The 288,358-nt window shown below is 35.1% G+C and overlaps 3 protein-coding genes across 6 annotated transcripts in view; all 3 read left to right on the forward strand.

Annotated features, from left to right (window-relative positions):
- Positions 1 to 10,688: 10,688 nt before the first annotated feature.
- LOC145245718 (ras-related protein Rab-11B-like) lies at positions 10,689 to 148,976 on the forward strand. The gene is made up of 6 exons (XM_080107257.1): positions 10,689 to 11,272; positions 64,834 to 64,945; positions 94,374 to 94,457; positions 135,867 to 136,060; positions 139,932 to 140,012; positions 147,446 to 148,976. Exons 1-6 carry the CDS (start codon positions 11,233 to 11,235, stop codon positions 147,559 to 147,561), a joined length of 627 nt encoding a protein of 208 aa, XP_079963383.1. The 5' UTR covers positions 10,689 to 11,232; the 3' UTR covers positions 147,562 to 148,976.
- Positions 148,977 to 182,380: 33,404 nt separating this feature from the next.
- Positions 182,381 to 245,355, forward strand: LOC145245720 (golgin subfamily A member 7-like). Of its 4 annotated transcripts, none has more exons than XM_080107260.1 (6): positions 182,381 to 182,503; positions 217,428 to 217,532; positions 230,977 to 231,109; positions 234,800 to 234,952; positions 241,352 to 241,453; positions 243,056 to 245,355. In XM_080107260.1, exons 3-6 carry the CDS (start codon positions 230,990 to 230,992, stop codon positions 243,110 to 243,112), a joined length of 432 nt encoding a protein of 143 aa, XP_079963386.1. In that variant the 5' UTR covers positions 182,381 to 182,503; positions 217,428 to 217,532; positions 230,977 to 230,989; the 3' UTR covers positions 243,113 to 245,355. The 4 variants fall into 4 exon arrangements, with proteins under 4 accessions (XP_079963386.1, XP_079963384.1, XP_079963387.1 ...); XM_080107258.1 differs by having other exon boundaries at positions 234,800 to 234,955; positions 243,056 to 243,924; XM_080107261.1 differs by lacking the exon at positions 182,381 to 182,503 and adding an exon at positions 200,698 to 200,748 and having other exon boundaries at positions 243,056 to 243,924.
- A 12,822-nt stretch (positions 245,356 to 258,177) lies between these two features.
- The window catches only part of LOC145245725 (transmembrane protein 230-like), a 78,055-nt gene continuing 47,874 nt past the window's right edge, over positions 258,178 to 288,358 (forward strand). The window contains exons 1-2 of the mRNA XM_080107267.1: positions 258,178 to 258,301; positions 260,203 to 260,372. Coding sequence (XP_079963393.1) covers positions 260,292 to 260,372 — 81 coding nt within the window. The 5' untranslated portion in view covers positions 258,178 to 258,301; positions 260,203 to 260,291. The remainder of the gene's footprint in view (positions 258,302 to 260,202; positions 260,373 to 288,358) is intronic.

The raw sequence follows: 288,358 nt of genomic DNA on the forward strand, positions 1-288,358 counted from the left end.
GTCAATCTTTCATGCATGATGGACTCATTTTTAATATTCTTATTAATTTAAGGATTTGGCGCCTAATATTGTCATGAGACAATTTAACCTACAAAGTTAGGCATTCTTTTCTTGGCGTAATATCGTTTTTCTAATCAGCAATGAATGTTGATTTTGGTTTTATCTCTTCAACGGAATTATCCGCCTTTTTCTATTGGAGCATTGTTTAAATGTATCTAAAGCCAAGGAATAATGATAATATTCACAAAAGATTTTTTTCTCTACCATTTCTTACAAAGTCTTAACTACCAGGCTCAGCTGAGCAGCAAAATGACACAACATAATTTTGCAATTGAGAAGATGAGACGATCTACCTTAACCAACCAGGTAAGTGTGCTTTTCGATGTTGTGTCTATTTTTCGCTCTGTCAGAGTTCTAAACCATGTGAGGAGAAAATTCTCAAAATTTCCTGAAAACCTCTGGCCTTGATGAAGGGGAGACTAAAACTTGTTGCTATGGTTTAAAATTATCTAAAATAACAACAAGGGGATACTTTATTCCAAATATAGTGCGCTTTTTTATGTTGTGTCTATTTTTCGCTGTGCTAGAGTCCTAAACTCTGTGAGAAGAAAATTCTTATATACTTTAAGTTACAAAATTATAATTTAAATTGCAGAATTATGACTTTACTTTTGAGTTTGACTTTAAATTGTAAAATTATGTTAATTATTTACTTTAAATTTGCCTTTTAAATTGCAGACTTGTGATTTTGATTAATTTTTATGTTGCTTAAAATTGTAAGATAATGAGTTTTAATTTTGCCTAAAGTTGCAAAATAAGATAATTACTTCTTTTAGAAATTGCCACTAATAAAAAAAAAAAAAGATCATACCTATTAGGTGTTTATTGCCTCATTTTGAAATAACTTTAATTATGAGTATGGTATTTAATTAATTTAAAATCTGTCTTTAATAAACAAAAAAAATTTTTAAATTTCAGATTTAAAATTATGACACTCGCTGCAGACTAAGGATATAAATTCCTACTGTGGTTAATTAATTTAATTATAATTTTCAGCGAAGCATTATCATTTTTTATTTTTTATCTTTTCTCTTCTATTATTAACTTGCCTATTTAAATATAAATTGGTTCCTAGATAGAGGGGGAATAGGTATTATTTAGTTCCATTTTGTGGATATTGCCTGATCTTGTTTAGCAAAGGTCTTATATAATTTTCTTTCTTCCTTCTCACGTTAATTTTGTTGTTGCTAATTTACGTTCATTTTCAGCCTATGTGACATTTCTAATAATCATAATGGCAACTTCTAAGGATTTATTTGCCAAAATGGAAACTAAAAAGTGCCATATTACAACAACAGTTTAATAGCTGAATGATAATTCTTCCCTGACTACTAGCGAGAGTAGAGGACATGGAAAAATGCCTAGATGAATTTGACGACTTATATGACCAGAAAAAAAATCTTCCCAGGAGGAGAGGTTAATGCTTTGCCAAGATTCTGAAATATTTTCTTCCAATATTAGAGAAGAATTGCATAAATTGAAGTCTAGCAGTGAGGTTAAAAACCCAGTTTCTCTTCAGCCTTTACCGTCCAAATTGTAATGGGTCTCCATCAGCCAACAAATTTGAATTTAGAACTTTCCTGAGAAGATTAGAATTTTACATCACCAATTTAGAGGAGCCAGATAAATTGCTTCTACTTAAATCTAAGTTGAAGAGGAAAGCCTATGACTTAATCTCAGATATGAATGTTTCATCTGCTAATTATACTGTAGCCTTGAATTGTTTGGAAGAAAAATTCCTGAATCCTTCTCTTATCAAGAATCGAATTTTGTGTAACAAGGTCCTAGGTGACGCCAGGAGCCTTGCTCAGATAGATGAACATAAGAGAGGATGAGGTATGGTTAAGGGGGGGGGTGTTATGCTGACACTTGGTCAAGAAAAACAGATGTCCATAAAATTCTGTGCATCAGAAAAATAATATCTGTTTCAATGAAAGGAAAATATAAACCTGATAATGGAATTTCTTTAGAACAAGGCATCTAGGGAAGGAGATTGTTTTTCTAGTTGGATTTGGTAAAAATGGATTTTAAATAACTAATGAAATCAGACAGTAACATGGAACTTAGATAAAAAAAAAAACAACAGATTTTTGTCGTCAAGCATATAGAAAAAACTATAAATCAGGGGAGTGTTATCTATTCAAAATGTTATATATTCAAATGCAGGACCACATGGCAAGTAACCGATAAGCCAGTTTCTTTGGAAAATGAGTTTGAAATGGAGAAAAGGGGAAAAGAGCATTGAAGAGGGGTTAGGGTTAGGATAGATAAGGAAAAAGAGATTCAGAAGAAAAGAGAAAGGGTAATGTCAAATGACAGGAAAACAGAATGATCTTAAAGAGTTGGGTTAGGGTTAGGGTCAGAGTTTAATAAAAAACAATGTGTTTTAGAAATAAAAAGACTTCACTTGCTGGCCTTGGAGCAGGGCACTTCAGCTTTTGGGCTGCCAGCCGAAGACACTGGTGGCCCTCAAAAGAGTAAAGTGAAAAGAACAACTTTCTTCCTCTGACCAAGAAATTTAATTGAAGAGTTTGCTTTCAGTTGAAAGATTCTGCATCCAAAAACATTTTCTTTTTCTTAAATCCAAGAGCAGCCCCGAATTTAACTGATACTTTTTCTGTACAAACTGTGTCCAAAATGATTTTATGCAATAATTATTTTTTTCATAAGAAAAGGATCTCCAGAATTAAGATTGATTATTGATTGCATATCGGTTTGAGAGTAGCACAGTTGATTTCATATCTACCCTGAACCCGACGCTAAGTTGCAGCTGAGAAAGGCAGTATACCAGCCATTCACCAGAGCACCTATGAAGGATGAACTCAACTGCAGCATCTGACGATGAACGGCCAGCTGAAAATAAAAGTGTTGCCACACAGACTTAGGGTAGTGCATGTTTTGCGAGTCCAGAGTATCAGAGCAATAGTTTCCAATAACCAGTAAGCGTCCAGTTACATTTTGAGAGGTCCACCACTAAACAGTTAACAGTGTAGCCACCGGAACTTAGGGTTAGTGCACATTTTCTTGCCCATGTGTATGCCCTCGCCCTGCTGGGTTGAATCTATAGTCCTGTTACCTGGGATTCCATGAATATGCCCAGAAGTTATATTATATTTGAAGGAAATTATTCCTCATGCAGTTCAGATAACAGAATTGGAAGAACTTAAAATCTTTGTAGAACAAGTTAAACTGGACTTGTTTGAATTGGACAAACTTTTTGGGACAGATTTTTTCACAGAAGACTCTACTTCTGGATCAATGGGTGTATACATTCTGTTCCGCAAGTTCCCTATTAATGTCAGAAGGAAATTAATGTCAAGAATGAAGGAGTGTTATCCTTCGTTTATATCTATTATGTCCAATTTTTTTGAGATAATAGAATTTCTACAGGTAGTGCCTTTGAATATAGCAAAGCGAGAAAGTTGTCCACCAAAACCGCCATTTCTTCTTCTGAAGAAGAAGAAGAATTGTGTCCAGCTCTGGTTATAAGACCATTAATCGCAAAAAGGGCATGGATCCCTTAAAACTTAATAATACTGGTGAACAGTATAAAATTTGTAAATTGTATAAATTGGCGGACCATACAATTAAGTTCTGCTCCAAATATGCTTCTTATAACTCAAAGATTCTACGAGCCAAAAAGTTTCAAATCTGTACTAAGTGTCTTGATAATCACTTGGATCAAGAATGTAAGAGTAAGAAGGGATTTCCTTACCCATGCATTACTTGTGGGTTGGGAAATCACTTCTCTGTAATATGCCCAAAGACATCAAAATCCTTCGTAGGAAGGGCTACCTTATCTAATGAGGATAATTGTACATTTCCTGTCATCATTGAAAGGAAATAGACCTCCAGTGTTTTTCTATTGCATTTTGGATACTGGAAGTCAAAAATCTTTTTTCTCTCAGGTTATTTTACAGGAATTAAAATCAAGCGAAAAATTAGTACCTAAACCTGTAGTAATGCCTCTGAACACCTTTATTGGAATGAGATCCATGGATCTTCTGGAGTTCAATTTCTCCCTAAAATTGAGATCTCAGAAACCATTTCCTTTCGCTACCCTATTCATGGACAGTCTTAATTTAAATTTTAAATTTCAAGTTAACAGATTTGACGAAATTACTCTAATATAACGGAGGCAGGATTTCACCTCGGTCATGGCTACAAGGATTTAAATGGCTCCGTGCTTCATGGCCTCGTCGATTTGGACTTGGTTCAGCAGATGAAACATTTCCATAAAGTTAAATGTCTCAATGGGACAACATGGAAAATTTCCAATAAAATTATTCTTTTTGGTAATGGGTGTAATCTTTTGATGCCCAAATCTAATAAGAAAACTCAGCATGAGTTGCTTCCCTTTGATCGAGTTTTATGACCTTCACCGAGGTGCGCGACTTGACACACAAAAAAAAAACAGCCTCTTAATCACCTGCTAACGCACGCGTCACTGTAACGTCCAATGACAACAACAACAACCTTCTCACTCGACCTGCCTTTTATACCACTATCTCAATCCCTTCTCTTGCGCATGCGACTGTAGATTCCTGACAACCTCGAGACTTCTGCTTATAAAAACCCAAGTTTTGTTGTCGCACATGCCTATACAAGGCACAAACACGTGGACGTTTGTTTTGTTGGTAAGTACTACACTCCCCCATGATCTGATGATCACATAGAGTGCACTTCGGGGGTGGCCTCTTAGTTCGTTGGCTTCTGCGAAGGGTGGTATTTACAATCTCGGATTCAGGTTCTGGTTCTGATTCTGTGTGTGGTTCTGGTTCTGATCCTGCCTGATCAGACGAACTACAACTACCACTCTCTTGCTCGGTGACCTCACTCATCAGCAGCTCATCATCTGATGATTCATCGCTCTCTGTTGTTGTGGGATGTACTTCACTAGCTGGGCGAAGATCGCGCACATGGCGTGGGGTTCCATCAACAATGACCGACTGCTGGCTGACCACTCCAGATATTCGTCCTTGCTTGAACTTGGTGGTGCACCGGTTTCCAGGGGGTCTAACCCAAACTGGATCCCCTACCTTGTATTTGTCATGACTGTCCTCGTCGATTGGTTGGACAGTGTCAATGCCCTTTATCCTAACACGGTATTTGTGTATGGCATTGGCCGGTGCTGTTGTTAGTGTCTTCCCATCCTTTGGTGTGATGTTATACCAATACGTGGCCTCCGTAATGGTGCATTGCTTTCTGGCAGCAATTCTTTTGATGCTGCGATGGCTCCTCTCAGCAATGCCATTCCCTGATGGCACATGAGCACATCGCAGTCGTAGTCGGACACCCCACTCATTCAACAACTGCCGAACTTGGTGGCTACAAAAAGCAGCATTGTTGTCTGTCAATATCTCTTCCGGCAAACACTCCCTCCAGTGCCTTAATAGCATCATATCCCAACAGTACATCGAATCCCAGCAAAAACCCTCGCATCACCAGCACATTAATGTCTGCGGCCACACCAGAGTCTGTGTGGACTTTGACAGTTCCGGCTCCACAGCAAGCTTGCGTATTGCCACCTATTGTGGTTACTTTGATGTTCTGCTTTGTCCAGTTTCGACACAACTTGGCATTCATGATGGTGTGTGAGCACCCGGAGTCAAGAAGAGCTGAACAAGGCACGTGGTCCACGTACATCTTTATTGTCGGTTGCGCCTCAATTAAATCTTGTCCGGGGAACAGGGCGGCGCTGACGTCCTGCCCCCTGATGCATTTCCCGCACAATTTTGGGATAAATGTCCATAACTACCACATTGGAAACAGCGCGGGCGCCCCCGCCCCTTGTTAGTACAATTTCTTGTGAAATGGCCTTGCTGGCCGCAGCAGAAACATCTCCCATTGGTCGTGGGTCCCAAACTGGGACTCTTTTCAGCATTAGTCTTGGCTGCCTGTGCCATCATTACAACCGGTTCCCTCAGGTCCTCCTCATCTCTGATAATGGCTCGAGCGCGTTCTAACAAATGTTCCATGGGCGTTACAGATACGCTGGTGGAAGCCCTCAACAGTTGCTTAACATGGGTGAGAAGGGCGGCCACAAACGCATACGCCAGTGTTTGCTCTGACACTCCATTGCCAAATAGAACTGCAAGTTTCTTCAGCTCTGCGAAGAAGACGTCCACGGTTTCTCCTGGCATGAGCTTCCTAGAGGCAAATGTTTCGTAGGCCGTGCAGGGATCCATGGCAAATGCCTTGTATAAAGCATTTTTTATGCAGGTAACATCAGCCTTCTCCACGGCACTAAGTTGCTGATATACACTTAGGGTGCCTCCAGTCAATCTCAGGGGAATCACAGTATGCACCCCCTTTACTTCACAGAGGTTGCAGGTCAGCTCAACCCTTTCGACCCAGTCGACAACAGAAGTGGATCCGTCGAATTCGGGTATCAGTTTTAAATCAAACTTTGCCCCAGCCATAGTTGTCCAGGAAAAGAGACAAAACGAAATAGCCGAAATAGCTTATGACCTTCACCTTCACCGAGGTGTACGACTTATATGATCTTCACCGAGGTGCGCGACTTGACACACAAAAAAAAAACAGCCTCTTAATCACCTGCTAACGCACGCGTCACTGTAACGTCCAATGACAACAACAACAACCTTCTCACTCGACCTGCCTTTTATACCACTATCTCAATCCCTTCTCTTGCGCATGCACCTGTAGATTCCTGACAACCTCGAAACTTCCGCTTATAAAAACCCAAGTTTTGTTGTCGCGCATGCCTATACAAGGCACAAACATGTGGGCGTTTGTTTTGTTGGTAAGTACTACAAGTTTCCCAAGCACTACCTCAATGTTCCACCTATTTGATCAAAAGTGTGTTGAATCCCGTGTCCCCGCTGTCCTTGTCTTAATGACACTAACAAAAAAATTATATCCTCTATGTTCTCTAATGATTCCTGTACTGACAAGAATGATTTCCCAATAAATATTTCTGATTTCTCATCATTGACTAGGGCAATCAATATCTTTGAGAAAGTTTTGCGGTTGTGTGATAAGCTGAGACCTCGACACACAGATACCAACCATAGAGCTAAATTGTTGCTCTTTTCTGCAGAGGGAAGAATTTCCCTATGAGTTAGAATATTTGAACCAACCTTTAAATAAAGCTATGCCTCCACGGATATCAGCTCTTGGTTTGTTTATTGATAAGGATGGTCTGCTGTGGATTAAAGAACATATACAGAATTCCAACATCCACCCCTTTGTAGTTAAATTTCCTATACTTTTGGGGAAACATCATCGTTTAACTGAATTCGTTATTAAAGGTACATTTAAATTGTTGTCATCTGGGAACCAATTCAACTCTTTCTAAGTTGAGATTATCTGGTTTCTGGATCCCCCAAGGGAGGCAATCAGTAAAGAAAATTCTCCATAATAATATTCTTATTAATTTAAGGCTTTGGCACCTAATATTGTAATGGTACCTTTGAGACAATTTAACCTACAAAGTTCGGTGTTCTTTTCTTGGCGTAATATCGTTTTTCTAATCAGTAATGAATGTTGATTTTGGTTTTATCTCTTCAACGGAATTATCCGCATTTTTCTATTGGAGCATTGTTTAAATGTATCTAAAGCCAAGGAATAATGATAATATTCACAGAAGATTTTTTTCTCTACCACTTCTTACAAAGTATTAACTACCAGGCTCAGCTGAGCAGCAAAATGACACAACATAATTTTGTAATTGAGATGAGACGATCTACCTTAACCAACCAGGTAAGTGTGCTTTTCAATGTTGTGTCTATTTTTCGCTCTATCAGAGTTCTGAACCATGTGAGGAGAAAATTCTCAAAATTTCCTGAAAACCTCTGGCCTTGATGAAGGGGAGACTAAAACTTGCTGCTATGGTTCCAAATTATCTAAAATAACAACAAGAGGAGACTTGATTCCAAATATTTTTCATATGTTATATCTCCCCTCTTTTGGAAAAAGGTTACAATTATGAATATCTCCAGTATCAAATAATCCTTATACTGTGAAATTTACTTTATGTATAAAAACCAAAGAGGGGAGATATAACATATGAGAAATATTTGAAATCAACTATAGCAGCAAGTTTTAGTTCCTTCTCTATCAAGGCCAGAGGTTTTGGGGAAATATCAAGTATTTTGTAATTCATATGCAAAACTAGGAAAACTAATGACTATGATTGAAACATTTGATGGCTGTAAAAAGTGCCAAAAATAGAAAAAAAATCTGGCTAATGGATGATTCCCTTAATATGCGACCTTAAGGGCAAATGTCATGTAGCACACTGCATAATTCAGGTCATGACCTTTCCAACGAGCCTTCATTTGTTAAATCTGAATAAATCATCGGGAGATTTGGAACTTACAAAATTGCCAAAAAAGGTGGTATATCTATCTCTCTCTCTCTCTCTCTCTCTATATATATATATATATATATATATATATATATATGTATATATATATATATATATATATATATATATATATATCCTTATATATGGATATATCTATACTCGTAGCCAAATTGAATATTGAAATGCTCATATCTTTGGTTCTATGGGACAAAACTACATAAAAATTAAAAATTTGTAAGGGGTTTGAAGATTATAATACTATTCTAGGTTTAAAATTTTATAACAATTCATAAAAAAGAACCTATATTTTCAATCCAATAAAATATGCCCAAATTTGTCTACATTTGTATATATATAGTGGCCTGGCAAGCCAGCTTCAGTTTTGCTGTTTTGGGATGAATTTTGCTAAGCGTTTTTTTTTTTGCTTGGTTGTTTCCCCTGTGGCCACTAATTTATATATACTATGGACATAAAATGAGTGTATCTATATACTAATTTAATGGTCGTAGTATGATATCACCTTCTAACCTTCTTTTTAATAAATAGGAATTTATAATCTGGAAACCATGACATGCGTACGTATATTAAAAGTATTACGATAAAGATAGGCACCCAAACCGATCTTTTGTTTAACTCTGCTGTCGTGGAAAGGAAATTAATTAATTAGGCACACTAAAAATAACACACACACACACGAGAGAGAGAGAGAGAGAGAGAGAGAGAGAGAGAAAGAGAGAGAGAAAGAAAGAGAGAGAGAGAAAAAGAGAGAGAGAGAACTTAGAATTAAAAGGAAATAATTTTATCAATAATAACTAAGTTAATAAGTTTCCTTATTTATAAGAACTTGAGTTTCTTACTCTATTAAAAACTAACCGTTCAGCCCAGCTTTGCTCGGGCCCTATGTACTGTTTATAACTTGCTCTACATGTGAAAACACTTTATGTAAGATTTCAAATGTTTAGACCAAAATTTGTCCGAGTAATTTCACAGAGACTGCTGAGGTCAATTTTTTTAAGTTTGACCCCAATTTTGACCCCTTAACATTTATTATTTTGGTCTCAAATCAAAATACAAAGTTTTACCAATGTCCAAGTTACCTACATCTAAAATTTAAAGTTTTTAGACACAAAATTGGCGGAGGAATTTGCTAGAATCTGCAAAGGTCAACTCTTTCAACTTTGACATCTTGGCAGCCAAATCTTCGCCTCAAAACTGATTAAAACGCTTGCTGCATGTCTGAATACCCGTTATGTATAAATTTCAAATGTTTAGACCCAAAATTGGCTGAGGAGTTTGCTAGACACCGCAAAGGTCAAATCTTTTGAACTTTGACCCCTTGACAGCTCATATTTTCGACTTAAACAGGTTAAAAAGCGTGTCCTATCTCTGAATACCCTTTATGTAAAATTTCAAATTTTTAGACCAGAAATTGGCTGAGTAATTTGGTAGAGACCACAGAGATCAAATTTTTTAAACTTTGACCCCAATTTTGACCCCTTAACATTTATTTTTTTGGCTCAAATCAAATTAAAAAGTTTGCTCCATGTCCAAGTAACCTACATTTAAAATTTCAAGTGTTTAGACTCAAAATTAGCAGAGGATTTTGGTAGAGTTCTCAAAGGTCAAATCGTTGACAGCCTAATTTCTGGCCGAAAACCGATCAAAAAGATTTTCCCAAATCTCAATACTCCTTATGTCAAATTTTGAGTCTCTAGACCGAAAATTGACAGAGTTATTTGGTATGCAAATGTACACACACACACACACACACACACACACACACACACACACACATTTTCACTTCTATAGATATATAGATAATCCCTATAATTTAAACTGAATACATTTAAGCATCCGTAGACTGAATGATTCACGCCAAAAGCAATCCTCAGGTCACAAGGCATGAACTAAAGTCAGTTATGTGCAGGGGCATGACAAAGAGAAATAAATGAAAAAATAATGAGAGGGGGGGGGGATATTACTTCCAAATACAAAGAAAGCGCCCCTTATGAAGGAGATGGAATCCCCACATTAATCATATATTGTGTGTCTAACGTCGGAGGTAGCTAATTACTCTTTTTTTGGGGGGATGTGACATGATATCCTTTTAGTATGGAACATCCGTCCCCTAAAAAGGGGGCACTCGTGATTGAGCCCACTGTAGAGGCACCCATAATAAACCAATTTTCGAAAGAGGAGGCAATGCCTGGGTGCATAACTCTCAAAGACTAAACAGGACCATACCACACTGACATTTAGCAAGAAGGCCTTAGAGGTGGGGTGGAGGAGGACAGGTAAATATAGAAAGAAAAAGAAAGAAAAATTAGGAAGAGTATGAGTAAGTCTATCAAATAGATGTTCTCTATTATTAATGTCCCTCGTGGTCTTCCATATAATTTCTAGGTCACTGTTACACTGTTGAGTGGAATCTTACACAGGTAAACTACAGAGTTTTGTGGGTTCGTGTTTTCCCCCCACATTTTTTTTTAACCATGTCTGCGAGGCTCAAACTAGAAAAGACGACGTTATCATCTTGTTATCTATAGAAAATGGACCTATGGCTCCAATACCAATGAGTGAAAAAGCTGTAATAACTTGAAAAAAGAAAATAAACTTTGTCCTAGCAGACAGGCGAGGAGGCGCCCCAACAACTAGAAAGTAGACAATGTCGTACAAGTGAACTTGTTGCTATTCAACCTGTTTCTTTTTTTGCGCCAAGTAATTCGTGATAATAATAATAACCGTCGCCCACAGTTATTTTATTTTTGAATTTTAATCGTGTCGGTTTGGATCTATCTACCCTTGTGTCCGGAGATCGCCCGGCCGATCTCCCTGTAACCATGACAACACCAGAGGAACATTACGATTTCATTTGGAAGGGTTTGTACTTTTTTTTTTTCTTTCATAAATATATTTGTTCGACAACTTATTTTCCTTCATATGTAGTTTTTGTTGTTGTTTGTTTGTTTTTTAATCCATGAAACGGTGAACTTTTTGAATATATTCCTAATTTAAGAAAGAAATTAAATTAATAATGTGCTAATTCGCTCCTCAAACGTAAAATTTGATGGGAGGGGGAATAAACTACGCCTTGTATAATAGTAAAAATTTACCAAAGTCTATTCTCACGGACCAAGAACGATAACTCGACCTGATAAACAGCGCGCAAACTGATCTTAATCACCAAGGACCTGGGGGGGGGGGTAATAATAATAATAATGCCCTTCATTAAAACCAACGCTAACCCTAAGTCCTGGGCAACACTACGAAAAAAAAAAGTAAAATATACTATTATACTTCTGATACTGAAATTCTTTTAATTCGCCAGTCTTTGTTTTAGAAAAGTAATGTTTAAATATTTAAAACTGTGCGCACGCACCTTACCTAATTGAGTTAGGTACTCATCCAGAGAGTGTCCGATCCGTGCTGAAATAATAACCTTATTATTTAAAAAGCCATTCTTAACATGGGGAGGGGAGTGTGTGTTGTGCCTATTCTGTACTTTAACCTTACAATTGAATAATAAAAAAAAATATAATAAAACTTTTATTAAACGTGTAAATACGATTAAAAAAAATAGCGCGGATCACTCTCTGCATTTAGCACCTTGAGTTATTGCATTTTGTCCGTGAGAATAGACTTTTACGCCTTCACTTATTGGGGTTACATTGGACTATAGGAGTCGTTGGAATAACTTTCTCATTGTGATTCTTTTTCACCCAAATCTCTATAAATTATATTTAAAAAAATTATGAGAGGACAAACTATAATTTTGCTGGTTCACACAAATTGAAACCTTCAAAGTTTGAAGAAGTATATTCAAAAGATTATATAAATATACTAGCGGGGGGTCGGGAGCTTTGCCCAGGCGTAATATTTTAATTTGTCCAGATTTCGTATATATTATTATAGAGTCGTGATTTCAATTAAAAAAAAATATTTAGATGCCATCAGCTAGAATCGAAACTGAAATTATAGCAATATAGCAGGTGATTGCTACCACTGTACCAACATGACACGCATATAAACTGAAAAATAAACTAAGATGAATGTACAAAATGTTTAACAAAACAAGGTTTTCAATTTTGGGTATTATTATACAAACACCGTGACAGCGTTAGGGTTAGGGTTGGGGTTAGGGGTTAGGGTTAGGTTTAGGGTTAGGGGTTAGGGTTAGGGTTAATTCGCTGTCACGGTGTTTGTATAGTTTTACCCAATTTTGACCCCTTAAAAACAATTTTAACCGGCTAAAGACTCGTAAAAGAACGGCCCGTAAAAATCTAATCATTTGAGGCCACAAGCGCCACTGGCGCTCTGCAACTTTAAGTTTCTGAGGATATAGAGTTTGAAAATATGGAGACAGACAGACAGACATAACCGTTTTGTTAGTGCTTATTCAGAAGTACACATATTAAAAACAACCGAAAAATCGGGACGAGATTTTGTAGTCGATAAATGAAATTTTCAGATAAAAAACAATGGTTTCAACTGATTGTTTTTGTCAATTCTAATAAGTTACATTGATAGTTTCCAAATTATAAAGCCGGAATTACCTGATTATTACTGAATTATTAAAACAAACAACTTTAATCGTGAAAGCAGGTAAAAAAAAAAAAATCCGCCATCTTTGTTTAATTCGCACGGAAAATTACCTCCCTTTTGAACTCTCAAATTCTATTTTTTTGTTTTCTTTAATAAATAAGTAATTTCTTTATTTAATCATCTTAAAAATACGAGGAATACGTAGATACCATTGTTTTCATGTGAAATTCAGTTTTACGATTTCCGAAAATCTTTTTCCAATTCTGTAAAAGCGCCGACTCATCACGGAACGAACATGTCATATTCCAAAAACTACCTAAATTGATCAGGTAGTTTATTTTTTAATTTATGATTTTTAGCGCTTTCACTACTAAACTGTATTGAACATAAGGCTGATTTGGATTTCGGTGGCCGTGATTGTGCCCCCCCCCCTCATTTATTTCATCGGATTTTATCATGGCCGATGAAAACAATACGACTCGCCTAGTTGTACAATTTGATTTTCTTAGAAAAAAAAGTACTTCATAAAATTACGTCATTTTAAAAAAATATTTCATCTTCAAAGTAGGTTTGTCCTTCGGGCTAAGATCACAGTGTAGTATCTGTTCTGATGCTATACTTAAGTTAATTTGTCCTTAGTTGTATAGAAGACCATTCTATGCTGAGGAAATTTTTATTTTTGCCTACTTCTTGAGTGCCCCACTGCCCCTTTGGGGGAGCTGGTTTACCCCCACATTAAAAACGACCTTGTCACATTTTTTCTCGTTGAGAAGCAAATAAATATCAATACTTCATCTTCGTTCCGTGACTGGTACGTACATCTACATCATACAAACTTCTTTCTTCCTCTGTTTTTTCGCCCTTTTGCGCATCTGCCACTTGTGTAGTTTAACATCCCCATTTGTTCAATATTACAAAGGCATTTTACCCCTTCCCACGTATATTTTTTATTTTTCAGATTTCATAAACGATTGATCTTTTTCAAACTTTTCCAAATTAATAAGTAGTGTCGAGTATTTTGTTTAATTTTCTATTTGTGAGCGATTATCGAGATTCCAAATATGTGACTCTTGTTCTCACGTAACACTCTATCGACACTACTTGTTTTTCTTTTTTTACTGAAGAAACGCTGTAAAATAAGTTAAAATACTATGTAGACTTTGCCTTTGATAAAACACTTATACTTGTTTTCCCCACTTTTCTATAATAAAAAATCCCGACATATTTTAGCCTTTCCTTGTTAATACAGTTCAAAATGCGTTGAATTATTTTAATTTTACAAGTTTCTAACCTTATTTTTGTTAGTGGGGTGGGGAGCGAAAAAAAAAAAAAAGAGCGAACAATTTTAGCCATTACTACCATACTACTGTTTAATACTTTATTTAAAAAAAAAAAAAAAAAAAAAAAAGCAGTACAAAAATAATTTTTAAAAAACTGTAAGCTTGGTATTGTTTTTGTGCGTGAAACTAACCTTAAGAGATAATAAAATAATTGCCTTGTCACTATTTTTTGTACACGTTTTATACAAATTTTCCGAGTTAATTTGATCAAAATGAAACAACACCTACAAATTAAAACTTTTGTATGTGTACAGTAAATACAACCCCAAACTTTTTTGTTGTTTTACAAGATTACAGTTCTGGTTCATCCAAAAACATTTTTGCCCTGTTTGTTCTGAGTGCTTGTATAGAACGGGACCTATGGAGCGTGTGAAATCCGTTACAATAGTCGTAAAATGAAAGGAACGCTACAAAACTAAAAACAAAAACGCACTGACTGATTTATTTGCATTTTGTCATTTTATTATTTTATCATTAATTAGCAATATCGAAAAGTATCGACATATACCAGTTTCCAAACCTAGTTAATTACAAAAACAAATAAAACAATTGCAAATTAAACGAATCGGTTTCCATACTTTAAAAGCATACGTGTCGGTAGGTAATTAAATTCTACTGCTTTTGGTATACGATTTCTAGACTGTAAATTATTGTGTGCTTTAATAAAGCACTGCTTTATTGTTCGTGTTATTAGTATTAACTTAATACCTATTAATTATGGAAACAGAAATAAAACAGACAACAGATTACACCACTTTTAGGTAATTTTTATTACCCGTCACTTCTTGGGTATTTTTTACGGACTTTTTTTCTATGACAATTATAGACCAGATTGCCAGATAATTGCTTAAAAAAAAAAAAGTTATCAAATATATGCACGCATGCGCGTACAACAAAGGTCACCATTTATAACATAAAGAATTACATTGCTTAATATCCGGAAAACTACATATTTGCGGAAAATTTAAATGCGATATTTTATAAGTGGTAGCCATTGTTGTACGCGTAAGAACATATTTATATTTTTATTACATAAAACCTACGGAAAAGGGCGGAAAAGTATCTTTTCAGTATCATGAAAACTAGTTGCCGGCCCCAATTTTAAATGCGATATTCGTTTTCAGCACACCCGATCCCCCCCCCCTATAAAACAAGTTTATTAAGGTAGGGTTTGTGTTAGTCTACCCAAGCGATAATTACCCATTTTACGCTAAATAATGTTCATTTTACGTTGAACCCCCCCCCTCCAACAGCAAAAAAGGTGGAACTTTAAACATTATTTTCATTTTCAGCACCCCTAAAAACTTCTAATAGTGGTCATATTAAAAGATTTTTTTGAGGATGAAAAGATGCTGCACCTTTACTGAAATGACTCAAGAAATATGTCAGAATGCCGAGAAAGTTCCCTTCATATAACCCCTTTTTAGACTGGATTATTCACCGATAACGTAAGAGTCGCCATTTTTTTCTCGATGATGGCCATAAAGTGGGTGTTCAATTTAGTAGACCATTATAGGTGAAAATTGATTCCTGATGATATAAGTCATAAAAATATTTTTTTCCAAAATTTATTTTAATCTGAAAGTCAAGTTTGTAATCGATGAGATTAGCCGGAAAAAAGTGTAAATTGTGGAATTTAGAGGTTGGGGGGGGGGGCAATCTCGTAGATGTTCATATCTCAACCATCCTCAATGGACCTGAGGTGATCTTGTCAGCATTGGACAAAGCCCAACTCTTTGCCAAGAACTTTACACCTAATTCTATCCTATGCGATCAGGGCTGGTTACCCCTGTATTTCCTCCTATGTCTGAAAACACGCTACGTGCCATACAAATATCTGTGCATGATGTTGCCAAGCTAATCAAAAACCTTGATTCCAGTAAAGCAACTGCCCATGACAGCATTCCTATTATAGAGCTCAAAAAGCTTCAACCAGAACTAGCTTCCATACTTACAAAGCTGTTTAAGCGTTGTCTTAAAGATAATTGCTTGCCAACACCCTGGAAAACCTTATCAGTATGTCCTGTATTTAAAAATTCAGGTGATCAGTTATCTCCCTCTTAATACAGCCCAATCAGTCTCTTGTGCATCATGAGTAAATTGCTGGAATCTGTTAAATAAAGTAGTCAAACACCTCCGCAAAAATAACCTCTTCGGTGATATGCAATATGGTTTCCGTTCTGCTTGATCTACAGCAGATGTGCTAATGGTTATATCTCATAGGATTAACAAATCTCCCAATGGGGGCTTCCTTTCTAGGACAATTGCTCTTGACATATCAAGGGCCTTTGATAGGGTATGGTATAAAGGTCTACTCCACAAAATCTCCAGCTACAGTATAGCTGGAAATGTCTTTTCAATTATTAAATCATTTCTCTCTGATAGGTTCATAAGAGTAGTAGTTGATGGGCAGACATTAGAAGCTCACAGTATTAATGCTGAAGTCGCTCAGGAGTCCATCCTGGGCTCAACTCTCTTCCTGATCTACATCAATGATCTCCCAAATCACATCCTAAGATCATTTGTAGACATTTATGCTAATAATGCTGTAAACAACCAATTTCTCTCTGATTCTCACTCCTCTGATCTTGAGCACCTGGTGTAATGATAGAAGCTTGGTTAATTTTAATGCATCTATAACCAAGCTTCTATCTTTACATCATCAACATTCTGATCCCCATCTGGCATCAGTTGAAATGAATGAATCTTGTATAGGGGAGGCTTCATGTTTTGACAAGCTTCTTGGTTTGACCTTTATGCCTGATCTGATAGAAAATGTACATCAAATCTGTCGCCAAGGCTGCTTGGAAAATGGTTAGATCCTTCTACCACTCCAGTAGATATCTCACTGCTGATACAATTCTCTACCTGTATAAGAGCCAAGTACGTCCACGGATAGAGTACTGTTGATACATCTGGGCAGGAGCTGCTAGAAGCAGCTTATCCTGTCTTTCCAGAGTGCAAAATAGACTTTGTAGCCTAGTGGGGGATGCCCTTTTCTTTTTCCTGCAACTCCTTTCCCACAGAAGAGACGTTGTGAGACTGTCTCTGCTTTATCGTTACTTTCATGACAAGTGCTCATCTGATGAGCTCCAATCTATGGTCTTCCATTGCCTGACTTTCACAAAAAACATCTAGTTGAATCTACTATCAATAATTTCTCCACTTTTTATCTGTGCCTATACCTAAATGTAGATTTCATGAACAAAACTTCTTTCTCAGAACTGCACACCTGTGAAACTCTTTCATTTGCCTGCTTTTCAGCTGACTACAATATGGTTGTCTTTAAGTCCAACATGAAGTTCTCAATGAGCCGTCCCCTTAAGTAATCCAATTTACCAAATTTTCACTAGTAACGATATTTTCTCATTGACTGCTGTACACCCATTAACCCATATCCTCGAGTGGCCCCCAGGCCCTGATAAGTGGTGACTCCTTTGTAAAAAAAAAAAAAAAAAAAAAAATATACAGAAAAATATTTTTAATTTACGTACTTGTATGTCATGAAGTTTGTGTTTTCATTTTGTGAGTTGTTGCTTTTTATTGTCCGCTATGGGACATGATCTATACAACCTACTTGTTTGTTTATGTTTTTGTTATTTTTTTAATGAAATAAACAATTAAATCAATATTTATTTGTTGTGAACGTTTGTTTGGGTTTTCTGCACACAAATTTCCGCCCGAGTTATTTAATGACATATGGTGCACACATTTCGTTTATCTTTTCACTAAAAGAAGTCAATACTCTACACAGTTTTTGTTAAAATTAAGAAAAAAGAAATCAGTTTTTCAACCATAAAAAGGTATCTTTAAAGAAGTTTAAAAGTTTAACTTTAATCTTTATTTTAACACAATTTCATTTTTTTTCTGCATATCAATTTAGGAACAAAAAAAGAAAAAGAAATAGTGTTAAAATGTATTTCCCCCCCCCTTTACGTTATTAACGGCCTCCACTCTGGCTCGAGAAACAATGGATAACCCCGGTAAGAGTACCCGCGTGTGTAATTGTTAAGAAATAGTTGTGCAATCTTCAACCTCATCTCACTTCTTTTGAGTCCACACTGGTTTAATTCCAGTGGCAAGAAGTTCAGGACGACCGGAAACAATGCTGAGATAAACAGAGCGCATGCACAGCACTTAGTATTCACAAATGGTTGCCACTTGCAATAATTTCGTAGACCAAGTAGCAGCCTTTCGATCAAAAACAAAGATCGAGTGAAATGGAACGAACCAATGGGACTTTGGTGAATGTTTAGTTTGTATCTTTCTGAATTTATGTGGAGAGAGCGAGTGGCAAAAATGAATTCGGCAAAATCCTTTGCTGCATCGCATCACGTGCACTTATTCTACATGAATCTTTTTCATTTTAAATTAAATAAACATAAATGCGGGAGTACCTCAGGGGCTATTCTTGGACCTCTATTATTCCTGATATTCATAAACGACCTCCCTGATAAAATTGTTTCGGAGATGGGTATATTTGCCGATGACACCACTCTCTATAACAGATATGAGGGGAAAACAAATGAACACATATCCAAGGAAATGGCAGAAACACTAGAAGATGACCTCCAATCCGTAGTGGAATGGGGACAAAAATGGTTGGTCACATTCAATGCTGCTAAGACTAAGCTTGTTTCCTTCAATAACTACAAGAAACCTTCTCTACCACCAATAGCAATGGCCAAGAACACATTACCTGAAAGTACTTCTTTTAAACTCCTAGGCCTAACGTTTACAGGGAATATGAACTGGAATAGATACATTGAGAGCATTGCCAAGGCTGCTGCAAGGAAGGTTGGCTCCCTCTACCGTGCTAGAAAACTACTTACGCCTGACAGTATTCTATACCTCTATAAGGCAACCATTCGCCCATGTATGGAGTACTGTTGTCACATCTGGGCTGGTGCATCTGCTTCTTGTCTCTCGCTCCTGGACAGGGTTCAAAAGAGAGTCGCCAACCTGATAGGTCCTGAACTGTCATCTAGGCTTCAGCCTCTGTCCCATCGACGAGATGTTGCATCCCTCTGCCTGTTCTACAAATACTTCAATGGTGAATGCTCTGATGAACTGCAAACACTTGTACCTCCCCGACGTAACTACCCCCGACAAACCCGACAAGCTACTAAGTCTCATCCCTTTACAGTAGAGATCCCTAGGTGCAAGAAAGCCTTTTACTCCAATAGTTTCTTCCCCAGAACTGCGGGTCTTTGGAACTCCCTTCTGGGATTCTGCTTTCCCAACTGCACTGATATACAGAAGTTCAAGTGTAATGTTAACAAACATCTTTCTACTCATCTCCCTTCATAATGACCCCGCTAATTAAGTCCCTGATAGTAGCCCCCTGCTTCAAAGTGGCACTGTGCCTTGTTTGGGGTGAAAATTGAATAAAAAAAGAAAAAAAAGAAAAAAAAAAAACTAAATTTTACTTAAAAATAGAATTTGTTTAAAAGTGGCTTAAATTATTTGACATTCTGAAGTATAGAAAAAAATTCTAAATAAAAATTGCTTAACAGTTGTTTAAATTATTTATTTGCGGACTGTTATCCTCATCTTCATAATTGTTGTTTCACTACGTTTCAGCCGACTATTTCTCTAGCCTTCTTCAGGTGGTTGTTAATCGCGACAAGATAGGAATGATGGTCTCTTAATTGTATCCTGAGTAATTACTGCCTTCCATAGTTGTTGTTATCTCACCATGTTTTGGCCAACTAATCCTCTGGCCTTCTTTGGGTAGGAATCTTCAGACAATACTCACCTGGAACCGTAGAGATTCAACACCTCTATCCACTATGTCACGGGCGCCAAAGAGCAATCAAGGTTGGATTTTTTGGTTTTATAAATCCAAGTTTTCATTCTTATCTGATGTTCCATCGTTGGGTTCATACTGAATGGTATCATATATTTTATTGGAATCCTTTGAGATGAGTAATTTGTATATTCATTTATTTAAAAACGTGGTTGGACAACAACTATGGAAGGCAGTAATTAGGATACAGTTAAGACTCAGAAGAAGGCCAGATAAATAGTTAGCTGAAATGTAAAACAGTAACTACGAAGATGAGGATAACAGTCTGCAAATAAATAAATGTACAAATTACTCATCTAAAAGGATTTCAATAAAAAATAATATATAATTGTTTAAGTTCTTTTTTTTTCTCGCATTTGTTCTACATAAGTAAAAAGTTTGTTCCATTTCACTCGATCTTGGTTTTTGATCATAAGGTCAAGGCTGCTATTTGGTCTACAAAATTGCAAGTGGCAGCCATGTTGATGTTTTACTCATTCAATGTTTACACATTTTAATCGTGCATTTCTTGAGTTTCGATGAGTAAAATAAATAAAATTTTTACTTAAAATGACTCCTTATGTAATGTTTCAGATGAGAAACATTTTGAATGCCTTATTTTCCTCATATCAACCGCAAACCCTATTTAGCGACATTATCAAATGTTGTTCTTTCCTTGAGAGACAATGGATACCTCCATAAGAGTGCCTGCGTGTGTAATTGTGAAGAAAGAGTTGCACAATCTCCAACCTCACCTCTCCTGAATCAACACTGCTTAATTCCAGTGGCAAAGAGAAGTAGAGAACAACTGGAAACAATTCCGAGATAAGCAGAGAGCACACATAGCACCTAGTATTTCCAAATGGTCACCCATTTTAGCACTGACCAGGCTCAACGTTACTTAATCCTAGTGATCCAACGGGAACCGGTGTGTCAACGTGATTATGTTGTATATTATTTTTATTACTATGTACACTGTAATTGTATTCACTATTAGAAAATGTAATGCTTATTTAGATGGGTGATCTTTTAAAACTAACGCATTTTAGGTTAAAAAAAAAACATTACATAAACACAATTTACACAAGCACTGAAATTTTTAAAATGGTAATTCTTGGAGTTATCTCTTTTGTTGATTTATTTCTATAGCGTCCATGTTTTTTGTCTCAGTTGTCTTGTTTTATCCGCATAGACGATTAAACTTGCTATAACTTACTGTTTTTAATGTTTAATGATATTATTACTTTTTTTTTTTACGAACACATGGTCTTAAGTAGAAATACATTGTTAATAATGCCGAAACATATTTCACGTTAAATTTGGCAGCACTTTTTATGCTCTCCAGGGTTTTCCAGCAATCATAATCAAGAATTTGTCTTACATGACTGAAATTAACAAATCACGGGCAATTATTTGAAAAGTCTGGCCTGAAAACCATTGTCGTTTTAATGTCTGCTCTGAATATTTAAATCTTTTTATGATTTAAATATTTGCCAATTTTATAATATTCTTTTTAGTATTTGTTTTACTACTATATTTTATCCTTGTGTCCTAAGTCATTGAAGAAGAAATCCTTTTAAACGTGTGCAATTTTTTTTTTTCCAATTCAGAGTACCCCTTTTTGGAAAGATGTATTTTCCCCATTAAAAACTGACCCTATGTTTAATTCTATTCTCGATTTAAATATTTGCCAATTTTACATTTTTGCTTTTTTCAGTATATATATATATATATATATATATATTACTTTGCAAAATAGAATTATCATTAAAGTGTACATGTTAGACCGCATAACATGTTTTGTAGGTATCATTACCAAAAATACGTTTTTTGTGTAACAAATATAAAAAAAAAAAAATGGGGGGAAAAAAATAAATCAAACTTTCATAAATAGAAGCAAAGACAGCATAAACAAAAGGAGAGCAAAATGAAAATAGAGTAAATGAAAACTACACCCGAAAAGTATATCAATTTAGTCCAAGTTTTATTAAAAATCCCCTCTAACTACTTTAACATAAGGACTTGGATAGATATATGCATGGGCTTGGAGTCTATGTTCGACCCCCTCCCCCTCCCCTTAACTAGAGAGCAATGTGTGGAATCGGATAACCAGGCATTTATGTTTTCGACTAGCCTTTCATTACTGCATTAGTTACTTATATTTTCTCTGTTTTCCCTCAAATTAGGACTGTACCCTAATCAATCATGTTTTTGATGATAGAGATGCAGCAGTCTTCTTGGATAGTAACGCCAAAATACATGTGTTTGGTGATTTTAATGTCCACCATAAAAAATGGCTTGGTTTTTCAAGTTGCACAGATACAGCTGGGCACTATATTTATAGCTTCTCTATAGCCATTCCCTCACTCAGACAGTCATGTTCCCAACCCGCCTCCCAGGTCGTGAACACCAGCAGGCTTCATTTCTAGACCTATTCCTTTTCACAGTACCTGAGGATTGTGTGACTAATGCTCACAGTCCACTTGGAAACACAGATCATCTAGTGGTACCAGTAGACATCACACTTAAATCCCAACCCCAAAGTAAGGTGCCATTTCCCAAAATGACAAGTTACTACAAAAGGGCTGACTGGGAAGCCATCAGAGAACACATGAGATGCCCTATGGACCAATATATTCTCTCTTCCTGCTGAACAGTGTATCAATGAGACAACTGAATGGTGCAAAGCAGGCATTGAAGCACATGTCCCCGTATGGAAGTATTCTACCAAGCTCCAGTCACCCTCGTGGTTCACTACAGATTGTGCAGCTGCCATTGCACAAAGACAGCATGCACTCGTATGTCATAAGTCAAATACAAATAGGCAAAAATTTATAGATGCTAGAAATGATTGTAAGAGAGAAATAGCCACAGCTAAAAGAAGGCATGCTGAAACCAAGGAACACATAGAATCGCAGAAAATAGGAACTCTTGATTTCTGGAAAAGTTATAATAGTGTAGTGAATAAAGGGTGATCAGTAATTTCCCCATTATCCAACAATCAGAAGGTTGCATGCACGGTAACCAAGAAGGCGGAACTGCTTGCCCAACGATTTGCTTCCAACTCCACCTTAGAGCCAACAAACAACTTTCTAAATTTTCACTGTGCGGATGGAAGCCACAATTAATGATCTGAAAATCACCCCTTATGTTGATGATATCATAAAAAACTTAGACACCTCCAAAGTGTGTAGGCCTGATCTCATCCCTGTTATACTAATTAAGAAATGTTCAACTGAGTTAAACCCTGTACTTCTTTCTGAATCATGTTTCCCTAACAGCTGGAAGATGTCCTCTGTGGTACGAAGGTACAAGAATTCTGATGAAAGGACTAAGCTGCTCTCCTTTAACAATTACAAGAAGCTTCCCCAACCACCGATATCCATGACAAATAACACCCTACCTGAGAATTCCTTCAAACTCCTCGGCTTAACATTCACAGGCAATATGAATTGGAACAAATACAATGAGGACATTGCGACGGCTGCTGGGCTCTCTCTATCATGCTAGAAAACTACTCCCACCTGAGAGTATCTTGTACCTCTACAAAGTCACCATTCATCTATGTGTGGAGTGTTGTTGCCACTTCTTGGCTGGTGCATCTACCACTAGTCTCTCCCTTGGATAGGGTCCAAAAAAGGGTCTCCAATCTAATAGGTCCCAATTTGTCAACTAGACTCCAACTCCTGTCCCAATACTGCAATGTTGCATTCCTGTTCCTGTTTTACAAGTATTTTAATGGAATCTGCTCTGATGAACTCCTTGCACTTGTGCCCCCTCGATGTACTTATCTCCGACAAACCTGCTTAGTAGCAAAATCACATCCCTTCATTATTGAGGTCCCTAAATGCCAGAAAGCTTTTTACTCTAATAGGTTTTTCTTTCGAACAACTAGACTTTGGAATTCCCTTCCTGCTACCTGCTTTCCTGACTGTACGGATATGCAGAAGTTTAAATGTAACGTAAACCAACATCTTATTAATCTTTCTTAGACATGGACCCAATTAGTAGTCCCTTACGTCCAAGTGGTGATATGCTTTGTTTGGGGTGAAGGTTAGTAAAAAAAAAAAAAAGCCGAAAAATTAACCTTGAAGTAACAATTACAAAAAAATAATATAAATATGTGTAAAAAAGGGTCTAATTGAGAAACTATTCTAGAATTAACTATCGATTGTAATGATAAAGTTAAATTTATGCAACCGATAGTAACAAATTATAAGAAAAAATGGGAAATTATTCGTTTTCCTTTTTAAAATAAAAATACAATCTTACTTGACATAAAAACCTAAAAAGTAAGAAACATACAAAACACGAAGGGTCTTTAAAATGTACTCTTTTTCATTCAGTGCTTTTCTTTGAGAGACGCTCTCAAAATCTTCTGGAACCTTCTGTTGCTTCTTTTTCTTTTAAAATAGAAATGTCCTTCTACAAAGTTAAATTTACTTCCAAGACAGTCTCTTCCTTTAAGGTTCTTGAACAAAGAGAGAATTTCTTTTCCTAGAGATCACATGTACCAATAATCTGCTCATCGTTTTCTTCTTGTCAGACAGGCCGGCGAATTTAAATTGTCTCCTACAGAAAAAGTCTTAAAAACCACAATCGGTTTCTTCCATCGGTCTACTTGAGACTAATAATTTCCCAGTTGGTGAGGCCTTGTTGCTTTGTAATTAACTGAGAATTAAATTATGTTGATTGTTTGGTAACAATCAACAGAGTTCCAAACAAACATCTTCCTCTAAAGAAGAAAAACATGGAACTTTCTATTTAACGCCAAAACCTTTATTTAGATGGGGACTGAAGTCAGCATCCTCCTCTAAGGCCAGCTATACTCGATCTGAAAAAAAAAACGTGCAAAAAGCCCCTTTCATTATCTCCTCATTCCTGTCAGAGCAAGGAAGGTGACAGCGGGGATAGTGATGATGATGATGATGATGATAAGACAAAAGATCCCAGCCCCACTGCCAGCCACACCAGGTCAAAAAGTGTAAGCTTCCCACTCTACAAAGGCAAAAAGGGCTGAACCCCCACCTTCATCCCAGCACTGCTTGATGGCTGAGAAGGTTAAAAATAAAATTCCCAAATGCAGCAATCTTAATTTTTGACCCAATTCAGAATGCTACTTCATTAATTCCCTGCTTAAAAAATAATAAAAGAACAAACAAAAAAACGCTGAGTGGGACTGAAGCATTAGTCCAACAGCACCAAAGTAACTGCCATACTCAGGTGTGGTTCTGTTCAGAATAGAAGGTCCACTCTCCTAGACTTTGTATTGTCTTTGAGAAAGGGTTAGTTTAGTGTTGATCACCTGAGGCACACCTACTGGGAAATACTGACCAGACTGTTTTTTTTTTTTTTTTTTTTTTTTTTTTTTTGTAGGCCAGAGTGCGCTCATCCTAGTGCACTGGCTTTTCAACTTAACCCCTGATCTTTTGCTTAACCCGGAGAGATTAATAAAATAAGTCTATGGTGAGTTGCTAGAATTTCTGGATCTAAAACCTGAAATTAGCCACAAACTCCCTGTAACATTACGTGGCGTTACACTTTACTTTAGCAATACATAAAAATAAAACTGGAAAGAAATAAATAATAATCCGGGTCGGCATTTTTTTCTTTTTTTAACAAAAGCATTTACTATCGTTGCTCTCCTGTCGCGACATCACTAAAATGTCTCTTGCTGCCACATGTCCATTTCACCTGAAATGCATTTCTCTTTCTTCTCCGATCTCACGTTGGCATTACCCAGCTATTTCTAGCCTCGTTTTACAGGTCCATCTCCTTCAGCAAACACTTTTTTTTTCTCCCCAACCACATGGTGTCTTTATTTTTTTTATTTAGGCGCAGCACAAGTACATTTGCCAGTTTGCATACATATTCAAATGCTGCTCTTGCTGCGTACAATTCATCCATCCTTTGGTTGCTGCTGCTGCTATTTTCATATATGCTCATTTGTGCTCTGCTAAATCCCTCCAAAATATATTTGTTACATGTATTTGGAAAAATAAGTGACAATAACAAATGCATAATCAATCTTAAAATCAGTATCCACTTTTAAAATTTATGCAGATATGTAGAAAAGTAAATTTTCTTGCATTTGGTAGAAGTTATTTGTTGTATACTCCCTCATTTGCATTATTAACTATAATGCATTTTAGCTTCCAAACATAACAACTTATGAAAAAGGATTTAATAAATATTTTTTTTTGTTTCTTAAAAAAGTTTTTTTTCCAGAACAACTGTTAAAGCAAGCATTGTTCTCAACAACAGACATTTTTTTCGCGCATTTTATGTTCATCGTGTGATTTTGAAATGCATAATCTTATCCTTATTTTCTCTTTTGAGAGAACTCTTCATGGATCAAAATTTTTCAATGTTTTAACATTTCAAGTTCTAAAATGGTACTTTTCTAGAATAGTGGCTCCTCTGAGAAATATTGGTTATCTTTGATTTAGGAATGCAATTGAACCATAATCCTCAACTTTGATGAAAATTTTAATTCTGGTGAGAAATTACTTCCAAAGTGACCTTTTCAAGTATAAAAGTTTCAAAATCACATTCATTTCATATTTTCTCTTCAGGTAAAATACTAGGCTTGTATCACTTGCCTCATGCCTGATCTTGTCACTCTATGGGTTAAACTGAATATGGTCTCTATGATCAATGCTTGTTTATCTTTCTGGTCAGGATCCTTACCTGGACCAATGTGACTCTCTGTCTCTCTCTCCAGATTTCCCTGTCTTCCATCAGCTGCCTCAGATCTTCAGGATCACAGTTGGCATCATATGCAATTTGCTGGATGTACATGGATCTGGGTCGTCCTATGCTTGAGTACCCGTGACGTGAAATCCACAACAATACATTTTCCATCAGCTCTTGCTTGCAATTCTGGCAATGACCATCAAATCATAGATGTCGCTCCCTGATGTTAGATATGGCAGGTAAGTTGCCATAAAGTTGCTGCTTTGTGGGATGATCTTGCCAAGATATATTTAACACTGTTCTTAGCATACAGGTGTTCATGTTGTCTAGCTTTCTTTCCAATCTTTTGGTGAGTAAGCTAGATGGTATGTACACCTGTATGCCTTGAACAGTGTTAAATATATCTTGGCAAGATCATCCCATGAAGCAGCAACTTTATGGCAACCTACCTGCCATATCTATTTGTCTAGTTGTACCTTAAAAGTGTTGACATCTTTGGCATTAACAACACATTTTGGAAGTTCATTCCAGTTATTGAGAACCCATAGTATAAATTAGTCCTTAAAAGACATCCAATGGTGAGGTCCCATTTAAGGGCTGTATGGAATGTGGAGTTGTCCCCTAGTTACCATTTCTCCCAGGTCCACTTTGGCCCAGAGTGGTAATACCTGTTAGGGCATCTGGTGCTACTAGATGAGGCTGTCTGAAGATACTGGCTTCCTAAACAAAACTGCACCAAACATTACGGGCGACTTGGGACCGTCTGTGAATTTAATATTCCCTTGATATTTCCTCATTTGGAAGAGCCGGTTCAACCTGCCAATGATGAATACCATGCTACTACTACTACTACTACTACTACTACTAATACTACAAGAAGATAGTATAAATAACTTTCTAATGTTTAATTTTTCATACTTCTTGAAGAGCTTGAGGCTGTGTCTCCATATTTTGTTGGGTGTGCTGAGACGTAGTGATCTTTATTGATTTCCTATCACGATTTTGTAGATATGAATTATGTAGTCTAGATCAGAGTTTCCCAAGTTGGCTCCATGGAACCACAAGGCTGCGGAAGTTCTTTCTTAAAGAGGACCAAATGCTTTATATGGAAAAATTAAATGGATGCTGACATTTAATTATTGATCTTTTTTACTGGAAAAAGATATGATACATAACTACAGGTGTAAATACTTTTAGGATGGTTCATGAAAAAGAAAATAAAAATAAATTAACAAAAAATGCAACAGTTTTCAATTGATCTAAAACAAAAAAAATGGTTGTAAATATTATTAGTTGGTGTTAAAATTTGAAATTAATGTTTTTCATATTTATTTTAGAAATTATCTTGTTAATGTTCTGCGAAAAAACTTTGCCCTGCTAAAGGGGTTCCGTGGTGTCTTGAAGTTTAGGAAACCCTGGTCTAGATCACATCGATAATACAGGACAGCATCATAGATTTTAATCACTTCTAACAGGGCAAATCTCATAGTGTCAAACATAACTTTGTTAAACTTTTTAATTGAAAGCCATGTTTAATTTTAGAAGAGTTTTCAGTAGGTAGCTAATCTGTATAAGTCTTGAGATTAAAAAGTTTGCAGACAAAGAGCAAGATTTCTTCTTGTGTTGACACGAAAACTTATGCGTGGGAATTCTAAAATATTCAATATATTTTATTGATTCCAGTTTCTGATTGATTTCTAGAAGAGCATGGCTCCATTTAATTGGTCAGTTCTTATCGCCCGTGTCTATAAATGTTCCAATTTTCTTTAATCATACTCTTTTATTATATCAAAAATATTGCAACATAAACTTTCTCAACCATATAAATGTCTCCTAGCAGATTATTGGATTCTAGAAACATTTCTGTATTCCAATATCGACCTAACCATTGTAGTGAGTTTATCACGGTCATCATCATAGTGTTTTGCTCTATCTCAAGTGTCTGAGGCATCCTTAATTTTTGCATCAAAAAACATTTTGCTCATGAGATAATCTGTGAGGATGTATGCAATGGTTTGCATGTCGGCACCACAAATACACAGAGCATCCTGTACATAGCCCCACTTGTGCAGGTTGTCCCGCATGTTGGCAACCTTCCGTTGGGTCAAGTTGAGCATACCCACTCTTTCCGAGGGAATTCAGAGCCTGCCAGGAGATTTTCTTTTGGTGCTGGAAGAGCTTTGTTGTTGTCATTTTTGACAGACTCATTCCACCAATGCAGGTGGAAGGATGCTGGTGTTGTTTTTCTGAGGCTTGTGATGGTGATAAAGCTCTTGTGAAATTTGTCACAGTAAACATTATGTAGAACATGTTTGTTTGCATTTTTTTGTTGTTGGTCACAACTAGATTTAGTTACCTACAAGGAGTGTAAGCAATAGTGTTATGACTGACATAAGTTCATGTGGCCAGTTGAGTGTTCAGACACTGCAGGTGGCTGTGTTTAGGTTTATTATGCCAATAATAATCATTTAATTCATTTGTTTTGAATAAATCGGATGATTTTTATTGGCATTCGTTTTACCAATATTTTTATAATTAGAATTATTTCTAAAACGACATCGGGTACTTAGAAAAGGGGCCACATGAAGTGTGCCAACATCTCTAAGTGAAAGTGCTTGTGGAATGAACTGGATTCGAACAGCACAATTAGGTTGTCAGTCTGTGTTGTTAATCACTTAGCCACTGTCATCTTCCTGCTATTGTTATTCTATTGATGTCAGTTGAACTATGTGTGTGTGTGACCCCATCACAGGAAAAATCTATGGAGGCCTCTTTGTCCTCGGTTAATGTCAACTTGTCTTGATCTCCTACAACTTTCTCGATTTTGTCCAAGACATCGCCTGCCTTCAACTGTGTCATGCTAGCCACTATCCTCAACTGTTGCAAACCCATAACTATTCGCAAACTATCCCCAACCATCATCAACTGTCACAAAACCTACCACCACACCTAAAATTACCGTAAGCTAACCCCAACTATATCTATGTCTAGTCTTTTTTGTGCCACACCTAGATTAACAATCCTTTATGTATGAGAGTCGTTCCAAAAGTAAAGCCTCCTATTTTTTACCTCAAAAAGTCTACGAAGATGAGGGTGCTATCATTAAATTGAGCAAGGTTTTGTGCTCCAAAATTTATTTTTCTACATAGTCACTAGCATTCTCAGTGCACTTTTGCCAGACTTTATTTAATTCCTTTCAACTAAAGGGCAAATTCAGTCATAATTTCTGGCCACAAAAACTCAACTGTGTATGCCATATAAAATCAATAAATTTACATAAATTGTTTATTTAAAAAAAGCTTTGTTTTCCTTTAACAACCCTTTTCTACAAATTATTTAAGAGACAGTCTTGTAGTTCCCATTCAGATTCGTTTGTATATATATTCACAAAGGGAGAATATAAAACCTGGGAGGAAGCACTACCTAGGGCTGAATAGGATCATGTCTGATGCCACAATGGATCACCCTCCATCAGATTGATTAATTCTCCAACTAATCAACTACCATAACGTCACTTGCATGGCAATGGATAAAGCTGAACTGCTTGCTCAGCGGTTTACTTTAAACTCCAACTTGGACTATACAAACCATTCCCTCCCTAATTTCGTGCTACAGACAGAAACTACATTAGATGATCTCATCATCATCCATTTCTCATGTCCTAGATATCATAAAAAAATATGACCCCCCCCCCATCTCTTCCAAAGCATGTGGATCAAATTTTATCCTTGCTATAGTAATTAAGAAATGATCCACTGAGATGATTCCTTCAAACTATAGCAAATGTCGGACATTTACAGGCCACATGAATTGGAATAAATACATAGAAAATACTGCCAAGTAAGCTGCAAAGAAGGTAAGCTCCTTGTATGGTGTTAGAAAACTTCTCACTCCTGCCAGTATCCTAAATTTTCTGAAACTACTGTTCACTCATGCATGAAGTATTGTTTGTCACATCTATGTTGATGCACCAACCATTAGTCTCTCCTTCTGGAACAGTGTTTAAAAGAGCCTCTAACTAAATAAGTTTCGCACTGTCTACAAAGATTCAGCCCCTCTCCCATCGCTGCAATATTAGATCTCTGTCCTTGTTTTACAAGTACTTTCATAGAATGTGCTCAGACAAACTTAGTCCCTGGACAAATAGGGATTGGATCTAGTAATTCACTCCCAAGCATTTGTTCGCACTTTTCTCAATAACTACACAGTGGACTTTTTTTTGGAAATTTTGCACAAACATTAGTCATGGTGAAAGTAAATTTTTCATTCGTGGAAGGAGACCCTACATGCTTGATTGTTTTACAAGTACTTTCACAGAATGTGCTCAGACAAACTTGCTGCACTGTTAAACCCCCACCCATGCCAACCAACTTGAGAAGCAGCAAAACCTGACCACTGCACTATAGAGGTCATAAGATGTTGAAAAACTTTATATTTGAATTTTTTTTTTTTCTCTGAACTGCTTGCTTTTGGAATTTCCTTACTGCCCCTTTTCACCCGATTGTACCAGCATGCAAAAATGGGAATGTAATGTGAACAAACATCTTGTAGCACAACTCCCAACATGATGCTCACTATAAATGTGACCTTTAATTAAAGTTATTCCTTACCTCTTGGTGAAAATGGCACTCAAGATGAAAGCAGTAGTCTGATAAGTCCAAATAATACAAATAACCAATCCTCATCGTAAAAATTCAGAAATGAAAGCATTTAATATCATTTATGAGTGGTGGCTAAATAATGTAAATACTATTTTAGTGAAATTGTATTTTATGAATTTATATTTTAGAAATATTGCATTAATGGTAAAAACATGGAAAAATGAAATTAAAGGATAAAAAAAATAGTTTGGTTCGTAATGTGTACATCAATTTTACTTAGTTAAACATGACTTTTCCATTCAGGTTATTTGGGGTTTTTTTTTTTTTTTTTGTCAAATGGTTACTAATTTAAGAATTGAGAAAATGCTTCACTTCCAAAAGAAACTGTAATAAAAATGAAAAATTTGAAATAGCACATTCTCCCACCTTCATTTATATTAAAAACAGGAAAAAGTGAAATTAGCTCATCAAAAACGAAAATGCCACCACCCTAATTTTCCCGTTCCATTATTCAGAAACCATTCAGTTATCATTTTATGTTAAATTAATATCAGAAAGGGATCCTTCACCTTAAAATGTAAATTTTTTTTTTTTTTTTTTGTAATTCGTTTCTTGTGGGTATGTTTTTAGATTGTTTGCATGCAATTGACATAAGAAATCACCACCCCCCTCCAAAAAAAAAAACAGCATAAAAGATAATCTTACTAAAGGTTATAATATTTAATGTTTTTGATTGAAAATGCTAAAAGCATTGATTTTTTTTAAAAATTTTTTTCATTTTCTGTATTTGTTCAATGAAGGAGAAATCCTCTAGATCAAGGATTCTCAACCTTGCTTGGCCCATACACCCCTTTCACCATTTGTAAGAATGTAATCCCCCCCCCCCATTTCCTATCTTTTTTAAAATTGCACTGCTTTGCTATTGAAAGTGCTACGACATACGAAGCTTCAGTAACTTTTTTTTTTTTTTTTTTTAAATCTTTTGTTGAAAACAGCTTCATCTTTTTGAGAACATTCCTATGGTGTTCAAAAGAATTTTTGTTCTTGTCTTTGTGATAAGGATGAACATTTTGAAAATATTGCTTCATCTTTGCTGGTTTCATAGAATCATTTGTCAAAACTTTATTACAAATAACATACTGGGGCCTTTCTTCTCCATTTATGATGATGGATGTGAATCCATATTCAATTTATGAATGATCGTATTTTCTTATTTTGATACTCATGATGGCTTCCGAATTCTGTAAGTAAAAACAAAAAATTCATAAATGGGTTGAAAATTCACCCACTGAGAACTCCAAATTCACCACTGGGAGTGAAATTCACCCCCATTAAAACCTATGCTCTAGATTGAGACAGTTTTAATTTTGTTTCAATCCAGTCACTCATTTATGAAGCGGGAGTTATTACAGTAATATATAGGAAACATAACAGTAGACATAACAGTAAGGAAATTAATAGTTACCCCCCCCATACACACACACACGCACATACACAATTTTTTTAACCTAACTAAAGAAGACATTTCTCATGAAGTCCCTAGTGTGTATATATAAATAAAACGTATGATGGTAACCATTTGAAAAAATAGAAATCTAAATAATCCAAAAGATATGCTCGTAATAAGAAATCCTTCTAGACTGAGGCATTTTCCACAAGTAATAAAGTAAATGAAACTGAAACGACCGTCAGCTGAAGAAGCATCAATTTTTGTAATCAATGTTGTGTTAATAAATCATTTTTTTTTTTTTTGTTATGTAAAAAAAAAAAAAAATAGTAAAATGTTTTAAACGTTTTTTGTTTGTTTTTAGTTTAATGATAATTGATTAAAAGTTATTAAGAGATTATTTTGTAGAAAAACATTTTCTATTTTATGTATTAAAAAAGGAAATAGTTGAGTTTTTTATTAGACAAGAAAGATTCTGTTGTTAAAGGTAATAATTGATGTACTTTTGGAGTGAACATGGCCATCTATACGAAAAATTTAGAATATCACCATAAAGAATAGTATTAGTAGATAAATTACAAACTTGTGCGTACAATAGTTAAAGATCAATCTTACTTTCATTATAAATAGAAGTATGACAATCTGGGAATAGACAGTAAGAAAGAAAGATATGTTGATGCATAACCCATTTCACCTCGGTGGTCCACTTAATTGGGTTTCGTCCTGTAATACAGCTTCATTGTGACTGCTGTGTTTATTGTTTTTTAGTTTAAATATGTATATTCATATTATTATTATATGTATAATTTTTTAACTGGAGCGTGCAATGGTATTTTATTCTTTAAATGAAGTCTTATGGAACATTAGCTGGCCGCCCGGCATTGCCCGGTCATACAATACGCTTGCATATGATATTTTAATTTATGCAGATTGTATATGTATTATTATAGAATCAATCCTCCATCGATTATTATATATTACAAGGAATAATTTGCCCAGTGGACTAATTTGCAAAAAAAAAAAATAAATAAATAAAATAAAATTTTTTTTTTTTTTATACTTATCAGATGAATTTCTGTACAAACATATCTAAGAACACTGCCAGACATAAATTAGCTTTGTGTTAAATTTGCAAAAGATAGGCTCAGCCGTTTCGAAACTTATGAGGAAGAAACTCTCTCTCTCTCACACACACACAATATATATATATATTTTATATAATAATAGAGATATAGATTATTCGCTAGAATGAAATATGACAATGTTTACGTGTTTGTGTAAATGTTGGGAAAGATATCGATCAAATTTTATAAAGGTTTTATACAAAAAACATATGATATCTGGCAATGTCTTGTAATTAATAAAACTGAATCAGTAATCACATATCAAATGAAAACACAAGTCATACAAGATGTTTAAGAATTTAATTACACTGACCGTAGTAGTTATACAAAGACTCCATTTTGACTAAAATTTGTAGGTGTTTGTTAATTTAATCAAACATTCTGAGAAATGATTAAAAGTATTATTCATAGACAGGGAGCAATTCTGAAAATCAAACATTCCGATATTCACTTATTCTTGAACTACATTCAGGATTCGTTTTTTGAATATAAGTAAAAGTGAGAGAGCATTTATAATTTATGTTAATGTAATATGATATGTTGAAATCAGTATGATTGAAAAAATGAAATAATAAATAGTGATCTAAAAATAATTATACCTGTTAACATTTTATTTCAGTATTTAATTTGTGTATTTCTGTTTTATTAAATGCTAGCTTTTTTCTAGTCCAATACCGGCTTCCATCTTATCTCGAAATTACTTATAACGGCACCAACTTACTTTCGGAAGAACCCCCCCCCACCATCAGCCTTTTCTTTTATGTCGTAAGCTTCTTAAAACGTTACTAGCTTAAGTTCAGAATAAAATCACGACTTTCTTTTAACGGCTAATTTCAAAAAAAAATGTTTTGAACGCTACTAACTGAATTTCTTTCAATGCAGTTTGCAATTTGGAGACGGAATTGTTTTTGTTGAGATAAGTGATTTCAATCATGCTTTTTATTTTAGATTTAAAATATTAACAACTCCATTTTATTTCAGTATTTAATTTGTGTATTTCTGTTTTATTAAATGCTAGCTTTTTTCTAGTCCAATACCGGCTTCCATCTTATCTCGAAATTACTTATAACGGCACCAACTTACTTTCGGAAGAACCCCCCCCCCTCCCACCATCAGCCTTTTCTTTTATGTCGTAAGCTTCTTAAAACGTTACTAGCTTAAGTTCAGAATAAAATCACGACTTTCTTTTAACGGCTAATTTCAAAAAAAAATGTTTTGAACGCTACTAACTGAATTTCTTTCAATGCAGTTTGCAATTTGGAGACGGAATTGTTTTTGTTGAGATAAGTGATTTCAATCATGCTTTTTATTTTAGATTTAAAATATTAACAACTCCATTTTATTTCAGTATTTAATTTGTGTATTTCTGTTTTATTAAATGCTAGCTTTTTTCTAGTCCAATACCGGCTTCCATCTTATCTCGAAATTACTTATAACGGCACCAACTTACTTTCGGAAGAACCCCCCCCCCCTCCCACCATCAGCCTTTTCTTTTATGTCGTAAGCTTCTTAAAACGTTACTAGCTTAAGTTCAGAATAAAATCACGACTTTCTTTTAACGGCTAATTTCAAAAAAAAATGTTTTGAACGCTACTAACTGAATTTCTTTCAATGCAGTTTGCAATTTGGAGACGGAATTGTTTTTGTTGAGATAAGTGATTTCAATCATGCTTTTTATTTTAGATTTAAAATATTAACAACTCCATTTTATTTCAGTATTTAATTTGTGTATTTCTGTTTTATTAAATGCTAGCTTTTTTTTTTTTTTTTTTTTTTTTTTTTTTCCTCGTACATATGTTTATTTATCTACTGAGTTGATAGCAAAAATTACGAATTATACTCATTTTTAGTTCGTGTGAGGGGAATCTATCACCATACTTTCCCTTAAAAACGTCTGTTGGACTTTTATTAAGTATAATACTTATTAGTTTTTTTGTTTTTTTTTTTAATGGAGAGTAGAAAACGCATTGTGGATGCGTTATCGGCAGCTCCTGTTACTCTCGCTTCTTCTTATTTGTCCCTCAGTCTTCATTTTTTAAATGAGTGATTTTTCGGACAAAGGGAGAAGAAAAAGCTGTTTTCTAGGTTGGCAGTATTTTTGCGAACAGTTTGCTGAGATGGCGGAAATTTTCTGTTTCTATGTCTATCCTTGTAGCCATGTCACTAGTAAGGGTGCTGGAGGTAAACGTTTTGTCTGGGCTGACGTTATCCGCCTGATAGTCAGGGACCCGAACCTTGGATTAACCACTAAGGAGGCTGTCCTATCAGCAGGTGCAAAGTACTGGGGCTGCTGTATTGCCATTTGGTGAATGGATTCTGGACCATGCAGTAGCTTCTGGTGGGGCCTCTCGATGCCATACTAGTGGGTAATTGTTACGGCTTTACCTTATCATTAGCTACAAATAAAAAAAAATTCTTCGTTTCTTTTTCTCTCTTAATTTCCCCTCTCTGTCCTGCTCTAAGTAAATCTGTCGACCTAGTCCACAAATTCCAAAATTTCATCATGACAAGTTTCAAGAAAAAATACACGATTAAACCCGGTTCTCCAACTTCCAACGTAGACCCCTACTACCATGTCTCCTTCTCCAACATCAGGGGTCTTCGTTCTAACCTTCCAGAAGTTGAAACCCAATTACAGGAGACTAAACCAGACCTTTTATTTTTAAGTGAAACTGGCATTGGACAGGCTATTTCCCTAGATGAGTTTGCAATTTCAGGATACTCTAACTTAACTTCTAAAACTGACCCCCAAGATCGCCATGGGCATGGAATATGTGCCTATATTAAAGATAGCTTTCCATGTGGGAGGGACATCTCCAGGGAAGATCCTAACTTACCCTATATGTGCTTCCGGGTTGCTTTAGCTCACACTACTGCATTTATATTTACTCTCTATCGCCCCCACAACAACGGAGTTACTATCTTTCAAAGCATATCTGAGAAAATTGACCAAGTCCTTTCTACTTATCCTTCAGCTAACATTCACATATGTGGAGACTTCAATGTTCACAACATCGAATGGTTGACCCACTCAAACAAGACCGATGATGAGGGGAGGTTCTGTCATGATTTCTCCATTGCCTATGACCTCACTCAGATTGTTCAGGAACCTACCCGTGTGCCCGATAATGACGGCCAGTATGCGAGCCTACTAGACCTTTTTCTCACAACTTGCCCTGAACTATGTTCAGTTTCTGTTCTGTCGCCTCTTGGATCTTCCGACCACTCTGTTGTATCAATTAAGATAAAAATGAAATGTAATAAGTCCCCAGACGTACCTCTTCATCGTACAGTATATCGATACACTAAGGCTGACTGGGATAGCTCCCGTACATTTATATCTGATCTACCTCTGCATTCCATGTTTAAAAAGGATGTGTCCTCTATAGTATTAGACCTAACTGAATGGTTAATTGTAGGTATTGACCATTTCATACCCTCTAAAAAGTTTCAGCAAAAACCTAACAGCCAGCCATGGTTCTCTCCAGAATGTGCTGCTGCCATTGCGCACAGAAATCACTTTTTCCACTGCTTCAAACGTAATAGATGTATGGAAACTAAAGCCGTTTTCAGGACTGCCAGCAACCATTGTAAGAAAGTAATAAGGAACGCAAGAGTGTTGTATGCTCAATCTGTTAAGTCCAAAGTAGCTGAGCGGCGGCTTGGTTCCCACCAGTTTTGGCAAATAGCAAACAGAATCCTGAACAGAAGCGTGTGCTCCATCCCAACTATTATCAATGGACCTGAGGTAATCTCGTCAGCATCAGACAAAGCCAAACTCTTTGTCAAGAACTTTGCAGCTAATTCTACCCTTTGCGACCAAGACCGCCAACCCCCAATATTTCCTCCTGTATCAGAAAACACGCTATGTGATATACGTATATCTGTATGTGATGTTGCGAAGCTAATCAAAAACCTTGATTCGAGTAAAGCAACTGGCCCTGACGGTATTCCAATTATAGTACTCAAAAAACTTCAACCTGAATTAGCGCCCATACTTACAAAACTGTTTAAACGTTGTCTTAAGGAGAATAGTTTCCCATTTCCCTGGAAAATCTCATCAGTATGCCCTGTATTTAAGAATTCAGGTGATCGCTCATCCCCCTCTCAGTACAGGCCAATAAGTCTCCTGTGCGTCATGAGTAAGTTGCTAGAATCTGTGTTAAATACAGAAGTAATCAAACATCTCAACAAAAATAACCTTCTTAGTGACACTCAATATGGTTTCCGTTCTGCTAGATCTACAGCAGATGTCCTTACAGTTATATCGCATAGGATTAGCAAATCTCTCGACGGTGGCAATCTTTCTAGGGCAATTGCTCTTGACATATCTAAAGCCTTTGATAGGGTATGGCATAAAGGTTTACTTCATAAGATCGCTAGCTATGGTATAGCTGGAAAAGTCTTCTCAATTATTAAATCATTTCTTTCTGATAGGTTCATAAGAGTAGTAGTTGAGGGGCAAAAATCAGAAGCTCACAGTATTAATGCCGGTGTCCCTCAGGGATCCATCCTGGGCCCAACTCTTTTCCTGATCTACATTAATGATCTTCCAAATCATATCCTTACATCATTTGTAGACATTTATGCTGACGACACTACCATTTATGGTAGCACATCTAAGACAGTAAACGACCAAGTTCTCTCCAATTCTCTCTCCTCTGATCTTGAGCACGTAGTACAATGGGGAAAGGAGTGGCTGGTTACTTTTAATGCATCTAAAACCAAGCTTCTCTCTTTACATCATCAACATTCTAATTCACATTTGTCATCAATTGAAATGAATGGCTCTCGTCTTCAGGAGGCCTCAAGTTTTGACAAGCTTCTGGGCTTGACCATTACTCCTGATCTTAAATGGAACACGTATATCAAATCTGTTGCCAAGGCCGCTGGAAAAATGGTGGGATCTTTCTATCGATCCAGTAGATATCTCACTGCTGATGCAGCTCTCTACCTATATAAGAGCCAGGTACGTCCAAGGATGGAATACTGTTGCCACATCTGGGCAGGAGCTGCTAGAAAGGACTTGTCCTGCCTTGATAGAGTTCAAAATAGACTTCGTAGCCTCGTAGGGGATGTCCTTTTCTCCTCCTTGCAACCTCTATCTCACAGAAGAGATGTTGCGAGTTTGTCTCTGATGTATCGTTATTTTCATGGAAAGTGTTCAACTGAGCTTCAATCTATGGTCCCCCCTCGCCAAACTTTCACAAGAAACACTCGTCTAGCTGTAAACACTATCAATAATTTCCCCCACTCTTTATCTGTGCCTAAACCTAAACGTAGATTCCATGAACAAAGCTTCTTTCTTAGAACTGCACGCCTGTGGAATTGTCTTCCGTTTTCCTGCTTTCCGGCTGACTACAATATGGTTGTGTTCAAGTCTAAAGTAAATAAGTTCTTGATGAGCCGTTCCATATAAGTTATTAAATTTACCAAATTTTCATTACTAATGATTACTATATTGACCAATTTCTACTGTACACTCTTTAACCCTTATCCTTGAGTGGCCTCTGGGCCTTGATAATGTGGTGACGCCTTTGTAAAAAAAAAAAAACAAAAAAAAAAAACAAAGTAATATGCTGATGTAAAGGGGGGGGCTGATAGAGTGTAACTGTTTCCTATCTTCTTTGTGGACTATATATTTGAGAGAAGCAGTTCCTAATATTGTTTTAAACACTGGGTAAGATGTATGCATAGTTTAGGAATTACTGTAAGTGTTCAGTTTGAAAGATTCGTTTAGGAAGTGTTTGGTTATTTTCTTATTGAAACTCTAGATGCAGGAAAAAATTGAGATCATTTCAGTAGAAAGTGTAAAGGTAATATTGCTACTCAAGGTTGAGTATACTAACTAGATTTCAAAACTTGAATATTTTAATACATGACGATTTGCTAGGAATTTTAAAGTCGGTTTAAATGATTTTCTATTTGACATTTTAAAATGCTTTCAAATTCCTTAAAAATTTGGAGAGGTCACAAATGAATTCAATCAGTATTTTTTTTCAATTATTAATAAAAGATTAAAATGGCTGAATTATTTACCTGGATGATGGTGTTTGTGTGGGGGGTTTTGTTTATAACTTACAATTTCAAAGTGGATCACAACTTGTTGAAAATCAAGTCGGTCTCTCAAAAGAAAAATGATGGAAAGGAAATGTTAACCATAAATTCTAAGCATTTCTCCACAAAATATAGTGTGACCGCTGAAACAATTATTAGATCACATATGCGACACTGTACCGATACAACACTCTAACAATGCAACAGTGCCTTGGTAAAATGACATAAACCAATAGAAAATATTTTCCTTCCGATTCCAACATTCCTGATCATACCAAAAAAAGTTGGCCAAAGTTGATGCCATAAATTGGAAAAGTCAGTGAACTTTCGACTGCTATTGTCTCATTTGTATGTCATATGTAAAAAAAAAACTCTGTATTAAGTTTTTATTGTTGTGGGAAAATTAACAAATACCAAAAAAAGATAAACCAGATTTTCCATAACTCACATGACTACACCCACCAGCACTGCCACACAAAACGCCATTGGACATAATTGAGAACATTTATCGGGTGCAAATGACCGCATGCTTTATATGGACATTATGAAATAATTCCAAACCCAGTCGGATCTGTTGCGTTCACTTTACTATTAAGAAAGATTAAATTTCTTTATAGAAAAAAAAGGATACTTTGACATTTGTCTTTTTGGGTTGATCTAAAATTGGGGCGTTTGCATTTTCTTAATATCTTCAGATATCTATTCATTGCATTCGGTTTAGTTGTTTTGTAGAAAATTGTTGTTTTGCAGAACATGGTTGAGTTTTGCAAAGGGAAAGAAAAAACGATAACATCAATATTTGGTGCATTTTAGGTCAGGATGCCGGTATCTTCAGACAGCCTGATCTGGTAGCACCATATTTAGAGTGCTCTCATTATTTTCAGTTTCTGATGAGTCAGCTGGCAATTTCTGCAGGAGTTTGAGTCTTCTTTTTCAGCTAACCAGAATTTCAGAGTTAAATTTCGTGGTTTTGAATGGAGTCAGTCGGACTCCAACTCAAAAGAATGTTAGTAGTAAAGTCTGATGTTTTAATCTCTGAAGAATCATCAAACACTTGAAACATTAGAAGATTTTGAAATTAAAAAGTCAGACATTTTGGATTCTAGCAGTCAGTATGAATGTTGAAGTCAGAACTTATATCTTCTGACTTCGTAAACCAGCAGACAACCTTTGTTCGAGTCTACCTGAAACTTTCATTTCTGGATACGTCATCTCTCCAGAACTTTCTTTCAGTTGATGTATCTTTTTCATGCTCATCTTAGCTGTCCATTGAGTGAAACATTTTAAATAAGTATGGATTTATTTTTGTGTTATATACAGCTATATGGAGAGAGATAGAGAATGAACATATTATCTCTGTCCATCCTTAACAGTTGTCTTTTTTCTTCAATACATCTGTACATGTCTATTTTGTTAATTATCTTCTATCCTCCCCCCTCTCTCTCACATATCTCTCCTATCTGACATGATTATAATTATCTGAAATCAGCTGTTCAGTTCTACAAGGATCAGTTTGATTTTTTCCTAAAATGTATAGAGTACCATTGTCATATATCCACTCTCCGTCAAACTATTTCCCAATCCTCTCTGTTTGATAAAATCAAAAGTAAAGCCCTTAAACTTTTTGGCCATGTCAAACGATTAACCATTGGCCTGACAAAGTTATGCATTCAGGGTATGTTAGAAAGCAAAAGAGGCAGAGGAAAGCCAAGGAAAAGGTAGAGAGAAAATGTTTTTGATTGGACATCTCTTAAAAGTTGGGCGTCCATCAACCAACTTACTCTGGATTGGAAGGAATGGTGAAAAATAAATCACATGGGTTCGCAATCCACACCAAGTTGAAGCTGCGACTCATGATGATGACTATTGTCATGTTTGGACTGGTAAATCCCTGTCCCATTTTAGGGTTTTTGATAAGGTTCAGAAACATATGTTATTTGGTTGGCCACACTCTTATTCTTTTCATCCTTAGTATTTATAGAAAAGACGACGCTTTTATGACGTGTTCTTCAAAATTGTTTGAGCTATTACTTGCTTTTGTTCCAGCTTGTTTGAGTTGATGGTTTATTATATATATATATATAAATAAATTCCAAGTTAATATTTTCCAGAGGTAAAGCAACCAATGAAGTTTAAACAAGGGTACTCAATATCGAAGGTGGGCAAGATATATTTTTGATTTATTTTACATAAGCATTAATATGTTGCTACACATTCATGAATATCTTTCAGTCAGCCAGTAACAAGTAACTAGAGATCTCTTCAGGTGATATTGCTTATACAAAAGTTTAGTCCATCACTAAACTTTTGTATGAGCAATATCGCCTGAAGAGGTCTCTTTTTAATAATAAAAAAATTTTTAATATAAATTTTGAAAAAAGTCCAAGCTCAATGAGTGCCTTTGTGTTAGGTTCCAAGAATAATATATATATATATATATATATATATATATATATAATATAAAGCTGAATGTCTGTATGTGTGTGTGTCTGGTCACGAATAGGCTCCTATATGGTTGACTATTTTAAAAAACTGATTATATATAATGATAGATCTATCGAGACACAGGAATGGGTATGTTTGATCTGGCAGAACGGTGAGTCATTAAAATTGTGGGGTCTGCGTTCGCGCCTGGTCCACAAAGTATGGAAATAAAAAATGTAAAAAAATAAAAAAAAAAACGTTTACAAGTGTTTTTGATATAGATGTACATAATAATACTTTGATAAATATGTTTTAACTTAAATAGAGATAGTATAATAAAATTGTGAGGTCTGAGTTTGTGCCTGGCCTCCATAGAATGGAAATAGGCACAAACTTTAATAAAGACTTTTCATATCTATCTGCGTAAGTATACTTTGATAATTATGTTTCAGTTTGAAGAAATATGGTAGAATAAAATTATGGGGTGTTCGTTCGCACCTGATCTCCATAGAATGGAAATGTCACAAAGTTTAACAAGGTTTTTAATATCACAAAGTTTAACAAGGTTTTTAATATAGATCCAAAGAATATTGTGATAAGTGTTTCAGTGTGAACAGGTATGGTATAATAAATTATGGGGTTTATCTATTTTATTTTTACTTTCATCATATTTTGCTTTGGTTTTGATACCCCCAAATTCGAAGCTATCTCTTTACAACCCTTCCTTTTCATAACCTATCATACTTTCATAAATCAGTCCATTTTCTGTAGGCTGTTTTTGAACCCAGTCAACGACTGGTACTTTTGCTAGTATGTATATATATGTATATATATATATATATATAGTTATCAAAGAATATATCTTTAACAAAGCAAACTTATCAAGATTAAGCTCAGCACTGTTAAAAGGAGCAATTAAACATATTAAATAAAAAATGAGAAATAAAAGTTACATATTTATTATATCATCAGATCAATGGAGAAGGAGTAAGAACGCAAAACCTCTTTATACCATGGCATTTTGAAGCTAAATGCTTCTCATCAGGTGGAAAAGAGCCAAAAGAACTGACTTAAGAAGCTTTAGATTGGAAATTAATATATATTGATATTACATATTAAGAAATATTAAAGAAGGTATAAAATACAAGAATAAAAACTTTGACATATATTTTAATATTTTTTATTTTTATAACTAGGAGGAAAGAGTTAAGCATATGGGAATAGGAAGGAAAGAATAAGAAAATAAAAATCAGGAGAGTCATATATAGTTAAGTAATAGTAAAATAGAAATAGGCATCACTAATAAATAATTGGGATTATTAGAGAAAAACAAACCATAAAAGAAAAAAGAAGGAAAATGAAGAAAGTAGGAATGGAGAAATAAAAATCAAATAAGGGATATGATCATCATCTGATGTTTTAACAACGTCGGCAACCACAGCTCTTCAAATTGTAGAGTGATGGTAATCTCAGAAAGACAAATAAAGACGGTCGTTTCCCCGTTGCTTTCCATCTTGATTCGGGAGTGCATCTCCTCCAGTGAGTTAAACACACTCCTAGAAACTAACCTGGAAATTTCTACGACTTGGCATGGTACATACAACACCTTCCTAAAGGGTCACCCATCTGGTACTAGCCAGGTTCATCATTGCTTAACTTTAGTGATTTGGCAAGAACCAGTGTATCAACATGATTGTGCTGTATATGAAAATACATATAAATTTTTTTATTAAATCTGATATTGAAGGAAATAAAATCCAAGCTTTAAAGTAATCCATGTTAAAATCGTTAAAATGTTCAAAGAATGTTAAAAAAAATTTTTTTATACAAATTCAAGTGAAATCCTCAGAAAGGGATTCCAGAAAGCAAAAAAGGTGGCAATCTGTCCAAAAATCCAAAAAAGTAATGAAGTCTTGGTAAAATTCTAGTAAATCCTGGTAAATTCCTGAAAATTAATCAGAGATATGAGCAAGAACTAAGTAAAACATTCTCTAACAGGGAGATCGGCAAAGCAATTCCAAGAACTGGAAGGTTTCCCTCCCTTCAAGGTGGACACTCATATCAAGACAAAAAATTGGAGTACAAGACAAATGGTATTATATATCTCAGAACAATTCCCAAATAGGAGGATCAACAGAGCAGTTCCAAAAGCCAGCAAGATCATGTTCCTATCAGGGTGGAGATATATATATATATATATAAAAATAAGATAAAAATTATAACACGGAAATTACATAATTGTCGATGCAATAATTTATTTCAACCTTATGGTATTTTCAAGAAGGTTGAAATAAATTATTGCATCGACAATTATGTAATTTCCGTGTTATAATTTTTATCTTATTGCTCTGTTTACCACATTGAGCTCTCATACCCGGATTTCCTCTGGATTTATTCCATTATAACACTATATATATATATATATATATATATATATATATATATATATATAAAAATGTGTATATGTGAGGGCACTTCTCAACCTATATACTCAACGAATTTTTCATCTACATACTTAAAATTTGGTATATAGGATATTCAGACATGTGAGGGATGTTCGGATTTTTAACTGTTACTCAACTGCTTCACGATTGCACATGTGCGAATCGTTCAAATTATGCAAAGGATAAGTTAGTTTCAAAACAGTTTTCAAAGATCATGTCAAGCTGGTCTAATGGTTATCATACTTAACTCACTGTCTTTAGGTTTTGGTTTCGATCTCAGCTCTTGTATTTACTTTTTACATACAAGAAAAAACATAATACTCACATGCTCATGTCTCGGTTTCTTTCCGTACTTTTTTACTTCAAACTGGGCAACGCCGGGTACATATTCTAGTATATTGATATATAAAATTGGAGTATAAGGAAAGATGGTATTATAGCTCTCAGTACAGGCACAGTGAAACTCTGAGAGAATCTATTATAACAAAATGAAATGAAATAAACAAGAATATCCTGCAGTCCAAAGTGCACCCATGATCAATCGAAAATTAACTGCATCAAAATACAGATTTTCAAATATTGAGTGTCGGAATAAAAAAAGACTGGATTGATCGCGTTTGCATTCAAGGAACTCAAACAATCAAAAATGGGTTCAATAATAAGATATAAACATGATTACCAAATAGTAATAGAAGTGTTAAAAAATTTGACCTTCAAATACAGACGTTGATTAAAAAATATACTTCTGGCAAGTGAGTCACACAGAAACGTTTGTTTCATACCCCAAAGAAATGGTTAGGCTAAATGCCATAAGTATATCATACATTGTTCGTTTCAGTTTTTCTATGTATAGGTAGCCATTTTTAAAAATTTTATTTTTTATTTTTTGTCTGTAATACTAATAACAGTAATTCATTTTGGGAGAGGAATTGATTTGATGCTGATGGAAACCGATTATGACTATTTTTGCATTCTTCAAGTGTGTCCTTTTTTGGGGGATCTCGGGAACTCACTTTAAATTGATCTTGTGTCTATCGCTGTTTGAGGCAGGTAACAGACTCACTTGACAATTGAAGTTCAAACCATATTATTCACACGGTTATCAAAAATATTCACACGTTATAAAATATGTGACAAACCTAAAAGTCAGGTTGCTGCCCACATTTGTGAGCTATTTGCCAACAAAAGTCAGAAAAGACTAAATGAATATCTGCCAACTCGGAGGCATTTAAATGGGTCTTGCAATAACGAGGCAGTCAGTAATGAGGAATGCAAAAATGGCACAATGCACAAATGCACTGAAATGTACTAATATTCAACCCTGACTGTAATTAAAAACCGGTTATGACTGGGAGATAATCGAGCTTATTTTGAAATCGATGCTGAGCCTTCGAAATGGCATAGTTGCAGATGCAGATAAAACTGGGGTTTGTCATCAACACACATAGGACACAATTACAGGTCAATTCGTCATTTATTTATTTTTTTTAAAATCCACACAACTTGGGAATTTGGACGGAATTTCGAACAGAATCTTTTATCTACTTCACAGGGGGAGTATGCTCTTGTTCCATCAGCCATGGCTGGATAGAGGTCCTAAGTATTTGCAATTGTATTTTTCGATCACCCACACTAAGAATTGAACCTTCAATTTTCAGGTTAATACCACTTTTACAATTGATTTTTCCAAGTACTCTAACCACTGTGCCATGGGTCTTTGCATCAAGTTTGACAAGATACACCTGAAGAAGGTCGAAGATTAGATCAACTGAAACGTTGTGAAAAGCACACTGAATATGGGAACAGTAGTCCGATGAATACAAATAATACGAATAACCAATCCTCATCTCAAAAATTCACAAACTTCAAATCCACACAACTTTGTTGGTAAAAGTTGGGGGTTTCTGGTGATAAGAACTGGTAATAAAAATTAGATTCCTAACTTTCAAAGTTAATTGAGCATTTAGTTGTGTTCACAACTCTTAACTTAGTGTGCCTTATAAATCTGGCCTCTTATTCTCAGAAACCCTTTACATCTCGGTGGCAATGTGTCTTGTTTAGGGTGAATATAAGTGAAACGAAGCAGCAACTTTATGGCAACCTGCCTGCCATATCTACTACCATCAGGGAGTAATGTCTACAATTTTCCAGTCACTGCCAGAGGAGCAAGCAAAAGCTGGTGAGTAATGTATTGCTGTGGATTCCACGGCTTGGTTATATGAGTATAGGATAACCTAGATCCATGTACATCCAGCAAATTGCACATGACACCAACCGTGATCCTGAAGATCCGAGGCAGCTGATGGAAAATGGGGAAATCTGGAGAGAGTGATTCACATTGGTTTAGGAAAGGAGCTCAATCAGATAGATAGATAGATAGATAAGTGAAAAAAAAAAAAAAAAAAACACGAAAAGAATAAGAGTATGATCATCTGTATAAATCAACATCATGATTACATTGACATACTGGTCTTGTAGATCACCAAAGTTAAGCAATATTGAGGCTGGTCAGTACCAGATGGGTGACCATTTGGGAATATTGGGTGGTGTATGTAGAAGAATGGCGACACCTCCATGCCAAAAACTGCAAAAACTAATGTTATTAACTCATTAGGCATGAATGAGATACACATGTGACCAAGAATCGCCTATGACTTTAATAATCTCTAGAAACTTCCTCCTTTGGAGGAACTAAGCTCACCCTGCCCAGGTTGAATGTCATATCAGCACCAAGATGATGATTATCTAACGTATTTTCAACATTTATATTTAATTCCAGTTATATATATTCCCTCAGCATCTTGGACTCCTGCCTGAAGAATAACTTCTTTCACTACTTGCCAGATACGTATATGCTACTATTGGACTTGTTATACAATGTTATGTAACCACCACTTACCCTAAGATTTTTGTTTTTTATTGCTTATATGCATATATCCTGTTTTATTTCTATTCATTTATGCCTTTTATTATTTTTCCATTATCTTTCTATTTTGACACCTTTTTCTTCATTTTCTTTGCTTTAAACATGCCTCACTCATTCTTCTTGTAGAATTCACTCCATATTATTCACCCCCATTACTCCCCATAAGCCTTACCCTCCCCAAGTTATATAACTGCCTAACTCTACATCCCTACATTTTGTTTTATCATTTATATTTTGTTTATCTTTCTATTTTATTTTCCATTTCTATCCTAATGTATCATAAGCAATATGTCGCATTTCTCTATAGATTAGCTACTAGCTCCCTTCTCTTCTGATGAGAAGCGTTAGGCTTCAAAATGCCATGGTATAAGGAGTTTCTATAACCTCTCTTTCTCCATGATTTTTCCTTATTGTACTGGAAAATGGACTTGTATATATACATATTTATTTTATTTTGTTTTAAATTTATGTGATGCTCCACCCTCAAGTGTTGAGCTTGGTATATCGTGATAAGTTCCTATGCATAAATTTATCCGAATTTTTAAAACCCACTGGATATATATATATATATATATATATACATACATATATATATATATATATATATATATATATATATATATATATATATATACTAGCATGATGATCAACGAATGTTTCACATTCTCATCTTTTTATTATCATCAAAATTGGTGAAATCAACTTCAGTCTAAATTGCCTGTTCCTTCTTTCATCAGATTATTTCGATTATCGATACTTATCTAACATAGTCTGAGATAAACCCTAGCTAAGAACACTGCCAGACACATGAATTTCATTTGTGTGAAATTTCATAAAAATTGGCCCAGCCGTTTTCAAGTCCATAGGGAATGGACTCACAGAGACACAAAGTTCTTATATATATATATATATATTTATATATATATATATATATTTATATATATATATATTTATATATATATATATTTATATATATATATATATTTATATATATATATATATTTATATATATATATATATTTATATATATATATATATATATATATATATATATATAAATAAGATGGGTCACATATTAGAGATCAAGTGAATTTTCTTGTCATATATTACATTGAGGTAATACTTTCAGGACAATCCTAGCCAAAAGGGTAAACTCAATATATACAAATAGAGCAATATATAAGTTTAATGATTAAAGTTAAATTCTGTAGATTAAAATATATACAAATATATTCAAGTTAAGAATTTATTGTTTGAAACAAGGAATATATGGGGAGAAATTATATTTATTTCCTTAATATCTCTGCACCCCCAAGGACTCTGGATTCCTTCTATCAACAGATCTGTATATCGTCGAAGAGGACGACCATCTCATATACCCTTCGAAATAACAGTATGTGACAACCAAATATTCTGGATATATCGAATTACTTGATCACCTGATTTTCCCCTTGGATCACTACTTGTCCAACCTGGCAGTAATATCTCGGAAACTATTGAACTCATTCTAATATTGGACTGCCCAGGTTGTATGATATCCTTTTTCTATGACTCTTAAGCAACATCTAAATAACTTTTAAATAACGATAGCGAGGCGATTTTCCAAAAGAGTCAAAGTTTCATTTTCCAAAGAGTCGAAATTTCATGGAATTTTAGTTTGGGTCAGATAAACACATTTGTGGTTAAGTTATCTTAATAAACTTACGGACAAACGTTAACGTTAAAACGGATTAAGATTTTTTGAAAAGGCGATATAAAATTGTGTACTGGAGATTTTAAAAAAATTTTATTTATTTTATTTTTTTTACAAGGCAGTCGATATTTATCAGGACCTGAAGGCCACTCCAGACTAAGTGTTAATGAGTGTCCTAAGACAATGATGTTGTGATCGTTCGTGGTTAACATTGGGTAACATTTGATTATTTAAGAGGACGGCTCAATCAGAACTTGTTTACATTGAACTTGAAGACAACCATGCTGTAGTCAGCAGAACAGAGTTCAACATGGTAGTTCATGGAATGTTTTTTTTTTTTTTTACACTTTTTAAAGATAAAGTCATGTGCTATCAAGTATGGCGTTATCTAGGAAACATGCCAATGATACTAATTTACTCATTTAAAAAGTAGGCACTTCTACAGAATTGTGACGAGATTTTGTAGTCGATAAATGGAGTTTTCAGAAAAAAAAACTGGTTTGAACTGATTTTTTTTTTTTTTTTTGTCAATTCTAATAAGTTAGACTGGTAGCTTCCAAATTATGCAGTCGGAATTATCTGAATATTACTGAATTATTAAACAAAACAACTTTAATCATGTTAGCAGGTGAAAAATTGCCGCCATCTTTTTTTAAATCAAAACGGAAAATTACCTCCCTTTTGAATCCTCCTGTGTCTTTCGAGCGTTTTCATCAAATTCTATTTTTTATTTTCTTTAATAAATAATTTTCTACCTTATCTATTTTTGTAATTTTTGGATATAACTTAAAAATGCGAGGAATACGTAGATATCATTGTCTTCATGGGGAATTCAGTATTATAATTTCCGCAATTTCGTCCCAATAGTGTAGAAGCGCCAAAAAGTGTTTTCATTTTATGAAATTGATCTTAGCCCCAAAAACGTTCATGTCATAATCTTTGAAAACAAATATTAATCAACTTTTTGAAAAATCTGTACTAGCGTTTAACAAATTATATTTAAAAATTATGGTTTAGAAAAACAAGATGAAAGAGAAAAAAAGAAAAGTGAAACTATAAAAGTAAAATGACTCTCAGTCCAGCTATTAAGTAAAGAATGTGTACTGATAGTAACTGACTTAAAATACTAAGTACAACTGTTAGTTGTATGTGACTCATCAGTATTTTTTATATTTTTATTTATTTATTCTTTCACTTAGTAATCTACTTCTATGATCACGTGACCTTGGCTTGCTACACTCCATTGAAGACGACCAAGAAGCCGATGACTCATTTCTCTTTTTCTCTGTCGTCCATGAGAATTTATCTTGTGAATTAACCAACCTGTTTTAAAAGAATGTTTTCACTGACCCCTCCTCTTCCCCTATAGACACATTTTTTTTCCTTCTGTTTTTTTTTTTTTTTTTTTTGTAGTTTAATATTTACCCTGAGGCAAGAGCAGCTGCTTTAGGTGCCAATGAAAACCGATTTTAAGACCGTTTGATCCATAAAAATCATTTACTTGTAAATGCTCCTTGACTGACTTAAACTGCATGTAAATTTTGGGGAGTATTTAGTTCCTAATACTTCAAGGTCCACCCTGACACTGCTTGGTAGTTTCTGTCAATCCCCCACTCCCATCATCATTATCGATTTAACATTCATTTTACATGCTGGTATATTTTAACGGCTTTAAGAAAATGACTTCAAAAGTAAACCATCTCTGACCATGTTTTTATTCATCCCTCTTTCTCTCAAGTCCATTTTTATCACTTTATCCCACGTGTTTTTATTGGCCTTCCAATGTCAACTGAACCTGCTACCTCAACTGTTCTGCATCTACTAACCCAAGAACGCATGTCATCAATCTTCACTGGCCAGGTTTCACTTCCGTACATAATCACATTGCATACACATGCCTAATAAACCTCATTACTAAATTAATTGTGGTAGTAATGGCAGAATTCTCTGAACTTACTATATATATCAGGTTGAAAAGAAAGTGCTTACGGTTTTTAACTTTTAAATTCAGATGAACAAAAATTTATTGATCAAAAATAAGCACCATCAGAATCAACACGCATTTGTCAACGCAAGACAAGTATATTTATGCTAATAATGTAAAAATATTGTGTTCTGGTGGTACTATTAGGAAGATATTAGTGGCGTCCACAACCTTATCAAGCAGTATATTAGGTCATTACTATGTGACATTAACATATAGTGTTTACCTACTCGCATTTCAAACTTTCAGTCCTTTCTTCTCTTTGCTCGGACGTTTTAGTTGGCCACGACTTTCTCAAACTACACTTAAAGGTAGAAATACCCTTTGGGGAGTCACAAAGATCGCTTCTCTATATGCACCATAATAACATCCCATCTTGTTTCTCCATCACTATTTGAACATTTATTGCCTGGTTGCAAGATTATTGCTACAAAATCCAGAAGACACTCACCGATCCATCAGCAGTTTATACAATCCAAAATTTATGATCTTCTAAAAGACGGTGTTATCGAGCCCTCTCACTCTCTCTCTGGAGAGCACAGGTTCTCGTAACCACTAACGATTGAGACAAGAAGCATCTTGTCATTGAATATAGTCAAACCATCAACTGGTTCATGTACCTTGATGCTTATCCTTTACCAAGAAGTGATAAACTAGTAAAAAAATCACTTGCTATTTCGTTTTTACTACCCTGGACTTGCAGAATGCTTATCATCAAATGCCAATACAAGAAGAGAAGAAATTCACAGCTTTCGAAGCCTGTAGAAATCTATATCAATTCTACCATATTCCATTTGGCGTAACAAATGGTGAATCATGTTTCCAACGATCGATAGACAATTTAATAAAACGCGAGAAGGTTGCCGACACTTTCGCGTATGTTGATAACATCACTATATGTGGCCGTAATATGATGGAACATGATGAAAACCTTAATCGTTTCTTAGATGTTGCCAGGAAGTATGGCGTAAGTTTCAATGAGAACAAGAGCATTATATGAACTGAGAGTCACCATCTTAGGGTATGGAGTGTCATTTGAAGTTGTAAAACCAGATCCTGAATGCTTTGAGATATCTACCTTCACCACAAGATGGAATGTTTTCATATTATACTCAATTGATTCCTCATTTCTCAAATAAAATTCGATGGTTGGCACAGAACCAAGTCTTCCCTTTACCTGAATCCTGCTTAGCAGATTTCACCAACCTCAAAGAAGAACTTGGGCACACTTCACTTACAACAATTGATCCCAACATTTTTTTTTTTTTTTTTTATTACAATTTCACCCCAAACAAGGTACATTGCCATTTTGTTGTAGGGGACTACTATCAGAGACATAAGCATCAGGGGTACTGTGTAGGGAGTTGGGCAGCAAGATGTCGATTCACGTTACACTTGAATTTCTGCATGTCAGTACAGTTGGGGAAGCAGAGACCCGGAAGGGAATTTCAAAGTCTAGCTGTTCTGGGGAAGAAACTACTGGAGTAGAAGGCTTTCTTACATCTAGGGATCTCTACCATGAAGGTGTGGGATTTAGCTGCTTGTCAGGTTTGTCGGGCGTATTTACGTCGAGGGGGCACAAGTGCTTGCAGTTCATTGGAGCATTCACCGTTAAAGTACTTGTAGAACAGGCAGAGGGATGCAATATTTCGTCGATGGGACAGAGGCTGAAGTTTAGATGACAGCTTGTACCTCTTACTGCAGAAACTGATGCTTCAAACGTTGCCCTAGCTGCTACTCTCAATCAGAACAGACACCCAGTTGCTTTCTTTTCCTGATCTTTTTCAGTCAGCAAGCAACATTACTCTTCGGTCCAAAAAGAAGTGCATGCCACCATCTAACAAACTATTGGGAAATGTTCCATCTGTGCAGAATGAAAACCGTGATTTTTTTTTCATCCTATTAATTTTAAGCTTGTCAAAGCAACACAACCATTTGAATGCTTAAATGTTGCTTTTAAAGATCCCCTACCATATAATAGTCGAAACAAATATCTATTAACAGTTAGAAGTGGGGAAAATTTTGAACATTTGGAAATATTTGGTGTGGAGTTCAATGACATATAAATGAACTCCACACCAGAATGATTTGTATCCTTTTTAAATAGGAAGTAATTATGAGATCCAAGATTAAATAATTTCAGACAGAAATGGTTACCGTCATAGGTCTGTATGTAGCACTTGATCATTCCCTGACATTGTGGAATTTAATGTCTTTTCTGGTAGAATGCGAAACCATTCTTTACGGGCAATTTTCTCAGCTATTTTTTTAAATTCTCTTTTTTTCTCCATTTTTTTTTGTTCATTTGCTTTTGTCACCTGAAGATGGTTCAACAAAGAATCGAAAACATCTATGATTCATATCGCACATGTATGAATTTTTGTTATTTGAACAAGAAAAAGATTATTAGAAAAATTGATAAAATAAAAAAGCATAATAATGCAAAAGAAATTTTTTCTTTAGCAGTGTTTACTTAAATAAAAAACATGCTGCTTTAAAGCAGGGTGAACAACACTACAGCTTTATTTTAAAAGTTTTATTGAAAAAATCAATTCAGGTAACTTGATCATGTAGTAGAACTGACAGCTATTCAATCTAGCTGCCTTTGGCCTCAATCACTGCCTTGATATATGTTTGGAACTGGGAGCATGCCTTTTCCACAAGCCTTTTTGGGAGCTCGGCAATCAGGCTGGCTTTCATGTTGTGGGAGGTCATGTTGGTGATGTTCTTGATGTATGACCAAACAAAGTAGTCCAGTGGATTCAGGTCAGGAGAGGAAGCAGGGCAGGCGGGGGGGGGTGCAATGAGAGAAGGGTACAAAGTCATAGCACTCCTTCTGAAGCCAAGCCTGGGTTTGTTTGGACTTGTAGGCCGGTGCCGAGTCCTGCTGCCACACCCAGGTCTACCACCTGATTGCACTAGAGAATCACCACGCTCTTCAACACATCCAGGTACACTTTGGTGTTGACTTCGAAGATGGCATGATGTAGCCCACACCAAAGACCACACCCATGGCTAAAAACTTTGTTTTCATCACTCTGGACATGTCCCTGTTATTTGTGGCAATCTAGCGATGCATTTTGAGGGTGCTGGCAATGGTCCTGTTGTCATAAATTGGATCGGTAGAGAGTTATACAGCAGCGCATCTCCGATCTTACTTGTTGAACATTGTGTTACTTTCAGAACTCTTGGTATTTGTACACAACTGGCCAACTAGTAGATGGTCTGCAACAAAAAAATGAAAACCTGTTTTCATCTAGCGGAAATGGAATCCTGCCCTCTTTTCTATGACGGCAATTTTATCGTTCCACACTGTATATATTATATAATCATTGTTAGTAGTGTGACTAGTTAAATAAGATACACAAAGCACAGGATGTCAGATCCTTATAGACCAGTTTAGTATAACATCCATGTAGCATCCTCATCCATGATTGAATAAAGATCATATTTTATATAGATCGATACATGTAAATCAAGCTTTTTATACCAAAAATGAAAAAAAAAAAGGTTTTAATCCTCTTCCACTTTATGTCTGACCATCAAGATGACACCTTTTAGATTTTGATTTAAAAAATTTTTTAAACAATACTAAAAAGGAAAAAAAACCCATCTTTTTGAAAGTAGCATTTTTTTTTTGTTTCCATAGATGTTTATGACTTATATGGCTTCTTTTGTTTGCGTCCAGCTCACATGATTTGTCAGTTGATTATAGCCTCTGCAATTGTCATAATGAAAGCTATTATAGGTGATGAGATGCTACTGTTGAGCGACTTAAACTCTTCATTCTATCATCTGATATAAACTAGAATTACGTTTTTATACTCTATTATTCTATATCTCTCATTTTACATATGTTTTCATTTCTGAGCAACCATATTTTTTATGTATAGCAACTAACGGGAAGGGGGGGTGTCTGGTTGAAAAAAAAAACAAATAGGAATTGTGACAGTTTGGGATCGTTGCTCGGTCATAAAATCCATTGAAATATGATATTTTAATTTAAAAAAAAAAATTGTGACAACAGGGACTGGAAGGGGTGCATGGTTGAAAAATAATGAGACTTGGGTGCCATCAACCAGAAGCGAACCAAAAATAAAATTTTGTAAGCAAAAAAAAAAAAAAAAATGTTGCGGGCTGGATTCGAAATTGCATAACTTAACTTCATAAGCAAACACATTATCAATCAGACTATGATGAGACAGAGGTGATGACGTTGCAAATTTAGCTTTTCAAAATGAAACAACGAATTAACTGTTCACCCATGTGCAATTTACAAACAGCGTCGAAACCAAGAGTTTTACCTGACCACCCCCTCTTCAAACAAAATGACATTTCTACATTAAATAATTGACAAGTTTTTCTAATTTTTCGATATTATGTGTCTGAGAGATTGCTCTTTCTAATAGTACCACGTTCATGCCACTTTGCTGAGGATGACAAAAGTTTTTAGCAGGCATACAAACACAGAAATACACAGATGGCTGAGATTTATGTAATAGACTAGCATGGATAACCAGCGTCGCCTGGGTAGACATGAAGTTTGGTTTGAACACGTATATATTAAGGATATTGAGCAACCACAACAAAGAAGGAAATCGACTAAAAAAAGAAGTAGGTGACAACTTTCCCACCAGATACTTTGACAGTCCGTGTGCTGGAAACCCCACCAAAAAACCCAAAAATGAATTAAAACAACTTTTCTTTCAATCAAAATAGCAGTGAGTGCCCATGTGACTGCAAAAAACAAAAATTAGCCGCTGTAGGCAAGCTCAAAACTGAAACGCGAAAGAGGGAACGAAGGGAAAAAACGCTTTTGCCCAACAGACTACAACTACTTATGACGTCATGATGCTGCAAAATAATGTTTTGAAACATACTTTCAGTTTGCTACTTGCTATTTGTGACTTGCGAAAATCGCGACGCAAAAAGTGACTCCTCTTGCAAGAAATGCTCCAGTTGACCACCACAGAATTAATCTTTTTTTCTAATTTTCACATATTATGCATCCAAGGCATCTCTCTTTCAGATGGTACCAGTTTTGATCTGGTCTGATGCAGCTGACAAAAGATTTTAGCAGATATACGAACTCACAAACACCCGCAAAAACAAAAACAAACCAACGTTTGAGATTTATATAATAGAGTAGCAGGGATATCCGGCATTGCCCAGGTGGAGAGAGAAGTGGTATACTATGGATATTGAGCAACCCCCGACCCTAAAAAAATTCCAGCTTTTCTTTAATCAAAATAGTAGCTAGTGTCTGTGTGACCGCAAAAAAATAAATTAACTGCAGTAGGCAGGCTCAAACCTGTAATGCAAAAGAGGAAAAGGTGGGGAAAATAGCTAACAAGCTAGCTGTCACAGACATGACGACATGACACATGATGGGTTGAAATAACGTTTTTTAAATATACATTGAGATTGTGAGGCGGATGACTTATAAAAATGTTGATGAAAAAAATGATCCCATCCTTGCAAAAAACCGCCCAGTTGACTAGTACAGAATTTTTTTGGCCAATTTTTACATATTTTTCATCAGAGAGATTGATCTTTCTAATGATACCAATTTTGTCACAGTCCAATGCATCTGTCAAGTTATCTAGCAGATATGCCAACAAACACAGACACACAAAAACTAACACATTTTTCCTTTTATATATTAGATTAGCGAGGGTACCCGACGTTGCCCGATTGTGGAGAGGTGGTGTAGTAAGGAACCCCGAAACAACAGTAGGCAGCCCAAGTGGAATAGGCAAGCAGGCAGGCAGGCTCGAACTCATAATGCGAAGGAGGAAAAGAAGCTGAAAAAAAACCCCTAATGTCTTAGCTGATGCATCCATCGTGAAATCGGAAGTCACAGTGTTAGAATTAAGAGTAGTTAGTCCAACAGAAACGATGACTTGCGAAAATGTTGACAAAAAAGGCGATTCCCTCCTTGTAGAAAACTGCCTAGTTGAAGGTGAAGGAATTAATATTTTGGCCAATTATTCGATATTTGTTGTCCAAGAGACTAAGCTTTAAAATGATACCAAATTTTTCACATTCCGATGCGTCTGTCAAAAGTTTTTGCGAGACATACATACATACACACACACACACACACACACACACACACACATTTTGCCTTTTATATAATAGACTAGCAGGGGGTACCCGGCGTTGCCTGGTTGTTTGGAGGTGTGTGTGTGTTAGGGGGGGGTAGATCAAAACAACCCTGTTAAAAAAAAAAAAAAAAAAAAAAACGTTGGTCAGGTGTTTGGAGGTGTAAAAGAAAAAAAATTTTTAGTAGAAAGGTAGGCTTGAACCCCGAACCTTTGACGTGGAGGTGGAAAGGAAATGGAAAAAAAAAAACTGCGACCTAACCATCTCGACCACGGGAATAGATGAATTGATGAGTGTGTTAAGTTGACGTTTATAAAGCAAAATTAACAGGTGTGAGAACGTTGAGTCACGTGATGTTTGACCTAGTTTTTTGCTGGAAGCCAGATTCTGTTTTCCCCGCTACGCGGCGATCAAAAATTATCTTGAAAATAGCTTGTAAAAGTCGGGTAAATTAAAGATATCTGCGACCAGAGTTGTGAAAATCACACTCAAGTAGTTTGATGAATCCAAATAATACGAATAACCAATTCTCATCTCAAAAATTCAGAAACCTCATACCATTGAAATATTTACTTTTCTGAATCTACAACATAGGAAAATATTTTTATCATTCTTCCAGGGAATCTGGGATTTATTGACCAAGTGTAAAACACCCTTCTGTAATCCCTCTCTCTCTTTCACCAATTCTTTTGTTTTCTTCATTTTTTCTCTCCTGCATATGCACCTTTTTTATTCTCTCTTGTGCATGCTATGATACTACAACATTGTACATGTAAGAATAAGTCTCCTAAGATTAATATACTAATCAATTCCTTCATTTTGTGTCATGCTTTCATCGGTAAGGAGAGTAGTGAAAAAAACGGAAATGTTGAGGAGTCAGTAGGTGCAGTAGGGTAAAGGAGGTGAAAGATGGAATTGAATTTCTCTTCATGCAGCGCATGTCCTCAACTGTCACTGGTCAAATTTCACTTTCATACATCGTCACACTACATACACACGTCTGATAAACTCTTCCCATGTTCTATGCTCCAATGATATCACTAATGTAACAAAATTTCTCAACAGCCTCAAGAGCTTTGTCATTCAGATATACTTGCTCCATATCTGAGTTCTAATCTATCCATTGTTGTACACTTCTTGCACACAAACTGTTTCAATGAAGCAATATTTACATAATAGAATATCCATTCGTGGACTAGCAACTAATCCGAACCCAGTGAATGAATACTGGTTATAAACAAATTTTTTTTGCTTTTATCTCAGATATTTTAGTTTTTGCTTAACTCGCCAAACCGCACTGATTAGTCGTAGTTTCTCTTTTTTAATTATATCATTGCTAATTTTTCATTGGGACAAAGGGTACATTTTTTAGGGTTTCTATGAAACAGATTAAAAAATGCCATTCAATTTCTATTATTGAGGTGTTTCTTTTTTTATTTTCAAAATATGTTTTATATAAAGATGTTTAATTTCTAAAGATCGTATACACACTAATATGAGAAAGATATCTTTCTGAAGGTTCGTTATCTATTCCTCAGCAATTGGATATGCAGGAAGCTTGGAAGTTGGTAGGAATGATGTCTCATTTATGTAGATTGTTGTACCTATTTACTATGCCTCCCCACGGGACAGAGTTAGACACCAGGGTCGTTTTTTAACGTGGAGAAAAGGTACAAAAATAAAAATTGTCTCAGTCGTGAAGGACTTCTCCTCCACTGAAAGAGAACAAGAAATAGAAGTGCAGCATCTGAAGAACAGATACTACACTTTGATCTTGTCCCGAAGGCCAAGTTCAAGATTGTTGTAAGGGGCTTCATATTTATTTTTTTCTTATAAAGGAGTTTTGTTACTTTCCATTTTAATGAGCTATTTAATCATAATTATCAAAATAAAAGAAAGTTTGATTATTTTAAGGTCTCTGATATCATTTTCTAATTGATAATTATAGTTATGTAAGCTCTAGTGTTTTCTAAGATCTTGTAGATTTAAAAAATTGTAGTTTTTCTTCTTTTTTTTAATTACAGTATAACTCCTATAATTTGAACATCTGCTTCGTTCAAATTAGAGGATACTGTTCAAGTTTCATGATAAAAAAAATGCGTTGCAGTTAACTTTAATTTTCTAAGAATTAAGAAATAGTAAATGAAATTCATTGCTATATGATATTTCAAGTATATATTAAGTTGAGTTTACGATATATTGCAAGTAAGAATTGTTAAATATTATTACCAGTTTTTTTTATTTATTCATTGAATGAGTCTCATTGCAGTTTCTATTTTCATCGATTGAGCTTTCGGGTGCTGCCATTGTATTCCGTAAGCGATCACAAAAATCTACAATTTCTTGGTTCTGTAGCTTCTTTATGATTATATCTCTTCAGAGTGACATTGCTTGCAAAACATAGTTGTCACTTAAATAAGAACTTTTTTCTAGAAATTTTATAACCATCTCCATAGACTTTTCTGCATCATCCCATGATATTGCTTCATCAAAGTGTTCTTGGTTATTTACATTAGGGTCAAGAGAATGGGAGCTGTCGCTATTTTCATCGCCATTACTGCCTTTAGGATATTGATCAGTAGTTTCCTCATCTTGTTGCACCCACATTTCAACATCATTTGCATTAAGTGATTTAAGAACAGCGTGGTTGGTCGGTAACCGTTTGGTTTCAAGAATTTTTTCTAGACCAGATGTATTCTCTGATTCTTTCAGTTCAGAAGCCTTTGGCGCTGGGCATAATTTACCCCATGCTTTTGTTAATGTGCTTGCTCAAACTTGATTCCATGCACTTGCAAGAGAAAATATGGCATCTTTGATAGTAAAATGGCACTGAAAATCGTTTATACTCACGGTATTATTCATCATATTCATCATGAAATCGTTTCTGTAGAAACATTTTAAGTTCCAAATAATCCCTTAATCCATAGGTTGAATGAGAGAAGTCACATTAGGTGGTAAGTAGCACACAAAAATATTCCCGCAAGATGACACTAGTTCTCAGGAGGATGTGCTCTATAATTGTCCAACAGAAGCAAGCACTTTGAATCAGGTTTACCTAATTCAAGAAAACACCTCTGGACAACTGGCACAAATTCTTACAAAAACCATTTTTAAACAACTGTTGATTCATCCATCCATTTAGTGAAGAATAATAGGATACTGGCAAAGGTGAAACACCTTTCAATGCTCGGGGACACTTTGATTTGCCGATGACAAGAAGCTTAAGTTTATGAGTTCCAGAACCATTAGCGCATACCATCTCATATTAGTCTTTCTTTATTTAATTTGAATCTCATATTAGTCTTTCTTTATTTAATTTGAATCCTTTTATTTTCTGCTCCTCGGATCCGGCTAATGTTTTTGTAGGTAAGCACTTCCAATTTATGCCACTTTCATCAGTGTTGTAAACATCCCCTGGTGTTAAACCATAATCGGCAATTATCGTCTTAAATTTGTCACAATAATTTGATGCTGTGTGTGTATCAGCAGACCGTTGTTCGCTTGACATTGTTAATTGTCTTTTATCATGTCTACTCTTAAAGCTCCTAAACCAGCCTTCACTGAATTTCATATCTTCTGCGATATTCAACTCTTCCTTAAGAGATTTTGCTTTAGCAATTAACATGGGCGCAGATATTGCTACACCTTCATTCCGTTTTGCTACAAACCACTCATGCAATATTCGATTGAATTCAATTTGCTTTGGTCTGTGAAGAGTCCTTTTTTTTACATATCTTTTATTTGAAGAGAAAGGAGTAGCCTTCAATATTTCCTCCTTTTTCTTTTTGATGTAAAACAGTGTACTTCTTCCAATCTTATAATCTCTCAATATAACACTATTTTCAACTCCAGCATCTAATTTTTCTATAATTTGACGTTTTTCGAGTAAAGTCAGTGTCACTTGTTTTCTTTTAGAGTTGCAAGCCATTGTGATGGGTTGTTTTACACTATTTTAAATATAGCAATCTGAAAAAAAAAGTTACAGTTTGTATTAATTATTAATAGCTAATCGACATTAATTACATAGTTCTAATATTAACATTTCTGCACAATATCTGACTAAACCATGTAAACAGTTTTACTGCAACTCCGCATCAAATATTCTAATACAATTTCAATGACGAGGCAATTCAAGTTTAGAGAAAGTCCAGGTAGAAGAAGTCCAAATAAGAGGAAGTCCAACTTTAGAGGAAGTTCAAATTAAAGAAGTTTTACTGTATTTTATAAAACTAAATTAAAAATTTATGTAATTAGTTTATCTAAGATTTGCTCCTGATTTGATTGTAGTGTTGTCTCAGATCTTGTAAATTAAAAAATAATGTAGTTTTTTTTTTTTTCTTGAATTATTTTATAAAATAAATTAATTTGATTTCATTATACAGGATGGAACGATAAAATTGTTACCAAAAGACATGATTTAATTTCCGTTTGATGAAAACTGGTTGCAGACCATCTTTTGTTTTTTGCTGTTGTTGCAGACCATCTTTTGTTTTTTGCTGTTGTTGCAGACCATCTTTTGTTTTTTGCTGTTGTTGCAGACCATCTTTTGTTTTTTGCTGTTGTTGCAGACCATCTTTTGTTTTTTGCTGTTGTTGCAGACCATCTTTTGTTTTTTGCTGTTGTTGCAGACCATCTACTAGTTGGCCATTTGTGTACAGATTCCAAGATTGATAGGAGCCTTCTATCGTGTCTGAAAATGACACAGTGGTCAACGAGGATGATCAAAGATGCACCGCTGTACAACTCATGTTCTTTACTGATCCAAGTTATGACAACAGGACCATTGCCAGCACACTCAAAATGCAAATCTAGACAGTTCAACACTTGAGGGCAAAGCTTAACGAAGTTTCCGGCCACGATTATGGTCTTTGGTGTGGTTTCAAGTGAGTGTCACATCATACATTTTCAGTCGGCTTGAAAGTCAACACCAAAGTGTATCTAAATGCACTAAAGAGTCTGGTGATCTCCTGGTGCAATCAGGTGACCATTGGTAGTCCCTCGGTGTGACAGCAGGACTCGGTGCTGGGACACAAGTCCAAAGAGACCTATGCTTGCTTTTAGAAGTGCTACGACTTTGTACCCTTCTGTCACTGCCATCCCCCTTCTCCTCAACTCGCTGAACTACTACGTTTGGTCCAACATCGAAAACATTACCAACATGACCTCCCACAACACCAAAACCAGTCTGATTACCGCCATCCACCAAGTATTTGCCGAGCTGCCACCAGTGCTTGTGGAAAAGGCATGCTTCCAGTTCTGGACCCATATCAAGGCAGTGATTGAAGCTGAAGGTGGCTACATTGAATAGATTGAATTGATTTTTTTTCAATATAAGTTTTAAAATAAAGTTGTAGTGTTGTTTTCTTTGGGGCACTAAATTTATCGTTCCACCCTGTAGTGCTCAGATTTGTTCAGAAAGCAAAAGCACAATTTTTCTGAAGTATCTTATTTCTTGATTCTTGAATTATTATTTTCTGCATGCAAATTATTTTATATGGAAAATACCGCCCCCTCCCCCCAAAAATGCACAACACCAGTTTCTTCTTTATATGTACATTGAAAAAACATAGTTGGAATGAGTAGATTGCTTGATAGGAATTGATTAACCAAGAGGTATTTGTTTACACTAAACTTGAAGATGTTTATGCGTTAGTTTCTATCTCCTCAGTTTGTGATTTTTGTTTTGATCATAGTTACTTCTTGCTAGATTTATAATGAGAATTTTTTTCATAGTTACTTCTTGTTAGATTCATAATGACAATTCTTTTTCAAGAAATGCTGACAAATTGGTCAATTGGATTGAAGTTGGAATGCATAGGACAAGTTGGAATATTTATTTATTTATTATTTTTTTTTTTTGCTATTGAGTCACTACTTATGCCTAAAAACCATTCGAGAGTATGAGTGAATGAAGTGGATAGATTGTTAGTTGAAATGAAGAATATTATGAAAGGATTTAAATTGATGAATTGAATAAAAAAATCATTATTTATGAAAACGCTTTATGAAAAGTATTTGTTGGCATTGGATTTGAAATTGATGGCGCTATAGATGAAAAAAAAACCCAAATCTGAGGATGCTTGAAAGAAGCTTTATTTTACTGAGAACTACACAGGGACGAGCCACTATGAGTACTGCCATTGATTTAATGAAAGAAAGAAAGCTCAAGAGAAGTTATTCATTTCCGGAGAGCATAAGTGGAAGTTAGAGTTCTTTTTTTCAGCACAATATGCTTACTATTAGGATACAATGGTAGACACCACAATTTCAATAGTTACAGAAGGCCATCCTCCCAGGCATTACCATCTCCTTTTGAAGAAGGTTTCTTGCCCATGTGTATTTTTTTTTTTCTATTGCCATCCGATCTTATGGTCTCTGTGAGAATACAGAGAAATATTTTGTGTTATTTTCATTTCATCTCAATGTTCAAAGATAACTCGAGATCATCCTCCCAGGCATTACTACTTCCTCTCAGAGAGAAATCGATTTCTTGTCGTTTGTCTGTAACGCTTTATCCAGAATGGAATGTTAACAAGACCAAAAAGGATATTGGCTTTTAATAGTCACTTAGATTAAAAATAGACTTATAGAGCTTAGAATAATTATTTGTACTCTCTCTCTCTCTCTCTCTCTCTCTCTCTCTCTCTCTCTCTCTCTCTCTCTCTCTCTCTCTCTCTCTCTCATTTTATGATTAGAATATTTTATTTCATTTAAGCAAAAAAAAAAATATTTATTATGAGATCTTCATGCATTCTGGACTTCTAGATTCGGTTTGTTTTTCCATTTTCACACGTTTTAACCAATATGACAATATGAACAGATTACATTTTTTTTTCTTTTTGCATTTTATGACTTATAAAGTGCTGTTTCATCTGATTAAGGATTTCTTGTCAAACAATAAATTTCCTTGTAAATTTTAATTTAGTCTTGATTCATTTTCCTTATGACAAGCTCTACTTCCTATCGTGGTTGTATTGGATTTTTTTATCTGGTTGAGATTACGATATAAATATTTTTATCTGGTTGAGGTTACTAAATAAATATTAATATTTATATTAGATTTAAGTTTACACTTGCTTTTATCAGCAAAAATTTTCCTATTACCTGAATTAATACTTATGTTATATAGAATATATGCTATGGGAAATAAATTGTGTGTGCTTTTAGGTGGTACCTAAAATGATTTAAAGTTTTGAGAATCATACTGTAATTTAATACTAGTTTTTTTCATTTCTGGTAAAATTTGAGATATTCTCCATTTTCATTTCAGTTGTTCTTGTCGGTGATTCTGGAGTTGGTAAGACAAATCTTTTGTATCGCTTCACGAGGAATGACTTCAGTGCGGAGAGTAAGAGCACAATTGGTGTTGAATTTGCTACAAGGTAATCTTTGCATTTTTTTTCTTGTATTCATAGAAACATGTTCACTGCATTGAATTCCACATCGTTTTATTCCAACTCTGTCAAAATTAATAATATATGTAGCCACTTTTCACCGTTATAACTGGTCTCAGAAAAGTAGTTATTAATAAGAAGCCGTTAATCCTTCTATAGTTTAGGATCGCACTAAGCCTAAAACTGGTGTTATATATAAACATTTTTATACATAACTTTTATAAATTTGTTAAAATTTTTGTTTCATTTCATAAACTGTTTATATTTTTCCTTAATTTTTTTACTTGTTCATAAGTGGATTTTATCATGTTAGCTTAATTTCTTCAGGTTCATAGTTACAGCACATTAACCCTTTTGGGTTTTACAACAAATGTGTTCATTACGATAAAGATAGTGCGCAACATACTTCTGCATTCATGGTCATGCACCTCATGTTGACTTTCTCTCTGCATCATTGCTCCTCGCCTTCTGTAAACAAAAGCCTTTCGTAACATAGCAATAATGGATGCAAGTCACTTGTGCTCTTTTGGGTATAGTTAAGTTTTATTTCTGCACTAGCGTGGGGGGAGCCGCCCGGAGTTGTCTGGTTGTAAAATATGGTTTAAATAAAAAAAATTTTAAAAATACAAAAGAAAAAAACAGGGCTTGGGTGCTATCAGCCAGAAGCAAAACTGGAAGTAAAAAGAAAAGAAAAAAATGCAGCGTGGTGGATGCGAACTATCAACAGTTAAGTTCATAAGCAAATACATTATCAATCAGACCATGACAACACAGATATTATGATGTTGCAAATTGATCTTTTTAAAACGAAAGAACAAAACGACTGTTCACGCATGCGTGATTAACAGTGTCAAAACCAACATTTTTAGCTGACTCTCCGCTTCAAACAACAATATTTCTACATGAAATGATTGATAATTTTTTCTATTTTTTTTATATTATGTGTCCAAGAAATTGCTCTTTCTAGCGATACCATGTTCATACTGGTTTGCTGCGAATGACAAAAGTTTTTAGCAGACATACAAATATACACACAAACGGCTGAGATTTATATAACTAGCCTGGGTGCCCGGGTGTTTGGAGGTGTGTGTTGAGCAAAAAAAAAAAAAAAGAAAAAAAGTGTAGTAGGCTGGTAGGCTCAAACCCGTACCGTGAAGGAGACAAGAACATGAAAAGGCATCTTTGCTGTTGCATCCATCGCCAAACTGGAAGTGGCGAAGGTTTAAATTGAGGTGTCAATCGAAAATATCAGCGAAAAAAGCGATGCCTCCTTGTAGAAAAGTGCCCAGTTGAGGTTGAAGGAATTAATGTTTTTTGCCAATTTTTCAATATTTGTCGTCCGAATGGTCGAGCTTCAAAACGATACCGATCTCGTGAAAATCCATTGCCTCTGTCAAAAGTTTTAGGCAGATATACATACATACATACATATTTAAACAGACAGGTGAGATTTACATTGTAGATAATAGAATCTTGGGTCGAAGATATGTTACCAATTCCACACTAGTTCCTCATCTTAAGATGCGTGTCATTGATTTTTGCTATATTTCAACCGCAACATTGGTTTTCCCATTCCCAGGAAACAACTGCATCTATTATCATCGCTTGCACGAGGTATTTGATCTGCTTTTATCACTACACTTTAGCAGACAATCTCTCTTACTTTCAAATCTCACTCTCCAAACATAAATCTTATCACAAATTTCACTAACTTATTCTCATAAGCTGAGCCTAGCACAAGTGTTTGTACTTGTTTACATCTCTGCCATAACCCATGACCTTTTTCCTGTCACTCGGCTGCGCTGTGTTAAGTGACAGATTTGTTAACTCAATTTCCCTAAACTATGGAGTCCTGTTACTCAAATCTATCTATAATGTATTAGCTAAAAAACTCTCAGTCTACGTGTGCCTCCATTATACAACACACTGACATTGGTATTTGTATTTTGATGGATTTTTTAAGCAGCAGCTGATTAAGAAATTTACTTACTTACATCAGCCACTCTATGATAATAAAGATCAATGTGTATATATTTCTAAATATATATAAATAAATGTATTTACTTTCATTTTGTCATGTAAAATTTAGTGAGTAAAACATGCTTTTTCCTAGTCTCCAGATGAAACCATTTCAAGCAGTAAGGGAAAGCAAAAAGCAAGTCAGACAACCTCTTCAAACTTAGCCTGCTGTTTGAAATGAATTGAGAAAGAAATCTTTCACTTTGTAATTTAAATGAACGTTTTTTTTTTATATATATTTTTTATATATAAAAACATTAAATTACTGATGTAATTCTATGATCTTTTTCTTTGTACATCCTATGTCAAAAATGACAGAAAAATAAAAATTATATTTCACTAGTGTTTACAATTACTATTTATATATATATTAGCAGAGAGACCCGACGTTGCGTGGAATTGAATCAGGATCAACAATGTTCAACCTTCCCATACTTTTTATTGTCATCGGAATCATTAAAATTGCTCATGTTTTAATCAAAATGATTGATTGCCTGCTCTAGTTAGGATAAAATTTTTCTGATGTCATCATCAAAATGTTGAGGATTTGTGTATAGGCACAATTCTACTTGAAATGACATAGTTATGGAGAACTTTTAATGGGAATAAGCCCATGAATTTATTGCTAACATTAAAGACAATTTTTTTTTTTTTATATCATTTTTACAACGCATTAAAACCAAACTATCTTTAAATGTACTTTTTAGAAACACGAGTCCGTTTCTCGATAATTGTGTTCATTTTTCTCTTTCCACGAAAATGTGGGGATTTTTATGCCGGACCATGTATTTGCGTTGAGATTATTAAAGATCAGAACTTTTGGGGATATTGGAATTTTAAAATTTTGTATTCATTTTCTTATGCAAAATAACGATTCTTTTTCTTGTTTTTATTTGTTTGTTTTTAGTTTTGGTCCCAACTGTACCGACATGCAGAAGTTCAAGTGTAACGTGAACCGACATTTTGCTGCCCAACTCCCCACCTAGTACCCCTGTAGCCTGTGTCCCTAATAGTAGCCCCCTACATCAAAGGTGCAATGTGCCTTGTTTGGGGTGAAAATGTAATAAAAAAAAAAAAAAAAATTTCCATTTCTAGTATTAATGATGAAAGGATAAATAGTTCTTGATTTTACTCAGTAAAACTAAAATGAATAAATCCCCCTAAAAAGTGTATTTTTATGTTTGAGAAAATATATGTTCATCTATATATATAAATTCGTATTCCTGTCTGTTTGTTTGTTCACAATTTGATTAATATATACAAAACGTGCCTTACTTTAATCTTTCATTTATTTCTATATATAGTACAATACTTGGAAAAATATACAATTAAGAGATCACCTTATTTGCATATGACATTCAGAAAAATTGATTTTACTAAATAGCGGTATCTTACTTAATGTTTTTAGCGAGAGAATTATTTTTAGTATTCTATTTAAAATTGTTTTTTAATAAATTTTAAACAACAATTATATTGATAATATATTTAATTTAATTTTTTTTTTAATTAATATTTCCAACAGCGACCTTTTTTTTTTTTAAATTTTTTTTTTAGAGTTATTTGCCCCTAAATGCTCTCCATAAAAAAACAAAAACAAACGTTTACCAAATATCATTTGGTAATTTCATTAATTTCTAGCTGGAAAAATAATTCCGTGTAGATAGAAAAATTGTTTGGCTTTTATTGTTTTTTTTTTTTTAATATCAAAAAAAAAGAAAATACTTACGAAAAAAAATAACAATAAATTTAATTATTTTTATGAGATCATTCTCTACTTTCACCTCACAATTTAATAAACAAAACAAACCCCAAAATATGACAAATTCAATTTCTTAGAGGGGGGGATTACATTAGAAACATAAAACGACAAATAAAAAGCAAATCGAAAAGCCCTCCCCCTAAAAAAAGCAAATCTAAAATTTCTTTTATTTACAAAAAAAAAAGCCAGTAAAAAGTGCTCTTACAAAAAATAAAGGTAAATGTGTAGTTTAGCAGCATAAATTATTTGACAGACAAAAAAAATTATAAAAACTATTTATTTTTATATAAAACATTATTAGACTCAAAGGCTGAAATAAAAAAAAAAAATTCATTTTTTTTTTATCATTTTTTATTAGACTAAATGTGCACGCCTTACACGTTTAAAATTTGTCCTTTTTATGCTCTTTCATTACAAAAAAAAAATATGGCGGCCAAAAACATAGTTCATGAAAGAGCTTAAAAAGGCCAATCTGCCAAACCTTAGAAAGGCCAAATTTTAAAAGCAATATAGCAGCCTCGAATAATAAATATAAATGATAAAAAAATAATAAAAATGAAATTTTTTTTCTGGTTTTATTTCGGCCTTTGGGTCTAACAATGTGTTTTATATAAAAATAAATAGTTTTTATATTTTTTTTGTCTGGCAAATAATTTACGCCGCTAAACTACACATTTACCAAAATAAAAAATAAATGCATGCATTAATATTTATAAACGTTATTTTTTTAAGTCCACAAAATCGTGAGTTTTCTTAGGAAAGTGATCCCTTCTGACGAAATATCTGGTGGAGAAGGTAGCAGATACTTCTTTTTGGGGGTGATTACATTTACACGTTTTTATCCGTTCTTTTATTTTTTAAATTGTTGTGGGTTATCCATGTTACCCATGATAAAAGTGATTAATATAGCAGACGTGTTTCAAACGGAACTTCATGTCAACCCAGGCAACGCGGGGTACCCATGCTAGTATTACATAAGTTTTATTTGGATTCATCAGATTACTGTTCTCATCTTGAGTGTGATTTTCACAACATTTTGGTCAATGTAACCTCTGACCTTCAGGTGTATCTTGTTGAACTCCGGAATGTTTCTGTCGAACTTGCAAGGACCCACCGTGCAATGGTTAGAGTACTTGGAAAAATCAATTATAAAAGTGATCTTCTCCTGAAGGTTGAAGGTTCAATTCTCAGTGTGAGTGACTGAAAAATACTACTGCAAATTACTTAGGACCTTTATCTAGTTAAGGGGTTATAGAACAAGAACATGCTATCTCTGTGAAGTAAATAAAGAGTTCCATTTGAAATTCCGTCCAAATTCCTGAATTCGACAAGTTACACCTGAAGAAGATCAGAGGTTACATCAACCAAAACGTTGTGAAAGTCACACTCAAGATGAGACCAATAGTTCGATGAATCCAAATAATACGAATTTTCAAAAATTTAGAAGCATCATATTAAAAAAGTTTTTACAGTAATCTGATCCCCCTTCCCCAAAAAAACTATATTCAGAAATTTAAAAAGAATCAGTACTGGAATCAATTGTCTCAGAATTGTTAAAAATATTGAAACCGTCCCATCACTACTATGTAAACACATAAAAACACTTTTACTTAATCTTGCTTAGTCTCACACACAGACATCCAGCTACTTACAGTTGCCACTGTTTCTAAGTGGTCAGACATATAAGTATTAAAAAAGCTTATCACTACTTAACTTGATTGACCTAAGGGCAAGTCAGTGCTTGACCGTAAGCCACAAAACCTTTTACTGAGGAATGAATATCACAATTTCTGTCAAATATCATTCGTTGTTCTTTGTTCTTCGTTGTTATGAATGATTATGACATATGTCAGTCAAAAGTGAGACATTTTTCTTTTTTTTCAAGCAAATCAAAAGGTGAGCTGGCAACGTTTTAATTGGCATCATTTATATATACACTATTTGTTGCTATCTATCCATTCTTTGATGTCTTGGTTTTTGTTAAAACAATACATGAATGCTCAATTATGAAATATGATAATTTTGTAGCTTACAGTTTAAGTCATCTCTTTTTGGCTTAAAACTATATGAACGATTACTGAATTTTCAATTATATAAACCCAGTAAAATTCAGAATACTATAAATAAGAAATATATATATATATAATCAGAATAATGAGAAGAATTGGATCACAGATTATTGAATCTTGTGGTATCAAGTCTTACAAAATATTTTTGAGAGGTAATATTTTTATATAAGACAATTTCAGCCAAATAAGAATTGCTCAATGTTGTAAATCAAATACTCTTTCCTTTCAAAACATGTTTTCATTGTATAGTTCACATCATTTTTTTTTTCATATATTTGTTCATCTTAATTACTAGAATATCAGATTTACAGAACGACAGAATGACCTAACATTTAGCATTTGTTTTTATCAAAATACAAATAAAAAATAATCTAATTCCATTATTAAAATAAAAAACAATAAGTTTCCTTAAAATGGAATCTACATTTAATTAAATTTTAGAAAAAATCAAAATTATATATTCATCAATATTTCATCTTTATTTCAAAAACCTTCTCAAGATGATTGATTTGAAGAAATAATATACAAGTACAATATATAAAAATATTTTGTTAAATTTGATTGTAAAAATAATTATTGAAAGAAACCTAGATGTTGAAATTCCAAAAATGTGTAATTATGTCATAAAAAAATGTATTTGTTTTATCAAACGAACTATAGCAATTAAATGTGCCTTTGAAATGGGATGAGTGTTTCTTTTTTGAATCTTACTTTATCAGAAAAATAAAAAATGAGATAAAAATTGTAATATGGAAATCAGGGCCGAGATCATCAGGGTTTTCATTACTCCCAGGCATCGTTAGTTGATCCCACTTATAAATAGTAAACATATTTATTTTTTAAAATTTGGGAATTTCTTTTCTTTTCCTTTTCTTTTATGTTCTTTACAATTCAATATCTATGAAAAAAAAAAGCACTTTATCTTTTAAATATGCAAATTTTGGGAGTGGATAGTCCAATAATGATAAATGCAAAGAAGATATGATCAGTCAGGTGACAAATTATGTTTTAAGCTTTGTTCACATAAATATCAAAAGTAAGACAGCTATGATGGCTACACCCATAATAGTATGAGTTAAAATAAAATAAAAATAAAAAAAAAATATATTAAAATAATCGAATTTCACTGAGATTCTAAGAGCTTGACTTTTTCTTTGAAATGCATGTAATCTGTAATGGAATGGGGGTGAAACTGGATGATAAAGACCAATGACTAAGCTTATTTACTTTAATAATTACAAGAAACTTTCTCAACCACTGATTGCCATACATAATGATACACTTCCTGAAAGTACTTCTCAAGCGCCTTAGGTTAACATTCACAGACAACATGAATTGGAACAAATACATTGAGGTAATTGCCACGGCTGCTACAAGGAAGATGGGCTCTCTTTCTACCGTACTAAAAGGCTACTCACACCTGAACATATCCTTCATCTCTATAAGGCCACAATTCGTTCATGCATGGAGTGTTGTTGCCATATCTGGGCTGCTACATCTGCCACTCCTTGACAGAGTTCAAAAAGAGTTGCCAACCGATTAAGTCCTGAATTATTAACTAAACTCCAACCTCTGTCCCATCACTAAAATGTGCCATCTTTGCGTCTGTTTTACAAGTATTTCAATAGCAAGTACTCTGATGAACTCAATGCACCAGTACATCCTCAACAGCAATACCTCCGACAAGCAGCAAAATCCCACCCCTACACTGTAGAGATCCCTAGATGCCATAAAGCCTTCTACTCGAATAGCTTTTTCCCTCAAACTACTGCACTTTGGAACCGGCTCCATGCTTCTCTGACTGTACTGACATGCAGAAGTTCAGGTGTAATGTAAACAGACATCTTGCTGCCCAACTCTCTAAATAGTATCCCTGCAAATCTGGTCCCAAATAGTAGCCTTTTAAACTTTTAACTAGAGTGATAGCAATGTTTATTATAAGACATCACAGTTTTTATGGTTAAGGCTAATTCTAGCACTACTAGTAGGTTTTGCCAGTAGATAGAGTATGAAAAGAGAACACCATATGTTCATCTTTGCTGTTACATAATGTCGTTTTGAAAGGAACAGTAGTTGGAGGTGAGACTGATATTTAGAGCGTTTTTAATGTTAATTTGTTGTTATTTGTGAACGATTTTGTTCCAGTTACCATATAAAGCAAAATAGGGAGAGATACAGAGAGGGGAGAGATTGGGAGAAGGAGAAAAGACAGAGGAAGTAAAAGGGGGTGTGGTAAAGAAGGGGGATATAAGTTTGAAAAGAAAGATGTTGCACGCACTTATAAATTTTATTTTGTTGTACATCCTCCCGTACAACACCAGGTTACACTGCTAGTCTATTATGCAAATGACAAATGTTTGTGTTTGTATGCCCATCTAAAAGTCAAAAGCTACAAAACAAATAACCACAAAATTGTTATATTCTTTATTAGAGTTGTGCTGGATGAATAATATTTAAATTTAGAAAAAAATGTTAATTTTCTAAGCGTCAACTAGGCGAGTTTTATAGTGTTATTATGTAGTAATTTGGAAAGAAAACCGACTCATTCCTTAAGAAATCAATTATATAAAGGAGAGTATGTATGGGTGAGTGGAGGATAAAGAGGTGTTTGGAAAAGAAAGATAGAGATGGATTAGAAAGAGGCAGAGAGATAGAAATTTTAATAGAAATTGATTACACTTTTGCCTCAACAATATTGGTAATCTTGCTAGTAAATTATAAAGAAAACTATGAGTAAATAATTTTAGTATTCTTTTCTTCAACTTTTATTTGGTTGCATAGTTGGAAAGAGTGAGATGTTTTGGAAGGAGTTTGGGTCAAACTTTTTAAATCTTTGAAAATTCAAAGCATCTGAATATTGGAAAATTTTACAATAAGGAGTCTGATATTTTGGAATTAAAAGAAGTACTATTTACTTGCCTCCTTACAAGGGAGAGTTAAAAGGTCAAATTATAAAGTGGGAATACTCCAGTTCCCCAAAAAGGGATGCACTGGATTGGGAAAAAAATAAAAATTGCTTTCAGTCTTGGTGAATTCTGCAAGGAAGGTGGGCTCTCTCTACCGTGCTTAAAGGCCTCACACCTGAGAGTATCTTGTATCTCTACAAGGCCTCCATTCGCCTATGTATAGAGTATTGTTGCCAAATCTGGATTGGTGCATCTGCCACTAGTCTCTTGCTCCTAGACAGTTAAAAAAGAAAGTGATCAATTTAATAGAACTATCAGCTAAACTCCAGCCTCTGTCCCATCACGGAAACGTGACATCCTTGTGCCTGTTTTACAAGTATTTCAATGGCAAGTGTTCTGACGAATTCCGAGCACTAGTACCCCCGTGACAATAATACTCTTGACAACCCCGACAAGCAGCAAAATCCCACCCCTACATTGTAGAGATCCCTAGATGCCGTAAAGCCTTCTACTCAAATAGCTTTTTCCCTCAGACTCTTACACATTGGAATTCACTCCCGGGCCCCTGCTTCCATGACTGTACTGACATGCAGAAATTCAAGTATAATGTGAACAGACATCTCGCTGCCCAACTCCATAAATAGTATCCCCGCAAATCTGATCCTAAATAGTACTCCCTCATGACTAAGTGGCTCTATGCCTTGTTTGGGGGAGAACCGACAACAAAAAAAATTTCTCCTTTATTAATCAAGGACAATAGCTTTTACACATCTTCTTGGCTTGAAGTCTTGCCAAGAACGAAAGTGACAGAATTCTCTCCCAGAAGTCATGTGATTTTGTCAACTTCCATTCATGCAGTCAGTCACCTTTGATCCTTACATTCAAACTTTTCCATTCAGACTTGCATCCTTGGCTATGTAGCACTAATAGTCATAACCTCAGCATTTCAATAACGAACAAATGTTTTTGTTTTTTTTATTTCATTTTAAATGTTATTCATTACATCATAATGGTATGAGTATTATCAGGTTTATATCTCTAATAAACTATGTCAAGATGAAGTATCATATCAAAACAGATACTACACTTTGCTTCTAGTCAGAAGGCCAAGGAATTCTAGAGTTTTCGTATAGTGGGGGTACTGTATAACATGGGTGGTTGTATATATGTTACATTCGATTCGATATATCTGATAATCTAGTGGTTTCTAATTTATGATTTGATGTATCTGACCGTCTTGTGGTGTCTAAGCAGGACATATAACAATTATAATATTAAGGGACAAATAACAATTTCTTGGATTTTGCATCGGCCAATGGAGAGAATACCTGGTCCATCTGAGTTGATCTTGATTTACAGATCTTTGGAAAAGCTGCAAGCAAAGATTCATATGACCCAAAGACTTGGTGGTATTTACAGCAGCTTTATTTACTGGATGTGTCCTCCCATTGGAAAACTACAATGCCAGTCCTAGCTTTTTACTATCAATATTTTTCCCTACTTGGAGCCATTATGGTCCACAACCGTCTTTCTCCTCTGATTACATACTGGGTCCGCTCTCTCTGACTTCCAACTCTTGATAACCTGATACATGTATTTCCAAGCTATCCTGTTACGTCATTTTGTTTATGTTCTAACATTTTTTTTCACCAAGTTAACATTTTCGTTTGTGCTAGTTATAAAAACCAGCATTCCTTTCTATTAAAACCTTTTGACATAAATAAATTTTATCTGTAAATATTTATTTCGTTTCGCTATGATAACATTCTTTCTGACATCTTACTATTACAAATATTAATAACGATCATAATAATAATCGTTGACCATCCCACCTTTCAGCATTACTCTGCTAATATCTAATAGTTGGACCTTATACCTTCTGACAGCACAACCCCAAAGAAAAACAATAAAGATGAGGCAACAAACGAAAACATAATGTAAAGTAGCACAAGGTCACAAGGTTAAGCCTATAGTGTGACCTTTTAACAGGAAATGTAAATAAAAAAATAAAAACTTTGCCCTTCTATTTCTCCCCACAAAATGTCATAAAATGTATCATAAGGTCAAGTCTATAGTTGTAAGTCACTAATTTTAAGTGTAAATAAACCTTTGCCAAGTAACCTCCTCCCTTTTATTGAGGAGATTGTAATAAAGGAGATTCTCTGCCTGATTAAAATACCTCCTGTAGCCACCTGAGCTAAGTGGAAATGAAACCAAGTAACTGTGCTAGTAACATCGTTGATAATGACAGTGATGTTATAATGAATGGTATGGAAACAATTCAAGCTGAACTGTATGTGTTGTTAATCACTTTGTACCTTCTGTAAAATTTCTAATGGTTCAGTGACTAAGGCCAATGGTCAGATAACATGTCTCACTAATCCATTCTTAATTTGTTTATTGTTTTTTTACATTCATCCTGTCATGAAAAATTTCTTGTAATGTATAGATTTTAGTATCTCTGGGGAATTTTCCCTAGTGAGGTCAACAGAGTCTAGATCAGTTTTCCAATGAGGTTCATACCGCCCACTGGGGAGGCATTACAAAACTTCAGGTGGTTAATGACCAAATTTATAGGGGGTCACTGAGATCTGGAAGGCGGGGGGGGGGTGAAAGGCTGAGCGCTTCTAGTAACATTACTAGGTGTTTCTCAACCCATTTTCTTTGGGATTCACAATTCATGTGGAAATTGATTGCATCACACTTATTTTTAATTAGGAAAATTAATTCACGAATCACAGCATGTAATGTTGACAAAGCTTCTTATGTGTTTCCTGAACCTGATTGATTTTTGATTCACATTTTCAACAAGTCTTTCTCATCTATCGAATGGGTCCTGGGAATCGAAACCGAATGAATGTAGTGAAGCATGGTAATCTAAAGCTTTTTTTTTTATCCAATATTCTAAATCTTGTTGCTCATCATCATCATCATCAACAACAATCTGCACATTGATCAGTGACTCTTGCGATTATTATTCTGATTTTTGTTTTATTGATTATTGTATTAGCAATGGTATGATATATTGATTGACCCATTTGATTTATAGTTATTACTGTCCCCATTTGATTGATAATGTAAATAAAGCAGACGGTTCTATGTGTGTGCGTGTAAAACTGTTACATGTTAATTTATTTATTATTTTGTTGAATAAACGATATAAATATTCAATTATATATTTTCACTTTAATTATGTACTACTACTCACAATATCATGTAATGATGCATGTAGGGAGGGGGAAGTAGCAGGTATCTGAGTGTTCGGGGGTAGAGGCGTTTGCCGAAAAAGGTTCAGAAACCTTGGTCTAGAACATTCTTGTAATGACCTTTGCCCTGTTAATCGTAGTGTAATGCTGATCCTGTGCAGCTCTAGGAGGTCCACCCTGCCACGCTTTGCCCTTTTCTTTTTGAGAAGGGTTAATTTATTGCTAATCGTCTGAGACACCTCTACCAGGAATGCTGACGGGGCTGCTCAGGTATCTTTTGCAGAGTCAGAATGCTCCTTCGCTGGGGCACTAACGTTTCACTCCCATTTTCTGACCTTAGTGGGTCACCTTGGAAGAGAAATACTGCAATATCTACAGAATTGATGGAAATTCTCGAGTCAGTCTCATATCATCTGTTTTAAACACATGATACAAATAAAAAGGTTTGGTTGCTTGTTTGCCTTAAACAAACAATAAAAAATTTGAAGGCAGCAAAAGAATGTAAAAATACAGACGACACTAAAGCATACAAATGCAAAATCAATTTTGGTTACAGTAAAAAACAATTTTCCCTATTATCAAATTCTGTTTCTATTTGGTTTTATAATATTAAAATTTGAGGGTTTTTTTATTGATTTATTATTAAAAGAAAATCTAGCTTAATTTTTTAATGAGCTATGAATCATATTAGGAAGATTCAATGTAGTAATCGTTGAAATGAAACTGATATGAACACTTCAAAGTGCATTTCTGTGTCATTTTTGCACGCTTTTTTTTTGGGGGGGGGGGTCATCATTATCTGGTTTTAGTATTTAAGGTGCCCCAACACCAGACAATGACCTTCATGCAATCTGATCCATAGGATTGATACCAATCATGTTGCAAGCAGTCAATTTACTTTATATTAACTCCAGTAAGGGTTTCCTTGCTCTTTCACTCATTCTCATGCCTGGGGTATCCATGCATGTTATTGTTGGTTAATTAATTAGTTAATTAATAACCTTTGATAGTTAATTATGAATTAATTGAAAACATACCCTACTTGTTTCAAATAAAATTAACAAGGAAGTCATATCGACGGTTGACAAAAAGATAAATTAACATGTAACAGTTTTACACGCACACACATAGAACCGTCTGCTTTATTTACATTAGACAACAAAAAGAGCAAAAACATGTATTCACTTGTTTTATATACAAAACAAGAGAAAATAATTCCAAGTTATTCAAATGTGTAAATGACACGTCAGCATAAACCCAGACATGGGGGAAGCAATTTTTTACATGGTCGAAGGGAGATTACTGTTGCAGACTTCACAGCATCAAAACCTGACTAACATTAACAAATTTCCAATAGTTATTGAGTTGATGCAGGTGTGACAAAATGTACATGGCCAAACCACCTAAGATGTTGAGCGTATAAGGCATCCCAAATCCTAACAATACCAAACTTCTGATCGAGCATGGCTGAAGTGATTCTCTCCACTGATTTGATGACACACATTCATCTGTTCATGGCATGGTCGTTTTGCTGAAGCCATTGCAAGTCTGAACATTTCGGCTCATGTCTTGCTGCCATGCAAGATGGCAGAGCAAACACAAGCCAAAAAGACCTTGCCTCAAGTCCAAAAGGAAATATGCTCAGCTGTAAGAATTAGCAAGAGCTTCCCCAAACAATGCAACAGCAAACTGTGATAGCATGTTCACAACCACAGCAAGCATTTAACATATTCCCAGGATAGCAAAAAGTGGTTTCAATGTCAAGTAAGAAGCCATCCACATTCATAAGTGCCACCCTTTGACTGTCTGTTAGATGAGCAACATCCAGTCATCTGCAACAAACATAATTTGTGCATCTACCACTAGCCTCTTCTTCTTGGATAGGATCCAAAAAGAGTTTTCAATCTAATATATCCCACTTTGTCAACTATGTTCCAACCCCTGTCCCATCGCTCCAATGTTGCATCTCTGTACTTGTTTTACAAATATTTTAATGGAATATGCTCTGATGAACTCATTGCACTTGTGCCGTATATATCCCCGACAAATCTGCTTAGCAACAAAATCTCAGCCCTTCACTGTTGAGGTCTCTAAATACCAGAAAGCTTTCTACTCTAAAAGTTTCCTCCCTTGAACAGCTAGACTTTGGAATTCTCTTCCTACTACCTGCTTCCCTGACTGTACTGATATGTAGAAGTTTAAATGTAATGTAAACCAACATTTTGTTAATCTTTTCTAGGGATGATCCCAAATAGTAGCTCCTTATATCCAAGTGATGATATGCCTTGTTAAGGGCGAATGTGAGTAAAAAAAAAAAAAAAAAATGGGATCAACAACTCCCAGCAAGACCACTACACTTCTTGTGGATGCATAATTTGAACTGGGATGCATAATTTGCACTGGGGGTATTCAATGAAGTTTACACCTATGCAAACAACACAAGGAAACACAAGTGTCCTGTGGTTCTGATGGGATTTTGCCCAACATTTAAACAGGTTTCATCTAATAATTGCTGCAACCATTCATTGACATTTGTAAGGATTTTTCATTTGTTTAAAGGCTTCAGTTTTAATTATACTCTCATGAAACTTGGCTTCTCCTCATGTAATAGCAATTTTTTTTTTTATTTCCAACAAACTTTGTTGACCGATCATAATTTGGTTGCTAATCGAGCCACCAAAATAAATCTTGCATTATTGTTTGTTTCGCAAAGATCGATGTGGTCACATGAAGATATAATTCAAATAAAATTTTTCTTTGAGGATACCTACTTTCAAATCTATCTATCTATATATCTATAAAAGTGAAAGTGTCTGTCTGTCTATGTGTCTGTGTGTGTGTGTACATTTCCCTACGCAATAACTCTGTCAATTTTAAGACTAAAGACTCAAAATTTGATATACAGGGTACTGAGTTTTGGGAAAATCGATGTGATCGGTTTTCGAGCAGAAATTTTGTGATTAAGAGGTCAAAGTTCAACAATTTTGAGAACTCTACTAAACTCCTCCGACAATTTTGGGTCTAAACACCTTGAAATTTTAGATATAGATTCCTTGGACATGGATCTAACTTAATAACTTGATTTGAGCCCTAAACAATAAATTTTAAGGGGTCATAATAGGGGACAAATTTGAAAAAATTGACCTTTTTTTTTTTTTTTTTTTTGCTCAGCATACACCTCAAAACACCCGGGCAACGCCGGGCACCCATGCTAGTATATCTATAAATGTGAACGTGTCTGTGTATCTGTCTGTGTGTCTGTCTGTGAGTGTACATTTCTCTGTGCAATAACTCTGTCAATTTTAAGTCTACAGACTCGAAATTTAATATACAGGGTACTGAGATTTGGGAAAATCTTTGTGATCCATTTTTGGCCAGAAATTTTGCTGTTAAGGGATCAAAGTTCAACAATTTGACCTTTGAGAACTCTACCAAACTCCTCCGACAATTTTGGGTCTAAACACTTGAAATTTTATATATAGATTCCTTGGACATGGATCTAACTTAATGACTTGATTTGAGCCCTAAACAATAAATTTTAAGGGGTCATAATAGGGGTCAAAGTTTAAAAAAATTGACCCTTTTTTTTTTTTTTTTTTTTTTTTGCTAAACATACACCTCCAAACACCCGGGCTACGCCGGGCTGAAATGCTAGTCGGTATCTATAAAAGTGAACGTGTCTGTGTACATTTCCCTATGCAATAACTGTTAATTTTAAGTCTACAACTCGAAATTTGATATACAGGGTACTGAGATTTGGGAAAATCTTTGTGATCCATTTTCGGCCAGAAATTTGGCTGTTAAGGGATCAAGGGTCAACAATTTGACCTTTGAGAACTCTACCAAACTCCTCCGACAATTTTAGGTCTAAACACTTAAAATTTTAGATATAGGTTCCTTGGACATGGATCTTACTTAATAACTTGATTTGAGCCCAAAACAATAAATTTTAAGGGGTCATAATAGGGGTCAAAGTTTAATAAATTGACCGTTTTTTTTTTTTTGGCTCAACATACACCTCCAAATACCCGGGCAACGTCGGGCACCCATGCTAGTATATCTATAAAAGTTAAAGTGTCTGTCTGTCTGTGTGTCTGTCTGACTGTCTGTGTACATTTCCCTACACAATAACTCTGTCAATTTTCAGTCTACAGACTCGAAATTTGATATACAGGGTATTGAGATTTGGGAAAATCTTTGTAATCGGTTTTCGGCCAGAAATTTGACCTTTGAGAACTCTACCAAACTCCTCCGCCAATTTTGGGTATAAACAATTGAAATTTTAGATATAGGTCCCTTGGACATGAATTTAACTTAATAACTTGATTTGAGCCTAAAACAATGTTAAGGGGTCATAATAGAGGTCAAAGTTAAAAACATTTTTACCTCTACGGTATCTACCAAATTACTCAGACAATTTCTAGTTTAAACATTTGAAATTTTACATAAAGGGTATTCAGAGATAGGGCAAGCTTTTTAATCAGTTTAGGTCGAAAATTTGAGCTACCAATATATAAATGTATGTAAGTATGTTTGCATGTCTGCCTAAATCTTTCGACAGAGGCAACGGATTTTCACAAGATCAGTATCGTTTGAAGCTCGACCCTTCAGACGACAAGTACCAAAAAATTGGCTAAAAACATTAATTTCTTCATCCTCAACTGGGCACTTTTCAATAAGGAGGGGTCGCTTTTTTCACCGATATTTTTGAAAGTCATCCCCTCTTTTTGATTGTCTAGCCTTAATTTAAACCTACGTCACTTACGGTTTGGCGGTGGTCGTAACAGCAAAAACGTCACGTTTTTTCCCCCGTTCTTTTTCTCCTTTACGGTACGGGTTCAAGCCTGCCTTCCTACTACCACTTTTTTTTTTTTTTTTTGCTCAACACACGCCTCCAAACACCCAGGCAATACCGGGCACCCATGCTAGTAAAAGTCTAAATGAAAAAAATTATATTTTATGAGTCACACAGATAAATATGCACATTCGTCTGTGCATATATTTTATACATGTGCACAAAAATGCATGTCACATGATATCTGGTATATTAGCATACAATGGACATGTGGATCTATTTTAAAATTTAGAAATTAAAACAGGAGGTTTTTATTCTTCTATAGTTTTGTCATTATCCATCAACTGTCAAGGCTACTTGGAGTTGTCCTCGCATTAGAAGATATTAGAAAGGTTTTTTAAAAAAGCGTGACTTGGGATGATTAAACAGAATGAGGAATCATAAAAATCTGAAGTCGTTTGGGATATCGGATCTGATATTGAAAAAAATTGTACCTATTTTATGATGTTAAAAACGATTATTTTAATTTTTTTTATTTAAGTTAATTTTTTGTTAATGCTAAATTTGTTTTATTTTACTAAAGTATGGATAAATTTATTCATACACACGTCAGAAACTCACACACTTGATTGTCTGAAGACAATTACCCACATGCCTATGTGAGTTAATAAGATTTATTAATGTAGATAACTTAAGTCATTCATAAACCCAGAGTGAGGGAGATACAAAGACTTTAAAATGTGGCCTGCTGTATCAGAAAAAGAGAGAGAGGTGGGTAAACTGATAGCTTGCATTGTTTTACCTAAGTACATTGTGTGCAATTTAGGACAACAGCTTTTACATATTTGCTCTGCTGTAAGTGTTGCTAAGAGAGAAAGTAACAGAATTCTCTCTTGGAAGTCAATTCAAACTTGCAGCCTTGGTTATGTAGCTCTAATTATCATAATCTCTGCATTTCAATAACAAACCAGTATTTTTTTTTTTTATTTCATTTGAAATATTCTTTATTACATGATAGCATTATGAGTGTTTTGTGTTTATGTTTCTCATAAACTATGCTCATTATTTTGATATGTTTATGTATGTTGTGTCAAAGTTATCTCCCTTTGAGATATTTGGACTTTAACATTAAAGATTTGGTACATGGTGGGAAATTAAAAAATGAAATTCTACCATTTTTTGGTTCAACTTCTGAAATATTCAAACATCGTCTGATCAGCTCTCATTTAGAATATGCCTTTTAAACCCTGATAACTTTGCCTGTTATGTTATCTTTCTAATGTAGTCCACTGACTTCCAGACTATGGTTAAAGAACCACACCATTTTGTTGTACATTATTCTCCAAGTGGTATGTCACAACCATTTAGATTTCTGTAGATAAATTTGACATATTTTAAGCATTTGAAGACATTTGTATTTGTGTCTCTAACAACAATGTGCACGTTTTCTATTGCCATAGAATAAATGGATTTCATTTCTTAGTTACTCCCTTATGTACTTTACTTTCATGTACATCACTTTCAGGCGATTAAATAGAATCGGAATTGGGAATCAGAACAATCGGAATATTTTGGATTATCAGAATATGTATCAGAATCGTAAAAATTTGTGCCTTTTCTCCGATGCCAAAAACAATTCTTTTAATTATCTTTTTTTATTTGATTTTGTTTAAAACAAAATCTTTTACTGTTGTTAGTAATGATAAAATAATAAATATTTATTTTAAACTACCAGTAAAATTACAATCTATAGATCACCCCTCCCACCACAAGTGTGTTTTGACGCTTGAGAAAATATCTGAACATTTAACATGTGTTTTTACAGTAATCTGGGAAAAATAACAATTTTATAATTAAATCTTTAGAGATTTATGAAGAATCGGAATCGGTAATTGTATTAGAATTGTGAATTTAGTATGGAATCGAGAAAAATATTGGAATTGTCCCATTACTAAATTGCATGTCTAAACTCCTTTTTATGTTAATTCCTGACAAACTGTAAACTAAATGTTATTATTAACCAACTATTTCCCTTCTATCTTTTTCTTTTCTGATGTGTTATTGGATTAAGAAATACAACAGTAAAAACACACATCAACGATAATAAACCCAAACAATGGCTACTATATTCACAGGGAATAAACATTTCAAATGCATGCTCAACTAAAATGATAAATATTCCAGATGTATGATCAATACTTTGGTCTTAGTTTAATTTTTTAAAGATAGAACTTTGAATATTAAAGTTAATTAATTATGGTATCTTTTGATCATTAAATTATTAATTGAACCAAATTCTTATAAAGCAATAACTAATTTTGTTAAGTTAATGATTTAATCTTTATTTATAAAATGATTGGATATAAATAAGTCTTAAAATTTTTAATTGAATGAGGATTTGCTTTGTTTTTTCGCTTCTCTCACCATTTGAAATGGTTTTGTCTGGAGATTAGAAAAAGGCATGTATTTTACTTTGTAGCTTTTTACATGACAGGATGGATTTGTTTAATTATATAGAAATAAATACATATTGGTCTTTATTATATAGTGGAGGATATTGCTTTCATTCTATATTAATGATGTTAAAGAGAAGGTTTCATGTGATTAAGTCTCTATGATTGAAACTTTAGCATTGTGGTGGAGCGATGTATATGTGAAGGACAATGCCTTTGTCAAATTATGTACATAAGATAGGCTGAGCACATCAACAACTGAAAAGTTCTTTAACTGATTCAGTTTGTTTGAAAAAGATCTACTGAAGGATGGCTTGGATTGTTTGGACACACCACACAGTGCCAACTTGGAATTTGAATCTGGGTAAAAGGCAGTACTGACTCAGTACCACTCACTTTTAAATAAAAACGGTGCAGTAGACAAGTGAAAACTTGAATAACCACACTGCAAAGGATCTCCAGACAAACAATTTATGGAATCTGATGGTAAGAGAGTGATTCAAGTTTAGCCATTTAGATTGGAATGGAGTAATTCATATGGCTCAATCTACCAAATATGATGCAGCTCACCTTACCACAGGGTGATGCATCTCAGCTCGTCACAGGGTGATATGGTTCAACTCGCCTATGAACATATGGCCCATCTCACCTATGGCGATGTGGCTCAATGTAGTATAATAGTATATCATCATCAGAAAAAATCTATAAATTGATACGCAATACATATGTGGATGGAAACCTAGTGTAACTTTTATGGCATGCTACATTAAAATTCTATTTAGGTTTGTAAAATTATTTCAATACCTTAGAGAAAGATATGAATCTATCACTCTTCTATAGCTATAGGTGACATAATAGCCCAGACTAGACTCTTAAGTCTTTTTAGGGCAACTATTACAAGAGGCACTCTGAAATAACACCAATCTGTAGTACTCGCAAACTAGAAATTCTGACCAACTCAGAAGGTCAGTTGTCTGACCCAACAGATTTGTTAGCTACGAAAAAGCACTTTTTCTGTGAGAAAACAATTACAATCTAAAATTAACATGGTTTTCTTATAGCAATTGAAACACTCATGATGACTACATATAGAGTGCTCCAATAGCCATTGGCTATGTGAGTAACCATGGCCAAATTATTATAATTTATATTTGTTGTAAACATCTAAGTGTTAATTTACCAAGGAGGTTATATTTTATCCAACTTTTTTTTTTTTGTCTATTACCCAACTCGATATAATAAAACTACTGGTCAGATATTTGTTTTTAACAACTTCATATAATAAGAATTACTGATTGCATTTTCATCCAAATTTTAACTAAGATCTATTTTCAAACAAGTGTTAAATTTTGAAAGTCAACCAGATTTGGAGCTAATGTTATTTCTTTTTCTTGATTTAGCTACAAAATAGTGGTTTTGTGCTTGTGAAACTCATACCACTTGTGTCCCTCTCTACAGAAATACCCACAACTAACCCAACAAGTGACGAAATCAACCCCTTCTTGGTAGATGTTCTTAGACACTGGAAAACCTTTTACCCTAATAGTTTCTTCCTCTGAACTACTAAACTTTGGAATTCCTCCCTATTTCCTGCTTCCCCAGCTGTACTAACATGCAGAAAATTAAATGTAATGTGAACAGACATCTTGCCGCTCGGCTTACTACATACTGTCCTTGTATGCATGATCCCAAATAATAGTCCTTTACATTCAAGTAGCAATATGCCTTATTGGTGTCCCGACAAAGGAGGGATTGAACCTAGTAATTCACTCTCGTTCATCTGTTCGTTTGTTCACACTTTTCTCAATAATCACGTCTTGGATATTTTTGAAATTTTGCACAAACATTAGTTATAGTGAAAGCAAATTTTTGTCATAACAGATTTTCTGGGATAATTCTGCCCCCTCCCTCCTCCCAGGGGCATTATAGGGGGTAAAATTGTCCCCAAATTGTTTGTCCATTTGTTTGCATTTCTCTCAATAACCACGCTTCAGATTTTAAAAAAATTTTTACACAAACGTTAGTCATGGGGAAAGTAAATGTTTGCCAGAACAGATTTTCAGGGATAACTCTTTGCCCACCTCCCAAAGACCATTATAGGGGGTTAAATTGCCCCGTAAATCGTTCATTTGCACTTTTCTCAATAACCACGCCTTGGATTTCTAAAAAAATTTTGCACAAACATTAGTCATGGTGAAAGTAAATTTCAAGCATAAAAACAAAAAAACAAACACTTGGTTACATAAAAAATACTTCATTTCACTTTTAATTGCTGTAGTTGATCATTTTTAAGTTTTTTTTTATATTAAAGCTAAAATAGATTATACAATTATTTCAATACCAATATTTATTAAAAACAATTTCACACTCATCTGGTTTTTCTAACCATTAAACCTTAAATTATTATCAAGTGCTTCAAACAGTAAATACCTTTTTATTACACACATGTTTGACAGATGCCAAAAATTTGTAACCAGATATATACATCATTCTTGACTTAACTACAAACATTTCAAGTCATGCCAGGACTTACCACCATCTATAATATAAGCAAAAATGTGTGTGTGTTTGTGTATGTCTGTGCATTTTTTCGTATGTCCGACAAAGGCTTTTTAGGGAGGGGGGCACTTGGAGGGGGTCACTAAATCTTACAATTTTTTATATACTGTCTAGATTATAATATGTCCGATTTACGAAATGAAGTCATCTGAATCTTTTATTATGTTACAAAATTTGCGCTCTGATTTCATTTTCTCTACTACTATGGTGTGATGTTTGACCTAGGAAACCATGTTGATGTTTATTTAACCACCTGCTTTTTTAAACGTTTAATTTCACCCTTCCTCATTTCTCTGCCCACGTAGTGTCATGGTAAGTTGTTAGGCTATTCGCCTCAAGGCCTCGGGTTGAACCTACCTCCCTACCAAATTTTTTCTTTTTTTCTTTCACACCCGAGCAACACCGGGCACCTCCCCTGGTGTATAATATAAATCTCACCTATTTGTTTAAATGTATGTATGTTTGTATTGGTGGTGGGACAATTAATCGTTAATCGTAAGAATCGTGTATTTTGGGAGGAATCGGAATCGCATCGTTAAAAAATACCTTAGAGTTACGATTCTTTCATTACGATTCTCTTATATTTTAAGTTGAACTGTTTGTTTAAAGTGAGATTAATGCTGTCAGAAATTTATGATAAAAACGTCATAGAACTTTTCATAACATATTTAATATGATATACAAGAATTTTATGAACTACTTTAAAGGTAATCTTTATTTATCTTAATGAGTTTTCTTATTCCGTCACATACAGAGGCGCTGTCTGTCTGTTTCAAAACTTCGAGGCCCATGATTATTTATCTGTTTGCACTGTTGTGAAACTTTAGGGGTTGCGAGGTAACATTCTTTTCATTTGTGAGCGAGGTTTATTTATGTATAAAACAGCCTATGTCAAGTCCATGAAAAAGTTGATGTATACTTAACCCTTAGAGAAAAAAGATTTTATAGTGCTCTCATTGCAAGTAAATCATGTTAAAAATCAGTGGTTTTTCGAACTGGTAAGGTAACTAAAAAAAAAAAGGGCGAGTTTTTTTTGTTTTTTTATCGACACTCTTCCATTAGTAAATGAATGAAAAATCACATTTTTATTTATTTATTGTCAACCTTTATATTTTTTAAAAATAAAACAAGCAAAGTCAAATTATTTAAACAATAAAAGGTTTAATAGAACAATGCAGTAAGTGAATTTAATTATTTTTTCTTTTAGAAATTTACATTTCATTAAAATATTTTGCAAATGAAGCAATGAAACATTTCTTTTGGAATTTTCTTTGCACAACAAAAACAAAAAAAATTATTGTATTTCCATTTTTTTCACTGTACCAAATATTTTGCTACACAAAAACTTTCAATTATATAATGGTATATTTCAAAACAACAATTCCACGAGAATCGGAATCATACTTGTTATTGGAATCGTTAATCAACATTTTCCTGAAATCGGAATCGGAAAAAATTTAGGCATCGTCCAACACTAGTTTGTATGTCTGCCTAAAACTTTTGACAGAGGCGGCGAATTGAAGCGTTTTGAAGCTCTACCCTTCAGACAACAAATATTGAAAAATTGGCTAAAGCATTAATTCCTTCACCCTCAATTGGGCACTTTTCTACAAGGAGGAGTCACTTTTTTTGCCGATATTTTCGAAAGTCATCCTCCCTTTTCGATTGACTAGCCTTAATTTAAACCTTCACCACTACTGGTTTGGCGATGGATGCAACAGCAAAGACTTCACGTTTTTTTTCATGTTCTTTTCCTCCTACTACCACTTTTTTTTTTTTTTGCTCAACACCCACCTCCAAATACCTGGGCAATATAATAGGAAGAAGAAGAAAAGAAGCAAAAAACAAACTGTTCAATTTCCTGAAGATGAATATTTTACTATCCAAAAATTTGAAAGAAAAAAAAAATTCAATTTTATCCTATATATATATATATATATATATAATGCTAGCAGGGGTGCCCGGCATTGCTCGAATGTATGGAGGTGGTTTAGTAAAGAACCCCGGAGGTAAATCAAAGCAACAGTAGCGGGGGTGCCTGGGTGTGTGTAGGTGGTGTAGTAAGGAACCCCCCCCCCAAAAAAAAAAATGGTAGTAGTGGTGAGAAGATCAAAACAACAGTAGGCGGGCGGAAAGAGATGTTGTTAAAAGAAAAAAAAAGTTGTAGTAGGAAGGCAGGCTCTAGCCCTTAATGCAAAAGAGGAAAAAAGGTAAAAAAAAACATGACTTCTTTGCCAATGTCTCCATTGCGTGACCGGAAGTTCTGAACATTGAAATTAAGTGAAGTCAATTCAACCAATACAATGACTTGCAAAAATAGCGACGCAAAAACTGACCCCTCCTTGTAGAAAACTGCACAGTAGAGAGTGAAGGAATTAATGTTTTTGGCCAATTTTTCAATATTTGTCATCTGAAGGATCAAGCTTGAAAATGATACTGATCTGATTAGGTTCCGATGTGTCTGTCAAAAGTTTTTGGCAGACATACAAACACACATTTTGCCTGTTATATATTAGAAAATTTTGGTTGCAGAAATTCCCCTTTGGACCAAATTACCATAGGTTTGCAATAAGAGATGCCACATACAAATTTAATATGTCTAAACTATTATCCACCATCTTATGTAACTGTACAATGCTGTTTTATGCATATTTATTCGTTATAATAAAATCCTACATTCCATCCTAGGAGCACCATCACCATGATCGTCAAGACCTACAGATGAAGTAGTTAATATTTTCCCCTCTATTACAAAAGACCTCCCACCGAAGCCAGTCTGCACCAGGAAATATTATTCACAATACACATATATCGCCCTGTTTTCCTTTGTAACTGTCTCATAAACTGATACACATACCATTATGTTTCCTTTCCCTGTTAAAAAAGTAATTTCTCCCTTACAAAGATCCGATAAATCTCATTGGCTGCAAGTAAACAAATCGCTTATATTTTGACCTCATTACATTCACACCTTCCATTATGTTTTAATGTCATTATTTCAAAGACCTGAACATAATTCAGGATTACTACTCTTTGTAAATAAGCAAGCACACTTGACGTTTACAAAAACTGCCTCACACTATACACACTGCAATCGTTTTAACATGAAACAAACCAATTGTTGTTTTTTTTGTTTGTTTTTTTTCAACACCAGCACACAAACTTATGCACACAAACACACGCACATAGCGATAGATAAAGACAGAGAGATATAGAGAGAAAGAGAGAGATAAATTCATTGTACCAGTGCAAAATCTTTAACCTCATTTCATTCACGCCTCCTGTTAGGTTTGAATGTCATTTTTTTCGAAGGCCCAAACGTCATACTTTCACCATGGCCTACGTGATTAACATGTTCCTTTTTTTTCTACACCTACTTTTCCTTCTAGCGTCCAACATTTGTGCCTCGCTAATGTACGTAATTTTTTTTTTTTTTTTTTTTTTTTTTTTAGCTCGAACCGGTACTTGCAGCTATTTACATTTTGTTTTTATAGGGTTTTCTTGCTTTTTATAACTTTTCTTTTCAAAAAGCCTCTCACGGAGATTAACTATTATTAAGTGTTCTCTTTTTTTATTTTTACACAAAAGTAGGTCATGATGCAAAATAGCATTGAATTTTAAAACTATTTGTGCATACTTTAATCTATTATAACTATTATTGAATATTTTGTTTTTTACTTTTTTACGCAAATAGGTCACAAACATTATATTTCAGGCAAATTTCTTGCCAACCACACCCCCAATCACAAAATGGGGTGTCTATTCTGAAAACCTTTCTTAACATAGGTAGCTTGGGAGACAATTACTAAGCTATCACCTTACATTCATTAACCCTTATCCTCAAGTAGCCTTCGGGCCTTGATAAGTGGTTACTCCCGAGTAAAAAAAAAAATGAATGAATTAGACAGAACAATTGTACTGCAGCATTACATTGTGCATGTATTGTTTCTTAACATAGAGTTCAAGTACAGGGTGGAATGATAAAATTGTTGTCCTAAATAAGACGACATGATTCCATTTCCATTTGATGAAAACTGGTTTATTTTTGTTTTGTTGCAGATCATCTACTAGTGGTGTACAAATCCCAAGAGCGATAGGAGCCTTCTATCATGTCTGAAAGCGAGATTGGAGATGCATTGCTCTACAACTCATGCTCTCTATCAATTATGACAAGACCACTGCCAGCACCCTCAAAATGCATCACTGGATTGCCACAAATAACAGGGACACACTCAAGATGATGAAAACAAAGCTTCCAGTCACGGTCGTGGTGTAGTTTCAAATGAGGGTCGCATCATGCTACCTCACATCTTCAAAGTCGGCTTGAAAGTCAACACCAAAGTATACCTGGACGTGTTGAAGAGTGAGGTGATCCTCTGGTGCAATCAGGTGGACACTAGTAGATCCTGGGTGTGGCAGCAGGACTTGGCACTGGTCCATGTCCAAAGAAACCCAGACTTGGCTTCAGAAAGAGTGCTACAACTTTGTACCCTTCTCTCACTGGTCCCCTTCCTCTCCTGACCTGAACGCCCTGGACTACTTTGTTTGGTCATACATCAAGAACATCACTAACCTGACCTTCCACAACACTAAAACTAGCCTGATCACCATCATCCATCGAGTATTCGCTGAGCTCCCGCTGGCGCTCCCAGATCCGGATCCGTATTGAGGCAGTGATTGAGGCTGAAGACGGCTATATTGAATAGGTGTCAGCTCTACTACATAATCAAGTTATCTGAATTGATTTTTTCAATAAAAGATTTAAAATCAAGCTGTAGTGTTGTTTTCCTTAGGGTGACACATTTATCATTCTGCCTTGTATACACTTAGTTCTCAGCACACATTCTAAAGCTTCTGCTGTTTGAAGTTGTTTGTTATAAGTTTCTTCTTCTCTGCAACCTCTCTCTCTCACACAGACGTGATGTTGCTAGTCTCAATCTTTTCTATAAATACTATTATGGTACGTGTCTAAACTACTCCCCACTGCCTTTGTTCCAGCTCGTTTTACTCTGATTTGTGGCCTCTATCAATTTGCTGTTTTTGTACCTCATTGTAATCCAGCTTCCTATTCCAGTAGCTTCTTTCCAAAAACTGCAAGCATTTTTTTTTATAATTTGGAGGGTCAGTACTTATCAAGGCTCAAAGGGGGCCACTCCATGATAAGGGTTGAATGTTAGATAGATTGTGAGACAAGAATGCCTGTACAAAAAAGTCTGGAAACTTATTGAAGGCATCTCATAGAAAGAAAAAATACCTCAGAAGCAATCCTCCAGTTACTGTTCATACAAAACTGCTAATTGGGGGGGGGGGAGCATGTTTTCCTTCTTTTTGTCAGAAACATCGCTCATGGGAGATGAAGATTCAGGGACAAAATACGAGTGGGGAAGTTTGTTACATGTCTGCCGGAATTTTTGCTGATCGTTTTTCTTCTACCTATAACCTTGGTTTCTTCAAGAGTGAGGTCAATAGGCATCTTCTGTCTTTGCAGTAATCATCTTTCATTCTTGTTAGCTCCTTTCACGTCTTATCTGAAATAACCTCCCCCTTAAAGTTAGGATTTTTCGGGTTGAGATACTGTATCATGTTGGCAAAATCAAAAAGCTGCTTCAAGTCCGCAGGAATACCCATAGTTTTGCTTCAGTGAAAGCAGAAAACTGATAACTGTTTTTGAATTTTTGAGATAAGGATTAATAATTTGTTTGGCATAATTTTATATTAGTCTGCAACGACCCATGGTGTAATGGATAAAGTCCTAGGTAAAATACAGTTTTAGTGAAACTCTTCAATCCTCAGTGTTGGTAGTACTAAGAATATAATTGAGAGATACCTAAGATTCTACCATGTCATGACTGACGAAATGTGACTGTGCTACCCTTGTGAATTAAATTAGGGGCTCTGTTAGAAATTCTGTACAGAATTCAGAATTTGACAGAAAGATTCCCGAGCTCAACAAGATACACTTAAAGAAATCTGGAGGTTATATCAGCTGAAATGTTGTGAAAATAACACACAAGATCAGAACAGTAGTTGGAATAATCTGAATAAAACAAACTGTATGTATTAGTGATGGGACGATTCCAATATTTTTCTCAATTCCGATACAATTACCAATTTCGTACTAAATTTATGATTCTGATACAATTACAAATTCTGATTCTTTATAAATCTCTATATATTTAACTATATAGTTGCTATCATTTTTTCAAAATTTTCATAAAAAAGCAATAACCATCCCAACACTAGTATGTATGCCACATATGGGTGTAAGGCAAATGCTCTAAATAGGGATTCCTTAAGGCAAAATTCCCTTATTTTCATTGTCATTGCAGATAAACCACAAACGCACTATCACAGACAACCCACTTTATTTTCTTTACCGCATACAGCCAGCACACAAGCCCAAATTTCTCAACCCATTTAATGATTAATTACCTGCGTTCGACACTGCTAAACACCTGCATTAGCTTCAAATAATAAAAACGTCAATGATGGTTGTTTTTGTTTTTTTGGTTTTTTTTCAGTCATCAGAAATGATAATAATTCATATCTGAAAGAATTAACTTACTGATGACTTTTTATATGAATATTTTAGTAATATATCTAGATAAATAACGAGTGTGAACACTGGAAAAGTATCATTTCATTTCTTTTTTTTTTTCTATCTTGGGATTGTGGTCTTTATCTTAATCCAAGTTACAATCATTCTTATAAACATACTCATATCAACAATCACAAAAAATGTTGCAACCTTGCAATGAAAAGAAGTCTTTTTAATTCAATCTTTTGTGGAAATAGCTTAAGTTTAAATAAAATCTTCCACTCAATAATAAAGACCAATGTGTATTTTTATATAAATAAATAGATGTACTACCATCTCGCCATTAGGTTAGCGATTAAAATGTGTGCCTTTTCTAATTCATGGACGAAACCAGTTAAAGTGGTGAGGAGAAGAGAAAAAGCAAATAGCAAGTCAGACAACCATCTCAGACTCATCCTAAAATGAATTTGGAAAGGAATCCTCCACTATAAAAAAAAGGTCCTGGATATGACCTTAAACTATATCCAATGGTGAGGCCCCAGATTGCGGGCTTTGGGGAGTGTGGAGTCACCCTTTAATTGCCATTGCTTCCAGGTCCACTCTGACCCGGAGTGGTAGTACCTGTTAGGGTCCCAACTATGGGTTAATAAATAGAAACCGACTTGAAAACAACAAATATATTCTATTTAAAAAAATTTCTTCAAAATCTTTGGATTCGGCATTAAATAACATGAAAAGGGTTGATATGCCGTAAAACAAAAACAACCAACCAACTATAAAATAAAAGTCAACAGTGAGTGTTTGATTTTCTTTAGGTCATTAGAAATGATAATGTCTATATGAAAAATTAAATTACTGGCCTAATTCTATGAGCTTTTATGAATATCTTAGTAATTTATCTAATATTTATGAATATTTTAGAAATTTATCTAATATTTATGAATATCTTAGTAATTTATCTAATATTTATGAATATTTTAGAAATTTATCTAATATTTATGAATATCTTAGTAATTTATCTAAATAGTGAGAATGAACAATGGTGAAACATAATTTTTCCCCATTTTTGATGCTGAAAAGTAAAATTTTCTCTTTTTTATTTTTTCCCCCAGAAATGTCAACATCAAGGGAAAAGTTGTGCGTGTACAAATCTGGGATACAGCTGGACAGGAAAGATACCGTGCGATAACCAGCGTGTAAGTAGTTGACCATCATTTTCTAACTCTGCCCCCACGGATTGGTACTGGTGAGAAGGGCTCATTCCTCTTTCCCTAATATATACAAGAGGGTGGGGGCTAATTTTGTAAACAAAAATAATTGTTTATCATTTTTTAAGTAAAATGACAACATCTATTCTGTCTTTGATCAGTGAAGGAGAAATCCTTCTAGACCGAGGCACTTTTTATTTTTGTCCCAATCCAGAGAGCTTCTTTTATGAAAGCTGGATTTTCCCCAAATTAAAAATTGACCTTGTGTCTAACTCTGTCCTTGTGGGTAGGCAAGTAAATAGGAACATTAATTGAAATAAATTCCAGTAAATTTATAGTCTTTGAGGCACATCTGGCGTTTCCTGAGAATCAATGCAAATCCCTGTATAGTATTGTTCCAGGCCTTGAACATCATATTACCGTTTCTATTATTTTTTAATTTCTATAATTTTCAAGTTATAAATCAAATCAAATAAAAATTTGTATTTCATTGTTTTTTTTTGTTTTTTCTTATGGAAATCGCTCCAGACACTTGATGTAAGGAGCTTAAAAAGAAATACTACTTCAAAGTCAAAAACTAATCAACAGTAAATTATTAAATGGAAAGATTTGACCCAGAAAACAGCAATTCTTCTCGCTTTGTCAGAAATGTTGCTCATGGAATGTGAGGATTAAAGGAAAAAAAAAGGAAAACGAAAAATTTATGAGGATGCTAAAAGTAAACCTAAAGTTCACTTTCTACTCTCTGCAATTGTAGATGGATATCGCGATGACAATAATGCTGTATCTCCTTTGATCAATATGGAATATACTTAACCAACTACAATGGGATGTTTAATTTCAGAATATATATGACCTATCTTTAAAATTTTAGGACACATTTGTAAATGAACAATAAAAAAATTTATTATATAGACTAGCAGGCCACATATTATATTTTAATTCATACAGAAACCGAGACAGGTGCTTGTAAATATTATGTTTTTTTCTCAACAGTTCACTTCTTGTAAATAAAAAAAACTTACTCGAGCTGAAGTTGAAACCTTAACCTAAATACAGGGAGTCAAGTATGATAACCATTATGCCAGCTTAAAATGAGCTTTAAAAAATGTTTTCAAATCTACTTATTCGTGAAACAGTTAACAAACAGATAAAAATTTGATGACCCCCCCCCTCTCGCCACATACCAATTTTTTAATTTTGACCACTTAGCAGCCCTTTTTAAAAACTTGTAAAAAACAGTTATTAGGTTGATGCAAAAACAATATTGTTTTCTCACATATGTTACTTTTATATATGATTTGTGAATTAATTAATTGATATATATGGTCATGTTGTATATCATTTTGATTGAAGCATGTTTTTCACTCTATCGGATCGTGTTATTTGTTACCGTTCTCAATCTCTTCATTCATTTTTTTACTGGCTTTTCAATAACATTGACAAAATTCAAATCCGCATGATTTTCTTGTTCCAGTTCAAACTAGGATGAAAAACTACCGAGACAGCTTGTGATATCAATGATGCTTTTGCCCACGAACGAATGTGTGGCACAACGGTGGTTCAAAAAATTTCACAATGGTGACAAGAGCCTTTTTTTTTTTTTTTTACAAGGTGGTCACTACTTGTCAAGGCCCGGAAGCCACTCAAGGATAAGGGTTATTGTAAGTACAGTATGTTAGTGTGGAGATTTAATAATATGTCTACTTAAAGGGGCGGTTCATCAGGAATTTGTTTACGTTGGACTTGAAGACATCCAGGTTGTAGTCAAGTGGGAAGCAGGCAGACGGAACAGAGTTCCACAAGCGTGCAGTTCTAAGAAAGAAAGATGAAGACAGTCGCGGCTGGCCGACTGCAGTTGATAACGAACATTTGAAAGCCTTAATTGAAGCTGATCCTTGCAAAATCATACGATGTTGCTGTTGAACTCGAGATCAACCATTTAACAGTCGTTTGCCATTTAAAGCAAATAGGGAAGACAAAAAAGTTGGATAAATGGGTGCTGCATGAATTGAACAATAATAAAAAAAATTGTTGTTTTGTGGTATCCTCTACGCTCCTCTGCGCAACAAAAACGACTCATTTCTCGAGTGGATTATGACATGCAATGAGAAATGGATCCTCTACGGCGATGTTTGGCAAAGTAGTTGGATGCCAGAGAAGCTCCACAACACTTCTCGAATCCGAAATTGCACAAAAAACAGATTATAGTGACTGTTTGGTAATCTCTGGCCGGTCTTATCCATCACAGCTTTTTGAATCTGGGCAAAACGATTACGGTGGAGAAGTACTGCTGACTAATTGCCGAAATGCACCAGAAGCTCCAATGTATGTGCAGCAGATTGGTCAATAAATTCTCCTCCATGACAACACTCACCCGCATGTTGTTCAACTGACCCGGCAGAAGCTGAACAAGACTGCCTTGTCCACAATATTCACCAGACCTCTCGCCCACCAATTACCACATTTTCAAGCATCTCGACAACTTCCTGCACGAAAAATGCTTCAAAAGCCGAGATAATGCTGAATTGGCCTTCAATGATTTCATCACTTCCAGAACTCCGGATTTCTATGCTAATTAGATAAATAAACTTGTTTCTCGTTGGCAAAAATGTGTCAATTTTAATGGTTCTTATTTCGATTAATAAAGTTTAGTATGAAAGGATTTATGATCTTTTGAAGTTGAACATCAAAAAGCAACATTATTTTTGCACCAACCTGATATATATCTGAGGTTATATATATATATATATATATATATAATCTGAGGTTATTGTTTTCCAGAGGTTAAGTAACCAATGAAGTGTTAATGCAAGAGTGCTCAATACCGAAGTAGAGCAGGGTATACTCCTTATTTGTTTTTACATAAGCAGCGATATGTTGCTACACAGTCATGAGCATGTTTCAGTCAGCTAACTACTAGTAACTAGAGACCTCTTCAGGCGATACAGCTTATACAAGCAAAGTTTGCAATGAAAATATCAGGTCTTCTTCATAGGCAGTTAAAATCAAATTTGGTTGTATGGAAATAAGACCCAATAGGGGGTATGGATTTGAGTCTGTATTGAGATATAGGAAAGATGGGGGTGGGGAGAATGGTATGCGTGTGTGATGGCTGCTCCAAATCTTAAACATATTAGTGTGTATGGGTTCTCTTAGTGGGGGAATGTGAATTTGATATCTATGCTAAAAGGGGTTTCAGATTTAATCGGGGTTAATCAGTTATGAAAATGCTTATTTTAGATTAGAATTTTTATGTGGTAAGAAAACGTACAACTTACATTGCCCTCTTGTATATCCCTGCCCCACTATATCATCAGACTGATTATTCATTGGTTACTTAACCTCTGGAAAACAATAACCTCAGATATTTTATGACTGAGTAATGCCAGGCGGCCTGCTAGTATATATATGTTAGAAAGTGTGTGTGTGTGTGTAAGAACACTTTTCAACCTATATAGCCAACGAATTTTTGATCTGAAGACTTGAAATCTGGTATATAGAGCATTCAGGCATGTGGAAAAGTTTTTAATTAGTTTTCATCCAGAAAAAAATGGCAGCTTAGGGGTCAAATTTGAAAAATTGGTACGGGGGGGGGGGGGTCATTGGATTTTTCTCTGTTTGTTAACTGTTTCATGAATGTGTATGCACGGCCGTGAAACATGACTGCTTCTTTATGTTAAGAATAAGTAGGTTTGAAAACAGTTTGTAAAGATCGTGTGAAGCTGGTTATCATACTTGACTCATCGTCTTTAGGTTTTGGTTTCAATCTCAGCTCAAGTATTTTTTTTTTTTTTTTTTTTTTTTTTTTTTTAAGGAAATTAACGTTACGGTATTCCTGTTTGTAATAAATAAGAAATCTGCATTAATTAAAATATAATATTTATGCTTATTTTACAACCGAGCAATGCCGGGCAGCCTGCTAGTATATATATATAATTTTATTTTATAAGCCTGGTCAGTTTCTTATTTTTAACGGTACCTTCACACAAAAAAATAAAATGTCTGTTTATATCATCATTAGTGGTTATTTGTTGTGTTTGTAACAAGCATTTTTTCTCTTGCCTTCTTTCCTTCTGCTGTTCATGTTTATAAACTCACCCTGAATGTTGGCTTGTGTTGTGTTACTACTGAACAAACCAGTTATGCAAAGCAATGTCAAGCGTTTAGTCAGTTGCTATTTTAGTTGATATAAAATGCATGTAGATAAGTTTCCATTCTTTAAACTGTATTCATACACCCCACTCACCCACTGCATTCCCACCCACAGGTTACTGTCTTAGTTGTTTTGTGCTTTTTTTTTTTTTTTTTTAATTTTAACAATGAATATATTTTTAAAGTATTTGTATATCTGTCTGTCTATTTTTTCTTTTTCTTTTTTTTTACTTACGTTCACCCCTAATAAGGCATATTGCCATTTGGACGTAAGGGGCTACTATTTGGAACCATGCCTAGGAAAGATTTACAAGAGGGAGAAACTAGTTGTAGATGCACCAACCCATATGTGGCAACAATACTCCATGCATGGTATGCAAATGGTGGCCTTGTAAAGGTACAGGATACTCTCAGGTGTGAGTAGTCTTCTAGCTCGATAGAGGGAACCCATCTTCTTTGCAGCAGCCTTTGCAATGTCCTTAATATATTTGTTCCAGTTCATATTGCCCATGAATGTTAGGCTGAGGAGTTTGATGGAAGAATTCTCGGGTAGGGTGTTATTTGTCATTGATATCGATGGTTGCAGAGGCGTCTTGTAATTGTTAAAGGAGAGCAGCTTAGTCTTACTAACATTAAACGTTACCATCCATTTGTGGCCCCGTTTTGCTATGGTCTGGAGGTCATTTTCTAATGATTCTGCCATTGTCTTAGATTTATTTATTACTAGTGGGGGTGCCCGGTGTTGCCGGGATGTTTGGAGGTGTGCGTTGATCAAAAAAAAAAAAAAACAGTGGTAGTAGGCAGGCAGGCTCGAACCCATACTGCAAAGGAGGAAAAGAATGTGAAAAAAAGAGTTGGTAAATAACTTTTGCTGACGTGAAGGATATTAGAACAAAGACGAAATAAAAAAGATAGAGAGAGAGAGATGGGATCAAACTCAAAAACGTAGGGTAATTAGTCTTTCTCGCTATTACGCCATAGCAAGTAGCAAAATCAATGAGTTGATAATTAACTCAAGAATCACGCACGTGCAGAAAGGAACGTTGCTTTTTAAATCTTGCTGGAGACCAGTTAAGCTTCCCGCTTTCTGCCATTTTATCTGTTTGTTTCCCCACGAAAGCATCGTTTTTAATGTTGGTGAAAACCAGCTCCCCCAAAAGGGGAGCACTCTGGCAGTATCCCAATAAATAGTAATTGTCTCGGTATGAAGGGCTTCCCCTACATTGACCAAGAACCAATTACAGAACAGATACTATCCATCTGGAAGGCCGGGAGTTTGTCTGCATTCAATTAGTTTCGATTTATTCATACGAAAAAGACAAACAAACACTTAAAACAAGGAAAATTTTTTAAACTCGATCAAAAAAAAAAAAGATAGACAATGTCCGTTTGCAAATCTTAGATATTACGATTTAGGAAGTATGTGAAAACTTCTCCCGGAATCTAACCGATGCGAGAATCCCCAGCCAAAAAGCCTTTCGTGGACATACACAAGCGCACACGCCCATTTTGCCTTTTATATATTAGACTAGGGGGGGGGGTACCCGGCGTTGCCTGGGTGTTTGGAGGTGTGTGTGGTTTTGGGTAAATCAAAACTCTGAGGGGGGGGGGGTTAAAATAAAAAAAAAGTTTTGGTAGGTGAGTATGAGGATCGAACCCGAACCCTTGAGGCGAAGTTGGAAATTAAAGTGTGAAAAAAAAAGTGTGCGACTTTAACCATTGACCCACCGCGAGATACTAACGGGAACACGTTTGAATTTATTTAATTACTTAGATTTGGCAGGTGCACGTTTTAATGACTTAATGAGGTCAACTTTGACTGCGGGATAGTATTTCATTTACTGCAGGAACGCCTTTTTTATTTTTATTTTCCCAAGATGTTGGTGGGAGGGGGGACCAGCTCCCCTTGTCCAAATTGAATAGCAATTGTTTGATATAAGGAAAATATTTCCACATTGATCAAAGCTGATTGCTTGTGGACATTTCCGAAAAATACCGCCAGAATTAGTGTCACTTTTATTATAGGAAAAAGACTAATCCACATTCGGTGAGCGACAAATGTTGAATATTTATCTTCCCGAAGTCAAGCAAATTAAATAGACAGGTGAGCTCCATTGTTAACTCGGAGATATTATAATTTCTATGTGATATAAAAAGTTTTAAGAAGTTGCAAGCTGACCGACCGCTTCTCTTAAAAAAGCCTTTCTTGGACATACACAAAAAGCGAACATACATACACACATTTTCGCTTTTATATATATAGACTAGCCGGGGTGCCCAGCATTGCCCGGGTGTTTGTAGGTGTGAGTTTGGGAAAAACAAAAAAAATGGTGGCAGGCAGGCTCGAACTAGTGACACGAAGGCGGAAAAGAAAGTGAAAGAAAACGTGACATTTTACCGCTGCGCCATGATGCAACAGGAAGTGAAAAGCGTTCAAATTTATCGATGTCAATCAAAAAGTTGACTTGCAGAAATGGATAGTAAAGTGAATGAGTTCACGCAGATGCAGAAATGAACGTCTGTCTTTCTCCAGCGTTCAAATTTAGCAATGTCAGCCATCACGCCATAGAGGATAGCGAAATTAAATCACGCACTTACGAGGGGCGTTCAATAAGTAATGCCCCTGACCCACTTCCAGTTGTCTGATCTAGCTGAAATTTTGCATGTGCAATGATTTATATCTCTATGGGTTATGTGGCAAATTACAGCTCTGAACTAATTGTGGTTTCTGTTTTACTGGTGTTTGAACTGAGTCAGGTGTGAAATGGAGCCTGTTGAATGTCGAGCAGTGATCCGGTTTTTGTATTTGAAAGGATGCACACCACAGGAGACTTTCGATGAAATGAAAAAAACTTATGGTGATAATGCCCCATCATATGACCTTGTAAAACGCTGGCATCGTGAATTCAAACATGGCCGGAAGTCTGTAGAAACAGCTCCCAGTACTGGTCGCCCCCCCCCTTCTGCCATTGATGAGGCATCTGTCCGTCAAGTTGAGGCTGCCATTTTGGAAGATCGGCGCATTACTATTCACCAAATAACCCAAAATGTCAAGATTAGTACAGGGACTGTGGAAACTATCATTCATGACCATTTGCATATGCATAAGGTGTCTGCCAGATGGATTCCCAGGTTGCTCATACCATTCCAGAAGCAAGAACGCTTTGAGTGCTCGAGGATGAATTTGGAGACATGCCAAGAAGATGAGTCGGTTTTTCAAAAGACTGATTTCACCACCTCCAAAGAAGGAAAAGGTGCAGCCCTCCGCTGGCAAGGTCCTGCTCACAGTCTTCTGGGACCAGGACGGAGTAGTGATGACATATTTCCTGGCAAAGGGTATCACAATTACAGGAGCCTATTATGTTTCACTTTTGAGGAAGCTCTACTGCTATGGGAAGTGGGTCAGGGGCATTATTAATGGCACACCCCTTGTAAGTCTGGCTCCAGGCCAGTTAAGCTTTCATCTTTCTGCCATATTTGTTTGTTTCTTCACGAAAGGTGGAACTCTGGCAATATCCAAAGAAATAGTAATTGTCTGATATGAAGGGTTTCCCCCACATTGATCAAAACTAATTGCCTTTCTGAATGTCCTGGCCGGGAAGGCCAGGCGCTGCTGTTTGCTTCAATCAGTTTCGTTTTTATACGAAAAAGACAAACAAACACTGGAAACCAGGGATTCTTTTAAAGGTCGATCAAAATAAAGATAGAGACGACGTCCGTTTTTACAATCTAGGAAGTATAAGGAAACTTCTCCAAAATAGTAACCTTGTCTAGAAGCCTGGTGAAAAAAGCCTTTCTTGGACATACAAAACCCCTCGCGCCCGTTTTACCTTTTATATATATACTAGTTCTAGCGGGGGTACCCGGCGATGCCCGGGTGTTTTGAGGTGTGTGCGGTTTTGGGTAAATCAAACTAAACTAAAATAAAAAATAATTTTGGTAGGTGAGTATGAGGATCGAACCCGAACCCCTGAGGCAAAGTTGGAAATGAAAGTGTGAAAAAAGACGTACGACCTTAACCACTGGGCCACGGAGACATACAAGATAAACATGTTTGAATTTATTTATTTACCTATTAAAAACAGGTGTCCGCAATAAAAGTTAACTTTGCTGCTTGGATTTGACCTAATTAAGAAGGTCAAATAGAAATCACGCAGTTAACTTTTGCTGCGAGGCAGTGTTTCGGTTTGTTTACCTAAATTTAACTGTTTTTTTTCCTCAACAGATGTTGGGGAGGGGGAAACCAGCTCCCAATTGTCCAGATTGAATAGCAATTGTCTGATATACAACATTGATCAAAGCTGATTGCTTCTGGACGTTTCCCGGCGCGATGCCGAGAACGCTGTTAGCTTTGAATTAGTTTTGCTTTTTATACGAAAAAGCCCAATCAACACGTGAGAAGCCAAAATAGCAATAATTTTGTAAAAATCGATGTAAATAAATCTAGACACGACGTGCTTTCCCAAATCCTAGATATTATCTACGGCCTATATAAACAGTTGTAATCAATCGTAACCCCCCCCCGATCAAAACATAAGAATAAGCGAAGTAAAACTTAAAAAAATCGAAAAAAAAAAACTAACGTAAGGCAAACAAACGATGTTAAATGTAAAAATCGGAAAAAAGAAAACAGAAAAACGAACGTTAAAACTTCTTTAAAAAATCTGAAAAATAAAAGCCCTCCAAAAAAACATGTGGAAAATGGCTTTCGATATTAAAATGTAAAAAATCGGTAGGTACACGGCATTGGTCGGGTGTTTTTAGGTGTGTCTGGTCGGTGGGGGGGTGTTAATGAAAACCTAAGAATAAGCAAAGCAAAAAAAAACAGAAAAACGAACGTTACGTGAAAAATGGCTTAAATATTCCTGCTTCAATATTAAAATTTTAAAAAATTGAAAAAAAAAAAAAGACATCTGACACCATGATTCGAACCCAAAATGTTTAGATAATGACCCAGCGCTCTAACCAACTGACCTAACACAACATACACAAAATTAGGTCATTTTTTAAAAATCTTTAAACTAAATCAGGTTACGACGTCGTATGACGCATGCATAGAGGCGAATTCGTCATGAGAGGACGGTTTTTGCTGACGATCCCCCTGTAGAAAAGTGCTTATTTCAGGTTGAAAAAATTAACATTTTTGGCCAATTTTTCGATATTTGTCAGGCGAAGGATGGGGCTTTCATATGAGACCAAATTTGTGAATTTTTGTTCTGTCTGTCGAAAGTTTTTAGCAGACACATAAACATACACACATACATACATACATACATACATACATACATACATTTTCGCTTTTATATATATACTGGCGGGGGGTACCCGGCGATGCCCGGGTGTCTTGAGGTAAATCAAAACTCCGGGTGGGGAGGTTTAAATAATAATAATAAAAAATGTTTTGGTAGGTGAGTATGAGGATCGAACCCGTACCCTTCAGTTGGAAATTAATGTGTGAAAAAAGAAACCATGCGACGTTAACCATTGGGGCACCGCGACATACAACATAGACAGGTTTGAATTTATTTATTTAACTATAAAAACAGGCATGCACAATAAAAGTTAACTCTGCTGCTTCCATTTGACCTAATTAAGAAGGTCAAATAGAAGTCACGCAGCGTTTGGGTTTGTTTACCTAAATTTGACTGTTTTTTCCCCCAACAGATGTTGGGGAGGGGGAAAGCAGCTCCCAATTGTCCAGATTGAATAACAATTGTTTGATATACAAGATTGATCAAAGCTGATTGCTTCTGGATCTTTCCTGGCGCGGTGCCGAGAATATACTGTTAGCTTTGAATTAGTTTCGCTTTTTATACGAAAAAGCAAAATCAACACGTGAGAAGCCAAAATAGCAATAATTTTGTAAAAGTTGACATAAATAAATCTAGAGACGACCCGTGTTCCCAAATTGTAGATATTATTATATAGGGGTATATAAACAGTTTTAAGTGATAGTAATGACCCCGGGAGCGTGTGCGAAAGAAGCCTTTGCGAGACATACATGAAATGGTCACACACATTTTGCCTTTTATATATATAGATAGACTAGCGGGGGTATCCGGCATTGAATAAGTGAAGTAAAAAAAACAGAAAAACGAATGTTAAAAAATCTGAAAACACGTGAAAAAAAAAAACTGCTGATTTCAGGATGAAGGAATTAACGTTTTTGGCCAATTTTTTGATATTTGTCGGGCGAAGGTTGAAAGTTTAAAATGATACCGATCTGGCAAAAATCCGTGACCCGTGTCGAAAGTTTTTGCGAGACATACAAACACACATACATACATACAAATAAACACACATACATACACACATTTTCGCTTTTATATATATAGACTAGCGGGGGTACCCGGCGTTGCCTGGGGTGTTTAGAGGTGTGTGTGCTCGGGCGGGGGGATAATCAAAACAAAAGAATAAGCGAAGTAATAACCCTGTTTAAATCTATATATACAAAAGGCAAAATGTGTGTGGCCATTTCGTGTATGTCCCGCAAAGGTCGTTATGATCGCCTACGACTGTTTATAGACCCTAGATAATAATATCTACGATTTGGGAACTCGGGTCGCCTCTACATTTATTTACATCGACTTTTATGAAATTCGCGCTATTTCGCTCTGTCCCCTGTTTGTCCTGCTTTTATATATCAGACAATTGCTATTCAATCTGGACAATGGGGAGCTGGTTTCCTCCTCCCCAACATCTGTTGGGAAAAAACCAGTCAAATTTGGGTTAACAAAAGTTAACTGCATAACTTCTATTTGACCTCATTAATTAGGTCAAATAGAAGCAGCAGAGTTAACTTTTATTGCGGCCACCTGTTTTTAATACTTAAATAAATAAATTCAAATGTTTTCTGTTGTATGTCGCGGTGGGTCAATGGTTAAAGTCGCACTTTTTTTTTTACACTTTAATTTCCAACTTTGGGTTCGGGTTCGATCCTCATACTCACCTACCAAAACTTTTTTTTATTTTAACCCCCTCTCTCCGGAGTTTTGATTTACCCAAAACCACACACACCTCCAAACACCCGGGCAATGCCGAGTAACCCCCATCCGCTAGTATTATATAAAAAAGAAACAATGTTAAAACTTCTTTAAAAAAATCGTTGCTCAGGTGTTTGTGTTGGGGAAGAGCGGGTTTAAAAAAGTTTGGGTAGGTAGATAGGATCGAACCCGAAGCCTTGAGGCAAATTTGGAAAATAAAGTCTGAAAAATATGTGACACGTTAACCGCTCGGCCAGCAAGAAAGAATAACTGAAACACGTTTGAATTTATTTAAGTAGAAACAGAATTGACAGGTGCCCGCACTTAATGACTTAATGAGATCAAATATTAGTAGCAGTGTTAACATTTACTGCAGGGCAGTTTTTTGGGTTTGTTTACCAAACTTTGGCTGGTTTTGTTTCCCCAAGATGTTGGAGGGGGGATCAGCTCCCCATAAAAAGAGGATTGTCCAAATTGATTAGCAATTGTCTGATATAAGGAGAAACTCCTCATTGATCAAATCTGATTGCTTTCTGGACGCTAATGCCAGCTTCAACTTAGTTTCACTTTTATATGAAAAAGCCAAATCAACACTTGGCGATCGAAAAAAATCTTGAAAATAGCGCGTAAAAGTCGGGCAAATTAAAGATAGACGCGACCCCCATTCTAAAGTTGTAGATATTATGATTTAGACAGCATATAAAAAGTTTTAAGGAGTGAGCCGACTGAGTACCCCCACGAATAAAGCCATACAGACGTCCCTTCACATATCGTACATTATGATCTAGGAGGTATATAAACAGTTCTAAGATATAGTAACCCCCACCCCGAGAATCCCAGCGAAAAAAGCCTTTGCCGGACATACATAAAATGTGCACACACATTTTGCCTTTTATATATATAGATTAAGATTATTTCCAAAGAGACTTGTGTGTATGCATGTGTGTACATAACATCAGCCTCTCCGGACACCGATGAACAATTAAAAAAAAACGGACATGTTTTATTAGCCTGATGAGAGTGTAGCTTATTAAAGCTATGATCAAAGCATTTTCATTGATGTGTAGCTTTTGATGTTTGTATAAAGAAAAATAATACATACAGACATATATATGTATGAAAATAAAATACAAAAGCTGTTCAGATAAGGTGTATGAAAATATACATACACTTTTCTAAATAGCATATATATATATACTAGCAAAAGTACTCGTCGTTGACTGGGTTCAAAAACAGCCTACAGAAAATGGACTCTGATTTATGAAAGTATGATAGGTTATGAAAAGGAAGGGTTGTAAAGAGATAGCTTCGAATTGTGTGGTATCAAAACCAAAGCAAAATATGATGAAAGTAAAAATAAAATAGATAAACCCCATAATTTATTATACCATACCTGTTCACACTGAAACACTTATCACAATATTCTGTGGATCTATATTAAAAAAATCTTGTTAAACTTTGTGACATATTTCCATTCTGTGGAGGTCAGATGCGAACGAACACCCCATAATTTTATTATACCATATTTCTTCAAACTGAAACATAATTATCAAAGTATACTTATGCAGATAGATATGAAACGTCTTTATTAAAGTTTGTGCCTATTTCCATTCTATGGAGGCCAGGCGCGAACCCAGACCTCACAATTTTATTATACCATCCCTATTTAAGTTAAAACATACTTATCAAAGTATTATTATGTACATCTATATAAAAAACACTTGTAAACGTTTTTTTTTTCATTTTTCAATTTTTTATTTCCATACTTTGTGGACCATGCGCAAACGCAGACCCCACAATTTTAATAAACCACCGTTCTGCCAGATCAAACATACCCATTCCTGTGTCTCGATACATCTATCATTATATGTAATCAGTTTTTTAAAATAGTCAACCATATAGGAGCTTATTCGTGACCAGACACAAACTCACACACACACGCAGACATTCAGCTTTATATTATAGATATACTAGCATTTCAGCCCGGCGTTACCCGGGTATTTGGAGGTGTATGTTGAGCAAAAAAAAAAAAAGCGGTCAATTTTTTAAACTTTGACCCCTATTATGACCCTTTAAAATTTATTGTTTTGGCTCAAATCAAGTTATTAAGATTAAGAACTTATATCTAAAATTTCAAGTGTTTAGACCAAAAATTGTCGGAGGAGTTTGGTAGAGTTCTCAAAAGTCAAATCGTTGAACATTGACCCCTTAATCACCAAATTTCTGGCCGAAATCCAGTCACATCGATTTTCCCAAATCTCAGTACCCTGTATATTAAATTTCGAGTCTGTAGACTTAAAATTGACAGTGTTATTGTGTATGGAAATGTACACACACACACACACACACACAGACACTTTCACTTTTATAGATATACATATATATGACTACTTCATTTAATCACATAAATTAATATACAAAATTATAATTTTATGCGTAAATTTTTAGTATTTACTTCAGCAGTGCTCAATACATAGGTAGAGCTAGATAGTAAGTTATAAAAATATATATGGCAATGAAGCTACACAGAATATTCCGCGTTTCATTCTTGTGAGAAATCGTCAGGCTTAATTGCCATATATATTTTTATAACTTTATATATATATTTAATGTGCGATAGATGAAACAACCTAGAAGAGTCTCGCTTTGGATCGCGGAGAGTGGAGAAGGACCTTGCGGGGAGGTGTGGGCAAGTTTGAGGCAGATCGAACCCAGTATGAGCAGCTGAAGCGCGATATCCGGAATGGGAGAGTGAAAGGAGCTGTGGATGGGCGGGGGTGCCAAATTGGTCTGGAGTGTGAGGTGTGCAGAAGATTATGTCCGAGCAGAGCTGGGCTGATGAGCCACTAGACTACTCATCGGCGCAATGGGCCGCAAAGCAGTCTTGTGTTGCCAGAGCTAACCTGTGTCAACTGCGGGCGGACGTACAAAACAGCAGGTGGTTTGAAGCGGCATTTGATTATACATAGAAGAGAACATCAAGAACGTGCTGCTAGTGGCATACATGTCTGCACAATGTGTGCCAAAGAATGCCAGAGTTTGGCAGGGCTTAAAAGCCACCTTCATGCGGCCCATCACTGAATGTTTTTGTGTTTCTGTATACCTTTATATATATATATATATATATATATATATATATATATATAAAGAGAAAGAAAATTAAAACTGTAAGTTGAACTTTACAATCAAAATTTATTGTTCGACTGAATACTCAAAAAAACAATTTACAAAGTCCTTATTCCACGGAGTGTCAAAGAATGCTATTCTTCTTATTCTTATATAAAAACAAACCGTGCATAATATTTCAACTTGCATGAAAATTCTCTCAGGTTGATCCGATATGTGAAAATAGTTCTTTAGAGAGAATGGAGTCCAAAATTAAGTCCAGCATGACGATGCATATAATCTGATTGGAAAGCCTTCAAAACAGCTGAAATAATGAAAATTGTTTTTTCCGGACTGTGCACTAGCCCAAAGAGAAGTCGGTCTCCAGTCAAATGGGACCGAGCAATAAAAGGAAAGAAAACCAGTATGAGAACCTTCATTATCAACTTAATTAGAAAAAAAAAATACATATATATATATATATATATATATATACACACACATCTATCTATATACTATTATATAAAAGGAACTTTGCCTCTGTGTGTGCCTGAGTTCGTTTCCTATGGACTCAAAAACAGCTGGGCCAATTTTTATACATGTGCATGTGAGTATTATGCTTTTTCTAAACAGTTCACTTCTTGTAAGTAAAAATAAAATACTCAGGTTGAGATAGAAACCTAAAGACAGTGAGTCAAGTACGACAATCATTAGGCCAGCTTGACACGATCTTTAAAAAGTGTTTTCAATTTATACTTACTTTTTACATAATAAATCTGTCGTGTGAACTATTCACTGCATGCGCATTTGTGGAAGAGTTAGCAATAGAAAAGAATCCATCAACTCTCACATACTAATTTTTCCAGTTTTACCCCTAAGCAGTCCGTTTTTCTGAATGAAAACATATGAAAGTTTTTCACATGTCTGAATATCCTATATATCAACTTTCAAGTCTGTAGATAAAAAATCCATTGAGTATATAGGTTGAGAAGTGTCCTTGCACACATTCTCACTTTTATGGATATATAGATATACATACATCTATCTACTATTATTTAAAAGGAACTGTGTGTGCGAGTTCATTCTCTATGGACTCAAAAACGGTTGGGCTGATTTTTATGAAATTTCACACAAAGGTACTTTATGTGCTTCACAGTGTTCTTAAATAGGTTTTATATTGGAATGTCTTCGATAAGTATCGATAATCAAAAGTTTTTTTTTTTATGACAGGGGCGCGTTTGAAATGAATGTTTCTTTATAAAGCACAATTACATCATGATTCTTGACTTTTTCTTTTAAAAACTTAAATTCAAGCCATTATTACTACACAAGCAGTAACACCAGGCATATAAAATCAACAATAGGTTCTTTGAAATGACATGGGCGCATTCAAAATGAATGTTTCTGTTTAGAGCAAAATTGAAACATGATACTTGACTTTTTGCATTTTAAACTTTAATTCAGCCCGTATCAACCCCGAGAGACACTGAACCCTGTAAATGGTGTGGGATGAGCTCTCATCCTGATAGCTCAAAAGCGTGAGGAGGCTACCCAGCAGCAAAGATGACTTATCATAATTGCGGCTTGACCGGACATTTAAAAGGGGGCTGTCGAAAACCGAAGCAGGAGTCCAGTAACAGATCTACAACAGGAGTGGTCGGAGCAGAATCCAGAACTCTCACCACCCAAAGACACAAAAAGGGTCATAACCAGATGATTTGCCAAGATGGACAAATAAAAAGGGGAGGTGAAGCCAACCTGACAAAACCAAAGGCCGGGCCGCACCTTATTTAAAACAAAAATAAGTTCCGAAGAGGTACTCCTGATCCAGCACCAACCATGACGGTAGAGATAACTCCGATTCCAGAGGCCCATGCAGAATTTGGGCGCATCTCCATAGGACCAGCTGGCCTCCATACTCACCGGTTTGATGTGACCGCAGACACTGAGGCACAGATATGCTCTAGTGGACCAGAAATAAAAAAAATTCTGAAGTTTCCAGACAAATATCTGGTACCGACTAGTCACCAAATTTGGGGAATCACAGAAAACCTACTAAACATAAAAGGTGTGATATTTGCTAAAATCAGAGTAGGATCGCGAAAAACACGTCAGAATATGTATCAAGAAATACATCAGATTTCTGCCTGTCTGAGTCAGCCCTAAAAGACCTTGGTCTGGTACCAGAGAACTTTCCAGACCCAACTTCACAGCAGAACGTGGCAACTAGCGACGCCGGAAAGGCACCATGTGGGTACCCACAAAGAACTAATATCCCACCTAAGCCAGACAGTATCCCTTTTGCCCGTACGGAAGAAAACAGACCCCAATTAGAACGATGGATGAAGGAGCATTTTGAGTCCAGTGCATTCAATGTATGCTCACATCAACAGTTGCAGGCGATGAAAGGAAAACCCATGGACATCATGTTCATCCCGGGGGCCAAACCCTCAGCTGTCCACACCCCAATCCCGGTCCCACACCATTGGAAGAAAAGAGAAGGAGGACCTTGACCGAGATGTGGCATTGGGCATCATAGAACCTGTACCAGTGGGTACACCTACAGCATGGTGCTCTAGAATAGTGGTTGCACTGAAAAAGGACGGGTCACCTACAAAAGCTCAATGCCGCTACCCTATGAGAAACCCATCATACACTGTCTCCTTTCAATCAGACATCGCTGGTGCTTGCGAAAACTAGAAAAACCATCTTGGATGCATGGAATGGCTATCATAGCCTAACCCTCTCCCCATCGGCAAGAGATGCAACTACCTTCATCATGGAATGGGGTAGATACTATTATCTTCGGGCACCACAAGGATTCCAAGCATCAGGAGGTTTGACGATATCATTGTAGATATGCCCAGGAAAACAAGATGTATTGACGAAACAACACTATAGGACGACTCTATTGAAACATCATTTTGGCATACAATGGAGTATATAAATAACTGCAGCAAAAATGGTATCATATTCAACCCCCAGAAATTTCACTTTGCAGAAAAAGAGGTGGAATTTGCCGGGTTCTTGATAACGGAAGACAGGATAAAACCCACCAAAAGATGACTGAAGAAATATGGAATTTTCCGACACTAAAAAACATAACTGACATAAGATCCTGGTTTGGAATGGTAAACCAGGTAGCCTACGCTTTTTCTCAAGCCGAAGTAATGGCCCCGTTCTGGGAGCTGCTGAAGACAAAAAATCAAATGTTCTACTGGGATAGCAGACTCGATCGAATCTTCGAAGAGTCGAAGAGAAGGATCACAGAAGATATTGAGAACGGTGTAAGAACCTTTGAAGTGAACAGACCAACTTGTTTGTCAACGGACTTCAGTAGGACAGGCTTGGGATATTTTCTTTTCCAGAAGCACTGCAACTATGCCACCGAAGCTGGACGGAAGTGTGGTGAGGAACACTAGAGATTAATCCTGGCTGGCTCCCGATTCAATAATGATGCAGAGTCCTGATAAGCACCAGTTGAAGAAGAGGCATTGGCATTAGTTTACAGACTGGAAGCATGCCGGATGTTCGTTTTGGGATGCACAGAGCTGTCAGTCACCGAGACTATAAACCCTTGTTGCAGATTTTCTCAGACAAAGCTTTGGAGGACATAAAGAACCCAAGACTGTTCAACTTCAAAGAACGGTCCTTGATGTACAAATTTCGAATAAAGCATCTCCCTGGCAACCTCAATGTGGCACCAGACTGTATGTCGAGATGCCCAGTAACGTTAAGCCAGAAGGAAGCAAACGAAAAGGACATTTCACAAACCATGGATAGTGCCATAAGAGCATCATTTAACTCCACCTCTGAGCAGGACCCCAAATTAAGGGCAATAACATGGGACAGGATTGTGGCTGCAGATGCTACTGATGAGGAATGCTGTACCCTCACCTAATTCATACAAAATGGTTTCCCTAAATCTCGGCATAAACAGGCAGAGACAATTCGCCAGTTTTGGCATATGAAAGAGGAGTTATATTGCTTGGAAGGGGTTACAATAATGGAAAATAAAATCCTTATACCCAGAAAACTATGTGTGGAGGTACTTGAATTGCTCCATTCAGCAGATCAGGGCATCAATGGAATGTTGGCAAACGCCAGACAACGGCTGTTTTGGCCAGGACTGAACACAAGCATTCGTCAGACCCGGGCCCAGTGGAAAGTATGCAACATAATGGCTCTGTCACAACCTAGGGAACCTCTAATGCCGCCCTCGGACCCCAAGTTCCCATTTCAGAAAACGGTGACAGACTTTTTTGATTTATGAGGAAGAACTACTTAGTATATGCAGATAGATACACTGGATGGGTAGAAGTCACTCTGATGTCATCCGGGAATGCCAAGGTCACATGTGACATCCTACGAAACTAGTTCTGCACATATGGCATTTCGGAGGAACTGTCAACCGATAGTGGACCATGATTTGACTCCAGTGAATATAACCAGTTCGTAGATAATTGGGGCATAAGGAAATGAACATCATCGGCATATTACCCTCAAAGCAACGGGAGAGCAAAATTGCCTGTTAAGATGTCTAAAAGGATACTTATTAATAGCATGGAGAGTTGCGGTCGCCTATGCCATGATCGGGCAGCTAGGTCCTTACTGGCTCATCGCAACACCCCGGTACAAGACCTACATATGCTTCCAGCAATGATGCTCTATGGTCGCATGATAAAGGACCATCTCCCAGTGCTCCAGGACCGATATCAAATACATAAACGTTGAAGAGAAATCAGTCATTATAGGGAAACAGCAATGGACAAAAGACACTTGCAGAATGAAAGGGAATACAATCTAAAAAGTCACCCACTTCAGGAACTGAAAATCGGGAAAATGGTGCAGGTCCAAAACCAAGTTGGTCCACACTTGCGCCGATGGGCAAAGACAGGAATGGTGGTGGAAACACTGGGTAACCGGCATTGATGGGAGTACCCGGGTAACACGTCGCAATCCCAGATTCCTCCGAAGAATAAACCCAGTGGTAAATACCCCTTGTCACTCGATACCTGAGGAGACCCCAGGAATGTTGGATACCATAGACAACCTAACAGTCTACCATGGATACAGATCAACACCAGCCCGAAACATCCGACACTCAGAACAGATGGAGGTGGATGACACAGCATCCCCTGGGATGATGGAGGTTGAGGAAGATCAACCGGTGCGTCATAGCAGAAGTGTGATGCGAACACCCAGGAACCTATGCCCACAAACATGGGGCACGTCATACGACTACTCCAGAGCCTCAAAATATTGAACCACAATGAGAGTATCTTGTGGCCCCAGAAGGGGGATGGCGTGTAGAGGTGGAATCGAACCCAAGACACCCAGTTACAAGACCAGAGTGGTCTTGGTGTTACACCCCCATAGAAGTAGACTCCCCCGCTTACATGAGAGGCGAGAGCGGGCTACTTAAACAAGACATTCACAGCAACGAGGGTTCTCAAATATACGTCCTCTTGCTGATACTTTACATGAGGAAGGGGGGCTCTCTCTACAATGTTAAAATCCTACTCACACCTGAGAGTATCCTGTATCTTTACAAGGCCACTGTTCACCCATTGATGGAGAATTGTTGCCACATCTGGGCTGGTGCATCTGCCACTAGTCTCTCGCTCCTAGACAGGGTTCAAAAAAGAGTCGCCAACCTAATAGGTCCTGAACTATTAACTAAACTCCAACCTCTGTCCCATCACTGAAACATGCATCCTTGTGTGTTTTACAAGTATTTCAGTGACAAGTGCTCTGACGAACTCTGATCTTTAGTACCTCCTCAACGACGATACCCTCGAAAAACCTGAGAAGCAGTAAAATCCCACCTCTACACTATAGAGATCCCTAGATGCCGTAAAGCCTTCTACTCAAATAGCTTTTCCCCTTGGACTGCTGCACTTTGGAATTCCCTCCCGAGCCCCTGCTTCCCTGACTGTACTGATATGCAGAAATTCAAGTGTAAACAACTCCATAAATAGTATCTCTACACATCTGATCCAAATAGTACCCCTTCGTGACTAAGTGGCCCTGTACCTTATTTGGGGTGAAATAACAATAAATAAAAATAATAAAAGAGATAGACTAGTGGTAGATGCACCAGCCCAGATGTGGTGTGCATGGACGAATGGTGGATTTGTAGAGATATAGGATACTGTCAGGTATGAATAGTTTTCTAGCATGATAGAGAAAGACATTCTTTGCAGCAACCTTGGCAATGTCTTCAATAAGTAACCCTGTGCCTGAACACTAAATCAGTTACAAACTGCACATGTTTGTTTCATTCATAGATACTCTTCTTTCTTTGCCTATTCTTAATTTCTTGGAAGAAAGTATTTAATTTTTTGCAAAGATAATTTAACACCGGAATATATGCCCTTATAAAAAGAAATCGATATGATGAGTAAAATGATATTAAAATAAAGAAACAGCTGTTGCATGACATTTTTTGTTTTTTAATCGGACTTTTATGAAGTGTAATAGAATTGCTTATGGTCACTCTATTAATTGAATACTTAAAATTCTAACCTACTTTAAAGAAAGTTAATTTAAAAATTTACGGTTAAATATTAATTGCTAGAGAGAAAGAAGTGATACGAAAAAAGTTTCATCTATTATGATATTACATGTGAGTTAATCAACGTCTGCTTCCCTAAGGTTTTTTTCTTATATACTTTAATAACACAAAATATATTGTAAAATAATTGGGTTAATATCTTCAGACATTTCACAAAAAAAAAAAAAAATAAATAAATAAATAAAAGAAACAGATGTCTATCTGGTAATTATGGACATTATGGCCATCCATACTTATGCATGATTGCCAGCCTCTTATCTTTATTTTTTTTTTTCTGTTGAGTAATACACTCGTTAAGTTACACACCCACGGTTGTATGTTGTCTACTTGAAAATCAGCTGATGTCTTTGTTGTTTTGATGAATGTAGTTTTTCTCTCTTCATTTTTTAAAGGTACATATTCGTTTAACACACGCACACACACACACATATATATATAATTATAATTATTTCATTTATCACCATAAAATTTTATCAGGAAATATAATATCTAATTTTCAGTATTTACTTCAACAATGCTCAATACTTGTGTCGAGCTTTGTAGTAAGTTATGAAAATATATGGCAAACGGGACCCAACTCCTAGTAGGCCCCGTTTCTTAGTGTTTTGTCCGAATGAAATGAAACTTTGGTCATAACTAATTTATTATATTCAAAACATCAAAATACTAGGGTCTTTGGCCTTTTTTCTCCGTTCTACAGCATATGTTCTAGATGGCCTCCATTTAGCTTTTTTTTTGGGGGGGGTGTCACCCTGTATTTTCATAACTTACTATATATATACATATACAGTATATATGTATTATTATTTATTTACTAGCGAAGAGGGGGGGTTGCCTGGTCGTCAAATACGCTTAAATATGATATTTCAATTTGTCCAGATTTTAATATACATTATAGAATCGTGATTTTAAAAAAAAAGAAAAAAAAAGTATTTGGGTGCCATCAGTTAGAATCGAAAGCAAAACTGTAGCATTCAAAGCTGGTGATGTTACCACTGTACCAACGTGACACATATATGAGCTGATTAAAAATAAACTAAGATGAATGTACAAAATATATAACGATTTTTTTCAATTTTGACCCCTTAAAAACTATTTTAACCAGCTAAAGACCCATAAAAGAAGGGTCCATAATTTGAAACCTCTAATGCTGCTCTGCGACTTTTAGTTTCAGAGAGATTGAGTTTGAAAATATGAAGACAGAGAGACACACATAGTGAGTTTTATATATTAGATTATTTTTATCTTACTTATAAAACATTAATCTATGAACGTGCATATTTCAAGGTCCTACCTCTCGTCAGCATAGCTTGACTCTTTCTAGGAAGCAAACATCAAACCATATATATATATATATATATATATATATATATATATTTTTTTTTTTTAATTCAATTTTCACCCCAAACAAGGCACAGTGCCACTTTAAAGCAGGAGGCTACTATCAGGGACTTAATTAGCGGGGTCATTATGAAGAGAGATGAGTAGAAAGATGTTTGTTAACATTACACTTGAACTTCTGTATATCAGTGCAGTTGGGAAAGCAGAATCCCGGAAGGGAGTTCCAAAGACCCGCAGTTCTGGGGCAGAAGAAACTATTGGAGTAAAAGGCTTTCTTGCACCTAGGGATCTCTACTGTAAAGGGATGAGACTTAGTAGCTTGTCGGGTTTGTCGGGGAGGTACAAGTGCTTGCAATTCGTCAGAGCACTCACCATTAAAGTATTTGTAGAACAGGAAGAGGGATGCAACATCTCGTCGATGGGATAGAGGCTGAAGCCTAGATGACAGTTCAGGACCTATCAGGTTGGCGACTCTCTTTTGAACCCTGTCCAGGAGCGAGAGACAAGCAGCAGATGCACCAGCCCAGATGTGACAACAGTACTCCATACATGGGCGAATGGTTGCCTTATAGAGGTATAGGATACTGTCAGGCGTAAGTAGTTTTCTAGCATGGTAGAGGGAGCCAACCTTCCTTGCAGCAGCCTTGGCAATGCTCTCAATGTATCTATTCCAGTTCATATTCCCTGTAAATGTTAGGCCGAGGAGTTTAAAAGAAGTACTTTCAGGCAATGTGTTCTTGGCCACTGCTATTGGTGGTAGAAAAGGTTTCTTGTAGTTATTGAAGGAAACAAGCTTAGTCTTAGCAGCATTGAATGTGACCAACCATTTTTGTCCCCATTCCACTACGGATTGGAGGTCATCCTCTAGTGTTTCTGCCATTTCCTTGGATATGTGTTCATTTGTTTTCCCCTCATATCTGTTATAGAGAGTGGTGTCATCGGCAAATATACCCATCTCCGAAACAATTTTATCAGGGAGGTCATTTATGAATATCAGGAATAATAGAGGTCCAAGGATAGACCCCTGAGGTACTCTCGCATTTATGTCATATTGTTTTGATGTACGACCGTCGAGGACAACTTTGATTTTTCTATTACTTAAGAAGGATTTAATTACATTATGAATTCTTCCAGTGATTCCATATGATCTAATTTTCCTTAGAAGACCATCGTGCCATACCCTGTCAAAAGCCTTAGATATATCAAGGGACACCCCTCTACCCTCCCCTGTTTTATCCATACGGTCTAGTGCGTTAATCATTATGCCATGAAGTCCTGGATCGTTTTAAGTGTTATTTTTTATCGCTTTTAAACTTATGTAGATTTCTTGTTGATTTCTTGTTTAAACGGTAATATGGTTAATTAGCGCCTTCACCTTGAAGATCTTTTTCCTTAGAAAATCGCCCATATTTTTGAACATAAACAAATATTATTAATTTATTTATTTTTTTATTTTACCTATAAAACAGTATTACGATTAAAAAAAAATAACACGTAAGACGATCTAGGATATCATGCCATAACGGTTAACGCACTAGACCAAAATAACAAGAGGTAGGACCTCGAAATATGCATGTCCGTAGATTACTGTTTTATATTTTCCATAAGAAGAAAAAACCTTTAAAAATTATATAAAAAAATAAATTTTTAGTTCTCCGTTGGAAAATTATTTTGCCAGCAAACCAATTAATCTCTTGAAATCATTACATCAATTTACTTTCATGAATTCACAATAATTTTAATGTTGTTTCAAGGATCATCAGTTGATTACCATGAAACACTATTTCGAGGATATATATATATATATATATATATATATATATATAATACGTTCGCAAAAATCAAGACAACAAAATATAAAACAAGAACATCATGTTGTGTATTTTTATATGCGTTACAATTGTTTCATAATCATTTAGACAATATAATATTATATACTTTAAAAATATTCCAAAATAGCTACTTTTCAAACGGTAAAATAGACCAGTTATATATATACTAGCATGGGTGCCTGGGTGTTTGGAGGTGTGTGTTGAGCAAAATAATTTTTTAAAAAAGTGGTAGTAGGAAGGCAGGCTCCAAGCCGTACCGCGAAGGAGGAAAAGAACAGGAAAAAAACGTGACGTCTTTGCTGTTATGACCACTGCCAAACCGGAAGTGACCTAGGTTTAAATTAAGGCTAGACAATCGAAAAGAGGGGATGACTTTCGAAAATATCGGTGAAAAAAGCGACCCCTCCCTGTAGAAAAATGCCCAGTTAAGGGTGAAGAAATTAATGTTTTTAGCCAATTTTTCGATATTTGTCATCTGAAGAGTCGAGCTTCAAAACGATACTGATCTTGTGAAAATTGGTTGCCTCTGTTGAAGGTTTTAAGCAGACATGCAAACATACATACATACATACATTTATATATTGGTAGCTCAATTTTCGACCCAAACTGATTAAAAAACTTGCCCTATCTCTGAATAACCTTTATGTAAATTTCAAATGTTTAGACCAGAATTTGTCTGAGTAATTTGGTAGAGATTGCAGAGATCAATTTTTTTTAACTTTGACACCTATTATGACCCCTTAACATTTATTGTTTTGGGCTCAGATCAAGTTTAGTTAGATCCATGTCCAAGGAACCTATATCTAAAATTTCAAGTGTTTATACCCAAAATTGTCGGAGGAGTTTGGTAGAGTTCTCAAAGGTCAAATCTTTGAACTTTGATCTCTAAACAGCCAAATTTCTGGCCGAAAACAGATAACAAACATTTTCCCAAATCTCAATACCCTGTACATCAAATTTCAAGTCTGTAGACTGAAAATTGACAGAGTTATTGTGTAGGGAAATGTACACAGACACACACACACACACACACACACACACACACACACACACACACACACACACACACACACACACACACACACACACTTTCACTTTTATAGATATATAGATTAAGAGGTATATTCAGTAAAAAAACATGGAAAAAAAGTTCTCAATACGTTAGTAGAGCTAAATATGTTTTTATTATTATTTCAACCTCGGGTGTGTTGACTTAATTTATTTTCAATAGACGGATGAAGATTATCCGTCTATATATTCAGATGACTTAAGTTAAAAAAAAAAAAAATATGTACAATAAGATATGGACGGATAATCTTTATTCCGTCTATTGAAAAAACTTGTAACATATATATATATATCAACCATACGATGTAAAAAGAACAATTTTTTTTTTTACATAGGCATCACCAGTTATCAAGGCCAAGAGGCCACTCGAGGATAAGGTTTAAAGAGTGTACAGTAAAAATTGGACAATATAGTAATTGTTAGTAATGGAAATTCGGTAAATTTGTTAACTTATATGGAACGGCTCATAAAAAATTTGTTTATGTTAGACTTGAAGACAACCATATTGTAGTCAGCTGGAAAGCAGGTCAACTGAAGACAATTCCATAGGCGTGCAGTTCTAAAAAAGAAGCTTTGTTCATCGAATCTATGTTTAGGTTTAGGCACGGATAAAGAGTGGGGGAAATTGTTGATAGTGTTTTCTGCTAGACGGGTGTTTCTTGTGAAAGTTTGGCGAGGGGGGCATAGATTGGAGCTCGGTCGAGTACTTGCCATGAAAATAACGATAAAGCAGAGACAAACTCGCAACATCTCTTCTGTGAGAAAGAGGTTACAGGGAAAAGAAAAGGACATTCCCCTACAAGGCTACAAAGTCTATTTTGAACTCTATCAAGTCCTTTCAAGCTGCTCCTGCCCAGATGTGGCAACAGTACTCCATCCTTGGATGGACATGGCTCTTATAGAGAAAGAGAATTGCATCAGCAGTGAGATATCTACTGGATCGATAGAAAGATCCCACCATTTTTTCTAGTGGCCTTGGCAATGGATTTAATGTATGTGTTCCATTTAAGATCAGGAGTGAAGACCAAGCCAAAAAGCTTGTCAAAACATGAGGCCTCCCCAATTATTTCAATTGATGCCAGATGGAAATCAGAGCGTTGATGATGTAAAGATAAAAGCTTGGTTTTAGATGCATTAAAAGTAACAAGCCACGTCTTTCCCATCACCTGGAAAATCTCATCAGTATGCCCTGTATTTAAAAATTCAGGTGATTGGTCATCTCCCTCTCAGTACAGGTCAATAAGTCTCCTGTGCGTCATGAGTAAGTTGATGGAATCTGTGTTAAATAGAGAAGTAATCAACTATCTCAGCAAAAATAGCCTTCTTAGTGACACGCAATATAGTTTCCATTCTGCTAGATCTACAGCAGATGTGCTTAGTCATAAGTCAATTTCTAAAGAACTGTCTAACAATGGCAGCATGTAAGACAAACATTATCATGTTTTTGCTGAGTATCATTTATTGGTCCCCTTGACAAAGAAGGGATTGGACCTAGTAATTCACTCTCATTCGTCCTTTTGTCTGTTCGTACTTTTCTCAATAACCACGCCTTGGATTTTTTGAAATTTTGCACAAACATTAGTCATGGTGAAAGTACATTTTTGCCAGAACGGATTTTCCAGAATAATTCTGGTTGCCTCCCTAGGGGGCATTATAAGGGTAAAATTGACCCAAAATCGTTCATGCATTCATTTGTTTGTACTTTTCTCAATAACCATATCTTGGATTTTTTTTTAATTTTACACAATCATTAGCCAGGGTGGAAGTAAATTTTTCACTTGTGGAGAGGTACCCTGCATGATCGGCTTGTTTTGTATGAATCTGATGATTATTGATGATATTCATTTCTCTGATATCTTTCTTGTTAGAATGTTTCTAGAAAGACATTGGGTACTTACAGGAAGAACTGCATGAAAGTTGCCAACATTCCTAGTGAAAGTGATTTTATAAAACAAACTGGACCTTAACTTGGCACAACTCAGGTTGCCAGTGTGCATCGTTAACCACTTAGCCACCATCAACTCGGTAGAAGTGTTGATTTTTATTATTCTTATTTGTAGTAAGGATTGAACCATAAACCATTGAACTGATTGTTAAACAATGTCTTTACCCTTTACAAGGTTCCTTTAATAAGTTTCCAGATTTTTTTGTATGGGCATTTCTATTGATAGTACACACATGAAACTCTGTCTCCTTCAAAGTAATCTCTTCTGGCAGCAATGCACTTGTTGTACCGTTTAAACAACTACTGGAAGATCCCGATGGAAGTTTTCTTGTGTTAGTGTGTCAATGGCCCTTATCACAGGCTCTTCCATCTCCTCAATTATATCACAACAGCCTCTAAGGTTTTCCTTGAGCTGAGGGAATAAGCAAAAGTCACAGAGAGGAAGGTCTGGACTGCGGGATCTGAATTGATCAGCTCAACCATCTTCCTGCTGCCATGACAACGTCTCATTCTAATCTTCTCTGAGCATCCATGGGACAAACTTTGCGCAAATCTTCTGCATCTTCAGTTCTATGTAGATAATTGTGTGTACAGTTCCTACACTGACATCAAACTATGTACTTATTGTCTCTATAGACACACGATGGTCCTTATTCATAAAATTCTTTATTTAGCCAATCAATTCTGATGTTCTGACTTCCTGACTCCTCCCACACCTCTCATCATCCCTTATAAACTCCCTGCCTTTCTTAAATCTCTTATGCCACTCAAAAACTGATGCTCGATTCATGCAAGATGGTCCAAAAGCAGTCTGAAGCATTCTATACGTTTTTATGGCATTTTTTTCAAGTTTAAAACAGAAATTCATTGCATATCGTTCTTCTATTCATCCAGATTGCATTTTTGACATTCACTGGCTGTGACAATCAAGCTTTAGTAGGGTGTATTCCAATTCCTGCTGTAGCTGTTCATTTGAACCTGAAATCATAAAAATTGATCAGTCATCTCATAAGATGTATAGCAATAACTCTGAATTTTCAAGAGTTTATGACAATTTTAAATGCCTATACAAAAAAAGTCTGGAAACTTATTGAAGGCACCTCATATATCATATGTTCATGAGAAGAATCTACTTCCATGGATTAAATAACGCTGTATTTAAAATTATGCTTACATATTTTTCACTTAACATTGTATCTTTTGTGTTAACCTTTTTCTTTCTTTATCTTTGAATATTCCCATGCCAGTAGTTTATGCGACTTTATCTTTGATATTTTATTAGCTTGTTAATAGATGCTATTTATTTATAGTTGACAATTAGTTTGCAATTTTCATCATTAAACTTTAATCTAAATCATGAAATTATGCATCCATTATGAACTGCAAATTACATTGGTGGTGGTGGTATTAGTAGTAGTAGTAGTAGCCTTTATTTTTAGCATTGCTTCATTCAATTGATTTTTATTTCCATTATTTTTATTTAAAATATTTTACCACTTTTAATATCACTTTCAAGTAAACTGAATACCTGCCCAGAATTTTCTCTATATTAAAAAGCAAAAATAAAGAAAAATCTGTATGAAAGCAAATATAGTATATCCAAAATCACATAAATTGATCAAGTGGTTTTATTTTATAAAGAAAATAATTTTTAAGCGAATTTGAGTTTTTCCAATACCTCTCATCCCCATGTTAAGAATGGCTTTGTAAAATCTTGCAAATTTGAATTATTTGGAGCTATTCTTCCTTCACTGTTTCCAATTTTTTTCTGTTGTGAAATCATCTTTGGTAGTTTTGCCATAAAATTTAAATTTCTCATTTAAAAGTAAAACTACTGAATCAATTTACATAATTTTGAGTGTATGATATTTTCTTTACATCACACTCATCATACAGAATTTTTATTTATTTTTTTAATATGGGGGATTTCTGGACAAGTACCGTAAATTGTATGATAAAACAAATATAATTTCCTAAAAAAAAAAAAAAACATAGCAAAAGAATGTCCATGGTTAATTTATTTCAAAATCTGAAGTTCTTTAACGAGTAGTTTTCACTATTTTCTGTTTAGGTATTACGTCAACACCCCAGAAAAAACTTAGTGGTTAAAGAATTACAGAAAAATGTTTTATTTTTCATGAAATTGGTCATCATGGTCAGTGTTGTAGGATGTTGACTGTCGAAAATGAAATAAAAATGAATCATAGAAGGTTGCATTTCAACTCCTTAGATAAGTAAATGATTGAGTCATAAATTGGCCAACCCCTTATTGTGATAGTAGCAAAACACAATGAGACATGGAATAATAGCTAATAATCACACAAGTATAATGAATGACTTGCTTAGAAAGAAAGGAAAAAAAAAAAACAAAGTAAAAAACAACATATGCCAAAAACGAAGGTCTGAACAGAAGCCAATACAAATAAAATTGTCAAAGTTGAAAAGTTCACAAAAACGTTTCTTTATGTATTTTTTAAATTTATTTTAACCAGTAATACACTTTTTATCCTCTAATGAAAAGAGCCTCTCTTTGAAAATCTATGGGTTCAGGATTATTTTTTATTTTGATTTCTTGTTTGTATATTTGATATATTAATAAATTGTAATCCATTCAATATATATATATATATCTCATTAGTTAACATTCCAAAACTAGATGTATTTAATTCTCACTCATATTTATTCATATATATATATATATATATATATATATATATATATATATATGCATTATTATTATTATTAGTAGTAGTAGTAGTAGTGGTAGTAGTAGTAGTGGTTTATTATGACCATATCGAATTCTATTAATTCTTTGATTTTATCACAAGTAAATTAAAGTAAATTTAAATTCTCAACCCAGCAATATTTCAACCTGCAATTTCCAAATGACATATATATATATATATATATATATATATATATATATATATGAATAAAAATAAAATAAAAATACCAGCGATGGTTGACGTTATGTTGTTTTGAAAAAAGAAAAACCGAATGAATTTATGAAATGATCAACGTATCGTCCCTATTTACAGAGGACATCTTCAGGATATTAAAAGGAAAAATGCAAAAAAAGAAAACGATCATAGACCATGTGAAAATGAAAAGGAAACAGTGTTAGAATCCTACCCATATCGGGAAGGAAACACTATGTGTGTTTTTCCTTCCCGATATGGGTAGGATTCTAACACTGTTTCCTTTTCATTTTCGTATGGTCTATGATCGTTTTCTTTTTTTGCATTTTTCCTTTTAATATCCTGAAGATGTCCTCTGCAAATAGGGACGAAACGTTGATCATTTCATAAATTCATTCGATTTTTCTTTTTTCAAAACAACATATATATATATATATAGAAACAAGTAGTTATAAAACATGTTAAAAACACTTTGGAAAAGAGTTAAAAACATATTTAATTTTAAAAAGGAAACACTAAATAAATGGATAGTCCTTAATCTGCGGAGTTTCAAAGGAATACTTTCCTTCTTATCAGAGGGTAGGATTTAGCAAAATGCGGGATCGAATTTTGCTTGCAAAAGTATTAAATGAAACTACAAGTCAGTCATAGATCTTACTTGATAACAAAAAGTAAAGCAGAGGGAATAGGGTAAATAAAAACGTGATTTCACGTGAAATCACGTTTTTATTCACCCTATTCCCTATGCTTCACTTTTTGTTATCAACTCCACATTTAATCTTATAACTTCAGTAGACTTTTTAGCACTTTAAAAACGGGGGAAAAGTTACAGCTTGTTGACTTAGAGTGAGCGCTTTATAATTAATTGATGATTGAATATGGTTAAATTTGTGCTCATTTTTACATTATATGCTAATTCATATTAATCCTAAATCGTGCATTGAATGGATACCATAATACTTAGTTCATTGCACCTTATATCAAAAATCATTCAAAATTTCAGTCAGATCAGCCTACTAGTTTCCAAGAAAAAGTGAAATGGACAGACAGACAAAACGAATATATATATATATATATATATATATATATATATATATATTATATCCATTGGACAATGTTATGGTTTAAAAATACAGATCAATCGCTAGTAAATGATTATTTCAGGTGTGTGAGTCATTTAAGAACCATGAAATTTGCTAATTTATTGCCAGTGCCAGTGGCACAAGGGAGATAACTCTTATTAGATTTCAGAGTTTTTTTTTAAAGATTGGTTAACTTTGTATTTTCTTTCTCAATCTTTTTATCTCATATGGACGATTTCAATTAGGAAAAAAAGGAAGAAACTATAAATCATTCTAGCTTATGACCTAAATCCAAGCTAATATTATAAATATGTTCTTTATCAGAGATTATGAAAAGATAACAGAAAGAAAAATGGCTTCTCATAAAACGTTTATTTTGAAAACAAACAAGAATAAGGATGTTAAAATACGCATATAAAAAAAATTTCAAATCTTGTGAAGCACAATGTACAAATAATTAAATAATTGCTTAGTTGTTGTTGTTGTTGTTGTTTTTTTTATGAAGCCATAGACGTTGCAGGATGACGTCATAATAGGACATGGTATTGCCGGGGCTGATAACTTAGGAGGTGTGCTGGAATATCCTCGGTCTGATTAAGTATGTTCCTGCAAGTGACTCATTCATTTTTGTTTTGTATGAATCGTGTGGTATTCGAATCGAGGATGCCTGACGTTTGGACTGAGAAAAATGGAACCGTCAGTTAGGGAGCTGTATTATGTCATTTGTTTCTGGCTTATCCAAACCGAATGGTGTTACCAGAATTGGCATACACTTTGTGTGTGTGTGTGTGTGTGTATATATATATATATATATATATATATATATATATATATATATATATATAGGAAATAATAATTAGAACTTTATTACATTATCATGTCAATAAGTATGAGGGGAGGGAACCTTATTAGGTCATGGCATTTCAAAACTAAATGCTTCTCATCAAAAGAGGAGAAAAACAACAGCATTGTACAAAAGTAAGGGCAAAGAACACATCATCGATTTTATATACATTGGAGGTTAGAAATGGATAAAGTTTAGGGAGAGAATTAATGGAAAGAGAGGAGAGTGTGATGATTAGAAATAATTTCAAAGGTGAAGGAAGTTTTTACCTCCATCTTTATTTCCTATGTTTCATTCCCTATCTCTACTTCTTATTTTCCTTAATTATAATCTGCACCTTTCACCTCATTAAGTATTATTGTTACCCAATCCCCAACCTACTCAATACCGCCCTTCTTTTGCCTTTGTAATTATTTCTAATGCTGTTTTTTTTTCAAGTTAAATTTATTTCTCTCTCTCTCTGTAGTTGGATGGTCACATTCAATGCTGTTAAGACTAAGCTTGTTTTCTTCAATAATTACAAGAAACCTTCTCCACCACCAATAGCTATGGCTAAAGATACATTACCTGAAAGTACCTCTTTCAAACTCCTTGACTTAACGTTCACAGGGAACATGAGTTGGAGCAGATACATTGAGAGCATTAGCAGGGCCGCTGCAGGGAAGGTGAGCTCTCTCTATCATGCTAGAAAGTTACTTACACCTGAAAGTATATTGAACCTCTACAAGGTCACCATTCGCCCATGTATGGAGTATTGTTGTCACATTTGGGCTGGTGCATCTGCTACTCCTGGACAGAGTTAAAAAAAAGTCGCCAACCTGATAGGTCCTGAACTATCATCTAAGCTTCAGCCTCCTTCCATTGACGAAATGTTGCATCCTTCTGCCTGTTCTACAAGTATTTTAACGGTGGGTGTTCCAACAAACTACAAGCACTTGTACCCCTTCGATATAAATACCCCCGACACACCCGAAAAGCTGCAAAATCCCACCCCTACACAGTAGAGATCCCTAGATATAAGAAGGCCTAGTTTCTTTCCCAGAACTGCTAGACTTTGGAACTCCCTTCCAGGTTCCTGCTTTTCCAACAGTACTGAAATGCAGAAGTTTTGGTGGGATGTGAACAAACAGCTTGCTGCTCAACTCCCTACATAATATCTCTGCAACTTATGGCCCCGATAGTAGTCCCCTACATCAAAGTGGCACTGTGCCTTGCTTGGGATGAAAATGGAATTAAAAAAGTGTTTGGGTGTATATATATATATATATATATATATATAGATTAAGATGATTGATAATTTGTAATTAAAATTAAAAATCGGTTTCACAAGGAAGAACAAACAAAATCAATAAATTGTACGATCCTTTCGGAAACAATGTTTTTATTTAGATAGACAATACGTCTTGGATAATAATTTTATCATTTAATTTTTTGAAACAAAGTCTCCTCATCAGCAAATATATTGGGTGGAGGTTTTTTAAAGACACCAGAAATAAAACTAGCATTTTTTTTAAGTAAGGCAGATGTATCTTTTTATGGTTCACTTTTTAAAGCTCGTAAGTATCATCGTCAATGCATTCATTGGGATGTAAAATGTAGTTTATGAATGCTTGAAAAAGTTGATATATACAAACTTCCAAAGGAAACGCTAGCTTTATTTTTGGTGTCTTTAAAAAAAAAACACCCAATATTTTTGCTGATGAGGAGACTTTGTTTCAAAAAACTAAATGATAAAATTATTGTCCAAGACTTATTGTCTATCTCAATAAAAACATTGTTTCCGAAATAATCATACAATTTATTGATTTTGTTTGTTCTTCCTTGTGAAACCGATTTTTAATTTTAATTACAAACTATCAATCATCTTACTCAATATTAAAATAGCTCTAGGACATATATGCCTATCGAGCTTATTATATATCTACATTACAACGAGCACTGTTTTCTTTTATTTTAATTGTATTAATGAATTTACTAATACATTAAACTATACTGCTCTTTAGACTGTTGTTCTAATCCCCTTAATATATATATATATATATATATATATATATATATATATATATATATATAAACAATTTTGCTATATTTCAAAGTCTAAGGTTTTATTTAACTTACCAATAGTTTGTTTCATAAATAATATGAATATTAAGTGCCCCACCCTGTGAACGAAACAGTTCTGTAAAATGTACGGAAGTTTTTATTTATGAAAAAAATGATTGGTAAGATGAATAAAACCTTGGACTTTAAAATATAGCAGAATTATTATTTAATTCTATATGCTCTGTTGATAAACATGAAGCTTACGAGTTGAAACTCACATCTGTTGCATTTGATTTCAATCATGTCTGCTATCTTAACACTTGTACAACTCTGTTCGGCCCGTGAAATCATTTATCGTTAACAATGAAAAAACAAAAAAAAAATTATGAAAAATAAAGCTGCGTAATAAAAAATGTTCCTGTTTTTGTCACACAAAAGTTGTTTGAAACACGTTCTTGTCTAGATAACTAACATGCATCATATTACAATTGTATTATTTAATTCTTTTTTTATTTTTTTAATGGAAATCGACTCAGACAAAGCATGAAGCCAAGTTTTAAGATATTCTATTTCAGGTAAAAAAAAAAAAAAGGGAAATAAAAAAAAACAGTCAATGATAATTGTGAGATGAATAGATACTGAGCCAGAAAAAAGAAACGATTATTTTCCCATTCGTCCAAAACATTTCTTAATGAATGCGAGTAATGTGAGGACTAGAGACAAAATAAAGGAAGCAAGAGTTACAAGGATGCTGAAAGTAAACCCAAGATCCACTTTTTACTTTGCTAAAAGTGAAGCGAAAGTTAAAAAAGCTGGTGAAAATAAACCTAACGTCCATCTTCTACTCTCCTAAAATTCTTTTAGTTTACTTTTTAGTTTAATTAGATTCATTTTTAAGATGTATCCAGAAGCTCTGTTCGTCCATATATATGTCTTAACTTTGCAATAAGTACTTTCATTGAATGGGAGCATATTTTTAAGAATATCTAGTTATTTTTATGACTTAATTGTCTTAAAAAATTACATTCGTTTTGCAAAATCCTACAAATTTTATAAATTCTTAGCAATCCAATGGTGAACGATCTCTTCTCTTCTTACAACACTTTCTCCACACACAAGACGTTGCTAGTCGTTCTCTACTCTCTCTTTTCAGGATAGGTGCTCAACTGAGCTCCAATCTCTGTTTCCTCCTGTAGAACATTCACAGCATAAACTAGTCTAACTACAATTATTTGTATGACTTAACTGTTTTAAAAAAAAAAAAAGGAACCATTACATTTATTTGTTACCTTCAGCATTGGACAAAGGTAATTTTAAATAGCAATATATTTGGTGATTGTGGAGGGTGTGAAGGAAAAAATGAAACCTGCAAACAATCTCCTCCCACGATTATTTTACCTATTCTGTATCTGTGCTGAACAAACAAGAAATGCCAATGAGGGGAATTGCTGTGATAAGGCTGACAAATATGTAAGAGAAGCAGTTGAATGAATGTAAAGGATTCTCTACGTAATTATCAGGGTTTTTTTTTGGTTTTTTTTTACTCTTTGAAGAATTCGATCATAACTTTTTGATGTAATAAATATGAGCACATCCGAGTCTTTCATCCTTATGAGATTACGATTGGCTTGTTAAACCATAGATACTAACTGGTAGCGCCACTTAGATGGAGACATCAAAAGGTGTACCACCAGCCTCACACTAGGAATACTGTTAGATATTAACATGAAAGATGTCATCTCTGCATTTTGGAAGCTGTGAGAAACATGATTTTAGTACAATGTAGAAAATGACGTCTTGCAGTTTCGATGGGAAGTTAAGAATAGTTATATCAAACACATTTTCCTTCAGAGAGAGATGAACTTGAATAATGAAAAAAAAACAAAGTCACAACAGAGAGAGGTATTGTGGTCTGAAATGCTACCAAAGGCAAAATAAGCTTTTGTAATTAAAAACTTAAAAAATTAGTACAAACCTGTTTGTGTGCAGTCTGTAGAGTTCTGTGTAGACAAAAAAAAAAAAAAATGAAGAAAAAACTGACCGCCTTTTCTCTTTATATGCTTGCAAAATTGTGACATAACATGCAAATGAGATGCTTCTGGTTGGATATCAAAAGTCTGATTTTTCAGAGACTGGGTTGATGTTGGATTTGGATGTCAGAGTAACAAGTGTTGTCAGCAGTGTCGTATTCTAGAGTTGAGTTTTGAGTGTGTTGAGATTCGGCGTTGAGTTTTTACAGCAGAGCGTTGATGTTTGGAGTAGTGAGTTTTTGACAGCAGTGTGTTGAATTTAACATTTTTTAACCACAGGTATGTTATTTGCCCCTGAGCTACACAGACTGATTTTAATGAACTGTTTTATTATATACTAGCGGGGGGTACCCGGCGTTGCCCGAGTGTTTGGAGGTGTGTTTGCTCGGGCGGGGGTGGGGGGTGGGGGGTTAATCAAAACATAAGAATAAGCGAAGTAAAAAAAACTAGCGTAAGACAAACAAACAAAGAAAATGCAAAACAGAAAAACGAACGTTAAAATAAAAGAAATGTGAAAAATAGCTTAAATAACCCTGCTTTGGGGGTTACCCAGCGTTGCCCAGGTGTTTTTGGGTGTGTGTGGTCGGGCGGGGGTGGGGGAGGGGGTGTTAATGAAAACCTAAAATAGAAAAACGAACGTTAAAAAATCTGAAAAACACGTGAAAAATGGCTTAAATAACCCTGCTTCAATATTAAAATTTAAAAAATCAAAAAAAAAAAAAAAAAGACATCTCACACCACGATTCGAACTCAAAACCTTTAGATAATGAGACTGCGCTCTAGGCAACGGAGCTAAGACGACGTTGCCGAAATTGTGTCGCTTTTTCAAATATTTAAAGTAAATCAGGTTACATCGTTGTATGACACATGCGTAGAAGCGAATTCGTCATGAGAGGAGGGTTTTTGCTGACCCCCCCCCCTGTAGAAAAGTGATGATTTTAGGGTGAAAAAATTAACGTTTTTGGCCAATTTTTCGATATTTGTTGGGCAAAGGTTGGAAGTTTAAAATGATACCGATCTGGCGAAAATCTGTGACCCGTGTGGAAAGTTTTTGCGAGACATACAAACACACAAACATACATACATACACACATTTTCGCTTTTATATATATAGAAGATAGACACACATGCATATAACAATAAAAGAATATTTTAACCAATGGACGCCACAACTCACCAGATCATTATTCAAAACCATAGCACTCATCTACTTCAAATGAATATATCCCTTTCGTGGGACATATCACCCCTAGTAGTGTGAAAATAAATATACTATACAGCCACACCACAAGTTTTGCTTCTAAATTTCAAATATTAATCAAAATATTTTGTGAGCTGGGAAACCAAGATTTAATCCTCTTTCAAGTTTTAAAAACTAGTATTTGATGTCTCGTTGCTAAACACCTTAATTAGATGAGGATCAAGAGTAAGTGGAGCAATTCGGGGAAAGGAGTGAAGCCCTCCTCTACATCTTGTTATAGTAGCAAAATAAAAAAGGAACCTTTGCATAGCCTTTGACTAAGGTTGAATCATTTTTTTTTTATTATTATTATACTAGCGAGGGGTACGCGGCGTTGCCCGGGTGTTTTTCGGGGTATGTGAAAAAAACAGGTGCCCGTGAAAAAAAAACGAAGCCTTCACGACGCGCAGTTGGAAAATAGTAAAGTGTTTAAAAAAAAACAGGTGCGCGTTTTTGATTAACGTGACGGTGATAGGTATTCAGCAGTAAGCATTTTGTGCGGGACAGTTTTGAATGAGGCGAATAAATCGGTTTGTTTGTTTTTAAAAACCCGCTCCCTGTTTATGAGGAGGAGCGAAATGAAAGCTACAGTCTGATATGACGAAGTTGACATTGAACAAACGTTACTTAGCTGTCTTGAGACAACTGGCTTTCGGCCTGTTGGATTTATTTGCTTCCCCACTGAGCAAATTAGGCACAAGGCCGTTTTTTAATGTCGAGATAGAGGGAGGTGGGAGGGAAAGGGGGGGACCAGCTCCCGAGAGGTGGGAAATGGGAGCTGGATAGTAACTGTTGGTATGAAGGGTTGCCCCTACATTGACCAAGGTCAGATATGTGGGGTTACTCCCACATATGGTCTTTGCTAGTCATAGCTTGCAGCATCTGTCGGAACAGATACTACATTTTGATCTTGACGCCCGGGCCCCGGAGGGGTTTTGGGCTGTGAATTGGCTTTCGACCTGTGATTAGAGTCGAGTTTCGCTTTTTTTTTATACCGAAAACCGAATGTAACGTGTGCCGATGTGAGAAATGTGGAATAATTAACGTTTGAAAGCCAATAAAATTAAATAGACAGGCGAGCTCCATGGGTAACTCTGAGATATTACAATTTATAGATGATATAAAAAGTTTTAAGAAGTTGTGAACCGAGCAAGCGCTTCTCTGAAAGAAGCCTTTTGTGGACATCGAGGAAAAGCGTACATACATACATACATACATGCATACATTTTCGCTTTTATATATATAGAAGATAGATGGATAATAAAATTTTGGATCACACTTCAAATGTTTCTAAAGCAACTTGAGCACATCCAACGATGACACTCGAATTTGGGACATTATTTTTTATTTATTTATTTTTTTTTATAAAGGGTCACTACTTATCAAGGCTTGGGGGCTATTCGAGAATAATGGTTAATGAGTATACGGTAGGTCAATGGGACAATATCATAGTAATCGTTAGTAGTGGAAATTTGGTAAATTGGATTACTTAAGGGGACAACTCATCAAGAGCTGGTTTATGTTGGATTTGAAGATGACCATATTGTAGTCAGCTGGAAAGCAGACAAATGGAACAGAGTTCCACAGGCGTGCAGTTCTAAGAAAGAAGCTTTGTTCATGGAATCTATGTTTAGGTTTAGGCACAGATAAAGAGCCACTCCTAAGTTGCTATTACTTTCAAGTCCAGCAGTATTTGTTAAGATCTTATTTATGGGTTAAATAGAATTTCTTATTTATTAGTCCTTTGAGCGGTGTTTCTAACAAAGGGGGAAGAATTGCTGTTTTCTTGGTTACAAGCCATATAACACTTATTGTTGGCAAGTTTTTGACCTTGAAGTGTTTTTTATAGCACCTTACATCAAGTTGCTTCGTGCAAAATAAGCATTTATATGAAAAAAAATGATTCTATTTTCTCATTTATAATATATATATATATATATATATATATATTATAAATATATATATATATATATATATATATATATATATATATATATATGAATTTTTAGAATGTGATTTCTTGATTGCAGTGAAAATAACTTCAAAATAATGTCAATCTTCTAAGCAGAAAATTTTACTTACTTACACAGGAAAAAATTCACTCCCGAATCGAACAGAGCTTAATATCGATACACAAACAAATGAAATGAAAATCACACCGGCACACACGTATATATGCATGTGTACACCTCCACACATAAATCAGAACCAACACATTAAAACACACACACACATGCACGGCCACACACACAAGCTCAAAATTCTCCCCCTCTCTAATGTAACACATTGAACAATATCAACCTTAATTTAATACGAAACCAAGAAATACCTAGAATCACAGTGTAGTATCTGTCCTGATACTACACCCACCTCTTCTACCCTCGGTCATCGGAAGAGAAATCCTTCGTGACTGAAACGCTTTTATTCTTATTCTCATGCCTATCTAGAGTGCCCCCTTTTGAGGAACAGGATTTTCCCCACACTAAAAATTAATCCTTTGTCTAACCCTGCCCACGTGGGGAGACAAATATAAACACTAAGAAATACCTTATGTTTATTCATAAATATTGTCCCTTTATATCAACAAATGTAATTATTAAATTATAAAAATTACGAATATCCCAACAGACTGATTAAAACGAAAATCTCAATAGAAAGAAATTAAAATCAAAAAATCAAAATTGAATGATAATCTAGAAATGAATTCTAGATAAAGCCTACTCAAACTGTAAGACAGAACACGCATTACACAAACCAATGCAAGGAAACACGCACATATACACCCTCCCCCTACACACGAACACAGACACACTTATATGACCAAGCACCAATGCACCTCCATGCAAGTAAGAAGAAAAATAAAGAAAGAAAAAGGAAAAAATAAGAAAAACTGACCATGTACTGACCCCACCCCCGCAATAAACAAGAGAAGGGGAGACACTCATGAAAACTTTAGAAACATTTACAAATCTTCCACCTTCTTATATATATATATATATATATATATATATATATATATATATATATATATATATATATATATATATAGATGATACAAGATGTTTCCAAAAGGTTGGAAGATTTGTAAATGTTTCTAAAGTTTTCATGAGTGTATTTCTCCCCTAACCTTGTTTATAGCGGGTCTGTGTTCATGTATAGGGGGAGTGTTTTTATTTAACTTACTATATATAGAGAGAGAGAGAAAGAGAGGTTATTCCAAAAGTTTAATATATTTAAAATCAATTAACCAATAGTAGTGTACATATATCAATAAGAATTTAAGCCATGTGAATTGACTCAAATATTAAGCAAGATGATTAACCTTTCGGTAATCAAGCATTTATATTAAAATTGTCTGGTTTATGTCAAAACAATTGTAATATCCGTAATTGTCTTTGGTTTTTGCCAGTGTGTGTGTGTGTGTGTGTGTGTGTGTGTGTGTGTGTGTGTATATAATATATATATATATATATATATATATATATATATATATATATATATATCAGGGGTGTGCGTTCCATTATAAGTATTGATTTAATTTGAATAAAATAAAATACACATCAAGTGCGCTTGAAAGCAAAATTACAATGCAATTTTATGAAAATAAACAAATATTTTACTTGTTTGAAATTTATAATTTAAATATATTTCAGAGTCAAACTCCAGTATTTTGTTCTTTCTTTAAAAGTCAGTAGTAAAGATCCGCATGTCGTCTCTTAGTGGTTGTATTTTGAAATGTCTGTAATGATGCATTGACTACACAAGATTAACGTCAGGGGTGTGAGTTCCTTTATAGAAGCGTTGATTTAATTTGAATAAAATAAAATATGCATCAAGTGCGCAGAGACACTGTACATATTGTTATTACAGTTATAGTTACAAAAATTTTTTAAAAAACTTTTTGAATATGTTACAAACTTTCTGAAGAGGGTGCTTTAAAGAACATCTGAAACGCGTTAGAACAATTTCAAAAAATGATTTCAATGAATTAAAAAAATTATTACAATGACCTAAATAATTAAAAATGAAAATATGAAATAATAAAATAAATAAAAAAACCATAACCATTGTTGGTGACTCCACTCATATATCAAAATAGAAACATCATACATATTGTTGTTACAGTTAATGGGAGAAATATTCAGATTTTTTTTTTTTTTAATTTTACTTGGAAAACTCATTGAGACGATGGCATTACCATTATATAAAAACACGTTTTTTCTTTATTTTTCAGTTATTACCGTGGAGCTGTTGGTGCTCTTGTTGTTTATGACATCACAAAGCCATTGTCTTTCAGTAATTTGGAGAAATGGCTCGGAGAACTCCATGAACATGCCGATCAAGACGTCTGCATTATGGTCGTGGGCAACAAAACAGATTTACGCCATCTGCGCGCGGTGACACTAGATGAAGGACGGTTATTAGCAGGTAACGCATCGTGCATCCTCACAAATTGGAAATTGATTTTTCACAATCTTTGAGATGAGGATTCTTTCTATTATTTGGAATATTCAAATTACTATTTTCACGTTTGTCCATCACACAACTCATGACATTTCAAACGATGTAACCTTTGACCTTCTTCAGGTGCATCTTTTTCAATTTGGGAATATGGTGTATCCACGTAGCATCACAGGTGAAAGGGTTGGTTGTTCAAATGACAGTCTTGTGGAGATTGAAGGTTATATCCTTACTGCAAACGATAATAACTAAAAATTACATAAATTGACATTGTTACCTGGTCATGGTTGATGGAATAAGAACAATCTACCCCCTTTATTTAAAATTCTGTACCGATTCCCAAGTTTGAAAAAATGCACCTGAAGGAGGTGGAAGGTTACATCAACTGGAATTTGGTGAATATAACAACTAATAGTTCGAACATTGCCTTTTATATTTGTGTATTTGTGGTGTCGGGGATTTTTTTTTATATGGAAATCTCTCCAGACAAAGCATGAAGACACTTAATGTAAGGAGCTAAAAAAAAAAAGAAATTAACAAAAAAATAAAACAAGCTACTTTAAGGTCAAAATCAGCCAACAGTGTGAGATGACTAGATTCTGACCCAGAAAACAGCAATTCTTCCCCTTTTGTCAGAAATATCGCTCATCCAATGTGAGGAGTAAAAGACAAAATAAACCAGTTTTCCAATACAAAAAGTTGATATAATGAAGGGGATGACCTGCAAAGGACCAGGTGTGTTTTGTGCTTAATGAGATATGATTTGAACATTGTCTCAGTGATAACGAAAACTCATCCGTCATGTGTTGTCTCTGTCGTTGAAACGGAGATGCTGGCTACAGAACAGAAAGGCAAGCTGATTCAGGTTATGCAAGTAATTTGTTTAATACAATCACTGATATGCAAACCTCAGCATCATCATCATCATATTTGGTTTAACATCTGTTTTATATGATGGCATGTGTTGGACAGCTTTTAAACATTGACTTCTAAACTGTTGAGATGAAAACAAATTCATCCACAAGGTGGAACGATAAAGTTATCACCCTAAAGGAAACAACACTACAGCTTTATTTTAAAAATTTTATTGAAAAAGGCAATTCAAGTAACTTGGTTATGTAGTAGAGCTGACATCTATTCAATGTAGCCGCCTTCAGCCTCAATTACCACTTCAATACGGGTTTGGAACTGGGATCATGCCTGTAGGAGCTGGGCAGATGACAACGATTAGGCTGGCTTTGGTGTTGCGGGAGGTCATGTAGGTGATGTTCTCGACGTATGACCGAACAAAGTAGTTTAGGTCAGGAGAGAGGGCGGGGGCAGTAAAAGAAGAACACAAAGTCATAGCACTCTTGTGAGGTGGCATGATGTGTCCTCACTTGAAACCATACTAAAAATCATAACCATGTCTGGAAACTTTTTTATCACCCTGAGCATGTCCCTGTTATTTGTGGCAAGCCAGCGATGCATTTTGAGGGTGTTGGCAATAGTTCTGTTATCATAACTTGGATTGGTAGAGAGGATGAGTTGTACAGCAGTGCATCTCCGAACTAGCTTGCTGAACATTGTATTACTTTCAGCTCCTATTGCTCTTTGGATTTGTACACAACTGGCCAACTAGTAGATGGTCTGCAACAAAAAAGAAAATTTGTTTTCATCAATCGGAAAAGGAATCATGTCATATTTTCTAGAGCAATAATTGTATCATCTCACCCTGTAAATAAATAAATATGGAGATGTTTTGTATTTTAAAGAGAAATAATTCTTCCCTTGTCTCACTTACCTCAGATATTTTGAGAAGAGTTACGTCCCTTGCATTCATTTCAAATTCCAATGGACATGCATCACATAATAGCTTTAATTAATAATAATTATAAAAGTAAATTTTTCTTTCAATTGTAAATATGTTATAAATATTATTGTTGATTTTTATCCAAACTCACTTTCAAATATTCGTCCTGTCTCCTATCATATCAATAACTGACACGATCACATCACAAACAAAATTATTTGAACTGTTCTACATCCACCAACCTAAGAATTCTCATATATTATTTCAATGTAACTATGATAAAAAAATCTTTCTTGTTCTGCATACATCTCTTCATACTTTCCAGATTTAATCTTCCTCTGAAATCAACAGATCAAAGCTTGTTTTTAAGACTCATATTACAGATTAATCATATCATTTCTCTCCATACATTGCATGTCCTTAACTCTCACTGTCCAGGTTTCGTTTCCATATATCTGTAGCAGCTGATGTTTACACATCAGCATCCAAAACCAAGATATGTAAACTCGTTTGTATCACATTGTCTGTGCATACACTATCTTGAATAAAAACAAATCATTATATTTTGGACCAATTGGAGAACTCTCTGAATTTATTTGAAATAATCTTTCTGAGAACCACCTAAATCCTTTAAAAGCCAGATTTTTCTTCAATAAACCAGTGGAGCACACTTGACCCGAGACCACAGATCTGTGTCACTAGGCACTCCTCTGTTGGGCTCTTATCTCTGCAAGATCTCTCTCCACTCACACACACACATACACAAACATTAGCAAACACACAGATACACACATAACTCATTGACTCATTATCATCTGTTAATCTGTATAAACTGTATTGATTGAAATATTTCCAATCTTTCTCACTAAACTCTCTTCCTAATAGGAAATCAAATGAACATTGACTCATATAAACAACTTTCAATGAATTGTAATTTATTTAATTGAGCAGAGAAGTTTGGATTATGATTTTCCTGACCCCTGTAACTCATAACTCTTAATTAATTGATTAAAACTTTTTCAATGTCTCAGCTAATGTCTCAGCTAATGTATCCCCCTTATTTTTACAAGAGCTCTAAAAATGTTCACTAACATTCTATGTTTTTCATATTGCTGTAAACTTACATTTTAAACATATATAAACTATCTCATTTGTGAATATATGCATTCTTAACTCCTTATTTAGTTTTGTTTACTGTATAATGTGTCTCTTGTATTCTCACATTTAGTTATAAACACAAAAACCTTTTCACTGAAAATATTTCTCTGAATCCGACTCATCCCAAAAATACTTCTCCCATTACAAAACACTTTAAAGTCATTCCACAAAACTTGTAAGAGACACATACACTAAAACTGAAGTCAACTTGGCTCCACTGATAATGATCGTGGCTAGAAACTGTGTTTTTATTACCCTGGACACGTCCTTGTTATCTGTAGCAATCCAGCAATGCATTTTGAGGGTGTCGGCAATGGTCCTGTTGTCATAACTTGGATCGGTAGAGAGCATGAATTGTACAGCAGCAGATCTCCGATCTCGCTCATTGAATATTGCATCACTTTCAGACATGATGAAAGGCTCCTATCACTCTTCTTGAAATTTGTACACAACTGGACAACTAGTAGATGGTCTGCAACAAAAAAAGTCATCTTTTCTAGGGCAACAATTTTATTGTTTCATCCTGTACATGTTGAATTTTCTCCTGTGAATTTCGGTTTGGCTTGTCAGTTTTCAGGATTATTTAATGTCAAAGCAAAATTCACACATTGTAAAAGATTATTTGAACACAAGTTGCCATTTTAATTCTAACAGAGGGGTCAGATTGAGGTGGGAGTCATAGCCTTCTCAACTATATCAGCATGTGATGATTATGACAAGTTCAATAAAATTTGATCTTAGCATAGCTGATTCCATAGTCTGCCATGTTATCCATTAGTCGTGGTGGGGTGTATAAAATTTAAACAATCGACTTTTTTTCTGTCTATTGAGATCAGAAAAGATGTAGGAGAAAATTGCATTCTATATTTTATTTTATTTCTTTTTCAGAAAAACATAAGTTTTCCTTCATTGAAACATCAGCTCTTGATGCAACAAATGTAGTAGAAGCATTCAATAATCTTTTAGTTGGTAAGTATACAAGTGTGTGTGGGTGGGTGTGGGGGGTATGAGTATATACTTAGAAGCTACCAATACATTAAAACGGGTACAATAAACATATGGACTCTGCCATCAATGTTGACGTATGAGGTTCTGCCATAACTATGAAGTTGTTCGTAAATCCACGCAGATGATTTGTTTATAGTTGTGAAGGTTTTGTGTGGAACCAACCACACTTTTTGGTATTACTGCTAATCTTTGTCAGTGCAAATGATTGCCACAAGACAGAGCATACAGTAGACTGCAGGTTTTTACATCGGAGTGTACCTTCTTGATGCATGTCTTTATGAAGACTAATGAAATAACACACATATATAGGTATGTGAAAATATATGCTTTTGCATTCACTTTCTATTTTTTATACAAGGGATGTGCTAAAAGAAATGCCTACTAGTTTATTCTGCCTGAATGGATCAGAGGGGATTATAAATTGCATTACTGTTATGACTGAATTTATGCATTTATGATTGTAAGGTTTCATCTCTCTCTGTTGCAGATCTTTTGAGACTCTAAGAAACCAATCCCCTGTCATGAGCATGTGCTAGAAGCAGAGAGACATCATTGAATTGGTAAAAAATGCATTGAGAATGTGATGACTATATAGAAAAATAAATTCTGGGGCACAAAGAAATCACTCGTTTTAATGGTGCCACTCTCATCTTTGTAAAATATTAAGAGGCTTTACTTTTGGAGCGACTCTTGTATAACAATAGAACATATATATATAAACAAATGTTGGTTTTAGTTTTTTGTTTGAAAAAAAAAATGATTGATAAGATGAATAAAATCTTGGTCTTTGAAATATAACAAAAAATGTCATTTGTGGGTACATATTCATATATATATATATATATATATATATATATATATATATATATATATATATAATACATAAGTTTAGAAAGCCAAATATAACATTTTTTTAAAGAGACAAATAATTTATTTGTTTTAAAATCAAATTTCCAACGATTATAGTGTCTTTGTCAGAATCAGTTTGTGTTTTTTCTTTTTCTTTCTAAGTAAAGCTAAAATCTGTCTGAGTAATATTTCCAGATGTCCAAATTAGGAGATACAAGTTAGCATGTGTGAAATGAATTAGTGAAGATTTTTTTTCTCCATGATAGAAGTATTGCTTAAATTGAAATACATAAGTTTAGAAAGCCAATATATACAACATAGATTATTTTTTAAATAAGCAAATAAATATTTCTTTATTTAAAAAAATTTTCATTTAGTTGAAAGGAAAGGTGGAAAAGCATAATTTATCTGTCTGAGCTGAATGTAAAAAAATGTTCCTCTTTTTCTTTTCCAAGAAATTTAAACCTCTACCCCACCCCCCTTTTTTTTATTTGCTTTTTTTCCCTTCCTTTATCTTTTAGATCTAAGTCTATCCTTGAAAAATTTTTCAAAAAAATTTGGAAGAAGTCTTTTAATAGGTAAAATATTAAAATCTTGTCACATACATGCACGTCAATGAAAGTTGAAATACAGATTCTAAACACAGTCTAACAGAATTATATCTTAATTTTAGTCTCCTTAAGGGGATATAAAACTAGTGCAAAACAGTTCTGTACAAGAAAAAAATTTTATCAATTCTTAGATGGGTATTCTTCTAGTTGAACAATATTCTTCTAGTTGAGCAATATGTTTAGAAAGTTGACTAAGCTGGCTTGTATGACTGACTGTTGCAAAGTCGAAATTCCAACTGCAAATCTTCTCCCTCATAGTGAGAAAAATGAGACAGAAAGAGAGAGAGGGGGGAAAATATGAATGCATATCAAGAAGAAAGTTGAACAAAGAAGTTGTGTTCTTTGCCATATTTTAATAACATCTTTTCATTTTACATGTCTTCTCACAAGAATTATAAAAGTTGGGCACAAAGCCCCACCCCCCTCCCAATTATGGGAAACTCCAGCTCCTCCACAAGGGTGCTTATCATTGTGTCTCGTTTCTTTGTTGGGACATAAGTTACTACCCATTCAACCCAATTTAGTAACAAAAAATTCAAACATGAAAAAGGGAGTTTTATGAATAACATATTGGATAAATTACAAAATTATTAAAGCAAAAATATCTTTCACAATTTCTTTTTAGACATGTAGAGAAAATTGTAGTGAGTGTGAAAATAACGTGCATCAAAAACGCCCACATGTCTGCGCATCTTGTAAGGTTCAGCTGCTGAATAATAGAAAAAAGAAATGGCAATGCACAGTTGATTTTATTCTCAGCAATCATACAGACGAACATGAATTCTCAACATTCGTATGGAAATTAGAAGACCTTGGACTGCAAAAAAGCAAGCCATTTGAAGAACAGGAAAGTTCGGTTTGAGGAAGGTGAGCCGTGCATAAAAACTATGTCGAGGCGTGATAGAACTGAGAGAACACATTGAACTTTTAAACTCCTCGGCCTAACGTTCACAGGAAACATGAGTTGGAACAATTACATTGAGAGCATTGCCAGGACCGCTGCGAAGAAGGTAGGCTCTCTCTGCCATGCGAGAAAGCTACTAATGCCCGAAAGTATCCTGTACCTCTATAAAGCCACCATTCGCCTATGTATGAAGTATTGTTGTCATATTTGGGCTGGTGCATCTGCTACTAGTCTCTCGCTCCTAGACAAGGTCCAAAAGAGAGTCTCCAACTTGATAGGTCCTGAAGTGTCATCTAAGCTTCAGCCTCTGTCCCACCGAGGAAATGTTGCATTCCTCTGCCTGTTCTACAAGTATTTTTATGGTGAATGCTCTGACGAACTGTGAGCACTTGTGCCCCCACAACGTAAATACCCTTGACAAACCTGACAAGCAGCTAAATCCCACCCTTACACAGTAGAGATCCCTAGATGTAAGAGAGCTTTCTACTCCTGTAGTTTCTTCCTCAGAACCACTAGACTTTGAAATTCCATTCCGGGTCCCTGCTTTCTCAACTGTACTGACATGCAGAAGTTAAAGTGTAATGTGAACCAACATCTTGCTGCCCAACTCCCTACATAGTATCCCAGTAGCTTATGTCCCTGATAGTAGCCCCTTACACCAAAGTGGCAATGTGCCTTGTTTGGGGTGAAAATGTAATTAAAAAAAAAATTTTTAAATAAAAAAAACTTAAAAGTTCGTGTGAATTGCAGTATCAGTGAAAAGGATTTCTGTAAATTTTTATTTAGATAACAAGATGAGGATTACTAATTCCTATTATTCAGATTACTCTTCTCATTATGGATGTTATTCACATGTCTAAAAAAAAAGTTAGAGGTTACATCATCCAACACATGAGAATAACATCGAAGATGAGAACCGTAGTAAAAAATATAAATCCAATAAACTTTTATTCATTTTTTTTTAAATGGGAATACGACAGAGTGCAAAATAGTCTTTTTGTGAATGTTTTTTTCGTTTTCAACATTTCTAATAAAAATGCTGTGAGTAAAAAACCTATAAAAACTATTGTAAATCTTTTTATTTATTAGATGACTAGGAGTTATCTCCCTTGAACTGTGAGGCTCATTATCAGTTCTAGCGAAATTCGAAAATTGAAATATTGAATTTCAAGTGAAACCAATGGTATCTACATAATTTTCATGTCGCAGGAATAAAAATATCCGAAAAAATTACGAAAAACGATATGATAGAAAATAAATTATTAATGAAAACTGTTTTATCAAAACAATTAGCAAAAATTGTTTTGATAAATTAGCTAAAGATTTTCAGTTTTCAGAAAAGATTTACTTTTTTGTTACGATTCGAACTCTCCATTTTTTATTTCTATTTTTTTTTTGTTTTTGTTTTTGCAAAGCTCAATTTTCACTAATTGTCTTAAAAACCGTTTTCATTAATAATTAATTTTCTACTGCATCGGTTTTCATAGTTTTTGGATATGTTCATTACTGTGACATGACAATTCAGTAGATATCATTAGTTTCACTTGAAATTCAATATTTTAATTTTCACTACAATAACGAAGAAGAACCTCGTTTTTTCTGGGTTTTTTTACAGGATATATATATATATATATATATATATATATATATATATATTTGTTTATTGCATTTTCACCCCAAATAAGGTGCAATGCCACTTTGATTTAGGAGGCTACTAACAGGGACATAATTTGCAGGTACACTATGTAGGGAGTTGAGCAGAAAGATGTCTATTCACACTTGAACTTCTGCATGTTAGTTAGGGAAGTTGAGACTCTGAAAGGAATTCCAACGTCTATCAGTCTGAAGGAAGAAGCTATTCAAATAGAAGGCTTTCTGGCATCTAGAAATCTCTACAGTGTAGGCATGGGAGTTAGCTGCTTGTCGGGTAATCATGTTGAGAAAGTACAAGGGCTTGAAGTTCTTTGGCGCACTTACTATTAAAATACTTGTAAAACAAACCGAGAGATGCAACATTTTCGTTGATGGGAGGTTATCATGTATTCACTATCTCTGTCTTTAACTACTTGAAGTGATTGGAATTCCAGGAACAGACATCATCACACTATCTTCTGTGTTGTTTACTGATATTTTTGCATCCTTTCACCATTCTTTCTAGACATATTAGTCGATTGGTTTATATTTTGTATATATTTACTGGGTTAATTACAAATCTGAAATTAGAAATCTAATAATTTTTACAAATTGTAAAAACTTTACATTTTTCTTCATTCAATTTATTATAATTTAGTGGCATGTATCAAACACACACTCTGACAAAGAAGTTATTAAAATATTTGATCAAATACAATCTCTTATAATCCTGAATTCAATCTAATACAAAAATAAATACAGAAAAATTTTATTATATATGTACATGTAATAGAATGAAAATGTCATATTTCAAAAATCATGTAAATTGATCAAGTAGTTTTTTTATAAATCATTTTATTTATGATTTTTAGCGATTTTAATAGTAAATTGTATCCATTAAAAGGCTGAATTGAGTTGTATGGCTTTATTTAAAACATGGCGGATCAAAACACAAACTCACTCATAAAAGTTGATTTTAAAATTTTTTTTTTTTTTTTTTCAGTTACAAAAAAACCTACTTGATCAATTTATATGATTTTTGGGATATGATATTTTTGTTCGGTGATGGGTATTTACATCATAAAGACTTTTTTGTATTTTTGTTTTTTAATTAGGTCGAATTCTAGATAAGTACCAATAAAAATGGGTCGTCTTATTTTGTTCCCCTCTTTCTTAACAAAAGGATGAAAAAAAAATTAATCTTTCTTCACTCATGTGTCTTCAAGAAAAACATCCCAAAAATATAATCAAGAACTGAAAGGGGTCTCTTCTTGGTTGTCAGTTGCGTCTGGAAGATTTTTCTGTTCATTTGAACGATTTTTTTGGTGCTTATTTACATTGATAATCTTCTAAACTAACGCATTTCAGGTGAAAACATTAGTATATACTTACGTATCATGGTGAAATTAGTTTAAATTTAAAAAAATTATGAAAAATGATCTGGGAGGAGATGCACTAGATGTATTTTTAACAAAAACCATCCACAATTACATTCTGTTTAAAAATGGCAGACCTTAAATTTAAGTCAAGTTATTTTGTCATACTGAATTGGTTGTACAACTCTCCCATATATCTACTATTATATAAAAGGAATTTTGTGTGTGTGTGTGTGTGTGTGTGTGTGTGTGTGTGTGTGTAAGAGTTCGTTCCTTATGAACGCCGAAATGGCTCGACCGATTTTTATGAAATTTCCCACAAATTTATTTTATGTATCTGGCAGTGTTCTTAAATAGATTTTGAATCAGAATGTCTTTGATAAGTATTGATAATCAAAAAGTTCAGATGATGGAAGGAACGGGTGATTTTAGCCAAAGTAAACACCACATCATAAGTGCATTTGAGAAGTTTTATTACCACACAAGCAGAAAGGCTCGGTATATAAAATCAACAGTAAGTTTTTTGATATGACAGGAGTGCATTAGAAATGAATTTTTCTGTTTAGAGCACAATTAAACCATAATTAACTTTTTCATTTAAAACTTAAATTCAAGCCATTATCATCACACAAGCAGAAAGGCCAGTATGTTCTTTGATATGACAAGGGCATGTTTAAAATGAATGTTTCTGTTTAGAGCACAATTGAATAATGATGCTTGACCTTTGCATTTTAAACCTTAATTCAAGCTGTTATATATAAAAATAAATTTATAAAATAAAGAGTAGGTTCTCTACAGTGCAATGTGAACTACAATGTATTATGAACTAAGTCACTGCAGGAGGGGGTCATGTGAAGCTTCCTCCCAGTGCACCACAATTGGTTCCCAACTAGAGCAGGAAATTAGTCGATTTAATTGAAAAATGAGCAATTTCATCGATTTTGATGACAATAAAAATATGGGAGTGTGAAACATTTGTTGATCATCATACAATCCCAGGCAACGTCATATCTCCTTGCTAGTTAAAACATACAATAAAACTTGATAATTCGATAAATTCTGTTTTTACTTGTAGTTAGTTTTTTTCTATTGGATCATTTTTTGTAACTTTTGGAATTTATACTAATTTCGACATGCATGTAATGTTTTCACCTGAAATGTGTTGGTTTAAAAGATGAATAATGTATATTCATTCTTTTTGTTATCCTCATCTTTATTGTTGTCGTTTCACCACATTTCGGCAACCTCATCCTCTGGCCTTCTTTAGGTGATTAACCGTGATTGGATAAGAATGCTGAGTCTTCTAACTGTATCCCTAGTAATTACTGCCTTCCATAGTTGTTGTTGTTGTCTCATCACGCTTTTGGCCAATTAATCCTCTGGCCTGCTTGGGTAAGATTGGAACTGTAGAAACTTAATGCCTCTATCCACTGCAGCATGGGACCTGAAGGCGTAGTGGATAGAGGCGTTGAGTCACTATGATTCCAGGTGAGCATTGTCTGAAGATAGTGGTTTCAAACCTACCTAAGCAGGCAAAAGGATTAGTTGCACAAAGCGTGGTGAGACAACAACAACTATGGAAGGCAGTAATTACTGGGGATACAGTTACAAGACTCAGCACACCTATCCTGTTGCAGTTAATCACCTGAAGAAGGCTGGAGGACGAGTTCGCCAAAATATGGTAAAACAACAATTATAAAGATGAGGATAACAGTGCGCAAAAGAATGACTACACAAATTATGAAGCCTCATCTCAAAGGATTTTAAGAAAATAATAAAATATAATAACCAATGTAAGCAAGCACCATTTTTTTTAAATTTTATTATTCATTTCTGATATATAATATGTTTAAAAAATTGTTTATTTTTATAAATTATGAATAGAAATTAGTTAAAATAAGAGATATTCCTTAATATTTTTTGTCACTTGGAAACTTTTCAATAATTTTGAGGAAAAGAAGCAAAAAAAATTTCAATTAACGTCAAATTCTTTACTTATTTTTCCTTAATTTTCTTTTACAGATATTTTCAAAGTTCAAGTTGAAAACAAACCCTTGGATGATTCTCAGAAAAATGCCTCTAAAAAATTAAATAACTCTCGTGACACGGATAATAAAGGTGGAGGATGTGGCTGTTAACTCTAATTATTCAATAATGCCCCCCCCCCTCCAATTTTTTTTTAATACCCAACAACAACAATAACAACAACAAAACTGCTGCTACTACTACAACTACTGCTACTACTTTTAGTAGAACTGTTTCTTCCATGAATCATGGCAGCTTTTTTTCCTCATTCTTTTCTTTAATTTTTGTTTGGTTCTTATCTAGAATTCAACCTAATTAAAGACAAAAAAATCTCCTGAAAAATCTTTATGATGTATGTACCTGTTGCGGAACAAAATTATCATATTCCAAAAATCACATAAAAAATACTTGATCCATTTATATTAAGAAAATTATTTTTAAACGATTTTAAGAAATTAATGTGAAATCACTAGCATTACAAGACAAGTTTGAATTATTGTGAAGATATTATCCCTTGTTTTTTTTTCAAGATGGCAACATTCCCTTTTTGCTTACTCATAAAATGTGCTTTCTTAATTAAAAATAAAACTACTTGACCAATTTTCATGAATTTTGGAATATGACATCTTCGATTCATGATGGGTATATACATTATGAAGATTTTTCTGTATTTTTGTTTTTTTAATTAAGTTGAATTCTGGATTTGCACCTTTTTGTTTTTACTTTAAAAATCTTATAACTCCACCAGAGGAGTCCGAAGATCTGAAATTTTTATGATCAACTCAAATGGCCCCTAACTGTTTCTATCTGCTGTTGAATTATTAAGAAAGACACCGAATATCTAAAATTTTTGCATTTTGTCCCCTCCATTTTTTAATTCTATTTCTTCCATTCACATGGAATAATGACAAAGACTTACACAACAATCAATGTTGACTTAAAATGTTACATTTCTGAATGTATGGAACGGATATTTAATAACAGTCTATTTGAATTATTCGGACTGCTGTTCTCATCTTAAGTATTATTTTCACATTTCCATTGATGTGATCTCCTACCTTCTTCAGGTATGTCAGTACGGACGATACTCAAAATACAATTGTGAATTACTTAGGATTTCTACCCAGTCATGGCTAACAGAACAACAGCATACTAGCCCCATGGATTAAATAAAGGGTTCTGTTTAAGATTCCGTGCAGATTCCCAAGTTCAACAGAGAGATTTTCAAGCTCAACAAGATATATCTGAAGAAGACCAAAGGTTAGATCGACCAAAATATTGTGAAACTAAGACTGAAGATGAGAACGGTAGTCTGAATAATGCAAATATGAATTCTCAATTCTAAGTTTCAAAAACGTATGGAACAGATATTTAATAAAAGTCTCTATGTTATATTTTTATCTCTGTGCACAGTAAGGGCTGGTTAAAAATTAGTCTGAACTTTTGTAAAGGATTCGCATGGACATTTAAGAGATACGAATATTCTTAAACGCTGACTAATACATATCGAAATGTTTATAATTATAAATTGTTTGTTTTTAATATTGGAAATTTATTCCCAACAAAAAATAGTGTCTCGTGTATTAAGCGGCATTTTTTTAAAAAATTTTAATGCTATTGCTTGTGTAGATAATCTTACTAAACACACAATTTTATTTATTTATTTTTTTTTTTAGCGAGTCTTATTTTTCATTTTATGGTATACTGGTTATTGTTCAGAATCTACATGATGTATGTACCCGTGACAAAACAAAAAAAAATATCATATTCCAAAAGTCACGTAAATTGATCAAGTAGTTTTATTTTTTCAATAAGAAAATCAAATTTTATGAGTAACAAAGGAGCAACTGTCTCAAATCGCCATTTTGAAAACAATCTCAAGAAGCAAGTGCAAATAACTCAACAATAATTCAAAATGCAAGATTTTTGTGATAATGTCTACAAATTCCCATTAAGCATTTAAAAATGATATTCTTTCTAAAAATAAAACTACCTGATCAGATTCTTCTTTATTTTTGTTCTTTAATATAGAGTGAATTTTGTCTCAACACCCCTGATTTTTATTTATTTTTTTGTTTATATAGACAGAATTCTGAACAAGCACCAGTATTCTTTATTTATTCCCAGGCCCGTGGACTAAATAACCACTTGATTAGTAATTTTATTTGTGCAAACAAAAGCAACAATAAAAGAGAAGCAAATTAACACATGATATACAAATATAATTATAAATGTGTATGACGTATATTTAATATCAGTCCATGTCATTAGACCAACTCTGTACACTCAAATAAATCCAAAATGTTCTAACTACAAATGTTTAAAATTGGGAAAGGGTGGAGTCATAAATAATTTATTTTATTGGCAGGTTTAACATGTTTGCTTTCAAAATTGCATTAAAAAATTGGATGACAAAATTTGTCAGTTTAATCATTTTCAAGCAACACATTTTTTGTTTGTTTGTTTTTTAATGATATATTTATCTAATTTTAAAAGGGTAAAATTTCTGAAAAAATAAAAATGTGCAGTTTTGTTTTTGGAAAAGTTTAAATTTTGGAGCACAGTGAGAAACTGATGCTGGTGTGTTAAGAGTGGATGAAGTAAGTTCAGGGAAATTTTGCCATTACTAATCTGCAAAGCATCACCATTGTTGGCCAAGGAAAGATTCTGTCAGGCATGCATGTGCTGTGTGATAATGTATAGAAGTGAAACTTAGCTGTTTCAGGGAAAGGATGGATGTGTAATACTGTAACATTGTACATATGAGCATATGGGAAAATAACAGCAACAGCGAAGGATAGCTGGCTTTCGAAGAGATTCGCAGCAGCAGCCGAAAAAATCTGATATGCAAATTAGAAAGTTTGCTTGAGAAGAAGGGAAAAAAGGAGAGAAAAATACACCACATGCTCAGGGAAGAAAACGTGCACGTTGAAAAAAATGGATGTGTAAAGTTGAGGGCGAGAATGGAGAGGCTGTGGCCGGCATGCAGTCAGAGGAAGAAGAAAAGTGTGCACCGAATGAGATGGATGATGGTGAGGGACTTTTTAGTGAAGTTGAGACAAGAAAGTAATGGTACTTTTGTAAAAATAGAAAAAATGCTGACCCGAATTTTAATTTATTTCCAGTTTTATTTTATGAATTACTGAAGTAAAGTGTAATGCCACTTATGGTTACAATTCGAGTCTTAAAGACAGACTTAAATTTGATTTCAGAGGAATATTAAATTTGGGCAGTATATGCAGATATCTGCAAAATAGGAAACTTTGTTGGTTTGGTCACATTTAAAGAATGGATGAGATTGGATCAGTAGTTGAGATAGCAGGGTGAGTTGTCAGTGGGAGACCACGGAAAACATGAATTGATAAAGATGGAAAGAAATAAAAAACTAGTTAGAGATAGGTTAATTTGGAAGTCAATTTCTAAAAGCTGTCCAACACATGCCAACATGTGAAATAAATGTTTAAACTGAACATGATGACTTTACAAGAATAATAAGCGAACCTGGCATAAGGCCGACCACTTCCCTTGACAAATTCATAATTAAAGGATACTCTAACTTAACATCTAAATCTGACTCTCAAAATCGTCATGGACATGGAATATGTACCTACATTAAAGATGGCTTTCCGTGTGGGAAGGATATCTCCAGAGAAAACCCTAATTTACCTTATATGTGCTTCTGGGTTGCACTTGCTTACACCACTGCATTTATATTTGCTCTCTATCACCCCCAAAATAGCGGAGTTACTATCTTTAAGAGCATATCTGAAAAAATTTACCACATCCTGTCTGCTCACCCATCAGCTAACATCCACATTTGTGGTAACTTCAATGTCCACAATGTGGAATGGTTGACCCACTCTAACAAGACAGATGATAAGGAGAGGTTCTGTCATGATTTTGCCATTGCCTATGACCTCACCCAGATTGTTCACGAACCTACCCGAGTGCCTGATACTTCCGATCAGTATGCTAGCCTTCTAGACCTTTTTCTCACAACTTCCCCTGAGCTGTGTTCAAATTCCGTTCTGTCTCCTCTCGGATCTTCCAACCACTCGGTTGTATCAGTTGAGATAAAAACGAAATGCAATAAGTCTTCAGATGTACCTCTCCACCGTACTGTATATCGATACTCTACCGCTGACTGGGATAGCTTCCGTACACTTATATCCGATGTACCCCTGCATTCCATGTTTAAAAAGGATGTGTCCTCCATAGTATCAGACCTGACCGAATGGCTAATTGTAGGCATAGACTGATTCATACCATCAAAAAATTCCAACAAAAACCTAACAGCCAGCCATGGTTCTCCCCAGAATGTGCTGCTGCCATCGCGCACAGAAATTACTTTTTCCATAGCTACCAACATAATAGATGTACTGAGACTAAAGCTGCCTTCAGGACTGCCAGCAACCACTGCAAAAGAGTAATAAAAAATGCAAGAGAGCTATATGCTTAGTCCGTTAAATCCAAAGTAGCTGATCAGCGGCTTGGTTCCCACCAGTTTTGGCAAATAGCAAACAGGATCCTGAACAGAAGCATGCGTTCTATCCCAATCATCATCAATGGACCTGAGGTCATCTCGTCAGCATCAGATAAGGCCAAACTATTTGCCAAAAACTTGGCAGCTAATTCTACCCTATGTGACCAAAGCCATCAACTCCCCGTATTTCCTCATATTACAGACAACACGCTCTGCAAGATACAAATATCTGTGAATGAGGTCGTCAAGCTAATCAAGAACCTTGATTCCAGTAAAGCAATTGGCCCTGACAGCATTCCAATCATTGTGCTGAAAAAGCTTCAACCAGAACTTGCCCCCATACTTACAAAACTCTTTAAGCGTTGCCTTAAAGAGAAGTGCTTCTCAACACCCTGGAAATCCTCATCAGTATGTCCTGAATTTAAGAATTCAGGTGATAAGTCATCTCCCTCTCAGTACAGACCAATAAGTCTCCTGTGTGTTATGAGTAAGCTGCTGGAATCCATATTAAATAGAGAAATAGTCAACCACCTCAACAGAAATAACCTTCTTAGTGACATGCAATATGGTTTCCGTTCTGCCAGGTCTACAGCAGATGTGCTAACTGTTATATCTCATAGGATTAGTGAATCTCTTGACAAAGGCTTCCTCTCTAGGGCAATTGCTCTTGACATATCAAAGGGATTCGATAAGGTATGGCATAAGTGACTACTTCACAAGATTTCCAGCTACGGTATAACTGGAAATGTTTTCTCGATCATTAAATCATTTCTCTCCGATAGGTTCATAAGAATAGTGGTTGATGGGCAGAAATCAGAGGCCCTCAATATTAATGCTGGAGTTCCTTAGGGGTCCATCCTAGGCCCAACTCTCTTCCTGATATACATCAATGATCTCCCAAAACACATACTTAAATCATTCGTTGACATCTATGCTGATGACACGACCATCTATGGCAACACATTAAAGGCTGTAAATGACAAAGTTCTCTCTGATTCTCTCTCCTTTGATCTTGAGTGCGTAGTATAGTGGGGGAAGAGGTGGCTGGTCACTTTTAATGCATCTAAAACCAAGCTCCTATCTTTACATCGTCAACGCTCTGATCCTCATCTGGCATCAATTGAAATGGGTGGCTCTCGTCTAGGGGAAGCTCCATGTTTTGATAAGCTTCTGGGCTTGACCTTTACTCCTGACCTGAAATGGAACACGTACATCAAGTCAGTTGCCAAGGTCGCTGGAAAAATGGTAGGATCCTTCTACCGCTCCAGAAGATATCTCACCCCTGATGCAATTCTCTATCTGTATAAAAGCCAAGTAGTCCAAGGATGGAGTACTGCTGCCACATCTGGGCAGGAGTTGCTAAAAGCAGCCTATCCTGCCTTGACAGAGTACAAAATAGGCTTCGTAGGCTAGTGGGTGATGCCCTTTTCTCTTCCCTGCAACCTCTTTCCCACAGGAGAGACGTTGCGAACCTGTCTTTGTTTTATCGTTACTACCATGGCAGGTGCTCGTGTGAACTCCAATCTCTGGTCCCCCCTCGCCAATCTTTCACGAGAAACACCCGTCTTGCTGAAACTACTGTCAATAATTTTCCCCACTCTTTATCTGTGCCTAAATCAAAATGTAGATTCCATGAACAAAGCTTCTTTCTTAGAACTGCACGCCTGTGGAACTCTGTTCCGTTTGCCTGTTTCCCACCTGACTACAACCTGGATGTCTTCAAGTCCAATGTAAACAAATTCCTGATGAACTGCCCCCTTAAGACATTTTATCAAATCTCCAACACTAATGTACTGTACACACAATAACCCTTATCCCCGAGTGGCTTCCAGGCCTTGATAAGTGGTGACTACCTTGTAAAAAAAAATAAAATAAAGTCAGCCATTTTGTTTGAAAATCAAGAAAGGACAAGTTCAAGTTTAGTTTGTAAAAATGCTTAATTGACTAATCATATTTTTAAGAAAAAATTTTTTTTTCTTACATTTTAGTTTTTGCAGAATTTTGTTTGAGTTGAAGTTAAGGTTAAACATTTGGTTCTTGTTTAGAATTCAACCTAATTAAAAAAAATACACACAAAAGAAACAGAAAATACAGAAAAATTCTGTATCATATACATACCCATCACAGAACAACGATGTCATATTCCAAAAAACACCCCAAACTGATCAAGTAGTTTTATTTTTAACTAAGAAAATAAAATTTGAATATGAATATCTGAAAAGTAACTATTAATATGGAAAATATGGAAAAAAAAAAATAAAAAATAAGGGAGATAACTGAACATTAATTCATAGTTATAATACCGACAAATTCCCATTTATTGCTTAAAAATGATTTTCTTTATCAAAAAAAAAATTACTTTATCAATTTACATGATTGTTTTTTTTTTAAATATAACATTTCCGTTCCGTACAGGTACGTACATCATGGAGATTTTTTTTTTAGTTTTGTTTTTTAATTAGATTGAATTGTAAATAAGAATTTTATGACCCTTAAGCAGTCTCCTTGTATTCACCATTACGGGACAGTTAACACAAATGGCCGATGTTATGCATAAATACAAAAACTTTGAGATTTTATTTTAAAAAATCAACTCTTTGTTTTTATTTGTATCAGAGTGCAATTTTATCATTTTTTTTTTTTTTTTTTTTTAAATAACCTATGAAAAAAAAATTGCTCGTAAGAAGACGTTGTTTTGCAGTTTGGATAAAGTCTGTTTCAACTCCATCAACAATCTGGGTTTCTTTTCCATTTAGTTGTTTTTGACCAATTCTCCATAAACCGAATGTTGTATATTAAGGCTAAAATTGTTCCTTCAAGCATGCATTAAATTCTTAAAACCAATAATTTGCATTTTACTACCATAGTACTTTTAACGTGCGTATGTATGTCACGATTTCCAGATTATAAATTATTTAATAGGGAGATCCTATTTATTAAAAAGGAGTATATGGTGATAACATATTACAAACATTAAATTAGTATTTAGATATGCTAATTTAATGTTCATAGTGTATTATCACCTCCTACCCTCCTTTTTAATAAATAGGATCTCCCGATCACCAAAGACACAATGTAAAAAAAAAAAATTAAATAAAAGAAATGATGTTGCTTTTGGCTCATATGTAAAATTTGAATATACCTTCTTGATCTTCTGGTCAGAATATAAGGGTAGTATCTGTTCTGTTTAAAGATGGCATAATGATATTTATGGGGTTTCCATTCCCACCGGACGTCCATAAAATGGAAATACGTCACAGACTCCTATAAGGATATTAGAGATAAACTGTAATAACCAGGTATATTCTGACACTACATTAACCACATTACTTAGATAAATACTTTTACAGTTTTAACAAAATTGTATCAATAATATTGTGGGGTCTCCATTCATGCTAAACGTTTACAGAATGCCCAGCAGCAATATATTACATATAAAAGATGTTGCTATGGAATTTCTACAGGTCCTGCTAGTAATAATAAAATGCTTAAAAACAATTGCAAATTTTAAAAGAATCAAACTCAAACAATCTTCAATTAATAGATTCTCATATAAATAAATTCTTAAAAGGTCAACATTAGGTATACATTTGTTAAATAAACAATACTTAGCTGGAAACCAAGGATGTGGTCACATTGAGTGCTGTAAGCAAAATTCCAGAATGAGTATTGTCATTGTGGATACATCAATGTTCAAAACTAGCCTGGATTGTTCCTTTAAACATGCATTAAGCTTTTAAAGTCAATGCGATTGACAGAAAAAGCTGCTAGCTAGCAAATTTGATAAATCAATTTCTGTCAACTCCATTCCCTCTGTACTCACTAACTCTATGTGTTTGTCGCACCTTATGACAGCAATTCAGTGTTGAAATATAACATTACATCATTCTTTGATGACATCCATAAGAATCTACATTTGATATTTTCAACAATTTTAACTTTGGACTCTTAAAAATGACATTTAAATGGGTTGAAAGCGCTCATATCATTTAAATTTCTAATCATTTCTCCCCACCTTTAATTAGAGAACAAGGAAGATTATCCATTATTCTGGAAAAATGTATTTAAAAGATGAACCAAAAGAAAATTTGTTGTTTTGGTGTTTGTGTATTGGAAGTGAATATCTTTAAAAAAAAAAATCTAAATAAGGCATTTTAAGTACAAACACTAGTACATATTTATGTGTCATGTCAAAATTAGTAAAAATTTTCAAAATTATAAAAAAAGATCGAGTGGAAGATCTGCTAAAACTACTTTTTGCAAAAGAAAACTTTTTTATCCACCATTTTCTAATTTGAAATCTGCGAAAGTTAATAAAATAAGGGAGATAAGTCTGTTTGTCATACGGAATAGCTGAAACTATATGCTTTGATAAATCTTATTTTTTCTTGTAATTATTTTTTTACTTTATCACTTTTTGTGATTTTTTTTGAAGTTTTACTAATTTTGACATGACACATAATTAGCTAATAGTGGTGTTACTTAAAATGCATTTTTTATAATGTACAAACACCACTGTTTTTTTATATAATAATAAACCCGTATAGTCACAATGACTACCACTATTTATTCTACTTTGAATTCATTAAAAAATTCATAAACTGCAACATTTCTGTTAATTCTTCTCGTATAAGTAAAAAAAAAAAAAAGTCTCTTTACTTCTATTATAATCTTAGCACCTAATTCTACACAATTACTATTATAATTACTACAATTATTGTTATCGATAATTATTACTATCGCTGTTATTAACAATTACTAAGAGTAGATAATTTCCTGAAGATTGCAAGTGAAATAGCCGAAAGCACTTGGCAAATGGAAATAAAATAATATTGAAACATCAATTGGAAGCTTGCTTATTTATTTCATCGGTAAGAAAAAAAGATAGGTCATTTTAGTGCTTTAATGGAAGGTGCTAGATGAACTCATAGCAATTATGCCACCTTGTCGTGCATATCCTCGACTAATCCAACAAGCAGCAAAATCTCATCCCTTCATTGTTGAGGTCCCTAGATGCTGAACAGGCTTCTATGCTAATAATTTTTTTACCTTGGACTGCTAGACTTTGGAGTTTCTTTCTTCCCTGACTGTACTAAACTGCAGAAGCTTAAATATAATGTGAACTGACATCTCATTGCTCAACTCCCCACAATCCCCTGTTAGACATGATCCCAAATAGTAGACCCTTACATCCAAGTAGCATTATGCCTTGTTATGTAGTGAAAAAGAGTTTTAATAAAAGATACTGTAAGAGAACATGAAAAGTTAATGTAAAAAAGATTATATATTATTTTTTATTTATTTTTTTATTTTTTAATCCTTTGAGATGAGTAATTTTAAATTCATTTATTTCTGGTCTGTTATCCTCATCTTTGAAATCATAGAAATTCAATGCCTCTATCCCATGGCGCAGTGGATAGAAGCGTTGAATCTATGATTTCAGGTGAGCATTGTCTGAAGATAGCGGTTTCAATCCTACCCAAAGCAGACAAAAACAACTATGGAAGTCGGTAATTACTGGGGATACAGTTACAAGATTCAGCATTCCTATCCCGTTGTGGTTAATCACCTGAAGAAGGCCAGAGAATGAGTTGGCCAAAACGTGGTGAGACAAAAACAACTACGGAAGAAAATAATTACTGGGGATATAGTTAAGAGACTCAACATTCCTATCCTGTCACAGTTAATCAACTGAAGAAGGCCAGAGGATGAGTTGGCCGAAATGTGGTGAAACAACAACAATAACTATGGAGATGAGGATGACGGTCTGCAAATGAATGAATCAAGAGTAAAACAAGATTGTCTAGGCTCCACAAGTAACATGTTTGAAGGAAGGTTTGCCGACTAATTATACTTGATAAAACTCTTTTAATTGTAGATGTATACTTAATAGTTACACATTTAGCTGAAGAACCCATTTGCGTTGGGTAAGAAATTATTATAATCTTGTTATTTTCATGGCAAGTGTTTGACTGAAGTTCAATCTATGGTTCCTCCTTGTCAAACTTTTACAAAAAACATAGGAGTAACTACCACCTCTACAATTATGAACGATTTCCTCCACTCTCTATCTGTGCCTAAATTTAAAGTTTCCATGAACAAAGCTTCTTTCCCAGAACTGCTCGCCTGTGGAACACTGTCCTGCTTCCCAGTTGAATACAACATGGTAGCCTTCAAATCTAATGTAAACAAGTTCTTATTGAGCCGTCCCAACAAATAATCAAATTCGAGCCAATTTACACCATAAACGATTATGACACTACCACCTTATATTCATTAACCCTTATCCTTAAGTGGCCTTCATGCCTTGATAAGTGATGACTCCCAAGTAAAAACAAGAAAAAAATCTTGAAATTACCTTCCTTACAACTGCTTATATAACTTGATTAAATTGAATTTCTTCATTTTTTTTAATATAAACTTTGAAAAACATCTGGTGAATATAGAAAATGAAATCTAAAATTGATTTTTGCTTGAATAAAATCTACCTTTATTTTTTATTTATTTTATTCTTTTTTTGTCCGTTAATGTGCACACCACCACCACCACCACCACCACCACTTCCTCATTTCTGTTGATGGTGCTTATTTAGCACTCGACTTCATTAAAAAAAGATAAAAATACAGAAAAATCTTTATGATGTATGTACTTGTCATGGAATGAAGCTGTCATATTCTAAAAATCATATAAATTGATCAACTAGATTTTTTGTTTTCCCGACAAAGAAGGAAAGACCTAGTAATTCACTTCCATTCGTTTGTTCGCACTATTCTCAATAGGTATTGAGACATATTCTTGACATCAGACCAGTTGAAAGGGAAACAGTGGAAAGCAATGTGCAGCAAAAGGGTGGTAAGACAACTCGGAGGCTGACTAGGAAAAGACGACATCTTAACATTTTACCCAAATATATAAGTAATCCGTTTTGAAGAATAGCAGAAGTATTGTATCCATTTTGTGCTTCCATACCTCAATTGATAGATCTGCTGGCATGTTTGAAAGTTAGGGGCTGGTTTTATGCACAATTACCCAGTTTTTATTTCTCTCTCTTTCTGTATATATTCTTCCCAACTCTCCCTCTTTCTTGCTTTCTTTCTTTCTCTCTTGCTCTATCTCTCTCTCATAGTCGGAAACCTATGCGGACAAAATTAGTAACATGATTGAAATCTAGCTAACCATAGGAAAATATGTAATTTAAATCGCCCACATTAAAAAATAAATCTAAAAAAAAAAATATGAAAAAAGTAAAAAAAAAAAAAAACCCCAAAAAAACAACAAAGTAAAAAACAAAAAACAACAAAAAAATAGCATTGTGTAACGGTTGTTAAGCCACTCCAAAATCGAAAAATAAACAATGGTACTATATACAAAATTTTTTTCTTTTTCTCAGGGTTTGATTTTTTGGGGGTGGTGGCGGGGGGGGAGTAGCGTGTTGTGTATAGGAAAGTGTAAGGCTATCAGTATTTAATTTTCTGTTTATGAGTGGTTATTATATTTGTATTTGGTTTATTTTTTTTAAAACGATTGCCTCTTGTAGAGAGTGTCGTCATATTTGAAAAGTTCTGGAGCGTTCGTTTATGTATTAAGAGGTAGATTCTAAAATAATCAAATTGTCAGCTCTCAGCCAATGAGAATTAGCAGAATTTGAAAAGGAAAAATTTATTATTTTTGAATCAGGAAATGGAAAGATTATGTTATGTCTATGAGTTTATGATCCAGTTGCGAAGGGTGCAAGCACAATATCTGTAGAATGTGTATATTTCCTCTCGGTCTTGACTGTGGGGGGTAGGGGGACTTAATATTTAGAGGGAAAAATAGGAACTACTTCCTCTAAAGATGCTACAGTTGTGATGGCGTTGATCCTAGGATGAAATGTAGGATTTTATTATAACAACTAAATGATGTGATCAATGTATGACCAAACAAAGTAGTCCAGTGAGAGAAGGGTATAAAGTCATAGCGATCCTTCTGAAGCAAGGCCTGGGTCTCTTTGGACTTGTGAGCCAGAGAATCACCACACTCTTCAGCACATTCAGGTTCACTTTGGTGTTGACTTTCAAGCTGATTTCGACACCTGGTAACAATTGTCGTCGGTGCACACTTAACTGTCACAGTGGGAATAATCTAAATAATTCTCCTTGGTTTTTGTTTGTACAATCAACTGATTACTTTTCATTATGCCTTCAGCATTTATCGAGATATATCCCAGGTGGTAAATTATGTTCTTCTCATGGAAGTGTCCGTAAGGTTACCAAATGATTTTCTCATTTCCAATACACAATTTGAAGGTCATTCATCTAAAAAAAAAATCATGCCTCGATCTTTCCCTTCTATCATTTTGACAAGGTTTCACCTCTCACTTTCTCAGCTCCAGTTTTTTAGATGGCAAAACGGGTTCCATTGGCATGTGTGTCAGTTCACATGGGAAGAGAAACAGATCATGTGTACTTCCATGACTTATCATAAAAATAGGAAAATGGCTAATTCATTTTTGCAATCATTGTAGTTTCAAGTGCGTGAAAATTAGAGAAAATGAAAGGGAGCAAAGTTAGATTCGCCTCAATATAACCTTCACAAACTCTTTTTCTTTCTTTTGTATTTTTCATTTTCTCCCAAGCTGAGAAACAAATAAAATTTAAAAGAAAATGTATCTTTGCTCAATAATATCTTATTTACAACAGGAATCTAGTTTTCAGATTACGTTATAACAACTCAAAAACTTCTAAACGTGGTTGGTCCATAGCCATTTGACTAAGGTCAATGTACTCAATAGAAGAAATAACACTGATGGGCAGCCGAGATAATGCATCTTTTGTAGTATTCTGTGAATTAGATGTTTGCTATATGTCGCTGGAAAATGATGTTCAAATGTCAAGATGAATATTTGTTGAGCTTAGTCCGTAGTGTGAATGATGGCTTGTATGGCAAAATCATGTCTCCCCAGTGTATTGTTCAAATGTTTAATTACTAAGTAAATAGAAGCCTATATCTGAAAGTATCATGTCTTGATAAGCATCAGTTGATGTGAAGACAAGTAAAACAGTAGTTGTTAGTGTTGCAAGTCGTTGTTGTTGAGCAACAACGACTTGCAACAATAACAACTACTGTTTTACTTTTCTTGTAAAGTCCAGTCAGCAAATGTCATTCATGAGGAATCTGGTAGCTCAAGAGACGCAACACATAAAGCTTCTTATTAACCCTATTGAATGTATAAGACAAATGGTTGTCAAACCTGAGATTGCTAGATTGCTTCGTAGATGGCTCAGTGTAAGCAGAAAAGAGTAATTGACACTGAGCTGCTGTTATTGAGCATCATTCATTCATCAAATGACTACTGTTGACATTCATTTCTACTATATCTTTCTAGTTAGAACTCTTTCTAGAAAGACATCAGGTACTTATAAGAGGAGCCATGTGAAAACTGTCAACATCCCTAAGTGAAAGTATTTCTGTGGAATAAACTGGATTCGAACTTAGCACACGCAGGTTGTCAGTCTGTGTCATTAACCACTTAGCTACTGTCACCTTCCTGACGACGTTGTTGTAACATTGCTAATAGCAGAACTAGATGCATCCACAACCAACAAAAAATGTGCAATATGTCTGCAGCTTCTTGTTTACTTCATTTAAACTTATGGCTTCATTGGTTTTTTCCGTAATAATTGGATTATGGAACAAAACATCTATGATAATTGAATTATAGGACAAAGCATCTATGATAATTGAATAGACTCAAGAAATGTTACAGTTGCCAAAGTTGGTGGCTATAAATTCTGTAGAGCTTTTATTTTCTCGGGATGGGGTGAAATTTCTTGTGGGCTAATTATGTGTGCCAAGAAGACAAGACATGAAGTATCAAAAACACATTTGACAGGGTTTATCCTGGTGGTGTCCTGCTGCAAATATTCAAAAAGGAGACTGTGATGTATCATATGTTCCTTAAGTGAGGTACTAGCCACTAGAATATTGTCAATGTAATAATTACATACAGAATCTACCTATGAACTGTTGAAAAGTACTTGCCATGTTACATGAGCCGAAGTTAGTAAGATAAAAAATTTGAAAGCTCTGAATTTTTAATGCAATTATGTCAGACTGATTCAGTGAGGTTCGATTTTAAATCATAACCGGTTATACTCAGCTAAGATACTTTCTAACTTCCAGTGTGTCTGTTACCGGAAGAGGTGACAAGGCAAATCAGTTCCTTCACTTTTATTGTTCTTGAGTATTTCTATTATGAAGTAATTTATTGAAATAAAATATAAGAAAAGGACATTATTGGAAAATATGAGATAATAAAAATTAACAAAATTATACAGATAAAAATGACACAATTAGTCTTTTTTACACTTTTAATAACAAAATTAAATAAAAAAAAGTTTTTATTTTATTTGCAATTTTATAAGAAATATATGTTTATGAAAAATAAAACTAATTTCAATAATTCTTAATTAAAATTTTTAAACATGTTTTCAATAATTTTTTATAAAAAAAAATAGAGTACAAAAAAGTGTTTTCTATAATTCTTAAAAAAAACAAAACTAATTTCAATAATTCTTTAATAAAATAAAATAATAAAATAAAAGGCCGAAAAACTTTTCAATAATTATTAAATAAAAAAAGAATGATTTGAAAAACGTAGTCAAAAAAAAAAAAAGAGTACATGTGCAGGAGATATATAGGCATGAGAGGAAAATGCAAAGGAACTGATTTGGCTTCTCACCAAAAAGACGTTTCCGATGTGAGTGTTAATTATTTATTTATTGTTTGTACAGCCACACAAACACATGGCCACTTGCTTCTTTGACGAACATCACACTATGCAGCGATGACGCAAAATTCTTTATATGTGGCATTAGGTAACAATCAGATAACAGGTTATGGTGTTCAATCAAATACGGTTCTACAGTAGCATCAATGAAAAATACTGGCTTAGTGATACAGATACTGGTGGACATCTACGAGATTGTCCCCCACCTCTAAATGTCACAATTTACACTTTTTTTAAAAAAAAACTTTTTTCCGGTTAATCTCATCAATTACAAACTTAACTTTCAGGTTAAAAAAATTTTTTTTAAAAACCCAACTTTTTATGACTTTTATTGTCGAGTATCAGTTTTCAATTAAAATGGTCTACTAAATTGAGCACCCACTTTGTGAACATCATCAAGAAAAAAATGACGCTCACATGATTGGTGAATATTCCCATTTAAAAAGGGGTTTCAAAAGGGAGCTTTGTTAACCCCCCCCCCTCTTATCCATTTTTTTTTTTTTTTTAATAAATTATTTCTTGCTTTTTGCAACAATTATTTATATTAAATTTAAAACAAATCAGAAAACTATTCACACAGACGCAGCTGGTATGACAACATATAACTTCTCTATATCTCATTCCCTATCACAGATGGTTATGTTTCCAACCCGTTTCCCAGACCAGCAAGAACAACACACATCACTTCTAGATCTGTTTCTGACCATAGTTCCCGATGACTGTGTAACTAATGCCCACAGCCCACTTGACGCCGATCATGCAGTGGTAATAGTTGAAATAGCCCTAAACTTTATAGCCAAAACTGAAGAGCTACTGCTCAAAACAATGAGATATTATAAATAGGCTGACTGGGAAGCCATCAGGGATCTCATCAGGGACGCCCCATGGCAAAATATCTTTTCACTTCCTGCTGAACAGTGCGCAAATGAGACCACTGAATAGTTCAAAACAGCAATTGAAGCACATGTTCCACATGGAAATTTTATAGCAAGCCCCACTCTCCCCAATAGTTTACCTCTACTAGTTCAGCCACCATCGCGTAAAGGCAGCATGCTTACCACAAATTTAACCGACATAAGTCCAGTTCAAACAGGCAGAAGTATATAGAAACCAGAAGTAACTGTAAGAAAGAAATAGCGACAGCTAAGAGAGAATTTACTGAAACCACCAAAAAACGCATCGAAGCACAGAAATTAGAAACCTGCGACTTCTGGAAAATCTACAACAGTGTAGTAAATAATGGGCAATCAACAATCCTCCCACTATCCAACAATCAAGAGGTTGTTTGCTCTGCAACTGAGAAGGCTAACATGCTTGCCAGTCAATTTGCCTCAAACTCCATGCTGGACCCTTCCAACCACTCCCTACCTGACTTTCCTTTGCAGACAGACACCACACTAGATGATCTGAAAATCACCCCTTCTCAGGTGCATACTATCATAAGAAATCTTGACACTGCAAAAGCATGTGGACTTGATCTCGTCCCGGCTGTGTTATTAAAAATAGTAGCTCCAGTTCTCTCCAAACTTTACAACAAATGCCTTAATGAATCTTGCTTTCCTGCCTGCTGGAAAATTGCTTCTGTAGTACCAGTTTTCAAGAATTCTGGCGAAAGAACTGACCCAGTAAATTATCGCCCCATTAGCCTCCTCCCACTTTTCGCCAAAATATTTGAGACCATAATTAACCAAGCTCTAGTCCATCACCTTACAGATGCTAAACTTCTGACTGACCAACAATATGGATTTAGGCAAGCCCGTTCAACAGCAGACATCCTAAATGTAATCTCAGAACGTATATACCAGTCACTGGACAAAGCAGGGGAGGGTAGAGTGGTAGCTCTAAATATATTTAAGGCTTTTGACAGGGTATGGCATGAAGATCTTCTCAGGAAAATCAGATCATATGGTATCACTGGAAGAATACATGACATAATTAAATCCTTCTTAGATAAGAGAAAAATCCAGGTTGTCCTCGATGGTCGTACATCTAAACAATATGATATAAATGTGGGAGTGCCTCAGGGGTCTATCTTAGGACCTCTGTTATTCCTAATATTCATAAATGACCTCCCTGACAAAATTGCCTGTGAGATGGGTATATATGCTGATGACACCACACTCTATAACAGGCAAGACAGGAAAACAAATGAACACATATCTAAAGAAATGACCTTCAATCTGTAGTGAAATGGGGACAAAAATGGATGGTCACATTTAATGCTGCCAAGACTAAACTGGTTTCCTTCAATAATTACAAGAAACCTTCTCTACTACCAATAGCAATGGCCAATGACTCTTTATCTGAAAGTACATCCTTTAAACTCCTTGGCGTAACGCTCTCAGGAAACATGAGTTAGAACAATTACATTGAGAGTATAGCCAGGACCGCTGCGAAGAAGGTAGGTTCTCTCTACCGTACTAGAAAGATACTAATGCCCAAAAGTATCCTACCTCTATAAGGCCACCATTCGCCCATGTATGGAGTATTGTTGTCATATTTGGGCTGGTGCATCTGCCACTAGTCTCTCACTCCTAGACAAGGTTCAAAAGAGAGTCGCCAATCTGATAGGTCCTGAACTGTCAGCTAAACTTCAGCCCCTGTCCCATCGACGAAATGTTGCATCCCTCTGCTTTTTCTACAAGTACTTTAACGGTGAATGCTCTGACGAACTTCAAGCACTTGGGCCCCCTCAACGTAAATACAGCTAAATCCCACCCCTTCACAGTTGAGATCCCTAGATGTAAGAGAGCCTTCTACTCCAGTAGTTTCTTCCTCAGAACAGCTAGACTTTGGAATTCCCTGCCGGGTTCCTGCTTCCCCAACTGTACTGACATGCAGAAGTTCAAGTGCAACGTGAACCGACATCTTTCTGCCCAACTCCCTACACAGTACCCCTGATTCCTATGTCCCTGATAGTATCCCCCTACACCCAAGTGGCAATGTGCCTTGTTTGGGGTGAAAATGTAATAAAAAAATTAAAAAAAAAAAAGAAAAAATCTACTGGTCTGCTCCAAATATAAATGCCATATTGGTAATGTCCTCTTTTAGCGCCAAAAAAAAAAAAAACATATGTGACTATAATTATTTAAAATAATGTTGTATTTAAACCAATTTAATTTAGACTAAAGTGGAAAGTATGGAATTTAGTAGGGGGAGAGGCAATCTCATAGACATATGCTTAGAGACTTTCATGCAGAGCACTGGTAATTTAATATTGAAAATCATCAATGTGTGCCTAAGAATATCCACTATGAAAATCTGCACCTAACATAAGGTAGGAGTGAGCAGTTAATGGCTTGAAGTATAATAGGGTAGACTGGCATATTTTTTTTTGTTTTTGTTTTTTTATTAACTTAAGGGGTGTTGTGGTGTGGCAAAATGGGAAAAATGAATTGAATTGTTTTGAGGAAGAAACGAACAATGCGTTTATTGAATTAAACAAACTATTATTTATTTCGTGAAGAAACACATGAAAGAAAAGGGTGCAGCACGTGTTTAGTTTGGAGTGCGTCTCTCACTGTTAACTGGTGAGAAGAAAAGACTATTGTTGTAGAGAGAAAGAGAGTGAGAAAGTCAGTCCAGTTTGGTGTACATCTCTCGCTGTTAGCTAGTGAGAGGGAAAGTCTATTGCTGTATATATAGAGAGAGAAAGTCAATCCAGGTTATGGAGATAGAAAACATGTAAGGTGTACATACTGTCTGTTGACTCTTGCCCCACGCATAGTAGCAGGTGGCGTGAAGCGCGCAGGCGCACGCACCCCGAAAGGAGCCGGTGGTCCGTCGACCGCTCAGCTCGGAAGGCGAGTCGAAAAAGGAAGGAAACAGCTTGTCTCTTGCTTTTATAGTTGTTTCTGGTGGTCTTTTGCGCATGTGTGGATTTCCTTTGAAGGGGGAAGTGACGTTGTCCATGTGTGCGTATATGTGCGTGTATGTGTGCGTACATGTGTGTGTACGTTAGCGTGTGTGTGTATGCACATGAATGTGAGTGTATGTACGTGAACGTGAATATATGTACGCGTGCGTATGTTTGTGTGCGCGTATGTATATGACAAGAAATATGGCTTGAGATGTGAACGCGTATTTTTGTGCAAGACTAGAAAAGGCTCACACAGGGGTGAAATACTGCATGCAGCATTTGTGTCAACCAATAATTGTGCTTGGCACACATAATCCTTAACATACAATGCTTAATTATTTGGCAAAATAGTTTGTCATGTGACTGGTACAAAGTAATAAGGATGGATTTGATTAAAAACAGGATAAATAAAGTTTGGAATAAAATTATTAAAAACTATATTGCATGTAAAACGGATGTGGAGAAGAAAAAGGAGAAGAAGAAGATAATTTTAGTTTTGAATTTATTAATTAAATAAAAAAAACCTGTTTAGTTAAAAAAACACAAAAAGAAACTTTGTTTCTGTCACAATTATGATTAAGTTGAGAATATTCATTTATTTGATAATTATAAAAGTTTAATTTTCATGAATAAATATTTATAAGCTATACACTGTTCTCCTTTTATTAGAGGTTAAGTAATGGACACCGTACATTTCTTGTAATACTTGCTTATTCAGAAAAAGGGACAAAAGAAGAAAAGGATGAGGATGAATCATGATGTTTCAATGGAAAACAGGTTATACATAGGAAATGGTGCATGGTTTCTGATTAAAGGTCATCATGATGTTGGTGGAAGCTGACAACAAGTTAAATGCAATTGAATGAATTGACATAATTCTCTCGGGATAAGTGAGACAAATTCATGCTCATTCGCTATCATTGCATCAAGTCGAACAACTACGCAGTCATAAAATAATCTCTATATCTGTGCCTAAATCAAAACGCAGATTCCATGAACAAAGCTTCTTTCTTAGAACTGCACGCCTGTGGAACTCTGTTCCGTCTGCCTGCTTCCCTCCGGACTACAACTTGGTTGTCTTCAAGTCCAATGTTAACAAATTCCTAATGAACCGCCCCCTTAAGTAAACATTTCAGCAAATCTCCTCACTAACGTAATGTACTTGCAATAACCCTTATCCCTGAGTGGCTTCCGGGCCTTGATAAGTGGTGATCACTGTGTAAAAAAAAAAAAAAAATAATGAAAAACTTTGCATTTTATTTATTTTCTGGTCGTAGTTATTTCCCTTTGGTCGGTTCATTTTGAAGAGATTTTAGTAAATTTGTTTCAAAAGAAAACAATTTTTTTTCAAGGGAATCACAGAAGGCCACTCAAAGATAAGGATTAATGAATGTAAGGTGGTAATGTGATAATCGTTAATGGTGTAAATTGGGTAGAATTTGATTATTTATGGGGACGACTCAACAAGAACTCGTTTACAGTAGATTTGAAGGCTACTATGTTGTATTCAACATGGAAGCAGGCCAGTGGAACAGTGTTCCAAAGACAGGAAATTCTGAGAAAGAAGCTTTGTTCATGGAATCTGCATTTAGATTTAGGCACAGATAGAGAGTGGGGGAAATTGTATATAGTGGCTGTAGCTAGTTGAGTGTTTTTTTTGTGAAAGTTGGGCAAGGGGGGGACCATCGATTAGAGCTCAGTTTTTCTTAAAGCAACGTACAAAGAGAAGAAGAAAAAGGAGAAAAATTGGGTGCTTGTGTAGTATAATAAAATTTCATCTAAATTCATTTTTGGTAAAAACAGTCTTGCATGCTTACACGTTGGTTTGAAATTAGTAAAAATTCCAAAAATTACAAAAAGTGATTGAGTAGAAGATCTGCGAGAACTATTTTTTTACAAAAAACATAAATAGATATTAGTTGGACCTGTAAAAATTCCACAACAGCATCTTTCATATGTAATATAATACTGCTGGGCATTCTGTGGATGTTCAGCATGAATTAAGACCCTGCAATATTATCGTAGCCATTTTGTTAAGCTATAAAATAATTTATCTAAGTAATCTGGTTAATGTAGTGTCTTTTTTTTTTTTTTTTTTACGTGGTAGTCATCACTTATCAAGGCCCGGAAGCCACTCAGAGATAAGGGTTATTGCGTGTACAGTAATCAATGGGATAGTATCGTAGTAATCGTTAGTAATGAAGCTTTGATAAAGTGTCTTACTTAAGGGGACGGTTTATCAGGAATTTGTTTATATTGAACTTGAAGACATCCAAGTTGTAGTCAGGTGGGAAACAGGCAAACGGAAGTGAGTTCCACAGGCGTGCACTTCTAAGAAAGAAGCTTTGTTCATGGAATCTACATTTTGATTTAGGCACAGATAAAGGGTGGGGAAACTTATTGACAGTGGTTTCAGCTAGATGGGTGTTTTTCGTGAAAGATTGGCGAGGGGGGACCAGAGATTGGAGTTCACACGAGCACCTGCCATGGTAGTAACGATAAAACAAAGACAGGCTTGCTACGTCTCTTCTGTGAGAGAGAGGTTGCAAGGAAGAGAAAAGGGCATCCCTCACTAAGCCACAAAGTCTATTTTGTACTCTGTCAAGGTGTCAGAATATATCTGGTTATTACGGTATATCCCCAATAACCTCCTAGGAGTCTGTGGCATATTTCCATTGTATGTACGCCTGGTGCGAATGGAAACCCCACAATATTATTATACTATCTTTAGACAGAACAGATACTACCCTTGAATCCTAGCCAGAAGACAAAGAAGGTATATTTTAGTTTCAGATATGACCCAAAACTGACATAATTTTTTTTGTATTTACAATTTTTTTTTTTACGTTGTATTCTCAGTGATCAGAAGATCCTCTTTATTAAAAAGGAGAATAGAAGGTGATAAATTACTAGGAACATTAAATTAGTGTATCTCTATCATACTAATTTAATGTTTATAGTATGTTATCATCTATATCATACTAATTTAATGTTCGTAGTATGTTATCATCTATATCATACTAATTTAATGTTCATAGTATGTTATCATCTATATCATACTAATTTAATGTTTATAGTATGTTATCATCTATATCATACTAATTTAATGTTTATAGTATGTTATCATCTATATCATACTAATTTAATGTTCGTAGTATGTTATCATCTATATCATATTAATTTAATGTTCGTAGTATGTTATCATCTATATCATACTAATTTAATGTTCATAGTATGTTATCATCTATATCATACTAATTTAATGTTCGTAGTATGTTATCATCTATATCATACTAATTTAATGTTCATAGTATGTTATCATCTATATCATACTAATTTAATGTTCGTAGTATGTTATCATCTATATCATATTAATTTAATGTTCATAGTATGTTATCATCTATATCATACTAATTTAATGTTCATAGTATGTTATCATCTATATCATATTAATTTAATGTTCATAGTATGTTATCATCTATATCATACTAATTTAATGTTCATAGTATGTTATCATCTATATCATATTAATTTAATGTTCATAGTATGTTATCATCTATATCATATCAATTTAATGTTCGTAGTATGTTATCATCTATATCATACTAATTTAATGTTCGTAGTATGTTATCATCTATATCATATTAATTTAATGTTCGTAGTATGTTATCATCTATATCATACTAATTTAATGTTCATAGTATGTTATCATCTATATCATATTAATTTAATGTTCGTAGTATGTTATCATCTATATCATATTAATTTAATGTTCATAGTATGTTATCATCTATATCATACTAATTTAATGTTCGTAGTATGTTATCATCTATATCATACTAATTTAATGTTTATAGTATGTTATCATCTATATCATATTAATTTAATGTTCGTAGTATGTTATCATCTATATCATACTAATTTAATGTTCGTAGTATGTTATCATCTATATCATATTAATTTAATGTTCATAGTATATTATCATCTATATCATATTAATTTAATGTTCGTAGTATGTTATCATCTATATCATACTAATTTAATGTTCGTAGTATGTTATCATCTATATCATATTAATTTAATGTTCGTAGTATGTTATCATCTATATCATATTAATTTAATGTTCATAGTATGTTATCATCTATATCATATTAATTTAATGTTCGTAGTATGTTATCATCTATATCATATTAATTTAATGTTCATAGTATGTTATCATCTATATCATACTAATTTAATGTTCGTAGTATGTTATCATCCATATTATACTAATTTAATGTTCATAGTATGTTATCATCTATATCATACTAATTTAATGTTCGTAGTATGTTATCATCCATATCATACTAATTTAATGTTTGTAGTATGTTATCATCTATATCATACTAATTTAATGTTCGTAGTATGTTATCATCTATATCATACTAATTTAATGTTTATAGTATGTTATCATCTATACCATATTAATTTAATGTTCATAGTATGTTATCATCTATATCATATTAATTTAATGTTTGTAGTATGTTATCATCTATATCATACTAATTTAATGTTTATAGTATGTTATCATCTATACCATACTAATTTAATGTTTATAGTATGTTATCATCTATACCATATTAATTTAATGTTCATAGTATGTTATCATCTATATCATACTAATTTAATGTTCGTAGTATGTTATCATCTATACCATATTAATTTAATGTTCGTAGTATGTTATCATCTATATCATATTAATTTAATGTTTGTAGTATGTTATCATCTATATCATACTAATTTAATGTTCATAGTATGTTATCATCTATATCATACTAATTTAATGTTCATAGTATGTTATCATCTATACCATATTAATTTAATGTTCATAGTATGTTATCATCTATATCATATTAATTTAATGTTCGTAGTATGTTATCATCTATATCATATTAATTTAATGTTCGTAGTATGTTATCATCCATATCATACTAATTTAATGTTCATAGTATGTTATACATATAATATATTAATTTAATGTTCATAGTATGTTATCATCCATATCATACTAATTTAATGTTCGTAGTATGTTATCATCTATATCATATTAATTTAATGTTCATAGTATGTTATCATCTATATCATATTAATTTAATGTTCATAGTATGTTATCATCTATATCATACTAATTTAATGTTCATAGTATGTTATCATCTCTATCATACTAATTTAATGTTCGTAGTATGTTATCATCTATATCATACTAATTTAATGTTCATAGTATGTTATCATCTATATCATATTAATTTAATGTTTGTAGTATGTTATCATCTATATCATATTAATTTAATGTTCGTAGTATGTTATCATTTATATCATATTAATTTAATGTTCGTAGTATGTTATCATTTATATCATATTAATTTAATGTTCGTAGTATGTTATCATCTATATCATATTAATTTAATGTTCATAGTATGTTATCATCTATATCATATTAATTTAATGTTCATAGTATGTTATCATCTATATCATACTAATTTAATGTTCATAGTATGTTATCATCTCTATCATACTAATTTAATGTTCGTAGTATGTTATCATCCATATCATACTAATTTAATGTTCATAGTATGTTATACATATAATATATTAATTTAATGTTCATAGTATGTTATCATCTATATCATATTAATTTAATGTTCGTAGTATGTTATCATCTATATCATATTAATTTAATGTTCGTAGTATGTTATCATTTATATCATATTAATTTAATGTTCGTAGTATGTTATCATCTATATCATACTAATTTAATGTTCGTAGTATATTATTAGCTTCTATCCTACTTTTTAATAAATAGGATTTCCTGATCAAATTATTTATAATCTGGAAATTGTAACACACATATATACATTAAACGTACTCCGGTATTAATATGTGGGTTAGTGATCTGACATTTTCTATTACGTTGGCATCTATTTTCAAGAATTAGAATTATTTTATATTACTTGTCTTGATTGGACTATTGTTCTCGAGTGTTATTTGTGCAACGTTTCGGTCAGATTGGCCTTCGACCGTCCTCAGACATGTTGGTTGTTGTTGGGAAAAAAGTTGAAAAAAGTTACTGGCTCTGTAGATATTTTTGTATTCTTTAAGTTAGTTTCTATTTTATGGTTATTTTTTCGAATTTATGAAAAAATTGTTGACAAAGGGTAGTATTTCTTTCTAATAAAGACCAACAGAGGATTATCTTCTTTCCATTGCTGAAATTTTAAGGGTGTACAATTTTTGCTTTTTCTACAATTAGAGGCTCCTAAATTCTACTGAACTCTAGGTTTGGTCTGCTTAGTAAATTATATTTTTTTAGTATATATGCTGCCTCCTTGAATTATTTTGTCAAAATCATAAATCTCTGCTGGATTTTAAAAACTCTTTATTAACATTTATGTTAAGCAGTTAAGGTTAACCAAAATGCATTACGGTTTTCTCGCTCTAATATTCTTTTCTTTATTCTTCCTTTTTAGAGCTGTCTTGCACTTTACTTAAAGGGCAAAATAAATATACATTAATAAGTCAAATTTATTCACCAACGAAACTAAAAATAAACAAGTTTTCTCTGTTAACGCTGCCTTTTGCTATTAATTCAATATGTGCACCGGAAAGGGTTCAAAGAAATTCGATCCTCAAACACCCAATCGGCGTGCAGCCTTCTCTTTCGGTTGATTGCTGCAACAGCCACCTCATAACAAAAGAGGTGGAAATGATGATAATGATGATGATGATGATGATGATGATGATGATGACTGGTGTAAATCAGCTAGCAACGCCAGCCTTTCCACCCCACTTTGACACTATTAAACAGCTTAAGAAAATCAAATTCTCAAACTTCAGTCAAGATGTGCAAAGTGGTTGTTCCTGGTACATAATCACTTACCATTGAATAAATATATGGATAATAAATACCATGGTCCGCATGCAATTTTACTCTGAACACAGAAGAAATAATACAAAAATATCAGAACTATATATATATATATATATATATATATATATATAGATATAGATATTTGTGAATACTTTTATCCAAAACAGAATATGACTACATGGGCAGCAAATAAAAGATTGCTGGCCAGAAAGACTCAAGACAACGATAGCAGAAGAAACAAATCATTTCATTAATTATAGGCTGAACCCAGTAAAGTGATGGGAACCAGTGTTTTTTGTTAAGACACTATCTTTAGGTTATAGATCACCAAGGCTAGAGCGCGCCGTCCTTTTTGGTTTTAGGGGATTATTTTTTTTTTTTTATAAAGAAATGAAACCTTCAATTGTTTTTGTTTTTGTTTTTTTTTTCCCTTAGATTTTAATGAGAAAGAAACAAGGGCAGACAACTCTAACCACGAGTATGCCAAATATGATGAGCCTTGTCAATTTTGTTAAATAATAATTATTGATTTTTAGAAGAATCAAAATCGCATGTTTTTTCAAAGATAACTCAATCTCAGAACTAAAATATATTTTAACATCTATTTTGTGTGATTAAAATATATATGAAAATGGCTTTAACTCAGCTTTAATAGCTCACTATTCAAGATGTGTTATACAAGATGTGTCTGAAAAGTAACCGGACTATGTGTGCTGTGTGAGTTATGGGCAAAAGCGTGATAAGCAGAATGTGTTCTCATCAAATATCATATCTTGGGGATATTTAACTTTGATCATTAGATTTTTGAAACTATCGCTTTATTTTTCACATACTTTAATTTATACCTTCTCATTTTAAAGGATGTTGAATTATGCACAAAGATGAATGAACAATGAACAAAGCAACAAATAAAAAAGTATTGCCATAGTGAAACAAACAAACAACCTCCTTATTCATCTGATTCATGTGATTTTTCAATCAGCTTGCAGGGCACACTAATTTAATCTATCCCCTGGAGCATTACTTTAGACTTCTTTGGAAATCTCAGTAGTAATCAGAGAGAGTTTCCTGGAAGACATATTCAAAAAGTAAAGATGCCGCTATTTCTCTTTCATGCCTTTGTCCATTGGACCACTGAGCACCGACTATTTTAAGCTGTTCATAGACTTTTAACAGCTAAAAGACTTTCTTGCCAAATTCCTTTCTTCACTCAGACATTGCCGAACTTTCTATAACCCACATTAAACAGTGTAAGTAAATAAAATACTATACTTGTTGTTTATTTATAAAAAGGTTTTGTTTTCCTTTCTTGTGACGTTTTTGTAGTGATCTATATAATTTTCTGCCTGTTCCTTCCTTTGTTAGTCCATACGTTACGCTTTGAAAAGGACCAAATACAATTTTTAAATGTTTAAAAAAAAGGTTAAATTCACAAAATCTGATTTTAAAAAGGCCGATCTACGAATCCTGGATAAGAGTGACCTCCCTTTGATGAAGCGTCGTTTTCGAATATCATTATGATATATCATCATTGTTGTAATGTTATGAGAAAGGAACTCATAGTAATTTTGACATGAGTAGTTCTTCATCGAAGAAAGAAATCAGTAACACATTATGTAAAAAAAAGGGGGAACTGTCTGTCAAGGGGTGCCGGATTAAAGGAATAAATTAAAGACTGCCACAATGTGATTTTATTTATTTATTTTTTATTCAATCTTCACCCCAAACAAGGCAAGTGCCACTTTGAAGTAGGGGGCTACTATCAGGGACAATTTGCGAGGGCATTATGAAGGGAGATGAGTAGAAAGATGTTTGTTCATATTACACTTGAACTTCTGCATATTAGTACAGTTGGGAAAGCAGTATCCCAGAAGGGAGTTCAAAAGACTTGCAGTTCTGGGGAAGAAACTATTGGAGTAAAAGGCTTCCTTACACCAAGGGATCTCTACTGTAAAGGGGTGGGACTTAGTTCCTTGTCGGGTTAGTCGGGGGTAGTCACATTGAGGAGGTACAAGTGCTTGCAGTTCATCAGAGCATTTACCATTAAAGTATTTGTAGAACAGGCAGAGGGATGCAACATTTCGTCGATGGGACAGAGGTTGAAGCGTAGATGACAGTTCAGGACCTATCAAGTTGACGACTCTTTTTTGAGCCCTGTCCAGAAGTGAGAGACAAGCAGCAGATGCACCAGCCCAAATGTGACAACAGTACTCCATACATGGGCGAATGGTGACCTTATAGAAGTACAGGATACTTTCAAGCATAAATAATTTTCTGGCATGGTAGAGAGAGCCCACCTTCTTTGCAGCAACCTTGGCAATGCTCTCAATGTATATATTCCAATTCATGTTCCCTGTAAACGTCAGGCCGAGGAGTTTAAAGGAAGTACTTTCAGGCAGTGTGTTCTTGGCCATTGCTATTGGTGGTAGAAAAGGTTTCTTGTAGCTATTGAAGGAAACAAGCTTAGTCTTGGAGCATTGAATGTGACCATCCATATATGTTCCCATTCCACTAAAGATTGGAGGTCATCTTCTAGTGTTTCTGTCATTTCCTTAGATATGTGTTCATTTGTTTTCCTGTCTTGCCTGTTATAGAGGGTGGTGTCATCGCCAAATATACCCATTTCCGAAACAATTTTATCAGGGAGGTCATTTATGAATATCAGGAATAATAAAGGTCCAAGGATAGACCCCTGGGGTACCTCCGCACTTATATCATATTGTTTGGATGTACAACTGTCAAGGAGAACTCGGATTTTTTTTCTACTTAAGAAGGATTCAATTACATTATGTATTCTTCCAGTGATACCATATGATCTAATTTTCCTTAGAAGATTATTATTTGTACAATGCTACTTTCTGAGTATTTATTAGTATACTTAGTAATTTATCTCATTTGGGTCAGTTCTATATTTAAAATACAATGGACACTATTTTTATAGGAATTCTGTGGAGAAAGTGGCTACTAAGAATCAAGATGGCGCCCGCATGCGTTTATGTGGAAAAAAGTTTCGGGGAATCTCGGAGAATCTCGGAGAATCTCGTACCCTGATTCCATAAATAACGAGAAGAGGAAAGCGGGAAGCGAGACGAGTTTGAGTCACGAAAACGAACGGATGTGTGTAAAAGAAGAGGTAGAAGAAAAGAGTGTGGTGAACGAAACAAATAACGATCCGGTTGAAAGTAGAGTTGTAACGAACACAAGCTATTCTGGCATGACGTCAGGATTTGACCCCAAGCTAATTCCCCTGTTTGATGGCAGTAGCACTGATCACTCAGTGCAAGAATGAGTGGAAAAAGCAGAATTAATATGTCAGCTCAGTGGGGTGAAGCGTATAGAATGCGTGGTCCCAATGCGCCTCACTGGGGGAGCATATGCAGTATACCAGCAGTTGGCTGATGAGGAAAAAACAGATTTTGCCTGCATCAAACACGCCCTTTTTACAGCATTTGCATTAGATCCAATTACTGCATGGAAGGAATTCATGGCCCGAAAATTACATCCGGGGAAACGGTGGATGTGTATCTGGCTGAGCTAAAAAAGCTATCGGTCCTCTTTGGAGGGATGTCAGACAAAGGCTTGGTGTGCGCCTTTGTTGCAGGATTACCTAAGAGTGTGGAAGATCTGCTCCGTGCCTCATCCCAAGTGGACGAGATGCACATATCAGAAGTATTGGCGCGGGCACGAGCAATACTAAAGAAAAGCCCTAACACTATAGACCAAGTGGCAGCTGTACAACCATCACAGGTTGGATTGCAGGACTTGGGCACAGCTACAACCTGCTATAAGTGTGGAGGACCCAACCATTTGGCCCATGATTGTCTTTTGTCACGTCAACCAACTCGGAAACTTGACGGGCTGCAGTGCTACAAGTGCAAAAAACGCGGACACCTGGCCCGCACCTGTCCGGGAAATGGGCAAGGGGAAGAAGCTACAGCGCCAGTCTTCTCCCCAGACTATCATTGAGCAGGGCGCTACCCACTGTAAGCATACACATTAATGGAAGCGAGCGCCTCGCACTTGTGGACACTGGGTGCACCCAGACTCTCGTAAGCAAGATATGCTGTGCCACTTGGAAAGCAGAGAGAATTCCGGTACTAACTGTAGGCGGAGGTTCGCTAGCCTCTTGTGGGGTGAGCATTATCTGCGCAAGCATCAATGACGGGCATGCAGTAGCCGTGCGAGCCCTGGTGATGGGGGGAGAGCTTCTCGGGTACGACCTACTCCTGGGTATGGACTTGATTACACAACTGGGTGGAATTACCGTGGACAGAACCGGCAAGGTACAGTTCTCCCGATGTGAGGAACATGTTTGTGCTGCCATAACTCTCGACGAGCCTGACTTTCATGCAGAGTATGATAGAAACACCAATGCATGGACGGCGTCTTGGAAGTGGTCAAACGATCAGCCACCAATATCCTTGCGAAACCGGTTATCGGAATATCCCCCACCCATGTGGCTAAGGGAACAGTATGAAGAACTGCAAATGTGGATCGACAATGGCTGGCTTCTTCCATACCCAGAGGATGAGCTTGGCCCCCCGCGAGGGCTGATTCCCTTGATGGCCGTCGTACAAGAGACCAAACAAAAGGTTCGCCCCGTCCGAGACTACCGTGAGCTCAATGAGCATGTTGACCCATATACAGCAAGGGCTGATGTGTGTGCACTCAAATTAAGGGAGTGGCGACAGCAGGGATCGAACATGGCAACTCTGGACCTACGCAGGGCCTATCTGCAAATACGCATTGAGAAGAAATTGTGGCCATTTCAGACTGTGGAAATTAGAGGAACCCGATATTGTCTAACCAGGCTAGGGTTCGGTCTAAATGTGGCCCCAGGCATTATGACAGCAATCATGCATGCTATCCGGCAGCAAGATGAGGCAGTGCAACAGGCAACATCTTCATACATCGATGATATATTCGTCAATGAGAACCTCATGTCAGCGCAATCGGTTAGAATGCACTTTGAAAGCTTTGGACTGACATGTAAGGAACCAGAGCGTCTGTGCGATGGAGCAAAAGTTCTCGGCCTGCACGTGCGCAATAGCAAGGAGGGACTTTACTGGAGAAGAGGAAGTTCCCAAGGTCCCATCAAACATCACTCGATGAACAGTGTTTTCATTTTGTGGAAAGATGGTAGGCCATTTCCCTGTGTGCGGTTGGCTCAGGGTGGCCGTGGCAGCCATAAAGAGACGTGCAACAGCCGTGTCGTCGGGATGGGACGATGCAGTACACGATGTCACCCTAAGGAACATGTTGACAGAGACTGTGTCCAGAGTGACCAGTGATGACCCTGTTCAGGGAAAGTGGTGCGTCAGCGGGAATGAGTTCACGGTCTGGGTGGATGCTAGTTCACTGGCCCTTGGAGTTGCCCTTGCAGTTAATGATTCCATTATTGAAGATGCCTGTTGGCTTCGGCCAGAGAATGATTCGAGGCACATAAACCTGGCCGAACTTGATGCCACATTGAAGGGCGTTAACTTGGCGCTTCAATGGCATGCCAAGGTTCTACATATCATGACTGACTCGGCATGCACTCATCGGTGGATAACCGATGCATTAAGTGGAAGAGCACGGCTGACGACACGAGCATCGAGTGAGATGTTAATTCGAAGACGGCTTGCCACCTTGGTTGACACCATCACAGAGTACGACCTGACCGTGGACGTAATGTTGATCAAGTCTGCGCTCAACAGAGCAGATGCTTTGACAAGAGTCCCTCAACGATGGCTTCTGGCTGGTGCTCGGAGAGATGCTGATAATCTGCAAAACACATGTGCAGCAGTTGTGTGTAATGTGGATGCAGCGCGCATCATGGACATTCATCGACAGTGTGGACATCCTGGCATCAAGCGGACACTGTACTTTGTCAAGATGATTGATCCAGGAGTAGGAAAAAAAGATATCCGAAGAGTGGTGGAAAGTTGCGAGGCCTGCCAATCCATCGACCCAGCTCCAGCACGATGGAAGAAAGGGGAGTTAGGAGTGAGTGGTAAGTGGCAGAGAGTGGGCATGGACATCACACACTATGGTGGCAACCACTTCCTTACCCTCATCGATTGTGGGCCTACACGTTTCGCAGTCTGGAGACTCCTCGGGCGCCAGGACTCTTGCAACATTATTCGCCAGCTGTCACCCGTGTTCTGTGAAAGAGGTGTGCCCGATGAAGTGCTGACGGACAACGACCCAGCCTTTTGCAGCCATCAGATGAGGCAGTTCTTACAAGAATGGGGTGTGCGGCTGCAGCTTAGATGCGCTTATCTGCCTTCTGGCAATGGTATAGCTGAGAGAAGCCATCGCAGCATCAAAACAATTGCAGCCAGGAAGCAGTGCACCATCGCAGAAGCTGTGTACTGGTATAATCTCATGCCAAAGGATGGTGTCTCTCCAGGAACGGCGCCTGCAAATGCAATCTATCAGTACCATGTCCGAGAAAAAGGAATCCATCCCGATACAACTGTGGCCACTGAGATAGAACGGAATCGATATGCCAAAGGGGATGCTGTCTGGATGAAGCCGCCAGGAAACCGATGTACTGACAAGTATAAACGAGGCACAGTGACCGATGTTGTGAGTCAGCAGTGTGTCCAGGTTGATGGCGTACCCCGTCACGTTAGGGACCTACGGCCGGCGACACATGTACCACCTCCAGTGAACGATGAGAGTGATTCTGACTCTGAGACGAGTGGGCCATCGCTTTGGTTTGCACCATCCCTATCAAGCAGTGACTCTGATATCAGTAACCTCCACGAAGATGAAGCCTTTCCCGACCATCAGGCGGTGGATGAGAGCACACGCGAAGATGAGAGCAGCACTGTCCCCCTTCGTAGAAGCACCCGACGGCGGCGATCACCACCCCCCTGTCGTCTCTGTGATCATGAGATCAGGGGGGAGTGTGGAGAAAGTGGCTACCAAGAATCAAGATGGCGCCCGCATGCGTTTATGTGGAAAAAAGTCTCGGGGAATCTCGGAGAATCTCGTACCCTGATTCCATAAATAACGAGAAGAGGAAAGCGGGAAGCGAGACGAGTTTGAGTCACGAAAACGAACGGACGTGTGTAAAAGAAGAGGTAGAAGAAAAGAGTGTGGTGAACGAAACAAACAACGACTCTGTTGAAAGTAGAGTTGTAACGAACACAAATTCAATGATAAATAATAATAATAAACTCATAGTTGCTGTGTGTTATTGGTTTTTCTGTCCCCCTCTCAAAAAAAAAAAGAAAGAAAATTGTGCTATCCAGAAAATATTAGCTTTATTGATGAAATATATTTCTCCTTCCATAAAATTTCCACAAGCCTTGCTAGTAAATAATATTATAGGGGTTAGTCTTAACAATATATGCTCACATTAGCCTTTATACACCCAAGATGATCATTAAGCTGACAGTTTTGTGGGGTGATAGTAGTTCTAAAAACCACACTGAAACTAGGCCAAACAAGTAGCAGTGACCTTTTCCTTTTCGCTTTCTTTCTTCTTTTGTTAAATACCTAGGCTGTGTGCACTGAGAAATCATTTTGACAAAGATGTACACCTGGCGACAAATGCAAGAAACAACATAAAATAATTATCAAATGTACCAAAAGGTCATTTGAATAAAAATTATGAATCTGACTGTATGGGAAGAAACAACAAACTTGATCAATTGTCAAAAAGAAGAAAAGTAAAATGTTTGATATTTGTAAGCTTACAGAAGTATGATCTAATCAAACCAAAATCAGGTCAATTCAGTAAAACAACAATGGCCAAATAAAACGCCCTTGGGATGTGACTACCGTGCAAATGTCGTCACAAGGGAGCGTTTCAAGTGGTCACAAATGGTTATATAATAAAAATTAAAAAAATATTGGTTAGTTGATAATTTGAGTCCAAGAAAAATCAACCCATTGAATTCCGGTGCGTATTTCTCCCTCCTAACAACTAGCCATCCATAACCGTTAATGACAGTGAAGATATATTCTTATATTTTCTTATATCAGTGTGTCATCATTCTTTTAAACACAGCAGAAATGCAACATTTTTATTGAAACGATTCCAAGAGAGAAGTCGGGAGGGAGAGGTGGGTTAAAAAAAATTAATGTATGAGAGAGAGAGAGAGAGAGAGAGAGAGAGAGAGAGATAGGGGGAGGGGGTTAAAGAAAGATCGTACAAACACTTTTTCCCCACTTTTATTTTGCTATCCATCATGCTTCCAAACAATGGCGAGTCACTGCTGAATAAACAATTCTGATGATGCTTTTTTTATAAGCGAGTCACACCTTATCAAGGCTTGAAGGCCATTCAAGGATAAGGGTTAATGAATGTAAGGTGGTAATGTAGTAATCTTTAATGGTGTAAATTGGGTAGAATTTGATTATTTATGGGGACAAGTCAACAAGAACTTGTTTACATTGAATTTTAAGGCTATCACGTTGCATTCAACTAGGAAGCAGGACAGAGGAACAGTGTTTCACAGGCGGGCAGTTCTAGGAAAGAAGCTTTGTTCATGGAATCTGCGTTTAGATTTAGGCACAGTTAGAGAGTTGGGGAAATAGTATATAATGGTTGTAACTAGTAGAGTTGTTTTTGTGAAAGTTAGGCAAGGGGGGAACCATAGATTGGAATGCAGTTGAGAATTTGCTATGAAAATAACGATAGAGCAGGGATAGGCTCGCGACGTCTCTTCTGTGAGAAAGAGGTTGCAGGGAAGAGAAAAGGGCATCACCAACTAGGTTTCAAAGCTGGTTTTTAACTCTATCAAGACTTGAGATGTTTAAAAGATAGTTTATAAAAATAATCCAATCAATGAAATAATCACATGAATTTAATCGCTAAAAATTATTAGATTTTATGTATAATCTATAATCTGTAATTATCCGGGGGAAAAAAACTCGACGTTTTCCATTAAATTACAGTTGTTCTTAAAATAGATAAAATTATTATATTTTGGCTTATATAGGCTTCCGTAGAATGTAGAAAGCGATCGTTTTGTATTACCTACAAATGAGTGTCACCAGTACCCGGATGTCACAAAATGATAATGGCTGTCTTTGAGGTTAGTTCTGCTTATTTTTTTAATAATTATTCCTTTCGTTAAAGTAATGCCAACTGATTTTATGCTCTAAATGAAATATCAGTTCCTCTGGTTTCATTTTAATTAAGATCTGTGTTCATTTAGATCCTAGTTTTAATTTTTTTAGCTGTTCATTCTTCAAAAAAGGCAGACTCTGTTGCAGTAGTGTTACCTCCTCTCGTCACGGACTCTTTCGGATGCATCGATCATCGAATGTTGTCATTCGTTTTTTAACTCCAACGTTTAATTATTTTTGCTAAAATTTATTTTTAAACAGCCAAAACGATTGTTATTTATTGAATAGACATTTTTGTATTTTTAAGTTTTCGATGCTATTTTTTTTATTAGTTTTTTTTGTTTGTTAACGACCCCCACAAATTAAACACTGTTTGCTTCAAATCGGAAAAGAAACAAAACAAAATATTCTGATTTTTTTTTTTAAGGAGGGTATTTTAAAAAATTATCTATTTGCTTATTTATATATATATTTTTAAAGAGAAGTCACCTTTTAATATTTATTATTTGTGTATATTTAGCTGTAATAATGTTTTAATGTAATTTAATTTTAAATAGTTCTTTTTAAACGTCCGACAGTTAAAAAATAATTCGTCTGTATTTTTATTATTTATTAATGAATGAATTTATTTCAATAATTTACTTGTACGTTTTCAGCATCAAAAATTCTCATTGCAAGAAATCGTTTGATTTGTAGTTTTTATGAGTCGAACAAATTAAGAAATATTCGTTAGATTTAATTTAATAATTAATATTATTTTATTTATTTATTTTTTGTTTGTTTTTATCCCATTTTAAAAAATTCCGTCTATTCCCCTTCCTCATTATGACTTAAAAAGAATTGTTTTTCTAAGATTAAAATTAGCAAAACGCAATAATAATAATAATAATAATAGATACAAAAATCTTTATATTTTTAACTGCATCTTAAATTTCCATGTAATTTTAAAACGATAAATCGAATAAAGACATCTCTTTTGGAAAGAGAATTTGGGACTCTGAAAACACAACTTCACTAATGAATGGTGAATATTTATTTATCGTATAAATAAAAAGGAAGAAAAAATATTACTGATTTCTTATTTAAATAAAATATTCCTTTTTTTGCTTTTCATTTAATATGTGCAAAAAAACTAACAGTTCACTAGCGGTAACACCCATAAAATAATTTAATCGAATACATTGGATTTTTTAACTGTTTTTTTTTTGGGGGGGGGATAAAATACGTAACTCGCGGATTCAGCGAAACGAAATTAATAAATTAATGGTGTAAATCTAAAGTCCAACCTAATTTTTTAAAAGTGCAGAAAAATTATTATGATTCACTTCACTTACCTGTCATGGAACGAAAATGTCATATTCTAAAATTCATCTAAATTGATCGAGTATATATATATATTTTTATAGGAAATCATTTTTTACGATATTTTTTTAGCGAATTTAATAGTAAATCGTAGCCATTACAAAGCTGGTTTTATTCTCGGTAGTTCGAATCGAGTTGTATCCTTTTATTTATTAAACATGATAGATTAAGACAACGTTTTGGTTCCTCATAAATTTGATTTGCTGCTTATGCACTTATGTTACCGTGCTATTTTTTTTTAAATTATTTTTCATGCTGTTTAAGTTAAATTACAAGTTTTACGATATCTATTTTTATTAAATTGCTAGGCAAAAGTAGAGAATAATAATGTTAACACGGTCTCCTCCCCGTGTTAACATTATTGGTGCTTTTGCATTTATCGACTTGCGATTTCCCCGAAGCTACTCGGCTGTGCCAGGGGGCAGATGACGGAAAGAGCAGGAAACGACCGGGTGAGCCTTAAAAAAACACAAATTGTTATAAACTCCCACCCCTCCCCATGTTAAGAATGGCGACGACCACTGAACTTCATTAAGTAATGCAGGTTATCTCCAAAATCAGTGCTTAGAAGAATCAAGTTACCGGAAGTGGACAGTTAATATAAATATGAAAAAACGAAACCATATATTTGGTATTTTTTTACGATCTGCCCAGCCCCAGCGACCAGCGTAGTATAAACACCCCCAATTACCCCAACGGCTTTCGGAATAAACACCCCCTCCCCATGTTAACAACGACTTTCCAGGTTTGGAGGGGGGTATTCCGAAAGCCGTTCTTAACATGGGAAGGTTGGGGTGTTTATAATACGCTGGTGCATGTCGTAAAAATTTTACCTTTATTTAAAAAAATACTTTATCACAAAAAAAAACTTGTATTATCAAATAAAACAAAAAGTTCCAATTTTTAAATTTCTATAGTGTTTTTGAAATAATATATTAATTATTTCATTAATGAAAACGGGAAAGTTTTTCATAAATATTTTTTGTCATGCTTCTGTTCCGTATTTATATCAACCGTATCCACTTCCGGTAGCTTGATTCTTCGAGCATTGATTTTGAAGAACCCGAGTAACTTAATGGAAATCGCGGATTGATAAATGCAGAAGTCCCTTATTATTTCAGCACGGTAACATAAGTGCATAAGTACCTTTTGATTTTCTTGGTTAAAAAGATTACAACAAAAACAAGTTGATCAATTTACGTGACTTTTTTTTTTTTTTCATGAATATGACATCCGGGTTTCGTGACGGGTGCGTACATCTACATCACAAATATTTTTCTGAGTTTTTTTATTTATGTTTTTTTTATAGGTTGAACTCCGGACTTGCTCCATTTTACGTAAAAATTTAACGTGTTATTTTACATGAATAACGAGTTATTGTTGTGTTGGGGCCCAACACTGTTGGGCTGACTGCATCATCAGTGCATCTGCACCACTTTCACTAATAAATATACTTGGGAAAAGTATGAATTCATACTCCCCCACCTTAAATAATGGTTGTTCAGTTCTCTCTCACTGCAAGAACTTAGACACCAGGGTCGGAAAGTGGGATTGAGAACTCTAACTTAAAAAAAAAAAGTGCCTGGACAGTCTCGTCGGCATTCCCCGGTGAAGACGCCTCAGGCCATTAGCAATAACTAACCCCTTCTCAAAGAGAGAAGGCGAAGCCTAGGAGAATGGACCTCCTAGAACTGCACCGCAAAATCAACAAAGACCAGGTTATTACAGGAATGGTCTAATCTCTGCTGGTTTTGGGGGCTTCCTTCAGTAATGGATCAAATATGTATCTACCTAGTTTCCACCATGGATGGGGAATGTGACATATCCCGGTAGGAGCACCTCAAGTGATTAGCCATTCCTTCACTGATCAAGGGCAGAACAGATACTACATTTTGATCCCAGAAAAAGATAAACTTTGAAATAATTGTAGTCTTTCTCTGCTCATCCTGGCATTGTTTCTAGTCGTCTTGAACTTTTTGCCACGCTGGTCCAATGTGCGGTTGGATATTGCCCCACTCTTGCTTCCATTATAGATTGCCCACGTAGGCACTTTTTACAGGAGTATCCAGTGTCCCAAAAGAGACTAGAAGGTCAAGTCAGTGTATAATTGAAAAACTCGAACTAATCCAAGATTATCCACAGAATAGTTTAGTTATTAATTACAATTAATTCTGATTTCGCAGATTTGGTGTGATTACACGTTCATATTAGTAATTAATTAGTTGCCCAGAAGTCTTTTTGTTTCGCCTTTATGATGAGTTAAATTTAATTATTACGGTATCGTTTGATTGATAATTTAATTACGAAAAAACTAATTTTGGCAATGTAGAAAAGTCGCGGCTATTGAAGACCACAAGAAAACAATCTGTTTAGGCATTAAAAGCAGTTTTATGTTTTCGTAATATCTTACTAAATTAATCATTTCCACTAAAAGTCCAGTTAGTATTATGCATCTAAAATTGAGAAAAGCACACTTAAAAAGTGTCTGTAATGTGAAGAAACCGAAGCGAAACAAAATGGCCATCGAGTTTGACCCGATGTCGTGTTTATCTAAAAATTAAACTAATTTTACCTTGAAATGATTCTTCATTTTGGCATGTTTTACTATAGACAACAAACCGAAAAAGTAGTAAAGAAATAAATATATAACCAACTTCTTATTCGACACTTGTTTTCAAATTTCGATGAACCACGAAATAATTAATTTACCCTATTTTTTTTTTTTCAAGGGAGTCACCGCTTTAGGATAAGGGTTGATGGCTATCTTGACAAGCGTAAATCGAATGTCGAAACATTGCTAACATGGCCGCCAAAAGGTGATGTCACTTGAGAAATGCAAAATGCGACATCTGGATATTTGAGACAAAATACGTTTTCAAACTCGAATGTCGTACATTTAGTCTAATAAAAATGATGAAAAAATAATAAAAATGAAAATTTTTTTTTTGTTTTTATTTCAGCCTCTGGGTCTAATAATGTGTTTTATATAAAAATGAATAGTTTTTATAATTGTTTGTCTGTCAAATAATTTACGACGCTAAAGTACACATTTACCCTACTTGTTTTTTAATGTAACAATGTTTAAAACAGCAACTATTAAAAGGTGAGTCACTTCTTAAAACTTATTTCGTTTCATGTATACGGATGTCGGATTTTGCATTTCCTCGGTAATGTCACATCATTATCAATGTTTTGACATTCAACCTACGATTAATTAAACATGGTTAATAAGTGTTATGTAAATTTTTTTTTTTTTTTTTTTTTTACATGGGGGTCACCACTTATCAAGGCCCGAAGGCCACTCAGGGATAAGAGTTATTGCGTGTACAGTAATCAATGAGATAGTATTGTAGTAATCATTAGTATTGGGGGTTTTGATAGAGTGTCTTACTTAAGGGGGCGGTTTGTCAGGAATTTGTTTATGTTGGACTTGAAGACGTCCAAGTTGTAGTCAGGTGGGAAACAGGCAAGCGGCAGAGTTCCACTGGCGTGCAGTTCTAAGAAAGAAGCTTTGCTCATGGAATCTACGTTTGGATTTAGGCACAGATGAAGAGTGGGGAAAATTATTGACAGTAGTTTCAGAGAGACGGGTGTTTCTCGTGAAAGATTGGCGAGGGGGGACGAGGGATTGGAGCTCAGACGAGCACCTGCCATGGAAATAGCGATAAAACAAAGACAGGCTTGCAACGTCTCTTCTGTGGGAGAGAGGTTGCAGGGAAAAGAAAAGGGCATCCCCCACTGAACCACGAAGTCTATTTTGTACTCTGTCAAGGCAGGATAGGCTGTTTTTAGCAGCTCCTGCCCAGATGTGGCAGCAGTACTACATCCTTGGACGTACTTGGCTTTTATAAAGATAGAGAATTGCATCAGTAGTGAGATATCTTCTGGAGCGGTAGAAGGATCCCACCATTTTCCCAGCGTCCCTGGCAACAGATTTGATGTACGTGTTCCATTTTAGATCAGGAGTAAAGGTCAAACCCAGAAGCTTGTCAAAACATGTAGCCTCTCCAAAACGAGAGCCATCCATTTCAATTGATGCCAGATGGGGATCAGAGCGTTGATGATGTAAAGATAGGAGCTTGGTTTTGGATGCATTAAAAGTGACCAGCCACCTCTTCCTCCATTGTACCACGTGCTCAAGATCAGAGGAGAGAGAACTAGAGAGAACTTTGTCATTTACAGCCTTTGATGTGTTGCCATAGATGGTCGTGTCATCAGCATAGATATCAACAACTGATTTAAGTATGTGTTTTGGGAGATCATTGATGTAGATCAGGAAGAGAGTTGGGCCCAGGATGGACCCGTGAGGGACTCCAGCATTAATACTGTGGGCCTCTGATTTCTGCCCATCAACCACTACTCTTATGAACCTATCGGAGAGAAATGATTTAATAATTGAGAAAACATTTCCAGTAATACCGTAGCTGGAAATCTTGTGAAGTAGGCCCTTATGCCATACCTTATCGAAGGCCTTCGATATGTCAAGAGCAATTGCCCTGGAAAGGAAACCTTTGTCAAGAGATTCACTAATCCTGTGTGATATAACCGTTAGCACATCTTCTGTAGATCTTGCAGAGCGGAAACCATATTGCATGTCACTAAGAAGGTTGTTTCTGTTGAGGTGGTTGACTACTTCTTTATTTAGTATGGATTCCAACAACTTTCTCATGACACACAGGAGACTTATTGGTCTGTACTGGGAGGGAGATGACTTTTCACCTGAATTCTTAAATACAGGGCATACTGATGAGGTTTTCCAGGGTGTTGGAAAGCACTTCTCCTTAAGGAAACGCTTAAACAGTTTTGTAAGTATGGGGGCAAGTTCTGGTTGGAGCTTTTTCAGCACTATAACTGGAATGCCATCAGGGCCAGTTGCTTTACTGGAATCAAGGTTCTTGATTAGCTTGATGTAAATGGTAAGGCAACATGATCAGTAATGGTGGAACTTGAGTAGTGCTTAATTATTTAAAATTAAAATAACCATGCCATAGTCAGCTGGGAAGCAGGCCCAAATTCTAGGAAAATACAACTAATATCAACAAAAGATTAAAATGGCTGACAGGTTTACAAAGGAACCGAATGCATTCTAATGGATTTAATTTGGTAATTTATTTTTTAAATAATTTTTTTTATTTATGTATTTTTTTTTTTATAAGTTCAGTTTTAGTAAATTTTGGATTTCGATAAATAATCGGTTAATATTTTTAAATGTCTCTAAGTCCCATAGAGACGAGAAACAGACTAAAAAATGTACTTATTAAAAATACTAGATACGAGAAAACACCTTTTGTCAAATATACACATACAAATTTTGCATTGGTGGAAAAAAAAAAAAAAAAAAAAAAAAAAAAGATCGTGCTTGTTAAGCAAATCGACAAATGTCAACAAATCGATATTTTAAATATATCTAGGTACGTGCAAAATAAATGCCGATGCTCAAAATGTATAAACATTTTGACCCCTCTCTTTACTTAAAAATTCACATAATATCAGGAAATTAACCAATTTTAATGAAATTTTCAGTATTTATCAAATAATGATCACGGAATGTAATGAACCGATTATTTTTATTTAAATCTTACTGAAAATGTATTATTTCGGTTAAATAAAAAATACCTTTGCTAAAGTTATTGTTTTCAGTAGTAAAAAAAAAATGCATAAATTTATTTTTGCTTTTTTATGAAAATAAAGCATCGTAAATTGTAACAATAAATAAAAAATTATTTAATTTTTACAGGAATATTACGAAAAAAAAAAACAAACTCCTAAAGGCTGTATTAATGAATTCGATATAACTTGAAGAAAAATGAATTTCTTAAACTACCGATATTATTATTGAATTAAGCATTGTTTATATAATATTTTCACACACAAAAAATCATAATTGCAAAATATATATATATATATATATATATATATATATTTTTTTTTTTTTTTAAATTACAGGTTTTGCATAATTTTTATATGTGAGATTCTAATATTTTCCTTGGTTGCATGAATGTGAAACTTTCAGCATAACATAATTTTTTACATAATCTTGAAAAATAAAAAAAAATTTAATTTAAAAACAGGAACATAGGAAAAAGATTAAATAAAAAAAAATGGTAAAAATGTTACAAACGTTCAGGATAAGAATGTACGGATGCACATCTAGGGGGAAAAAAAAAAGAAAAACAGTACCCTAGGCACTACCAAAAGTCACCACAGACTTACCCTCCTATATGTAAAACGATGTAACTTTATTATAAATTAATATTATCAATATAACTTTTGTACCATTTGAAAGAAGGGCAAAATAAACTAGTAATAATTAAAAAAATTTTTTTCATTGTACGAAAATAATGAAATTGCGAGACGAAAATCTTGTTTACATAATTGGCGCTTTAAAATAACGTTCCCATGTAATAAGCATTTCGAACGTGAAAACATACCCGTGTTTAATAAATCTAGCAAAAATCAACTAATGGTCAGATTTTTGTGAAATTTTCGATACTTATCCATTTTAGAATGAAATTACATATATAATGCAGTTTTCCTAAAATATACGAGGGGAAATATTTTTTAGTGCGTGCCCCCCCCCACCTATTTATTTTTTCGAAATTTGAACAAAATACATTTAAATCTATCGAAAGTTCTATTTATTATGAAACATAAGAGTTCAAACAAGTAAAACATATTTATTTTTTTTAAATTTAAATACACATATTGAACAAAAAATTACCTTGAAGTTGCAATTAAAAAAATATAAATTTAATATTGTTTTTTTTTAATAGCGTTTTTTCGAATTAGTATATACTATAATCAGTTGAATTGCTAAGAAAAAGAAACTTCCTAAAATTAATTGATTTTTCAAAGATTAAAACGATTAAAATTCCATTATTTCAAAATGTTCCGTTATACAACATAGATTTTTAATTAATTGTTTAAATTTTTTTTAAATATTAAGTTTTAATATAAACATGACTCTTGTCAGCTATTTTATCGCCAGATTAAAACCAATTTGAAAATATTGCATAAATATTAAACATTTTGTAGCCCACCCCCCTCATATTTTGTTTGTCTCTTTTTACCGAACAAAATATGGAACCCCGTAGGTAATCAAATGAACTTCAGTAAAACCGTATTTTATATTTAATTACAAATGTTTATAATATTATTAATCATTAAACTGTAAATCTTAAAACCTAACAAAATTATAACAAAGATTAATTATTAATTGCAGTTTGAAGAAGATAAACAAAGGTTTTAAAAAATCATTAAGTCGCTTCTGCTTTTCCATAGTTCGTATAGTTAACACAAATCTGACGTCACGGAAACATGCGGTCCATTTTTCACAATCGTTTGGCAGCCCCTACAGTATCCGCTACCTCCTTTTAATTACATAACGTCGTTTTCAGACAGCCTTTCGACTCTCAGATTTGGAGCGTCCGTATAATCTGTGTTTACAAAACTTCCGTTTGTTGCGATTTGCTGCAAGGTGTTTTATTTTTTATTTTTTTATTTTTTTTTTAATTCAATATCTTAGGATTTTACTAATTATCTTGGAAATAGATCCAGAAAACTAATATTTATCTTTCAAAGATTTTTACAATGAATTTATTTAACTTTGAATTTTTTAGCTCGCCATGAAAACATTTTGATCATAACATTTTTTTTTTTTTTTTTTCACGTGTACAAATATTTTTTTTCCTTTGGGAAATTAATTTTAGTCTTTAATCTTTCAAATACAATCAAAAAGTATTCGGAAACTTACAAAAAAAAATTATTATAACTCGGCTTTCAAAACTATGTCTCCCTATCTTTATTCGGTAAATATGAAGAATCTTTCCACCCTCAAAAAATCCTTTAAAATTACTACTTGTTAAGGTTTTCAGGGGCGCTGAGAACGAAAATAACGTTTAAAATTACTGCAAGCGAGTAGTTCCTAAGATATAAAGAAATGTTAGTTTAAAAAAGGCTGGGGATCACTTTTCTATAATAATTTAACGTAAAATGAGCACCCACTTTATGCCCACCTTTTTGGGGGGAAGGGGGAGGCGACTTTCTTTCCACCCTCGGAAAATCCTTTAAAATTGCCACTATGTTTAAAATCCAGGAAACAAGTAGTTTTCAAGATATGAAGAAATGCACCCACTTTATGGCCACCTTTTTTGTGTGGAGGCTACCGGTTTATGTTTTAAGTTCTTTTTTGGAGGGGGTGTATAGTTTTTAACAGGCGCTTCTGCAGTTTAATTAACCGTTTTCCGTAAGTAACGCACCGACATTAACCGAGCAGAAGAACCGTTTGCCGTTTAATATTTCACAAAAATTCTTTTTACATTTGTTGGGGTAGCGGGGCCGGGGCTGTGGAGAGACAAGGGATGTTGTAGCGACTGTCCGCCGCAACACCCCTCCTCCACCTCCAATCTAAAATATTCGTTTCGGAGTTATGCCCCCTGCGTGTAGACTCTAACTGCCTACTTTATAACGTCTAAGAAAAATGCGATTTTACCCAATTTTCCGTCAAAATTACTTTTAACTAGAAATAAATTTCTATCGAATGATTTTTCGTAAATTTTGGATATATTAATATTTTCGGCATGACAAGTACGTAATATTGTTTTTACTTAAAGCAACGATATTGGCGTAAGTTTAGAAAATTGACCGTCACCTCTAAATTACACAATTTACACTTTTTTTTCACGTTAATCTCATCGATTACAAACTTTCAGATTTAAAAAAAAAAAAGTTGTTTTTTTTTAATCTTTTATGACTTTCATCATCGGGGATCAGTTTTCAATTATAACGTTCTACTAAATTGACTACGTTCTTTCATCACCGACAAAACTATTGCAACTCTCTCACGCGACCGGTGTTTATTCTCGTCTAAAAAAAGGGGACTAGGAAGAGAATTTTCTTAAACCCCCCCCCCCTCTTTCTCGTCTAATTTAAGCACCACAATCGTTTGGCGGACTTGAAGAATCTTGCCCCACTCTATTTATTTATTTTCAGTTTTTGAGCGGATTATTATCGAATGGACACTAATCTACCAGATTATAAAAAAAAATGGGGAAAAAATGTCAATATTTAAATATTTGCAGAGTTTCTAATTGAACGTTCTAGTAAATGATCCACCCACTTTAGAACTACACGATCTTTTGATGCCAAATTTCGCGAATTTAGCCTTTTTTTTTTTTTTTAAGCCGTTTAGCCTATTTTAAATTTCGTTTTTTTAAAAAAGCTAAGTGCAAAAGGTATTTTTTACGATCTGATCCAGCATAGTATAAACATCTCAACAATCACTCCATATTAAAAACGGCTTTCGGAATAAACACCCCCAACCTCTCCATGTTAAGAACAGCTTTTGAGGTTGGGGTGTTTATTCCGAAAGCTGTTCTTAACATAGGGAGGTTGGGGTGTTTATAATACGCTGGGGCAGGCCGTAAAAATTTACTATGCAAAAATATATAAATAAATAAACACGTTGAAGCAACATTTCACAATTTTTCCATCTCGTTTGTTGCGCAAAAAATCAAAGAATAAAATAATAAAATGATTTTTCTTTGATTTATTTAATTAATCAAAGCATTTTCTTTTTGTAAAGATTCAAATGTAAATGCATTTAAAGATTTATCAACAAGTATTAATCTGCTCACGATGATGATGATGATTCCATTCTGCATCATGATCATCAATCATCATCTACAGCTGCTATTTATTATGATTGCAGTGGTGTGTCTGGTGTGATATAATGGGCCCGGACGGTGGGGATCGGCGTGTCTGGTTCGAATTCAGTTAGGACTACTGCATCAATTTCATGGTTATCTTTACGATTGCTGTGTCCACTTTACTTCCGGTTCTCCTTCTCATGTTAAAAATGTTTTTTCTAAATTATGTTATCTAGAAATGACCTTCTTAGCATATGGGGAGGGGGCTTCCTTTACCTATTCTGTATTTTTCATGTAATAATTTAATAAACAAAAGATACCGTAAAAATATCATTTAAAAAACGAAAAAGCAACCGGAAGTGAATTGGAAGTTTCACGAGGTACCTCCAATGTATACCATAGAATTAACCCCTCCCCTTCTTACATATGTAACACGACGTCACTAATATAAGTTAATATTATCACAACTTTTGCACCATTTTTGAAAAAAAGCTTAAACTACTAATGATTTTTAATTTCTTTTCAACGCACAAAAAAAAAAAAAAAATGCGATTAAAATCGTGTTTACATTATCGACGTTTTAAAATAAGGTTCCTTTGTAGTGATTGCTTCAGAAGTGTAACCATATGTGTGTTTAATAAATCTAGCAAAAATCAACTAATGATCAGATTTTCATGAAATTTTCGATATTTATTCATTTTTTAAATTAATTTGTATTTTAAAGATAGTTTTCATTAAATATGCGAGGGATATATATATATATATGTTTTTTTTTTTTAATTAAACCGGGTTAATTAAGTGTTATGTGAATGGTAAGACAACATGATCAGTAATGGTGGAACTTGGGTAGGGCTTAATTATTTAAGAGGACGGCTCAACAGGAACTTATTTACGTTAGATTTAAAAATGACCATGTTATAATCAGCTAAGAAGCAGCCCCATGGTATTGTGTGTCACAGACGGACAATTCTAGGAAAAATACAACTAATATCAACAAAAGATTAAAATGGTTGACATGTTTATGAAGAAACCGAATGCATTCTGGCGGATTTAATTTGGTAATTTGTTTTTAAATAAATATTTTTTTTAAGTTCAGTCTTAGTATTTTTTGGATTTCGATAAATAATCATTAATATTAATTTTAAAAAAATCTCACCTTAAAAATTTTTGAATTTACACATCTTTAAGAAGAGGGACAGGAGAACTGCAACAACTACGGAGGAATATCACTACTAAGCATCACGAGTAAAATTTTCACCCAGATTCTTCTTGATCACCTCCTTATCCTCGCAGAAGATGTCCGGCGCTTCTACACTATCAGAATGAAATTTTGAATACTGAATTTTACATAAAAACAATAGTATCTACATATTCCTCATATTTTTAAGATGATTATATCCAAAAATTATGAAAATTTGATGAGGTAGAAAATTATATATTGAAGAAGATAGTATTTGAAGAAAACGATCCTATTTGTTTATGTAAGAGACAGGAGAGTTCAAAAGGAAGGTAATTTTCCATTTTGATTTATTTTATAAAAACAAGATGGTTGCAATTTTTCACTTAACATGATTAAAGTTGGGTTTTTTTTTTTTTTTTTTATAATAATTCAGTAATATTCAGATAACTTTGACTGCATAATCTGGAAACTACCATTGTAATTTATTAGAATTGACAAAAAAATCAGTAGAAATCATTGTTTTTTATCTGAAAACTCCATTTATCGACTACAAAATTTCGTTCTGATATTGTAGAAGTGCCAGATGTCCTACCAAAGTCCCAATGTGGCTTTCGACCTTCCCGCAGAACTATAGATATGATCTTCTGTGCACAACTACAAGAGAAAAACCTTGAACAACCACAACCCATCATGTTCATCTTCTAGGATCTGAAAAAGGCCTTCGGTAATGTGCCATGACCTGTTATGTGGACTGTCCTCGCCAGATATGGTTGTCCACCCAACTTCGTTAAACTGGTGCATATCCTCCATGACGGAATGGCCGGGAGAGTCTGCCATCTGAACTCTCAGGCCCATTTCCCATCAACGGTGGCCTAAAGCATGGTTGTGTTCTAGCTCCATGTTTCTCACTTTACATGGCAGCAATATTCAACGAGATTCCCCCGAACACACCCTCAATCGACTTACGATTCCATATGTAAAGAGGTATTTTCAATCACTCTCATCTCCTCACTAGAGCTAAGACTACCTTGTGTGCAGTGTGAGAACTGCAGTATGCTAACGACAATGCCACCCCAGGTCAGACGGCAGAGGATGTGCAGTCATTACCAGACATATACAACTCTGCCTATGAACGTCTTATGATGCCAACACGACCAAGACCCCCATCCAACATCCACCAGAACTGATGCGCCCAAACTAACCAACCATTAGAAGAAGTGAACCAGTTCTCCTATCTAGGGATCATTCTAACATCTGCTCGCTCCCACATGCAAGAAGGACGTGGAGAACTGGATCAGGACATCCCACTCTACCTTTGGTCAATTCAACTGCCGCGTATTTAACAACCACACACTAACGATAGCAACCAAAATAATGGTGTTCCAGGCAGTGATCCTCTCTACACTCCTTGAAATCTGGAATGCATTCAGCAAACTAAACTGAGGCAGATTTTGAAAACCCCCTGGGAGAGTCACATCACCAATATTGAAGTCCTAGAACGAGCCTCAGTGGGCTGGTGGGCTCTCTTTATCGTACTAGAAAGTTACTTATGCCTGAAAGTATCCTACGCCTCTTTATTTGCCTATTTATGGAGTATTTTTGTCATATTTAGGCTGGTGCATCTGCTATGAGTCTGTCACTCCTGGACAGGGTTCAAAAGAGTCGCCAACCTGATAGGTCCTGAACTATCATCTAAGCTCCAACTTCTGTCCCATCGACAAAATGTTTTCTCCCTCTGTTTTACATGTATTTTAATGGTGGATGCTCTGACGAATTACAAGCCCTTGTATCCCGTTGACGTAAATACCCCCTACAAACCTGACAAGCAGCAAAGTCCCACCCCTACAGAGTAGAGATCCCCAGTTGTCAGAAAGCCAGAGCTGCTAGACTTCAGAATTCCTTTCTGAGTTCCTGCTTCCCCAACTGTACTGACATGCAGAAGTTTGTGTAATGTAAACAGACATATTGCTGCTCAACTCCCTACATAATATCCTTGCAACTTAGGTCCCTGATAGTAGCCCCCTATATCAAAATGACACTGTGACTTGTCAGGGTGAAAATGTAATAACATAAAAAATAAAAAAATGATTTGATTATGTTAAGTATGCATTCAGTAATACAACAATTTCATTTTGATAAGATCATCGTGCCACTCTGTCAAAGGCCTTACATATGTCTAGGGCTACTGACCTAACCTCCCCTGCCTTATTTGGTACATGGTATATACATTTGGAGATTAGGGCTAGGATATTTGCAGTAGAACGGGCTTACTTAAATCCATACCGTCGGTCAAAAAGAAGTCTATTATCTATGGGGTGGCAAACTAGTTTTTGATTAAGGACTCAAAGATTTTTGGCAAAGAGAGAGAGGAGGCTAATGGCATGATAATTTTGTGGGTTGGTTCTCTTGCCAGAATTTTTTAAAACTGGTATAACAGAAGCAATTTGCCAACAGTCAGGAAAGCAAGATTCAGTAAGGCATTTGTTGAAGAGTTTGGAGAGAACTGGAACAACCTCAGCAGAACATTTTTTTCTTTTTTAATACAGGTTGGAGCAAGAAAAGTGTCGCCCTAAGAAAAACAATACTACAGCTTTATTTTAAAACTTTTATTGAAAAACAATCAATTCAGGTAACTTGATTATGTAGTAGAGCTGACAGCTATTCAATGTAACCGCCTTCAGCCTCAATCACCGCTTCGATATGGGTCCGGAACTGGGATTATATCTTTTCCACAAGCACCTGTGGGAGCTCAGCAAATATTTGGCAGATGGCGCTAATTAGGCTGGCTTTGGTGTTGTGGGAGGTCATGTTGGTGATATTCTCGATGTTTAACCAAACGAAGTAGTCCTGCAGGTTCGGGTCGAAGGAGGAGAGAGGCCAGTGAGAGAAGGGTACAATGTTGTAACACTTCTTCTGATGTCCAGCCTAAGTTTCTTTGGACTTTTGGGCTGGCGCCAAGTCCTGCTATCATACCAAGGTTCTGCCAGCAGCCACCTGATTGCACTTGGGGATCAATACACTCTTCAGCACACCTAGAGACAATTTGGTGTTGACTTTCAAGCTGATTTTGGCCCTCACTTGAAACCACCCTAAAGACCATAACTGTAGTCAGAAACTTTGTTTTCATCACTCTGGGTACATCCTTATTATTCGTAGCAATCTAGTGATGTATTTTGAGAGTGCTGGCAATGGTCCTGTTGTCATAACTTGGGTTGGTAGAGAGCAGAAGTTGAACATTTTGTCGCTTTCAGACATGATAAAAAATTCCTATCGCTTTTGGAATTTGTACATAACTGGCCAAATAGTAGATGGTCTGCAATAAAAAAAAAAAAAAAAAAAAAGAAAGCTGGTTTTCATCAAACAGAAATGGAATCGTGTCGTCTTTTGTAGAGCGACAATTTTATCATTCCATCCCATAGTGTAGCAGGGATAAGATCAGGCCCACATGCCTTCATGGTGTCTAGGTTTTTTATGGCATCACAAACAAGGGAAGTGGTGATTTTTCAGATCATTGAGTGTGGCTTTAATTAGGCAAATTTGGGAAGGGTGGTTAGTTAGTCTAAACTGGAGTTGGAGGCAACTCAAAGAGCAAGCAGATTTGTCTTTTCAGTTGCCGTGTAGACAATCTCTAGATTTTTGGATAGATGGGAAATTGTTGATTGACCATTATTTACTATGCTGCTATAAATTTTCCAGAAATCACAAGTCCCTAATTTCTGTGACTCAACACATTTTCTAGTGACTTCTGAATACCTTGTCTTGGCTGTGGCTACTTCTCTCTTACAATTATTTCTAGCTTCTACAAACTTTTGTCGATGCACAATCAGAGGTGAACTATTGTGGAGAACGTGGTTTACTAAAGGATTTATGTGTGGGGAACGTGCACTTGAATTGCTGCTTTGAACCATTCAGTAGCCTCATTTGCACTGTTCTGCAAGAAGAGAAAAGATACTACACCATGGAGCATCTCTGATGTGATCCCTTATGGCTTCTCAGTCAGCTTTCTTATAGTACCTTATCGTTTTGAGTAATGGTTATTCAACTTGGAGTTAAGAGTTTAGGGTGATTTTCAAGTGGACTATGAGCATTTGTTATATAAAACTGTAGTCTGAAATATATCTAAAAGTGAGGCTTGCTGATCCCGTCGATCAAGGAGACTGATCAAGAACGTGACTGGGAATGAGATATAGAAAAGCTATGTGTGATTTTACCAGCTGCATCTGTATAATTAGAGAAACCAAGCCAATTACTATGGGGGGGGGGCATTAAAGTCACCAAACACGTGTACTTGGGCACTAGTATCTTGGGAGAGTGCTGCATCTATGCTGTCAGAGACTTCTGGTAGAGTCCTAGTTTGAGGGAGAATGGTAGAGAAAATATAAATAGCTAACACTATTTTGCATATTTTAGTCTAAAGCACATGATGGCCTGGTCATCTGATTCTAGTTTGGATTCTCTAGTTAAGGGAAAGGTGTATCAAATAGTCCATGCATATGTTTTTCTGAGTCGTTACTGCAACGTGGGAGATAACCAGGCATGTTAAAGTGGTTAGAGGAGATGGAGGAGTGTAGGTTAATTTCACTTAGTGCTAAGATATCCAAGGTGTTTGCTAGGAGAAATGATTCTAAAACTAGGAAATTATCTATTGCTTTTTAATTCAATGTTTTAATACCTGGCAGTCATGACTTTATTCATTTTTTTGTAGTACCAAAACTTTATTTATTTTTTCAAAATGTTATTACGCACAAAAACAAACTTTTGACTCAAAACAACAAATTTTAATAGAATTTTATACAAATTCAAGAAGGATTTGTATTAAATTCTTTAAAATTTGTTCCTTCCCAAATAAAAAGAAATTAAAACAAACTAATTTATAATTTAGGAACAACAAATTATCAAAAAGGAAAATGTCTGGAATAAACCTAGTTTTATGTAAATTATAATTTATTCCAGGATAAAAACTACCATTTTGTTCCTATTTATTTTGCCTCCCCATGAGGGCAGAGTTAAACACCGGGGTTGTTTTTTAATGTGGAGAAAAGGAACAAAAATGAAAATTGTATCAGCTGTGAAGTATTTCTCCTCCACTAACTGAGAACAAAAAAATTGAAGTGCAATATCAGAACAGATACTACATCTTGATCTTGGCCCAAAATACACTTTTGTACTAAGAATTGATTTTTGTCCAATATTGGAGCAAGTCAAGTGAAATTGGTGAGATATTCTAATGGCCCCTATAGTACAATTTAACCCATTATTCTATTTTTAGGAATTATGATGTTTCTTTGTTTTTGTTTTTTTTAAATACGATATCATAATTTATTTATTTTTGCTAAATGATATAAATAAAAAAAATATTTATAATGAAACTCCTACACATTAATAATTGTTAATATGCAGTAATATTTAGAACAAATACATTTTAAAATTAAATGGATACATTTTTTTCTTTCAAATTTTGACGGGCACAAAAATAGAGAGTATGGACGATATTTATTTACAAAATGACTGGCCATAAAAAAATAATATAGTTGAGTAATTTCATTTGTAAAATATTTATTTATCAAAGTTTAACAAGTTTGTCTGCATGACTTATTCTGTTGATTTCATTCTATATACCTGCCTTTGGCTTTAATGATTGCTTTGAAGTGGCCTCAGAACCAGCCACAGATTTTCATCACTCTTTTTAGACTTAGGTCCTAAAAGGCTATGTGATCTTAGCCTTTAGGTTGTTCTCCAGGTTTCAGTGGGATTTGTTGGTGCCTCATTCTACTGTGCTACACACAAAGATGACCTTCAGACTCTAGTGGAATAGGGCTGTAAATGAATGGTAATATTTAATGCTACTAAGACTAAACTATTTTCCTTTAACAATTACAAGATGCTTCTCCAACCACTGATATCCATGACAAATAACACCCTACCTGAAAATTCTTCCTTCAAACTCCTTGGCTTAACATTCGCAGGCAATATGAACTGGAACAAATACATTGAGGACACTGTGACGGCTGCTGCAAAGAAGGTAGGTTCCCTCTATCATGCTAGAAGACTATTCACATCTGAGAGTATTCTGTACCTCTACAAGGTCCATCATTCACCCATGTATGGAATATTGTTGCTACATCTGGGCTGGTGCATCTACCACTAGTCTCTCCCTCTTGAGTAGGGTCCAAAAAAGGGTCTCCAATCTCATAGGTCCCGATTTGTCAACTAGGCTCCAACCCATCCCATCATTGCAATGTTGCATCCTTGTGCCTGTTTTATAAGCTTTTTAATGGAATGCGCCCTGAACTCATTGCACTTGTGCCCCCTCAACATACATATCTCTGACAAACTCGCTTCGCAACATAATCTCACCTCTTTCACTGTTGAGGTCCCTAAATGCCAGAAAGCTTTCTACTCTAATAGCTTCTTCCCTCAAACAGCTAGACTTTGGAATTCCCTTCCTGCTACCTGCTTCCCTGACTGTACTGATATGCAGAAATTCAAATGTAACATAAACCAACATCTTATTAATCTTTCTTGGTCCCAATTAGTAGCCCTTATGTCCAAGTGACGATATGCCTTGTTTGGGGTGAAGGTGAGTAAAAAAAAAAAAATCATGGTGTTAAAATCAGGTTAGTTGAGAATGTCAGGCGAAGTGTAGTCAAAGTCTTTTGATAATTTAGGTCTTTCAGGGGGTATGGCAGGGTGCTGAGTTTTGTTGTCACACATATAGCCTACCTTTTGACTACCTGGTTAATCTAGAGTTTCACTATCTTGCTAGGAATGTGGGTGTAGTTACTGGTATGAAACGCGTATGTATGGGAGGCAGTTATTAGTTTTTAAGGAAGTGTTCGCAACAGGTTTTTGGAGATTTTTGTTTTGGTTATTTGTAAGGAAAGATATATTTTTAGGATGAGACAGGTTTAGGGAAATAGTTTCAGTGAAAAAAATTTGCAGGTTTTATATTCAAATGTGAAAAAACAATGGACATTATCATACGGTAAACAAAACAAAATGAGTTAAGAAGGCATAAATTCACAAAAGAGATAATTTATATATATTTCAAATGGAAGGTTTACAGCAATAGGAAAACATAGAATGCTCTTGAAGATTTTAGAGTTCTTGTAAAAACAAGGAGGTTCATTAGAAGTTTGGATCGATTAATTAAGAGCCGTGAATTTCAGGGGTCAATAAAATCGTATTCAAAATTTTTCTGCTCAATTAAATGAATTATAATTCATTGAAAGTTGTGAGACTTAATGTTCATTTGTTTTTATATTTTAATTATAGTTCTGTGAAAAGATTGGAAATATTTCAATAAATAAAGTATAATATAGATTGACAAATGATACTGTGATGAGTTGTGTTTGTGTGTTCTTCAATGTTTGTTAAGTGCGTGAGTGGAGGAAAATGTTGCAAAGATGAGCACCCACACTGGGGCACCTTTACGACACCGGTCTGTAGACACGGCTTGACTGGATTCCACTGGTTTATTGAAAGAAAATTTGGTCCTTTTTAAAGAATCCTGGTAACTCCCAGAAAATCATTTCAAATAAATGCATTTTTTTAATCAATTATTATTTGATAAACCTATGGCCGTCATCTGTTTATGTTGTGGACCTTCAAAACTTGAAAATAATTTAAAAATTTTTATACTGGCAAATAGAAGAGCATTTTTGGCTTAAATTTAAGTTTAAACCATAAGTCAAGTATCAAATGAGAACATGAATTTTGATGCTTGAGTCCAACAGGAGCTGCATCGAAATGTAAAAAGTTCGATTAAAATAATGAAAACCATTTTGAATGGTCATTCGAAGCCATCAAAGGATATATTTCTGTGGCTGGAGATTATGTAAACCACATACTTATCTCTTGTATGAAACTCATCAAGCAATGTATTTGGAATGAGGGAGGGGGTAACTCTGAGAATAAACATAAAAAATGATAGATTTTACAAAATTTTAATTTCAATAAATGATTTGTGGATTTCTATCATCATTTTTTATTTTTAATTGAAATTAATGGAAAGAAAACAGTATTTGTTGTCATTGGCTAAAGTTTGTGTGGTGACTGCTCATGTTTTTCAGGGTGTATGCACATGGATTGGTTAGTACCAAAAAAAGTTAGTTCAAACCCTGAAACACTTGGAAAGAGGCCAGGAGTTGTTTTGTCCTACCGTTAATAAGAAGCAATGTATACATTCATGCATACAATAAATATGATGTGCCTTCAATAAGTTTCCAGACTTTTTTCATATGGGCACTTTTTTTATTGTTAGTACAAGCATAGATCCTCTCGTCCCTTTTGAAGTAATCTCCTCCTACTGCAATGCACTTGTACCGTTCCAACAACTTCTGGAAGGCCCCATGGAAGCCCTCTTGCGTGGTCATGTCAATGACCCTGTTCACAGCCTCTTTCATCTCAATTGTTTCATAACAACAGCCTCTAAGGTTTCCTTGAGTTTAGAGAATAAGCAAAAGTCACAGGGAGCATGGTCTATGGTTCTCAACCGGGGTCCATGTGGACCCCCATGGTACATGTAACGTTAATATCAGTTCAGTCTTCCTTCAAGATAAACTGTTGATATATGTTCTTTGGTTTTCTTTACATTACTGAAAAATAAAATAAGTTATAAGGGTTCACCAAAATACATTAAGAAGAAAGGAAAGTCATGATTAAAAAAAAAAAGGTTGAGAACCATTGGTCTAAACTGTAGGGAGTGTGAGGAACTGTCTTGATGCTCATCTTGGTCAAATAGTCTTTGATCTTCTCTGAGCATCTTTAGGACAAACTTTGTGCAAATCTTCCACATGTTCAGTTCCTCGCAAATAATTGTGTGTACAGTTCCCACACTGATATCAAACTGCACTTATTGCCTGTATAGACACAGAACCGTTCTTATCTATGAAATTCTTTATATGGCCAATCAACTCTGATGTTCTGACTTCCTTACTCTCCCACACCTCTCATCATCCCTCAAAGATTCTCTGTCTTCTTGAATCTCTGATGTCACTCAAAAACTGATGTTGATTCATGCAAGATCGTCCAAAAACAGTTTGGAGCATTCCATATGTTTCTGTGGCATTTTTTCCAAGTTTAAAACAAAATTTTATTGTATATCGTTCTTCTAAAGAATTCAGATTGCGTTTTTGAAATTTACCAGCTGTGACAATCAGGCTTTAGTAGGGTGTATTTTAATTCCTGCTGTATTTGAGCCTGAAATCCTAAAAATTGGTCAGTCATTCATAAGATGTAAACAATAACATACTGAATTTTCAATTTTAAAAACAGTAAAACTAATTTCAATAACTCTTAATTAAAATAAGAGCGAAAAAACTTTTCAATATTAAATAAAATAGAATGATCGGAAAAATGTCATAAAATAAGAGTACTCGCACAGGGGACATATAGGCGCGAGAGAGAAAAAGCGAAGGAAGTTATTTGCCTTGTCACTACTTCCGGAAGTAATCACGTCAGAAGTTAGGAAGTACGTTAGCTGACTATAACTGAGTTTTTAAAGAATTCAAAGTCAGTAATAGTTTTTAAAGAATTCAAAGTCAGTAATAGTTTTTAAAGAATTCAAAGTCAGTAACTGATAAAACAGGTTCTTTTCATTTATTCTCTTGTTTCATCACGTACAAGATTCAGCATTCCTATCCCATCACGGTTAATCACCTGAAGAAGGTCAGAGAATGAGTTGGCCGAAATCTGGTGAAACAATAACAACTATGAAAATGAGATTACCAGTTCACAAAAAAGAATAATTACACAAGTTACACATCTCCAAGGATTCCAGTATAAATATTTATTTATATATATGTTTTTTTTTTCATTTGCAATATTAACAAAGGTTTTTAAATTTTTTTTCTATCAAAGAAAAAAGCATATGAGTATTTGTATTTTTTTTTTTTTTACAAAGGAGTCACCACTTATCAAGGCTTGGAGGCCACTCGAGGATAACCGTTAATGGATATACATAAGTAGTGGAAATTTTGTAAATTGGATTACTTAGAGGGATGGTTTATCAAGAACTTGTTTACATTGGACTTGAAGAAACTCAAATTGTAGTCAGCTGGAAAGCAGGCAAGCGGAAGAGAGTTCCACAGGCGTGCAGTTCTAAGAAAGAAGCTTTGTTCATGGAATTCACGTGTAGGTTTAGGCACAGATAAAGAGTGTTGGAAAATTATTGATAGTGGTTTTGGTTAGATTTTTTTCGTGAAAGTTTGACAGGGGGGGAGGCATAGATTGTAGCTCAGATGAGCACTTGCCATGAAAATAATGATAAAGCAGAGACAGGCTCGCAAGATCTTTTCTGTGGGAAAGAGGTTGTAGGGAAGAGAAAAGGACATCCCCCACTAAACTATGAAATCTATTTTGAACTCTGTCAAGGCAGGATAAGCTGCTTCTAGCAGCTCCTGTCCAGATGTTGCAACAGTACTCCATCATTGGCCATACCTGGCTTTTATATAGGTAAAGAATTGCATCAGGAGTGAGATATCTACTGGAACGGTAGAAGGATCCTACCATTTTTCCAGCGACCTTGGCAATGGATTTCAGATCAGGATTAAAGGCAAAGCCCAGAAGCTTGTTAAAACATACAGCCTCCCTAAGATGAGAGCCATTCATTTCAATTGATGCCAGATGAAAATCAGAGTGTTGATGATGTAAAGATAGGAGCTTGGCTTTAGATGCATTAAAAGTAACCAGCCACCACTTTCCCCATTTTACCACATGCTCAAGATCAGAGGAGAGAGTCAGAGAGAACTTTATCATTTACGGCCTTTGATGTGTTGCCATAGATGGTAGTGTCGTCAGCATTGATGTCAACAAATGATCTTAGGATGTGATTTGGAAGATTATTGATGTAGATCAGGAAGAGAGTTGGGCCCAAGATGGACCCCTGAGGGACTCCAGCATTAATACTGTGAGCTTCTGATTTCTGCCCATCAACTACTACTCTTATGAATCTATACAACAGAAATGATTTAATAATTGAGAAAACAGTTCCAGCTATAACATAGCTGGATATCTTATGAAGTGGACCTTTATGCCATACCCTATCAAAAGAAAAACCTTATCAGTATGTCCTGTATTTAAGAATTCTGGTGATCGGTCATCTTTCTCTCAGTACAGACCAATTAGTCATGAGTAAGTTGCTGGAATCTGTGTTAAATAGAAAAGTAGTCAATCACCTAAGCAAAAATAATCTTAGTGACATGCAATATGGTTTCCGTTCTGCTAGATCTACAGCAGATATATTGACAGTTATATCTCATAGAATTAGTGATTCTCTTGACAGAGGCTTCCTTTCTAGGGCAATTGCTCTTGAGATATTGAAGGCCTTTGGTAGGGTATGACATAAGGGTCTACTACACAAGATATCCAGCTATGTTATAGTTGGAACTGTTTTCTTAATTATTAAATCATTTCTGTTGTATAGATTCATAAGAGTAGTAGTTGATGGGCAGAAATCAGAAGCTCACAGTATTAATGCTGGAGTCCCTCAGGGGTCCATCCAGGGCCCAACTCTCTTCCTGATCTACATCAGTAATCTTCCAAATCGCACCTTTACATCATTCGTAGACATTTATGCTGACAACATTGCCATCTATGGCAGCACATCAAAGGCTGTAAATGACCAAGTTCTCTCTGATTCTCTCTCCTCTGATCTTGAGCACATGGGGAAAGAAGTGGCTGGTTACTTTTAATGCATGTAAAACCAAGCTTCTATCTTAACATCATCAATGCTCTGATACCCGTCTGTCATCAGTTGAAATGAATAGCTTTCGTCTTGGGAAGGCTGCATGTTTTGACAAGCTTCTAGGCTGAACCTTTACTCTTTATCTAAAATAGAACAAGTACATCAAATCCGTTGTCAAGGCTGCTGGAAAAATGATTTTTCAAAGTAGTGACTAGAAATAATGAAACGTTTATCTTTTGGCGATTGTATTTCTTTCACTGACAATCTTCCAAAGCTCACTACTGAGTGAAAAATATCTTTTCAACTTTTTTTTATAAAACAAAGTTAAATTATTTAAACAATAAAAGTTCAATAGAACAATATACTCTTTTTTTTAACGAAGGTCTGTTTAAACGAAAACATCTGAAGAAATGAGAACGTTTATACCTTGAAGTATCAAGATAAAATTTGTGTATATTTAGAATTACACTTATTTAAAAAAAAAAACATGGAAAAATCTTTATGATGTACATACTTGTCACAGAATGAAGATGTCATATTCTAAAAATCATGTGGGTTGGCTAGTAACTTTTCTATTTGGCTAGTAAATGAAAATATTTAGTTGTCAAAAGTCAACTAAAGATAAATTTGTCTGTAGAGCCCTGCTACATAAATGCCAGGTACGTCCAAGGATGGAGTATTGTTGCCACATCTGAGAAGGAGCTGCTAGAAAGATCTTATCCTGCCTTGACAGTTCAAAATAGACTTCATAGCCTAGTGAAAGATGCCCTTTTCTCTTCTTTGCAACCTCTTTCCCATAGGAGAGACATTGCAAGCCTGTCTCTGCTTTATCGTTATTTTCATGGCAAGTGCTCATCTGAGCTTCAATCTATGGTTCCTTCTTGCCAAAGTTTCATGAAAAACACTCGTCTGGCTGAAACCACTATGAATAATTGAAAAGCTGGCAAAATAACTTTAGTATCAAATCAAAGTTTTTAGTAATTTTAAATAAAGATTTATATTAGTTTTTTAAGATTTGGTTATTTAAATTATTTTATGATTTATTTTTTAAAATGATTTAAAAAAAGACAAAAATTGGGAAAATTTTATTTCTTTCTCCATCTAATATATAAATGACAGTCGTCTGTGTGTTTGTATGTTCACTCATAACTCGTCATCTGCATTGAAGCGACATGAACGAGGTACCATTAGAAAGAGCAATCTCTCAGACATGTTGGGATCGGATATACCAATCGGTAAAGAAATAAGAACATGTTCAATAACTTCGCCCATAATTAATTATAACCAAATACCGAGTTATAAAAAATATACAAGAAACATTTATTCATGCAAGCAAGATAACATGAAAACATTTGTAGGTGTGCACGAACAGGTGAAGATAAACTGCAAGTTTTATTGTGTAAAAATGTGTGAAACTGAATGTTTATTAAAAGTGCAATAGTATCGTTGAATTTTATGAATAATTGATTGTTCTTGGTAAGATATTATGTTCAATTGTTTTGGTTGGTATTAAAGTTTGAAGGATCAATCGCCTTACATCACAAGTCTGTTTGATGCTCTCCGAGTGCATGCTTATCAAGCGTGTGGGTTTATACATGTGCACTGCTTGGTGCCAAGCAAAAGAGAGGAAGAAGAGAAGGGAAACGGAAGTCTATGTCAGAAGTCACAGGAAATGCACGCGTATCAAAGTTATGTGATGTTTGTGTGAGCCCCACTCCATGCGCGTGTGTGTGCTACTGTACAGAGCTTGTTCTGTGTCTGTGTGTTTGATCTAGACAAAGCGAATTTGATAGGAGTAAACGACTCCTTATAATACCGCCCCCCCCCCAGATAGCTGGAAGCTAAAAGGAAAGAAAAATGGAAAAGAGCATGCAGATGTATGTGGACTAAGAGTATCAGAATGAAGGGGAAAGAGAAAAAAAATTGTTTTAAGAGGTATCGAAGTTTGCATATTTGCGTGGAAATACTACATGATGACCACTTTGAGTCGTGCGTGTTGTAGGTGCAGGTTCAGAGTCTGGAGAATGTATGCCTGGTTCATTACATGGTGTGGAAGCAGCAGACGTAATGACAACGTCTGAATCTGGTATGATGATCGGGTCAGAGGTGGGTATGATTACTGGTTCTGAATCTGAAAAACTGGCAGGAGGAAAATTAGAATCATACGAGCTTTCCAAGAAGGCAGGTTTAACGCGATCTATTGCGATTGTGTCACGCTTACTATTGCGATCGATGACGAAATACTTCTCAGAGCGTTCTAAAACGAGATATGGTCCCTCGTAGAGTGGCTAGAGGAGTCTTCGTATCGAGTCAATGCAGATGAAGATGTATTTGCATGAATGGAGATCAGGTGGGTAGTATGGTTTGGAAATGACAGAGCGCGGTGGTGTATAAATCACTCGAGACATTGCGAGTTTCAAATGGTCAGCATAACCAGAGGTGGTGGTGGTGGTGGTGGGTATGGACCTGTCGACTGTGAAAAATTCCCCAGGAAGGCGAAGAGTGGTTCCAAAAACCATCTACCCACCTGATCTCTATTCATGCAAATACGTCTTTGTCCACATTGACTTGATATGAAGATCCCTCCAGCCATAATATCGAAAAATTAGAAGATCTTCAGTTATTTCATGTAGAAATGTTGGGTTTTTTTTTTTTTTTTTAATGTATTTTATGACCGGGCAACAATCCCCTCCCCCCTCCGCTCTAATTTATTTGGAATTCATAAAATTTAATTGATTTCTTATTTTTATTTGTACTAATTTGTTCTGAATTATTTCAAACAAAAGATCTAACTGTGAAATCCAAATTTGTGAATAGAGATTCGTGTCTTTGTTATCATTACCCCCAAATTCACTCCCGCCTGGAGTGGTGGTAGTAGTACCTGTCAGTTTCATCTACAGATTCAATAGAATCTGTCCTTAGTATGACAGACGCTGTCTCTATGCATAAGTTTGCATTAAATACTTAAAGCAAACCCCATCAATTGATATTTCAAGATTATTCAGAATTTGAAGTCGTCACATCTGGGCTTGCGCATCTACCACTAGTCTCTCCCTTTTGGGCCCCAATTTGTCAACTAGGCTTCAACCCTTGTCCCATCGCTGCAATATTGCATACCTGTACCTGTTTTACAAGTATTTTAATGGAATGTGCTTTGATGAACTCATTGCTCTGGTGCCCCTTCGGCGTACATATCTCCCACAAACCCGCTTAGCAACAAAATCACACCCCTCCACTATTGAGGTCCCTAAATGCCAGAAAGCTTTCTACTCTAATAGCCTTTTCTCTTGAACAGCTAGACTTTGGAATTCCCTTTCTGCTACCTGCTTCCCTGACTGTACTGATAAACAGAAGTTCAAATGTAATGTAAATCAACATCTTGTTAATCTTTCTTAGGCATCGTCCCAATTAGTAGCCCCTTACTTTCAAATGGCAGATGTTTGGGGTGAAGGTGAGTAAAAAAAAAAAAAAAAAAAAAAAAAAAAAGCATAAAAACATTTATCAAAATGGCTGTATTCAGTATTAGAATAATTCCAAAAGGATTGATATGCCATAAAACAGTGAATAATTAAAATTAAACAGCAAAAACATCTTGAAAACATTTTTTTTTTTTTTTTTTTTATCACCTGCACATATTCACTTTTTATTTATTTATGTATTATTTGGATTCTTTGGACTACTATTCTTATCTTAAGTGTTATTTTCACAACATTTCAGTTGATGTAACATCCGACCTTCTTCAGGTATATCTTTATGTCAAACTTGGGAATCTGTACGCAATGAACCGTGGCATAGTGAATAAAGTACTTGGTAAAATTCAGTTGTAAAGTTACATCCTCTGGAGGTTGACGGTTCAATCCTAAATACAGGCAACACTGAAAAATACACTTGCACATTATTTAGGACATCTATCCAGACATGGCTGATGAAATGAGAAGATGCTACTCCCATAGATAAAATAAAGGGTTCCGTTCAAAATTCCGTGCAGATTCTCGAGTTCAACATCTGAAGAAGGTCAGAGGTTACATTAACCGAAATGTGAAAATAACAATGAAAACAGTAATTTGAAGAATCCAGATGATATGAATAATCGATCCGCCTCTCAAAAATTCAGAAACGTTCACTTTTAATGAATTTTTTTTTTTATATCCTAGGTTCATTCAGAACCAGGAGTAATAGAATCCTTATTATTCCTTATCCTCAGCCCACAAAATCAACAGAGATTAGAGCATTCCTTAAATGATCTGGTCCCTGTTGATTTTTGCAGTGGGAGTTTAGTTCTGTGCAGTTCTAGAAGGTCCATCCTCCCAGGCCTTGCTTTCTCCCTTTGAGAAGAGGTTAGTTTATTACTAATCATCTGAGGTGCCCTTACTGGGGAATGCTGACACCGCTGCCCAGGCACTTTTTGCAGGTCAGAGTGCGTCTCCTTGGGGACGCTGACTTCTCAATCCCACTTTCTGTCCCTGGTATCACAGTTCTTGCAGTGGTAGAGAACTATATACCTTCATTTACAGTTACCAAAAACAAGCAGAAAAAAAGGTTTCACCGGTTTCATATACAAAACTTTTGAGTTTATTTGAATTTAAATAGTTTCCATAATTAAAAAAAAAAAAAATAAATCTAACACTCTTAACGGATGTAATTATTCCAAGAGTCATATACGTAGGAAGTTGTGTTAATTGTCCAAAAGCTGTGACCATTGACATACATAACTCAAGTACTGCACACTGCTTAAAAACTGAAATGTTTAAATACTTGCATTACCTTTCACAAAAACATAATTTAATACTAAAGGATTACAACTCGAACAACCCTGTGAGAGATGTTTTAAAAGAAGCTATGAAAACATCTGACATCTGTGACAAGTAAAGAAGACATTAGATGAGACCAGCTGATGATTTGTCAAGATTTATTTTAGTATTTTATTAGTTGATCTTGCAAAAATATTAGCAGCACTAGTTCTAAGTTTATACATATTACAATATGGTTCATATATAAATATGTGTTGAACTGTAAAACACTTACATTTAATGTGCTAAAAATTATGAAGATAATTTGATATTTTCAAATTGCAACTATTTGTTTATGAAAGACTAGGGGTAGTGGGGGCGGCATTGCCTGGTCGTAAAATACAGTTAAATATGATACTTTAATTTAAAGAGTCAAGTAAAAAATTTAAAAAAAGGGTGGGTGAGGGGGCTTGGATGCCATCAGCTAGAAGCGAAACCAAAAGCAAAATTCTGTAAGCAAAAAAATAAAAATAAAAATGCTGCGAACTTGCATAACTTAAGTTTGCAAGTGAACACATTATCGATTGGACCACAACGGCACAGATGTTAATATTTAGCTTTTTAAAATGAAACAACGAATCGACCGTTTGAAACCAAGAGTTTTACTTGACCCCACTTCAAATAAAATGACAGTTCTGCAGGAAATTATTTTTTTCTAATTTTTTGATATTGTGTGTCCGAGAGATTGCTCTTTCTAATGGTACCATGTTCATGTCATTTCGATGCGAATGACAAAAGTTTTTAGTGGTCATACAAACACAAATTTATATAATAGATGTGCCGACCTGTGAAACTGGGAGCTAACATTCTCTTACATTTAATGTGCTAAAACACAATTATGAAGGTAATTTGATATTTTCAAGTTACAATTTGTTTATGAGGAATGGATTAGATTTAATGAAATTGTAGAACTAAACATTCTTGCTTACAATATTTTGTTTTACACATTTTTCATTATTAACAAAAACATTTTTCTGCCTTTTAGCCTTGACTCAATCACTCTATATAATAAAATTTTATATTTGGGTGTGAAACTGAAGTCTTACTGCTCTAAAATGGGTCAATTCTGTAAGCTTTTACTCAAATAAACTCTTTGTAAATTAGTGGTTTTCTAATTACAAATCTCCCATGATATCCAGTTTTCTACAGTTCCTGGCAAACAGGTTTTTTAGAAACTGGGTTCTTGAGCTGATCATTAAGCTTCATAATAATTTTGAGAGCTGTACTTTTGTGATGGTCTATGTCTGAAATTTTTTTTAGAATTTTGTTTTGACAAGTAGGTTTGCTCCCCTCTCTCAAAAGCAGTCATTACTTTCGAGATTGTACTTCTTGATACACCAAACATTTTGATTGTTTTTGTTATTCCAGTGCCTGGCATACAAGCAGTAATTTGATCTATTTGAAAGGGCCATTTTAATGAATTTTAATTCTCTTTGTTTGATGACATCTGAAAAGAATACAGTAGTTTTAGCAAAAATATTAAAAAACACTAATACTCAACCAATAACCATAAAAATTCATAAATGGAGAGCCATTTTTGTAATAAAAAAATAATCCAAAAATGGATGACAAAAGAAATAACTTTATCAGAGAGAAAAGAAATTATTCAATTGCAAATATTAAATATAGTTGTTGTAAGTGAAAATTACCAGCATCAATCAGATTAGAGATTTGAATTGTAAAGAATTCTGGTAAAAAATGCTAGTATTAATCCAGTTAGGGTCAGCAGTGGTTCTTCTCATGTTGAGATGAAAAATTATGATGGAAAATTCAGATATTCAGTATATTTTATACAGAAATTCTGGTACCTTCTTATGACCCCTGGCAGAAGATTACCGGCAACTTGAAATCGGCCAACCAGCCATCTGTCTACATGAATGTAATCTGCATGTAATCGCTCCACCACAGATCCGTTGAGAGGTGATAACGAAGGTAGAGCACGATGAGCAAAGCAACAACAATTGTCATCCCCTATTTGGACACCATGAGGTTCTGCAGGGACTACCATCTTGCAAGAGCTTTGCAATTGTCACAGGCTTCAGATGGACAACACCAGCGTCTTTCCTCCTGTATTAGGGGAATGAATCGGTCGAAGATAACAATAAGGCTCTTCTGGCACTGAAAGCAGGCTCTGAACTCCCCTTGAAAGAGTGGGTAACACTTAACCAGGTCCGAGCAAAGGTTGCCAAAACACGGAAAAACCTGCATCAGTGGAGCTATGTACAGGATGCTCGGTGTCCCTGTGGCATCGACATGCAGACTATCGCACACATTCTCACACCTAAGCGAGGCATACTGTAATCTGGACCTGAGGGATGCCTTTCCAGATGGAGTGAAATGCTATAATGATTATCATCCCTGGGTATAAATATAATCATCCAAATCTTTTTGATTATACTCAGTACACTTATGCCAAAAATATTGCAGCAAACTTTTGATGGTTATATATTTCAAAATCATGATGTGGTGATATTTCCATTATTTCCAATTATGTGTGTGTGTGTGTGTGTGTATGCATGCACACACACACAAACACACACACACACACATATATATATATATATATATATATATATATAAGGTGCCTTAAATAAGTTTCCAGACTTTTTTGTACAGGCCTTTAAAATTGTTGTGGACTCTTGAAAATTAAGTATGTTATTACTATACATTTTATGAGACGACTAACCAATTTTTATGATTTTAGGTTCTAATAAACAGCTACAATAGGAATTAGAATACACCCTACTAAAACCTGATTGTCACAGCTGGTGAATTTAAAAAATGCAATCTGGAGTGAGAACACTTTAAGAGAACAATATGCAATAAAATTCTGTTTTAAACTTGGAAAAAATGCCACAAAAACGTATGGAATACTTCAGACTGGTTTTGAACCATCTTGCATGAATCTAGCATAAGTTTTTGAGTGACATAAGAGATTTAAGAAAGGCAGTGAGTCTGTATGGGATGATGAGAGGTGTGGGAGGAGTAAGGAAGTCAGTTGATTGGCTAAATAAAGAATTTTTTGGATAAGGATTGTCGTGTATCTATAGAAACAATAAGTGTACAGTTTGATGTCAGTGTGGGAACTATACACAAGATTATTCGTGAGGAACTGAAGATGTGGAAAATTTGTACAAAGTTTGTCCCAAGGATGCTCAGAGAAGATCAGAAGGAAAGACGTTGTCATGACAGCAGGGAGATGATCAAGCTGATCAATTCAGATCCTGCAGTTCTTGATGCTCTGGTGGCCTCCGATGAAAGCTAGATTTACTGCAATGATCTAGAGACCAAGAGACTGAGTTTCCAGTGGAAGCATTCTGGCTCTCTCAGACTCAAGAAGGACAATCTTTTTTTTTTTTTTTTTTTTTTTGATAGCATGGACATGATCTACATGTATTGGGTTCTCACTGGACAGACAGTTAACAAGGAATACTATGTTGAGGTTTTAAGGGAGTTCAGGAGGAGATTCCGTCGAAGAAGAGGGCAGCACTCTTCAAATCGGGTCATTTCCACCAGGACAATGCATCAGTCCACAACTCCATCCTTGTCGCAGACTATTTGACCAAGATGGGCATCAACATAGTTGCTCAGCCTCTCTGTAGTCCATACTTTGTTCTCTGTGACTTTTGGTTATTCCCTAAGCTCAAAGAAAACCTTAGAAGCTGTCGTTAGGAGACAATTAAGAGGCTGTGACACAAGGGTCATTGGCACACTCACACAAGAAGACTTCCATGGGGCATTCCAGTTGTTGGAATCGTACAACAAGTGCATCGCAGCCAGAGGAAATTATTTTGAAAGGGACTAGAGTTTCATGTGTGTACTATCAATAAACGTACCCATGTGAAAAAAGTCTGGAAACTTATTTAAGGCACCTCATGCACACACATACACACACTATATATATATATGTAGGAAGCAGGAAATAGAGAGATGAGTATCGTCTGAAGAGAACTTGATATGGGGATCTAAAACAGTTCCCTATTATCAGGTTTGAAACCGATGGTACCAATCTTATCTAAACTTTCTGAAAATAAAAATATAAATACTACGCTCTTATTTTTTGGAATTTTTTTCCTTATAATAGAGCACTCTGCTGGAATCCTTTTTTCCAAAATATGAATAAGTATAAACATTTGTGTGTATGTAGCAATGTAACTTTAATAATTGCACATTGAATTATTGATTTTATTAATTTACAATTAATAAAATATTTATTGAAATCAAATATGCAATGGTGTAAACAAAGAGATTATTTTTAAAATCTTATTTTGAGCTTTGTTATTATTTGCTTTTTTTTTCTCTGTATGACTCGTACAAGACTGGCACTATATTGTTAGTTTTTCTCTCCTGGCATTTATCAGCACATATATCGATGTCTGCTTGCTAAATTGGCATCTCTAACTGGTAGCTTATTTTTTTTTTTTTTGATTTAAAAATTAAAAATAAATCTAAAAAATAATTTGGGTACTACATATAGATATTTTATATATATATATATATATATATAAATATATATATTATATACATATAGTTATTTTGGATTTTTTTTTTTATCAAAAGACAATGTTACTTTAAACGAAAGTTAATTTCAAGTTATTTTTTTTTTCTTCTGAAAATGAATAGTTAAGAAAGACGATTGTAAGCATCCCATAATTGTTTTTTTTTTTTTTTTTTTTCATTAATAGCTTCATTGTGTGAATTCTGCAAACCTGACCCCAAGTGTTGTGCAGTCGGTTCTCTTTATAACGATTTATTTGTTTATCACTGTCACGTATATATAATCATGTTTGTTGCACTTCTACAAAGATATGTGCTGCTAATAAATATATATGCTCTAGCTTGTTCCAGCAGTTTTAACAATCAAATACGGAAACGGTTTTATAACAAAGCTATTTTTATTCAATTATTATTTTACCTGTCAGTGGTCATCGGATGTCTCGAGTAAGGATGGTTTGATGTAAGGTTGGGGTTGACTAGATAATGGCATAACAATTGTGCGTCTCTCTCCGTCTGTTCTGTGTGTTTGGCTTTTATTGACAAATTCTTTCTTTGTTCCATCTGAGGTCAATATGTGTGTACAAAGTTCAACATGATATTTTCTTTGTTTTCTGCTAACGTGGAATTTGTGTGTCTGTGCATGATTTCCAAGTTCCTTTTTCCAACACAAGATGTACAAGTTTTGAATTAGTGAATGAAGAATAAGATATTTGTGAAGGAATTATAGCAACAAATCATTTAATTTCACTTGTGGATGAAAAAAAAATGATTTTCACAAAAACTTCTAAAGATAAGCCATAGTCACATGACCAAGCAAAAATTAAATACCACTTTTGCATATTTTAAATTATATTTTAAAAATAAACAGTTATGTGTCTTTTTTTTTTTTTTTTTTTTTTTTTTTGATTTAAAACAAAAAAAATATTTTTTATCTTTCATCTCCAAACAAGGCATAACACCACTTGGAACATAAAGGCTACTATTTGGGATCATGTTTAACGAGAGTGTGCGTTGATCAGCAAGATGTCTGTTCACATTACATTTAAACTTCAGCAAATTAGTATAATCAGGGAAGCAGGAAATAGGGAGAGAATTCCAAAGTCTAGCAATCTGAGGGAAGAAGCTATTAGAATATAAAGTTTTCCGGCATTGAGTAAGTTGAGAGTATGTATGTTGAGGAGGTTGCAAATGCTATGAGTTTATCAGAGCATATTCGATTAAAGTACTCATAAAACAAGCACAGGGATGTAATATTGTAGTGATGGGACAGAAGTTGGAGCTTGGCCAATAGTGCTAGACCTATAAATTTGAAATTCTTTTTTTTTTTTTTTTTTTTTTATTATTCTGTCTAGGGACTAGTGGTAGATATACCAGTCCAGATGTGCCAACAATACTCCCTGCATGAGCAAATTGTGGCTTTGTAAACATATAGTATGCTCTCTGGTGTGAGTACTTTTCTAACATGATAGAGGGAGCCCACCTTATTTGCAGCAGTCTTGGCAATATCTTTAGAAATAAATGCTAAAATCTCAGAACATGCAAATATTAGGATTCGGTGCATAAATGAACCATAATGATTGATTTTGGCACCACCATAAAGAAATTACCATTTGTAGGCAATACCATGTTTTTAAATATAGTATTGAAAAGAAAAATGTTTTGGACAAATTTGAATTAAAAAAACATTTTTTTTAGTATCAAACTTTATGTACTTAAATTCTTTTACAGGTGTTGCATTGTTGCTACTGACTGTTTTAAAAAAAACTGGACCCGTTGACCCTTTCTGCTTCCTTGCCACACCTGCTACCTCCTTGTCCAGCTGGTCAACTAAGTGTAAGTGTTCAAAATATTTCTTCTTTTCTAACTTTTCTGCTGATTCTGAACATTTCATTAGCAAGTATATTTGTCCGTCATGCACAACAGATTCGGAATGAGAAATCATCTTATACGAGACATGTGTGTAAAAATAGCAAAAAAAAAACGTGAATGAAAATGCTTAAAGTATCGCAATAATTGCAATAGAAAGAACTTGTTCTTCTAACCATACTTTTAGTGGATGACATGTCTCACCTTCGTATAGTTTTCCACATTTACATGGGAACCTATATACACAATTCTTAATCATGATTTTGTCTGTAGGGGGCTTGACTCACACAGAAAAACCCTTCATCGAAACAACTATCCAGAGAGCATGATATCAGCTCCAAGAAATCTGGACCAGACACCAAAGGACACCACTCGGAAACTCATCACAGTTTGTATCCCATACAACTCTTGGCCTTCGGGACAAGATCAAAGTGTAGTATCTGTTCTTCAGATGCTGCACTTCTATTTCTTGTTCTCTTTCGGTGGAGGAGAAATCCTTCACGACTGAGACAATTTTTATTTTTGTACCTTTTCTCCACGTTAAAAAACGACCCTGGTGTCTAACTCTGTCCCGTGGGGAGGCATAGTAAATAGGTACATGAAGGGTTTGTCAGAAAAACTTCCAAGAATATGTAATCCATATGACACTAGGACAATATTCAGAATCCATTCAAGTCTCCGAAAACAGCTTAGGTGTTCTGATTACGTTGAGCATCTATAGCGTTGTGCCATCAGATATATATATTCTCTGGCACGACTCTGTTCCTTCTGGAGTATATGATCTGCTTGGATTAGATCTGCGGTCTACGCGTCGGAATGTAGCAGTTGCTTTTGTTGCCTACAGATTATTTCATGGTTTTTGGCCCACCCCAATGCTTAAGTGCTGCGGCTGAACAGACCAAACCTGCGACGATATACATTCACATTAAACCCTCTATATAATCACACTGGTGTTTGCTCAGAAATATACCGTTGATCTCCTTTCACATTGTGTTCTGCAGTCCTGAATGTGCTGCCTCAGAATGAACATATATCACTGTTACATTTCCAGGGTTCTGTATTGGCTAACTATCATCATGTTCCTAAGTTTTATGCATTCTCTAATTAGTTTAGTAAACTCTGTCTATTGCTAACAGTTTTCTGACTATGGCTTAATCAGGGGAAAATATATAAATTCTATGTAGATAGGAGGAAGAGGAGGTATACCACTTGGACTTTGGGTTAGTGGTAAGGCTAGGGACAATTTCATGTGAACACCTGAAAACTTGTCAAAAAGAAAAAAAAAACAAAAATAATTATTTCTAAAATAGGGAATTAATTTCACATATCAATTTAATGTAAAATAATCCATCATTTTCCAGGCCATTCTAGTATTTTAGGGCAGTTAATCAATTTATTTTTCTGAGAGACCAGCACTGTGTGTGTGTGTGCGCATGCGTGTGTGTGTTTTTAGACGATTATGTGTGGTTTTAAGACGGTTTGTATGGGCAGAGAGTTGTCACTTGGACTTAGGGTTAGTGGCAGGGTTATGAAAGAATTTTTAAGTGGGTGCTATTTGAACTAAGGGTTAGTTGTAGGGTTAAAGGAGATTTTTTTAGAGTGGGGCTTGTCACTCATAGTTAAGAACTGTATGACAGTTTCAAAAGAAGCACTTTTAGTGGGTGAGCTTGTCACTTGGGTCTAGTTTTAGTGGTAGCATAATTTTTAAAAAAATATATATCCTAACTTTTCAAATTGAAAATATGTCAAAATTTGGAGCACTGACTGCTCCAAAAAGTAAGAATGGGCAAGAAATGGGGGATGCAAAACTGATTCCCCTCTACTCTAAATTTTAAATTATTTTTTTCGTCATTTTTTTTTTCACTAAGTCTTTTTTAGGGTATTCACACATAATCACCTAAAGTAGAATCTTTAGTCTTTTTTTTTTAATTGGAAGCAAGAAAGTCATTTACTATTATAATTAAAGTTTGAAAGTTAAGAATATATGAAAATCAATATTTATTGAAGGAACATTTCTTTTATAATAGTCATAAACTGCATTCATTTTCCCAAAATAAACAGAGTTCACAAAACTCACTGAAGCAGTAGCAACCACTGTCGGCTGTTTACTAAAGTAAACAGCCGACAGTGGTTGCTACTGCTTCAGTTTCCAGCTATTTAGTGCTACTAGTCAATTTGTTTATTTTTGCTGTAAACAGGTTAATATTTTTGAGGGGAAATTAATTATAAATGATTGGTATCATAAGAGAAATCAACAAAATTATCATTTTAACACATGAAAATAATAAAAACATTATTGGTCCCCCGACAAAAGGAGGGTGGACCTGTAAATTCACCCTTGTCTGTTTGTCGTTCATCTATCCGCACTTTTCTCAATAACTAGGCCTTGGAAATTTTTGAAATTTTGCACAAACATTAAACATGATATAAATAAAAAAGTAACAGAACGGATTTCCGGGAAAACTCCGGTTGCACCCTAGGAGGGGGGGGGGGGCTTTCAGGTTAAAATGACTAAAATTGACACTTTTGTGCTTATTAAAAAAATGGATGCTTTGGATTTTTATAAAATTTTCTGAAAAGTTGTAACTAACTGATTTCTATATAATTTTATTTGTCTTTATATACTTCATACGGCACAATCACGTTGACACACCGGTTCTCGCCAGATCATCGAAGTTAAGCAACGTTGAGCCTGGCCAGTACCAGATGGGTGGCCATTTGGGAAGGCTAGGCACTGTATGTAGTTTCTGGGAAGGTTGGGCGTGGGGTCAGCACCCTCATGCCGTAAAAAGAACTCAGTCGTTACAAAAGCAATGGACTCTATGCAAAACCTTAATGTACTCTTAATTCAACATTAAAACTGTCACTAAATTATATCATGTTAATTTTATTAGGTTGTACCAAAAGTTTGTAAACACTTGCAAAAATTTAAAATGGACTAAAATTTCAAACAGCCAATGAAAAAGTTAACTTAATTTAAATTGCAATAAAAATTAAAAAAATTTTTTCTATGTAGCCAATAAAAATTTATTGATTTTCTAATTTAATTAAAAAAAAAAACACAATTTTTATTTATAAAAAAAATACAAATGTAGTTTTTCTAAAATTTAAATTATCTTAAGTAAAATTAGTGGATCTTAGGTTTACTTTCGACAGCCTCTTAACTCTCACTTTTCTTATTTTGTATATTGTAACCCCTACAAGGCTGCTCGGGTGCACAGAATTGGGTGGGAGATGCAACCGATGCCAATCCCTGTGGCTTTGCCCGTGTTCTCGTCTAGTGGTCGAGTTCATCTCCATCACCATCGTCCGCTCACTGTTTCCACCTTTGAATCAGCTTCCAAACTGTCAACTGGGCTGTCTGAAAAATAGACTGCCCTCAACACAGCGTTTTCAAACAAAGAAAAAAGTTAAAGCTTAATTGGCTTTTCTTAACATAGAATAATTATTGCTTTCAACTTTACAAACAGTATATACACAACTGGCCTAGTTATGCAAACAGGAGGTGTCAGTTTCTTTAACAAAGTACTTTGTTTTTCTATCGTCAGTATACAGGGAAGAATCAGTTCACAGAGGCATGTGTTTGGAGAAGTGCGTGCCGCCAAGGCGCGTGGCAAAAGTCTCTGTCGATCTTTTCTTCACCTTTTTTTATCAATATCGGTTAGTTGCAACCCCCATCTCTCCCAATATTTCCACAATTGGTGGCCAACCAATCAGCGGCCGCTGCCTTTGTTTCGGTGTCCAATTAATGTCCCACTGAACTCTGAACATCCTGTTGCAAAAGAAAAGAAAATAATAAAAAAACGACCTTTACAATTATTGAAGAGAAAAAAGGGTTTTCAGGTTTTAAAGAGCTTCGTTGCCCCCACCACTCCTCCTGCCACAATCCCAGACTAAATTACCATGTTGGTAAGGCAATAAATGTCCACACGCCAGGAAGGGTGGGTTGTCATGGTCGATTGCCACTCAACGGGTCCCCTTGACCCATTTCCGTGGTGGTCTTTTATCAACAGATAATCATTATTTCAGTCAAGCCACAAACATCAGGCCCAGTCGGCTGTCACATTCCTTAGACCGGATTTTATGACCCCATCGGTACTTTAACAACCAATATTCCTGTCTGCGTATCCAAGTGGCTCTCATAGACAATTTCCATTTATGCTCAGCTACTTGATGGCTATTAACCCTGGGTGGTCTGTCAATTAACATAAGTGTCCTGGCTGTTCTGCTTAGGAATTATTTTTATGACTTTCATTCCGGCGTAAATACTTCTCGGCTATCCATCCTTGGAGCGGGGAGAGATCATTTTGATTATCTATCAAGAACCAGATTTATTCTTTAAAACATCATTAGAATTCCACTGTGCGAATTCTCCTGAATTTGTGTCAATGGGGCCACCCAGACGACAGGCTGTCTCTTAATCAACTAGCAAGGTTCTCCCGGCATCGCCCAGCCCCCATCGGATCACATATTAGTCCTCGCATTCCATGAACGATGTTTCTGATAAAGGGGAAAGAATTGCTGTTTTCTGGGTCAAAATGTATCCCCTACCTATATAGCACTTCTTGTTGGCTAGTTTTTTTGACCTTGAAGTATTTTTTTTAGCTCTTTAAATCAAGTGGCTTTATGTCTTGTCCTGAGTGATTTTTTTTTTATTAAAAAAAAAAAAAAGTTACAGGCCATGTTCTTCAGTCTGACAAACTGAACATTAATTTGGAACTTTCTTACAAAGGTATCATATTTTTTTTTTATCTCTTTCTTTGAAATTTTTTTCCTTTTCAAAAACAAAACTATAAACCGTTCTGAATATTTTTTTTGTATTACTTGTTTTAATCAGACTATTGTTCTCATCTTGATTGTTATTTGTGCAACGTTTTGGTTGGTGTAGTCTCCAACCTTCATCAGGCATGCTAGTCGCCATCTTGGAAAAGAAGAGAAAAGTTACTAGCCCCATAGATGATTTCATATTCTTCAGTTGTTTTTTTTTTCACTGTGGTTTTGTATGTGTAAAAAGAATTCATTGACAAGAGGAGGTAACTTAAAATTTCAATGGTTAAAGGGAGATAATCCTGTCAAACTTTATTAAAGTTACCTCCTCTTGTCATCCAATTTTTTTTTTTTTTTATATATATACATACGAAACCACGGCGAAAATAAAAAAAACAAAAACTCTTAGAATACAAAATCATTTACGGAGCCAGTAACTTTTCTCCTTTCTTTTCCAAGATGGTGACTAGCATGTCTGAAGAAGATCAGAGGCTACACTGACCAAAACATTGCACAAATAACACTCAAGATAAAAGCAATAGTCGTATCAAAACAATTATTATGTTCCTTTGTTTTGTATTATCACAAAGGGACAATCAATGATATTATGTTTTGGAAATTTTGCGATGATGATTGATGATTCGTATTATTTGCATTAGCCTGAGTAATTTTCTTTACTTGAAGTTTATTTTAATAATGTTTTGGACAATGTAACCTCTGACCTTCTCCAATCATGTCTCATTGAGCTTAGGGGCGTCCCACCATTCCCTATGATTTAAATAAAGGGTTCCATTTAAAATTCTGTTTGACAAAACTCGCTTGAAGGTCAGAGGTTATACACTTCTGAGGTGCAATAAAAAAATAAAAACAAAGATGGAAACAATAATTTGAATGATCCAAATAATAGAGAACGATTGATATATGAGGTGCTTTCAATAAGTTTCCAGACTTTTTTGTGTGGGCACTTTTATTGATAATACACACACAAAATTCTTGTCCCTTTCGAAGTAATCTCCTCCGGCTTCAATGCACTTGTTGTACCATTCCAACAACTTCTGTAAGGCCCCATAGAAATCCTCTTGTGTGAGCATGTCAATGACCCTTGTCACAGCCTCTTTCATCTCCTCAATTCTCATAATGACAGCCTCTAAAGTTTTCCTTGAGCTTAGAGAATAACCAAAGGGACCAAGGTCTGTATTATAGAGAAGGTGAGGAACTGTATGAATGCCTATCTAGGTCAAATCGTCTGTGGCAAGAATGGAGTTGTGGACTGGTGCATTCATGCAAATCTTCCACATCTTCAGTTCCCATACTGACTGTGCATTGTTTCTATATAGACACACAAGTCCTTATCCATGAAATTCTTTATTTGGCCAATCAACTCTGGTATTCTGACTTCTTTATTCCTCCAACACCAACATCTCTCGCAGACTCCCTGTTTTCCTTGAATCTCTTATGCCACTCAAAAACTGATGTTAGATTTATGCAAAATGGTCCAAAAGCAGTCTGAAGCATTCCATATGGTTCTTTGGAATTTTTCCAAGTTTAAAAAAGAATTTATTGCATATCATTCTTCTAAAGTATCCTCACATCTAGATTGCATTTTTGAAATTCACCAGCTGTGACAATCAGGATTTAGTAAGGTGTATTCCAATTCCTGTTGTAGCTGTTCATTTGAACCTTAAATCCTAAAAATTGGTCAGTCATCTCATAAGATGTATAGCAATAACATACTGAATTTTCAAGAGTCTACGACCATTTTAAATGCCTCTACAAAAAAAAAATCTGGAAACTTATTGAAGGCATCTCATAACTAAATAATAGAGAACAATTGATAGAACTAAATAAGAAAAAATGTGATAATTGTTTTGTTTTTAAACAGTTGCTATACTAATCTATAAAAGTGAAATTGTCTGTGTGTACATTTCCCTACCAAACTACTCTGTCAATTTTTAGTTTACAGACTCGAGATTTGACATAAGTGGTATTGAGATTTGGGAAAATCTTTTTAACCAGTTTTCGGCCAAAAATTTGGCTGTTAAGGGGTTAAAGTTTAACGATTTGATCTTTGAAAACTCTACCAAACTCCTCCGCCAATTTTGAGTCTAAACACTTGAAATTTTAGATGTAGGTTACTTGGAGATGGGTCAAACTTTTAATTTGATTTGAGCCCAAAATGATAAATGTTAAGGGATCAAAATTTGGGTCAAAGTTTAAAAAAAAATTGACCTCTGCAGTCTCTACCAAATTACTCAGCCAATTTTTGGTCTAAACATTTGAAATTTTACATAAAGTGTATTCAGACATAGGGCAAGCTTTTTAATCGATTTTTGGGTGAAATTTTGGCTGCCAAGAGGTCAAAGTTGAAAGAGTTGACCTTTGCAGACTCTACCAAACTCCTGCCAATTTTGGGTGTAAACACTTGAAATTTTAGATGTAGGTTACCTGGACATGAGTCAAACTTTATATATATATATATATATATATATATATATATATATATATGCACGTAAAGTTATGAACAGTACATAAGGCCTGAGCAAAGCCGGGCTGAACTGCTAGTTGTAGATGAAATGATTATTTATGGATCCATGAAGATAAGAAATCTGTTTTAAAATAAACTTATTTACTTCAGACATTTGATTGCCTCATTGTGATCGTTCATTGATATTTTTAAAGCAACATATGACGTTATTCAAGTATTTCTAGTGAAACATACAAGCTTAACACATAAATTTCTAAAATATATCAGCAGTAAATCAAACTTTAAGTTACTTTCCTTCATGCCAGTGTTTTTAGCAACGAAACAATGATTACCTATAAATCATTGAACAATGATAAAATTGTCAGTGGACAAACTATGTCCTCATTACATAATAGAATTCAAACCTAACTATATTCTTTATTAAAATTAACCAATCATAACATTCAGAGTTTAATTTCTATAATATATGTTTCAGTTAATCTATTATAATGTGTTGTATCTTGTATTCATATTTCGTTTGTTAAGCTATGTGGGAAAAATATAAATATGCAATATATAGTGTATTTAAAAAAAAAACATGCTGTCTATTTCTAATTCTCAAGGAACAATTCCAACCTTGGATGCTTTTGGTGAGAAGCTATCAGCTTGTCCACTGCAATTAATTTAATGGTGTATCAAATTTAGCTGGCTTAAAATAAAACATTAAGTAATAGAAATATTTGGGAGAGACTAATGATTCTTTTATTTTCTTTTTACTTTTTCTTCCTTTTTTCCTCTTTCTTTTTCATTCTTTTTTCTTTTCCTTTTTCTTTCTTTCTAATACATAAATCTGAACATGATACAGACCTCCTCCCAACCAAGCACTTTTAAAAATATTTGGGTAGTTGTGCAGAATTTGAACGAGACATAAGTAACTGGCCACTCGGTTTTGCTTGGAACATGATATCATGTGCTTGAGTTTGACTGTAATCTGACGTAAGATACCAATCAATGCATGGCAAAGGAGCAGACGATCTTTGGGGAAAATGTTGAAATAAAAAAAAAATTTAAAAATATATATATGTGGGACCAGCCAAGCACTTTAGGAAATGATCCTTTTATCTTCATCTTAAACCATTGGAAATCTACCTGGTTGGGTTGGCGGTTTCTTACATATCGTCTGCTGTCTCTTCTCCTTTTATAAAATCGATTGCACAGGCCCACCCTACAGAAAAAAAAATGTTTATGAAAAGAAAATAAAGAAAAAAGTTTACTTTACATTAGTTACGAAAAATAAAGAAAAAAAATGCAAAAAAAAAAAAATAGATGAAAACCACATAAAAAAGTGTTGTTTTCTTTTTTGTTTTTTTTTTTAAACCTTTGTTAAAAAAATTATGAAAAATAAAAAAAAATTGCTTTTCTAATTAGTTTGGTTAAATTTTGTTTGACCAAATTGAATTAGTTGAAAAAAAAAAAAAACTATTTTTTTCACTTAAAAAAATTAGTTACAAGAATAAAACAGAAATTATGGTAGCTTGTTGTTTGAAATTTTTGTTATATATTTTTATTTTTTTCTAGTAATTTTATTATATTTAAATCTTTCCTTTAATAGTAGCATTGTTACGCTTTGATAATCGGCGAAAACCAGTGGTTGACGTCATGTTCTGAGCAAAGCCGGGTGGCCAGTTTAGTTATGTCTGGTTCAAATTCAGCACAAGTACCAATATTTGTATTGATTACAGTAAATAGCATATGAAGAGAAATTTAAATTGAAAAAATTTTTAATTTTAATCGTAGGTTACCAATGTTTGCGATTTACAAAATGTGCGATACTTCTTTTTCTATTCATTTAATGTCACTTTTCCTTTATTAATAGGCATCAGGTGTTTTTTTGTTTTTTTTCCATATATATTTCACAAACTCACTCTACAGTGGATCCATTGTCTCCAAATTCTACTCTGTACGATCTTTTCTAATCACTTCCAAGTTTAACTTGGCCGACCAACCTTCCTGCAATTCAAGACATCCATGCTTCTGCAACGATTTATCTCGGAGAATGAATGACCATAACAATGAATGCTAATAACAGCGTAACCAATTTGTCTGTAAGATAATCTTTTATGTTGGGCAAATACAGTGCTTTCAGCCAGTGACATACATAGAACTTTTCAGGAAAGGTGTTGAAGTGAAAAAAATGCTGTCTTGATGGGGCATGGACTTATAATACGTTCCTGAAAAAGATACTTTTAAGACAGAAGGAAAAGGGACAGGGGCTTTGACACCCCTAGAACTCCCACCTTCCTCTGCACATCCTTGCTTTGAGTAAATCTTCAGACGTAATGTTTTCGGTTGGGTTAGATTTCACATTGTTGATCCATCTAATCAGGAATCTGTCATTTCGTTTCTGTCGGGTGAGAAAGGGCTGCCATATAGCACAGATATAGAGAAAACCAATACAGGGTGGAATGATAAAATTGTCGCCCTATAAAAAACAATATGATTCCATTTGATGAAAACTGTTTTTTTGTAGACTATCTACTAGTTGGCCAGTTGTGTACAAATCCCAAGAGCAGTAGGGGCCTTCTATCATGTCTGGAAGTAACACCATGTTCAATGAGCGAGATCGGAGATGCACTGCTGTGCAACTCTTGCTCTCTACTGATCTAACTTATGACAACAGGACCATTGCTAGCACCCTCAAAATGCAAATTCGGATGGTTCAATGCTTGAGGACACAGCTCAACAAAGCTTCCGGCCACAGTTATGGTCTTTGGTGTGGTTTCAAGTGAGGGCCACATCATGCCACCTCACATCTTCAAAGTCTGCTTGAAAGTCAATATCAAAGTCTATCTGGATGTGCTGAAGAATGTAGTGATCCCCTGGTGCAATCAGGTGGCTGCTGACAGGTCCTGGGTGTAGCAGCAGGACTCGGCGCTGGCCCACAAGTTCAAAGAGACCCAGGCTTGGCTTCAGAAGGAGTGCTACGACTTTGTACTCTTCTCTCACTGCCCCCTTCCTCCCCCGACCTGAACCCGCTGGACTACTTCGTTTGGTCATATATTGAAAACATCGCTAACATGACTTCCCACAACACCAAAGCCAGCCTGATCACTGAGCTTATGAAAAAAGCATGTCTCTACTTCCGGGCCCATATCAAGGCGGTAATTGAGGCTGAAGGCGGTTACATTGAATAGGTGTCAGCTCTATTACATAATCAAGTTACCTGGATTGATTTTTTTCAATAAGTTTTAAAATAAAGCTGTAGTGCTGTTTTCTTTAGGGCGACAAATTTATCGTTCCACCCTGAAATTGAATCATTGTATTATTGTAGATGCAAGAGTTACGTCCCTTTATCATAAAACTACCTTATGTTTTCCATATAATAATATCGGGTAGTTTTGTGCTGAAGGGGCGTAACGCTTGTATCCGCAATAGTGGAAATTCAAAATTTGAACATAAAATGAACACAACATAGACTAATCTACAACGGAGAAAATAACATTTAATCATGCTTTGTTGGCGAAATATGTGTGTCAGGGAATGTAACTATGATTGCTGACAGGCATATTGTTGTGTGTGTAAAGACATTCGTTTTGAGCTAAATCAGTGAAAGTTCCTTGAAATCACACATTGCTGACACTAAACACAAAATGAACGAAAGCTGTGAATAGTTGACCAGTTTTGATGTGTGTTCATGTAAATAACTGTGTGACCTTTAAAACTACTTCATGAAATAAAAAGATAAATGAAAATGACTTTTCCTGTTGACAATTAAGATTTTTTTGCAGTATTATATCATTGTTCATATATCAAATTTTGTTTTGAAAACTTGAATTTTGTCTGGAGAAGGCCTTGCAAATCTGTATGAACCCTGGACAAACAGTAATGGCCAATACTTATAAGTTTTTTGTTTGAATATTCAATATTGTAGAACAGTACTGTTTGAACAAAGATGGTTGATTAAATATAATATTACATTGACCTCTTACCACATAACAATGTGACCTACAAATCTCTTTTGATACAAAAAGGGAAAGAAAAATTCCTGGTTGTAATGAACTTTTTAACCATACACAATTCCGTTTACTGATACAACAAATCAATAAATTTCTTCTTTGTTTGGTCAATCAGTGTCTGAAGAGGAATTACTGTTTGCTAACCTTGCAGGAACATTGCCAAGACGCTAATTCCAATTGCATGCAATACATAATTAACACCAATTAATCAAAGGTTCTTGGTATGACCTTTAAAGTGGAGCCAGTGGTGTTGTCTCAAGTTGGAATTGACACAACAATTTTCTTTTAATTGATAAACTAAAAACTTTTTTAAAATTCAAAATAAAAAAAAGTAACTTAATCACAATTAAATCAAGAAATTAATTTTTTTGAAAATTATGACAAAAAACTTTTATGTGAGAGAACAGTTTCTGTGTTTTTTTTTTGTTTTTTTTTACGGACATTAAATTGATCTCATTTGAATATCACAATACTCAAACTGTCTCTGGTTTCCTGACCTGAAATGCACTAAAAATTAATGTTATTTTTTTTCTTTTTGCAAAAACTCAATCATGTTCTGCAAAGTAAGAAACAAAACAATTTTCCTGTACAGAACAGCCAAACCAAACACCATGAATAAATATTTGAAGATATCAAGAACTTAAAGCATAGTAACTTTTTCCAAAATTACTGGATTCGGCATTATATAACTTTAAAAAGATTGATATGCCATAAAACAAAAGTAAATCATCATTGAAATGTTATAAAAACTAAATTTATAATGTTTACATTTTTTCTATTTTCTGTATAATAAAAGAAGTCAATTTGGAAAAGTATATAAAAAAAATTCTTTCTCTCTCTCTGTCTGTCTGTGTATATGTGCATAAAAAGAAGGAAAGTTTAAGAAAAATTTGCTTATTTTGAAAAGTGAAAAAGAAAAAAGTGAAATTATTTTTTTTATGTTTTTTATTTTACTTTGTTTTTAGATAAACTGCACCCATTTAACCTATAAATAAAATTAAGATGCATCCCTAGGATGCACAGAATGTTTACTGATTTCTATGCATCAGGGATGCAAGATGTGTACCTACCTGAATCTTTGGGTATATTTTTTGTATATGCACGGCAATATACATTTAAACTAAGTTTGTTGTTTTCCTTCTTTTTTTTTTTTTTTGCATACATATATAGTTTTGTGTAGTATTAGAATTCTCCAAATTCCAAATATCAAGTTTTCTCAGTTGATTGTTTTACTTTTCAAAAGGTATCCATTACAATATTGCTTCCTATTGCGATTGAGAAGGAACGGCAGAATGTGTCGGTTACATAAATGGTGTTTTTATTAGTTTTTTAAGGTAAACATCTGATGAGTACATAACTAAACATGCAGCAATAATATAATTTGCCAGACTTGTTAGTCGCAATACGAAACCATGTTGTAATGGATACATTTTGAAAAGTAATAAATGACCAACTGATAAAACTTAATATTTGTAACTTGGAGAATTATTATACAACACTATATATGCCCTGGAACCCAATAAAAGGGTATTCGTTGAGCTTCAACTTTTTTCTAAATTTACAAAAGTCATATAAAAAATATCTTTTTCATTATAAAAAAACTTTATTTATGAGAAAGATTCTTTAATTGATTACGATTGGTATATACGAACCGAGTACGTTTCAAGTAAATATATATATATATATAAATAGTGATGGGACAATTCCAAAATTTTTCCCAATTCCAATACTATTACCAATTCTATTCTAAATTCCTGATTCCAATACAAGTTCCGATAAGGATTCTTTCAAACATTAGTGATTCAATGCTTATTTTTTTAAATGTTCAAATGACTATACCCAACCCCACCCGAAAAACTTCTGATTTTTTTCAATTCCTGATTCCAATTGATCATACTAACGCTAATATATATGTGTGTGTGTGTGTATTTAACTGAACAATAGTTTTTTAAAGACATAACTTTTTGGATGCCGCTATCCATTGTCAGCTTCAATGCTGTCAAATATCTTCAAATACATGCAATACTTTTAAATAATTTGTTTCATTGTAACAAGTTTTGTTTTTTAAATCAATTCTTTTATTTATTTTTCACATTTTAAACTTTATTTTTTAGTGGGTTGATATTTTTCATATCTTTTTAATGTTTTTTTTTTTTTTTTCTAGTGGGGTAATAGCAATGGAAGACATCTCGAGAATTCATCAACCAAATGGGATCAAAGTGTTTATCCAACGGGATTACACTCTTGGAACACCTGTGAAATTTCAAACAAAATTTCCGGTTGAGTTGGAAGGAAAGGTAAAACTTTTAATCTTTTGTAGATTTTATTCTTGCAAATGGGAGCAGCAACAAACAAACATTTAATTTATGTTTATTTATAATAGATTAGACCCTAAGGGTTTAGTCCAGGGGTTTCTAAACTACAGCCCGCGGGCTAGATCCGTCCCACCAAAGTCTTTAATCTAGCCCATGGAGCTTTTATAGAAGTCATAAAAATATTCAGGAAATATTTTTAAAATGGAAATGTGTCAAAATAGTGTAATGGTTTTTCTTTTTGTTCTGAAAATAATTAAAAAAAAATGAGGTTTTGGAGAACCAGTTTTAATAAAAAGCAAAACTAATGAGCAAAAGAGTGCAAAACGCGTTCAGGTAATTTCCTTTTATTTTGGCCCGTGTAGCTCTAAAAAGTCAGCAATATGGGCCCGTGTTTGAAAAGTTTGGAGACCTCTGGTCTAGACAAACCTTACAATATTATATTACCTGATATAATTACAATATTTTCTAATGAATACATTAAAATTAAAATATTTTCTTATTGTAAATATCAAACGTGAACACAAACACCACAATATTATCAATATGAATGAATGAAAATTAAAATGTCTTTCCTTTTTATAAATGTATCGTGAGCCAGAGTATCTGTGTTCACTGATGGCATCACCGTCTTTGTGTTGTGCTTCTGAGACATTGAAGCAGCGACATGTTACAAATCGATCACAGGCCAAAATCAACCGCAACAAATCAGTCGGCCTGTGGTTGAGTACCTGGAGCAGTGTCCACCACCCTTTCAGTACGATGGATGACCCAGTTTGAATTCTTGATGTGTTGTTTGGACCAGGTCTCCAGCTTGAGAGGAATTGGTTGGTCAAAGGTCAAATCATCAATCAACTTTTGGCTTTGAAGGAAACTCTCCTTAAAGGTAGAGTGGAGGTGTGTGCCACTTACATCTTTCCTCTCATCCTTTACTGGTTAGTTGTACTTCCCCTGCCTGCGATAAACCTCAAAGCCCCTGAGAGCCTCCTGTTCTCGCTTCTCTGGGACAGGAGGAGGCATTGGGTTTACAGACAGGTCTTTATTTAACGTCCATGTGAGGGGGTGGGAATGCCAGACTTGGCATGTCATCAAAATGCTGGGAGACTGGCCTTTCTGAATCCAACCTTGACAGGAATCTGCGTGCAACCTCATGGTGATGGTGTTTTTCCCGACCTCATCTTGACCACCTGGTCAGGGGTAGGCGTAGGCCAAAGGGCGGCACACAGTTCTTCAGAGAGTGCCGAGCCACACTGAAAAGCTTCCTCAGTCCATTGATTTTTCACGACTTTCCAGAAAGGAACTATACAGGGAACTAGTTGTGGGGAGAGGGGCACTGAGGACTCGTTATGTGGGCACCTGGGATGGTCGAAGAAGATTTGCTCCGAATGGAGTTGAGCACCAGGTAGAAATTATCTCAACAACTCTAAATTCTTGCTCACTTGCAACTGGCTTGGAACGCATTGCCCCTCGGTGCCATGTAATACGGTGACGGAATAGTGGAGACATTCAATTATCCCTGTAGTGGTTCGTTCGAAGATGAACTGACTGAGCACATTTTCTCTGAATACCGCAAACTCTTATGGTACTAGGAGTTTGTCAGCAAGGTGATGGCTCATATCAATCCCAAGCATCCTTGCTGCTAAGCGTTTCCTACATTATCGACAATATCTGCCCACCATGAGACAGATGGTGTTTCTCGCAAACTTGGCTGTAACGTGGATGGTGGTATGGATGTCGCGCCTGAGAATAAACAAGGGGATTGATTCTTTTACTGATCAAGATCTGATCGCATTTTTCAACCACCACCTAAAGGTCGAGATTAGATGTGATAGAAAAGGATTACATTCCTCGGATTTTGACAGACGGTGGATAAGAGTTGCAAACTTGTGTGTGGGAAGAGGAGTCAAGTATGAGTAAATGTTTCCTGCCTGAGCATGGCACATGCGGTTCCAGGTCCTGTCGGTAAGTTTTTAAGTTTATAGCATCTTAGCTAATTGAGTGAATGAGTTTTCTCCTCCCTGGCAATAGAAAGCCTCCAAGATGCGAACTTCCTATTTTTATTTCTTTTCATCCTTGGCCTTTCTCCCATATTTGCACTCGTCTTAGAAAGACTCCACCCACTCTCCAATCCCTCCATTTTTCTTTTCTTCCATACAGATCCCACTCCCACTTAGAGATTGATCTACTTGTTTTTGGCAGTGTCAACTTAGAAGTGTGCTTGTGGATTGCACAATCTTTTCTTCACATTTACATGCACAGGCACTTTTACAGGGGCTATCTATCCATTGTCTTTTGAGACAAAAGGAGGCCATTTTTGCTGCAGGTTAGTTTCAGTGTTTCACACAATGGTCTTGGATGTATTTTCTTTATAATATAAGAAAAAAAAATGGATAAAATTTGTAACACTAGTACTGCCACACAGTAAAAAAATCGACTTTGAAATCTAGTGAGAAATGAGCTCTTCTCTTCTCACATTTTGTAATCATTATTGGAAGTGCTTCAATTTCTGGTTCTTCTTTGTAAGACATTCACAATAAAAGCTCATCTTCCTACCACAATAGAAAAAAACAAACTTTTCTTTTCATTTGTCAATGTGCCATCCAGCAGAATTTTCATGAACAACTTCTTTCCCTGGCTGTAGAACACATTACCATAGGACTGCTTTTTGACATACTACAACATAATCATTTTCTAATCAGCTGTCAACAAATACTTGTCATAAATCGTCTTTGTATTTAATCAAATCTTGTTTATTCCTTTAATCATTTTCTATCCTCTCATGATATTCGTCTTTATTCAACATTTTTTTGAGGAAAGACTGCATATATGAAAATCGTTTCATGTGGTCGTTAATTGTTGCAACAGCGTTCACCATGGTCAGGTTAAGTTGGCTTTCAACTGATCACTTGTGAACTTGAAAGCTTAGCCAAGTCCTCTTTGATGGTTGGGCAGTATAGAGAGTTGTATACAGAACAAAAGACTATTGGTATGATCATGTTAAAAGAATGGATGAGTTATTGGGTTAATAGATATAGACCAGTTGAAATAATAGGGTCAGTTAGCCAGGGAAGGTCATGGCAAACATGGGATGAAGTGATAAAGATGAACTTGAGAAAGAAAATCAGCCAAGCTCTAACCTCTGTCCCATCCCCGAGCCTGTTTTACAAGTATTTTAATGAAATGTGCTCTAATGAACTCATGCTCCCACGATATACATACCCCCAACCAACTTGACAAGCAACAAAATCCCACCCCTTAACTGGTGAGGTCCGTAGATGCCAGAAAGCCTTTTATTCTAATAGTTTCTTCCCTTGGACTGCTAGATTTTGAAATTCCCTCCATGTTTCCTGCTTCCCTGCTTGTTCTAACCTGCAGAAGTTTAAGTGTAATGCAAATAGACATCTCGCTGCTCAACTCCCTACAGTCCGCTGTCAGACACGATACCAAATAGCCCCTTATGTTTCACACTGCAATATGCCTTGTTTGGGGTGTTTACAAAAAAAAATAAAAAAGGATAAAGACCTGGCCAGAGATTAGTTAAATTGGAAGTCAATTTCTAAAACCTATTTAACACCTGTCAGCTGGTAAATAGGACGTTAAATGTAAGATGATGATGATAATTATGATGATTTTCAAAACAAAATGACTTTCCTATGATTTATTCTCTCTTTTCAGATCGATCCAGCCGTCTTTCAGGAAACAGTAAACACAATCAACACTATGTATTTTGAAGCCGAAAGTCTTGGCGGGCGCACTTATTGTGAAAGTTGTTTTGCTTGTCTAACTGCCTATCTCTCTTACCTGTGTATGGATACACATTATGAAAAGGTGGTGAGTCCATAATAGAATGCGCGAGTCACTAATCACCTTGCACCAGTCTTCATCTTTTCTATTCTCATTTCAAATTGATTTCTGCACATTTTAGCACTTATTGCCTACCATACATTTTTTAAAAATTTTGTTTTCCAAGTTTCTGTTTATCACCTAGAAAAAAAGGTACATATTTCTCCAGTCATTTTCGTTCATTTCATATGACAGTGGCCTGTGAATAAAATTGATCTTTTCTTTTGGTTTAGAAGCACAACTGTACTTGAATACTGATTTTTAACATTGATTTGAGCCAGAAATTCTTTATATTCATTAGATTTCCAATTTAAATTCATGACATTGATAAGTAAACACAAGTAAGAAATGATGAATGTGTTGAAACTTTTAAAGTAATTTTGAAGTCTTTAAACTGCTGAAAGTAATTTCTGACATAAAGTAAAATGTAAGAACAAGTACGAAGTGCATTCAATAAGTTTCCAGACTTTTTTGTACAACCATTTAAAATTATCGTAGACCCTTGAAAATTCAGTATGTTATTGCTATACATCTTATGAGATGACTGACCAATTTTTATGGTTTCAGGTTCAAATGAACAGCTACAGCAGGAATTGGAATACATCACACAAAAACCTGATTGTCACAACTGGTGAATTTCAAAAATGCAATCTAGACCTGAGGACATGTTACAAAAATGATATGCAATAAAATTCTGTTTTAGACTTGGAAAAAATGCCATAGAAACATACGTATGGAATGCTTTAGACTATCTTGCATGAACCAAGCATCAGTTTTGGAGTGGCATAAGAGATTCAAGGAAAACAGGGAGTCTGTGAGGGATAATGAGAAGTGTGGGGGAGTAAGGAAGTCAGAACACCAGAGTTGATTGGCCAAATAAAACATTTCATGGATAAGGACCGTCGTGTGTCTATAGAGACAATAAGTGTACAGTTATTATTCGCGAGGAACTGAAGATACATAAGATTTGCGCAAAGTTTGTCCCAAGGGTGCTCAAAGAAGATCAGAAAGAAAGACGTCATGACAGGAAGGAAATGGTTGAGATGATCAGTTCAGATCCCGCAGTTCTTGATGATTTGATGACCTGCGATGAAAGCTGGATCTACTGCTATGACCCAGAAACCAAGAGAGTTCCCAATGGAAGCATGCTGGCTCTCTCAGACCCAAGAAAGCTAGACAGAGCAAATCCATCCAGAAACTTATGATGATCCCGTTTTTCACAGCACAAGCATGATCTACATTTTTTTTTTAAGGAGTGACCACTTATCAAGGTCTGGAGACCACTCAAGGATAAGGGTTACTGAGTGTACAGTAGTCAATGGGACAATATCGTAGTAATTGTTAGGAGTGGAAATTTGGTAAGTTTAATTACTTAAGGGGATGACTCAGGTTTAGGCACAGATAAAGAGTGGGGGAACTTATTGATAGTGGGTTCAGCTAGACAAGTGCTTTTCATGAAAGTCAAGCCAGGGTGGACCATAGATTGGAGCTCAGATGAGCATTTATCATGAAAATAATGATAAAGCAGAGACAGACTCGCAACGTCTCTTCTGTAGGGAAAGAGGTTGCAGGGAAGAGAAAAGAGCATCTCCCACTAGGTTATGAAGTCTATTTTGAACTCTGTCAAGATAGGATAAGCTGCTTCTAGCAGCTCCTGCCCAAATGTGACAGCAGTACTCTATCCTTGGATGTACGTGGCTCTTATAAAGGTAGAGAATTGCATCGACAATGAGATATCTACTGGAGCAGTAGAATGATCCCACCATTTTTGCAGCAACCTTGGCAACAGATTTGATGTACGTGTTCCATCTCAGATCATAGGTAGAGGTCAGACCCAAGAACCTTGTCAAAACATGGAGCCTCCCCAAGATGAGAGCCATTCATTCCAATTGATGCCTGATGGGTATCAGAGCGTTGATGATGAAAAGATAGAAGCTTGGTTTTAGATGCATTAAAATTAAACAGCCACCTTTTTCCTCGTTACACCACGTGCTCAAGATCAGAGGAGAGAGAATGAAAGAGAACTTGGTCATCTACTGCCTTTGAAGTTTTGCCATAGATGGTAGTGTCATCAGCATAAATGGCTACGAATTATATCTGATTTTTGCCCATCAACCACTGCTCTTATGAACCTATCAGAGAGAAATGATTTAATAATTGAAAAGCTATACCATAGCTAGAGATCTTATGGAGTAGGACTTTATGCCATACCCTATCAAAGGCGTTTGATATGTCAAGCACTTGCCCTAGAAAGGAAGCCTCCGTCAAGAGATTCATTAATCCTGAGATATATCTGTTAGCACATCTGCTGAAGATCTAGCAGAATGGAAACTATATTGCATGTCACTAAGAAGTTTATTTTTACTGAGGTGGTTGACTACTCTATTTAACAGATTCCAGCGACTTACTCATGAAGCATAGGAGACTTATTGGTCTGTAATGAGAGGGAGATGACCGATCACCTGGATTTTTAAATACGGAACATACTGATGAGGTTTTCCAGTGTGTTGGGAAGCAATTCTTCTTAAAACAACGCTTAAACAGCTTTATAATTATGGAAAAAGTGATTTCTGTGCGCAATGGTAGCAGCACATTCTGATGAAAACCACGGCTGGCTGTTAGGTTTTTTCTGGAATTCTTTGGAGGGTATGAAGCGGTTTATACCTACAATTAACCATTCTGTCAGGTTTGATACTATAGAGGACACATTCTTTTTTAATATGAAATGCAGGGAACAATCTGATCTAAATGTACAGAAGCTCTCCCAGTCATTATAGAGTATCAATATACTGTACAAGGGAGAGGTATGTCCGAGGACTTATTATATTTTGTTTTTATCTTAACTGAGACAATTGAGTGGTTGGAAGATCCCAGTAGAGACAGAACAGGGGATGAACATAGCTCAGGGCAAGTTGTGAGAAGAAGGTCTAGGAGACTTGCATGTTGATCGTCAGTATCAGACACATGAGTGGGTTCGTGAACAATCTGAGTGAGGTCATAAGCAAGTCCCACTAGATAGACAATCAACAAGGAATACTATGTTGAGGATTCCAGTTGAAAAGGCTAGCACTCTTCAAATTGGGTCAGTTACATTTTTACCACGACAATGCACCAGCCTACAGCTCTATCTTTGTCACAGACTATTTGACCAAGACGGGCATCAAGTCAGTTCCTCACCCTCCCTATAGTCCAGACCTTGCTCTCTGTGACTTTTGGTTATTCATTAAGCTCAAGAAAACCTAAGGGGCTGTTGTTATGAGACAATTGAGGAGATGTCAATCCTGGGCCCAACTCTCTTCCTGATCTACATCAATGACCTCCCTAAACACATACTTAAATCATTCGTTGACATCTATGCTGATGACACGACCATCTACGGCAACACATCAAAGGCGGTAAATGACAAAGTTCTCTCTGATTCTCTCTCCTCTGATCTCGAGCGCGTGGTTCAGTGGGGGGAAGACGTGGCTGGTTACCTTTAATGCATCCAAAACCAAACTCCTATCCTTACATCATCAACGCTCTGATCCCCATCTGGCATCAATTGGGATGGATGGCTCTCGTCTGGGTGAGGCCCCGTGTTTTGACAAGGTTCTTGGTTTTTACCTTTACTCCTGATCTGAAATAGAACACGTACATCAAGTCTGTTGCCAAGGTCGCTGAAAAGATGGTGGGATCCTTCTACCGCTCCAGAAGATATCTCACTACTGATTCAATTCTCTATCTATATAAAAGCCAAGTACGTCCAAGGATGGAATACTGTTGCCATATCTGGGCAGGAGCTGCTAAAAACAGCCTATCCTGCCTTGACAGAGTACAAAATAGACTTCGTGGCTTAGTGGGGATGCCCTTTTCTCTACCCTGCAACCTCTCTCCCACAGAAGAGACGTTGCGAGCCTATCCTTGTTTTATCGTTATTTCCATGGCAGGTGCTCATCTGAACTCCAATCTCTGGTCCTCCCTCGCCAATCTTTCATGAAAAACACCCGTCTAGCTGACACCACTGTCAAAAATTTCCCCCACTCTATATCTGTGCCTAAATCAAAACGTGGATTCCATGAACAAAGCTTCTTTCTTAGAACTGCACGCCTGTGGAACTCTGTTCCGTCTGCCTGCTTCCCACCTGACTACAACTTGGATGTCTTCAAGTCCAACGTTAACAAATTCCTGTTGAACCGCCCCCTTAAGTAAACACTTCATCAAATCTCCACACTAACGTAATGTACTTTCAATAACCCTTATCCTTGAGTGGCTGCCGGGCCTTGATAAGTGGTGATCACTGTGTAAAAAAAAAAAAAAAAAAAAAAAAGATGAAAGAGGCTGTGATAAGGGTCACACTCACACAAGAGGACTTCCATGGGGCATTCCAGAAGTTATTGGAACAGTATAACAAGCATTGCAGCCGTAGGAGATTACTTCAAAAAGGACACGTTAGATGTGTGTACTATCAATATAAGTGCTCATACGGGAAAAATCTGGAAACTTATTGGAAACATTTGTTATTTTAGTTAAATTTTATTCAAAACAAAATTTATGTATGCACACCTGTCGTATCATTTTATCTTTTGTAAATTCACCTGTTTTTTTTTTTCTATCCTTTTATTATCATTTACAATTAAAAATGTCTAATTAAAGAAAGTTGGATGACTACTGAAATATTTAGATTTATTTTAAAAAGATAAATAAGATATTCAGCATCAAAATTGGCTTTTGAAATTGCTTTTAATATTTGCAATATTTTGTTTTTCTTTTACTCTTTGCTGGTATTTCTTGATCCTCTGTTAATTTTACGAAATTAAATTTGTATCAAACTTTGTTTCTTCATATGATAATTATTGGTAACTAAAATAAAATCAGATTTTAATGTTTGATACAAACGTGTTGTGTGGAAAATTAATATTTCAACCGGTTTGGATTATTCAGTCCACTCTTTCTCTTTGGTTTTGATATTCACAACATTTCAGTCAATGTGACCTCTGACCTTCAAATTTTTCTTTTCAAACTTTTGAACTTTCTATTTGAACTCGTGCACTGGGATGAAATTTCAACTGAAGCCTTTAAATTTCTTGAGTACAATATTAAGGTTCCCAGGTTTCAAAGTTGAAAAAGATGGACCTGAAGAAGGTCAGAGATTGTCGAAATGCTGTAATTGTAAAAGTGAAAAATTAGACGAGTAGTAGGAATCCCACCTCATCCTTCAATTACTTAAAACTTAAAATACTACTTTTCTACACAAAAAAACAAGTTTGCATCACATAAAAGCAGAAGTGTAAGTTTTGATGAATTCTGTAGCAATAAACACCAAAGATTTTTCATCTGTAAAAAATTTATTGTTTTTTATGAATGCCAATACATTTTTTTTTTTCTTTCCAATTTTTTGTAATAAAAAATCCCAAAATTGGAATTTCAACAAATAGATAGAAAGTCGATCAAGTAATTACATTTTTCGATTAATTCGAGATATTTAAAAAAATATTTAGTGCTTCGACATAATACTCTCTGATAAATGTTAAAAATATTTTAATTTTAAGAAATACATAGTTGTTTTAGTGATTAAAATTTAGTAACCAAATTACAATCTAATAATTGTTTTTATTATTTAAAATATTCAATTTATCAGATAACTGTCTTCACATACATTCCACATACATACATCCTTCACATATATATTCCACTATATAAGAATTCACCATTTGCATCAGAAACAATTACACTTTGATATTAAAAATAAAAATGATGACTTTAGAGTTGTGTAATTCGAAGAACAAAAATTGAATTTCTTAAATAATAAAAAAATAAAAATAAACATTCTGGATTAGTTTTTCTAAAATTTAATTACAATTTTTTTTATTTTTTTATCTTCACTATAAAAAGTAAGCATTTCCGAAAATAAGAATTATATTTAGTATATTTTATGGGGAATGTTATGTCAAGAAGTATCAAATATTCTTGATTGAGATATTTACTCAAAAAATGGAGCTCACATGTTGGAGGGAGGAGATTCAGTCAAGAGGTATCATATTTGGCAGGAGTAAGTCATTTCTTTGATCAGCCTCAGCATCAGAGAAAACGACTCACACCTGAGAATATCTTGTATCTCTACAAGGCCACCATTCGCCCATGCATGGATTATTGTTGCCGCATCTGGGCTGGTGCATCTTCCACTAGCCTCTTCTTAGTTTTCTCATAGGTCCCAATTTGTCAACTAAGCTCCAACCCCTGTCCCATCGCCACAAGGTTGCATCTCTGTGCCTATTTTACAATGGTTAAATACTAATCAGAAGCCGCATAGAATGAGACAGAAATTTGTTGCATTTTAATAATTTTTGAAGAATTAATGTTTCTATTTTATTTCTATTACCATTCTATTCATTTACTTTTCAGTGTTTAAAGAAGATTGGACGATATATTGAAGACCAAAACACAAATATATACGTTCCACGTGGACTCATGGTTGTGGATCCAGCTGAACGTGGATTGAGAACTGTATCCTTTTGAATTGAAGTTTATTTTATGACATATTAACCCCTTTTTCATTATTTAATGATGAATCCAATCATTTTAGTATGTTTTATGCTTCAAGTTCTTACTATCTTCTCTCTCTCTCTTTAACAGAATGGTCATTACTGATTAGTCATGGCACTCTTCACGAATTGTCGCTATTGCCTCCAGTTCTGCGCTATTCTAAATTATTTTGTTGAAGTAGTAGAAGTATTTCCACTGTTTGAAAGTATTGAAATTTTCAAAAATATATGACGATGTTCGTCCATTGCTTGTGAAAATGACCGTGATCATGCAATTGTTCTGTTGGTTCAGAGATGTTGTGTTAGATTGATTCGAGCTCTGAAGTATTTCCTGCATGTTGGACACCTGTGCTAACTGCTCTGTCTTTTCTAATGTCATGTTTCCTCTTGCGTTCTTCATTATGTGTGAATTCAGCAAGTGTAGGCTCTTTGTGAGTTGTGGCATGCCAGGAACATCCGTCTTGGGTTAGTTTTTCCCATGAGTTAGAATATAAACTGAACTGTTTGATAGAAACCTTCAGATTGTCTTTGAACCACTGTCCTCCTGCGGATCTTTTTCCTTTGGACAGTTCACTGTAAAGGAGTTATTTTGGGAGCCTTGAATATATAACAGTTCAGAGACCAATGAAAATGCAAATTTAAGAAAAAATAAAAAATAAACATACTTAAATTCTAATTTTCGGCCCATATAAGAGTCTACATCAGAAAAATACAGGTAAAATATATATTTTTTTATGCGGCATGTTGTTATTTAGCCATACGTTGTCTTCTATTCTTATTGAAGATCAATCTTCTATCTCTACTTTTATATGAAAGGAACTTTGTGTGTCTGTGAGTTTGTTCCCTATGGACTCAAAAACTGCTGGGCTGTTTATATATCTGGCAGTGTTCTTAAATAGGTTTTTTTTTATCAGAATTTCTTCGATAAGTATTGATAATCAAAATAATCCAATAAAAGAAGTTACAGGTAATTTTAATGAAAGTTAACGCCTTATGCAACCTAACATCACGAGTGTATTTGAGAAGTTTTTTTACCACATAAGCCGAAAGGCCCAACATATAAAATCAACAGTCGGTCCTTTAATATGATAGGTATGTGTCCGAAATTGTTACCATTCAGAGCACAATTGAAGCATGATATTTGACTTTTGCATTTTAAACTTTAATTCAAGCCATTATATCTAAAAATAATTTTATATAATCAACAGTAGATTCTCTACAGTGCAATGTAGACTACAATGTATTGTTGACTAAGTCATTGCAGGAAGGCATGTAAATCTTCCTCCCAGTGTACTATGATTACTCTGAACCATCATATATATATATATATATATATATATATATATATATATTTTTTTTTTTTTTTTGTTTAAAAAATAGTTGTTAGAATTTTTTTTTTTTTTTTTTTTTTTTTTTTAAATATTTCTAATAATAAAGGAATTAAGGTTGACAATTTTCTTTGAATACTTTTTTACTGAACATTTTCAATGTTTACTTTTTCCTTTTTATATTTTTTATTTATTTTTCTTTTTTAAGAGAACGTTTTCTTTAATTACACCTCCAGCTGGAAATTTGCATTTTGCAAGATTCAAGTGGTGGCATCGGCGTCGGCGGAAGATGATGACATAGTTTGTCAACTTGATATTTTCGTTCTTTTTTTTTTTTTTTTTCCATTGTAAATGAAGGAAATAATGATGATGATAACAATGATGATGATGACTATAAACAAAAAAAACAAAAACAATTAAGGCAAACCAAAGAGGACAAGGAATGCAAACAATGGTCGTTCTTTGACTCTTAATTGAAAGAGAGAGAAAGAGAAGGGGGAGCTGTCCTGTTTGTGTCTACTTGCTCGCAAAATCCTTGTATGCTATGTCGGAAGGAGAAAATGGAAGCCGAGCGCAGGAACAATTTACTTTCAGTGCAGATGTATTCCCTTTACACTCGGTTTTGTTGTCGTTGTCTTTCTTGTCATCGTCGTGCCTGGCACAAACAATTCCACCTTCTGTATCGCCTTCATGAGTTTCAAGTACAACAATAATTAACAAAAAAAAAAGGAAAAGTATTTAAAAAAAAAAAATTTAATGACAAAAAAAAATTATTAATACCTCCTTGAAAACAGTATAAATACCAAGCGATATATATTATCAAAAACAAACGTGCATGCTGGACTTTGTTATATCTTACCCCGTTTCTTTTTGTTTTTTTTTCTCCTGGCGCCATTCTTTCTCTTTCTTTCTGTGTTGTTTTTTTTTGTTTTTTTTTTTCTGTCTCTATTTCCGTTCACATTGCCATTGTTGTATTTCATTGTTGTCTATGTATTATCTAGAACCTTCTTCCTTTCAGCGGACATTTTCTATAACGTAGAATGTTGTCCATCTTCATATAGCTATGAGTTTAAATGAATTTGAAATGAAGAAAGAACTAAAAACACTAAATGTTCTATTTATTCTTTACTCGTCCAGTAATGCGCAGCTTTTTTCCTTATCTTTTTAACATCTTGTTTTTAATATCCACACATGTCCGTGGTCAGCTGTTCAAAGGGAGATAATCCAAACAATTGAGAAGAAGCTAATAATAATGAATGTATTAAAAAAAAAGTGGATGATATATGTGCGTGTGTATATATTTTAATATACCTTTTTAAGAAAGCATTTAATCTCATTCTTTTGTTATATGCTAACTAATGTATCCATCTGTGCTGAGTATTTTAGCATTTTCTGGAACTTTAAAGCCACGTTATTAGGAACAAGTTTTGCAAATCCTCAAGATCAACATATTATTTGTTAATTTTGTTTTTACATGGACAATTTTCAATAGCAATTTGAACCGTAAGTAAAATAAATGTACAAATTTTTATGTAAAAAAAAAAAATTAAGTAAATTATATTTGTGTACAGTTGAAGAGACGATTACCTCCCTTACTTTTGATTGTTTTTAAAAGTAAAATACAGTCTTTACGTTGAAAACAATGTCATGACAGGGAGAATATTAGTACCAATATTGTTTTTTTAGTATAAACAATCCTTAGAGTACAGTATATATAATTATAATTAGTATGAGGTTTAGGTCTACATTTGATTAAAACAGCAGAAAGAAACGTGTGTGTGTGTGTGTGTGTGTGTGTGTGTGTATATAATTTTTTTTTTTTTTTTTTTTTTTTTTTTTTTTTGCAGTATTTATGTAGAGCTCAGTAGTAGTATGAAAATATACTTATGGTAAGTCAGTTACACAAAAATGTTTGTTGAAATCGTCAGGCTAATATATATATATATACACAATCAAAAACTGAATACATGCCAGACAATAATTTTATTTTTGCCAAAATAGTTTCTTTCATAGACATTTACTTACAATTTATGCTTTAATTTAAAAATATAGGATTTTTTGTTTACTTATCTCCCTTTGGATAACCTATTGTGAGCTAACAGTTACCAAGAGATTTTAATACGTACACATTTCCTAAAAAAATATATCAATATGGAAGTAAAAAAAAAATCTTTTCCAGCTTTGTAATGGTCTATTGAAATAAGCAACCGATGCCTGCATGAATTTTATATTTCGATTTCATCAATTTGTACAGGAGGCTGTCACTACAAATGGTTACTCTTCAACAAAATGACCAACAACAATTGTTTTAAATAAGTGGCTTGAATTTGTTTTGAGCAAGCACGATAAGCAGCTGAAGATAATGTGAAGTTCAAGAAAAGCTTACTTTAATATCTTGCTCTGACAGTCAACCATCAGTGTCTTGAAACTGCTTTATCATCATTCTATATATTTATTCCATTTCTGTTGTATACATCTTTCTTCTGTTTTAGTACTTTTCAATAAGTCCAATAAAAAGCAATACATGTGACGGACATCTTTTGTGATCCTCTTTTGTTTAATCTGTTGAATCTTTAATCTTGTGGACACTTTGCTTTTATAGAAATAGAAACTTGTATCAGAGATTTGTTTTAAATTAGAATATTGGTGTAAGAGAATGGACCAGATATCATACGTTCGAATATAGCGGATATGTGGATATTCCTGGCAACAGAATCAAATATGACACAAGAGTATGCATCACTGGTCATTGGACCCTGACAGGTGTGTATAAATCCCTGATCATGAGACTAAATATAAAAGAAGTGTGTATGTGTACCAGGTCACAGGAACAAATATAACAATGGTATCTGTGCACTAAACCAGACATGTATGCACATCCATCGTTAGATACCCTTTCCGAAATGAATTTGCGTGTCTTTGCATTGATAAACGATTTTAAGGCTGAGATATCGTCTGCTTGAAAAACTTTAATCAACATTATATCTAACTCTGAATTCTTGGCTTTTTGGGTAGGAACAAAGTGTAGTATCTGTTCTGAAACTACACTTCTGTCCTCAATCAGTGGAGGAGAAATCCTTCTAGAATGGGGGCAATTTTTATTTTTGTTCCTATTCAGAACACCCCTTTAATGTGGAGCTGGATTTTCCTCGCATTAAAAACCAACCTTGTGTCTAACTTTACCCTCAAGGAGAGGCAAATAAATAGGACCATTATATTTAAGTTTAAAAGCAACTAAGCTTAACAAACAAAAAATGGCCTTTGTTTTTAATTTCATTTTCAAGCAAAAAATGACTGATTTGTTATTCAAAAATGACTAAATTCATTTTGTCTCAGATTTCAATTCTGATTTTCAATGATTGACAAAAATAAACAAAACAACTGAATATAATATTACATGTTGAACTAAACTCTTTCTCTTTTCAGTCCAAATAAATCAGGGTGTCCATGACTGGCCTAAATGATGCCATTTCAAACAATCTAATCAACTGTTCAGAGTTTAAATCCAAATGACCATTTATGAACACAAAATTTTGATCAGAACAGTTTTTATCCAATCAGATTCTCATGATGATTGGTTGAGTTGGAAGCCATTGTCTTATTAAACGCTTGTCTGCATGTTTCAAATTCAATTAGGTCAGATGAATTATATGGCGTGCTGTGGCTAATTGATCTGAAACTCCTTCTCTTGGTAAACAATTAACATGCTAAGATCATTTTATTCAGACTACTGTTATCATCTTGAGCGTTCTTTTTATGTTCAGACAATATAATCTACAATCTTCTTTGGGTGTATCTTGTCAAATTCATGAATTTTAAACAACCTTTTATTTAATCCACAAAGGTAGCATTTAGCATTCTCTTGTTTTGTCAACCACATAGAAGTCGTAAGTAATTTGCAATTGTATTTTGAATGCCGCCCGTACCGAGAATTGAATCTTCAGATGAGTATAACTTACAACTGAATTTTACCAAGATACAAATACAGTTGCGAATTACTTAGAAATTCCACCCAGTCATGTTTTTTTTTTTTTTTCTTTTTTTTGTTAATAGAAAGAGAGCATGCTAACCACGTGGATTAAATACAGAATTCTGTTCAAAATTTCTAAGTTCGACAGAAAGATTCCTATGTTCGACAGGATACACCTGAAGAAGGTTAGAGGTTACATCGGTCAAAACGTTGTGAAAATAACATTTGAGTCCAAATACAAATTATCAATCCCCATCTCAAAAATCCAGGAACATAACTAATTTAACTAAAATCATTTGAAGAATTGATCATTTCAAAAGAATCTCTTTGTGATTTTGTGGACTGGTTTTATGTGCAAAGGTCGAGGTGTCTAGAAGAATTACCCTGCAAATAATACGGTTAGTACCATCTGTTGTTGGTCGCTTACTAAGTCACGTTTCGGAGTTGATAACACTGAAGTCCATTAAGACAGTATCACATTTACTATGAGGTGTGAGTAATCTCCTCCGGCTGCAATGCATTTGTTGTACTGTTCCAATAACTGGAAGCCCTCTTGTGTGAGCATGTCAGTAACCCTTGTCACAGCCTCTCTCATCTCCTCAATTGTCTTATAACAACAGCCTCTAAGGTTTTTCTTGAGCTTAGGGGATACCCAGAAGTCACGGGGAGCAAGGTCTGCACTATAAGAAGGGTGAGGAACTGTTGATGCCCATCTTGGAGTTGTAGAGGATGGAGTTGTGAATGGCACGCTTGGGACAAACTTTTCGCAAATCTTTCGCATCTTCAGTTCCTTGTGAATAATTGTGTTCAGTTTCTTATTGTCTCTATAGACACACGATGGTCCTTATCCATGAAATTCTTTATTTGGGCAATCAATTCTGATGTTCTGACTTCCTTACTCCTTCCACACCTTCCAACCTCCCTCACAGACCCTTGCCTTCCTTGAATCTCTTATGCCACTCAGAAATTGATGCTCGATTCGTGCAAGATGGTCCAAACTTAGTCTGAAACATTCCATACGTTTCCGTGGAATTTTTCCAAGTTTAAAACAGAATTTTATTGCATATCTTTCTTCTAAAGTATCCTCACATCTAGATTGCATTTTTGAAATTCGCCAGTGACAATTGGGCTTTAGTAGGGTGTATTCCAATTCCTGCTGTAACTGTTCATTTAAACTTGAAATCCTAAAAATTGGTCAGTCATCTCATAAGATGTATAGCAATAACATACTGAATTTTCAAGAGTCTATGGCAATTTTAAATACTTGTAGAAAACAGTCTGGGAACTTATTGAAAGCACCTTGTATCACCTCTTTGAAGAGTTGTACAATGCAAATAAATATAACTAAGAAAGTGATCGGCCATTCTTGTCTTTCTTTATCATTTCCAATTCACTTCTTTGTCGACTTCACTATTTGTTAAGCATATTCCAACCTTTTACAGTTGCATCTAATGTCATATTAAGAAAAAAATAATGAAAGCATCAACATTAGGTCGATCGCTTCTTCAACAAAATTGTTTTCAAGTGTCTGGCAAAGGTTAAAAGGGATGATCCTGCATCGTGTCTAGATATGTATATTATAGACAAAAATGGTGCCAGCGTAGATTTTGTTGGTTTAGCTATGCTGCACACCATAACACAGAAGAGTTCATCCATGGAGCTCCAAAACCACTTCAAGTTTTGCAAAGACACCTGAGAGGTCAGCGACAGATGTAGTTGCACAATATTAAAGCCAACATCTAAATTACATCCGGTCCACAGGTTTACAGTGTTCACTATTAGTCCCAGAACTGCCTGTCCATAACTATCTTGAAATGTGTCTGTGGTCTGCATTCATCCGGGATTCTATAAGTTCTATGGGAGGAGCCAGCTGAACTCATCCTAGTTGAATGCGACCAAAAGTCAAAGGAAAGTGTCTGCAGTGTGTTACAATCTATATCTATCTATAAAAATGAGAATGTGTGTGAGAGGACACTTCTCAACCTATATATTCAACAAATTTTTGATCTACAGACTTGAAATTTGGTATATAGCATATTCAAATGTTGAAAACTTTAATTAGTTTTTATCTGGAAAAACGGGCTGCTTGGAGTTTTATCTGTTTGTCAACTGTTTCACAAATGCACATGGATGAGTAAAATCTAAAATTTAGAAAAAATATTCATTCACTTAGGGTAAACTAGAATGAGTTTTGTCGAGAGGGGGGCAGTTTTTCAGTGTTATTAAGTACAAATTTTGAAATAAAATGAAGGTTCATTCCATAAGAAAATCTATTATACAAAGGAGAGTTGTGTGAGTGTCCAGCTAGAACAGAATAGGCTGGGTGGAGGGGAAAGACAGATTTGCAGAGAGAGATGGTATTTATTTGCTCCCCCACTGAGCAAATTAGGCACAAGGCCGTTTTTAATGTGAGGTAAAAACCAGCTCCCCTAAAAGTAGGCAAAAAGGGGGCACTCTGGTTACCAAAAATAATAATTGTCCCAGTATAGAGGGTTTCCCCTCCATTGACTGGTACAAATTATCTTAAGTGCAGCATCTGCCGGAACAGATACTACACTTTGATCTTGTCGCCCAGGCCCCGGAGGGTGCACGGGCCTGCCGTGTCTGGCGCCTGACCGACACTAGATTTGCAGAGAGAGATGCAAAACACGACCGTAGAGAGAAGTAGAAAAATAAAGTTTTAATAAAAATTTGTCATACCTTTGTCCCAGGCAATGCCAGATTGCCCTGCCAGTTTATAATATTGCAGAAGTTCAGGTTTACATGGTACTTCAAGTTTTCCAGAATACAAAGGACAGTTTTCTTGAAGGTTATCCACAAAAGGATCCTTATTACTCCTATAACGTTCTTCTCTTGAACAGAACAGACTTTGGAATTCCCTTCCTGCTACCTGCTTCCCTGACCGTACTGATATGCAGAAGTTAAAATGTAATGTAAACCAATATCTTGTTAATCTTTCTTAGGCATAGCCCTAATTAGTAATCACTTGCGTCCAAGTGTCGATATGCATTGTTAGAGGTGAAGGTGAGTAAAAAAAAAAAATTTTTTTTTTTTTTTTTTTTTGTTGAGTTTTTGAGATTCTTTCTAGATAACTCCCATCAATTACTTACCAGAAAATAAAAAAAGATTTCGCTTATGAGCAACTTCCACAAGTTAAAAGATGGCTGATGACAGCAGTAGAAAAGTTTATTATTAAAACTCAAGAAAACCTAACAATTTTTTTCACTGGGTATACTTCCCCAAAGCTTGAAATTCAAGGTACTGAATTTATATGTGTGTGTGTGTGTGTATGTATATATATATGAAAATGTACTATATCTAAAGAAAATTGATGATGAAAATAAAAATTGAATGAATTACAATATTCATTAATCCATTAAATATCCAAAGAATTAAAATAAAGAATAATCATTAACCTATTTTTTATTTAATTTATTGTTTCATAAATTTGATAAATTACAATGTTTATAAATATTGTAAATTATTCAATTTTTATATTCAACATATACTTTTCTTGTTTCTTGATGGCTCTATCTAGTATGAGATATATTGAACTTTCGTATATTGAACTTTCTATTGTCTTGATAGGTTCTAATATAAAGATAAATATTATTTTTGTAATCTCTCTCCCTCTCTCTCATATATATATATATATATATATATATATATATATATATATATATATATATATTGCATTTTCACCCCAAACAAGGCACAGTGCCACTTTGATGAAGGGCACTATTATGTAGAGAGTTAAGCAGCAAGATGTTCACATTGGACTTGAACTTCTGCATGTCAGTGCAGTTAGGAAAGCAGGAACCCGGAAGGGAATTCCAAAGTCTAATAGTTCTGGGGAAGAAACTATTGGAGTAGAAGGCTTTCTTACATCTAGGGATCTCTACTGTGTAGAGGTGGGACTTTGCCGTTTGTCAAGGGTATTTATGTCGAGGGGCTACAAGAGCTTGTGGTTCATTGGAGCATCTACCATTAAAATACTTGCAGAACAGGTGAAGGGATGCAACATTTCGTCGATGGGACAGAGGTTGAAACTTAGATGACAGTTCAGGACCTAGCAGGTTGGCGACTATCTTTTGAACTCTGTCCAGGAGTGAGAGACTAGTAGCAGATGCACTAGCCCAAATGTGAGAACAATACTCTATACACGGGTGAATGGTGGCCTTGTAGAAGTACAGGATACTTTCAGACATAAGTAATTTTCTAGCGAGAGAGCCCACCTTCTTTGCAGCAGCCTTGGCAATGCTCTCAATGTATCTGTTCCCACTCATGTTCCCTGTGAACGTTAAGCCGAGGAGTTTGAACAAAGCGCTTTCAGGTAATGTAAATTTAGCCATAGGTATTAGTGGCTGAGAAGGTTTAAGGACCCAATGTGTATGTGTGTGTGTATATATATATATATATATATATATATATATATACCACCACTGAGAATCGAAACTAAAGCGTTTAGCTTATGATTTACTTTTTCTTTTGACCTTAATGCCTGACCTGTGAAGACATGTTTGCTGCAAGGCTAAAAATTAAAACATGAACCAATAGCTATTACATTATGCACGCATATTCATAATGCCGTCATTCAACCTTCACCTGGCAAATTCCATTTCTTTTAATTTTCACATTTTTACACCGATTTTCGCCAGTTAAAACCCAAATATCAAGTTTTGCATGGGTTGAATACCTTATATATTAGGTTTCATGTCTGTACACCAAAAACTGATAGAGGAGTTTGGTAGGCAATATTTGACTCGATTGCAAGCTGTGCATCCTTTTATACAGAATTTTCTAATTATTCTAGACGTCTTATGAGGTTGAAAAAAATACTTCCGTGTTTTCTCAAGTTTTTCTAGTGAATCAAATCAAATCTTGTTAGCTGCACATTATGGTGACACATCTTTCGTTGCTGAAAGGAAAAGCAATTCTTGTTTGCAATGCATTGTATGTATACATGATTCTGTGGTGCATCACAAAAAGGACATTTAGTTCCGTTTTTGAAATGACATAAAGGGTAGAACAATGAAGTTGTTACCCTAAAGAAAACAACACTACAGCTTTATTTTGAAACTTTTGTTGAAAAAATCAACTTAGGTAACTTGATTATGTAGGAGAACTGACATTCAATGTAGCTGCTTTCAGTCTTAATCACTGGTTTGATATAGGTCTGGAACTGGGAGCATGCCTTTTTTACAAGTGCCGGCAGGAGCTTGGCGAATACTCGGCAGATTGGCGGCGATCAGGCTGGCTTTGATGTTGTGGGAGGTCATGTTGGTGATGTTCTAGACATATGACCAAATGAAATAATCCAGCGAGTTCAGGTTGGGGAAGGAGGTTGGCCAGTCAGAGAAGGGTACAAAGTCGTAGACTCCTTCTGAAGCCAAGCTTGGGTCGCTTTGAACTTGTGGGCCGGCGCCGAGTCCTGCTGCCACACCGAAGGTCTACCAGTGGCCACCTGATTGCACCAAGGAATCACCACACTCTTCAGCACATTCAGGTACACTTTCAAGCCAACTTCGAAGATGTGAGGTGGTATGATGTGGCCCTCACTTGAAACTGTACCAAAGGCCATAACCATGGCCAGACATTTTTTCATCATCACCCTGAGCATATCCCTGTTATTTTTGGCAATCCAGTGACGCATTTTGAGGTTGCCGTCAATGATCCTGTTGTTATAACTTGGATCAGTACAGAGCATGAGTTATACAGCGGCGCATCTTCAATCTCACTTGTTGAACATTGTGTCACTTTCAGATATGATAAAAGGCTTCTATCGCTCTTGGGATTTGTACACAACTAGTCAACTAGTAGATGATCTGCAACAGAAAAGAAAACTGGTTTTCATCAAATGGAAATGGAATCATGTTGTTATTCCTAGGGTGACAATTTTATTGTTCCACCCTTTAGGACACTTTGCAATTTCGTACAGTTCGACTAGGCAATATTTCACCTCATAACAATGGATATGTCTGCATTTTTGGAGGAATGATTATCAAAAAATGTTTGATATGAAAGTTTTTAAGCTGAAAAACCAAAGCATTTCTGTGACTTTGTCATGAGATGTGGAGAGTTGGAGACAGGGCCATATGGCCCTATATACTGGGGAAAAGGAAACATTTGGAATAAAAGTTGTCTGGAAATATAACCGGAGACTCCTGCTCGTTTCTTTGGAAGGAATCTTCTTTGCAGTTGTTTGCAGATTATCAACTAAAACCCGGATGAATGAAGGTAATGTTTTCCTGTTTGGCACAATGTAATTTCCCAGAAAGATTTTCTGTCTCTGTTGTTAAGGAACTGTTTATTGATAAAATGTTATATGTCCTGCTGAAACTGTATCTAGATGTGTGTAATGTATTTGTGTAAACAGTTATACACACATCTACAAGGAACATTATGAAACACTAGATGACATGAAAAAACTCATTATTTACCCACACACTTTATATACATGCCTTACATATATATATATATAAACCCCACTATCTAACACTGACACTACGTAACAGCATTCCAAATCGGACGTTTTATCTTTCAAACGCATAACAAAATACCAAAGTTTCCAATAACCTTAAAAAAAGGAAAGAAACATTTATTATTTTCAAGATAGCTTGAATCATTAAAAATCAAAAGTTCTTTTATGTTTTGTTTTTTTTTAATATTTCTAACAATATTTTCTTGTGTATAGAATACAACTGTATTTTTCTGAAACGAATAAATTACACCCATGTGTATAATATGACTCTGGGGTATAGCCATTTCATTTTTTAAAAAATATTTGAGATATTAATTGTTTATCTTAATGTTGTACATATCTATATATATAAAGTAGTGGCGTTCATGTGTGTGTCCGTGTGTATACCATTCCTACAACCCACACTACTGGACTGATCATGACCAAACCTGGCATGATGATAGTCCCCAACCTAGTGATGTATCAAACTATTTACCAAGGTAAAGGTCAAAGTCATAGCCTACATATATATATATATATATATATATATGTATATATATATATATAAAACTAGCAGAAGTACCCGTCGTTGACTGGGTTCAAAAACAGCCTACAGAAAATGGACTGTGATTGATGAAAGTATGATAGGTTATGAAAAGCAGGGGGTTGTAAAGAGATAGGTTTTGATACTCAAAAATTTTACCTTAAGCAAAATATGATGAAAGTAAAGATAATTTTTGTGAAAACATTTTTTTATATCAACTTTGTTTCCATTCGTAGCCAAGAGTGTCCGACAAAATGATGTTTCCTTACAAAGAGAAAATGTTATATATATAATAATATAAATATACAAGAAATAAATGTTACCATAGTCAATAAAAGTTACTTTTATGGTGGAAAAGTTCATTGGTTTGTATTTTTAAGTAGTTTGTAAACAAATTTTTTTTTTTTTTTTAATTCACGAACCGGTTTAAAAAAAAAATCAAAATGGCAGCGACTTTGAAATGGAGAGCCCCGTTTTCAATTTGAAGGAGGGGCACCTGAGCATTCTGTGTTAACAATTTAAGAGAGTTTTGTCAACGTAAGGAATATTTATAAACATATTTTAATGTTTTCCGTTATTTTGTGCTTGAGGAATATTCGATTATTGCATGTGTAGTTTATATAAAAATTCATTTAAGTAGTTATCGCCTCAAATTTCGTTTTAATTTCGGAATTTGAAATTATTTCAAGTAAAGAGCATTTAAAACTATTTCAAAACAAAAAAAAACATGAACTGAATTTTTATTAACTATGGTAACATTTATTTCTTGTATATTTATTTTTTCGGGTAGTCGTTTGTTGGCTTTTCTGCTAAACACTCTTACTAAATAATAACGACGAAATATCAAAAAACAAAGAAACAAAAATAGTTTTGAAAAATAATGAAGCTTTACTTACTTTAGTAAAATAATCTGAAACAGCAAAATGGGATATTAAAAAAGTAAACACGTAATTACTTTAGTTTTTTAAAGCAAAGAATGGATATAAATATGAATAAGAAGAAAATGGCGCCCTTTTCAAGCAGAACAGCTTTGTTTCAGTTTTACAGTATTGAACGGTGTAGTATTGTGCTATTGGATTCAAGGTTGTACTATTGTAATGTAAAGAACACGCAGAAAGGGTTGGAATCAGTTGAATTCCAAGCACACTGACAAAAAAAAAAAAAGCTTAAACAGATATATAAATAAAAAGGTTATGTAAATGTTTTTAAAAAGACACGTAATCACATGAGCAGAATTTTTTTCCTTCTTTTGACACGATAACAAGTAATGTTCTTATTTTTTATTATTTATCTATTTTCGAAAGAGTGCCACGTGCAAGTGGAGAAGGATAAAAAAACAGTTATGCAAAATTTGTGTCAAGAATTGTCTAAAGTTCCAACTTTTTTTTTTTTTTCTTTAATAAGAACGTGAATTTGTGAGGTGAATTTATTCGACACAATATGATTCAACTCAAAAAAATAAATAAAAGCTAACGTGAATTAAGATTAAAGTTAGGATGTTATTTTAGACCCTCAACCCTTTTAAAAAACCTTGTTAAACTTTGTGACATATTTACATTCTATGGAGGTCAGGCGTGAACGAACACCCCATAATTGTATTATACCATATTTCTTCAAACTGAAACATAATTATCAAAGTATACTTACGCAAATACATATAAAAAGTCTTTGTTAAAGTTTGTGCCATATTTCCATGGAGTACAGGCGCGAACGCAGATCCCACAATTTTATTATACCATCCCTATTTAAGTTGAAACATACTTATCAAAGTATTCTTATGTGCATCTATATCAAAAACACTTGTAAACGTTTTTTTTTTAAATTTTTACATTTTTTATTTCCATACTCTGTGGACCAGGCGCGAACGCAGACCCCACAATTTCATAAACCACTGTTCTGCCAGATCAAATATACCCATTCCTGTGTCTCGATACATCTTCTATCATTATATGTGATCAGTTTTCTATAATATTTAACCATATAGGAGCCTATTCATGACCAGACACACACACACACACACACACATTCAGCTTTATATTATAGATATATATATAATTATTATATAAGTATATATATATAATTATATAATAATAGAGCAAGATGTTTGTTTACATTACACTTGAACTTCAGTAAAGTCGGGAAGCAGGAAACCGGAAGGAATTCCAAAGTCTAGCAGTCCAAAGGAAGACACTATTTGAATGGAAAACTTTCTTACATCTAGGGATTTCTAATGTGTAGAGTTGGGATTTTGCTGCTTGTCGGGTGTATTTTCATTGAGGGGCACAAGGGTTAATAGTTCGTCAGAGCATCCACCATTAAAATACTTGTAAAACAGGCAGAGGGATGCAATAATTCGTTGATGGAACAGAGGCTGAAGCCTAGCTGATAGTGCAGGACCTATTGGCGACTCTCTTAACTCTGTCTAAGAGGAAAAGACTAGTAGCAGATATGGTAACAATACTCCATACATTAGTCTTTAGAGATACAGGATACTTTCAGGCATAAGTAACTTTCTAGCACAGTAGAGGGAGCCCACCTTCTTTGCAGCAGTCTTAGCACTGCCCTCAATGTATCTGCTCCAACTCGTATTCCCCGTGAATGTTATGCCGAGGAGTTTGAACAAATTACTTTCAGGTAATGTATATTTAACCAAAGCTATTAGTGGTTAAGCAGGTTTCTTGTAGTTATTAAAAGAAAACAAGCTTAGTCTTGGCCGCATTGAATGTCACCATCCATTTTTGTCCCAGTTTCACTACAGACTGGAAGTCTTCCTCTAGTGTTTCTGTCATTACCTTGGATACATGTTCATTCATTTTCCCCTCATGTCTTTTATAGAGCGTAGTGTCATCAGCAAATATATCCATCTCAGAGATAATTTTATCAGGGAGATCGTTTATGAATATTAGGAATAATAAAGGTCAAAGGATCGACCCTTGAGGTACACCTTCATTTATATCATATTGTTTTGACATACAATCATCTTGAATTCTTCTCTCATTTTAGAAGGATTTAATTATTTTAAGTATTCATCCAGTGATACGGTATGATCTGATTTACATGAAAAGACAATCATGTCAAACCCTGTCCAAGCCTCCCCTGCTTTATCTAGTGCATAATATATATGTTCAGAGATTACAGTTAGAATATCTGAAGTAGAACAGGCTTGCCTAAACCCATGCCATTGGTTGGACAGAAATTTAGCAGCTGTGAGGTGGTGGACTAGAACTTGATCAATTATGGACTCGAATATTTTTATGTTTTTTGGTGTATGATATTTTCTTTCCGTCATAGGTATGTACATCATACAGATTTTTTTTTTCGGAGGGGAGGGGGTCCTGGTCAAGCACTGTTCAATTCATCATGCCTATATGATTGTTCATCAATAAATGTTGCATTCCAAAAAGTAGATAAGGTTAAGTCTATTGATGATTGCTTAATTAGTGTCTATTAACTGATTTAATGCAAATCTGAAATATTTTAATTTTTAAGTGTGAGCTTGTACCCATTTTATGTTTCCTAAAAACTCATACAAATTAAAATTTGTTGTCTAACACCTATTGTGAAAATTTCAAGTGGTGAGGAGAAGCGAGAAAGCAAATAGCAAATCAGACAAAATTTTGTTGCTTGAAATGAATTTGAAAATAAATCCTTTACTTTAAATCAAAAATCAACGACAGGTGTGTCTTTCTTTAAAATTTTATAACAATTGTCTCACTCCCAGACAAGGTTCAAAAAAGAGTTGCCAACCTAATAGGTCCTGAACTCTCAGTTAAACTCTAACCTCTGTCCCATTGCCAAACCGTGGCATCCTTATGTCTGTTTTACAAATATTTCAATGGCAAGTGCTCTAACTCAAAGCACGAGTACCTCCTCAACAACAACACTCTCAACAAACCCGACAAGCAGCAAAATCCCACCCTAATACTGTAGAGATCGCTAGATGCCGTAAAACCTAATCAAGTAGCCCTTTCCCACGGACTCACTTTGGAATTTCCTTCCGGGCCTCTGCTTCCCTGACTGTACTGACATGCAGAAATTCATCTCGCTGCCAACTCCTTAAATAGTATCCCTGCAAATCTGGTCCCAAATAGTAACCCCTCTCAACTAAGTGGCCCAATGCCTTGTTTGGGGTAAAATCACAATTGAAAAATTAAAAAAAAAAAGATTTTTTTTTTTTAATAGCAGCATGCTTGTTTTATTTCTGGCAAAATAAAATTAAGTTAGAATGATAATAATTTGTATATGAAAAAATTAAATTACTGACGTGATTTAAAAATTTTTTTTTACATGAATATTAGTTCAAACACTGGTGAAGCATAATTTTTTCCGTCACTTTTGACGTGGATGTACATGTAAATAAATAAATGGTTAATAATAATTTCTTGTAATTCATAAGTTTGTGTATTTTGAGTGAAATGAGAGTTATCTGCCCCTTTTTAAGAAGAGCGACTTTCTTCACCGGAGAACGAAGTTGTTTATAAACGGAAAAGGCGGTGCCACGAATTTTGGTAAGTTTTACGAAGTTATATTTTTTCCTCCACTTCATATATATATAATTGATAAGAAAACTAAGCATACTAATAATTAGGTAATTTAGTTCACTTTTAAGAATTACTCCATTAATAGTACGTAAGTAATACGCCTTAAAAAGATTGGGGTTATGATAGGATTTAAAAATTAAAGTAAAAGTTGACTGTTAAAAAATGAAGTTGTCTATTAACATTATTTAATAAAATTTGAAGTTTTTAATTTCTTAAAACTTAATTAAAATCTGACTTGGTTAAGTTTTGTGAATAACGTAAAATTATTTTTGCTTCCATTTAAGAGATTTATTTTTTACTAACCTTTTGCAATGGCTTATTCGGACTACTATTCTCAAATTTGAAATTATATTCATTTCAGCCTTCAGATGCCCCCCCCCCCCAATTAAAAAAAACTTGGTAATTGTGGCCTGGTGCAGTGGTGCACGTGTAACAATAACCACCAGCAATAATATAAACAAATACATTGCTTAATATCTGGAAAACTACTTAATTGCGGAAAATTTAAATGCGATATTCGTTTAGAGTATAGCCGAAAACCTTAAAGTCGATATTTTAATGAATAATGTCAAGGTGGAAACAAAATAAAAATTTACAAAAAATACGAACGTCTTTTTTCTTTTTTTTTTTTCCTTAAAATGCGTAAATACTTGTAGTAAATACATTCCGAACGTTAAATTGAAATTAAAACAAAAATAGTCGATTAATCATCACAGCAGAAGTTAAAAATACAAATCAGCCCCCGCCTCCTCGATTTCAGTATCGTAAAAACTAGTAGCTGGCCCCAAATTTAAATATGATATTCGTTCTCAGCACACACAACTACCCCCAGAAACAACTTTCCAAAGGTAGATTTTATGTTGGTCTACCAGGCCAGAATTACCAAAAACTTTTTATCCGACCCTGCGAACCTGTATAGAATTTCGAACTGAACCTTTTATTTCATGATTGATCTTATTTTACCGACTATAACCTGGCAAAAGTTTAAGTAGCTTTTACCTTATTTTTAGTAATTCTCGCCTGTAGTAAAGATTGAACCTCCAACCCTCAGAATACACGTTTTTACAAATTTTTTTTATGTTTATACTTTCAAGTCTTAACATAAAATTTGGTGCATATTTAGCATTATACTTATTTAAAAATTTAAAAAACTGCAGAAAAAAATTTTAGGATCTACATACTTGTCATGGAACAAAACTATCATATTCCAAAAATCACACGTGTTTGGGTAGTAATTTTTCTATTTGGTTATTAAACCAAAATATTTAGTTCTCAAAGGTCAAATAAAGATAAATTTGTCTGTAGAGCCAAGGATGTATATATATATATATATATATGAGAAAGATAAAAAAAAAGAACAATCCAAGTCACATGTCCATCAATGTTTCGTCTTTATTATAAAACTTTGTGGTTAGAAACATTGATGGACATGTGACTTGGTTTGTTCCTTTTTTTATCTCTCTATCTCTTCGGAATGCTATTTCCATTATTCTCATCACACACACACACACACACACACACACACACGCATGTCAGTGGATAATTATATTTTAAAAGCAATATATATATGTCACTCTCATATGGGGGTATCAAATTGGTTAAAGGGAAAATTATTCTCAACTCGCATTTAGGTAAAAAATGCACTTTCGTAAATAATTGAATTCATTCAAAATATATCGCAAAAACAAATAAAATATATATATATATATATATATATATCTTGTGCTTCCTTTTTTAAAATTAAATATGTTTTTAACTCTTTTTCAAGACGTCTTTTAACATATTTTATTAATCATTTGTTCATATATATATATATATATATATATATATATACATTCTAAGATTTTATTTATATATCTTTATTGCAGATTTTGTCATGAATTAACAAGTGCTGAACAGGTGTTGTTTTTCGTGGTGTGAACTATTTAATATTGTAATCATTCCCAACTTTTTCAAAATGAATAGGCGTGGCCAAACTGGTGGCTCAGCGCATTATCATCGCCTTACAAAAAGCAATGATGGCTTTGTCGACATGCAGGTAAAGATTGACGTTTTTATCATTCTGTTTATTGAATAATTTTTCTTTTTTTAAACAAAATGTCTGTGCTTGGATGCATTCATAATAATACCAATGTGCAATTCTAAAATATTGCATTGCTCCTCTTGAATTGAAAACCATGTTTAATTTCAGAAGAGTTTCCGATGCGTAGCTATTCTGTACAAGTCCTGGAAATGAAGAATTTTTTGTGGGTAGCTGTTCTGTACAGGTCCTGTACTTTATAATTTTGCAGGCAAAGATTAAAAAATCCTTCTGGTGTTAACATGAAAAAATTATGTGCTGGAATGCTAAAAGATTCAATTTTTTTATGGAGCAATTCTAGTTTCTGATTGGTTGCTAGCAGAACGTGGCTCCATTTGATTTGTCAGTTTCTATCATTAGTGTCTATAAATAGAATGTTCCAACTTTCAGTGATCATACTCTCATATCAAAAATATTGCAACAGCTCCCATTTCAGAGTTATGTGAGGTTATGGAAAGCAGGTGACTGATGTAATACAGAAGCAAACAGAAATAATTCTGTTCATGGTTTCATATTTCGTTGTGCTGAGCAGAAGATACCTCTGGGTATAATGGTCAGAACAATCGCTCCGTATGGGTACTGCTCGGACAGAAAGAAACTGCAACCTACTGTTTGTAGAACTGCAAAGAAAGCTATGACAATACATCAAATACTTTATTCGAGCAACATCATAAATAGGATTCTGAATCAGAACATCTTGCTCGGTAAGGATTACCATGATAGACTGGTGGCACTTGATCATCATTAAACTACTCTCCGATAACTAGCAAAGAATAACAAAAGATTGTGGGTAGAAGAAGCAGAGAATGACGGTGAGAAACATATGTTGGTAGTCTGAACATCTGAGCAACATCAAAAATGATGAGCAACAATGGATTCTTTGCAAATCTTTGCGTTTTTCTTGCTTTTATCCTACATGACATCATATCTGTGGACTGTTCTTCACATATCATTCTCAGTCTTAGCTCCTTCATACTTCACGTGCCAAATTTCCCTCTGGTGTCGGGTCACACCAAAATACACTCCGTGAACCTTTTCTGTTTCACATTCAACAAATAAAATTTCTGTTTCACATTCAACAAGTTATATATATCTTGGCAAAATCATCCCATGAAACAGCAACTTTATGCTAACCTACCTGCCATATCTATTACAATCATGGAGTGACGTCTATGATTTACTGGTCACTGCCAGAGGAACGAGCAAGAGCTGGTGAGAAATGTATTGTTGTGGACTCGACGGCATAGGATGAGCAAGATCCACATACATCCTGCAAATTGCACACAACGCCAACTGTGATCCTGAAGATCTGAGGCAGATGATGGAAGATCGATCTGAAGAGAGTCACAGTAGTCTGGGCAAGGAGCTCAACCAGATAGACTCACCAAGATTGTTTGTAATCACACTCGTTCACCTGTGCTATAATCTATAGTAGCTCCTGCATGCATCCGTTATCCAACAAAAATACCAGACCCCAAAATACTTGAAAGCAATACAAAACATGTCATAAAAAGTATGTAAAAATCATGAAGACAAAAAATATTTTTATATTAGAATTTAAATTTGTAAGTTTAAGAAGCCAGTACAATGCAATTTTTTTTTTTTTTTTAATTAACATTCGTTTGTTTCAAATCAACTTAATTTTGATGATATACGTCATTGTCAGACATCAAATCAGTTTTTTTTTTCCTTTTCCTTTTTCATTGTACAGTGTCACTAGGAAAGTGAAGTTTATGTGATCTTCAACAATGATTATTTATTAAAAAAATGTTATAATCAAGAGTTACGTGTGACTTGTCTGAAATAGTAACTTTTAAAAATTATTTATCTATCAAACCTGTATATGCAGTGTGATGTATAGAAGCGAGAGTAGAGGACATGTTGGCAGTTTGTACATTTGGTAGTTTGTGAAAGAATGATAGTAATGCTTTAAGGATCACATCCGTCAAACAAGATGGCTACCTGATGTTGGGTTTTATGTTAAAGCAAAAACTGAGTGAAACTGAAGCAAAATTGAAGTATAAAAATATTTTGAAAAGGTGCATGGCGAGAAATGATATGAGAATGATACAATGACTGTGTAATGTGAACATTAAAGACAGGCTGAGATCTGATGATTTTGGGAGAAGATTTAATCTGGATAGTGTAAAATCGACCTAGGTTTGATGATATACATCATCGTCAGACATCAAATAAGTTTATGCTTTTTCCTTTTCCATTGTACAGTGTCGCTAAAAAAGTGAAGTTCATGTAATCTTCAACAGCAACCCCCCCCCTCAATATTATAATCAGGAGTTATGATGTGTGACTTGCCTGAAATAGTGACTTTTTTAAAAATTATTTATCTATCAAACATGTGTATATAGTGTGATGTATAGAAGTAAGAGTTGAGGACATGCATTTCATGAAGAGAAATGATATGAGAATGATACAATGCATGTGTAATGTGAGAATTAGATCTGATGATCTTGGAGGAAAATTAAATCTGGATAGTTTAAGGAGAGGTATGCATAACAGGAGACTTTGTTGGTTTGGTCACATTGAAAGTATAGCTGAACGATTTTGGATTAGTTGATGTACAAAAGTTGAAGTGGCAGAATCCGTTAGTAGTTTGTAAAAGAACGGTAATAATTCTTAAAGATCACGTTCGTCAAACAAGATGGCCACCTGATGTTGGGCTTTATGTTAAAACAAAAACTGAGTGAAACTAATGGAATTGAATTAAAGTTAAAAAATATTTTGAAAATATAATTCGTTCAGTTTTCAAAAGAGAAAAAATTTCCTTCTCAAGTTTGTGAAATAAAGCTGGTTTCGTATTTCGTTTCAGTTTTACTCGGTTTTCATTTTTGCTTTCCGCAAACAAGAGCACAAAAAAAAGAAAGGAAGGGGAAAAAAGTAAGAAAAAAAAAAGCAAGACCGTCAGTCATACGCAACAACAGTCCCCAAGGATTCCTATACAACCGTCTCCAAGGATTCTCGTCCCCATTTATAATCGATACTTATCGCTCTCCCAACAGCACGTTTCTGCCTTCTTTTCCAATCGACCACATCTGGCCTCTTGCCACCAATGTCGCACCGCACAATCTGAACGTCAGCAATACAAAATTCTTTTCAAGAGAGGATATTCACAACTCTTTTCTTTCTGCCTCCCCAGGGAATTTTTTTCCCAGCTTGTATATCCTTCTATCTAGAAAAAAAAAGGAATAGACAGGAAAAAAAAATAGCTTCTCCCATCATGCCCTGCCTTCCCAAGATGCCCTTCGTGTATATAAATGAGCTAACCATCCTTTTCTTCTTCTTTCCCAAAGAGCGATGCAGATAGGCCTGGTACGTTTTATTTTTGTTTGTTTTTTTTCTAACCATATACCCCACACTGTTATCCCCACAGCCAGCCTCCTTTTATTTAGCTGACTGGCAAGATTTAGCACATGAGCTGCAAAACTTTATTACTTTTCGAGGTTGCCCATTTATAAAAGCTGTGGGCACTGCCATCTTGGTTCTTTTCTCCTTCGCTCTGACAGCTCGACTCCACATGATGCACCATATACGCGCGGATGCTTTAATAGTGGGTCACAATTTTCCCTACATGTACTTGTTGGGATTTGGTGGAGATTGCTGCGTGGAACAGTTACATTTGATTATCATGCTTGGTTGAGCTGTCTACTGGTAGAGTTAATAATGCCAGTCAAGTTGGAACTGTTTAGTAGAATTAGCATAATTTATCTACGCGAGTTCTGAATCCTTGCTTAAAAAAAAAAATCTGTGGTTCTTTTTTTTTTTTCCAATCAGAAAATTTTAACTTTTTTCAAAAATTAATAATTTGTAATAAAAATTTGTTGATATTGTGAAACAAAAACAAAAAACCTACTTAATTACAAATACATATATAAAACTACATGAATAAAATGCAGAACAATAGAATTAAATAATACAATTAAAAAAAAAAACAACTTTTTTTTTTTTTTTTTTTTTTTTTTTTTTGCAATAGCAACACATTTATTCATATTTTATTTCAATTATTAGTCAATTTGATAATAATAAATTATCAACTACTTTAGCATTTATTAATATTAAAAAAGTATTTATTTATTTTTTTTTTCATCAACTGCTTCGGCATTTTTCATTTTTAGTTCCGGGACTATGCTCCTGTGGAGATAAGGTCTTTTTTTTTTTTTTTTACTTGAAATTGTTTCATTGTTCGATCGATTATTTTAGCGTCTCAAATTATCTTTTGCAAAAAATAATCATCACAAACTCTGTTAGTATCCTCTTGTTTGGGTTAAAAATAAGTTTTAACTCCTATTTTGGTTTGCTGTGTCTGTTTTGACAGCATATCAAGCTATTTTAATTTATTTAATGCCAAAACTTCATTTAACGTACCTCTTCCATATCATATAGTTTGCACGTTGGCCATGGTGACAAAGTAACTTTATCCATGAAACTCTATCATTTATATTAATGTTTGTGTGATTGCTTGAGATTCTATTTGTTTGAATCATTTGACATCTTTCTCCATCTGCCTTTTACTTGCTTACCATCAGTTGAAATGTGTGTACATATGTTTACACAACTGAGGTGTGGTATTCATGCCCTCTCTTTCTCCTAATATTACAGTATAAGCGAATGCAAAATATATTATAAAATAATTTAGGACGTAGAAAAGTCATCAAAGTTTTATTACTAATTTGCTTATAAGCTACTCTGGTTAGCTTTATAAAGTAGAAGTAATGCACTTTTTATATCTTAAGATGCTTAGCTTTGGATGCTTTAAAAGTAACCAGCCTTTTTTTCCTATTGGATGACATCCTCCAGGTAGGAAGAGAAAAAAATAGATTTTTATCATTAATGCTCTTTGAAGTGTTGCCATAGACATTGATACTATGTGCTTCAGACTTTTGTCCATCAATGACTACTTTTTATAAACCTTTTCGAGAGAAAGGATTTAACTCTTGAAAAGACATTTCCAGATATGTCATAGTTAATTAGCTTATGAAGCAAACCTTTGTGCTAAACATTATCAGTAGCCTTTGATATGTCAAAAGCTACTACTCAAAAGATGAAGCCATTGTTAGTAAATTCACTGATCCTTTGTGATATTACAGTTGGTACATCTGCAGTGGATGCAAGAATAATCTATATTGCAAGACATTAAATATATATATATTTTTTTTGCTGAAATGGTTGATGACTTGATTCATCACAGATTAAAAAAACTCACTTATGACACACAAGAGAATAATTTGTCTATACAAAGATGCAGAAGACCAAACTTTAGTATTTTTGAATACTGGGCAGACTTATGAAGTTTTTAGAGATGATGGCAAGAATTTCTCCTTTAAGCAATGATTGAACAGTTTTGTGAGGATAGGAATTTGTTTTGGTTAAAATTTTTTTGGTATTTGTCCAATACAAACTTATCTCTCTTTGTTTCGAAAAGAAAAAAAAATATTTTTGAAAAATTAGTCTGCAACTCTGTCTTTGTCCATTACAAACTTGTGTTCCTTTCACTGGAACAAAATATTAAATTTAAAAAAATCACAACAGCATAGTCACAAAATAAGAAACACAAAACAAATTGCAGGTAAATACATTCCCAGGTGACATTGGGTGGGTACAATTAATAACAACGAATCCAATTAAATTAAAGTTTTTAATTTATATTTTCTCCTTTAAATTTTTTTTTTTTATTTTTATTAAATAAACTCTGTGTATATCTATCCATCTAACACTTATCGTTGGCTAGGTTTTGATCTTGAAGTAGTATATTATTTAGCCCCTTACATAAAGTAGTTTCATGCCTTGTCTGGAGCGATTTCTATTAAAACAAGTTTTTTTAATTAAATGTTCATATTTTCTTTTATTGTTTTATTTTCAATTTTTGAAAATTGAATAGAATATTATTTTTGTATAATACACCAGTTATAAATAAGATCACTATGAATCAATATTTTTGTCAGTACACCAATGTGTCGACCTACATCATGTACCACATCTGTTACTAATAAAAATGATTAATAAATTGTATTTTTTTTACTTTCACCTTTTTTTATTTTATTTTTTTTATTTTTTTTAGAGTTAAACAAGAGTTATTTCCCTTGTTCTATGTATCTTAACCAATGCATTATGCATGCTGATCTAGAAGTCTTGGCTGGATTCATTAGTACCATGCGATTGGATAAATGGTCTATTAGTTTCTCTCTTCAAGGGTAAAGGAACAAAATCTGATTGTAATCACCACCATGACATAACGTTTCTTGAATCAGCAGGGAATGTGCTGACAAAGAGTCTTGTTGGATAGGCTCATCATAAGCATCTGTCTGAGACGCAATGCGATTTCACTCAGGTAGAGGCACTGTGGATATGATATTTACAGTAAGACAGTTGCAGGAAAATTTATTGAACAACAGATACCATTTTATCAAGTATTTGTGGACCATACAAAGGTGTTTGACACCATAAACAGAGAGGCCTTCTGAATAATTTCTTGGGAAAATTGAATGTCCTCCTACTTTTGTCAAGATTTTTCAAAAACTCTACAATAACTTCCTGCCGCCTTTGCCTTTGGCAGTCGATACTTTTAGTATGAAAAATAAGAAATATTGTAGATTAAAATCCTATATTAAATCTCCCCCCCCCTTTCACCAAAATGAGATTCTACTTTTTTAGGCGATTAAGAGTGTACACTAAAAAATTTTGCAGAAAAAAAAAAAAACAAAACAAAAAAAAATTGAATTTAACATAAAATGATCTCACATTTCTAGACCATTCTAGTATTTTAGGGTAGTTAACCCAACTTTTTTTGCCATGGGAGATAATTTCTATGCATTTAAAAAAAAATTTTTTTTTCTGACCAGAGTTTACTTTTTTAGATTAGGTGTGGTCTTATTACACTTCTTTTTATGGAAGGGGGCTTGCCATTTGGACTTAGCATCAGTAATAGGTTTAAGGTAGTTTTTTAGAGGGTGCCATTCAGACTTTAGGGTTAGGGCTAGATTAAAGAAAGAGTTACTTTTGGGGAGGGCTTACCACTTGAACCTAGACTTAGTGGTAGACACTCCTTCCCAAAGAATGCATAGAATTCATCTTGTAGCAAAAAAAAAATTGTTTTAAAAATGTGCATTGGTTAACAGCTGTAATAAGCTAGAATGGTCCAGAAAAAGGTGATCATTTTATGTTAAGTTTCATATGTGCAAGGAATATATGGTGAGGAAGTTCATGGCAGCGATGGGCATACCCTCTGATTGGAAAATTCATGTTGATTCCGTTTTTTTTTTTTTTCATTGACCTATCACATTGTTAATAAAATAAACAAATAAAATGGAATATATATTCATTGAGATATATAATGGTGAAATTCAAAATGAATAAATGATAGTATTTTATAAAATTAAAAAAAAATTTTCTTTTTCTGGGTTAAAATTTTTATCGGTGTTATTTTAATCCCTCAATTTTATAAGAAACTAGCAGGGGGGCACCTAGCGTTACCCAGTCATAAAATATGCTTAAACATGATATTTTAATTTAATAATTGATAGAGAATTGACTATAATAATATATACAGCATCTGTATAAATTAAAATATGTATGTATGTAGTAGTAATTTCAAAAGTTAAAAAATTACCTAGAATCGAAACCAAAACTGGCAATGCTCCAGCCCGAGTTAACGTTTGAGCTTTTGGCAGTTGGATAAGAAATAGCTAAAAATGAACTAATCTTAATGTGTGCATATATATATATATATATATATATATATATATGCATGCAAGAGAACAAGTCGACCTATGCTTGCCAAGTTCCAATTTCTTGGTTTTTATTTTACCTCTTAGCAGCTAATTGTACTGGATAAAGATCCATAAAAAATGGTCCACAAAAATGCAATCATTTGACCCACCTAGCACTGCTCTGCGATTTTTCGTCTCTGGGGAGTTGCAATTTGAAAACATGGAGACAGACAGATATAGTATGTTTTATATATTATTAGATTGATTAGATTTAACTTGCTAAAGAAAACTATTTGGAGCAAGTTCAACCTAATTTTTAAAAGATAATGATCAAGTATAGAAAAATCAGTGATGTATATCACATAAAAAAATGTCATATTCCAGAAATCATGTAAATTAATCAAGTTTTTTTTTTTTTTAACTAAGAAAATAACATTTTATAAGGAAGCAAAAATGTTCCGTCTTCATTCACCATAGTTAATAAATAGAGAGGCAATTCAAACTACTGAAACCAAAATCAGCCTTGTAATGGCTACGATTTATTATTAAAATTGCCAATAATTATTTAAAAAAAAAAAAAGGAATTTTTATATATATAAAAAAAGAGTTGATCAATGTACGTAACTTTTGGAATATGACATTTTTGTTCCATGACGGGTATGTATGTCAAAGATTTTTCTGTATTTTTTTCATTAATTATGTTGAACTATGGATTTGCACCAACAAATCTTTATAATTCCAATGTCAGAAGTGTTAAAAGTTAAACTTTTTTTTTTACATGGAAGTCACCACTTATCAAGGCCCGGAAGCCACTCGGGGATAAGGGTTATTGCGTGTACAGTAATCAATGGGATAATAATATCAATAATATCATAGTAATTGTTAGTAATGGAGATTTGATAAAGTGTCTTACTTAAGGGGGAAGTTTATCAGGAATTTGTTTATGTTGGACTTGAAAACATCCAAGTTGTATTCAGGTGGAAAACAGGCAAATGGAAGAGAATTCCACAGGCGTGCACTTCTAAGAAAGAAGCTTTGTTCATGGAATCTTCGTTTTGATTTAGGCACAGATAAAGAATGGGGAAAATTATTGACAGTGGTTTCAGCTAGACGGGTGTTTTTCGTGAAATATCGGCGAGCGGGGACCAGAGATTGGAGCTCAGATGAGCACTTGCCATGGAAATAACGATAAAACAAAGACAGGCTCGCAACGTCTCTTCTGTGGGAGAGAGGTTGCAGGGAAGAGAAAAAGGCATCCCCCACTAAACCACAAAGTCTATTTTGTACTCTGTCAAGGCAGGATAGGCTGTTTTTAGCAGCTCCTGCCCAGATGTAGCAACAGTACTCCATCTTTGGACATACTTGGCTTTTATATAGATAGAGAATTGCATCCGCAGTGAGATATCTTCTGGAGCGGTAGAAGGATCCTACCATTTTTCCAGCGACCTTGGCAACAGACTTGATGTATGCATTCCATTTCAGGTCGGAGTAAAGGTCAATCCCAGAAGCTTATCAAAACATGGAGCCTCCCCTAGAGGAGAGCCATCCATTTCAATTGATGTCAGATGGGGATCAGAGCGTTGATGATATAAAGATAGGAGCTTGGTTTTGGATGAATTAAAAGTAACCAGCCACCTCTTCCCCCACTGTACCATGCGCTCAAGATCAGAGAAGAGAGAACTTTGTCATTTACAGCCTTTGATGTGTTGCCATAGATGGTCGTATCATCAGCATAGACATCAACGAATGATGTAAGTATGTGTTTTGGGAGATTATTGATGTAGATCAGGAAGAGAGTTGGGCTCAGGATGGACCCCTGAGGGACTTCAGCATTAATACAGTGGGTCTCTGATTTCTACCCATCAACCACTACTCTTATGAGCCTATCGGAAAGAAATGATTTAATGACTGAGAAAACATTTCCAGTTATACCATAGCTGGAAATATTTTGAAGTAGGCCTTTATGCTGTACCTTATTGAAGGCCTTTGATATGTCAAGAGCAATTGCCCTAGAAAGGAAACCTTTGTCGAGAGATTTGCTAATCCTATGACATATAACTGTTAGTACATCTGCTGTAGACCTGGCAGAACGGAAACCATATTGCATGTCACTAGGAAGGTTATTTCTGCTGAGATGGTTGACTACTTCTTTATTTAATATGGATTCCAGCAACTTACTCATGACATACAGGAGACTTATTGGTCTGTACTGAGAGGGAGATGACTTATCACCTGAATTCTTAAATACAGAGCATACTGATGAGGTTTTCCAGGGTGTTGGGAAGCACTTCTCCTTAAGACAACACTTAAGCAGTTTTGTAAGTATGGGGGCAAGTTCTGGTTGAAGCTTTTTCAACACTATAATTGGAATGCCGTCAGGGCCAGTTGCTTTACTGGAATCAAGGTTCTTGATTAGCTTGGCGACCTCATGCACAGATATTTGTATGTTGCATAGCGTGTTGTCTGTTATAAAAACGGGGAGTTGATGGCCTTCGTCGCATAGGGTAGAATTAGCTACAAAGTTCTTGGCAAATAGTTTGGCCTTGTCTTATGCTGACGAGATGACCTCAAGTCCATTGATGATGGTTGGGATAGAACGCACGCTTCTGTTCAGGATTCTGTTTGCTATTTGCCAAAACTGGTGGGAACCAAGCCGCTGCTCAGCTACTTTGGATTTAATAGACTGAGATATAGCTGTCTTGCATTTTTTATTACTCTTTTACAGTGGTTGCTGGCAGTCCTGAAAGCAGCTTTAGTCTCAGTACATCTATTACGTTGGTAGCTATGGAAAAAGTGATTTCTGTGTGTGATGGCAGCAGCACATTCTGGGGAGAACCATGGCTGGCTGTTGGGTTTTGTTGGAATTTTTTGGATGGTATGAATCGGTGTATGTCTACAATTAACCGTTCGGTCAGGTCTGATACTATAGAGAACACATCCTTTTTAAACATGGAATGCAGAGGTAAATCAGATATAAATGTATGGAAGCTATCCCAGTCAGCCATAGAGTATCGATATACAGTATGGTGGAGAGGTACATCTGAAGACTTATTACATTTCATTTTTATCTTAACTGATACAACGGAGTGGTTGGAAGATCTCAGAGGAGATAGAATGGAACATGAACACAGCTCAGGGAAAGTTGTGAGAAAAAGGTCTTGAAGGCTTGCATATTGACCAGTAGTATCGGGCACACATGTGGGTTTGTGAACAATCTGAGTGAGGTCATAGGCAATGGCGAAATCATGATAACCTAATGCAGTTGTATTCCTCCTTTTATTTCTAATGTTGATTCTTGTACCCTCTCCCCTACAATCGTTAACACCTTCTCTATTAGTTTCCATCTCTGGTTCCTTTTTAAAGGATACTACATGGTTTCTATATCTTTCCTTAAACACGCATTCCGTGACCCCAAGATATATCTTCCTAATACTGTCAGTCTTAATCTCGCATTTATACACTATTTCTGAGGTTAGGCATTTCCTATCCAATGGACAATTGCCAGGTATTCTGCAATTATTTTTCTGTCTAAGACACTTTCATTCGATGCAAACTCGTTATTATTCCTTATTTTGCTGATTTTCCTATTGTTGGAGCTTATTATAGTGTTAGTTAAGTTGCTTGATGTCGAGAAAGATAATTTTATCAGGTTTCTATTTATTATTTTGCTTAATCTATTCTCTGGAGGGAAGTTTTTATCAATTATTCTGTAGACTTCCCTAGGTATATTATTTTTGATATGCTTGCTGAATGGCAGATTGAACCAAACCTGTCTCTTGCGTCTATTTTTCTTATTTATGGTACCCCCTCGTCCTTACCTGTTCTGCTGTTATTATTACTCCCTCCGTTCCCATTCTTTTGATCGTTATTAACGTATCCCTTATTGATCTTCGGTTTCTTTCTAGCTCTCGTTTCCATGTTATACGAAATTGTGCAGTTAGGTTTGTTGTTCTTACTATTATTGGTCCTCTTGTACTCTACTCAAACGCCATAATGCTTGAAATTGCCCAACCGGTATTGAAACAATTGTAACTTACAATGAAATACACTTTTTGTTGCTACCAATTCCTTTTTTGAAGTCTTAGTTTTGTTAATACATTATATATATATATATATATATATATATATATATATATATATATATATATATATGGTGAAATGATAAGTGTCACTGTAAAGAAAACAACACTACAGCTTTCTTTTAAAACTTCTAATAAAAAAAATCAATTCAGGTAACTTTATTATGTAGTAGTGCTGACATATGCCTTTTTCACAAGCGCTGGCGGGAGTTTGGGATGAATCTCGGCGGATGACGGCAATCAGGCGGGAGTTTGGTTAGCATTGCAAGTTGATTTTTTTCTTTTTAGATAATTATTATTTTATCAACTTTTATGAAAAGAGCTATGTAAAAGATGCTTAAAACCGTTTGAATTATGCAAATACCATCAGTAGTTCAAAAGTTATGAGAATTTTAAGTGCCAAAATTTATGCTTTTCCATTGACATTTTTCTTTAGAAAAAGTGGGCTAAATTATGGACTGCAACATTTCAAGAAATTCGATAATTTTGCCACCATTTATTAATTTTCAAGCTATTCTCATGAAACTTGGCACTCTTATGTAAAATTGTGTGCTCTTTCTGATTATGCAGTCAAATCTGATGTATAAGCCATGAATTATAAATTAAGATGTACAAATTTCAATTTTTTTAAACTGGCACATGGTATCATACAGTGGGTGTCTATTCATGAACGAAACTAAGTATTATAGTGGTATTTAAATATAGCTTTATTGAGAGCAGGCATTTTCCTGCCTCCTTACTAAAAGAGAGCTTAATCTGAGGTGTAGCCATTGAATGCCTAAAGAGCATTCATGGCCAGTATTTACTACTTCCCTCAAATAAAAAAAAATTGAGTAGATATGAATTAATCTCAGAAATAAATTGAAAAAAATTTTTCATATAGATTTTGGATTTCTGTAAAAGATGGAAATTTCCATAGTCGACCAGAACTTATGCATTTTGGGACCAGTCCAATTTTCAATTTTGTAAATCCTCTCTATCTGGCTCAAAATATACCCCTATTTTCTGAGATGCAACCATAAATCATACTCTACATGAATCCTTGATGTAGCTTTCACATTACTAGGATACCAGGAATCCTGATAAGCAACAAGTATATATTCACCAGTTGATGGTAATTTTTGTCATTTCTATTCTGTTGTTTTACTGAAAATTCAATTATGTAAACAAAGAAATAAAACAGTAATATTTTTACCTTGTTTCCACCTTAACATTTAAAATGACTACTTTTATAGTTTTTAAGGTATGCTGAAAACGAATATCGTATTTAAATTTTCTGCAAATAAGTAGTTTTCCGAATATTAAGCAATGTCATTTCTTATGTTATCGCTGGTGGCCATCTTAGTGCACCCGAGTTTGCAAACGTGACCCCCGAGAAACTATGCGCAAACGCATGTACCAAGATGGCCACCAGCAATAACATAAGAAATGACATTGCTTAATATCCATAAAGCTACATATTTGCAGAAAATTTTAATGTGATATTCGTTTTCAGCATACTCGAAAAAAAAAAAAATGGCAACTATTCTTATAAAAAAAAAAAAATGGCAACTATTCTTATAAAAATTTCTTACTCTTAGCTCTGATGTTGACATTCCATTTCCGAAGTTGGGAGTCGACTAAGAAATAGCTGACATCTGAATCTGTTTTTAAAAAAGAACAAAAATCTGACTCTGAATGATAGAAGCTGGTAGTGTCCCATCGATGGATCCACCAGAATCGGTCGTGGATGCTGTATTTGGTTGCATATACACATTTGCATCGTAATGCACATTAATAGTGAAAACGAATATTGTTAGATATTGATAGGGCAATGCTGAAAGATGTGCGAGTCAACAATTATGATGATTGTTGTAATATTTGTAAAAATAGAATGTTATCATAGTGAAATAAATATTCACAGATAAAATTATTTATGTTAAGATGTTTTAATATAAGAATGGCAAGAAGGTTCTTGCAGAATTTTAATTTCAAATGATGTATTTCCAAATAAGTTTTCGTTATAATACATTTACTTTATATATCATTTTAAAGAGCATTTTTTACTTGTTTAAATTACAATCGTTTTAAAACAATTGTCTTTTTTTCAGAACATTGAATTCAAGATGAAAAAAAAAAGCAAATTCGCACAATTGTTTCATTTCAATTCAAATAATCCAAAAAGAGTTGATATGCTTTCAAAGCAATGAACAAATCAAAACAAAAAAAAATCACTCGGCTATAACTTAAAAAAAAAAATGCTGTTTTGTCAAATCATCAATGTCTAAAAGATATCGTCCATCTTGAATTGGTACAACTATTAATTAATAATCATTGCGTCTGTTTTGTGCAGTTCTATTATCTAAATAGAAAAGCCAATGAAGCTGCATTTTATCCAATGTTTATTGATTTACTGGTGCATTATGGGATGCTTCACAATGCTACAGATGCCATCTTTGTTACATAACACTGAATAATCACTCAACAGTCGTTTTTATGTATTTACTTTCGCCGTTTTTCATGAAGAGTGCATGTATATTTTATGGTTATATTTTCAACTACCTAAAGTACCTATTTACGTATGTAAAGATTTATGATAATCTTAAAAAGTTACATTCTTAATATTTATTTATGACTTCACTAAATTGAATATTACCCCCTTCCCATGATGTTGATAGATTTTTAATTTAGTGTCTCGGACATATTTGAAGAATGGATCCCTACAAAATTCTACGACCATAGACTAAGTAGTTGTGTGTGTGCGCGCATGTTTTTTTTTTTAGTTAAAAAAGTCCCTTAATTACAATTCAATGAAGGAAATTTTTGAGAATTGACATTTTTAATCAATTTTACAATTAAAATTTTTTGTTCATACATCACGCCAATACAACAGCTGATTCCCTGCATTGCTATAGCCTTCTTATACTCCTCCATATCTATTTACCATCAATGCTTCAAGCAAACTACCTTTCTCTATTATTGTTAAGTCTTGGCCAGACAGTTTGCACATACCAAAAGAATGTTCAGAATATCAGAAAAACGTGTCAGAATCAGCTACCAAATCAATTTCCTGCCCTTTTCTTTTGAAAAAGAGACGATATTCTCACAATATTAAGATCTCCACCATCCCGTTTATATCAAACAGTAAGTTCATATTCACAGATTTGTATTGTGATTATCTTGAAAAATAAATGGATATACGAAGTTAAAAAAAAAATAACAAAACACATAAGACCTCTTTTGTTTGTGCATTTTTGTCCATACATCACGCCAATACAACAGTCGGTTCTCTGCATTTCTGTAGCCTTCTTATACTCCTTCATATCTAAAGATTTTTGCATTTTTTATTGACAGAACAACTTGAAGCGAAAGTTAAAATGTGTAGTTTTTATTTTTATTTTTTATTTTTTTAATAATATCTATAAAATGAAAGGATTAAAATTATGGGAAATAAATAAAAAAAATTATTCAATTATTATCTCCCTTCCTTTTTCCCTCTTCTTCATTTTCACCCACCCTTCTCCTTCCCTCTCCCTTAGAATCAAACAAATGTTTACTGTAACTCATCAGAAAATGGAAATAGTGGAGAAGGAGGTCAAGTTGGACATAATGGTTCCTTTGAATTTGAAAAGATGCGTGTGAAAAAGGTCAAATTTACATCAACCAAAATGTTGTGAAAATAATAATTAAAATGAGAATTGTAGTCCGATAATCCAAATTATTAATTCTAATCTTTTGAAAAATTAAATTATGAATCTGCGAAAAGTGTTAATTTTGTGGAATTAAAAGTTAATTCCAAGGTTTTTAAAAAGATTGAAATTTGCTCTAATTTTCCAAACCAGTGTAATAATTGTGAGCATTTGAATTGCATTAAAAAAAAGTGGTTAGGTTTCATGCACCCCCCTCGTCTTTTTAGAAACAAGACCGTATTCTGCATGGGTAGGGAATTATTCCAAGAAAATTGTAAATTCCGATATCTATAAATCTAAAAGTAGTTAGCGAACCCACAGGCAGAAGTTTTTCCTATTTGTATAGATATCTAAGTTACCTAGTATTGTTGTATTATGTAACCGGTGGGTGTATAAAATTATTGTCAGTGTGTATAAAACAGCATCTATATATATAACAAATGTTTCTTTAACGTTGTGATATATATAGTGTTGTGGCATCTTTTTTTTTTTTCTTTTTTTTCTTTCTTTTTTTTCTTTCTTTTTTTTTCTTTCTTTTTTTTTTCTTTCTTTTTTTTTCTTTCTTTTTTTTTTTCTTTTTTTACACGGAAGCCACTCGGGGATAAGGGTTAAACTGTTTTTCTATTGTTGTATGTATGTGTGGGGGTTTCACATATAAAAACAGTTCATTAACATTCAGTCTGTGTAGCACACGGGCAAAGAACATACCTCTCGATGTTGTGGCTTTGTTTCTTCTCATTATTAAAGTTCATCTCCCTCCGAAGGAATCCAAACAACAACAGATTATATAAAATAAAATATGCATCTAGTGCGCTTTAAAGCCAAATCACAACGTAATATTAGGAAAATAAACAAATATTTTACTTGTTTGAAATTTTTTTTTTTTTTTTTTTACGAAAAAGTCACCGCTTATCAAGGCCCAAAACAGGCAAACGGAAGAGAGTTCCACAGGCGTGCACTTCTAAGAAAGAAACTTTGTTCATGGAATCTACATTTTGACTTAGGCACAGATAAAGAGTGGGGAAAATTACTGACAGTGGTTTCAGCTAGACAGGTGTTTTTCATGAAAGATTTGCAAGAGGGGACCAGAGATTGGAGCTCAGACGAGAACTTCCCATGAAAATAGTGATAAAACGACAGGCTCGCAACGTCCCTTTTGTGGAGAGAGGTTGCAGGAAAGAGAAAAGGGCATCCTCCACTAGGTTACAAAGTCTATTTTGTACTCTGTCAAGGCAAGATAGGCGGTTTTTAGCAGCTCCTGCCCAGATATGGTAGCAGTACTCCATCCTTTTATTTTATTGTGATAAATTTCAAACAAGTAAAATATTTGTTTATTTTCCTAATATTACGTTGTGATTTGGCTTTCAAGCGCACTTGTTGCATATTTTATTTTATTCAAATTAAAACAACTTTTCTATATGAACTCTCATCCTTGACAAACAGATTATATCTTTGATATAACTGTATTCTTGACTTTCCTGAAGAGCTGCCAAAACACGGAGGTGATATCCTTTGTGTTAACTTGTTTGACTTTCCAGCCTAACTCCCAACTCTAAACTAACTGATTACATGTACAGGGTGTCCAAAAAGTCACTAAAGGGTTTTGAACAAATAGATTCTTTACTTTTGATATCTTTCTGTAAATTTCACACAATCTGACTACGACATTCGGAAATTAAAACAAAAAAAGAAAAGGAAGCAAAATTCAAACAATCTTTATTTATAAAAAACAATGTCTTTTAAATGTTGCCCATTTTCAGCTTCGCATATTTGTCCAAAACATTATTCATGACAGATTGCAGAATCTCTGGATTGCAATTTAACTCCCTTATTTCGTTCCTGATGTTTTCCTTCAATTCTTGCAGGGTTTGGAGTTTGACATTTCGAGGTCTGCCAGCTCACGGAATGAAATAAGGGAATTAAACCGCAATCCAGAGATTCTGCAATTTGTCATGAATAATGTTTGCGAAGCTGAAAATGGGCAACATTTAAGATATTATTTTTCATAAAGATTGTTTGAATTTTGCATTTTGAAAAAATTTCTTAATGTCTTAGATTGTGTTAAAATTACAGAAAGATATCATCAGTGAGTTTTTGGACACCTTGTATTATTAAACTATTTCGTTACGTTATTAACTCACGTAACATTAAAATCACATGATGCCATCACTAAAATCATCTTCATTGTTTATGTTCTAACATTCTTGTTTGTTTTAACATTCCTAAAAACTATTTAATGTAAATATTTCAACTTCACATGACTTTTCGTATCAATAACATTTTTCTGTCTAACAATTACAATCATAATAATCGACTATTTTACTTTCCGACAACACATATTTCATCAGTGTAATATTTGCACGATTCTCTGTATGATCCTGGATTCGATGCTCCTTAATACATGCCACTCCCTGTGAGCAGAGGGAGCACCAAAGATGTTGGCAGGAAGCAAGTTCTTCTAGTGAATACCTTTCATATGTCTCCAGAAGATCCTTGGCATCACATGGAGGGACAGAGTGCCACACACACAGGTGTAAGCAGCTGCAGCATGGAGTCAATGGTCCAATGCCAACTCAGGTGACTGAGGCACATCATTCGAATGCTCAGCCACAGACTACCACAGAGAATCCTCTATGGTCAATTATTCCAAGGCTGACGCAGTGTCAGTGGGCAGAAGAAAAATTTCAAAGACCACATCAAGAGATCTCTGAAGAGGTGTCATTACCGAATATTGCATATGTGTAATATTTTACTTGCAAAAATTATGTAAGAAACAAATTAAGATTGGTTTTATTGATATAATGAAATACTGGAAAAGATGTATCTACCCAGTGTATTGCATGATTATTAGTGTTGGGACGATTAATCTGAATGAGGACTTTTGGTAGTATCGGAATCGGAAAAATGTGTTCCTATTTTCCGATGCTAAAAACGATTCCTTTAATTATCTTTTTTATTTGATTTTGTTTAAAACTCTTTCACTGTTGGTAGTAATATCGATAAAATAATAAATATTTATTGATTTTAAACTACCATTAAAACTGAAATCTATATATAAATCTCCCCTCCACATGTGTTTATTTTAAAAAATATTTGCACATTTAACATGTTTTTATGGTACTCTGGGAAAAATAACCATTTCATAATTAAATATTTAGAGATTTATAAAGAATCAGTAATTGTATCAGAATTGGGAGAAAAATATTGGAATCGTCCCATCACTAATGATTATATATGTCTCATTAAAACTAAAGTATAAAAGTAATGTGTTTATATTCTTGTATTAGTTATTTCCCTTTGAGGAGTTTGTTTTTAGGGGATTTAAACTTTTTTTTTTTTTTTTAAATAAAATCTGAATATCTGTCTCTGGGTTAATGTAATGATAGAAATTTAAACTTATAACTTTTATTAGAAATGTGCTTCTTGTCAAATTTGGAATTCTGACCTATGAGTAAGTAGTATAGAATTTTGACTCCTCCTTCCACTGGTTGCCATATCTGGGCTGGTGCAGCTACCACTAGTCTCTCCCTCTTGGATAGAGTGCAAAGAAGAGTCTCCAATCTAATAGGTCCTGCTTTGTCAACTAAGCTTCAACTCCTGACCCATCGCCACAATGTTGCATCCCTGTGCCTGTTTTACAAATATTTTAATGGAATGTGCTCTGATGAACTCATTGCACTTGTGCTCCCTCAATGTACATACCCCCGACAAACCAGCAGCAACAAAATCACACCCCTTCACTGTTAAAGTCCTTTAATGCTATAAAGGTTTCTACTCTAATAGTTTCTTCCCTCGAACAGCTAGACTTTGAAATTCCCTTCCTGCTACCTGCTTCCCTAACTGTATTGATATGCAGAAGTTTAAATGTAATACAAACCAACATCTTGTTCATTTTCCCTAAGCATAGTCCCAAATAGAAGCCCTTTATGTCCAAATGGCAATATGTCTTCTTTGGAGTGAACACGAGTTTAAAAAAAAAAAAGAAAGGAAAAAGAAAGAGGGGTACATCATGCCGAATTTTATACCATTCTGTGCAATAGTTTTGGAGCTTATAAGTGTTTCTTATTTTTAGTAATAGTAACAGCTATGGATGAGTTGTATATATGTTGAAATGTTCAACTGCAAGGTTTAAAACTAAGTTCTTATTTTTCTTCATTGTTCTTAAAATTTTTTTTAATCATCACAAGTTATTTGAAGTTATTTGAATTGAAAGAACAAAGTTTGAAAACAAATTTAATAAATTCTAAACAAATACATTCACTTGATCATAGTTCAAGTTTAAGTTCCTTTACAAAAACAAAATGACAGGACAAACTTTTTATTTTTATTAATGTTTTTAATAAATTGACAGTATTTTTAATTCCAATCTAAACAGAAAATTACTATTTGAAGCTAAATTTAAAAACATGTAGTTTAGAATTTAACTTTGGGAAAGAAAAAATGAATTTCTTTTCTCAGGTTTTCCTTGTTAAACGAGAATTAACATGTTTGATGTGGTGAAATTCAAAAAGACAAAAAAAAATTTTATTACTTGGGCGTCTTGCTTATTTTTCAATGAGAAAGTCAATTAATTTTTTCTCCTGTTTGTTTGTCTCTTTCTTTTAACTCTGTAACAAGGAGAACAATAATTCCTTCAGATGTGGCCTGACACCACAGCATTGAAGACTTGTATGACAACATTTTGCCTTGATTTAAATCCATCCCAGAAGTATGACTCTGCGTTTTATTTTCAGTATAGTATTTTTGTCTAGCTTAAACGGATATTCGTAAATGACGTCACTGATAAAATTGTCTCTGAAATGGGTATATTTGTTGATGACACCACACTCTATAATAGGCATAGGGGAGAACGAATGAACACATATTTAAGACAAGGACAGAAACACTAGAGGAGACCTCCAATCTGTAGTTCAATAGGGACAAAAATGGATGGTGATATTCAATACTGTCAAAACTAAGCTTGTTTCCTTCAAACTCCTCGGCTTAACATTCACAGGAAACCTGAGTTGGAACAGATACATTGAGAGCATTGCTAAGGCTGCTGCAAAGAAGGCAAGCTCTCTTTACCATGCTAGAAAGTTACTTATACCTGAGAGTATCCTGTACCTTTACAAGGTAACCATTTGCCCATGTATGGAGTATTGTTGCCATATTTGAACTGGTGCATCTGCTACTAGTCTCTTACTCTTAGACAGGCTTTAAAAGAGTAACCAACCTAATAGGTTCTGTACTGTCAGCTTGGCTTCAACCACTGTCCCATCAATGAAATGTTGCATCCTTCAGCCTGTTTTACAAGTACTTTAATGGTAGATGCTTCGATGAACTACATGCTCTTATACCCCCTCAACATAAATACCCTTAACAAACCTGACAAACAGCAAAATCCCACCCCTAAACAGTATAGATCCTCTTTTGTAAGAAAGCTTTCTACTCTAATAGTTTCTTCCCTAGGACTGTTAGACTTTCAGATTCCTGCTTCCCTGACTGTACTGACATGCAGAAGTTCAAGTGTAATGTAAACAGACATCTTACTGCTCAACTCCCTACATAGTACCCCTGCAAATTATGTCCCAGATAGTAGGCCCCTACATTAAAGTAGCACTATTCCTTGTTTGGGTTGAAAAGGCAATAAAATTTAAAAAAAATAAAAAAACCTTTGGATTCATCAATATTTCCAGCGATGTTTAAGTGTGATTACAACGTGATTTCCCCCCCCCCCCCCACTCAACAACATTGCCATCTCAAACATTGTTTTTGTGATCTTTTTTGTATTCTCTTCTAGCTGCGCCATCGTCTCTCGCATCGGCGGCTGTTGAGAGGGCGCACACAAGTTCAAAAATAAAATGGAACACAAACTACAAAACATTTTGCAGATATCAGGTGCGCTCTCAGTGTGTGTGTATGTGTGTGACACCATTGACCCTCTGAATGCTAACGTCCACATTTACGTCTATTGTCGAGGCTGTGTATGTCAGTCGATAGATCAGTTCTTTTCCTTATCTCAATCTCTTAAAAATCTCTCTATCTTGTTGAAACTGCCACCTGCGTTCAACTCTATCCAACTTGCAACTGTTGTTGCTGTAATTGTCATCAACTGTCACAAACCCAAGACTGTCCACAAACTAAATTCAATTGTTGTGAACTGTTGCAAAACTCAGTGCTACTCCTAAAAGTGACCATAAACAAACTCTAACCATATTTTCCATCCTTCTTGACCCTTTAACTATTTGGTATGGTGGTAGCCGATGCCAGCACTACAATTTAAAAAAAAATTTTTTTGTGTGTGTGGGGGGGGGGGGATCAACTTTCAATTTTACTGTTCCATTTTTTTGGTTGCATTTTTGTTTTACTTCTCTTGCATTTTTATAAGTTGGTGTTCGTCACTGATGTAGATTAAATTCCGCATTCAAGAATTTTCCTCAAAATTTCAACTGTTTTCAGCATTACTGTCTGTTTCATAGTCTGAGTCTTCCCCTTGATTCTCATTTCTCCTTATCACTGTTATTATTGTTATTGGTACTATATTAACCTTCTTTGTTCCAATCATCGCCACACCTTGACCAACAATCTCACCTCAGCTTCCTTTTGTATTTCTTGGTGAACAATTTTCTATTAATTGCCTTTTCACCAACTCTATTTCCTATATCTTTGTTCACCCAATAAGCTTATTTCCTCTTTTTTTTAATCTATACTTTTCCTCTTTCCCTTTTTCTTCCTAACACTTGGGTATGGAGATAACCTTGATAGTATCACATAATTGCAAGATTGATTATTCAGTTTTTATGGGCAATGAATGCAATCATAGCTAGGACTCAACATAATGATCAGATGATTTTTTTTTTTTTTTTTTACTCTTTTTCATCCCGAACAAATCATATTGCAACTTAGACACAACAGGTTATTGTGTGGAACCGTGCCTACAGAGACACTATGTAGGGAGTTGAGTAGCAAGGTATCTGTTTGCATTATATTTAAATTTCCGCATGTTAGTACAGTCAGGAAAGCAAGAAACATGAAGGGAATTCCAAAGTTTAGCAGTTTGAGGGAAGAAACTATTAGAGTAGAAAACTTTCTGGTATTTAAGAACTTATACAGTGAAGGGGTGGGATTTTTCTGCTTATTGTATTAGTTATGAGTATTTACATCGGAGGGGGTCACAAATGCATTGGAACACATTTGATTAAAGTACTTGTAAAACAGACACAGATGAAACATTGCAACGATATGGAAGGGCTTGGAGCTTGGTTAGATTTGAGATTCCTTTTTTTGTTTTTTACCCTATCTAAGAGGGAGAGACTAGTGGTGGATGCACCAACCCAGATGTGCGAACAATACTCAATGCCTGAGTGAATGGTGGTTTTGTAGAGGAACAGGATACTCTCGGGTGTGAGTAATTTTATAGCATAACTCATCTGAGACAGTTGACTTAAACTGCTTAAGGAATAGGTAGGCTCTCCTATCTATCCAGCTTTCATACCTTTTTTTGCCTATTAGCTAGGCACAGAGGTACGATCACAGGGACTCTACAGAAACTCCCAATGTTTGACCTTGTTTCCTGATTAGGGCAATGAACGCCATTCCCCTCCCTTAAAACTGGGCATCTTGAAGGTGCTTGAATGCCATATGTCAATGCAATTGGATTGGGTTGATTTTTGTCTGGCAGGTTGAGGGTACCAGTTTGACAATTTGTCTGGCTGCTGTTTTTTGACTGACAGTACAGGAACCCTAACTCTTTGGTAGCACTTAAAGCGGCTGCTCTATCATCAGTTGTATAATATCGATATGGTTGTCGTGCCATGTCATGCATGGAAAGGGACTCTGCACCCATCTCTGGTGGGCTTTCCTAAGGCCACAATCCTGTAGATGAAGACTCAGCTGATTATCTACTTGATTTGCATGGAATTAGTATTCTACATAATCACTTTGTTCAGCACCTCTGATACTAAAACTGAAACTTTTAAATAAAATAAAATGACGGTTCAATAAAAAATTATGATCAAACTTTGAGGCTTGCATTCACGAATTTCCGTGAGTTTAGAACTAATTTAGATGATGTTGAATCATTTCTCCTAACAAACTCTTCAGATATCATGGCACTAAGTGAAACTAACCTACACTCCTCCATCTCCTTTAACCAGTTTAACATGCCTGGTTATCTCCCACTTTGCCATAAGGACTCAGACAGACATTTTGGCCTTCGGGACAAGATCAAAGTGTAGTATCTGTTCTCTGATACATACACAGCGATAGGCAGTCGTGTTCTGGCGACACATTCTCGTGCCCGGAGAGCTTGTTGGGTAGCGTTCTGTCCGCACCCCCACTTTGTCTGTCTTTCTCTGCTCTCCCCCCTCCCCCACGGGGGGGGATCCGAGCTGATAATTTACGACCTTCCCGCGAGGGAGGGTCGGTAACACTTTCTCTCTTCCCTCCACTAACCTCCCACTCCCTCTCTCAGTTCTATCTCCCCTCTTGCCGCCTTTGGCGCCACTTCTTTTTGGCGCCAAAGTCGGCTCCCAATTTGGACGCCGACTCCACGTCACTCATTTTGGTGAATTATACAGAAGAGAGAGAGCTTTTTTCAAAAATGGACACCCCCAGCCCGGGGACCACCAATACAGATACCCCCAGCCAGGAGGCTACCACAAGAAAAACTGCTCCCCAAGAGGACGGCTCCCCAACAGGGGAAGCAAAAAGCAACGGGGCATACCGCCCGGACACGAAACCGAAGGACGCCCCCCAGAAGGGAGAAAACTCACCAGCAGCTCCCCAAGAGGGCGACTCCCCACAAAGGGGAGAAAAAACAATGTTGGACAGGGCATCCCGCTCTGACAACAAAAATCAAGAGGCAGTAGCCCCAAAGGACGATAAGAGAGACAGTGCTCCCCAGGAGGGCTACTGCCCCAAAAGGGGAGCAAATCAAGAAAACGAGGGGGCATACAGCCTAAACCTCCCCAAAACAAAAGGGGCAAAAGCTCCCAAGGACAATGCCCCCCAGGAGGCCGACTCCCCAAAAAGGGAAGTATTTCCTGGAAGAAGTATAGAGCAGGGAGAGTCGGTCCCAAAGGAAAGCGGAAAGGGAAATGCCCCTCAAAATAGCAACCCTTCCGCCAAGGAACAGCAAAAACAGTCCAACCTCACCAAAGATCCAACACCAACAAGAGGGTTGGCATGGGGGAAGACTGTAGAGAAGCAACTGTCCCCTCAAGAGTATAAAGACTTGTACTTGACCAAGTACAGACAATACATAGAGGGGGCAGAAATTAAACCAGTGCCAGGCGCTTGGGAGGCAATCGAAGACAGAGTGCTCTCCCTCATCATCTCGGATATGCCGGAAAACCGCCTCCTAGGGATGAAAAAGGAAGACATGGCAGGGCTCCTACATAAGCTAAATATCCCGGTATTATACCTGTACCAGAGGAGCTACGCCATGTGGGACATCCTCCTACCCACCAAGGAAGATGCAGAGAGACTCTCCCTCCAAGAAATAAAGCATGGGAGAGTCAAACTAACACCTGAATACCAGGGCAAGAGAAGGACTCGGGTGCAGGTATTTAATGTGCCAACCCAAATACCTGCGGAAGTATTAGGATGCCTCTTCAGCCAGTACGGTGAGGTAGAACAGGTGACCCCAATACGGTCAAAAACTGGGACTCACCTGGGCTGCTACACAATAGCAATGAGGCTGAAGAGGAAAGGTTTTCAGGCAATACCACCGCTGCTGACATACAAAGACGCCAGCATAACGGTAGTGGTGGAGGGCCGTCGTCCACACTGTTGGTTCTGCCAAAAGCAGGGCCACATGGCTAGGAGTTGCCCCCAAAGGGTAACCCCTAATCCAATAACCCAAAAGGCGGTCACATCCACTGAGACAACGCCCGCACCAAAACAGGCGGCAACAACCCCTGCAACTGCAGCACCAACCCCAGCTCCAAGGAAAACTCAAACCACCCAGGAGGCCAAGGGGGAAGAATGGAGCACGGTAGTGAGACAAAAGCGGAAACACTTAATCCCTTCTGCCACCGTCCCACCACCAGCCCAAAAATCGAGGCAGGAGCCTCTGCAAATGCAGAAACAACAACAGCCACCGCAGCCAATGCCGCGGAAACAACTGCAGCAGCAACTACTGCAACAGCAAAATCAGCAAGTGCAGCAGAAGCAGCAGCAGCAACGACACCAGCGAGAGCAGCAACAACAAAAACAGCTGCAGCAGCAAATAGAGGAGCAGACACAACCAACGGTCCCCACACCAATCGAGACGGGGATCAAGCGGAGAAAAGACTGCTCCTCTGAGGATGAATCCGCAAGTGAGAGGGAGAGGAACTCAACCTCACCTCTCCCCGGTTCATTCGAAAGAATGAAAAAGAAAAACAAAAGAAGAAAAGAGGAAGAAAAGGTGGCCCCCACTCCCTGTGAACATACACCACCCCTAACAACAAAATCCACTTCCACCCCCAAACCACACACTGCAACAACACCAGACACCGCACCAACACCAGACACCGCACTAACACCAGACACCGCACCAACACGAGACACCACACCAACACCAGACACCGCACCAACACCAACACCAGACACCGCACCAACACCAAACACTGCACCAACACCAACACCAGGCACCACACAAACACCCGTCCCCACACCAAGGCAAACTGAGCCACTACCCCAAAAAGAAAATGAAAAGAATGAACCGAGGGAGAGGAGAGACTCCTCTGCCTCTTGCAGACCAAAGGTCCTTGCCCCTGAGGAACTATGTTATGTAGACCCTCTATCTGTGGCCACAGACATTTCCCATCGGCAGAGGAAAAACTTAAAACCTCTGCTCGATTACAAACAGATAGAGGGGAAAGATGTAAATATCCCCTCAAATTTCCCGGACGCCCCACTCCTAATAACCTTTGTCAGAACTCCAGAGGCCTGCAAGACCAACTTGTGGACAAGGCTGCAGGCCGCTGAAGGGGCGTTTCCGGGAATTGAACTGGTTAAAAAAAATGACCCTTCTCTTGATGAACTGTCAAAACAATGCAAGGGAAGGGTCCCAGTGTTGGTCCATCCGTCACTCTATAGGGCCCTTAAATTGACCTACCCTTTGGATGTCGGCGGCATTGTGAGAGAAGGTCAGGACATGAAAAACCTGACCACCTTGAGCATTGCACACAACGTCGGTGTCCTTTCCCCGGCTGACTTCGGAGCTGAGTGTAACACACCTTAAGGTAGGTACCATGGCTTTGAATTTGGCTAGTCTGAATGCGAGGGGCTTGAGATCATCGGGCCGGGCGGCTCGCCTCCGGCACGACCTCTTGTCCCTGGGAGTGGATGTCGCTGCGATTCAGGAGACGCATTTCGTTTCCTCTGTGGACTGTCAGGTGCTGGCCCGAGACTTTGAGGTTTTCTCAGCATATGGCAGCCCGCGGGGGAAGGGAGTTTCCGTGCTGGTTAAACGTACCCTGTCGGCGACGGTCGACGTTGTCCATAGAGATGCAGTGGGTAGGCTGGTTGTGGCCGATGTTGCCGTAAAAGATTCTGTGTTTCGGGTGATTGCGGTTCATGCGCCCAGCACCGCTCGTGAGAGGGTCTCATTCTTCAGTCAGCTTGACGCGTTTGTAGATTGTCGGAAGCGGGTAGTGCTAATGGGGGATTGGAATTCCATCTTAGACCCCGACATAGATAAGGTAGGAGGCGGAGCTAGAGGATCGGAGAGGTGCGAGTCCAGCCTGGCTGATCTGATGGCTAGATGCGGTCTGGTCGACAGGTTTCGGGTCGAGCATCCAGGGCGGGAGATGTGGACGTGGACCAATAGTGTTTCCTCCTATCCAAATACTTATTTGGACAGGATGTTAGTTAGGAGAGGCGAAGTAGACTTCTTATCTTGTCCCACGTTCACTTGGCTAGGCCAGACGGACCATAAATTAGTTATGGCCCGGCTGAAGCTAGGAAATAGGCCTAAGTTAGCGGGGTACTGGAAGTTAAACACCTCCCTTCTGGAGAGACAAGACTTCCAAGATCAGTTAAGAGAATTGATTAAAAAGGCACTAGTGGGGGCGGTTACCGGGAGTAAGTGGTGGTTAGGTCTCAAAGCCAAGATCAGAAGCTTCTCCGTCAAGTATGCCCAGCGCCTCGCACTAGATAAGGCCAAGACGAAGAAGAAGCTAGAGCAGAAACTAGCCCAGGCTACCGGGGAGGGTGATAGGGTTAGTCAGGAACTAGCTAAGCAGGACCTTCTACGCGAGACTAGCGAGCGTTACGAAGGCCAAGTAGTTAGAGCTAGGCTTAGAAAGATAGGCAACGAAGCAGTCAATTCTGATGCAGACGTGCGCCGTGAGGTTTCTAGGCGTGGCTCGGACAAATATATTGCAAAAATCAAACATCCGAATGGACGCACCCTGGAATCGACTCGGGAGATCTGCGAGGGGTTTCGAGAACATTTCGAGGAGCGTTTTACGCAGCAGCCCGATCTTCCGGTCCTTGAGTTTAGC

This window comes from Euprymna scolopes, chromosome 23 (assembly GCF_053919585.1).
Source record: "Euprymna scolopes isolate OS-2025 chromosome 23, ASM5391958v1, whole genome shotgun sequence".
Lineage (NCBI taxonomy): Eukaryota > Metazoa > Mollusca > Cephalopoda > Sepiida > Sepiolidae > Euprymna > Euprymna scolopes.

Excerpts from the sequence above, each read along its gene's own strand:
- LOC145245718 (XM_080107257.1), top strand. The coding sequence starts at position 11,233 with ATGACAACACCAGAGGAACATTACGATTTCATTTGGAAGG. Across the intron at positions 11,273-64,833 it reads TTACGATTTCATTTGGAAGG|TTGTTCTTGTCGGTGATTCT; the intron begins GTTTGTACTTTT and ends TTTTCATTTCAG. Across the intron at positions 140,013-147,445 it reads ATTCAATAATCTTTTAGTTG|ATATTTTCAAAGTTCAAGTT; the intron begins GTAAGTATACAA and ends TTTCTTTTACAG.
- LOC145245720 (XM_080107258.1), top strand. The coding sequence starts at position 230,990 with ATGGAAGACATCTCGAGAATTCATCAACCAAATGGGATCAAAGTGTTT. Across the intron at positions 231,110-234,799 it reads CGGTTGAGTTGGAAGGAAAG|ATCGATCCAGCCGTCTTTCA; the intron begins GTAAAACTTTTA and ends CTCTCTTTTCAG. Across the intron at positions 241,454-243,055 it reads CTGAACGTGGATTGAGAACT|CTGGAAATTTGCATTTTGCA; the intron begins GTATCCTTTTGA and ends TTACACCTCCAG.